Below are 288,358 nucleotides of genomic sequence, written 5' to 3' on the forward strand. Positions count from 1 at the left end.
AGGGAGACAGAATTAGAAAGACGGCGCGGGATCCGCGGTAAGAGAAGGACAAGACAGAAGGTGGAAGCGAGAGAAGGAGCCGGTTGAGTAGGTGGGTTGGAGAGGCGGCTGAAGGTGGAGGTGGAGGTTCGGGTAAGAGAGCGAAGGGAGTACCGTTAATTCCCCGATACAATGCTCATATCACCTTCCCCTCTCCCTGACCACCCACCGCCGCCACCTTCGAATCGTCCCTCCCACCTTGCAGGTTCGCCTCGCGGACGTTCCTTGTCTTACTGGCAAACTTAATCGATATTTCACAGTTTCTTACCCCCTCCGGTACCCTGGATCGTCGTCCCTTTCTTTCCCACGGGTCCACGGCGTCGGTCCTCTCCTTTCAGCCCGGGCCGCTCTTCGTGTCCGGCCGCAGAAGGCGCGAGAAGGAGAACGTTATCCTCGATTGAACAGAGATGTGCAGAGGCATCTTCCTTCCCTCCAATCGCACTTTCGAGAGCAGCATGGGGCAGCGCCGGAGCGCGCGGCTGCTGCCTGCGGGAACTCTGTGTGCGAGTTGCAAATATCTATCTGCATATTGTATTACACGTCACGATAATGTACGCCCACGGCCAGGACTTTCTCTCTCCACCAACCGTCGGCCTGGCCCACCATTCCTCCCGTCTTATTCTTATCTTTCATCGAGACTCCGCGCTGTTATCCGTTTCTTCTTCTGGTAGCGATCATTCCCCGCTAACCACCGATAACGTCCTTGTTCCGACCGCGAGGACATCGGACCGAAACGTGGACCATCTATTTCTCGACGTTCCCTAGCCGCGAGGACGGTTCTCCGTCAAGTTTTTCTTGACACTTGTTGGCGCCAGGGCGTCTTATGTAAATCGATCGTGGGAATGATAACGCGCGTTACGAGATTCGCGTAAAATCAGCGATACCGCTGTCCGGCGTTCCAGCTCGATGATTATCGTGGGGTAGAGGTGCAGAGGGGTGGATAAGCAGGGTGGCCGCTGTAAAGTGTCGGGAGATGGTTTCTCAGAGACTGACGAGGATATCGACTTCAGGTTTGACGTAGTTAGGTGGCGTATAGAGTCTGATCTTTTAGCCTATTGGATCTTCTGTAAGCTCACGTGTCTCTGAAAATACACCGTTGATTGATATTTCGCGAATATCCACCAGACGTCTTCGTCCGATAGTTAATAATAGAAGCTATTTAACATCTTCGAGATCGATAAAAATGTAATCTCGCGAAGTAACTGTCCAAGAGCGAACGGGAAGTAGATATCGCTTACCGAAGGAGAGCTCCAATTCAAGAGTATCAAAATGGGGTGACGACTGCGAGGGGTTGAACGGCCAATATTCGCACCACGCATTTAATGTACCATTTATAGTATTAACAGATCTGCTTCTTCTTGCGTGCGATTCGATCATTCTCTAGAAACACCCTGCGCCCATTTCATCGTATGACCGCTGCAAACATTGTTTTATCCATACATAATTAATTTATAATTTTGGGAGACTGTGAATGACATTTAAAAAAAAATTCCCTAATATATAGTATACAAAACAGTGTGGTAAATGTTAAGAGCAAGTCTTGATATATTTTCTCGATAAACATTTTTGTAACGAGAAGGTAATTTTTCGTTCAATTTTTATAAATGATGATGTGTCTTACAATATGCAGAATTTATATAAGTTCGATAAATACAAATTTATCATTTTGATTCGTTGTTTACTGTGAGTGGTGAGTTTTGAAACAGGGAGTAGAGCAAATACAACTAATTTGAGCGCGCATGTATTGCGCATTTGAGGAAGGGAGATTAATTAGTCGAAGCACTCGCAGACGTTATCGTCGCTTATGTTCAAACATCTTGCGCACATAGATCAATAGCATTAACCGCTCACACTCGTGTTTGTGGATCATTGTCTATAAATATTTATGTAATCCTGTGAGTAATCAACGTTAGAGCTGGTTGGTGATACGCGGTACATAACGGATACCAAACTGTACCCCTTCGATACTAATAATCCTATCTTAAAGACACAGGCCAGTAGAATAGTTTAAGAACGATCAAACAGCGATACCTGATGATCATGAAAATTCAAGCAACCAAAATGTCTAGAATTGTTTATTTTAACAACGACGTCAAAGTTTCCTTTACTTGGACTTTCAATGCGACATTCCCATAAATTCACACCGGTTCCATACTTTCGAGTTTCTTTCCTCTAAAATCGAGACAGTAGGGCACATCATCGTCGCAGCAATCCGTTCATCTACGTCTCGGGAAGGGTTAATCTCTATTAATCGATAGTGGCGACCGTCGAGGAACCAGAAACCTAAAAGTTTCCCCATCGTTGGCTCGCGTAAAAGTCAAAGTGCCCGGCGCCCATTCCCCGACATTCCATCGGACACTTAAACGCGGTACCCTAACCGGACTTTTCGAAACTTCGTGAGAGACACAAATGGGAAGTACAAGGGGCTCGATAGTCGCGTTCGTCTAGGTATCCGGTAGCGTAAGAGAAGAAAGACAAACGACAGGGTGGCCAGATAGAGACGACTAGTGGGAAAGAGCGAGAGTGACGGGGAAATAGAGCAAGAGAGAGATAGCGACAAGGGGAGATCCGTTACTGTCAAACAGTGGCGGTCGTCGGTGCCGCTTCTACCGAAGCACCTTGTGCACGTGAATCAATAGCATTAACCCATTCCACCCTATCAAAAGGGGTGGGGTGGGTGGTCCGTTGGGCGAAGGAGGAGAGGGTGCAAAGGGGTGGCAATAGTAACAATCCTGAGGTATTTAGCCGCTCGCCCCCAGGACAGCGAGGGGCGCCAAGATACCGCTAAGACCGTCCGCGTACTGTGTAGCATCCATCCCATCGCGCAGACCCCTTTCTCCTTCTCCATCCCTCCCTCCCGAAAGATCCTCTCTTTCTCCCTCCACAGGTATTTGCTTCTATCTGCCGTTGTTCCTTGTTTCACCCTCCCACACCCTCCGTATCGTAGTGTATTCTCATACGGACTTACTCGCCCTAGGTCTTGGACCGTGTGTTAGATGCACGTAAGTGTGTCCATACCGGGTGATCACCCGGAAAGCTTACCCCAGGGCCGGGTCAACGGTAGGAGATTCGCCAGAACGTGGCCTGCGTTATCAAAATCCACGACGAGTCGTTTCGCGATGTTTTGTGAACGTCGATGAGACGGTGGCTTCGAAAGTCTGAGGGAGTTTGATCGGTGAAAGTGGACAGCTAGGATGTGGGGCTAGTTAGGGTGTAATTAGAGCTGGGTAGGTAGCTTTCGGCTCGAACGACCTCGAAGTGGTTTTATTTATATTTTGGGAAGAATTTATTGTGGGAATACCTCTTTACTTGAAACCTTAAGAAGATGGATTTAACTGTTGAATGAATAAAAGCAGAAATTTGTACAAATCAAATTGCGCATGTAACAGTGAGTGACACTAGACATTAATATGAGAGAATAATTTCCAAAACATTAGTAAATACACTTTACATAAAAGTAGAATCATGAAAATTCTTAGAAATATAATTTAGTCAGTCACAGGACGTCAATATATCTCCACCAACATTAACACGAGAGAATTTCATGCAAAACATCAATAAATACAAGTTCTCCAGGAAGTGCCTATAAATATAATAATGAGTGACAGGTCGTCAAAATATCTCCACCAACATTAACGCAAGAGAATGTTACACAAAACACTACTACGACAAAGAAGATCCTGCAAAAGAAACTATTCCAATTTTCCTCGCTTGGAAAAACCGAACCCATCGAGAAACACTCGAATAGATTTAATTTTCGCCGACTGAAAGCGTCGGCAGAGAGTCACGCGTTCGAAACGAATCTTGAACCATAGACCGAACGCCGTGGATCAAGGCGATCGTGCAGAATATCGATAACGATAACGATAACGCTTCCGATTTTTCCATTAACCGTGCCACCAGCGTTGTATCGTGCTTCCATTGTCGTTTCCTTTCTCCGACGTTTAGCGTGCAATTTTTCGCTATTCGCGGGTTAGTTCGATTTGGGGGAAAAAGGTGGAAAGGAGCGAGCAGGGGGAGAAAAAAAAGAAGAAACGAGTGAAAAAAAGGGAAGAAGGTGGAACGAAACAAAAAAAAAACGGATACAAAAAAATACGAAAGGGACTCGGAAAGAATGGCATTAATGCAGCGATCTGTGCAGTCTGGCAGAGCGGCGTTTCTGACTGTTGATGCCGCAATACGTGCGCTTTGGTGCGGCCAGTAGAACCACGCTATATAGTCGCTTTTGGATTTAACCAAGACCTTCGTTGTTCTGGCGAAGTGGAGCCCGGCGGAGCCCAGTAGAGCGCAGTAAAGCGCGTAGAGTATTCGGCTCGAGCAAACCACTCGAGTATGACATGAATTTTTTTCGCCCTCCTCCTTTTCACCCCCACCTCGACCCTCCGGCATCCTTCTCCAACGGTATGCTGCACTCCTCCACCGAAAGTATCGCCCGGGCCAACGGTATTTTTTTTTTTGCCCTCTTCCTCCACGGAAACTTCTCACTTTTTCCTCGACGTGGGTAAACGTTAGGAAATTAATTTCGTTCGCTAGTTTCTATTCCGTCCTCATAGTTCCACCGCATAAATCGCCTGGTTATGGTGTCGAGGCGGGGAGACCGTACTTTCTTTCATCTTCATTATCGTACTTGGGTCGGGACGTTCCAGTGTCACGCGATCGAGGTGTCTATAATTTATTAGAAATTAATTTTGGCGCGGTAAAGGGTTATTGTTCGAGATAACGAAACGCACATTTCGTTGTCCTTCGTACACAACTTTCGTTGTCCTTCCATCCAGGAAAAATCGAGTCGTCCTTGGTGAGCGTACCGCTCGAAAATTGAGCGCAGACGATGCTCCGAGGGAAGACGGGAAGCCAGACCATCTAAATTTGCAGTAGTTCGTCGATGATGCCGGATGTGGACTGCGGTCTGTGTCATGCATCAGCAATTCACATCTCTCTCCGGCCTCATTGTTTGTGTCAAGGAAATCCTGGAATCCCACGTCTACGACGTCCATCCAGGCTGCAACGAATGTTTCGAGATTCCGTCCTATTCCGGAAACGCGTTTTTACGATTTTGCACGTGGACGCTCGTTTTTCATTGTCCCTCGTAATACTTTGTATCCTTCGGCACTTCTTCTGCTGAAACACCAGGCTCTTTACCGACTCGCGGTTTTTGTTCGCCGCTTGTAACTTGCTGGTTGAAAAATTTCAAGTCGATCGCAGTTCGAATGGTTTTCATATCTCGCATCCGTTGCGACGTGGGAATCACACGGAATTTTCATCTTAATTTTCATTTTAATTTTCATCAAGTTGTACCACTATAAGTAATCCCAACCTTTGAAAGTTACAAAATATTCCCCTATTAAAAAGCTACTCAAAAGGTGAGACAATTGTCAACCCCACCCAATTGTCAACCCAAGATGACTGAAATTGTTTCGACCTATTCCCAACAGAAGAATGATCCACGATAGGAGCTCGATCATGTGTACATGGAGGCTTGTAAGTGTAACGAAGCCACCCCAGATAAACGAGCCGAGCAGTGAAATCAAAGTCGACGGAGGAGGTCGAGAAGGTTAATGGTGTACGCATACGTTAAATGTGTAATGGTTAGCATGTAATCCCGTACACTGCCAGAGCACGGAATCCGCAGGGGGGGTGAAATTACACGGCAGGCACGCGAGGAAACGCTCGCGTGCGTTCATTCTTCTCACATGTACGAATTAAAAATTCAGACTGCCGCTTTTATCCCTCCTTCGCCTCTCGTCCAGGTGGTTCGATCATTCCACGGATTTCATCGTTCGCTGAGAAAAGAGGAGGGTCAGGCAATGAGAGAGGTGCACGTGGATTACCTCGATTATTTTCTGACATTGATTCGAAGCCTGAACCCGTGTTACGTGGACGATCAGAAACGCGTGTGGAGGACAGGTAAGACTCGTTACATGCTCGAGCAAGGAGGTTACCTAAGAGATATTGTCGCTAAACGCATAAAGTGAATGGAGCGATTTCCTTTTCCACGCATGAATATCGTAGATGGGGTTATTTGTGTTAACGAATCAAATATTTTTAGACTTCGGTGAAAGTTTGATTAGAAGTTTAAGAGGGATAATTGATCGTGATAATACCTTTCTGTTCCTTAGACTGGAGGCAATGTAACTTCAATGAACTTTTACATTTGAGCACGTTCTTATGGATTTCCTCATTTTGTACTATCTTCGAAACTATTGACATTTCTACAGTGGGTGTAGAATGTTTTCGTACACCCGTAAATTTTCAAAAAAACTTTTGTGTGAAATTGTAGTTTCTTAACTTCTTTTTTTATAATCGATGATATTTTACATACTCTCGGAAGTCTCTAAGATAGATATAGTCCAAACATTTACTAGTTAATATAATTTGTGAAATTAACAAAAAAAATACGAAAAGTGGGTAAATGTATAGAAGCAATAAGTATTTGTACGATTCGTATGACGAACCATTTACGGTAGAGTTTGTAACGTAAACACATTAGTTTATTGCTAGTAAAGTACTATTAAACAGTTGTCCGAATACTTATTGCTTCAACATTTCTATCGATTAATTGTTTTTTTCTTGTTAATTTCGCAACTTACATAAATAGCTATTTTTTTTTTGGTAATCTATCTATTTTAGACATTTCCGAGAATATGTGGAATGTTATTGTTTATAAAAAATAAGTTAATAAATTACAATTTTACATAGTCTTTTTTTGGAAATTGATCGGTGTACGAATAGTTTCTACACCCACTGTATATCAACATACTGTTTCTATCCATAAAGAATTGCATTAAATACTTTACATTAATGCCTCCCTTCTTTTCAGCCATCTCCAAAAACCCAAGTGCGCGAATACTTAATCTCCTTCAATTACATTCCACGACCCACACTAATTTCCCTTCGTATCCAATTACTCCCCCGGCAAAGGGAAAGAGTCATACAAAGGCTGGAGCACCGATAGACACCAGAAAGAAGAGAATTACCGTGGCGGCTTGTTTCGCCCAAGTGCCACTTTGCCGAACGCATGTTTGCCACAAGTTTCACACATGGCGTCCATTGTGCTGGCAGTCATTCGTGCGGCCATTGTGTAGCTGGAAAACAAGCCCGGCGGAGAAAAGTGCACGCGAAACCGGTGAAAAGCTGTCGCTGTCTAAATTCACAAAAGCGTTTCGCGTGCCGCCGCGAAAAATTCTCCCCTGCCCCAATCGACGGCGGCTCCATTTGCGGAATACGTACATATCGACCACGAAATTAAGACAGCGACGACGAGAGCTCGTCGCATTCCCTGGTTCTCCATTTACGCAATACTCACGTGTACGTTCCGTAAGTGTTCGTAACGTTCATTGTACCACCCCCTCCAGCCCGTCGCCCCCTCGCGGCCCATATTGGAACGCAAGAAAAGGTAATGGCAAAAGGACAAACCTGCACGTGATGCGTTGCACACTTATGAAATAACCCCCTACTTTCCTCGAACCACCCTCCAAACCCCTTGCACGCCTCACCACCCCTCGTTAGAAGAAACACGAAGGGTGAACGTGCTCACGTGCACGCGTGTACGTGCGCCCCGTGGCTACGTATGCGTGCGTGAGTACCACCGAGGTGGTTTGAAGGAGCAGAGGGGCGAGACGGCGGCGGCCACGGGATCTGGGGGTTGGCGGGGGTGGCCGTGGGAGGGCCAGAGAGGAGCGGGCTGCTTGGCATGAGAAGCGTTCATCAGCCCCGAGGTTTTAAATACGAGGCGAGGAAGGGAACTAAGGAAGAAACCACCCCCCGTCTCTACCCTACCAGTGACGGATTGATTAAAAATCTAAGGGGCGAAAATAACATCGGGCGCCTCTCCCGTTACGACGCGTTCTCTCGTCCCTTCTTCGCGATCTTGGCCTGCGAACCTTCAGACCGTCTATGATTTTCTTCGTTTAGGAGTGTTCACTGTTCGACGCGAATTTTCGATGTTGCGTTCGTCGTTCCCCATCCAAGTTTTCCGGGAGTGGAGCGTTCACTCGTTGGATTATGGATGTAAAATAAAAATATTGAAGGATATGTAATTCTCAGATTCTCGTGTGTAAATCGAAAGTACATAAGTGCATAATTTAGTTGGTTACTTTTCTTTTCACTCCTATTTTTTAAAACTTCTTACGACATATCGCTGCTAAAGATATATTGTATACTGCACAATAAGGCTTGAAATAAAAAAAAATTCCCTTAAAATTAATCAAACAAATATATGGCGAATAAACATTTGTATAAATACTTGTGCCGGTCTCTGAAACTACCCCCTTGTTCCCCTCTCTTGGTCTGAGCTGTCATCGTAAAGTATATTTGGAGTCTTACGGAGCAAAAATCGATCCCTCGGCCGGGGCTAATTAAATAGTAAATCTGAACGGAAATTCTTGGCACCTGTCGACGCCGACGCAACTTCCGGTGTTGCCGATCATTCTCCGCAACAAAACTGATGTCGTGCCAAGTATAGATCACCATCTTCGTCCAGAATGAAGGCGTCTTCAATCATGCATGCGCCTCGAACATCTAACGGAATAATCGAGTGCCCGGAGCAGCGAAAATCTTGGCGGAACTTATACCACCGGAAACGGGCAGAGCTCCTAAAATAATTAGCACGCGACATCCTAACTTACAACTGAAGTCAAATCAAACAGGTATACATGAGCTTGATAATTTTCACACGTGGAAACAAGTTCCAAATATAACCGGCTAATTAGTTTCATATACCTTTCGATCGAATTTTTTTGCGCAGAAATAAGACAAATCATCCGATGCTCGAATAATAATATTCCCGGTAGCCGTCCCCTAAAATCGAAAGATCGTAACCAAGGGGTGCGGAGGGAGGGAAGTAAGAACTGGCGTTAGCTTACGCAGCGGCTACGTGCAGTTTTAAATAGTCCGCGAAGAGTGGGTGGACCGTGAGCGTGGTAGGACGAGTACATTCCACGCTTTCTGGGAATAGGGGTTGATGTGGGTAAGTTGGATGAGAGGGAGATGGGTGGGGGGTGGTGGGGGGGTGGGCCGGGGTACGAAGACCAGCAAAGGAACGGGTCTGGCGCACGGGGGAAGTAGGGAGAAAAAGGGCGAAAGAGATAGAGGCCGGAGAGTAGACGACGAGGGCTGTCGGAGATAAGACGCAAACGAACCCCCTTTCGCGTGTCTCGATCGATAGCTCCACACGGAAAATTCGAAAGTAAGATGCAATTAAACAGCGAGCGAGGGTAAGCAAGAAAAGGGGTGAGTTTTCCAGCCCCGTAGGCCCTGTCCTCCCCTCTAACCGTCCTCCCTCCTGTTCTGCCTCTCTCTGGGAGCCCTCCGACTCCGTTACAGCCCTACTCCCCCCCGCGTACCCTCTCGACCCCCTCCTCCGATCCACCACCTATCCTGCGAAGCTTTCCATCCTCCTCACCTTTCTTCTTTCACCCCGCGCTCACCGTCCCACTCTATTCGATGGTCCTTGCCGTCCTGTCTCCTTTCCATGCTCTTCTTGAAGCGTACACGCTCCGGCCGGCGTCGTCGGCCCGAAGGGAAGCAACCCTTTTTCTCAACCCCCTCTAGTATTTATATTGAGCGTCTTAAAGCATCCTCCCTTCCCTCGCCGTGCCCTCCATCCGCCGTTCGTCAGTTTTCTCTTTCTTTCCCCCTGTTGCGCGGAACAGTCCAACACCGTTCATCCTTCTCGTCTTCTTCCGCGTCTTCGGCCACTTCTTCTTCGTCTCACCCTCGTGACGTCACTTTAAATACTCTTTTCGAGGGTGGCAGGTTGTCGGCTGGTGGGTATCAGGGAATCGGTAGTCGTTGCCTCCGTAGGAGACGCAAAATCATTCTGCTTTATTTCCCTCCGCCCGAGTTACTCTGTATCTGTTCTTTCTCTTCGCGGATCACCGCGATTCCTTCGTCCTTGGCGTGCATCCTCCTTCCTCGCGCTCCTTTTCGTCCATGACTCCCTCGTCTTTCCTTTTTCTTCTACTTCCTCCCTGAACGCGTATCCTCGGCCATCTCTTTCTTAGTCACCGCGACGTTTTGCGACGGCCAACCCACCCCCTTACCCCGACGTTATCTCGCTACGCAACGGGAATTAGTAAATATTCCTGAGGTCGGTGGTACTGTAATGCAGGCAGTACGTGGTGCATCCCTTCCACCGCACCGGAAACCCGTCTTTTCTTGGCTAGAGGAGCGCGCCGTCGTTAGGGACACACGGCTTCATTTAGATACTTACTCCTGCCACGAGTTCCCCAGACTGCGAATTTCAGGGAATTATGGACAGCGCGGCGTTCTTGGTACTATTGGTTTGTTGGAATACGTTTTATAGACCTCGATAATGAAACAGAGCACATCAGTGGGAAGCATTCTTGTTTAAAGTAATGCAATGATGGAACCGTTGGTTTTGTAGGCATTTTATACCGAAGCATAGCTAATTAATAAGTTAAAGAATGGTAATTTAATTTACAGTAACCACTCAAGTTTGTGTTTTATGGTGATTCGATATTCTATTCTGTTCTATTTCTGACCGACTTGATTCTTTGCTGACTTTAATATCAATATTGGCCCAATTAAGAATTTAAAATCATCATGCCAAGAATGTGTAGCATCACACCAAAAACAAAATAGTTCGAAGACGTCCAAATATGAATTTATTACCGTCGCGCGATGAAGCAATTAGAAAAGAAATACAAAGAAAATATTCCTATCGTTAGAGTACGACGACTGTAATGCAGCCAGCACTCGGTACACTTCTATTACACGCAGAACTCTGGGAGACTTTGCTCGGCAAAGTGCATGTCGTTAAAAACACACGGTTTCATTTAAATACTTAACTCTATCCAGTCTTGATTTCTCTTCCTTAAATTGGCGCATTAAGAAAACTTCCCTTTTGAGGGAATCTTATATTCAGTTTTAAATTTGTTCCTCTGCATACGACTTCCAATTGCAAGAGCAAACAAAATTAAAATATTCTAATACCCCTGGAACCTAGAACTCGTAATGTTTGGTGGTGCTGCATTTCACTGGACAATATTTTGTGCCATATTTTAAATTGGAGAATATCGTGCTACTTTGTTATGTAATCTTTCGCTATTTTTGTATGTATACTCCTTTCAGTCTGTTATAGCGAACTAACTGCGTTTATTTTCTATTTTAGATTTTAAGAAAAATAGGAAAGAGTAATGTCCTATACAAAAGTTTAGCTCGATAAAGAAATATAAAATATAGAATAAATACAACAATTGTCATCGATCACATATGACACTCCAACGAAGAGTTTCCCAAACTAGAATAATTCTAAAGCCTACTATTCTTCGAAGCTACCCAACAGCCTTCCCCATCGTCAACATCAACATAATTTAGCTCAGAGGATTCCAGCGAGAACCGTCCCCTGAACTTCACGGAATACGCGAAAATATTAACTAAATTGGGATAGCACAACGGATCGCTTCGGTCGAGGAATCGACAAGTTCTCCTTGATCCGTGAAAGTAAACCGTGTGCCCGAACATAAAAGGCAGCCTCGAAAGAGGCGAAGACACGCATCGAATGTAGGAAGCGAGGCAACCTGGCGAATTTTACGATCTGCCACCGCCGTTTTTGATCGACTGCACGAGAAACGCAACGGGAGAGCGAATATCTTCGCTGCACGTGCTATTACCAAAGGATTCCTATTCCGTGAGCCTACCATCGAGCATGTTTCCGTGCGTATGCCCTAGTAAAATGACGAGGAATGCCTTTCCGCTTTCCGGGAGGCACGAGGTATGCGCAAACGTGGTGGCCGTGTTACCTGGTACTCGTGATTTATTCATTCTACATACATAATCGTTCACCCATAAACCAAACGGCAAGATACCTCTTGCTCGGCTGCGTGCATCCCCGCGGATAACTATCCGCCGGTAAATCTCTATTTTCTCGGTCGTTTGGGCTCGCTATATCGGAAGCAACGTATGATTTTTTAATACCAACACTTTTTCCCAAAGGGAAATTGCCCCCCTTGCGAGATCCTTTAGCTTCTTTCGATGTTCTATTCTCGGAGGGGGGAGTGAGCAATCGAAGTGCTCAGAAATTATAGCTGTGCGTAGTGAAAAAGGTTTGACCTGAAGGTAGGAAGGAGTTTATTTTTACTAATTGGTTGGAAATTGACTCTGAGAGATTTAATTCCAAGGAAGCGAAGCATAAGTTCAGACTTTTTCTATTGTAAAGTCTACATCTTCTGCTTTCGCCCTTACAACTCTAATCTCATGCATTCCAAGGACGTTTATGTTTAAGTTTCTGCACCGATCAAGTTCATAATAAACAACACCAGGTTACCAACGCGGAAACGTCAGGCCAGGACATTCGGTCCTGGTACGTGGCTCGACGAGGCACGCTCTTCGGGCGCAAGAAACGAAACGGATCGCCATAGACCGCTCCCACATCAATCATCTTTCGCAGTTTCGTGGTAGAAAGGATCGGTTGCGGAGCAAATCGTTCCGCTGGGGGTCAGTCCTCGTTGCGCAACGAGTCAACGTCGGGCCGCTCTGTGAGACATGATCCGCGGCACCGAGACGAGGAATACACCTCGAACGTATAACTGGTCTTGTTGACTTAACGGATCAATTTGATGCAAATCACTCGTTTGCGATATACACGCCAGGTTACGGCGTCCACGGATCTCTCTATTCGACGTAATGGAACGTAAAGTGAGCGGTGGCCCGGCACTGTCTTCGCCGTGTGCCTTCTCTCCCTCTCTGTCCTCTTGGATCGTTTTCGTATCCGCGAGACGAAGCATTTGGAAATTAGCGAATGGGCCAATTATCGAGGAGGGCAGATCGTCCTGGTGGGGCCCGATTGCGCGGATCGATCGGTTAGAACGACACGAGACCACTGCGGGTCACCGAGTGACTGTGGGAAGCGGGACTCCGCGAAAAATTGGCGCAAGTGTATTATTTTCGAAAAACCACGGAGGAAATTATGCGCGGGATTCGTATTTATACGGTGGCAAGATGGTACAAGTGTCCCTGATGATGCAAGATGATCAGGAGTGGTACAATACGAGTGGTACTGCTCCCTCGAAAAGGGAGTCGCGGGACTGGCTGAAGGAGGATGGATTGTCCTCCTTTCCGTGGAGGATTCTTGATGACGACTGGGGGATTGATGGATCGTGGTACCAAAATTCAATGTAGATTATACATAGAGCAATGTTAAATATAACTGTATTCGGTATTAATCTCTCATCAATAATCTCTCATCTCTACCTTACTACAATCAAATTCTACCTCTACCACCAGCACATCTAACTTACGTGTTCGATAATCGCGTAATCTCTCGGCAGGCAAAGAATCGGCAGGTGCAAGCTGTTCAGGATGGCCGCGACCGAGACGCACCGTAAGATCGTCAAAAATTTGGCCGCGTGTGATGCGAAATCAAAGGTAGTCGGCGAGCGACGACTACGGAGTCGATCTCGAGTGGCCGTGGCGCGGAACAGCGCTCGATGGAGCGGAACTACCAGTCACCTGCTCGCTTCCGGCACGTCGCTGTGGTTGTCCTCCCTCTCTTCTGCCTCCTCCGCTATCGCGCGAACCCTCGGACAGTCCTCGGAACGTCTCTGTCATTTCCGTCCCCCTCCCAATTCTGACCCTGCGGAATTTTTTTCCTTCTGTATCTTAATCTCGCTCCATCCTCCGCGTTCCCGCGAACACGGGTTAAATCGCGGAGAAAAGTATTTGCGCGACTGTAAACATTTTTCGGAAATTACTGTCAGTTGGTAAAGGAAGGAACATGAATATGTTTGTGTAATACAAAATACAATAAGTTGAAATTTGTCCATGTATACCGTGAGTCTCTAACAAATTCAATTTTTGTAGACTTCTTCATTTGAACTAAAAAAATGTATAGAAAAACACTATCGCCTCTTTTCTCTACAATTTCCACCAAACGCGACTTTCGTTCCGTGCAACGAACCGAACCGCTTCTTTGTGCCTGTGGTACGATTAAAAACGCGAAACAAGAAATCAAATGTTTGACATATAAATTTCAGCGTTGTTCGTTGCGGTCACGTGTAAGTTGTCACGCGAATCAAAAGGTTTACAGGTGTACGTATCGAATACGTATGCATTCATACACGGTGTATATTGAGAATCCTCTCGGTGGCCACACCGCTCGAAGCGTTCCACGCCTGGGAACGTCGAGCATGACTAAGCGTTACGGTTGTTTCGGATCTGGACTGGACAAGCAGATCGAACGATCGACCGATGGACGCTCGTTTAATCGGGGCACATTCAAACTCGGAGCAATGGAACTTGTGGTAGGCGACGAATACTACGATTTCAGAGGGTCCGTTCAGTGTGCTCATTGTTCTCCGTCGCAGCGTCTCTGGCTTCAAATATTAACTGGATTAATTAAATTTGGACACAAACAATACGCATTGATGCTGGTTGTTTATAAAAGGAAGGTGTGATGTTTATCCTATATGGAGAATTAATGTCATACTCCTTTTTCTTTTAATATAGATCACCTTCTATTCTTGCAAAAGATTTTTGGCCCTAGGTGCTCGACTTCATTCGATTGAAATGGGATACCCCGTAAATCTACCAGACTCGAGGAGTGAGAGAAAATTCGTGTTTGGGTAATTTCTCATGGAAAGTGAGCAAGGGTCTTTGATCTCAAATTAAGAATGAACACAAGTGAACCTTTACTCTTCAACCATCCTATTATTAAAATTCCATCGCACATTCCGCTTCAACGAAGAGGTGAATCTTCAAAAAATATTGCTTCGCGTCCAATTTATATTGCATTATGTCGTGTCTGATTTAAAGCACGAAATAGCAGAGAACGAAAAATTAATTTCAATGTCTTACGAGTATTTTGTGTATCTGATGTCACATAGGACATCTCTGTTATTGTAACCAATTCCTCCACCCCTTACGTTTTCTCCTTTTACTAACCAAGATCTCTCCAACGTCTCGATGACCTTTCCATCTTCCATCGTTCGCATCCGTCCTCGAATAATCGGCGCTCGGTAAGAATCCACGCTGTTTCGGTCGGTGTTTAATTAGCGGATTTAAATTGAAGATTTAAGAGGCTTTAAGCTAGGAAATAATCTTGCTAGAAGTTTCGGTTTCGCCGACACTAATCTCGAGCCTTACGCCTTAACGATTCGAGACTTCCTTTCGCCCTTCCGCCCACACAAATATCAATACAAGTGGAAGAATACAACTATGCCAGAGGTAAATCGTATTTAGTATCATAAATAGTGACTTTTCAGCTTGATCGTGTGATCTAAAGCATACGATAAGCTCGAGGTTGCAGAACATCGATGGTTGGGATAGGGTCCATAACAGCGTTTGCCTGATATCACAATTTCATCTTTGGCATCCTCAGAACATGATGGATGACGTCGTTAGGCGACATGTATCTCTATTACGTTATCCAGTAAAATTGATTAAGACGAAGTAAAAATTTTTAAGTTACCGCTCTGTTACAATTTTTAACCAATCAACAAAAAGGGTACATAAATTGCTCACGTGATAAGTGTTGTATATGACGCGACTCTCACAGAAACGAATTCTCTGCTCGATGACATTAATTCTCCCAGACAGAATTGGTTTCGCGCGTTGGAATCGAGAAAACGTCGAGGCGAGGATACTGGGACCACGCTCTGTATTTCTGCTCGGAGCGTAGCGGCTAAGGGGCCCATTACGCGGCCATAAAACTGTAGGCAAGGTCTCATGCACTGTTATACGCATCCCGCGCAACCTCCGCAAAAAAATACCACATTGTTCTACCCACGACACTCGCATACCTGGAACACGAAGCGAGAGGGCCTATTCGGGCGGGGGATATTAAATAAAAAAGAAAAAAAATATAACTGGGGACCATTTCAGGCAGCCATCTGCTTCGGGAGCTGCTTCGGGCGTGCTTGATAACTTCGAGAATTCTAGAAATTGCGAATCGCGTAGGTCGCTTTGTATCCGTTCACCGTGCGCCGGAAGAATGATTTCGGATGGTTAAAAAGTACGGGCCATTCGCGATGAAACCAGAGGTCGGTGAAAGAGCGAATCCCGGCATGTATTGCTACTAAAGTGTTGCCGTAGTTTCGACGCGAAACATTCGCTGGATTTTTGGCGATGTTATCGCACGGATGTGCCTGTTTATTCGTCGCTGCTGTCTCGTCTACCATTTTTGTGTTGGTGCCATCAGAGTCGATGACTAGGGACATCATTGCAAGTAGAAACAGCCAGTTGAAGACAGACAACGAAACTAACTAGATCATTTGAATAATCTATATTATTGAGCAAAGAAAACCAATGACAAAATCCAGATAGCACCATAACACAATCGACGTTCGAGAACACCGTACCAAGTGGAAACATCCAGCCATAGACAGACACGTCCCTCAACTTCCCGAACACCTTCGATATCGATTCCCTTCAAACCAAGCTCCCTTAACGAAAAATCTTTTACCACATTTTCGATTCTCTTTTTCATATAGAACGGCTCTACATCGCCACCTATGCAACAAATTACCGAACACCCCGCATACAATGTATACACGGAATAGAAGGAAACGTTTCCACAAAAGCATACCGTTAACAAAAGTATCCAACGATGCACGAATGACGTAGATGAAAATTGGAGTCCCTGTATGTCAGTATGCTTTGATAACGCATACATCGTGTCGATGTCGGTGAAATGTTGTCGATGAGACCATTGTCTGCGGAACGTTCGCGATTTTAAGTAGACCTCGCGTCTGCACGCGTCATCCGGAAATCAAAGCGAATGAAAAGCGTATGTGCGCTTGTAAAACGCTCGTGCAAAGCCGTTGCGCGCGATGCAGCGGTTTATAGACAATGAGAAGTATGTGACCCTTGATGCACGATCCGACGCGCGCTCCCTTTGCGACGCGTGCACCAAAGCAGCCGTCAGGTCGGAAAAACCGAGTGAGCTAATGAATTATGCAAGGGGAAAATTCATTTTTACAGAGGATGTCTCGCTCGAATCTATAAACGAATATATCACGGTAAGTACGTTGAATTATACAGGTTGAAGGAGATGGAAAAGGTGTCATTAGAATTTTACAAAGAGAGGAAGTCGCGGTTCCCTTAACACAGACACGGGGGATATAACCAGATTTGCTTGGGGACAATCTGCCGTAAAAGGTCGCGTGAAAACGGATCGGGAGATTTATTTTCGTAAGAAGTGAACAAATTACCAAAGGAAGTTTTGTATATTCCATGTTGTATATTCTATTCGATGTTAATTCTTACAGATGGCGACTAGGTGCGACAGTAGAACTCCGTTTATCTGAATTATCCAGTTATCCAAACTTGGTTGTTGCCTGATCAATTCAAATAAATGAAATTCTACTGTTCTTTAAACTTAACCCTTTAGCTTATAGTAACGTGTGAGACACGTGATAAGGAATTCGAGTCGAACGTGAAAAGCATGAGTCAGACACGTCGTACGAACGTGCACAAGGGACTTCATACCAGATTATGGCACGCACGGTTTCAAAGTAAATCGTAGAGGGGTTAACGAAGCCCAATAAGGGTAAACATCAGATCCATGTTATTCCCTTTTCACTGGATAAAAAAATACCCGCAAGGATATGAGTGGCGCCACGAACCGTCGAATCTACGAATTCGTGGAACCTGGAAGGGTGTACTTCTGTAATCCGGTTCGAACAATGCGTAGAACCGACAATCGCGCTGTTGGCTTTAAAAAATATATATATATTTCCCATTCGTCGACGGGAACGTTGGCCCGACTTGCACCAAAATTATGCACCGTTCCTCAAAAACAAAAGGGTATGCCTTGACATCAAAATACCTACGACGTTATGCCATGTTAACTCGGGCTATTTCGGATAAAATGATTCCGGTCCCGAGCGAGAAAAAGAGCGCGCGGATGGAGGCATAGAAAAACCGAGGGAGAGAAAACGAGGGGCTCGCCGTCGAGTAGGGTGCAGGCGCGAGAAAATCGCAGTGCCAGGTATCGCGTTACTAATTCAGCGACCCCTGAAATACATCCATTCATCGGGCGCACACCAGGTACGCGGATGTATACAGGAGGAACCGAGGCCTCCTCTGCGCGGATCTCCATTCTATCTCGTCGTCGTCAGCCATGGGGTTCTGGAAACAGAAACGACCCAGTGTAACACCGGGACCCGCGGAAAAAAAGGAGGGTTCACCGTAACGGGCGGCCCCCGGTGGAACAAAGACCGACGCCCTGCGTACCGACGAAAAGAGAGCGACTGCCGCGCGCCGTACCGGGAGAAAGAAAAGCGGGAAAGAGAGAGAGAGATGACGAGTAAAAAAAAAATAAGAGGAAGAGAGAAACGACTGTTGCTATACATATATGCATAGGGTTGTACACATACAGTTACGCGCAAAAGTATACGCCCACCCGGTAGATTTTACGTATTGGACAATTGCGGAGGTACAATTGTAATTAGTTTTAATGAGAAGCTCGGTACGGATATTGGAGCATTTTTGGGATTTATGTGTTGTTCTTGTGACGTCTTATTTTGAGGAGTTTTTACCGAAGTAGTTATAATCAAATTTCAGTTGATGTATCGATATTTCTGCGCTGAATTTTGTATTTTTCTTCGGGAAGAAGTTATTTATACTTGAAGGAACACACTAAATTCCTCGACTATATGATACATATACTCTAACTTCACCCTAAATAAATATCGATCTTGGGAAAATTCTTTTGCCTACAATTTTCTGTCTACTTTCAAGTACATTATAATTCAAACTTTAAAATATATCATTGGGCTGTCTGGAAAGTCCATGCCGATTTTTAGAAGGCGGTACAGGTCTGAATATATCCGAACGGCTAAAAACGAGTGATATGTGTACATTCCTTAACAGGTGGAAAGGTTGCGGAACAAAATGGTACGTACGTAATTCAATAAATATAAATCAAAATTCAAACATGCCTTTGAATTTTTCTTAAAAATAGGCACGAACTTTCCGGACAAAACCAATTAATTGATTTATTAAATGAATGAAATGAATTAAATTGCGTCCGAGGGGTGGGCGGATACTTTTGCGAGCAACTGTATGTATGTACATCGAGGGAACGAACCGAGCGTGCAGATAGAGATGGAGGAATGAATGCAGAACGGAGGAAGGAGTATGCGAGCCACGGAGAAAGACAGAGGTGTTCATAAACTAGAAGGAAGAAGGGTGGGACGAGGAAGGCGAATCGTCGGAGATAACAATGCGAGCGACAGAGAGCCGAACCGGAAGCAGAGTCAATGACTCGAGCTTCGAGTCAGTCCATTCGAGGTGACAAGAAAGTGTACGCGCAAGTAGACGACCCTGGTACGAACGTGATGCTGGACGAATTTTATTGGATCAGTTCGTGAAAATGGAATGCCGATTATTTTAAGTCCAGAAATTTCGCTTATTCCCTCGACGCTACGGCACGGAATGCATGAACGTCTCGCAGATTTTTTTATTATTACACTCGGCAATCGCCATCGCTGGAAAAATAATGAAATTCCGTGGCTGCCCATACGACTCACGCATCCAAGTGACATGCGGATGGGTTAATTAATGGTAAAGTAGATGGATGTAATTGTTCCTTTGTCTATCTACTACTGGTATTTTGAAGATTTGTTTAGGTAAGATTAGCCAGCCGGTTGGGTAAATCAACGAAACGAAAATGGCACGCAAAGTTTCGCGTACGGGATCTTAGACGCGAATCAATTCACTACTCGGGCAAGAAAATCCTCGATCGACCGTCGAATCGTGTTTATTAGGAAAAAAGCGCGTGGATCGAGCGAATGCGAGCGGGACGAAAGAAGAACAGAGAAGAAAGAAAAACTCGAGACCTAGCACGAATTCGTGCACGCAACTTCACCGGTACTTTGGTTGCTCGCGATCATTGATTTAACCGGAAAACAAGAACTCTTCGGTTGGAAGGAAGAAGTCATCGAGTTCTTGCTGAAATTTATTTTCTCCGAGAAAGCGGAGGAAACATTCGCGAAAGGATTAGGAAAGAAACAAATGGAATGGTTAAACTTGGGAAAAAGTGAAAAAACCTTCGAAATTTAAGGTGTTTAGGCGTCGTGTTTCTCCGCGGCGGTCGATGACTATCACCAGCTTTATTTCGCGTCAGTTTTCCAAGAGGGAGGAGAGGAAGGGGCCCTTTTTAAAAACAATTCCTGTCGATCGAGCGGCAAGCTCTAGCGTCCGTGTCCGGAGTACCTCGGTTCCCACATTTGGCTCGCACGACCCCACATTAACTTCATTCATACCTCGGTCCAGCTCTCGAGATGCGAGACTGATGCGTGTCCAACAGACAGAAGAAGAGAGAGACGCGGGACTGACTATACCGGAGTGTATTACGACAATCGATCCGCTTTCTTCTTGCGCTTTTTCTTACACGTCCCCCCTCGTCTTCCTTATTTCGATGGCGATGGTACTCATTCCCGTCCACCGTCTACTGAATGAACGATACTCTTCCACTAAACTTTTTGCCCCGTTTTGCTTCCCCTCGACGCTGCATACAAATTCTTGCTTCGATTGCGAACTGCATGCATTGTGCAGGGTGGAATTTGAAAAATTGATCAAAGTTGATGGGATGAATGGATGACATTCAAGTTTCGTTGAGGGTGGTAACACTTCAGAATTTTTTCAGGGAGAATCCAGTGGATGCATCCATTTAAAATTTTTTCTATCGATCGATACGTAGTTGCATGTGCCGAGCACGTGGACGTTTGTAATTTATTTACGAATCAATATATAATAATAACAATATAAATCGTTCGAAAGTGGCATGAAGTTTCGTAACCCCTACCATCATTTTTAATACTTTATCCAAGTAAATATCTTGACACGAAAACTACTTTCTCGAGTCTCGTGTTTCCCTCGTCAGTGAACAATCTTTCAGTTGGTTCTCCGACTCTTGTCGTCTCGTTTCTTCTCAATGGACGCGGTACAGACGTTCTCCTTTATTTTTCCGGAAGTTCGGGAACACGAGCTCGTTCCGTGACTCGCGGATGGCATGATCTCGAATTTTCTGAGCCTTTAACCCCGTAACGTGGAAATCTTTGGTTTCCTTATCCCTTTGATCTACCACCGGGCACTTACCTAGCCCCGGAGATCTAGCCTGGAACATTTTGCATCGATAACCCCCAACGACCCTGAATTCAATCCATAAAAGTGATCCCATCGGTAGGATCGTGTGCGCCGTGATGACTGCTTTCACGAAACCAAAGAAAAAAAAAAAAAAAAAAAAGGAATCGCGGGAAATCCGAGGTACCCGAGGAAAAACTGGATTTGCTCGCGTCGCATCTACTTAAATTTGATTAGATTTTCGCTGCGACACGATGTCTCCACGGCGATAAAAACCTTAATCAATTATGAGAAGAATTTCTGTAATTAGAGGAATAACTGTTTCTCTTAAATACATTGTTATTTACGTGGTACGTTATACCGAACTGGGCTAAGCATTATTCAAACGTAAGTTAATTTTGTTGGTAATGTTTAATATTTTTTATTAACGTTATTAACGGTAACTTTCACATTCGATGAAATATTAATTAAACACTAAATCAATGTTACTTATTTCCGTTGAAAGATTGCAGAAGCTGGTCGTGTGCACGCGTCAAAACTATTCCATCCTCGTGGAAGTATACGTTGTAAATTCACATGTCCACAGGTGTGAAATTGGCTGCATTCGACGCGCTCTTCCTTTTTCTTCACCTGCGATTTCACACTTCGGCTACGGGTGTGCGCGTTTGTGCGTATCCTGCAAGGGGTCCACGTAATCGTGACGGATAAAATCCACGGATTCGGCTCGCCGCCGCCGCCTGTTAGCCCGTGAGAATGTAGAATAAAAACCGCCGTGATATAGATGCAGCGAGAGAAGGAAGGGAGAGAGGAGGCTGTTTCTTGTCTTTCCTTCGACGAATCCGCCTACGTTTCAGTGGACACACGGCTGTCCGCGTTCAGAACGTATAGAGCCTGCTCAGGTACCGGAACAAACCGCATCGCCTCGTATTACACGAGATATGGAGAGTAATCACACGTCTTCGCTGTTTAACACATTTACTGCCAGACCGATACTCTTGAAAATTTCTATTTTGATTAAATTTTGTTTATAGGCTATAATAAATATAAAATTACAAATTACGAATATTTGTGATACTTAAAGAGTTAACAGTTTGCAAAGTTGTTTTTTTTTTTTTTTTTTTAAAGATCAACAGAAGGGCCATAACGAACGACGGATATCAATTTCTCGAAACTCGTCTTCGTTCTGTGCGGCTGGATCTAAACTCTCCGTGTTGCGAACGCAACAATTTTTTGAACAGCCGGATCGACTCTCGCAGACTTTGCGCCGGTTAACTTTTTCACGGTTGGCCGATCGGTTTCTCTTTGCCGATTGTTCGATACAAATGGTACGTGGCACTCGTCGACACGATAAACCGTCGATCGAAGACCGTTTCACGCCGAAAAAGGGATCCATTGTAAATACGAGGTATGACGAAACAGGCCATTTTCGTGGCTCGTCGAGCAGTAACATTATTCTTGCCAAACGATATCTCAAATGTATCGTATCTCGTATAAAAGTCTGATTTACAATATCTCGATATTAATTTTCATTTATATGAAAATGGCGAATGCGGAGCATCTCATTAACTTTTTGAAATAATAATTCAGAGACTAGCAGAGCTAGTCATCGACTCGACATCGTACCCATCGCTAACCATCGTTCCCTGGTCGGATGTACACCGTCCACGTCGACACGCGATTACGTGGAAGCCGTCGACTGCGTTCAGTCATCGAAGGAAACCACAAAAATGAGGAGAAGTACGTAGGCAGTCGTCCAGGACAAGATTCCCTGACATAGCGCCGCGCGAAGAGGGAACGAGGAGACTGCAGAGGCAGGACGAACCGTACGGTGAAATTGTTATGACATAATTAGGGGCGATCCTAGTAGTCGACGGTGGTGGTGGTGGTGACGATGCCGAAGACAAGGGAGACCCCCGAGGAAAAAGAAGGCAAAGAAGGTGGACCGCTTCGAAGCGGAGCTGAAATCGGCTGAAACTGCCGGTGCAACCATTCATTCTTCACTCGGCCGTGGTACCATTTGACCAGTTCATTCAGGGATTTAAGGACTTTTCCTAGAGCTCGCCCCGTGGTTTTGTTTCGTTACCCCGGTTTCTTTTTCATCTGCGAATCGCCACTCTCGTTCCCGTCCCGTTCTCTTTCTCCACGCTCTGCTCACGCGGTGCTGTTACGCTATCTGCCGTCACGTGAGCGCAATTTTCTGCGCCGATGACGGGTCGTGCAGATCAAACTACGAGCGGCTCGAACTTCCTTGCATCGCGTTTTAAAATCTACCCGCGTCTTCTCGGAACGCGGCATCCCTCCCACCCACGAGAGAGACGGCCATCGATACTTTATTTCGGAAAACGATCCCCTGGGGTTGGAGAGGTGAACGTGCCATTGTGGAACGCAATGGAAATTAGGAGGGATCAACCCTTTAGGCGTTTGGTAGTCAAGTGCGGGCACTTTCGGGTAATTGTTAATTAAGATTCTTTTAGGAACATGCTCGGGTGCTTTTTTTTTTTTTTTTTTGGAGATATTATTTTTCATCGAGGAGAAGAATATACGGCGGGTGTAGAATGTATTCGTACACCGATCAATTTAGTAGTTTCTTAACTTCTTTTTTTATAATCAATGATATTTTACATATTGTCGAAAATCTCTAAGATAGATATAGTTCAAACAACATTTACTACTTAATTAAAACATGAAATTTCCAGCGAAGTACTTTTAAACGGTTGTCCGAATACTTATTGCTTCAACATTTCTATCGATTAATTGTTTTTGATCTTGTTAATTTCGCAACTTACATAAATAGCTATTTTTTTTGTTGTGATCTATCTATTCCAGAGATTTCCGAGAATACGTAGAATGTCATTGTTTATAAAAAAAAGTAAGTTAATAAATTACAATTTTACATAGTTTTTTTGGAAATTGATCGGTGTACGAATACTTTCTACACCCACTGTAGAATATATTCATGGGGAATATGGAATATTCATGTGACGGAGGTATTTTATTTCTGGAAGAGGATCTTTCAGGGTTGAAGAAGGCGAACCTGCTATTGCTGAATATAATGGAAAATAAGATTAAGGATTGAACCCTTTACTTTTCGTCAGTTTCAACCCCAACTGAATTTTATAATCAGTTCCCCGAGCGGCTTGAAATCTGGCCCACTAAAAAACCAGCGGTTGTTTTGTGGGGAGTGTTCCGCCAAGGTGTGGGATACCTTCATTTTCTGCGAGAAAGCCTTTAAAATCAGGACCCAAAGTCTATTCGCTCCAGCATACAAACCAAAAGCAACTCGAGTGGTAGTAGCTACGGAACAATATCCCAGAATTCATTTCAGATGAAACTGACCTTCTCGTAGCCCAGATTTCAATCCGCTTGATCATAAGCTCTGGGCAAAGCTGAAGAACGTGGTCTGTAGAGTCTATTTTAGAAATATTTTTGGCCAGCCTAAAGACCGCTTGACAAAAGATCCAGATAATGGGTCTTTTGATAATAGCCTCACAGGCAAGGTGGTCGCTGCGAATAATACCGTTATTTTCCTCTTGGTACCAACCGTGCAAATGAAATCCGATTAGGAGCAAACGACCATCCTGTTTGTTTGACAACAGGTACTCGTGGCGGAACTAGATGTAAATGGAGGAATGCTCATTAGACGATGGGCACAAATTTGAAACAGTTGAAGTGAGGAACACGAACCAATAGGATAAGTTGTTGTTGATCCTTGCAACGTACTCGAAGAGACCACTGTGGTATATATCGAACGGTAACAGTGATTGCATTCAGCATGTATTCCTTGGCGCAGTATCCGATGAAAGAAATGACTTGCGCAACGATTACTGAAACCCTCAATGACTGGTAACATGATTGACGATGCTGTTGTCGCACCGACACAACCACCCAACGTCAGACTTCCCTCGACATACCTCGTCGTTGTTCCAGTCTAGGATTAATATTTCCAAACTCCATCGAAATGTCACCGCGGAATTTTTAGACGTCACAGATCGTCGGAGGAACGAGACTCGTTGGTATAGTTCCTTAACAGGATTCTTGCTGGTCACGATGGGCACAGCTATCTTCTCTCGCGAAATTAAACACACGTTCTCACACGTGCAGGACGAATTAAGATCATAATGTGATAATCGTTCCGTCTTGTGCTCCGTCACTGATTTCATCTCGAGAACTGCCTTGGCTGGATAACTTGGGCGGCCGCGTGAAAGACACGTGACCTCTTTAGGGTTGAGTGGCAGATAATCGAATGTGTTTACGATGTTGAAGTGTTTCATTTCGCAGACATGTTTATATCAATGTACTTGTCTGCACATTCGCATCGTTATGTTGTCATATCGGTACAATTTCATGTAATTGTATGGTTATCAACATTTTCGTCTTACAGTTACACCTTCATCAACGTTGTCACATCATGGAATCATTCCAGAACACTTCAACACACAACAACGATACACTTTCCCCTGCAATCATTCGAATAAAATCGCACGCACAAACGCCACTCTACGTTGAAGTGGCAGCCACGGTGACTTCGTCAGCATCCGATCGCAAATGTTGTTCGATCAGGGTCTCGGTTTCCTTCGACGTCTGATTATGTATACCGTTAATTACCTAAACTTTCGGCTCAACAATCGGTTTGGCTTTACCTCAATTTAGCCCCCGTATTGCGGCCCTCGAAACTTCGTCAAAACTCTTTCCTTCATCGCACGCCGGCTCCACGCATCGGTTCCACCCTTCGCGCGGATCGGCAGCACGCGAAAGCGAGTTTCGAGGGTAGAAACGGCCTGCTTGGAAAAGTCAAGGATTCCATCGTCGACGGAGCAGGGCGCCAACAGCGTCTGTACTTTGTAAACTCGCCCGCTGCCTAAGCTCCACCATCGCTAAGCCATCTGCAGGGACCTCTGGCATGTAATCACATCGTAAACAGCATTGTACGACAAATCGAATCAGATCCGAGGCGGGATGGAGGGGCAGAGGTTAAAGAAAGAGAGAACGTTTACTTGGACAGAGCGAGCTGGACGATGAATGGGTGGAAGAGGTGGAATGGAGCGGAAGAAGGCGCGTGGACGAGATGAAAAGAGATCGTCAACGGAGACGGAGCTGGAGATAGTTATTATTCCTGTTTGTGGCACAAGTTATCGGGGCTTTCTTTTATTTTTAATTGTTCATTTTGGAGAAATATTGCATAGTATTTAAAAGAGATCTTTATTAGGGATCACATTTAAGTGATAATAACCAATTTCAATCAAACCTAAGAACAGGAAAACATATTTCATGCGTTTCCATTTAGGCTCATCCTGGTAATTGAAGAAATATCTTGAAAACTATTTCAATTAACCAAAGATTTCATATTAATATTTCTATGTTCCCGAAGTTCCAAGTTGGCTACATACAGCTAAGAGTATTCAAACAGATTAAGATCATTCTACACATCCTAATCTTTCAATTAATTTGATGGATTCGTTATCGAAGAGACTCGTGAATTACAGCGTGAATAATTTATTTACGATGATCGAGTAAAGAGGTCGCAGTCCCCTGCTGTCAATAGAAATTAAGTTTTACAATGACGGTATAAAAGGGATAATACGCTTATCTGAATCTACTAATAGTAACCGGGGATCTAGTGAATGAACGTTCGCAGATTATTCTGGGAACGGGAGGAGACGAGATGGGGACGTATTTAGCAGTTCATCTACTATGCATAGACTGATTCAGAAGACTATTTCTTGCACCTTTGCGGATATTAAAATAATATTTATTTGAATCGGATGCATATCGTGCACGTTTAACTATTAATTTTAACAAAAGTTATATTTTAAAATGTTTATTTTGACGCGATGGGAAAGTTGAACAAAGCGACTGTCATGCACACATATTTTCCATTATCTTTAATACAAAATCCAGTGGCAATTCGGTACAAAATTAATATTAGATGCACTTGATAGCTTCAAGTATTATAGCATAACTTCTTAATTGCCTCAAATATTCTAAGTTAATGAGTGTGCCTGAGGGATACGAAATAACTTCCTAATAGGTATCATAAATATGAAACGACACGTATGTCTAATTAAAACTTGTATTGATACGTTTTTTTTTTTTCTATAAGTTGGACTTATACCACTTTTAAAAACACTAGTCAATTGCCTACAAGCCAAAAAATTATTAATATCGGGCACGTTTAAAATTACGGAGAAGTTGAACTACAGCTCACAACTTCCTAAAGCTACTTCAAACTGAATATTGTACGAACACGCTCGCGCTTCGATATTTACACATACGGAGCCCGTGAAATCTGAATACATACGTGCACACAGAGAAGCACCTCTGTGGGGGTCTTTATCGCTGTAATTCGTTTAAAAGGAACTACACAGGCGGGCCGTGAATGCCCTCCTAAGTCATGCTACGCGAGCGAATGTGCTTACCTGTGCACCGCGCCGTCCGCACGATACTCACACGTTGGAGAGTATACACAGGGTGTTCCGTACAAAGTATTACGAGATGTTTTCTTAGAGACCAATGGAAACATCCGCTTCATTTTTGCTATTGTTGAATTGCACTGGAGAGGCTACTTTTCATTTGGATCAAAAATTCACCCTGTTTTGATATTTTTCCATCCGGGTGCCATAACTTTGTATATAATAATAATAATAATTTTAGAAAATTGTTGTTATAGATGGTATTCAATTTTATAAGGTCGAACCAAAGACTGTACAATTAATACAGCCTTCCACTAAAAAGCAGTAAAGCACCCCTTTTTTTTCTGTATCAACTTTCAAAAAATTAATCGAACCATTCAACTACAACGAGGTCGATATCCTTGTTACTGTTTGCGAAAATATCGTGTAACACTTTGCGCGGGACACCCTGTATAATTGCACGTCTCACGAGCGCTTCGTGACGCGGTTAAATACATTTTTCGGGCCGGATGATCGATGAAGCCCGATAAGCGTGTTCAATTAGCGTAGCGCCTTTGTACACGAGGGCGACTCACCGAATTTATTTATCACGATGATGCACCGACGATCGAAACAGATACACGGATGTTTGATATGTCTGTTTAGCGATCATTCTCTCCATTCACTTCCACCCCCTACTTGCAATGGTGCCCGAATTCTGGCAAAGCTATGTTTCATCATTTTAATTATGGTTGCCAAAGGTATAACTCGTCTTTTTAGCCGTTCTCTACTATCGGTACTAAAAGTTACTGTAGATTTGATGTTACCTATAAATCTTTGTTCCCAACATTTTATTTGTATAAATTCGTCAGTTTGGAAACTGTGCAGAACTGTAGAAAAAAAGTAGCGCAAATGGAGGGATAGGCGTAGTCTATGACCGATGGACGCGATGAAATGTTAACGACGGATCGGTAATTAAATTTTCAGACGATGATGACGCGTAACGGCGAACCCTAGGAGAATCGTAAATTTCATTCGGTTCTACGCAGAACACGGTCCGCCGATTTTTATTTGACTCATCGCTCGGGTTTAATTTACAGTCTGGTCACCGGATCGCCGCAGAAGTTACAGAGTCTCGAAGAAAAACTTTTCACGAATTTCCCCCGCGAAAATAAATATTCGGTCGCGGAACTGATTTACTCTGTTGCAAAATGCGTGCGGACTTTCAACGAATACAGGATGGTGTTAACCTACTTTCCAGGAGTTTCCGGCCGCCATCCCGCACCCCTTCCTCTATCGAGTCTATCCAGATAAAACGAAATGGCCAACCGGTTTGGGGAAATTCGACTCTGAACAGTGGTCAAAATTGGTAATTTTTAAAAAAATGGAGAAACTTTGATTTTTTCGTGACTGTCTCTGACTGTCTTGTAATTCGGGCTGTATGGATATGTATTTCATACTTAACAACAGATGTTTCCGTTCGAACAATTTAATTCACGATGCTTCGTGTAGGAAATGTTCCTATCTATTTAGTAAAAGGAAGTATATTTTGTTTATCTTGAGTAACAAGAGTTTATAAATAAATCTTTCTGCTGTAGAAGAAGGATATTGCTATAAGAAATACTATTATTTCCGCTATGAACCCTCGATCCTTTTTGTCAACCAAGTCAGTCTATTGTCACAGTTGTTGAAAAAGTTTGCACCGAGAAATTCATTGCACTCTCTATCGACATTAAGAATGCTATCAGTTTCCTAGTAGGTTGCTACATCATTTGACGTTTCGATAATATTGCATTCATTTAAAGAGAATTTGTCGGTAAAAATTGTTGAAATTCAGTGTATCACGTGTCTCCTACATGTCAGTCTGTAGTGACGATTAGAAGCATTCTAATATGCCTAAGTAATTTTCAATGGTGAACTCTATCCTGTGTTGCATAGGACACAGATGACAGAAGAATGGAAGATGGAACGGCATTAATGTATGTACCAGAGTCCATTGGACACACCATGTCATGCTATGCTTATTCCAAAGCTTGCTCTGTCATTCACCCATCCGACTTGCCTCGATGGACGTTACGTTTGACCAAATGGAGCTCAACGACAAAGAGAAGAAAATGGTGGATGAATGAGGAATCGATCGAACACGTCGAACACACTTCAAAACATATATATCAACGCAATCAAAAGTCTTCTTCCAATTATTGCTAAGTGGTGAAGACCAATTGATCGTTTCTGAGTCGAAGTTCGAGGCGGTGTTGAAGCATTGCCTAACCACGGACGGGAAAGTTTCGAAATCCGGGATTGAGTTGTCTTCGACTATCGAGCGTAAATAGGGTTTGATCAGTCGTTAATCATTGTGGAGTGCAGGTGTTATTAGCCGTGGTTCGCGTGGCTCGTAGGTGCGAGCTGTACGCAATGAATCATAAAGTCAGAATGCTTCTATACCATCCGAACGCGTGTACCGCTGATTTCTTCGTTGAACAAGAACCTACAAAAGCCTATCTCCTCACTTATTTTTGCTATTATGTACCAATCGAAGATCATATACGCGTTTAACTATTTTATTCGAATGTGGATATCGTCAAGTTCGTTTTTCACGTTCGAGGGATATACGACGTACATGTATTTAACGACGAATAGCGGGGTAGGTTGAGACGGTAGAAAAAAGAGGGACACCAGGAGGACCGCTGTTTCTGATGCGTTAAATTAAAGTTTAACTCCGAAGCAGCTGATGGCTGGGCCCCGGCGATGGGTTAGAGATGAAACTCGTGATTCCCTCTTTCTCCATCTGCGCTTACGGTTTTCAAACGAATCGTTTGATGAAGCGGGAGCAACGGCGGCAGATGCGTCCAAGTATGTCGGTGTTTAACTTCATTCATTTTTCTTCGCCTCCCTCTCGCCGCTCGCTTTAATTATTGTTCCAAACGAACGAACTTTTCGAATCGTTGTTCCCGGGATTGTTGCTATTCCTCTCGACGTTTTACGACCGCCTGGACATCGAGCAAATTGTTTCTGTTCCGAGCGTTGCTTTTCTGGGTTTATCTAAGAGATTCCACCGTGCTCCGAGTCACGAACCTTTTTCATCGTACGGAGAATTATCCTGAACGAGAACAGGCGAAATATTTGCTGCACCGAACGTATCTACGCGAATTCGGTTGCGAGCTTTGCGAGCTGAAAGTTTCCACTTTGCAAGGGTGTTTCTCAAACTTATCTAGCTTCTTCGAATGATCAATTGTCATCTGTATCGTCACATAGTCGTATCGATATTGTCATTTATATCGTCTACATCGTTTCTACTTTGTAACAGCGTGTAACAAATTTCATATAAAATTCCTTCCTTATTTACATCTGTTCCCCATCTCCGTATCCAAGAATAACACCTTCCCATCTTCTTCACTTTCAATCAAATCGCGAATGAATAAACAACGACAAAATAAAATTCCAGCAACGTTGGCTTATGCACCCCTCTCTGACGACGAGATGGCAACGCGTATAAATTAATTTAATTGCGTTTAAGTGCCATAATCCCACTCCCAAAGTACCAAAACTCCTCCTCCCGTTAGGTTCGAAATAAGTAGCTTTAACGAATCTATAGAATTTCCGAAGGACGACACAAAGACGCCTCCTGAAATCCGTTGAAAACCCAGGAGGACGGTACAACCACAAACAGTGATCGTCGCCGGTCGCGGCGGAGGATTGCATTGCTTCCGTATTAATCCTCCACTTTGATCATAAAATTTACATTCACGTACCTCGAGCTTGTTCCGTATGCGGCGCACCGTCGCGAGAACTCCACCCTCCCTCGGTCCAGTCCCGAATCCACCAGATCCGACATATCTTACAACCCTTTTCCTTACTTAAATCCAAATAAAGGTTGAGATTCTTGAGTCTCCTCTTCTCCTCCCTTCTTGGTCCGACATAGGCGGCGTTCCACGAACCCCTCCGGATCGGAACTGCCAACTCCCTTCTCTGTTCATCGCGTTTGCTTTGTAGCCCTTTTCTTCTTCCAACCCCATGTCGCCTCTCTCATCCCCTTCCCTCCCTACCAAACTCTTCGTCTTACGCCGCTGCCCACCTTCTTCCACCTTCCGACTTCTCCCTCTCTTTTTATGCTAACCTCTTCCCGGTCTATCCATCTTCGTTCGACTTTCAGACCAAGGCTTCGTCCTTTTTCGTCGCTCTCCTTCTTTCATCCCTCGGCCGCTGTTTCTGGCTCGCTCTCCGGTAACGAGAGGAGAAACACCCTCGCTACTTTTAATCGACCCGCGCTTTCTTCTGCTTATACATACCTAGCTGGCCCTCCCCGACCGCCTCCCCCGCGCCCGTCCTCATCTCCATCCTTCCCCGTTCCACCTTCGAGCACTCACAACCCCCTCGCTTCTTACGTCTCATCTTTACCACCAACATCGTATATAAGTACCTAAGGGCGTTGTCTTTGGTCTTTCGCGTATTTTGCGCTCCGTTCGCTGGCGGAATACACGAGGGTAGTTCCAGGATTAAATGCGAAATGAAAGCTCGCCGGTGAAAGACGCTGAGACGTTTCCGAACCCTGGTTGCTCGATTTCGCTCGTCTTCGTTTCTTCTTTCTTTCTTTTTTTTTTCTTTCTCCACCGGGCATCTCGTACCCCCGCCCCTCGACGAGATCCCCGCAGACGTTCCGCGCGATGAGACGAACCCGAACTTGCGGAACCAGTAATTACGGAATCCTCGTCGAAGGCGTTCCGATGTCTGTTGATCGGGTTGATGGTAATCCTTGGTCGAACATTGCTTAACACCTCGTTGCTTGATATATCGACGTGCCAAGAATTTGAAATCCGCGCGGAGACACGAAGGATGACGCAGGAGAGTTACGAGACGTTTGGGACTATCTACTTCGTTTGGGGTTGCAGCTTCGAAGGTGAACCCTGGACTTCGGGAGCTACCTGGAATGAAAAGGTTTTCTTTTTTAATTTCGCGGTTGTTGTATGAGTTGAGAATTAAATAGCAAGGCTAGGTTTAACGATCAGTACGTTTCTGTGGAGCTGTACTTGATGTAGGATCTTTGAGGGTTGATTGTTCAATGAGTACCAAACATCTCGTAAGAAGATGGAAACGTTAGGTTGAAGCATTATTAAATTTACTGTGAGAATTGTAAAATTCCACGCGTATATTTATTATAAATAGATTATTATTTCATTTAATAAAATTTCTTCAATAGGCATGGAGTTGCAGAAATGCACAACGTTGCAGAAACCTCGATTGCAAGAGTTTTCAGCCCCGACTTTCTCCAATAATCGTGAAATCTTAATTTCACTCATCAAAATGGCCTTATACAAAGAATCAAGGAACTATTGTAATAACTCTTAGCACACTATACCCCCAAATCAGTTGATTGTTTCCACCAGAGGAAAGCAGTGCTATCCTCGATATCAAGGAAAACTTTAGCCAAGTATCGCTCCTCGAAGAGCTGCCCTACCCGTTCCTCAGTTTCTCCCTGTAAATAGATTTACACGGCACACCATTGTCGCGCGCATAATTTTCAATAAAGCAACTACAAATAAACCGCACGCCACCCGTGGAAGCCGCAGCCAATTAAGATCAAGCTTCGTAAACACACAAACGACGCATCAAATTCCGCGGCCACATCACCCGGTTGTATTATGTTATTCGAACGATTCCCTGCTAAATTACATGATTTCCCAGGCCATAAATATACACCTAACCCTCGAGGAGTTAGAACGTCCCACTACGGACGGAAAGTAAGCGAAATTATAGCGGGGATCGAAGCAATCAAAACTTCTAACCGACAAATCCGCCAAACGACTTTCAATCTCGGCACTCTGCCACGATCCCGCATACACGAGCCTAACCGTGGAGGACAATGAAACGCTTTGTTTCGATCCTCCGGGACGAAGACACGCGCAATTCCTTTCCAACTGCGTTCCGCCACTTGCCGTGGTATCCGAGAAAACACAACGATTCCGATAGACAAAGAAGATTGAGTGCAGGTGCAGGACAGGGTGGAGAAGCATCTCGGCTGCGTGCGTAAGGATAGTTTCGCGGTTTATGGCCGATTACTATGGAGGCCGTAACGTCCCGTATGTACATACAGTCAGGCGCAGTCAAAATCGGTCAGCGATTGTGGGAAACGGTGGCTAGATGTGCTTGTAACACGTGAAATTCATTGAAAATCGGTAGCATTTATATGGGATGCTGATGCTGTTGTGGTTATACCTTATATGTTCAAAAGAAACAAAAGTGGAATTGCCAATTTATTGGTAATATCGTAAGTGTCAAGAGGAAAGCGATGACCTCACATTTATTCACTGCTGCATTAGAAGATTGTGGGTCTCAACATCCAAGTGACCTCACTTCCAATCCAACCTTATCTACAATGTACTCCCGTGGGATTGCGACTGTGGCTGACTGTACGCACGTATGCAAAGTACACATGTAACGACGCATGTAAAAGACCGTGTACAGGGTATCCACGGGTTCACGTGCGCCATCAAATTCGCTAGTCGTGCGTGTGCGTGCACCTCTACGTGGGTTTCCCGCAAGAGAGTCGGTAGGGATACATCACCTTGCACCACACGGCTCGTACACTTCAAATACACTGCAAGTCAGTCAGTTAACTCTGAGTCAGACCTTTCACTTCGTGGTCCAGAGAGCACGGTATGGTGCACGATGGTTCCCACAAGTGGACGCCTTCACCGTCCCGATGCTACAGTTTGTTTCTTGTTTCCGAGGAGCACAAGGGGGGCTCAGGGGAACCAGCCAGCAGTCGATGGACACCAGGTGGACCCCACCACCTCTTCGTCTCTTTTAGATTCGGTGTACACGCGATTTCTTAACCTTGAGCGACGATCTAGCAATTCGATGAATCGATACCATCGATAAATCCACCGATAAATTCATCGCATTCAAATTATCACTCGCGAGTGTGTGTCTGTCGAGTCTACGATTCGAAGATCATTTATGCCAGAATCCATGTGTCGCAACTCTATCGTTTTTCAGCAGAATCGGCGCTAGACAATGACGGTGTTGTGGCCGGGGTCGTCGAACGATGATGATTCGAAATCGCGGACCGCGAGTTCGTGTCTTAATCATCGGCATGCCTAGTTACGGGTAAAGTTCAGCATATTTATGTGCGATCAGCCTAAGTGGAGTGAATTTTTCAACCGACTTCCTTATTGTCTCCTTTCCGAGAAGACGAATGGAAACCAGTCGCGTTTCCGCTAACTGGAACGTAGCAAGATTGGATGCATTATGTATATGGGTCGCTGTATGTTTCTTGCGACGCCACACACGCGTCCTTCTTTTCGTATACACGATCGTTCGCGAGGGTATACAACAAAGTCGAGAAAATTTCAAGAATGCCATTTGCATGGACGAGGATCGCGCGACGATTGGCTGGGCGAAATGAATGAAAAACCGGGGTCGCATTCCGATCGATTATTAGTTTCATAATGCATCCTATGAATAAGATATAGTTGAGTCTTTTATTTCGAACTGGGCGGGCGAATATTTTAAAGGAATTTAATATTTCGATTGATCGTCGAACATCTCGATGTAAATATCGAGCAAAGGAAATAAAACCGCTCCTTGTACTTTGTTCCTATACCCAATCAAAGACCCGATGCGGCAGTACATGTCTGCATCAAAGATGGATTATTGCCTTTGTGGTCACTTCGATATCTGGCCGATGGTGGTTACACGTAATAAATAAAAAAGTATCGTTTGAGGGAACCTTTTGATGGAAAGTTCAAGCGTCCATTATACCGCGAAACATGATACTAAAAGATGGGACGGAGCAGGATAATTGTTGATTCTTCGATGAATTGTAGGACGCGGACCTACTTATGTTACTAATTGGTATAATTAATTTACTCTATCAATTTTTATTCTGCGAAGCTGAGCACGAAGGCAAAGCCCGTCGATCTGCTTTTCTTGCCGGATTTTATTTCAATTTACTTTTTAATGGCCCGACTCTGTTTATATACTTTCAATTAGTGCGATTAATATCGATAGGGAAGCTTTATTTATTACACAACGAAAGGCTTCGAGCCAGGTAAGATAAATAGATATTTTTTAATTTGCAGCGGTGATTAATGAGCACAGGTGGAAAAGTGCGAAACTTTGATTGGAATCGAAGAATCCGTCAGGAGAGAATCAAGGATGAAGAACGATGATTGCGCCGGACCAGCAAAGAACAAACATCTACCGATACTTTGTACTTACACGACTTTATGAGCAATCAGCTGGTGCTGGCCAGCGCAAATTGTTTGTTCCTCAAACCCATTTAGCTCCATTCCGTGAAATTCTACTCAAATAATCACAGCTTCAGTGGCCACCAATTACGTTTTTGCAAGCCACACCGTACACAGGTCGTTGCTCATTTCAAAGAAGCCTACACTCCGAATGTGGATGCAATACTGTTCGCGTTACAATTCGTCGAAGCTCGCTACTTAACATTCCGCAGCTACATGGCATGCTAGACCCTCCAACTGGCTCGACATCGTTTTATCGGAAACACAAAATTATGGAATTCATTCGTGTTTTAGTCTGCGACGCGCTACAATGTTTATAATAATAAATGAATTCTGCGCATAAATTAAGGACAGATTCGTACTTTTCGTGATGCCCGGTCGTCCAAGGGAAAGAAACGAAAAAGAGTTCGCACTAAACGTTTCAGTGTCGTGAAAGAGCCATAAAGCGTCTTCAATTGGACGTTAACCCAGCTATAAAAAGCATCGTTTTTTGGACAGGAACGATTAAGACGTCAACAATATCCTTCTTAATAACCTGGTCCTACATCCTTTTGCAATTAGTGTATGAAAGACTGTCTAGCTAGCTATATTACAGATGCAAATATTACTTTTGTAACACGTAGATTCTAGGCACATTGCGCGCTCTTTTCACGATGATCGCTGTGACACAATGAACAGAGTGGAACTATTCTCGCCTGCCCACGGAACACGGTATGTGTATGTACATTGAGATCAGGAATCTGAGAATTGATTACTCTGACGATTCGTCAGCATTGGGCCTAGCATCTTCAGAGTTCGAATAACGCACCGATCTCGACGTCCCGATAACCAACAACTGACATCGGAAAAGCTCCAGAATCCACCATGGAAAACTCAGGTATCTCCCTAAATCCAAGCTTTCAAGACTCGGTATTTATAAACCTAATGAAAATACAGACCCGTCCCATCGCGAACTAAATTTTCTTTTTTTTTATCTCGGAAGTGATGCATAATGGGTGAACCGACGAATCGCAGACCGACGCAGACTCGTGGCCGTTGTCCAGGGAAATACGTTACCGCGAAAAGGGGAAGGAACGAGCCGGACGAAAGAGTAGGCGATAGGTGGCTGGTGGGGATGAACGACGACGCGGAAGAGGTGCCAGAGAGGAGAGAGAGGCGAGTGGAGAAAAGAGGAGCTGTCGCGCATTGAAGTCTCCGAAACGGCAGGGTGCTCTCGCCAAGAGTAACACGAACGAACGAACGAACGAACGAACGAACCAAGTTCAGCCGAAGCATCGTATGTGGGGAGGAGACCGATGCCTCTCTCGCCGAGGAGGAGGCACCAAGGGGGGAAAAAAAGAAGTGGGTACGAAGCAGAGCGAAGCGAAGCAGATCGGAGCAAAGTCGAGGCGCAGAGCCATTGACCCGTGGAACGAGGGGGTAAGCTGTAGGTACAGCGAGAAACCCATGCGGGATGTATACCGCCGAACACGTACGTGTCCGCGTAAGATCCATACATGTGTAATGCACGTGTACCGGTGCTGATATTACGGTACAGATAGATCGAGAGCGATTAAGAAATCCGTGACGGGCATTGTGTTTGCTCGCTTTCATGACGCCTATGTCTGTGCCGCGGAGGACCGCGCGGCTCGCCTAACAGCGAGTTACTTACATATTTGGACCATCTACGATGTTCACTTACTTCGTTGCTTTTGGAATTTGTCTAAAGAGAAATGAGATGTTTCGATTAGAGGACTACGAGGAGAGTGAGCGTTGGTTGTATACAATACATGAATATTTACTTCGCAATCGCTCGAATGTAATTTCCGACATCCTTACTATCTTCAATTTGTCTTCGTACAATTTAATATTCTGTACCAGTCCTTCGTATATTCATCTTAATCCCAAGACAAGATGACGTTGTCGTTTTTCTCGGATCTTGTCACTGTCATCGGCTCGCGAAGAGATGGTCATTAAATTTTATCGATTGCGTTCTTCAGCTTTCTAATGGAACGATCCAATAAACTTTCCTGTGTTCACGCTGAATTGGTCACAAGCATCGGATCTTAATGGAAGAAACAGAGCGCGGCGTGCAGATTAGCATGGAAATTAGTCGAAACTGCGAATTTTACGGCAGTACTGCAAAAGAAAATCTTTAAGACGTGGTCATAATTTCACAGAATCCAAAATACAGCCTGGTATATATATATATATAATACAAGGATTTATTAAGATTTATTGATTTCTTCTTCTTGAATATTTGTTGTTCTTGATTTTATCCAGGTTACGAGACATCTGTATCGTCATGGAGCGATGCAGGGGATCGGAGAACGAGAGGATCAAGAGCGATTAAGAAGTCCAGCGACGGTACATTGTGTTTCCTGGCTCTCACGAGACCGCGTGTGCTGGTCTTATGCTCCTCGAGTGCACGTCGTTGTTGCGGATCGGTGGTCGAGGCTGAACGTGTGCGGTGCTCGTGTGTTAGACGTATGGACGTAGATGGTGGCGGCTAGGATGCTGCGGTACCGATCCTCGCGGCCGCCCAGGGTCATGCCCTACCCTCTCGCGCTACACAATAATCTTCCTCGTCGTGTGTGCTCTGGTATCTCTGCCGCAGACGACTCCACGAGTGCTTCGTTTTTCTCCTCCGAGACCCCCTCCCCTCGGAGAACCTCTCTGCCCTTTTGTAAAGGTTCCGTCATCGGCGTTGCGGCCACGGGCTTGTCCTTCCATCGTTCTTACTCTTCCTCGCCGCCAGGGTCCATTTCTGCTGCACCTGCACTTTTCCCGCACGCGTGGATATGTGCGGTTATTTTCTTGTACTTATTCCCTGCTCTGGGGCAGAGGGGGCAGGAGAATAAAATGAATTGCCCACGGAGGTCGCAGACGCAACCTTGCTACCTGAAACGTCCAACCCTGTTGCCTGCTGCACCTGGTGACCTCTTCAAGGATACCTACACGTGTGGGGGGGGGGGGGGGTTGGATGAAAGGAGAGGAACGCTGGTGAGGTGTACCGAGAATGAGTGATACATTCATTTACTCGGTGAATTATTTTTTTGAGACGTTTTCGACCGTGTTTTTGACCGAATTTAATGTGCACTGTTTCTTTATATTCTGTAACCCTGTATTCCGAATGCCACCAAGTTAATAATAACAAAGTTAAAGTTATGCTCGAGTGTCACGTTTGAAAAACTGAAATTTGTCTACGACGTTATGTTAGGAATAATAAGACAAATAACTCCACGCATGCTGTGGTTGCTTCTTTTGCAAATCTCGCTCAATCGATGTTGCGGCTATAGAATCGCCCCTTTTCATCCTTTCCATTCGTTCCACTTCTTACTTTTTTCGACGATCTTGTTTTACAGCCTTGTCTGGATTTTTTGCCCCAGCGGCCAATTTTCTTCGGCAATTCGAACCGTACGTGAGGACGCAATCAGTGGTAAGACCAATGGCACAATTCTGTAAACCCTGTATCGATATGTTCGTTTACCTTCGACCTTTTCTTCGTTCTTGCATGATACACAGCAAAGTAGATATCCTTTCGGAATTTAGAAATAACACGTAATTCTTGAATGTTCATCCATCCTGTTCGGAAAACTATTTTTTTATTATTATCTTCTAGCCTTTCTGAATTTTATCTTGATCGTTTTATTCTATCCGATAACCATTTTATGTGGAAATGTAAATACACGATTTCTTTTAGAAATATTAATATAATTATACATCGAAAAGTAATCTTAACAAAGTTAGTACTCATCGTTGACATTTCCTGTTCATTCAATTCCAGTAACATTTCTGCAGTACGACGTCGCAACGGGGATTCTTCATCGTTAATATATCCGCCTCCACTTTATTTTATTGGTGGACCAGTTTTTCCTGCTACAGTAATCTTTTGTGAACGCGATAATACTTCCAAGAAGTAAGGTTTTTAAAAATATTAATTCATCAAACATTTTCCTCGCGGTAATAGGACGGTCTTAATCATTTCTCGTAATATTTTTTTTTATCGTTACAATACGTCTTGCTACAATACGTCTTGCAACTCTATTCGGTAAAGCGATTCTTGCGGGAATCGTTTGATTGTTATTCATATTTATCTTGCTTTTGTGCGTGCAGTTTGCTTTCTTTCCTTCGGTTTCCTACCTTCTACCTTATTTGCGTTTTATGCATCTTCTCGATGAGGAGACAACGAAGTAAAAGTAGATATTATGACGCAGACTTTCTTCTGAAAGACGTTCACCTGGATCGTGTAGCGAATTTGTAGAATAATACGACATTATTCTCATAAACTGGACATTCAAGCCATATTATCTCGTTGAATTTTTCCAGGCCTTTATTATACTTTAAGGGAAGCTATTATTTTTATCGGAGGAAGAAGCCTCGTTCGAAGGGGACTTTTGAAGTTTATGAAATACCAATTACTGGGATAGTAAATAGCAATTGCAAATGTAAGAGATTCAATAAAGGAAAATTGAAACTCTCGTCAACTAAAGTATCTTATATTGTTCACTTTAAGAATAAATTTAAATAAATTGCCAGATCTTCAACGTCAATATCAAGTCTGATCAATCGATACTCATCCTGAAAGAACGTCAGAGTATTGCAACCAAATTCCACAACTTACACCCGAGATCCTCAGTTAGTACCAACCAGTAAACGTCATTGCGCATCAAGGTCAGTACAGATAAGCACCCCCCGATCAGAGTCACCCATCCTCCTCCAATACGATCTCTACACCGAACGCTATTCACCAGCGTGACACGCAAGAATCCTGAAGAAATTTGAACGCAAGGATCATTGTACCCCGAGGAATCGTCGTTTCACGGATCGCATCAAATGGAACCGCACGCGGCTGACCGGTCGACGGTAAGCCGAGAAAGACGCCCGTAGGAGCGTACCGGCTAACTTTGAGGGCTCAAACGAAAAGCAGTTAGGTCGTCGCGCGTTGCGGTTTCGCAGATTCGCTGACGCTGTCGCGGAAATTGAGCGGATTCAAGACCCCGAGCCTGTGATGGAGCGGAGTTGACAGAGCAGAGGACGGAAGAGGGGGCGCGGGCGCGAAGGGAAGAAAAGAAAAATAAAGAAAAATAAAAGAAAGCGAGAAGCAAGGGAACAATCGAGACGGATAGCCGGAGGAACGATAGAAAAAGACAGGAAACGCGGAGGGAGGACCGTAGATGAACAGGAGACGAAGGAAGAAGCCAGCGAAACGCAGAAGTTTCAGCAGCCGTCGGTGAAGCGAAAGGAGACACGATGGGCGCCAGCCCAAGGGACACACAGGTGGGCGTGGCGCCTATCCCTACGCAGCGCAACGGGTCGCCAGGATATGAAATTATATACGGTGGCTAAGGGCATATTTCCTCCTCCCTTCTTTCCATTTTCTTTTCCCCCGGTTGTCCCGCTTCCTCTTTCGGTACGACGGACAACTCTCCTCGCTGGCAGCCGTATTCCGGTTGCAGTCGCGAAGCCTCGCCAGAGTGTGGCCACGAGCACAGTACGAATAAATAAGAAAAGCCCTGTGCGCGCTTGTTCCGTCACGAGCTGCGGTCGACAGGACGGACGCCGCCGTCTCATCTCGGCGGCGGCCAATCAGCCTCGTAATCACTGAGCTCTCTGAACGTTCGTTGTTGCCGGTGACTTAGGCTCTACCTACTGGCTTAACGCGCCGCGGCGACGACGGTGGCTGCTCGATGGACCCCCTCTTCCTTGTGCACCTCGCCACTTATCCTGGAACGGCTCACCGACCGATCCGCCAGGGCCACGTTGCGTGGAGTAGGCTGAACAGATACGGTGAACTCTTGGCCCACGGTGGACGGCCGCAGGCGACGTTGCTGGGACGAATTCGGTGCACAGGAGTTACTGGGACTAAATAACCTACTAGGACGAGGGACCGATGGAGATGCTCTTTACCTTTTCCACGTGAGATAGTAGCAGAATAGATAGGGTGTTCCTGTTGGTACGTTTGATGGTGAAGGGGTGGTTAGAGGCAACACTATTGGGACGAATTTGGTACATATTTTGATGTATTATTAGGTGGACTGGAAAGTAATGTCGTTTTTGCAATTTTAGATACTTGTTTATCACTCATCAGCTCATTGATTTTTACCGATCTGGCAATCAAAATTTGCGCACTAGATAGCAAAAGGATGTTGATAACGAGGGCGATTAAATAAAAATAGAAATATATTAAAAACTTGTTCGAACTTAATATATTAGGTTGTCACAAAAGTTTCTTTCGCTTTATTAATAAGTAATACATGCACAATGTTTTATGTTTTATGTTACATTACTGAATTGTGCACGATTCATTTTGCTCCATTACTGTTACGACATGAATATCTATGAAATTAGATTGTCTGTTTGTATAAGCACGACCACATCAAATAATTGAGTGCAACTCGCAAAAGAAATTTTCGGGACAACCTAATAAAAGAAACGATATTACTTTCCAGTCTACCTGATATTTTGATATATTATAAATTAATTTTAAGACAACGAGTGCAGTTTGGCCAGAGTCGACGATGAGCTACTTATACCGATACTCTCATTGAGAAGCAGTCACTCCAAAGGTCAAAGGAAAAGGAGCTACCCCAGAGGTCTTCCTGTGTAGATAATCTATTGACAAAAGTACTAATTGCACGCCTCGGTCGCGGTCACGGTGAGCATTTCACATCCTTTGCAAGGAGCGAGTTTTCATACGAGCAACTATTGCTTCATGGTTGGCATGCCATACAGTCCTGAGGAGGAAGGCGACAATTAAAGTACTGCGCCTACTGCCTGCCCGTTTCGCTGCTACGAATGTTTAGTCCCCAATTAACGGTGTTACCTCTCGAAAGGTGCACCTATTGTACCGTATACATGTGACACAGGAAGAATACGAAAGTGCCACGCTGATAGCTGTGGGTGGGTACGAGGGAAGAGGAAAAAAACAATAGAGGAAGACGAGCATTCTAGGTATAATCTGTATGTGAACGAAGCCCAACCCTTGCCTCCGCAAAACCACCTGCTAAATAGTCGGAAGGTAATCTCGATGACTGATCGCTTGAAACGAGATTTGCAGCTGCGGGCCACGAGGACACATATTTCGCGGAGGACAATAATAAATCATACATTATTGATATACATTTTTCACTCGGATACAATATACAATTATACATTGTTTTTTGATTGTGTAGCCATTCAAACTCCAGTGGAATAAATAGTGTTATTTCGATTGTGAAAATACAATGGCGAGATGCGGTTCAGGTTCGATGCATCCTGTGTTCTAGAGATTGGTATCTACGTAGAACTACGGGAGGGCTGATATCAAAATAGAATCACGCCCTCGACAGATCGGACTGCGTTTCATCTCAAGGATCCTATACGCTTCGACGTAGCATACGTACGTGCCACAGCCACCTCGATTCTTCTTCTATCTACTACCGTGGTAGTTTCAATGGCACGTGCTCCTACATTTTGTAAGTTCGGTAGAATCGGGGACGGAAGTGTTTGGACAACAGAATTTTCACATAATAGAACAACCAATTAGCACTCGATACCTGCCTCCATCAACCCTTACAGCAAAATGAAATGAAATAAACATATATTTGTTTGGAGACAACTTCATATACAGAATGCAAAGTAAAAAAGACGCAAATTCTCGACCTTCCTCATAAACAATTAACCAACTTACAGTTACTTCTTCGCTTCTGACAAACTGTAACTTCGCCCATCACGATTCCCAAGCAAATGATGCAACAAATTAATGTCCACCCTATTGTCTCAATTTTCCCGTGCGAATTTTCTCGACTTTCCCTCTTCTTTCCAGTGTCTGTCTTCGTTAATTCTCACGATATTCAGTTATTTGCGCATTGTTTATGCAGATCCGCGGCGAGGATAGTTCCGTGGGAGGGGGCAACTTGTAAATTGCCGCGGTGCCCCGGCGGTTCTGAGTAATTTAAATCAGAGGATACGTGTATTACCATCGATATCGCGCCGATGTGCACCGCGATATGCATTCACTTGCGGTGGAAGTTCGTGGTCGCAGCAAATCCTCGTTCAATTTACGATGGTACAGGCCAAGATTTTCTGTTACCCCGCCTTCCGTTGCTACTTCGTCTTCCCGCGTATTATCTACAACCCTCCCAATCCTTTGCCGTGCTTCGACCGACCGCGTGAGAAAACGCATCGGAGGTAATACGTGACACGTGATTTCGAATCGGTTCTAGCACCAAGAATGCAATTCGATCAGCAGCTACAAGAGGGAGCATTGTCACGGTCGAGATACAATTTCGAGCCTCTGACTTGATCACCAGTGTTAGGCTGGATCAAACGAGCAGTTATATTCTCAAGTTCCCACTACTGAGACACCTTCGAGAAACGGACAAATGGGACAATCGTATTGGGTGTAGAAGTTAATCTTGGGAGTTTTTAAAGGAAATTTCCCATTTATTTGCAGAGAGGAGTCGTACAACTTTTGTGGGAGCAATCAATGTGCTTTATTATCAGAAAGGTTGGTGGTTTAATTCAACAAAACTCTGAGTGAATATTTTCTACTTAAGTTAGTGTTATTAATGTGCGAACGTAAAGGTTTAGAACTCGTTTCTACACCCGATTTGGTAGTCACAGAAGTATTCATTCGACGAAGTGTTTTGAACAGAAGCGATCTCGAGTGTACAGTGTCGGCCTCGCCGCGATATTACAAGGCAAATTAGGGCGTAAACGCGCGGGAAATCTTTCACAATCAAAACAACCTAACCATTAGCGAGAACAAAAATAGTTTACAACAGCATACTACTGCGAGCCACCGAGAAACCAGTGTGACGCGTTCCCGTACTACAAAGTCAAGTTCATTTTCAACTAACGATGCGACTTTAAACAACGGTAACTACCCGTGTCTCGAAGAAACGAAGTAACTTCATTAGAGAAATGAAAGAACGTTCCGACCGAGTAGTATAATTTTCTGTAATAAATCAAACCTATTACCCCTCGAATAATTGCAATACGCTCGCAATCTTTTCTGATTGACGTCCCCTATGCTCTACGTGTAAAAATTCGAAATCGTGGCAGGTGGCACTCGAGCACTACGAAGTTATAAATAAAATACTTGCAACCCATGGCAATAATTTACGAAAGTATATAGATCGCTGATTGTTCATTATTCGGAAGAATAATCACCGTCAGAAACCATTATTGCTAGTTGGTAAAAAGTCTAATTGCACGTGTAACGAAAAAATGACGTAATTTAGTTAAAGTAACGAAACAGCCAGCGACAAAGTAGTGCAATCTTGTGTAATAAATCGGACGCATTATCGTTCGAATAATTGCAACGTTCCTGCAATATTTTCTGATTGACTTCCTCTGTACTCTACTTTGTCGTAAGACGCCATTACCCGATTTCGTCTTTATTCATTTTTATACAATCGATATTTATACTTGAACCTTAGTGGAAGCAAGAGAAAAATGATTCGATCAAAAACAAATATTTATTCTTTCGACATACCCTTTGTAACACCAATGACAAAAATTCTCCACCACGGGACTAAAATTCGTCCAACTCCATCCCAAGATCCTCTCTTTTCCAGGCCTGCGTACATATTATCTCGCGACTGTACCCTATCATTTCTCCCCTCCCCTGTATACGCGACAGCTTCACCGAGGGGGCAATAATTTTTCTCGTCACCCGCGTACGGGACGAAGCGAGTACGTAGACTCGCCGAACACGAGGCAAGGTGACGATCGGAGCCGATAATAATTTTTATTGTCACCACGCGAGGTGGGATTGGTCCGCCTTGGCGAGGATGATGATCGCCGGTAGTGTAATCGTCGGGGTAACCGAACGCCTCGCGGAAAGTCCGTGGCAGGGGGAAAGATGTATGTATAACGTGAGCGTGTATGTCACGGGCAGTCACGACCGCAGACACGGCCTCATCTTTCTCTCGGGGCTCCTTCTCTCCTCTCCTCGTCGTGAGTTTGCCGACGCAACAGCGTTGGGATGCATCTGCCAGGAGACGAGAACGGCCAACCCTGACCGGGCCCTCTCGGGGCCAGTCGCATCCACACGTTCACGTTAGCGTATGTTGCCCCTTATACGACTAAAGAACTGTTTAAGGTGTTAAGTTACACGTGCCCCGGACCCCTGATAACCTTTATGGTCGGCTGAAGGGGCCTCGGAGGTGGCGGTGCAGACCAAGACGCTGACTCGCGATTAGGTTCACTTTTAACCCCTTGCGAGGATGCGTTGTTCTTGGTTTTATGGCTGTTAGTGAATATTGTGGAACAAAAATATCGATGGTGATTCAAATTTGATGCTTTTCTTTAAGGATTTGATTCTTCGTATGTTTGTTGTTTGAGTTTCATCGTTCTTCGGGTTGGAAAGCATCAACCCTCGAGTTTATTACGCGAAAGTTTGGCGAATAAAAAAATACACATGTCGAATCGAGTAACCCTCCTCCTTTTCGAAGACGGTTAAAAATGACCCAAAATAATCGCGAGTAGATGAAACCGTTTAACCGTGAACGGTAATACGACACGGGCTAATTGTGTAGTTCATTGTGTGTATAATGCGTCGGTATAATCCGGACGCGAATCATTCGTACGAGCATATATGAATTCAAGGTGTTACGTTACACGTGCCAGGAGCCCGTTTATTATCGTAGATAAAACCGTTTTGGCGCTGCTGCTGTTTGCCATGATTAATGCTGCTTGGGTCTCTACTCATTATTTACACATGTGATGTGCCCAGGGAACATCTCCAAGTTGATTTCTCCGAAACACTAGATGTATCGCTTGCGTTCCATGTCTTTTTTTTTTTTTTTTTCTAAGAAATTGTTCTTTTTATTTTTCACGTTGCACATGCGTGTTGTTTTATTGCTGTATATTATTGTATATCACTGTGTATTGTTAGATAATCAGACGTTAGCGGTCGAAAAGGAGAAACAAGTCCGCGGAACGGCATCGACAATGCGTTCGAGGATCGAGTGTCTTGCCGGGCATAAGCGGGAGTATTTAAGAATCGCGCACGCACCCATCTCCAGGTGTTAAGTTACCCCTGGCGGGCTCGTAGCCGCTCGCTATCGCAGATAAAAGCTCTGTTTCGCTGTAGCTGCCGCGGCGATGCCCGACGCGTAAACGTGCGTAACGGCTCGATGAGATACGCCGACCGTTAAACGCGCACATGATATCCAAATAAAATCAGTGGGGAGCCTATGCGAAATAAATATTAGGTAGACGATCCACCTGGATAAGAGGAAGGCACGAAGGAGAGGCGGGCCGGGTGTGAGAGACCCTCAGGTCGTGGCCGCGGGAGATACAAATGATATCAGCTCGAAAACCTGCTCGGAGCCACCTTGCCTCCTGGATAGATATACGCGATTCGTGCCTCCTTCGGCTGCGCAGGAACGAGAGGGGTACGTTGCGATTTTTGCGGGAAAATCCCGATGGGACGGGAAAGTTTGCCTGTGATTGATCTCGTGCGGCCTAACCTTTGCGCGCCCCTGGCTATTGTGGATAAAAGCACCGCGCCCCCGGCGCGCGGGGGATTCGAGTCGCACCGTTTTCCAAGAAGCGTACACCGATTACAAAATTCTTGCACATTCTAACAACGCCCTGAATTAATCTCGACGACCATCTCACTGTTTCTGAGATAGAGAAGCGGCCTCGCACCTGTGCGCGGGAGGAGAAACTTGGACTGCCGGCGAGCTTGAGGTTGATCGTTGACTTTGGAAAAATTGGAGTTAGAATTTGTGTTAGTTCGTTCGAATCGAGCTAACGTGCAGCAGAATCAAACGGGGCGAGTGTAACGTTTACGAAGTAACACGAAGTTAGGTATTTATTATGTCAGACTCTTTTTAACCGTTCTGCGTGGGAGAGGAAAGCAAAAGCAAGTTAAGAAAATCGCGCTCCAGAGTTCGGTGTAAAACGGCACGCCAGTAAATAAGGGATATATTGGCTGGGAGGAGAGATTACTACTTGCGAACGACGGCAATTTCTTTCGCGGTTATGTGTACCGTCGGCTGATGGCGGGTTTTTTCGTTTCAACAAACGCGGATTTCCTGCTGCGTCTGAGTGGACTATTGATAATTTACAGATTTTTTGGCGAGCCACGCCGACCGAGGATCCACGAGGCATTTCCTGGAAATTAATGTGTACACAAAATATAAAGTTTGATTAACTCGTTACGCAAGCAGCATCGTAACAATACGTAGCTGTAACGACCGTTGTGGTCGTGAGTAATGGATTGTGTCTTCTTTTACCCAATATAGTATCAAATAATACACTGCTGGATTAGTATTGATCGTAGACGTTTCATGTGCCTTCGAAATAAATGCTGTGGAAAGACCAGAAATTATTTGCAACCATAATCGATCACGACTTTCATTTCCACGTGAATATTTCCCAACCTCTTACTTTAAAATCATTATTGGTGATTAAAACTTCACTTCCTTTGGAATTTCATCGTCTAATTTCTCCTAAAGACTTCCCTTCATGGACAATGTGATCTATGATATTAGGATTCCTTTTCGATCCAAACAACACTCTTTCTAAAATAAGCTTCCCTCTATAATAACACAGAAATCAGGTCAACGCTTCAACATCTCGCTACTTTTAAATCCTAATTCGCTAAAAGTGCCATATCGATCAGAACGCACACCCATAATTAACCTCAACGTTCCGACCTTATCACGACTCGTCCGCCCGGTTATTACGCGACAAAGATGTAATTTAAGCGCCATCAAGTATCGTTAAAACAACATAAATCATCGCCGAAGGGCTCATAGCGTGTGTTCCTCACCTGATAAGTCGGATATCCAATTAGCATGCGATATGTTAATTACACGCCTCGGTCGGTGAGTTAAAAGCTCCCGCGACGAGCCCAACTCACCCTCATCTAATTAATAAAACCGCCAACAACGTATTCCGATTGTTTATTCGCACCAGTCCCTTGGCTGAACCCGAAGTGTCCGGGTTCCTGAAGCGAGCATAAGTCCGGACCCCACGCTGGCCTGGCATCATCATTTTTCACTCCGTCCCGGTGAATAGGTACGCTGCACGGCGCTCCAGTAATGATGGATACGAACCAGTGTTCATTTCGCGCGATCAAGCGGTCTATCTCGATCCCGCACGTGGATTAATACAAAATGTTTTGTAAACACTTTTAAACATTTTCTTCTATTCAATCAGTCTTTATTATTAGAATAAACTAGTCCTTCGGAAGGTTTCAAAAAGACGCGTATCCTAGGTGACATTCTTGATTGTCACTGCAATCTGTGTTAGGATGTGTTAGATATTTTCCTTGATAAATAATGTACGGCGTAGTGCTGAATATGCAAGTGATACGATGTCATGTTTATCCCGAGGTCTGATTCGATATCATTCTTGTCATGGGATATCATGCGGTTTCTTATATCCATCATTTCTATCGTATCAATCATATCTACCATATATCCTTCGACCTGTACCCCAAGCAACGATACGTCAAAAGCGACAACAGACTTTACGATAGAGCCAGATTCGAAGTAAGGAGCGCTTTAAAAGTAAAGTTTCCAAAGCTTGTTGCGCTCGAAAAGCTATTCCGTGAGTTAGATCAGTTATATGTGCACACTGGCATCGGTTAGGTGGTGTGGATAGCACACGTACACGGGGAAATACACCGAAATCGATGTAACAAGAGTATATATTCTACCGGCGGTAGATATGTACCTCCAGCCTCCAAATACACTTTATGAAATTCCATTTTATGGTATCTCGTCGGAGACGGGGCCTTCGATTTGGTGCTAAGAACCGAAGCAACAGGTGTGACGCTCTAGCCTTTGCGTCGTTGCCCCCAGACACTCAGGTAATACGTACGTTGTCGGGGCAAATCATTTTAAGAAATCTTTTATTCACCTTGGTTCCCCGATGTATAGCTGCTGTATCTATTATGCCACCGTATATTCGACGTCCCGTACAATCGCTTTATTTACAACCACCCCGTATCCGCGAGCGTGGGATTTCGATTCCGATAAATTGTCTCTCAGAGGATCTCGATGCGCTTTTAAACTATAAAAACACCGATGGCTTTGTAAATAAAAGGAGTTTATTCTTCTTTACATTTTCGGGAGAAATCATCGATTCAATTCTTGACTTCGATTCAAAACTTTCGACATAGTTCGTCGGTTAGTTTGGTATTGTTTGGACTTGCTCGATGTCGTGAAGCCATCGCTGTGGCCACGTCTCGGATCTTTTAAGCGGCAGGCAAACCACTCACGCGGCGCAGCGGACCGCGAAATCGACGCTCACATATGAATTGAGAACGCGAGATCGTCGTCTTCTCTTTTGCTTCTTTATCACGACGTAGAAACGAAGGAACAACGGACGGTCCGTGCACAGCCTTCGCTGGCAGCTTTCCGCGACCTTTTCCTCGCCTCCTCGAACCCTTCCACGTGTTTTTTAGTCATTCTTTCAACGTGACCTTTCATCTGCATCCTTTTTCCATTACATTACCATCCCTATATTTTAATTTGACTTTATTCTGTATTTTATTTTGTTTAATCCGTTCATATCCATACATTATTATTAGTAATTGGAGTACTACGTTCTCTTCTCAAACTAAGAAAAATGAAACAATTTTCTTTTCATTTAAAAGCAAGAGGTTTCATTGTATCTGATGCCCACGCGCCATAGTAACCGCGACACCCTTCTTTTGGCCACGCTATAGCAAACTGCTTTCCCTCGCATCGATGTGATTAATTAACACGGAAAAATGAATCGATATAGTGGCATAGCGGGTTCACCTGGAAAATTCCATCGAAAACGCCCACCAAAGACAAGCCTATCATTCTCGTGCTAATTAATTATTTTCGATTCGTGTAAGTTATAAATTGTTTCGTTACCAGTAATATATATTCAATATATATAATGAGAAACGTAAGATATGAAGTAATTGGATCGATACCAGACTCCACAAATATCTTGAAACGTATATATTATTATTATTATTACATCAACCGTACTATGTCTACCAGCTAATAGCTCCTAGTACCACATAACGTACATCATAATTTACGAATCCATAACAACAATGAGAAAACATGTTTCTAATAACGTACACATTATTTCACTTCGGTAATTTTTTTGCCCCAATTTTACAACTTTCTGTCTTTTCCATGTCGCACGCATATCACAGCCCTCACGCCATGCATTTTCCTGTACCAGAAACTTCGCGTGCAATCAAAGAATGTGTATTCAAGCACACCGCGCCTGTTATCGATATTCCATACTAAGCATCTAGATTGTTTCATTACCCACACTCAAGTTTCATACACTTGTCGTTGGTACTCAGTCATACGATCCATAACACACAGGTATCGTTCTCACCTACAGCATGTAGGTCGTGCGAATATTCGGAATAATTAGACACACATATGTGACACCATTCCGTACTTCGTATCTCGTTTGTTCGTGCATGAAACAGAAAATCATGGCTGGCACGCATACACGACGTGTCACGTTACCAGCGTTCGCATTACGAATCGTTGGTCGCCAACTGTGCTTCAGAAATTAAATATCTCTCGCGCTGGTGACTTCGGGACAGACCTGCCTTGGCATTTTTATTATCGGAATTCATTATGGTGCCCACTCTCTATGGAATTTTGTAATAAAACAGTAGAAAGATCTGTTTACAGCAGACGAAAAGAAGACGGTTACACATTTTTATCCATTTATAGGAAATTTAAAAGTGCAGGAAACTACAAAATGCATTCGACGCATTTAGATTCAGTTTTTGCAGGTACGTGTGCTGAAATATTATTTTGCATAAAGATTCGCAGTCTAGTTACATGATGCCTAAGTAGAACATTTTTAATTTGAAGGTGTAGGTTTTATTCTCTCAGGTATCTATCGGTATGCAAAAGAAACTTGAATAAAGCTTCGAAACAGTAAAGATGATATTTGTATGCACTGGTATGCCTATAATGATTTCGTGTTAGTTAGTTGGTCAAATAGTCGCGACGGTTAATTTTGGAATGGATAGGAATCGATCCCATTAGGCGAGAGAGTCTCGTGGGGGATACGAGGCCAGAAACGAAGAGGAGCAAGTTCGTTCCCGAAGACACGTATGCGAAAGGTTTCATACGAAAAAAAGGGAGGAGAAGATAAATTTATGTTTGAACGCCAGGCACCGCCGTGTTCGTGTCGCCCCTGCAGGGAAGGGTGACTAAGAAGAAGGGGTGGAAGTCGAACGGGGGAGGGAGACAAAGAGGGAGTTTTAATGTATGCCTACCGAGAAAGGCTATAAAAATCAATACCTCAAATTACCAGGCAGTACTTAATTTTCTTGGAGCAACCAGCCCCGGCACGCTTCCTCTGTACTGCTCCCCCTCCCTCCTCTCCCACCGCCATCCGTCGGTAGCCCTCCTCTTTTCGCGAAACTCTGTTCCGTCGGCGGCGGATCGACCAACGAGACGGATTTCTCTGCATTCACGTGCATTTTACTTCCAGCGGGTCCTGCAATTACGCAGCGCGGAAGCATTTTTAAATTTTAAAGGGGAGAATGCGGTATTAAAAATGCACGAACGACGACAAGAGCCACTCCGCTCCCGTTTCTCTTTTCTTTTTTCACCTCTCTACCACCCCCCCAGGAACCACCCCGTTCCCCCCTCCTCATCCTCCCCCTCCCTCCCCCTCGTCTTAATCATTAAAACCGCGGGAAAGAGGAGGAGGCACGGAAGGCAAATCTGAATTACTTATAAATAAGTGCCGATCTCGGGATGTTCTTAAACTCGCATTGAAAGCAGGAGTTATCGGAGATACGAGTCGAGTGGTACGGAGCCTCTCTAGGCTCATTGAATTACAGAAATTACAAGTTCATTTGCGCCGGTTGGAACGAATACAACTTTTAATACTCGTCGAGACGCGATTCATGCATAAACCCTCCCTGAGAACGCTCAGCCTTCGCGACGACGAAATCCCTCGTGTCTGCACGCGGATGTCGTGACCTGACGAACTGCTCGACGATCGAGAGAATTTTCGCGACGGATGCGACGATGGAGATGCGAGTTCTAGGTGGTAACGGGCGAAATGGCGCGAAGATGCTAGCGAATCGGTTGGGAAGGTGATACCGGTGTACTTGGAGGAGCGATAAAGGTGGAAACGTTGGAAACTCTTGGAGATTTAATACGGTTTCGAGTCATTCGGATTTTAGAGATCTTTTATAGGGTTTCGAAGACCTCGATGTAGTAGGTTGTCCGGAAAGTTCATGCCTATTTTTAAGAAAAATTCAAAGATATATTTGAATTTTGATGTATATTTATTGAGTTATATTAGGTCGTCCCGTAAGTTCGTGCCGAGAACTGTGTCGAAGTTTAATAAAAAACCACAGAAATTTTCTAGTAACGGTATACTGACTATTTGAGAGAGGTGAGAAACTATTGTGAAATGAGACAGATTATCTTTTCTTGTGACACTTAAGAGTATGTTTCACATATTAATTTGAGAAATAGAAGTATAAATGGCACGAACTTTTAGGACGACCTAATATATGTATCATTTTGTTCCACAACCTTTCCACCTGTTAAGCAATGTACGTATGTTATTTGTTTTCAGCCATTCAGATATGTTCAGACTTGTACCCCCTACTAAAAATCGGCATGGACTTTCCAGACAGCCCAATATTAAAGATTATATTCTACATAGTGTACGTCATAAATGCATGAATTCCGCAGAAAGAACAATATTCTTGCGTTTATCAAACAGTCCTCGTAAACCCTTTAAACAATCTCCACTCACAAAGAAGCCTCCTGATCTGTATTCAACGTTGTATACGAGGCAATTTTTAAAAGGACCTCCCAACTGGGGTACTTACCCTCGTCAGCACCAATTCATATGTCCGACAGGAGCACCTCGGTTCAATCTTATCTTCCAAATTATTTGAAATGTATTCACCCACGGCAATATCTCGTCCATCATCTGCGAATCAAAAAGCAAATTTTTTGTTACATTTAAGGATTGTACGTCTGCACCTATTCAAATTTTTCTTATTTAAATCTATAAAAAATATGATCGACTGCGTACGTGTCGCGTGATTTCGCCGCGTAATGCTAATTAATTACATCAGCGAAAAAGAAAATAAGATCTCGTAGGCCCCGACCCTCGAGTGGCAAGCAAGATTACGACTCAACTCCGGCGGAAGGGTTGGAACCCCGGCGCTTGATTTTATTGCCCGCCCTCCCTCCCTCCCTTATCCACTCTACCCCCGTCGCGGTGCTTTCCTTCCTTTCCCGAGTCCGGAGTCCCTCGTTTCTTTTTCTTCCTTTCCCTTTCGTCGAGTGTACCGGTTACCGGTGGTAGGAAACTTTCCTTGGTCGTATTCGGTTATGTGCCCTCGTCTACCCACGCCGGGGCGTCTACGTGTTCGTGTCTCCGATCAACTGACCCGCGCAAAACTGACCAAAGGAAAGTGTTTCCCCTCCGAAGGTCAAGGCGCGAGACACTCTTGGAAATCGAAGCTCGTTGTTCGACGGTCTATCAACTGTTTCTGTTCAATTCATTTTGTAACTTATGAGCTCGTTTGCGTGACAAACCGAACAATTTTTCGGGGTTGGTGTTTCAAATTTTGAACACTAAAATTCGAAGCTTAGTTTTCAAGCAAAGAATTTCTGAATACGGAACATTTTTAACGAAGGTTAAATTACGATAAACCCTTAGGAGGCCCGGACAGTCTTAATTATTCCAAAATAAGTAAATAATCTTCTTTGACAAGTAATATAAAAAATAGTAAAATTATACTGTACTACAGCGCAGGATTTAACCCATTTATTGGATAATCTAATACTTTTCGGAGTACGGTATCGATTGAAACCTGCGAAGTCCTCTGAAATACTTGCAACTGTATTATTTAGGCAACACATTTAAGAAACGGAAGTTCTACCACCACTGTATGTATAACTGAAATTAATCGCAAGTTTGCATCCAAACCCGTATCGTTATACGTTTGAAGGCAGAATAGGGAAAATAAATTCGAAAGACCTCCCGTACAGAATCATTGTTACTCGTAAAACGACGAATGGTTTAACTCGGAAAGGCAATGCGCCAAATAAAATTGCTTTGAAACTTTTTGGAGCATAACATTGTACTCTGTCTATTCTTGGTATTGCCGAAAGCTCGCGTTGCCCCCCGAGGAACTGCTGTATAATTAAAAATAAGGATAAAATGTTACGTGAATATAGGTTAAAAAATTCTTTCTTAAAACGTTGTGTGAAATAGGGACATGTTCAATTAAAGAGTAAATTAAATACTAATATGTGCTATCAGACTCTTAAAATCGGGTCAATAGTCGAGTAACCGTTCGAATGTAATTATTCGTCGCGGCAGTTAAAAGTTCATCACATTTTAACCCCGATACGAAAATAAAAATGTTCGACTTAATTACATTTCCTCGTGATAACATGGTTTCTGGAAATAGTGACGGGTCAGGGCATCGAAATCATTCAATTTTTTGCCGAGACTATGGATTATTCTATTTCGGAACAACAATTCTGCCTAATAATAATTTTAATGAGTTTGCCATCGTTGGGGGAACGAGTGTGCACTAAACGAATAATAAATATACTTCAAGTAAATAGATCGATAGAAATACGATATATTAAAAATGGCACTTTTACATAATTCGTCACATTTTTATTTGATGGATCTAATGGCATAATAATGATTTTTATTATACTTGCCCCTCATTTCTAGTCACGGATTACTCGACGATTTAACATATCGAGGGTAAGGCAGTAACGACGGAGTTTCAAAGAAAACTGTTGATGCATTGCCCTACGTCGTTTTAGGATGTTAGCCTCAATGGATTAATTTACAGACACCCTAAACGCACGTGGTCACTGATAGTGTGTTTGGTCGTAGCCGCGATAAGTGGAAAAGAAAATAAACCGGTCGCAACGAGCATGATCCTGCAACGCGAACTGACCACCGTTAGATTGCGTTGGTCATGGTTGTTTCGGTCGACCCCCTCGCGTTCCCTCGCCCTTGCTTGGCCATCGTGCCTTTTTCTCTCGTTTCACGACACCCTTCCTTTCTCCTTCGTTCCTTCGCCGTCCCGCAGACTCTAACCCCCGTTGTCCCCTCCTCTCTTCACGGGGCAGATCGTCGGCTGAAAAAGGACGAGAGAAAGAGAGGGTGGACGATCCGAGAAAAGAGGGAAAACGAGCACGAGGTCCGAGAGGGAAAGTTGCGAGGGTGGGTGATAAATTGATAGTGGACGTGCGCCACGCGCCCTTCTCCAGGCCAACAGACCGACAGACCAGCAGACCGAATGACACCCTCGCCCCGATGAACTGCCCCCGGACTGTTGATACTTCTCCTGAACTGGAATTAAATGATCTCTACGGTCGTTCGGTCACGTAAGCCAGGCGCTTTGCCGCGGAACGAAGATCCTCGGTGGCCAGCGTCGCGACGCTGAATGGAATCAATTAACATATTGCAACCCCGCGAGAAAATTCACGTCAAAAATATTAATTAAATCGCTTCAGGGCAATGTAAATGGAGAGTGTATTATTTGAAATAAATTATGACGTATTATTAGGAATATTATTCATACTTCGTACTGGAAGGTGATTAAAAACACACGAGTTCAAACACACGAGTTCTGTTCATAATAAATAGAAACATAGACGGTGATAGATGGCACCCAAAATTTGACTTAGAACGACGGAGTTTCGGTAAAGGGGTGTTCGATGGTTTATCGAACCTCGTAAAATTATGCCATAGGATAGGTTATGCGTGAAAGCGACGAAAGCTGAAGTTTATAGTCAGAAGGTGAGGGTGAACGGCGCCAAATAGATAGAGGAGAGAGACAGGGAGAAAGTGGATGGATAGAACCCAGCCCAAGTTTCTGACCTTATTCAGCTTATTTCCATAAAGCACCTTTGAACAAATACGATATACACAAGGAAATTATTGTCGGGAAACACCAGCGAAGAAACGTGTTGCGAACGGTAATGCAAGATGATGAAATTATCCGTTTCTAATAATAAAAAGAGAAGTGGGAACCCCTTAGATTATCCCGTTCGTGGGCGACTATAGTAATTGGACGAGCAATCGCCCACGTCTGTATCCGATCGACCAAAAGGCTTATTACACCGTTGGCATAATCGAGAGTGAAATTCCACGTGTCAGTCGTAACGTTACAGGATCGGTGACACGGTTTGCGTTTTCTAACATCAGTCTCTTGAATTTACAATGGATTCAGGAATCTAACGAATTATTATGCAACTGAATTGTGTTGCGGTGTTCGTCAGATTTTAGACAGAGTGCTATGCGAATGGTTTCGATGAATAGAGGTGAGTGGGAAGAGACAGAAGCTTGACCTATACAATAATCATTATCGGAATTGAGTTTTAAGCTACTATTCTCTCAAAAATTGTTGATGATATTATCTCAAAAATGCAAGAATAAATTACGGTTCCATAGGTAGTTGCATTCGTATATCTCTGCGTACCCATTAACGAGTACGCATATAATTAAATGGATAATTCGAATGGATCCACTTTCCATTGCGTATTTCGTGCACGAATATCCCCACCGTCCCTTCGCCGTCATTTCCAAGATTTCCCATCTATCAATTTACGGAAACAAAATTTTTTTTTTTTTTTTCGGAGTTCTCCCCGAGACGTCCAATCTGGCGCAACCCCTTGAGGTGGAATAAATACACAGAGGGCGAAATATCGGGCTAACCACGAGTCGGACCGAACCCGTGGATGCGACTTCCGTTTTAATCAGTACGAATCCAAGTTATTAAAATTCCTGCGGAATTTTCGCGGTTGAATAGAGCCGGGTGGCCGCCGACCGGTCGGAAAAGCGCGCTCGCTCCCGAAGTCGGCGTCTGAAAGAAAAAGAAGTTCATTCATTCCAATAGACGGAAGATATAGACCCGGGTCGGCCGCGTCGGACAGAATATCGGCAAACTAAAAACGTTAATTTATTCAATGGCAAAGAGGCATGAAGACATGAGAGTACTGCGCCCTAAGAGATGAGCTTGAGAACCGAGGAAGAACAGAGAGAAATCCGGAGGAAGGCTGACTGAGGAAGGACTTTCCTGAGGGGTGGAACTCTCTGTAGGAAGGGGGGGGGAGGGAGAGCAGAGAGGACAGGGGTGGCTTAAGGGGTGGAGTCGATGAAGGGGGTGAAGGGACTTTGGAGTCAAACGAAAGCCTCCGGCAGTTTTTCTACTGGCTTCGGTCGAACTCTTGAATTTCGCAAGTTTTTTCTGTCTGATTTTTCTAATTAATTATCGGTATTGATTGGTTCTCGATTTGACTGTGGAACGCCTTTGGCTACAGAGCGAGGAGATGGAAATGACCGCATAGAATAACCGTGAAAGGGAGAAGAAGCCAAGCGAATTAACTGTCCACGATTTTCCCGGAGTCGTGATTAAAGAGTGGCTTTACACTGAAAGGTAAGGAAAGGATTTTCGATATCCTATTCTTTTCTTTTTGTTCGTATCGCGTTAGGGAGACGGTGACGGGGGAGGAGAGGACGGTGGTATACACCTTTGCGCAATCGAAAGGCTCCACGTTCACTCGATTGTTTTTCTATCGCGCGTGACTCTTGCCCGACCGATACCGTACGTCGAATACAATAAGAATGATTGATTACCCTCGCCGGCAAATAGGTTATGCATGTCTTCGTCATAGGGCTCGGGAAGAATAAGCAATGGATTATATTTTTCAGCTATAATTTTCCCACTTAATACCGAGAAAAACCTCGGTCCGTTTTTTATACAAGATTCCTTCCATCTCTTCCTTTCCCGTCTTAATCTTTCATCCAGCCCCGTAGCTGCGCGTTAAAATCTCGTCCAGAAATCTCGCGTGGAACGCGAATCCCACCAGAGAGCATCAACACACACCCCTCCTCATCGGAAAGTAGAACACTCGTGTTCATCCTTGGACCCTTCCCTCATCGTTCATAGCCGGGACACCCGCGCAAATAAAAGAAAACGCAACGGCCGCTGTCCGTGGAACCGACGATTAACTATTCACGACTTTTTCCTCAAATCCATCTGGCCGCGAGTGCCCCGCTGGAAGTTTCTCGGAAGGTGGTCAGTACGTTGTAAGACGGAGGATTGATTGCCTCCGAGGTTTCACGATGAAGCGGCAGGAAGAGAGGACGGCCAGAGAACGTAGGAAGAACCACGGCGGGCGGGGAAGCGAGAGAGATAACAACAGAGTTAAGCAGAGACGGTAAGCAAAGGTGAGCGAGAGAACAGAGAGGGAGATAGGTGAAACGACGAAGGGGTGAGTCAAGGGTGAACCATCGGGCTGAGAATGCGGCCAAAGTACGTGAGCAGGGGGATGACTTGTGGTTGTGTGTCGCAAGATAGGGTTGCTATATACCACGTGCTCTGTTCTGCGTCCGTCGGTCCGTTCGTTTCTCGTCGTGCCGTCCGTTCCTAACCACTTCTCTCCTATCCTCTTCCTTTAAGGTCCTTTCCAAGACTGCCCTAGGAGAGGATGGACGAGGTGGTCGAGAGTGGCTTGCAAGGACCTGCGGGGATGTTCTTGCACTTCGGACGGCTAAGTTGTGTGCAACCCCTGTACGGCCAACTTGTGTGCGAAACCCGCACGTGGTTCGTGTGGGTGAGAGCATACGTGTGCACATGTGCATGTGCGCACGTGGCTTCGACTACGGTGGCGGGCAAACCTCTGCGTGGAGGACCGAAACGCCGACCGAGGAATTACGTGTACTGCTACAACAGCACTCGTCGTTTATTTAGAACAAAAACGATGGACCGGAGTTGATCTATCAGGTGGCGAGACTGCTTAAGTAAGGGTTGATTAAGGGAAGAGGTCAGTTTGAGTACCATGGAAAACATGGGAAAACGCGACGAGTCTGGTGAACGTTCGCGAAGTAGCTTAGGTAAACTAGGACTTTTTGTTACATTTCTCAGGTGAGGAAAGACGGAATTTATTCGAGACTGTTTCAACCCTTTGGACTTTATCTGTTTAGATCGTACCAGTACTATGATGAGCTTCGTATGTATGTAGTTGTAATCTTATTGGGATGTATTTGATTTTATTCTTCAGGCTTAAAGTCGAGGAATGATATTTTCATATCGATTAAAGTGTATAGAGATAGGTTTGTATTTGAAGTGGATAATTTTATTATTGCAAGAAAGTTTGCAAGAAATAAACCTTAAATAATTTGAAGAACAGCAAGCTTGAATAACACTAAATCCTAAATGAAATCTGCTCCAACTTGATATAAGTATAATAATAAGACCTCCCTCGCGACCATGGTCATGCAGCGGTAAGCAAGATTCTCCGCGACAAAGTGTGCAGGTCTAAGAAAACGTCCCCCCGAGAACAATCCGGGGGAGGCCTCGACGCGGACAATAAGATCCTCGCGTCCGTTTCGTAACGAATTGAAGTTCACTTTATAGGATGACACCCGTTAAATGCCGTGCCTCGCTATAGAGACTATCGGACAAGGCATGTAAGGAACTCGGATATACACGTACAGGATCTTTCGCGGGCGGGTGTGCGCGTCCCCACGCACACCGTACCGCGTGAAATCTCACGACAAATACACACATGTGAGAAGCACAATAATTACTATAGGTAGTAAGGAGGGTAGCTTGGCCAGCAATCGATATATACACACACGCATAGGGGACACGCATACACACGCACGGGGCACACGTAGGTGACGGGCGTTGAACACACGCAGCAGCCGACAGAGCGCACACCTTTACACGGTTTACATAAGTGAAGTTCCTTGGCCACCACCCTCAGTCACCACCTCTTATATACCCCCTTCCAGCAAGTACCACCCTCTCTATCCTCCCACGCTACCCTGGCCCTCTTCCTCCTGCTTTCTGCCCAAGCGTTTCTAATTTGCATTCCCCTCCGTTTGCACTCCTCGCCCCTTCTCTCGCTTTCTCTCGCGCACCAACCGACCCCTCTCGCTCCCATCCTCTGGCCCTCCCTGTCCGTCTCGTTCTCCATCCCCCTTCGCAACCACCTCCGCCTTCTTCTCATCCTACACCTTCAAGCCATCCACCCAACAACCCCGTTGTCCGTCTTGCGAGGTTTCACGCACACGCGTGTCTTTCGTCCGTGTACCACGCATACGATGGGACGGCGAGAGGGTGAGAGGGGGTGTGGGTGGTTTGCGAGACAAAGAGACCACCCTTAAGTTCGGGCCAGGGAGTAAGACGGCCAGGGAGTATGGGGCAAAGGAGGATGAGGATCGGTCCAGGGCTGCTGCAGTTAGGTTAGGGCTGCCGGTACCTTCTTAATACCTTTCGTCGGGCTCGCTTGTATACCTATACGATCTGGATCTTGATCGTTAAAGGTGCCGGGACGGACAGCGTCTTACATAATTTCGCGGACGTCCTCCCTACCGAGGTGCTACTATTTTTAGTGGACCGCGTGTCCAACCCTTGGTTTGCGACCGTGAAACTTTTCTTGGAAATGGGGATCGTATCGAGTGTATCGTAATTCTCTGGGGATTTTATTTTTAGCGACTCCATTTCAGTTAATGTCTTTATCGCACTGATATGGAGAGGTCGAGGGTCGGCCGAAGGGATGCTTCTAAATCGGGGGTTAGTTGCGCGTTCTTTACGGGTTGGTAGAATTTGCTGTCGAGCTATGAATCGAGGTAACTTCATTAGGTATAGGTCGAACTTGGTTAGTCAGTGGAGTCTGTAAGGATCAGGCATTTATTATTTATAGCGAGTATTAATCAATTGATAAATGTATAGGTAACCAACAGTATATTATTTGAAGGGGAAAATGAAATTCATGCAACCAAGAGTTAACACAAGTTTATGAACTTTTCGTACATTATAAAAAATGTATTTATAAAATTGGAAGATCAGAGGTGTTTCCCTCGGGCATACTGACCACCATGTACTGGCCCTTCCATTTGCCATAGCTACGAGTATATCATAGAATGTAAATTGCAGTAATATGTAATCTATCAGTACGAATTGCATATGTAACCCAACCTCGCTCCACAAAGACTAAATGTGTTTGGATTCTGTGCGAATGCTTAGCATTTGTAGGTCGAAATGAGATTCTAACGAGTAGATTAAGCATTTACGACGCCGCTCTGGTTGTCTTTTTCTATCGAGGTGTCTGCATTATGAATATATAGGTGATAAATTTAATAGTAAAAGTTTTGTCGCGCACTGTCCTGCAACGGTTTAATGCTACGGCACTTGGGTCAAAGTTGAGATTTACGTTTGCATAAATTTGGGGGTAGTGGTAGGTGGTGGAGTATCCTGACAATACCAATCACAATTCTTGAGCCAGTGGACAACATCCCGCGGCAACATGTTCGATTACATTACTGTTTTAAATTAATTATTCTGTGTATGGTGTGAGGGCTACTTGGAGCAGTAGTGAGAGAAACGATTACTTGTGGGACGTTACAAAGAATGCTTCTGAATAGTATTTTAAGAATTTTCTTTAGATACACAGATCCGATGTCCACTTTGAATGATAGTAAAACATTCTAGATATTACTTTATGTCTAAGGCTTAGACATAAAGCTTAGACTCTAAGCTATATGCGTGAGTTTGTGTATATGATTCTGGAATAATTAAGATTTCGAAATTTATTTATAAAATAAACACAAATTGATTTACAACTATCCAAGAACGTGATCACTAGGGGTCGCTATATTAATTTCACTTAAATTAGGAAAAGTTGTGGTGGGATATACATTTTATTACACGTATATTAATTGTTTTGTGTTTGTGATGCAACTGATGAACTGATGATACTTCCTATGCTTTGGGAGAATTATACTTAATAGGGATGGCACAATTCCTCGAACTTTAACTACTTGGCGCGAGAGTCTAACGAGTCTCTTGATAACTTTTATCAAACATGCTGAATTCCATTTGGAGCATTCCCCCGAACTCTCTGGTATATGGAACCTTTATTCTATCTTACCTTCTCACGACGATCACTTTACGCGCACCACGTGTTTTGCCTCACCTTACGATAACAAACCAATTACTTTACGAATTAGTGTTCATCTTTTTGACTAACTGGATAATTCAGAAATTTATTTTCTACGTTTACTCTCACTTTAAGGAGCTCGATCGTGATCATTTAGATCGCAAAATTGAGCTACCCATTCGCGTTAAAGTTATTACTGCTCACAGAAGGCCTAGTATCCAAAACCTTGATTAATCAAACAATGTAATCGTAATTTTCCAAGGAAGGATTTCATCCCGAATTATCTAGAATACTCACAGTAACGAAACAACAAAATGAATTTCAGGATAACCCAGCATGGGTTTCGAAAATAATCCCTAAACCCTACTCTCCCTATGGCAGAGTTCTGCAAAGATTAAGCGTTAGATAAAACAGATTAATTCTACCTCGAATGTTTAACGACAATGTTTGCCTCGAGACATCTCTGTTGACCCGAAAGAAATGGTAAGTATCATGGAGGCTCGCGGGTCTAATTGAAGTAACCGATATGCAGAGCGCGGCAACACTGGCCGAATACAGGATGGCTTGGACCAGGACAATGGCAGAAATGGAGATAAAGAAGGGTCGTGGCGGGCATAATTCCGAAGTGCGTTAAGAGATCCGACTGACTGACGTATCTGTCAGGGATGGATGGCAGTAAGGGTTACGAGCATCACTCATCAGTAGCGGCCATATTGCCTCCCGGTACCCCCAACCCTGCGCGGGGGAGCGCGAGCCTTGATAATTCCCCAACCCCCTTCGCTTTCCGTCTCCCTTTCTTCGCTGTTCATCTCGCTCCAGCTTGCGTTCGCTTGCCTGCTCACCCTTGGTGCCTTAGTCTTACGGGTTTCTTCTCCTTTTCTCCCTTCTTCTTCCAGCAACGCTTCTTCTTCTTATTTAAACCCCCCAGCGCGCGGTGCCCGGGCTGCTTAATGAGAACCTCCACCTCTTCGTACCACCACCACCACCACCACCACCATCGTCGCCGCCACCACCACCGTCGCCGCTTCCACCACCGGCGCTCACCACTCTTGTTCCCTCTTCAGCCCCTGGCCGCCTGCTCCGTTCTCCATCCCGCTCTCGTTTCAACCAGTAACGCGGGGTTCACCCAACTCCCGACGTCGAGTTACGACTCCTACGCGCGGCCAGTCCGCCACACACGCGAGACATTTTAGACTTTTGATATTGATTATACGCTGGAGATGAACGCTTCTCCTCGGCGACGATCACGATTACCATGCGTGATCTGCGGGGATCCGCGGACCGAGCGACGCCGCGACGAAGGCGCACCCCGCGAGTCGGAGTCCTGGCGTTCCGCTCGAGGGACACTCGTTGGGGATGGATGAGTAAATAATTACGTATGTTTCGGAGAGAGGAGAAAATTGGGAGAGAGTCTGCCGATGGGACTCGCCGATTAGGGTAAGTTCTGAGAATATGTAGGCTCTTGGGCGCGAGGACCATCGACCGATGCTATCCTTTTGATGATAATAGGTAGCTACGGTAGTAAGTAACCGTTGTTGTACGATTAATGGATGATGGGTACTCGAGGCCTTAATCGAGTATACTATTCTTCAGACGTGTTCTCTTTGGGGAAGACTGTTGGAGTCTAGTACAACATAGTAGGCAATATACATATAATAATAGATCTAACCTCAGGGATGATGTTAATCTGATATATAGTGAATCCTGTCTAAGTCGGTTCGAGAGATGAAATTCTATAGCTATTTAATCTCTAAAGCTGCCGCTCATTCACATCTCTATATTGACTTTTGATCCTCTTAATAAACTTTTGCGATACGTCCTAAACACTTCACGTAATAACAAAGCTTAACTAACACTTTATCAAATTTCATTCCGAATAAAGAATACAAATTTTATATCGAGTCTTCAAGAATAACCGCACTGTACAGCGTTCAGTGACCATATTATATTTGCTGTATCGATGTCAGAGACCAGGCTCGATAACGAAGTCGAATTCTAATATTGTTTTAAATTGTAAGAGGCGACCTTATTATTGGAGCTCCGTAGAGTGACGCACGTTTAAAAGAAGCACGATCGTTGACTTTCGGGTTTCGTGATCTATACGGTCCCCTTTACATTAAATTTGGTCTAGTAGGGGTTATTACCGTTTCGTGTGTAGTTAACCGAATCAGAGTTTCAATCTGATTTGTACGTCTTTGACTACATTCGGACGAATTAGGTCACATGTAAATGAAAGACATAAATCTTTTCTTTCCCTTACTCGACTCTTTTCGAATTGTTCGCGAGCACACCATTCGGCATTAACGACAACAATCATACGCCTCCGACAAGTCATAGATATTAAACAGTTATGGTCGTGTTATATAAATAACTTACGATTCGTATCGAGGAATGAATTAATTCCAGGTTGAGTATTTATTATTATTGTCACTATTATCGTTACTAAGATCATTAAAAATGTACGTATTTGTTAATACAAACGTAATGAAAGTATTGGTATTCAACAATTTTTTTTTTCTTTTAAATAAAGAGCTTTCAATATTTTTTATTAAAAATTACAAAAAGACTAACTTGATTCTTTTAAATTTTAAAGTGACTTTGCTTCTACGTAACATAATACAACGACGTCCTAGCTATTATGTGAGAGGGTCGCAGGAGTAATGATTTCTGAAACTTTGACATAGATCTACAGATACAAGAATCACGAGGAATATATTTCTCTGTCCACCTACTTGCATAGTACAATATATCTGGGACATATTTACGACTGTTTTCTCTGCTAGCAATTGATCAGCAGTCTAACGGTTCATTGTGTACCATACCAATAAATAACAAACGTTTTTCCTTCGATGTTGGGATCCACCTATACAGTCGGGAGGAAGAATTTTCGCTCTCAGGAATTTGATCGTTTGCACAGCGAATCCGCGGTGTTATCATAATTCTTTTTTAATTCAACGATATCAGATTTATCGAATGCGGACTTGATTAAAATTCAATGACGATTGACTCGTGTAACTTGTACCTTGTCTTATTCTAAACTATTTATTCTTGTGTATATGATACCATGAAAATGTTTAATAATAATACAAAAATATAATTGAAATATTTCAAATAAAAAAGTATCGGTTGAATACCCAAGTAAATAATAATTATTATAGTTTCCATACATAATAATATTGGGTTGTCCGGAAAGTTCGTACCTATTTTTAAGAATAATTCAAAGGCATATTTGAATTTTGATGTATATTTATTGAATTATATATGTACCATTTTCTTCCACAACTTCTCCACCTTTTAAGGAATGTACACGTTATTTGTTTTCAGCCATTCCGATATATTCAGACCTGTGCCGCCTACAAAAAATCGGCATGGACTTTCCAGACAGCCCAATACATAGTAAGAATAAAACTCCATTAAAAAATGATCAATCACAAAAGAAATGAAACGCACCCGATGAACTACATTTGCATCATAAAATAACGAACAATGTACAATCCATAACCACAGGTTTCGTCCCAAGACAAGCACTGGGTATCGTTCCGCCGAAACCGCGGGAAAACGAATCCACGTGGTGTGGCAAGAAGAAAGATCAGTGTCGAGGTTAAGGGGAATGTGGTACGAGAGAACAGAATGTGGACATTGCCGAGCGATGTTTGCTCGGTTCGCAGTCCTCGCCGAGGTATCCTGAAACGTCTGATCCAATACAGTACTCGGTAACCAACCAGCGATCTTTCTCCCTACGATAGGAGCAAGCAATTTATCGTATTAAAATCTACATAGCGACATCATTCCCGTCTAATCGCGGCACCCAAAGAATCCCTTCGCCGTGAGTCCCGGGTCCTGCATATATACATACATTCGCAGGCTATTACAGGAACGACATTTGTATTTCTTTGTGCCGGGCAAAGCGAATAATAGCATGAACGTGGATTAAGACTGTACGGATAAGATCGTTTCGAGGATCCACTCGAGAGCCCAGGACCATTGTCCCGATCGAAACGATCTACTAACCGATCGTCTTCTCTCCACTCGTCAACCCTCTCTCGTTCCTCTCGCCCATCCACCCTACCTCCCGCGAGTCTCCCTTTCGGCGTCCTTCTCGCCAGATACCGATAACCACCGTATCCCTCTGCCTATGGTCTCATCTCTGCCGTGCAGTCACGTCTTCGGGGAGTACAGGAAAGAGAGACGGAGAGAATCTGAGCCGCGACGCGGAAAGAGAGGCGCGACGCTTAAAGGACGGGGAAAGAAAGGGAAAAGAAGACAGCGGGATAGACAGAGTATAGTGGATGGGGAGCGGCGAGGAAGCGGGGGTGGTTAGGGGACGTCGAGCGAGAAAGAAGCAACGGAAAACGACGATGGATGGAGAAAGGTGGGACGCACGGTCGGTGGGTCGTTATTTTTGTGCCTGCTTCGTCTTTAATTTCTCCCCTCCTTTTGCGCCACGGCGCGGACGCCGCGACGCCGAGCAGAGGAGCCGTGGCTGGTTGGTGTGCGGTTGTCTTAGTTCGTATGCATATCTCAGTGCCTCACATATTGATTCAGGGCGTCATTACGCGTCTTAGCTCGGCCCACTCCCACCACCGTCTAAACCACCCTCTACCTCATCCCACCTACTCCGCAACCCTCTACACCCCCCGTCTCCACTTCCTTCTTCACCTCCAGTCCTCCTGTGGCTCTCCTTCGCCGACCCAACCACCCACCTACCCTTACTCGAACCTTCACTACCCCCAGCTGGAAGAATCTTCTTGCAGACCGGTCCTTCCCTCTCCCCTCCTTGCTTAACGACACGCAACTCCCCCAACCCCCTTCGCTTTACGTTTCTTCCTTATTCGCGTCCTGTGTGTCTTCGGACTCTCCGTCTCCGTCGTGTTCGCCCCCTGTCCCTTACTCCAACCGTTCGCGCCGATTCTTATCTTACGCTTGCATTCGTATTAAATAATTACAGCGATCATTTCAGAACTCGAGCTGTCCAGACGAAAGGCGGAGTCGTTGATGATGGTAACATGCAGGTATCGTTTGAGTCGATGTTTTGTTGTCTACACACTCGTTGTGCGAAGGTTCTATCATATGAACGATGTACGATGCTAATGGTCTGATGTGTGAACTGAATATTTCCTGTTGCTGGACTGTAGGTATATAAGTGTACGAATGTTTGCATGTTTTTTTTTTTATGGAATGGACACGATGAAAGTGCAACTGGATAAAAATATACTGCTGCAAAGTCTACCGTTACCTATGCGCACAAATGACAATGTACTATCAAAAACTATTCAGAGCAAACGAAAACAACAGGTATTTAAATAAATAAATTTTAATTCACGTATCAAAGGTTTACAGATTCAGATTATCTAATTTTCAACAACTACGATAAATTCCTCAAGGATCTATTTCCATGCGATAGGTGTACCTAGAACAAGATCCGCGAGACCTCTACCGAATAACCGTCTAGGGGATCAAGACACCCAACTTATATAAATACTGTAAATAACTACAAGCACCTAGACGATTCGTCACGCTGCATTCTCCAACCAAAGTTTGTCGTGTTTGCCAGGAGAATGCTCCATGGGAGACGGGGAACGCAAATCAATTAAACGAATAGGATGATCTATCTCCTTTGATCTCGGATGCATGTTCCTCTGGATCTCAAACATAGCCTCATAGCTACAGAAGAGAAAGCTCTGTCTCTAATGCAAAATTAACCGAGTCTCATCCATTCATCGACTATCTCATTGTGTTCTCGCGGCAAGATTTCGTTCGTTGGCGAGAACGAAGGGTTCTTTGGCGACAGGAGAGTGTCGGGTGGTTGGGACTGCTGGGGGAATTAGAAAACCGTCGGGAGATTGTTGCGCGCTTTTAATATCGAAGGATGATGATGAGGATGCACAACCAGAGAGCCCAGACAAGTTCCCGAGCATTTTTCGCAATGGATTGCGGCTTCTGTTCTACTTTGAGACCATCAAGGAGGGTTGGAACGATTGCTGAGATGATCGAACAACGAAAATTTCACGGCACGTAATGATCTTCCTGAACGTAGTTCGAACCTGCGACTGATCAGACGGAAAGGAAGTTCCGAGCAGTAGATCCAGACGTCACTGGACGGACAAGGGTGGTCCCTGCTACGTGGCACTTCTGTATTTAATTACGCCGTAACTCGATATCTAATAATTAGAGTATAGATGAGGGAGAAGAGCGTGCAAAGCACATGCAAACTGTACAGGGTGGCCCGTGTGTTACTAATGTTACGATCTGTTTTCTTGGAAAATAATGAAAGTGCTGACTTTAGTTTTAGTATCATTGAATGCAACGGCTGAGGCACTCCTTTTGTTGGAGTAATTGTTAGAGAGAAATACGAGAGCGAGAGGCACTAACAAAATTTTTGTTTAATGATATAGTACTTATTTTATTTATATTTGGATAGTTTTTATAAAACTGAATATTATTTGTTTGATTAATAATGTAGATTATATTTAATATACTATCTCTAGCCTACATTTTTAATACACTTTAGCTATTATTATTGCATGTAAATTCTAACGTAGGAAGTATTATATATTATTTATATGATTTATGTCAGTGGCGTCATCTGTTGGATAATCCTACAGTGAAAGTGTTTTGATCAAACTGCGACCAAAAATACAAATTTTAAAATGTACCTATACTTATGGATCTTTATAGTGATCCATACTCGAAATAATTATTGTTATGTGTAAACGAACAGTGCAAAATGTGTAAAAATATTTTGAAGAAAACGGAATTCAACTATATCATTTTGTGGAAAACACAGACGACGTGTAGAGTACTACAGTGAACAAAATTCTCCAACAACAACAACGTTGATATTGAAAGAACTGGGAATGAATTTTTGATTCTACAATCATATGTACCATATACTAGATTCCTCCAGTTATCGACCGATAGTAATGCACTAGCACGATTCGTGTCAAAAACTTTTGTAAGAAAAAGTTGTCAAGCTACAATCAAGTGTAAACAAACCCTGCGAATTTTCGAACCATTCTATTTTTTTAATCTTGATCATTTTAGAAATAGAATTTTAAAGTAAAGAAACTTTGTATTTTTAACATGTTCCTTTTTTAGAATCAGCTGTTTTGTATACCTCGAACAACGTTTCACCCTGTATAAGAATGATAGCGCACTTCGCGAATACCCTAAATGAAATATGTATTTTGTTCGAGTGTCACTCGATTCTAATGAAATGGTACTTGTGCATTGGATTGATTTATACTCAAGAGTAGGAACGTAGAGCGTACCCCATAATATACGAGGACCACTTCACAGATGCATCGAGGACCATAAAAATAGTCAAATGAATTTATGTAAACGTACATATTATTTTTAAGATACGCGAAGGTATCGATATTGTAAACAAATATTTAATAGTCACACTGGTATGATAAAAAGAAATTGATGTACGAATTTTGTCAATTTAAACGTTCACCATCAAATGCGAATATTTGGAAATAAACTTCTAAAATAAAAATGGAAGATTATATCTGGGGAACTGATAAAAGAAGGGGCTTCTTATCATTTCCAGTCCCCTTACCATTCCCATGTCACTTTCCACGTTATCGATCCTCAGTGGAATATCACAGCAACGCCATGAGCGGTGAGAATTAATACTAAACATGCTGGGAGTTCAGAAAATGATCGCTATCTGGATCAATCTGGATCTGGCGGGTGTGCTAGATCTGTATTTAACTTTTGTGCGGGAATCAGACGCGCGATAAAGCATTTTCTTGGATTGCTACGACTAATAGCTTCTAAAACTGATAGGGTGAATACAACTGACTACCCTGTATATACTACAACCATCATCATCATCATCATCATCATCATCTACATTATACTGGTGACGCGATCATTTTTAAATACGTCAAATGTTCAGCGGAAGTGTATCATGAAGCATATATTTTTATGAACTGTACTTCTCAGCAATACTTCATCTCCTACTTGTGATCATTTTAAAAAAGCACCAAAGTATTTACAGTGTTTAAAAATGAACAATAAATAAAATCATACATTAAATAGTAAACTGTATATGTCATACAGTAAGCTGGGCGTTATTCTAAGCAGTTACTGGGGATAAAAAATTAAGTAAAAATGCCGAAGATAAGAAGTAGCTCAATATAGATACAAGGCTGATTTCTATCCACAAACAAATCAAGTTTTGTCAATGACGAAGCGAATGAAGGAAATATTTATTGCAGTCTCGGAGTACAATAGCATTACTCACTATCAGTACTATACAGTGTGTATCGTAACTAATGGAACCGGCTTCAATGGTGGTTCGAGACACAAAAGAAATGAAGAAGTTTTATACAAATACGTGAAATATTTTACCTTGTTCCGGAATTATAACCATTTTCATACACCAGCAATGTGCAGTTGTTCACCTTTGTACCAAGTGTGTTGTCACATGTGAGACTCAGAGATTGTTTGAAGACACAGAGCAAATGAAGAAAATGCATGTAAACGAGTGACCTATATGACGAGCGACCTTGACCGAAATTACAATCATTTTTGTGGTCCAGTGATGTGAAATTATTTACCCAACCACCGAATGTATCGTTACACGTGGGAGTCACTTCGTCGTTTAAAGATATAGACCCGATGAAGAAAGTGTATATCAACGGGTGACCTACGCGACCTTGTTCACGAAAGATAACCATTATTGTATTCCGGTAATGTATGGTGGTTTATCTTTATATCGAGTGGGACGTAATGTGTAGGAAGCACTTCAGATGTCGTTTGAAGACACAAAGGAAATGAGAAAGGTTCGTATGAACAGGTAACCCATTTGACCTTGTTCCCAAATTATAACCACTTTTGGACTCTCGGCAATGAACGATTTACTTTTATACTGGGTTTGTTACAATAAGTAGAAACCACTTTAACGATCATTTAAAGATGTATCTTTGGTACGAATATAAAAATTCAGTGGCTTTAGGCCTGAGGAATGAGGAGACAATGGATCCTGCATGTCCTCCTCGCAATGTTAGAAAATCGTTCATGCAAGAACCGTGTGGCTACTCGACTGAAATGCGTCAGTGCGCCATTATGAGCAAAACACATGCGACGTGCATCTAATGAAACTGCTTTCAATAATTCGTGCAATTGACTAGACCAGAGAATTGGCATAAGATTGGCTTGACAATGTACTATTATGGAAAACGAGAAATGATCGAACCTTGAGAACAAATAGTGTTGTTAAGATCAGTTGCAGTATATACTGCTTTATCATCGGCAAATAATCATTACTCAGTTGACCCTTATGAATTATTATTACCTAATAAATATAGAATAATAATTCATAAAAGTATTGTTAATTTATTCATTAGAAATATTATAATTTAGGAAATTGTCGATCATAGATCAACTAAGTCGATCTTCTTCTACGTGATTTTATGCGTATATAGATATGCTTATGCATTCTAAAGAAAACATGCACGTGTAACACCTTTGCAGTCGGGTTTTTTTTTTCTATTGCGCGCGAATATGTTTTCTGTAGCCAAGGTACTGAATCGTTTCTCTGTTCCAACGATTTTATGATCCATCGATTTTTTTATGCCATCCACTGGCTCCACGAACGATTTCCTGAACGATTACTTCTGAAGGAGATCGTTATGCCAAGGAGACAAGGACAAAACATGTTAATCACGTGAACTATCCTATTATAACGCGATGACCTCCAGAACTTATCGTTACAATTATTCCTCACGTGTCGATAAAACAACCATTTTTTGTTGTTGTTTTTCGAGGACCTACATGAAATTTTTTTCCCGACGAATACCAACAATATTCGAGATAAAGATATTAGAACATTGTCTCTTCCAAATAAATTTTCGATCATAGTATTGGTTCCACTATTTTATTTCAGAAGGTGTGTCAAAAATTTGCATTTGTCGGGGAAGCCAACGTCAACGTAAGGTTTGACAAACATTGGTATAGAAGGGAAAAAACTATGTTAACGATGATAACGATGAATAATTTATACCTGAACAGCTTTGGAGTGTAATCGATCTAAAAACAGTAATTGTTAACATAAAATTGAAATATCTCAAATAAAAGTCTATGTCAGTAAAATAGGTCTTAACGAAATAAATCTTGCAAGTCCATAATCTTTTAAAATCTTTTAAAAATTAGAAAACACCTGAAAAGGAGATACCTGATCGCCTACAGCGGCAACGAGGCGGCAAAAACGAGCCGTTCTATGAAATTGCGTAAAAGTTTGATGTTTAAACTAATATAATGGACATACACCGTGTGTTGCAACCATGTACGTACATATATAAACGTATATAAACCGACGAAAATGGGAATAACGGTTACCATCAACTTCTTTCCATAAATAGAGGCGATAAAAACTCTTTAAGAGTTAGGTACGTGCACTGACGAAACATTCAGAATGTATGATATTTAGTAATGAAACAAAAATTCATTTAGACGATACAGGCGAATAGAATTATTATAATAATTTTATGACGTAAGCACGGATGAAGTAATTTTATGACGTATCACAAACTATCTAACGACAATGATCAACTTATACGGATTGCATTAAATTACTTGTAAATTATTATTATTTTCATATTCATCAAGTTAATATTACTTAGCTAATGATCAAGTGATATTACGCATGCTGGTTAGTCGGTTTTGATTAACCTAGTTGCATTTTCTATCTAACTAGAATCTATCTATCTAACTATCTATCTAAACTTTGTTTGTACTTGTTAATTATTATAAATGTTTATGCTACATCGATTAAAATACATCAGACTTAAACGATTTCTGTTGGGAATATTCCTGGTTACAATTATTCAATTACCCTAATTATTCTTATAGTCTTTATGATTTGAAGAAATATTCTACGTGCACAGATCAATATTATTAAACTATATTTAAAAAAAATTTTAACATTTTGAAGTCTGAACATATGTGTTAATGCTCTTGAAGAGATTACTGAGCAACTGAACTATACAACAATATATGTCTCACTGTCCAGTTTCCTTAATGAATGTAAATTTATGAAACGACAACAAATAAGCACATTTGCAAGAAAATTGTTGACTCACAAAGGTCACGCGTATTGACCTTGAGTAACCTTGATTCGTCAGACGTAATGCTCATCGTGAGAACTTAGAAAGGTGAGTGTGACCTTAATATTTGAGGAGCATCGCCTAAAACACGTTTCCTCTAAGCGTATCAGTTGCAACAGCCGATCATATGTGTATGAAAAGGAAGAGATGGTATCTAGTTAGATAGAAAATGCAACTAGGTTAATCAAAACCGACTAACCAGCATGCGTAATATCACTTGATCATTAGCTAAGTAATATTAACTTGATGAATATGAAAATAATAATAATTTACAAGTAATTTAATGCAATCCGTATAAGTTGATCATTGTCGTTAGATAGTTTGTGATACGTGTAACGAATTGTACTTGGCAGGATCAAAAAGTGATTTTATCTCGAGCGAAGGAGACAGAAAAAAAGCAACTACGGATACGGTTTCAATTTAAACGTTCGTCACGCAACAAGCATAAATTTTACTTATGGCCTCACAAAGTCAAATTAAATCTTCCGAAGAGGGTCGACGAAAAGAACGGAATGTCACTCTCTTTCTTGTCTTTTTACTTTTACATGGAATTTTGAATCGAGCCACTTCATAGATCCTTTTATTATTTAAGCATTTTATTTTAAAGTAACGTAAAATTATATTATTATATGTTATTCTATGGCTGTCTTATATTCTTGATGTACCATCGATTTAATTTTGAATCTTCTGGAACAGTATTTATACGTCTATATCATTAAATAATTTTGTTTCCATAAAATTGGGATACCAGCTTCAAAGTACACAAACATAATTGAATTTGCAAGATCCATCGGTGAATGTAAATATTCACGAAGACTGAATTGGTCAAATTTGTTAAAATTGCTGAATTTATCCTACACGCTGAGAATCAATATCCCATCAAAATCAATAGAATATAAGTTATCATTGACCAGCAATTATTAAAAATCTCCAACGTGAAACCTTGAAACTCTCGAATCAGCATTCAGACGAAGGTAAATTCTTCGCGACCTATTTACCAGAATTAACAAGAAACAAAAGTATCCAGCAGCAAAGTAACAACTTACATATGAAAGTATTTACGTAATCGAACAAAAAAGGCAAATAATCTTAAAATCACTCGATCATTAACTATGGCTTTACTGCAATTTTGAGGGGCGTAAGTATCGTAACATAGAGTCAATTTTATTAATTTACTCTCTCCGATTCCAAAGATTGCCAAGATTGGCGCCTAAGATTTTAAATTTGCCAGACATTGAACGGGTTAAAGAATCGGTTGGATCAGGGCTCCCAAAGCATTGCCGCTCCGACTATAATCAAGAAAAGAAATCGTCAAATTTGTCCCATGAGTTCCATCTGACGAGTCGCTCGAGCCAAAGTTCGCCTAACCGCAAGGTTAACGAGGATCAAAGGGTGACGGTACGGTAGTGCGATAATCGGTGACCAATCTCGTTTCACAATTTTCGATGCAACGGTGATGCCCGTTGTCGGTTGGTGCAATCGCGAGGATATAAAGGGGCACCTGTGTGTCCGAGTGCTCCTACCATCGGTTTTTATCCCCGCGAGGAGTCATTGCTTTTTTCGTAAGTGGAGGAACGTGTTATCGAGAGGAACGAAGGGAAAGTTCTGGCCGTGCCGGACAGTCGCCTCCAACCAGCTCGTGAGATTCAACGTAGGGTGCCGCGGAACAAGGTGAACGGGTTTACCAGCTCGCCGTGCGTGCACTTTACCTATCCGCGTCGCGAGCCGATTGCAATTTTTCGTTTCGCGCGCTCCTCGACGGTTTCATTAGATCCGCGGACATGCGAGAAAATCGGTCGACCGGTCGCATTCTTCGGCGTGCTTGCTTCAGCGGATTTCGGTGCTGACACGGTGCATCGTACGCGTACGAGCCGCGATTATGAGTGGCGGTGCACGCAACACGAACCTTTTTCCTCGTTGAGAGAATCGTTTCGCGAATTCCTATCGATATAACCGAGGCTGGCGAACGACACGGCCGGTATACCGGCAGGCGACTATCGGTTGGATCAGTGATCGTCGGACTTGAAAAAAAGTCGATTCTTGTGAATGGTTCGAAGCTACGCGAGGACGCTGAGACGTTTCTTTGAACAAGGTGACCGAATATATTGGAATAATATTGTTGGGTTCGTCTATCTGACGGGAAGAGAGATAGGATTATCGAGGTAACACTGGTTATCCGTGTGGGAGTTTGTGTCGCGGAAGTAATTTTACAGTTATGTCGGTGACTTATTCTTGATGAGCAGAGGTGGGATAAATTCCGTTGTATATATGATTTTCGAATGTCCACTGTTCAAATGATTATCTGTGGTAGAGTTTCAATCACGGAATAAAGTATTTTACAGTTATATATTGGTTCTGTTTGGAAGCTTACTCTTGATGAACAGAGATGAGATAAATTCTCTTATATTTCGAATAATCATTGGTTATCTGTGGTAGAATTTGAGTCAGGGAATGGAGCATTTTACAGTTACGCGTTGATTCTGTTTGGTTTTATTTATCTCTGATGGGAAGTAATATTCTTAGCTGATGTAACAGAATTATCATGCGCTTACTCACAGTTGGAATAATCATCTAAGTGTGTACCATTAGAGGAAAATATTTCTCTACGTTTCTAAGAACTGTTCCTAAGTCGAGAATCGAGTTTCAAGTGTCTAAATGATGGACACTAATTATGAAGCCAAAGTGAACAAGTTTTATCGAAGAACTTCTAATTAGTGAAGAGAATTTTCTTTGGTACCTACAATTAAAATCTTAGCCATCTATGACGAGGATTAATATTCTTCTTAGGTATAACAAAAATATTGTGCGCTTTATGTTGAACTATTACCACAAAATAATTATCTAATCCTGCACCATACCAAGAAAACAATGTTCGTCACCTCTAAGAATTCCTAAGAAAAGTCTGCTTTAAGGTGTTTTAGTAATACACGTAAATTATGCCAAGTAAGCCAAAGTGAAAAAGTTTGATCAAAGAATTCTCGAATTAGTGGAAATAGTTAGCCTCGATTAATTAGTGTGACGAGTGCGGTTTGGGATTTCGCGAGGGAAGGCGTCGAGCATGCGGCGTCGCGGCTCGCGGTGCATACGATGCCTAAGTCCAATAATAACGTGGGAATGAATGCGAAATCCCATTAGCGGTTGGCGACACTGTTTATTGCGCGATTACTCATCTATTCAAGCATCATTACCGTATAAGACTGAGGAGTAGTTGCACACAATGGGAGACCAAAGTTCATTTCGAAATAAAAGTTGAATTCTCTAAACGCCCTCGCACGTGAAAGTGTCGAATTTGGAACGGACACCCATCTTCAACGTGTTCTGGGGTCCAGTTATGAACCTCGTGAACGTTATGTCAATAGTCTCAGATGTAGGATAGACAAAGACTTTCTCTCAACGCTTTCTCTGGTCCCCGTCGTTCGCGATCAAAAGAAATACGCGCGTTGCAGTTGACATACACTCGGGCATTTGACATTTTTTCGAATTCAGAATCGCGTGCGATTTGGAAGCGGCGATGCGTGCCGAGCTCGAGGATCGCTAACGACGTGGTTTGAGAGACTTCTTAACCTAACCAACTACTGACATCTGATATTTGTCGGAAAATGGCTCATACTAAACGCCTGAACAATCACAATGAATTTTATTACGTTCAATCCTTTATAATCAACGAATGCCATCACATACGTACGAATATTAACGCATATAATACGATGATATATAACGATGACACAATAATCAAAAGGAAATATTAAATTTCTGTTGTTACGATGCGCTTTACAGAGAAATGCCTGCGATAAAGCTTTTCGGAAGAAAATGGCTAGCTGCGGCCGATGATCTCGTCTATCCGGGCCTGTTTGAAATTTTCATTCGAACTGTGTGGTGAGTACTCTGTCCTTGCTTCTTTATCCGATTATACAAATAGTGTTTAACATTTAAATGACGACATTCAAATGATGTAATCAGAAAATAGGAAATGACAGATGGACGTAGCAGCGTACAATTATTTGATTTATTACCTGTCGATACGCGAGAAGAGAATATATTATATTTGTTTATTTATTTCTTAATGCCAGAACAGGTTTTGATATGAACTATCGAGAGTAATGGTCTAATACGGAATACTGAAATCATTATTGTTGACTTTATCGATCAAAACAGTGGCATTTCGATGTGATACTAAGAATATAGATATTTAAATATCTATCTACGTAAATATTTCAGAGTAAATTAAAAAATGTATCGAATGCTCCGTACTGTATCTATCTAATTTGATTATTCTAGCTTATAAAAGCTTCAATTACAGCTTATACAGAGAAATATAAAACATGATGCTCGCTGAATATCTCACAGTAAATATTTTGAAATCAGTGCGTCAAAATTCATCGTTTTACCCCGATAATAAAATAAAATCAAATACGGAACTCGATCAAACTTTACTTAATTTATGAATAATTGAGACGGATGACGTCGTCCATATTCAAGAAATCTGTCGAATTCAGTAATTTTAATGTAAAATACTACATAAAAACACAAACCTGATACTTTATACAACTTACGCTGTTCACAGGTTAATTTTAATCGGAAGTGTCTGCGTCAGATATTATCAATTCATATGGAGTTGCCGGTTAGGCGGCGAACTGGTTCGCGTGTATCTTCTTGGGCAAATAACGTTTCTCATCGTATCGATGATTTTAATGCTGATCATCGTGAAGCACAGCGCGAAAGGGTCTATCATGGAAACGCGAGCTCGTAAATATGTTGAGCCACTCTTGACAGTCAAGTGAGTAAACAGCCACGCGAAAATTACATGGCAATTTACATTTCAAACTATAGGTTTTCAATTTGACACGCTGCACGTTTCATTGTGTGGAGTAATTATCGCTTTCAATGTCTCGTCTATATAATTAACCTTTTACGAGCATGAAATCTCCTTATGAGTATGAAACTGAAATTAAGAGTACACGTTCCACAGAAGTGAAACTGATAGAATAATCACAAATTAACGATAAATAACAAATAGTCTGAGCGTCTGTAACGCGAGTGTGCTGGTCCAGCCGAAAGTAATCGTAGCTGTAAATCATAATAAATCATAGTAAATCATAGTAAATCATAGTAAATCATAGTAATTAAGTAAATCATAGCTGTAAATCTGGTTTAATGTTCAATTAATTGCTGCACGTAACTGTATATGTTTTGTGACTTTGTTATCTTTAATTTATTGCATTTTATTCTCGCTTGTCGTTAACTCTATCCATCGAGTATAAACGATCATCGACTGACGTACTCTCGAAAAATAATAAATTTTTTGAGTTCTTTCAAGTTTACCAGCGCGTCCTGTTTCACTTGCGATCGTGACTTTTTCTCATACTTTCGTCTGTTTTCACTTTATGTTTAAAACATCTGATAGTTCGTGTTTTAAACGCGGAACCTCGAGCCTCAAGTGGCGCAACAATTCTGTTATTTATTTATTTTTTTTTTTTTTTCTTTACAAAAAGTTACGATCCAACGATAGGAAACCTGTTGGAGGTTACAATATCGACAGTGCGTTCTTACACGCTCCAAACAGACAGAAACATAGTGACTATAGAAAGAGGGATCGAGAAGTTCTGAAACAAAGTATCTAAATCTACAATTAATGTTTATCGATGTTTTTTCCTTAATTTTATTCCTTGATAAATGGGAACTTCTAATGATCACGCAAACTACCAGAATAGTAAAGTTTTTAATTCGCCATTATGATGTGAAAGCAATAGTTCAGACTTAATTTCGCAAGGCACTAGCATTGCGACATGGTACAGAGTTTAAGACTTTTTCATTATGCAAAAACTAACAACAGAGTTGTTGGAAATCTGCATACGTATCATGGTTCTCAGAAAATACGAAGTGCAATGTTAACTTCGAGTTACCTGGAAAGGTTAACGCGCGCGGCGGACTTTACTCTTCCCGACGAAAGAAAGACCGAATATTTTCGGGGAAAATGTCCATTTAAACATGTCCTCTAAACGTGATAATGGACAATGCTTGTGTTTGAATAAATCTTACATTTTATAATAGTATAACAATATCAATAAGTGGACATTTTGAATGACGATTTTATATTTCCATAAAAAATAAAATATTTTCTCAATTTCACAGAATCCTACTGATTCTACCTGGGGTAGCATGGAACGTTTTAGGAAGCTTGTGGATGTTCGGCGATAGGGTCGAGTGCAGTTACGATCACTACACGGTTACCGTAGTGCAAGCAGTGGTGCTTTTCGACTGGGTTCTCATCGGTCTCACCATTTTCGGTTTGGCGTTGGTCTTCGATCCCCTGGGCTCCTTGGCTGACAAAGATTTAGATACCTTGGCCGAGCACACCAAGGTTTCCAGCAACTGGATCCGCAGAGTTAAGTTCCTCTGGTGGCTGAGGAGACACGAGAAAGATGACGAGACTCTTCAACATTTCGCTGGTAAGATATAGGTACGGCTGGCCTGGAAAGAGTCCCGCCGCATTGAAATTGAATTGAATACACGTTCCACTATGATTAACATTCCTCTGGGCCAGGGATGGGAGACACCTTGTTGCATATTTTGTCGGATATGTCTTCTTTTCAAGGGTTGAAACTTTGACAGTCTAAGTCTTCATACATAGTTTATTACGAAAAAGACTTCGAGTTTGCCTATGATTAGCATTCTTCTAGACTAGAGATGAGAATTCTTGTTGCATATTTTAGTCAGGAGATCTTCGATAAGAATGTAGTTACAATTAAACTACATGTAGCTACAGCATCCAAGCATTCCCAAACTGAGCGTATGCTAATTAATTAAATGACCCGAGTCAGGTTTTACTTCCTCCTTTCTTTTCTGAATATTAGACTCGTTTAATGAATCATGGGTCGACGACCATTGTTCTAAGGTCCAGCAAGCGAAAGAATCGAATCGAAAGACCTCTCGCCAGTTACTTTGTCGAGGTAAATTGTTTCACCTCTTACTGGTACAGGTGGTAGATCAGAACGCGACAGCATTCAATGAAAGTAACAACGGGCCCCAGAGAGTGGGGGTCCTGGTTCTTGGAACCCCTTTCCCCGGCTAATGCGATTTTTTTTTCATTGTTGAACCGTGGACGATACCGATTTCTAATCCTTGAACGATTCGCGAAGGAAGTTTTACACGAAACTTTTCTAAATATACATATTACATGTAAAATGTAACTCTACACGACTTAAAAAATCAAGTATGCTTCCAATTTAAATTCCCCTCCATTGTGGAAGTAAATAGTGAGTCTGACGTTTTATGTGATAATAAAAATCCGTTTTGCAGATATAATGAGCGCTTTATTCCGTGGAACGGACATAGTGCCCTCGGATGTGATGGCGGGGTGCATTTTATTGATGATTCGACGTAAATCGCAGCGTCTAAATCTCGTGATTTCTCCGCAATATACTAATGGTACGTATCGAACTTCAATATTTGGAAAATTCATGTTACTTTCATCGTTCGAGAATTTACATAAGCCTGAATAGTTAATTGCATACTTGCCACGTGTTTGATAGACAGTAACTCACTGTCAGTAATCACATCCGTTCGTGTCCCGAAAGACACGTATATTATAGAAACTCACTTTTTAGAGCTCATTTTTAGAGCACTCTTAGGCCTAGCGATATAATTCTTATTTTCATATTTTAATTGTCACGTAGCTATCGTAATATGCAATTATTATCATCCACTACTTTCTCTAATACGTATTTATTTCAGACATATCCGCGCTTATGGCCGATGCACCTAGTTGGATGTCCTTGAAGGACGCACTTCACTATCTGAAGCTCTCGATAGCTTCATACGGATGGATGTTTTCCATTTACATGCACGCGTGTACAGGATACTTTCGTCTTCTACATAATTTAACATGTTGCATGTGCTTTCGGTAAGCGCGACAAAATTAATTTTATATTTCCAAAAACTACCCCCTATATACGTTACTTTTCTTCAATTATATTTGATCTACTCGAGCATTCGTATCGTAAAGAATAAGGACGAAGTTAGATTACGTTTAAGGCATTCTTTTTCCAATATTAGTATATTTTTTTAGTAGACAGGTGATACTTGATTAACAAAAACAACAATGATATACAATTAGTCGAAATGAAAATTTGTCGTTTCATGGTAAGAACCATTATTAACCAAAGCAATTCAATTATAGAAGAAAGCGTACCACAATTATCGGCGACAATTGTTGCTATTGCTATTTAGCAGGTGTGAAGGTTTTATCGGATGTATCTACAGATGATATTCTGTATGCATCGTTTAAAAATCAACTATGCAAGGTTGGTTAAATTTCTTTCTGTTTACCTATGTCGTAGGTGACGATTACATTTGTAAAATATTTCCAGGCACCGTTTTATGTCATCGAGGATCACAAATGCAAAGCTATCGTTGTTATCATACGGGGTTCGCTATCGTTGAGCGATCTCATCACGGATATCACGGCGGATTCCGCGGTTTTTGAGTGCGAGGGGCTTCCGCCAGGGTCGATGGTAAGCATCGTTGATGTTGAAGATAAGCTACGAATAATCCTCAGATTTTTTCAATAGAACTATACGCCGTGATGAATTTTTATTTGCACAGGCGCACAGAGCCATGGTAACAGGGGCAAAGCTGATCTTGAAGGAGTTCGACGAAAACAAAATTTTGGAACGAGCATTCGCGACCCATCCTACCTATAATTTAGTAATCACAGGTAAATTTCTAAGCGACATAGTAACAATTACTACACGTAGCTAAGTTATGAAGTTAGTCCAGGCAACTTTAGTATTTTTAAATGTTATATTTCCACTATTCAGATTCTGAATTTTTCGGAATTCTTCAGAATATCTTTCTACTAGGGGTGTGCGGGATTCCCGAAAATATTCGGGATTCCCGAAAATATTCGGGATTCCCGTAAAATATTCGGGATTTCCGAAAATATCCGGGATTCTTGAGTTTATGCGGGATCCCGAGTTGATTCGAGATCCCCGAGAATACACGAGATCCCGCAAAAATCCGGGATTCCCGACAATGTACGGGATATAGAATAATATCTGGGATTTCCGAAAGTGTTGTTATTCTTGAAAATTTCAGCAATCCGAATGTACGGGATTTCGAAATTCCGAGAATCCCGAACATTTACGTGATCTCGAAATTCTCGGGAATCCCGAATGGTTTCGGGATCCCGGAAATTCTCGGGATTCCATCCCGATCCCGGGAGGAATTCCCGTCCCGACCAGGATCCCGCACACCCCTACTTTCTACTAATATTTTTCTACTAATTGTTAGTTTCGTCAGAACATTCTATTTCAAATGTAACAGATTTCATTTTAAAAATAAGCTAAAAGGAATCCTGCCTCTATCTACATGATAATTATTCTACATAAAAAAATATATATATATATATATATATGCAGGTCACAGCCTAGGCGCTGGTTTGGCCATTCTCTTTGGATTTTTACTGCGACCACGATACCCAAACCTGAAGGTCTACGCATTCTCGACCCCAGGTATATATTTTCGAAACACTAACTATTCAAACCTCTATCAAAAATTTCATATTACACTTAAGAAGAATTTTTTAATTAGAAAACAAAACTTTCTGATCAGCCGGCCTCCTCTCCCGAGAAGTTGCTAGAATATCGGAAGAATTCGTTCTAACGATAGGCGTTGAAAATGACTTAGTAATGAGACTAGGTCTTCACTCTGCAGAAAATTTCAGAACGTCTATGCTCATGGCACTTCGTGCCTGCCGGCTTCCCAAGGTAAGATCACCAAACTATCATAATACGTTTGAAAATTCTCATAATTATCAATCTCTGTATACAACTGAACAAGGTGTCGAAACAACACCCCTGTATTTCAAATATTTAAGGGAGCATAATATTGCAACAACCCCAAAGAAACACTCTAATTTAAATTTTACAATATTGTGCCTCAAACGATAGATATTTCACAATCTGTAGCTTAAAAACTCCAACGCAACCTGTACTAGTCATCGTGATTAATGTGCAACGCAGTGAATATTATCTTTTCAGTACAGAGTAGTTCTAAACGGATTCGGCTACATGTTATTCGGTATTCCCGAAAAGGACCTAAGCAAGACCTGGACCACAAACTGCGCCGAGGTCAACACTTCGATAGGAGGATCGCCATTGCTCGATGAACGAAACAACGTTGCGACACAGGTAAACGTTGAAGCAACAAAATTGAACAAACGTTATTTCTCTGTTTTATTACTCTGATCCAAGCATCACATTCGCTTTTAAACTAATTTCTATCATTTTCATCTATTGTTCGATCTAAAATAACGAATTATTTTCTACTATATTGCAGGAAAATAACATATACGAGCGAGACTTTAGGAAACGCAGAGTTACGAATGTAGAATTGTATACAGGAGGGAAAATACTCCACATTGTGAGACTCAAGCCTGAAAGGAAACAGACGGATAGAAAAAGGTTTGTTATCATATAGTATTAGTACCTTTCTGTGTTTCCAAAATGTGTTAACAAGCTGTATCGGTCCATTTGTGTTTAAAAAAGTATATATTTATAACCCTCTATACAAAGATAAGTTATCGACCATTGCATAAAACTAATTTCGTACAAAGGGTACAAATTTCCTCGAAAAGATAAAGAACGAGTATTTACCTTAAGGGAGGATTATCGACGTATGGTAATATGGTATGTAGGTAATATGTGATGCTGTTTATATATATCGTTTTTAATATCGCGCAACAACTGCATTAAGAACAACTGTAAAAATCTAGCAAGACTTCTTCGTTCTCGTAGAAAAAAAAGTTTATAAATAATTAATATAAAAAAATCTTTATTCTTTACTCTTTATCGACATATGGTAAAATGTGTTAACAAGCAATACGTAATACGTAAGATAATATATGTGATGCTATTTATATTCAGCATTTTTATCGTGTTTAACGTCACGTAGCAATTATCAAGCAAAACTGTAAATATACCACTACGATTTACGATTATTCTCATTGAAAGAAGTTTATGAATAATTGATTTAAAATATCGTCATTTTTTATTCATAAAGATAAGTTTATGAATAGTTAAACGTTGTTCAGCTAGATGTCCCAACCTATGCATATCATTTTCAGTAAGAAGCAAGGGCCGAAGGAAAGGAAATATGGAATGCGATGGGCACAACCAGAAGATTTTAGGGAACTGTACGTAGAGCCACGAATGCTCCTTGACCATTTCCCAAATCACGTGGAACGAGCATTAACAAGCATACTAGAAGAACAAAATAATCTACCAGTCTATTTAAACCTCTAATCTAATCCAAAGAAACGATTTTTCGAATACTGAAATTTTGAAACGTTCCAAAAATATGAGACATATGATAACGTATGATAATTACACGGAAACTTGATTTTCGCTATGAATCAAAATGTCTAGGAACGATAAGTTTATTTAATCTGTCATTCGCGCAAATGGTTCGACCTATTTTTTGTACCGCTATAGTATAAGAATTCTGAATTTTATTTTCGGAAGTGATAATACGTTTATTTATATCAAATCTTCGAGATACGACGAAATAAAGATTATGTTGTATATTATCAGTGTTCTTTTTTTTTAACTCTTCGATACTACATACTAATCGAAAAATTCGATGGTTTTTTATTTATTACTGCATAGTTTCTCAAGAAATTGGAAACTTTGATCGCCGTAAGGGTTGTGCTATTTAAAATGTTTTTAATTTATTATGTAGATTTATTATTAGTGACTAGAGAAATCCACAAATAAAAATTTCCTTGAAAATAGAACAAAACTTGCAAACTTTGATAGGCTATATTGGATTAGCCCATACATACAGTCAAATGATTAGCCATTTTGAATGTTCAAAAGAAGAAAGCAGATTCGTGCTATTTTCACGAAGCGTTAGGGAATCAAAAAATGTCTATATTCTCATAAAGGTTACTGTTGCGAATATAGAGTTAAACGTTCGAAGTAATTAGATAATAACATGTTTTCCTCAAAAAATCGTCCCACAAGTTGGAAAATGATCGAATGTTTGAATAAATATCGATAGTTCGATTGCTCGAATGAATCGTAGTATGATTCGATACAGATGGTCGGCATCGTCGGCATCATCGGCTGTCTCTTTGACCACATGGAGTTAGTGAACGCATGTCGGGATATTTTTGACTAATGTAATATTTCGTGATAATACATTTTCAAAATGTAAATGAGCTTATGACTTCGAATCGTTGAAAAATATTAATATATTAAGAGGTTGTAAATATAACCGAAAGTAAGTAATGCGTATTATTTTTATTATTTGCTATTATAACCTCATTTTTGCACGTATATGCGCGATAGTTTTAAGAAATGGACCATCTGTCACTTAAACATCTCGATTTATTTGATTAATAATACAAAATTTTCTGGAACAATGTTCATAGAATAATAATTTATAAAACTTAGGTTACGAACTGTGTGTATTTAATATTGTATTTATCTCAAACAGATGTCAGTTGTATCCTCAAGAGTTAGCAGCGTGTCATCGATCTTAAAGACACCTGGAGTTAGATCGCAATTAATTAGACAGTCTAATAGAGTATATTTCAAACTTCCAAAAAATCTCAAAAGTATTATTTATAATTTTGAAACTGGCAATGGTATTAAAGACTATGAAGATTTGATATGTATCTTACGTGATTCGAATATAAAGGTACATATTGATACACTTTCTATTTAAGTTGAACTTTAAGAATTTAAATTCTGTGCATTTAATTTTAGGATACAGATTTAATAGAATTTTTGGTAAATGTGAGACAATGTATGTCATTACTTGGTCCAACTCATCAAGTATTTATAGAGACACTTCTGCAACTAAAATGGACAAATCGTTCAGTGGAAGCAACATCAGCTTATAAAGCATTTATAGAAGATTTAATTTGTATGCAAATTTATTATGCTAAAAATGTTATAGATAATTTAGTTGAACAATTTAAACCAGGTATGTGTTAGTATATTACAATTGTGTAAGTATTGATAAAATGTTAAACTTCTAGCAATTTATATACTTTGCAGATGAAAATAGTGATACTGAATGGGAAGCTGGACAGTGCAAGGAAGAAGATGTCCAAAGATTAAATCATATACATGATATTCTATGCAAAATTTTGAAAATTGTGCCAATGTAAGAATTCACGAATCCAGAAACTTTTTATGAATCAAATATGAACAATGAAAATCAATGAATGTATACTCTTACTTTAGGTCAAGTAAACTGCTACTCCAATCGCTCAGAGCAAGATTTCCATATATTGTTCATGGAACTCATACACATGAAGTTTATGTTTATGCATTGGTTCAAATATTAGAATATGCACCTCAATTACGATCTGATATTCTGTCTCTAATTATTAATAGGTAATATCTTAATACGACGGTATTTTATGATCAAGATAAAAATTAAACATGTTCTGTCTTAGGTTAATGGTATTAGATGTAAATATACCACGGTTAGAGACAGATAACGACGACGAAGACTTAATGGATGATAGTGATTGTGACAGCACATTTGGTAATGAGAATAATGTTGTCGAACACAATGATACAACAGAAACAGATAAAATACATCCAATAGCTCATAAATTGGATGTGTGTATGACACTGATTCTGAAATATATGCATAATTCCTGTTTAGTTGAAGGAGTCTTGCAAATGGAATCTTTAAAAAGTCTTTATTTCGATATATTACAAATATTTGAAACTGTAATATTACCCACTCATGCAAGTCAATTTGTCCAGTATATTATATTCTATATTTGTAGTTTTAAAACAGCTGTTGCCGAGGCTTTTATAGATTGGTTATGGCGCAAGGTATCAGATCCTAACATACCTTCTATTACGCGTCAATCATCCGTGGCATACATTGCAAGCTTTCTAGTTACGGCAAATTTTATCACAGCCGGGTAATTATTTAACATACTAGGCTATTGAATCCATGAAATAATTTATATGTGCATTTGTTACTTATTTTTCTTTTTAATAGGTTAGTGAAAGCAGTACAGTTTAGATTGTGTAAATGGATTCACGATTATATTAACATGCAGGATCACTCAAACTACATAGACGATGAAAATAAAGAACACACTGTATTTTATTCTGTTTGCCAAGCATTATTTCTTATAATTACTAAAAGGCATAATGATTTTCCTGATTCAAAAAAATGTAAGCACATTTTAGATTAACAATAATGTCTTCTCGGCTGTTAGTATAATTTCCTCATGTCCTTTCAGATATGTTATACTTACAAGAATTGGACTTAGCAAAAATTATAACCTGTAAGTTAAATCCATTAAAAGCCTGTCATCCTGAAATCGTGCATAATTTCGCGGAAATTACGCGAATGTACCAATTGGCTTATTGTTATACTATAATTGAAAATAATACACGAAGCCAGCTTCCTATATTTGGCAGTAAAAAGGCAACAACAATTACGGTCGGAAACTTTTTCCCATTTAGTTCTTATACATTGGCTCAAAGCGGACAGCAATTAATTTCTCTATTTCGTGACAATGTTACTAGTAGTAATGAACATAAAGCAACTATTAAATATAAAGAAGATATAGAATATATGACGGAATAGAAGAATTTTTCAAATTCAATGTACTTTCGATTTATTTGTAACCAACCACCTTTTCAAATAAATAAATTATTCGCAAAAATGCATATTACCCTTTTTTTGAAACTCCCACAATTTGCAGAAAATATTTTTTCAATTGTAACAGTATAACATTTTATATGTTATATTATTGTATGAAATTCTTTCGTTCTAAATTAAAAGTAATATGTGCAAACGTATCTAATTACTTAAATCTGCCTATATGTTGAATATATGTACATTTAAATAAATTATCTTTAAACTTCAAGTCTGAAAGTCAAATTATTCGTGTTTATTAAAGAACATTTTAAAAGCAGAGTATTTAGTTTAACCATTTTTGCTCCTACCAATTGGTTTGGATTCTTGCATATAGATTAACGCTCCTTTAACTAACAAATATAAATTAACCATGAATATATATTAACGTTTAATATATGATTGGTATAACGTACCGAATTTCGCGCCATTAGCATCTTAGAAAACCGGAGCCGGAAACTCTACTTCAGTGACGCAGTGGCGTAATCTTTTGCGGTCTATCGGTTGCTTTGCGATTCTTTCACGTAAACGGTAACGTAAAATGGCGAATTGGAATTGTTATTTACTTTCGCGAAACATAACGAAATAACTTTAGTACGATCCAAGGCGTATTTGTTATTGCTGAAATCGGAATTATATATTTACTTCACCCTACACAAACGACCGTAAGTATCATGGTTGTCAGTTTAATAAAAAATTTGTAATGTGTGCACTAGACGTCGGTTCATACTCAAGTTAGTAATTCCGCATGTTTTTCATACGGAATAAACAATAAAGCCGCTTTGCAGTATAATAAAATTGAAATTTCTTTAATTATCTTTTACGGTAAACTTTACTCGTTGTTCTTGCCACTTCGAAACAAGGTTATGATCAATTTTCAAACGGTCTTATTACCATTTATCTTGCACGTTTGAACATTTAATCATCAATTGATACTCAATTTCATGGTAACTATAATAATTCTAATGCATGTGTTTCTACACACATAGATTATAATGTTATTCTATAGTAGATGTGAGAAACGAAGATCAATTTCTTTCTTTGACTTTTAGGTTATGATTCTTTGAAATTTAAATATTTTCTGTGTTCTTAACAACGTTTCAAATTTTCATTTACATTCCAAAATATTACAACAACGGTACCATTATACGTAGTAATTGAAATAATTTTTATATATTTCATTTAACAATAGCTAATTTGATAATAGAACTTATATCACATGTTGTAATGAAAATGGTAACATATCTGTAGGAGTTCTTTCTCATCTCTCATCAGCTGTAATACATCTATTGTAATCAAATGTGTATTTTGAATAGTATTGTTAATCATAATACCCTGATGGGTACTAGATATGTATGAATTAATATTATATAGAATAATGGACAAAGAAATAGTTAATTATTTGCAATAAATAATTGCAACATATTGTTAAGAATTATTGGTTGTTTCTAAATTTGTTACAATTAATTTATGTTTTACTTTGACTTCCAATATCTTTTTAAATGTTTATGTTATGTGCTATTGTATTTAACAAGTTGTTACACTTATTTGAGAGAGTTTTTATATAAAAATTTGTACCACACTGTATACATTTTTGCATGTAGGTTTCATGCTTGTCACACATTGAATTCTTATTTTAATGGAAGCATAATTATCAAATATAAGACATAGAATATAATAAAGAAGATTTAAAGAATATTTAAACACTCTATAGGAAAGTTACGTATGTTTACAATTGAGGTTATTACAAAAATGAAATACAATTATTCATAAGTTTCATGGACACATACTTATTGTACTTCTCATTTTTTTTTTAAAGTTTTAATTTAATACATAGTATACTATTTCATCTGTTTTTTCTTTATTTGTTTACTTATATGAGTATATGTATTATATGTAATAATGGTACATATCTCATGATATAACAAAATGTAATATCTATAATTATACACTGGATGTTCCACTTGAAACATATTATTTAGTTATCTCTTTTCCTTGTGATAATATTGAAAAATGTTTCACGAGTAAATATGTTACATGAATATATTTCTTTAAAACTAACCTGTTGGTTGCTTTACATAATATATCATCATCAAAAAACTATAGTAATCAATGTATTAACATCATTGAAATTTTGTATGAAACATTTTCTTGTATTGTCACAATTATATGAGATATCTAAGTGACTTATTTCTGATGGAAAACTGTATGTGAAAAAGTATACAAAAACATTCTTGCTTATTATCTAAATGTAATCATTTTGTAGCATTTCTTTATACAATTCTGTTTATATCAAAATTTTGGAGTACGCTTTTACTTGTAAGATTAATTGGGTTATTATTGTTAGTTATTCCACAACACACATTATACTGCAATTTTTTATTAAAGACTTTTTCAATATTTCAAAACTTTGGAGCACATGCTGTACAAAAATTCTAGTATAATACTGGAAAATTTATGTTTAAATTCATTGATTAAGTGAACTTTAATCATGGAACAATGTATGATATTACTATGCAATTTGTTAAAAATTGCCTGTAGGAGACTACTTAAGAAGTTATATTTGTTTACTTTATGTCCATTTATTATAAAAGAAAGAATTTAATGTTTTATATACTTTATATGTTTATTATAACTATATTTAGTAGCTTAACACAATTTTGTTTTAATTTTTAGGATGTATTTCTTTGAAACACTTGTGGTAATATACATGAAATATATAGAAATTTTATGCCATAAATGTAAATTGTAAGGTATTTGAATTAAATGTATCTGGAAATAAATTACTTTTTGCAAATATGTGAATGTAATACTCAAAAACTATATTTCTGTAATACATCTGTATGATGAATTGGTTTAAATTTATAATTTTCATTTATTTCATTAGTTAATACTATGGTTTTAAGATACTTTAAGAAATCTTTCAAAGTATTTATTCAAAAGTTCAAATTAAAAAATATGTAGTATCCTTGAAAAGAATAACGAAGTACCAAGTAATATTAATTTTATATGTTTTATTAGCTCAATCCTGTTTAGTTTTTAAGATTTGCTTCTATGTTTCTGTTTCCTTTTTACTACTAAATTATATAATTAAATTTATAAAATTAAATACTAAAAATCATAAGTAACTTTAAATTATTTTTAATAGGTTTTATTGTCCAGACACTAATTTGTCAATCTACAGATATGATATTGATGAACTGGTGTAATCCGGTATAGTAGCAATATTGATCATTTTGATACATTGATCTACATTGATTGACAAAAAGGATCATATTTGCAAGCAGTTGAGTCTTGAATAATATGGCACAATATTATAATTTTGTGACCAATGCCAGTGGTACATTATCACTTGAAGATTTACAAAGAATCTGTTCTGTTGAGGGACAAAATGTTCAGTTAGTTTTTGAAGATGTAAATAATGATGACAATGGTTCTCAACAATTTTTGACTTACACCAGTGCACAGCAAAACAATGAGCAAGCGATATTTTCACAGCAAATTAATTTAGGAAATCAAATCCCTACAACACAATTGGATCAAGGGTAATTTCTGCGCATGCATTTCAATATTCCAAATATTCAAGTAGCAGTGTGATATCTTTTTGCTTTCAATTTTTGTACATTCATATATTGATATATATTTAGGGACATAAAGATATTGTATATTTGAGGAAAAAGAAAGGGAGTGTTGGTACGTGGCACTGGTTATGAAAATTAAATATCAATTGTGAAGCATGTTATAGATTGTAAAAGGCATATTTTATGTTTATTTCGTGCATTGTGAAAATATATATTTTAATATGTACTGTGATCGCGATTATATGACACTTTAAACATTAAATATTTCAATTACAATTTTATAAACAGGTATATATCATTTCATGTATATAGCAATCTGTTTTGAATAAAGCACAATTGTATAAGTATATACATTATTTAATAATCACAAGAACTATAATATTTTTTATTATGATTTATTTTCATATAACACTTTGTTATAGAACACTTCTTAAGGTAGTCTTCTAATCACACATATGGAAGTATCCTACAATAACAATATCACAAATAAACTGGTCAAAATAATGACATCTGAAGAAGTAAATATCTGAAATCAACCAATTAATGCACATTTATAACTAGCTTTTATTAAATGAATAAATAAATAAATAACTTACACATCATTGTCTTATTTACATAGGGAATCCTTTACTTATCTTGAACAGTATATTTATAGACAACACATTTGTTAATGAAATTATCAAGGACAATGAATATATTATTTATCTTTTATGCTATAAATGTCTAGTATTGTACATGTGTGCCTCAAAGAAACTTCCTATTGATATTCTGTTTTACTGATTTAATAATCACATAACATAATTTCATAATCTAAAAAATTGCAGCAAGCACTATGAATGTGAAATGTGAGCAAACGTAAGTGTAATAATATTTTCATTGGAAATAAGCTTATCAATTGCTTAATAAGATTATGCAATATGTATAATTTAATATTATTTTATATTAATGAAAAATATAAAAGTATTTATTAACACAAAGTATAATGTACACTAAGTCTCTAATTATTTTTTTAAATTCACATAAATATGTAACATTTTTATTTTCACTGCTTGTATATGTCCTTGTACACAAACCCTTCAAAAACTCTCTATAAATCGTTTAAAACATCAAAATTGTGCTAAAGTAAATATGTCTGATTGTTTATATAATTTACTTTGAATATTTAACTAACGAATTGAAAAAAATGGTTATATTAAAATTTAAAGCATGCAGATCATGAACTTTTAATAAAAGTAATATTTTTTAAAATCAAATTAAAAATGTACCAATGCACCCTTTTTCCTCGTTATTTTCATTTATGAAAGTAATGTATTAAAACTGCATTAAAGCCTCACCTAATTATTGTTCATCTAACATATTTAATGTTGTATATACATATACTTTTTTCTTTAAAAATTGGTTCTTAATCACTTTTTGTATTATTAGAATATTAATTTATACATTTAATAAAATACATTTTGTTTTCAGACAAAATTTTTTTATAATTAAAACAAATACAAACGAATTAAGTTCATCTCAAGGTGTATTAAAGACTACAGCAGTTAATGCTAATGTTCTTGGTGGAAATATTGGAAACACAGTTGATAATAAAGGTATTAAAATTGAAATAGCACTTTACTATTTGATGTTCTTCCCAAGTATCTTAGAATCAAGTATTTGTTTGAATTTTGTTATTGTTTTTGTATCCTGGATCTTGAATTTACCATTGAAATAAGTCCCACATGCTAGGAAACATCTCATATAACAAACATTCATTAATGTTATGTATTAGAAGATGAATTGTTAAAGTATGTATTTTTGCATTCAGGTTCTAAGACATTAATAGGTTGTAATAATGATGGGCAACAAATACAATGGATAAAAATGCAGAAAAATAATATTAGTGAGAATGCAGTTTCAAAACAGAGTGTATCATCATTGAATACTGGGCTTATAAAAAGGAAACCACCTAGGTCATATCAAAACAGAAATCGACATTCAATAAATAGTGTACAAACGGAATCATTGCCTGCTTCTGATAGGGTGAACGTAACGAGCGACATTGGAACCCAAATACAAACTGCTAATGTGTCTAATACCAGGGCGTCTAAACCGTCACAGTGTAATAAATCAATTAGTCCTATTGCACAAAATGTGACCCTAATTCCTACACAAGTACATAATTCTTTGAGTACAGTTCTTGCTAGACCTCAGGCTCCTAATATACTACCAAAAACATTGAAACCTCATCAACCTAAAATGGAACAAACAAAATTAAAACAAATGCAAAATGATCAAAGACTGCAAGGAGGTAATGTGCAGCGATTAATAAATACTTCATCACCGACGGCGCAGGGTTCGTTAAACAACCTTGCACAACGACAACAGACAATGATACTACAGCAACGACAACATACGTCGTCTGGATCACAGATTCAAAAACAACAACCCTCTGTAACACAAAAGTCTCAATATGAACAACAATCATCACTTTCATCTCCATCTAAAAATGTGAATAGTATGGATACTGAACCTCTAGAGTCATCATCACTTGCAGAACAACCAGTAACAAATCAACAAAATTTTCAATCACAAACTGATTCAGAAAATAGCTCATCTGAAAGTATTGCCTATCTCCAACAAGTTATTGATAATCCATCAAATACCATAGTTCAACATCAAATTCAAGGAAATACCGCAAAAATGTTAGTTACGTTTGCTAATGGTGAACAGAGATTAATTACATTTGACATACCAAATGAGGATTGTACTGTTCAAGATTTATTAGAGCAGGTACTCGAATTGTTACTAGATCTACTGGGTTTAAAAGGTCTTTTATGAAAATTGCTGACCATATAAATATTTACATTTCCAGGCAAATATCGTATTTTGTGGATCGACAAGTGTTTCTTTAGTGTCTGATCCTACCTTGGGTATAAACTATATTGTGGATGCTAGATCTGGTTCAGTTGTGGCATCGCATGATACGACTGAAAATGATAATTCTCAAGAAAACACAAATTCTAGTTTAGATAATTCTCATAGGTAAGTTCCTTATGAAATATGTTTAACTAAAATTTACAAGTGTCTCAAAATATCAATACACCTTATTAAATATTTCAGTTCACCAGATGAGAATAGCAATCCCGTGCATCAAAACGAGGTAAACTAGTCAATTGTTTTTATATTTTTTTTTAAACGTATTATATCATATTTTGTTTAATTGTGTTTTATGAGAGAATATTATCTTGCATACTAGTAAGGATAAAATAAAGGAAAATACTTTTTTTCGTTGTCTTGAATGATTCTAGAATGGACTGTCATCCTCATAGTTCATTTCATTTCATCTTGTTATTAGTATATATGGGTTAAATTTTAAATAATATTCCAAAACAGATACTTCGTTTTTCACATCTATAGTGATGTTCTTATAATGAAGAATTCATTTAATGTTGAGCTCTTCTCCCATTTTATTTTTGGCGTCGAATTGATGCGAACTGCACGTGTGCACTGCTAGATAAAAAGGAATGTATTGCCTCACTACCGAGATGGAGTTCGACGCCAAATTGTTGTTAGAACTTGTATCTCGTGTGAACTTGTTCATAAAATCTACGTATTGCCAGAACGTGACGTCGCTAGGCTTTAAGTGCATATCATCCGCTTCCACTACAGTTTCTGACCTCGTGTTTTTCCCTACTATTTTTTCATAATTTTTTCTAGAGATTAGAAAGTTTCCCCAAAAGAATTCAGGGTCCAGAATTTAATCCGGTACATTATGTAAGCCATTGCACTTTGCAGTGAAGTAGAATGTTTATTAGTAGTTTATATTTATTTTATAGTTCGTGTAGTGTATGAAATTATTTTATATTGAAATGTAATAATCCAATTAAACATTCGTAATCATCATCTACGATATATTTTTGTATGGAACTAGGAGCCTATATATATTGAGGGAATGCTTGCCGTTTGTTCTCACTGTGGCATCAGTTCAATCGACTTCAATCGGTGTTTACGATGTAAAAGAAAATTACCGAAGGATGTGAAGTCCATACCCATGACAATGGGCATGCAAGAAAAGAAGGAGACCATGCTGTCGGTTGATGTAAGGATTGTGAGATTCAGAAGCAGACTCTAACAAAATTTTAAATATATATAACCTTGTTACTTTGTTTTCAGACCTTTTATAAGAAAAATAACGAGCGAAATTCATCAGCAAAATTAGAGAAATTGGAACGAGATGGATCTGTTTATAAACGCGGTCGAGGAAGAGGAAGAGGTGTTGCAAAACCGAAGCCTGTTCATAAAGAGCCAGGTAGAAATATAGTCAACAATTTTATTGTTAAATTTAATTAGAACAGCATTATTTTAGGATTTACTTAAGCGTGTAATACATTCTTCTACACTTCAACTGCATCTCAACTGAAATATTCTAAACAAATCTGTATTACATACAGAGCTACACACATAACACGATGTACATAATGATGAAAAAAACGTTAATAAGAAAATCATATTCGCTTGTAAACTGTCATCCGTGTTACTTATCTAAGACTGACTACAGTCTGTCGTCTATTCATTGTATTGCATTCATTGTCGTCTATTCATACGACATTTGTGATAAAATTTAAATATGTAAAGTTGCATCGAAATCACAATCAGGTTAACAGATACATATAGGTACACGGGTCGGCCACAAAACTTATCGATACTAGCGAGAATTATGAGCGCCGTCAGTGGAGAAACGATGCAAAAGCAAGTACTGCGTGTGTGCAACGCGGATGCGAAGGAAGCTAACCGTCATGGCTTGCCAAATAAGTAATCTGAACTCAATACACCAAGATTCTAGGTTATACTATATTCGATAGTTTTTAACAAGAGATGTACACTATATCGCGTAATGTTATATTAGAGTACGCAAATCGGTATGCAAACCCAAGAAATAATAGTGCAAAAGGAAGATAATAGTCTTCTGCGCATGAACTTTGCGCACACATAACGATTAGTTGAGCATCGTATCTTAGCTGGCGCGCTTGCGTTCCTATTTAATGTGATATATTTCTTGTATCATTTTAAATCTAACTTGTATGTTATTAAATACATACACCTATTTCAAAATTTTAGTTTGAAAAAATGATAGGATCATCACATATTATCTTATATGGTGTTTCGTTATCGTAAAGCCAACACTTTATGTAGATACCAAGTTCGATGTTTTTACTTCAGAATGTTTAACAATATCTTCGGATGAAGAAGAAGAAGGCAAAAGTAAAAAATCGGAGGGCTCTAATAACAGTACATTTTCACATATTCCAAATAATAGTTTTTCTGACGAAATGGAGACCATTCTCGAGAAGGAACCAGTAATTACGAACAATTCTATTTCTAGCCCAAGTGCTGATTATGCCATGGAAAATGAAGATATTATTAAAGGTACTTAAAATAACTGATATGCATGTCATTGAAAATATGTAATATGATATACAGTCAAGCATATATTCATCCAAATTACATGAAGAAACAGATCGTAAAATCAAACAATTTTCAGATAATTCTGTTGTATGCCCTCATACTTCTTTGTTATGTCGAACAGTGAGGATAGGATCTTATAAATATATTCCACAGGAAAGAATAGTCATCTCACAAAATGGAGTGAGATTTGCTGTACCTTTATTGGAAGATGGTGATTTTATTTTAACGATAATAACAATAATGAAATTTAATTGTTGACAGCATAATGGTACCAATATATATGTATTTTACAGAGAACAATTTTGTTACATTAGAAGTTAAGTTTCAAGATATTGTAAAAGTACTAATTCATTTCGGGAAATCAATGCCAGTCTTATTCTTTTATACATGTATCAATACTGGTGCTATGATTCGCGAATTATTAGGAATGCAGGATCCAAAAGGACCATACTATGATCCTATTGGAAAAGGTACGAACTTCGACGTACACTGTGAATAAAGCTGACTAAAATTTATTTCGCAAATAAAATAATATTTTTAAGTACAGTTTTATTCAGCTCTGATCTAATTGGAGCAAAAACATGAAAATAAAATTTTTTTATAGACCATACCCATAAACGGATAACATTATTGCCAGAGATGTTAAGTGAAGAATCAAAAGTAGTGCTTAAAAGTTTGTTTTCGCGGAAAGGTTTGTTAGAAGAGCTGAGTTCGAAAGAAGCAAATGATATTCTGATACGGGCGTCACCGAAAGATGTGAGTAATGCGATATGTTGTTGACAAGTATGTAGAGTTAATGTGTATTTTTTTCCAGAGTCCACAAGTTCAAAGTTTGTCTAGGAAAGACAGCCAAGCATCACTGAATAGTTCTAACAGTAATGGTGGAATACAGACGTAAGAATTAAGTTTACTTATTTACATTACAGGATAAATACTGATACCATTGAATATTGTATTTATATATTAAAACTATTGTTTACAGAATAACTGTATATCCCCCGCCTCCTGCAAAAGGTGGCATAGCTATTAATACTGAAGATTATTTGTGTCTTGGAGAAGATCAATTTTTGAATGACGTAATTATTGACTTCTATTTAAAATATTTAACACTAGAAGTTTTATCGGAATCTGACCAACATAGGACTCATGTGTTTAGTTCTTATTTTTATAAACGATTAACAAGTCCACATACACAAGCAGTCGAAAGTAGCGTGCCACTCTCACCTGCTGCGAAAAGACATGCAAGGGTACAAAAATGGACGAAAAATGTTAATATATTTCAGAAGGATTTCATTATAATTCCTATTAATGAACAGTAAGTTTCTATAACGGAGGGTGTCCTACCTATTTCCTATATTAAGTTTTTATTACACGTAAACTATGTTTCAGTGCCCATTGGTTTTTGGCTATTATTTGTTTTCCTGGATTGGTGGGCGAAGTTTTTCCAAATCGAGTACATAGCGAAGAAAATGATACTCGCAAGACTACGCAAAAAAGTAAAAAATTAAAAGAAATAAAACTTCAAGCTGTTACGATTGGAAATACGACTCTTTCACCAGTGACGACTACTATAACTATAGATCAACCTGATGATGGTTCGGAAAGAGATGAAGCTGAAGGAGATGACGAAGAAATGGAAATGGATAGCGAAGATGACGTAAGTTTATTATAAATCAGTAAATATTACGAAATGGATTTTCACCGATTTTTAATTTAGGATGAATTAGAAACGACTGAGGATAAAAATCGCTTGCCAAAAGTAGAACAAAATATACCACAGGAGAAAAATACTGTAAAAGTGTAAGTACATGCGCATATTCGTGAGTAAACTACTACGTAATAAGCATATCGATCTGTTTATCTAATGTTTCCATTTTACATTTTATAGACCGTGCATATTAATATTCGATTCCCTTGCGAGTGCAAGTAGAGCACGAGTAGTAGCAACACTAAGGGATTATTTGAGTTGCGAGTATGTTGCAAAAATGGGAAGTGAAAAAGTATTTTCGAAAGATACTATTAAAGGTGCATCGTTGAAAGTTCCTCAGCAATCAAATTTTACTGATTGCGGATTATATGTATTACAATATGTGGAGAGCTTCTTTAAAGTATGATCACCCCTTATTTGTACATGTCCATAATGAATTCAATTTTTATTGTTGTTTCCATCGTATAAAATGAAATGGCAACTACAATAATAATTTTTTTCAGAATCCTATTAAAGACTATACATTACCAATAAAAACATTGAAAAACTGGTTCGAAGAAATAACTGTAACAAGGAAGAGGGAAGAATTGTCCGAACTATTAATTAAGTTAGTGAATTCAACCAAACGAGATAAGAATATTACTCTACCTGTCGTACATTTTCCTACGCAAGATGGTAAATTAAAAACTAAGACCGAAAATCATGGTGACGGAAAATCAATGAAGCCAGATGTAGAGGATAAGAAGAAATCTACGGGAGATGGAGAGAATCGTATTAGTAACAATATGCCAAATCAAATCGAGAATACTGAACCAACTAATGAGATGGTTAATAAGACTACTTATCAGATCATTCCTTATTCTCTATGTACAAGTTCCAGTTCGACTGAAAACAATCCAACGGAAATGGTGACTGAATCTAAAATTTCTCATACAAGGTATATAATAATAGATCGCGTATATTAACTGTATATAATTTTTACGATAAGAAACTATCCTATTATACAACTAATTTCTTTTAGATCGTCAAGCGAAACGATGTCCTATTTAAAGTCGAAACGGATTCCCAGGTTAATGTCAAGAACAGAGAATCAAGATGATCCACAATTGGCCAAAAAGCACAAAGGAGATTCTTTTGATTCTTGTAAATAAATTTTACTTTCTTTTTTATAATGATATAATTGAAGTTAGCCCACATTCATAACAAACATGGAATCATTTACCTATATAATAAATGTAGTTATTACTTCATAAAACGAATAAAAACATCCAATCATAACTGTGTACATCTGCGTTTCAATTTTCGATTTTGGAATTACGACCCCCTACAACGAACGAATCATCGCGTTATCCAATTTAATTAACTAGTTTCCTCTAATCAGAATTATTATCGAGCGAACGCAGCGTTGGTCACGTATTTAATACGTACATATTTCTTTTATGAAACCATTTTATCTCATTACAATGGGAGTGAACGAACGCTGTCAAGGATATCATAACTTTGTACTCTAAGCAGTCTAGTAACGGCTCGGTTATAATATACACCGAAAGACATACGCAAGCCTATCTGATTACCGACCACAATCGGATTTAGTCTGAAAGATTATAACTAGACTACGGGTTTTATGCATGTATGGTGTACGTTAATATATAAGAAATAAAATAAGATTAAAATATTAATATTTCACTTTGTATAAGAGGATTATATTCTACGTAACTTTAACATATGTCCTTTATATTCATGTACATTGACATCAAATCCACAGTCTAATTATAACGCCAATAATGTAGCGAATGCATGTATGGGACGAACTCGTACTACCTTTTAAATATTTATTTCTTGCTAATCCTTGACTCAGACACATGTCAGAAATATTAACAAATAAACGGGAACTGCTGACTGGCGATAGTCAGCGTTGTGTATATACATATGTACAATAAAAAGTGATTATTGTTTTTATTTTATAATCGATGTGCACCGAAAATTAGTCGATGTTTAACACAGTGCCAGTCGTGATCAGGTAATTCGGGAGACCAGCTATTTAAAGCTACGCGACATATCCGCACGGATATATTCAATTACACTCGCCAGTTTTAAATAACTGGTTAAGTAAAATCTTGCGGCACGCGAAGGAAAAGAGAAAGGAACGAAAAATAGTTCAAGTGCTGTGTAAGTGTGCGAATCTCCACCAAGACAAGATATGATAAGAACGAACGAAGTTCGATGATAGATAGGTGAGTTAACGATGGTACGGGCGTTTCGCGACAAGTAACTGAAACCGTACTTTGTCGAACGATTGTATACCGTTGCATAATTCCCCTTAGTATTACACTACTCGTACTTCAAACATGAATCGTATATCGTAATACGCGAAGCCTTACAAAACCATGAACGAACTAACTAGATTTTTATGTATCTTTAAAATCAAAGTATAAATGATGCGTTTGTTCGTTTTTCTGGTCTTGTTTGAATTTATTTAATTTTCTTTAATTTTAGGAGTTTAGCTTCTGGGGTCATTCGGGACCCCTCCTCGAACTTAAATTGTAGTAGATTTGGATTAGATGAATTTGTAAAGTATAATAATTTGGAAAGGTATTTTATATTACTAAAATGAAGTATAAATAAATTGGAAATGCGTAGAATCGATCGATATCGCAGAAGTTATTATGATTCTCGTAAATATTGATTTGTTTTTTTGATTTTTGTTTCTAATTGATAGAAAAAAAAAAACTACCAACGATTGTTCTACGTTATACGTTTGAATGTAATTCGTTTATTTTGTAGCATTACCATTGAGCTCCTGTACATTTAATCGGCACAATGGCTGCGACAATGATTGCGTTAGCTGTATCCACGCTGTACATTGTGCTCACAAGTCTCATAGCTTATTGGATGAGAAGATATGTGACATATTACGTACGGGATCCGTTCGTAAGGTCCCTATTTTTAGAAGGCATTGCTACCGGCGAACTTTGCGGAGCATGCTTTGAACTCATAATAAGTAAGTTTACCATCATACAATACGCCAAACTTTTGATCGTATTCGATGGTGATTCAATTTAGATAAACCTTTTTCTTACGAAGTTTCTGTTCCAATAAAATTCTGCTCACCTGTAACACCAAGTATCAGGTCATTTAAATGTATAAATTTATACAGGATTGGACACTTTATACGAATAATTATCTAACGAATAAAAAAACATGGCCACCATGAAACTACATTAAAACACAGCCGCTAGGGGCCTGCACTAATCGTTTGTTTGTTTGTTTGTTTATTAAATTAAAGTGCGTACGTTCGTAGAAGTACTTTGCACTACTACGTGCTGCACTCTTTTTACATTTCCTCTTCTAAATGTTTTACATTAATATTTCTTAGTCTTTATTCTTACTGGCTGATTTTATAAGTGACTTCTAATTGTTCTGTCGTAATGCGTTAAGTAATAAACAATTCCTATATTTTATTATTTGCCGCATCATAGGAATTCGGGTGAACCGATACTGTATTAGTCCTTGCCAAGGACTCCTTGGCACCTTACCGAGTTAAACTATTGTTTCTTGCAAAGTACACTCATCGATAACAGAAAATATCGCGAAAAAATACCGTGTAAATCGAGAGTGTATACACTCTCGAAAATATATTTATATATTTTTGACAAAAACAGCGTGTTTTTTTTTTTACTGTTACAAATATAACGTTGAACCTTAGTTGCAGACAACTGGGGTGTTTCCATGTACGGGTTATATTTGTTTGTACTGACGATTTGGTGGTCCATGAATTGGGACGACGCAACCGCGTGTCCTTATACTCACCTCGAGGATGTTGTCGAGGGAAAGAAATCTGTTCGAGACGCTTTCCTTTTAATATGGGCTGAACTTGTCGGCGGCCTTGCTGTTTTTAGATATGTACAGTTACTTTGGGCACTGGAGATTGTCTCCACGCACAAAAACAAAGCGTTCGAAGACTGCACTACCGACCTCCAAGTAAGAGCGACATTTGCTAACAGTCGGTAAAGTACCTTTTTTCTTTTTTTCTTATCGTGGGGAAGGTGCCATATCTTGTCATATCTTTTTTGTATTACCATCTGCGTGTATGTAATTATTCTTTTTTTTCCAATTGTTAAGGTACCAGTAATATTTGGAGCGTTTGTCGAGTGTTTAGCGACGTGCGTATACAGGGTGGTTTCGCGCGGTTTGAGCGAGATAAATTCAAAGTTTAGCATTATCATCGATTCCTTTATCGGAACCAGTCTGGTTATCGCAGGTTAGTTCATTTACACTACATTCAATTAACGTTAGTATTAACTTATATCAATACGGTAATTATTTAGAAGTATGTCCTCCTCATTTCGATGGCCTTGAATCATTATATGCAAATATCTCGGAAAGTAAGGCCGAGCGGCGGTAATATACATATACATATTGGAAAAAGTTGTTCAGAATGATGACCTTGACAACATATTTCAAGGCCATCGAAATCGGTGAGGAGGACATACTTCTAAATAATTACCATCAATACTTTGTATTATTCATTTATACTAATACTTTTATTAAATCATTACCATTCCTCGATAACAGATAAGAATGCTCGTAAACGTCCTTATCGATCACTCTATTTTCAGCTTTTGATTATTCCGGCGGCTACTTTAATCCCGCGCTGGCAACCTCCTTGAAATACGGATGTTTGGGAACATCTTTTATGGAGCACGTGATAGTGTATTGGGTGGGCGCATGTGCTGGTTCTATTGCCTCTTTACGAGTTTACAGACATCCGCTCATCCAACGTTACATGGAACAGTACAAAGAGAAGACACTTTAAGCCACAGACGTCGGGCTATTACACCTCGAGTGTTTCATGGTTTCGTCTCGTTCGATCTTCTTTTCTGTTTTATTACCGTTTTATTTTCCGTTTTATTTAACATACGTGTTTCCTTTTCGCGTGAACTCCGTACAGAGTCGCGTGCAAGATTCTAACACGATCGAACCTTCCAGATTGTTACAAAAGCTACGTTTGCGCACAAGGCGAGTCCGTGGATTGTCAAACCTCGAATGTTGTTCATTGGCGTGTAATTAACGTTCGGTTAAATTTACGATTAATAGTACAAGATTGCGAGTTCAAATTAGCGTGTAATACGTAACAGTTAACGGTGTACATAGTGTATCATAATTGTATAATAGAATAAAAAATTTACGAGTAATTTTTACGACCGATCGAATTTTTTTTTAGGTAAAATTCGAGGGCAAGGTCTGCGACTTTTTGTAAGTTGTCCTGGAAATCTTTATATTTCTTCTTAAACTTAATAACGTTTTATGTTTATTCGTGTATTATAATCACATTTGTACATTTGTTTTTAAGACTTATCAAACATATCACGCGTATATAAACGATTAACAGATATAAAACATAAATAAAAAACGATGAAACATCGTGTAATAGCAAGGTACGAAGTAGAAATAGAAGTGTAAATCTCCATCGTAGAAAAATGTGTATGAATGTAATATTCATACAAAGAATTCCGTTTTGGACGATAAATCGTATTGAATTGCTTCGTTCTTATACATTTCGATAGTCTGCAACAGAGAAACGTTCGTTAAATATATTCTATTGTTTAAATAATATAACTTACCCGGTACACTCGTCGCGAGCTTAATATTAGGGAGAAAAGGAAACAATTACTTTCAAAGGAAAAATTAACAAATTTTACCGAGTCAATTTCGCCGTCCAGCCCAGCCACTTGCTTCTCGTGGCTGACTTTCAGCTTTTCCTTTTCACGGCCTTGTTTGATCTGCACGTTTTTCCTTTCCTGCATAAACTTCTTCGTGTTCTGCTCCTTCTTTTCGCGGATTCGACGGTCCTTGTCACCTTTTGACTTTAGCGCCTTGTCGTTCATTACCTCTTTGGCCGTCTCTACGGATATTTTCACTTGATTCGCGTTCATTTCTTTGATATCTCTGAAATTGAGACACAAAATCATATTATTTATAGGTTTTTCAGGTTTAAGGGGACATTTCACTGTGAACGCACAAAAAAAAACCATATTTCCAATAATTTTTTTCTCAGGAACTATTGCATAAAATTGAATAAATGTTCTTTCCCCTTAAAGGTATGATTAAGGAAAGTAAATAAAAAAAAATTTTTTTTTTTTGGTAAAAAATATTTCGTCATTTATTTACAAAATAATATGCATATGTGCAAAAAAGAAAGTCACCCGCTGGCGTAGGTGATTTTGGCTCTCCTGGTAATCTGAAACAGAAGATCGGAAAAGTTTATTAAACTATGTCGTCACACCTATGGTCGGAACCACCACTTATTTATTTCATCGAAAATAAACAAAATGGCAGCGCTTCTTGTGAAAGAGAGAAAAAAAAAAACACTTTTTCTGTACCGTAAATCGGTTGAAATTGTAAGTAAAAATCAAAATATCAACTACTTGGAGGTTCCGACGATAGGTGTGACGACATAGTTTAATAAACTTTTTCGATTTTCTGTTTCAGATTACCAGGAGAGCCAGAATCACCTGCGCCAGCGGGTAACTTTCTTTTTTGCACGTATGCATATTATTTTGTAAATAAATGACGAAATATTTTTTACCAAAAAGAAAATTTTTTTTATTTACTTTCCTTAATCATACTTTTAAGGGGAAAAAAACATTCATTCAATTTTATGCAATAGTTCCTGAGAACAAAATTATTGAAAATATACTTTTTTTTTTGTGCGTTCACAGTGAAATGCCCCCTTAAACAGCCCCATAAATAAAGCGTTAATTAAAAGGGACGATATTCGATGTACCCTTCGAAGGACTAATTTTATCAAATCAACCTGTCCACGTACTTATCGTGTTTCGCTTGCAATTGCTTAACCTGTCCAGCCTGGACAACTTCGATTAATTTTTTGAACTCCTCCCTAGCAGTCTCCGTATGTGTCTTCAGCAACTCCCATTCCTCTTTCCTCTGCTTCTCCACCATGGCCGACCACTGCGCGGTCTGCTCGCTGATAACTTTCTTCACATTGGCATCCTGGATTAACGCGCTTTTGCTGTGAAAACCACGAGATACGTCATTGTCAACCTCGTATTACCCACGATAAACAACAGAATTAATTTTCCCCAGGGCAATGGCAACGTTTCGATTACGTACTCTTTTCCTTTTACCAATTTATCGATGGCGGAGCAATGATTCTTCTGCATCGTTTGCCGTTCTTTCAGGTGCTTCTTCCTCATCGTGTCCAATTCCTTTTGCTGCTTTTTCCCGAGCTTGAAGGTTTTCTCCTTGCGTAGCGAGTCGATTGTGATCGGTTCCGGTTTGTACTCCTCTTCGATCGAAAGCAGAAATTGAAAGAAACGTTGGCTCGTTCGGATTAAAATTAATTAAAATTGAAACTATGACGGCCGAGGGAAGTTTTTATCACTGAATCGACGTTTTCCGTCCCTTGGCCGTCGCAAACGAGATTCTTCTTAAGTCTTGTACCCTTTTTAGCCTCCTCCTCTTTCTTCTTCTTGGCCTCAGCTTTCGCGTCGGTTTGCTCGATCCCGAGCCCTTTCATCGTCTCGGCTTGCTTCTCCGCTCCTTTGCCGAATGCGCCCGGATCGGACAGCATAGCCATAAAGTCTGCAAGCCGAGGTTTACCAGCTCGAATCGCAGTCATAGCCGATACACTTCTATTTTTGCCCGACTAAACCGCTTCAGATATTACCTTCGAATCCATCGGGCACGTAAATCTTCAGCTCGATGTTGCAGAACAACATCGGCAGTGCCATGGGGAAATTCGCCTCGGTTTTTAGCGAAATATGTCTGTAGCCAGCCTGAAGACCGTCCAGCGGTAAAATTCGTTGACCCAATAGTTTGCCACTCTCCTCGTATACGCCTGTGTAAACGATGGATAATGATAAACATCCTGGCAGTTCTGTCACAGTGGTTTTTCTTTGGGATGCTAAGTCGGTTGAATTATAATGTCGAGCGGAAATTAAGATAAGAATTACAGTGTGGAGGGTTGGAGGATGTGGGGGTAATTAAACCGAAAGCATTTGTTTATTCGATGCTTTGATTATTGAATATTATTATTCCGAATATGTACTGTGGGATAGTTATGTTAATTAACGATGATATTTTCCTTATGATAGTTTCATTCATCGTTTTTACTGTGATCTGTTTTTATTTATTTATTTAATGCAATTAAAACTTCTTTATAGAGATTACTTTGCTAATGACCTATTGTTTGTTGATGAAACTCATTCTTAGACTGAGAAGTAAGTCATAAAATAGTATTCATTGATATTAAGCTACATGTGTGATCGTTTTTGAAAATTTGAAGAGTGAGCGTGAGAATGGATACGTATAGAAATGTTACCGCTCACTAAGCCGCTCTTTGAGCGGTATCTAGTGGCGCCATCGGTGGGGAAACGCCCAAGTTTGTAGTCGAAATAGTTCACACTATTGCTACTAGATGGCGCAATCAACGAAAAGGTCGGTAATTGTTGCTGCATTTACAAATCTGATGCGGATAAACGTTTAAATAGTACGTTCAGATGATAGATTGTAGTTTTATGAGGCAATCAATCGTACTAGTTGTGTATTTACGAAAAAAATAAAGAAAAATTGACTGAAACTATCGGTGGCGCCATCTTATAGGAACCATGGGAACTATCTTGGCTACAAAGTTGGGCGTTTTCCCGCCGATGGCGGCACTAGTATTAAAAATTGTATTAGTATTAGCCAACCTGTCTGTTCATTACTCACCCTTTCTACTTGCACCAATACTACCGAAGGTGCTACCGTATTACGTATTTGAATTGGTTCTAAATAATTATAATTACCAAGTCTAAGCACAGCCAAGTCTGGTAACACAACTTTTCGAAAGAGGAACGGCTCCTCGTTGTAAACTGGATTCAAACCGTTCGCAGGAACCATTCGTGTCCTAAATTCCTTTTTAATAGTGTCTGCTGGCAGACCGTACATATCTACTTCGACGTAGGTGCCCACTTTCTTGTCAGATAAGAATTGGCCTGCTATCACCTGGAAAACAGACGAAAATCGTTAATAATTAAATTTTAAATAGCTTCAGAATAGGTTGTACAAATCGATCGAACCATAAGTATGAAGAGTGAAAATTAAAACAGAGACATACTATATGCATAATAATTTAAAGTATTATTATTTGCATAGATATACTTACTCGAACGGAACACTGTGCAGTGATGACACCATCCACGTCTTCGGAGAACGGATCGAAGATCTTGTCTGGCCTCCTCATGAATTCCGGTTTCAATAAATATCCAGTCGTGGCGTTGAATTCGAACTTTCCTTGGTTCAATTGCATAGGCAAGTCTGGCGTTTGGAAATTCAATGCCACCATCTGACAGCCTGCGTTCCAGAAGACCTACTTCACCGAAAAGACAAAATTATTTCGTAAGTCAATCAGGGCACCTGAATTCATCCCTTGGGTTAGAGCGACTCACCTGAGGCATGTAGTTTGAAGAATCGGCCCGTGTGCCTTTGGGATAGATTCGACTCATTTGACGTTTGTTGTAATTAACAAATTCCACGGCATTCGTTTTCAGATAATTAAGTGCGGCGGTCTCCGAGAACGAGGACATGTTGTGGTAGATGTTTTTCTCTGCAATAAAAATAGTATAATGCGGAGAAAAATATCAAACCACTTTGTGACCCTTTATCTTTTTTTGCTTAAATAAATTTTATTCTCGGAAAATATCACTGAACTTATGCGACCAAATCAATAGAAATTGGACGAATGTAGCTCGAACAACCCCTCTAAACCACCCTCTATCCTGTCTTTATATTATTATGAAAAAGGCTGTATTTTACATACTCTCTGCCGTTTCGAAGCTCTGGAATTTCACTGGTTGTGCATAATTAATCATGGAGGATAGCCAAGGATGGCACGCCATTGTGCTACCAGTGTACTGAATTGGTGGTGCTTCTCCTTCAGCGCCTCCTTCACCTGGTGCGCCTCCCTCAGCTGGCGGAGGTGCTTCAGGTGGTACTTCTTCCTAAAACGTCACGACGTTAATGAAAACGGAAACGATATAAAAATTAGCGACGAAGATGTAGAGTTGTCAGTAACGAAATATCTCGAAAACGAAAAGAAATTTTGTTTATATCTCTGAATAGCAGTTAAATTAAAATTTAAAATCACTCTTAAGTGTATGTTGTTCTACTCGGTTTGAATAAAATGAAATTGTACATGCAAGAATGAATTCTTAATCATTTTTCCGATTGCAGTTTCTCTACCACTGGTTTTAACGAAGCTGAAAATTGCAAAGCACTCCCGAGATTCTGATAACAAACATAATCGTAACGTTAAACCTTGGGTGGTGCTGGAGGAGCGTTTGGATCTTCAACCACTTCATCCTTCGCCTCGAATTGCCCGGAGCGGAATAACTCGAGCTCGACTTTCTCCACCTCTGGTTTCAGCCTCTTATTCTTGATTAGTATCTTGCGTTTCAGTGCGCTCGGGGGTGGAAGCGGATGTCCAGGCTCGAGCTGTACCAATTTACTTATGATTACAGAATAAACGTGTTTCTCGCTAGTTTATCGTTAGTTGGTAAACACAACGTTATTCGTTCCATAGTTCGGACGCTCTACTTTGATTATAAAACAATTTTAATCAAACAAATTTTGCACACTTTTATTTTTTTGTTTTTATTATTACATGATTAAAAGAGATATCGAAGTGTTACATACTGGGTAGTCTTTGAGCGGTTCCTTCAGCAATAAATCGCCCAATATTTCGTCGCAGTATTTGGCTAATTTGTATTGCTGTTTGAGGCAGCAGTGGTTCTCGAAACTCAAAATTATAGGGTACTCCGAGGTGACGAACGCAGTGTCTCTTAGGGCGTAAATAACGTCTTTGAAAAGAATGTCGGTGCACATGGCTTTACCGTGAGTTATTATTGGTTCTTCGTCTTCTCCCTTTCCGTCCCAGCAGTCGAGCTCCACACACCTGAAACGTAATAATCTAATTACCAGGGGTGCCTATCTTGTTTCGTTCACTACTTCAAATTCTATTTTGTTGTTGAAAGCAAAAGAACGATATGAAATTCTAACGTGCGAGGAATCGTTTATATTTATTGTTTAAAGAGTAGAATGGGACATTTATATATGATTACCTGCAGCCAGCTAGCAGAACTTGTCTATACATTTCGACAGTACTTTTGCCACCGATTTGTCTACCACTTAGATACGTGTTGTGGCTCGAGTTGATATAGTAATGGGCGAGGGGTTGATCCATATCCATACATTCCTCCAGTTTATCCAAGAATACGGGTGCATTTTCATCCGACATCAAATAACGAATGAACCCGTCCTTGGTTAAAGATTCTGAACGTAATACATTACATGATTATGTTAGGATTTCATTTCGTACTCTGTTATTTTTAATTACGTGATGAATAGAAAGTTCAAAAATTTGAATGTTTACTTGAAATCAACTTACTCGCAGCTTTCATTTTCTCATCCTCCTCGTAATCGTTGATTATTTCCGTGCATCGTTTCTCGTCATAAAGAGGATACAAGATTTCGTTCAGTCTAGGATCCCTCTGTTTCTCGTTCATGAATTGCACCAGCTGAGCCAGAGTAATCGACTCTGAGTGTCCTTTCGTGCTGGAACGTATCATTATTACAATAACTGCTGTTCGAAAGGGGTAGACGATTTGAAGACGCTTTAAGTATCAACACTATGCGGACTTACATTGATTGGAATAATTCTTCGATGTCATTTCGAGGACAAATTTTAAAGTATAAGGTTTTGAATTTGTCGAACGTGAAATCTTTCGGCTCAATTTTGTCGCTCTAGAATCGAAAGAAATTTATATATTTTTATACAAAACCAAATAGCTGTTCTAATATTTTCACCGAATATTCAAGTTACTTTTCTAATTCCTTGCTTTTCATATTAAAGGGTTACATCTGTCTAGAAGCCTGAATCAAATTTAGAAGTTCACGAATTGTTGATGAAAAGGGTATGAGCGCTATAGTGCTGCTAAATTTTAATAAAAAAATATTTCTAGCTTCATCTATAGCCCGATGGAAAAAAATGGACGAAGTCTGGAAATCTTACTTTTCCGCTAGGTAAGCCTAAGTCAGAAAGACACTGATACACGAGTTTCTCAGTTTTTCCAGAGGCAAAAGTTTTGGATATAACTTTCACCGGCACTTTTCCTTTGGGATCCACTTGAAAACTCAATCTCATCCAACTGGTCAAGAAACAAACATATTCTGATTTACAATTCAAAACTTATATTCTTTTTTATATAGTTTATATCATAAAATTTGAAAGCTTCATATTGTAATTTAAAATTTACTGACTACAACGCTGAAATCCGCTACATTGTAACCTAACCAGACTCGTGCAACTTTGTTATTATATAATACATACTGTTTCATCAGCTGGATCGTCGGGCATACATTCGAAGCTTTGGTGTTGTGCGTGATTAATCGCAAACCAGCTTGCCAATCCTGAGGCAGTCGGATACATTGTTCAAGAATTTTTCTTTGGGTCAAAGGACTGTTGATATACCGATCTTTTTCATTATTATTATTACCTTAGCGGTTTGTGCGTCGGCACAAATAATGTGTTGATAGTGGATGTTCGTGTAATCGATGCCTGAACATATGGTTAGACTCTTTTCGTCTACCTGCTCCATCGTCCCGTGTTTACCCACTTTGTTGCACAGCTTTGGATCCTAGGCAATTTAATATATATTACTTGACAGGATATTCTAAGATATTTAGTACATATTATTTGACCTTGATGGAGGGGAACCGATCAACGTCAACCATGAGTCCTAACTTAGACCATGTTGATATTTTTTATTGAAAATTGGAAAAAATATTGTACGAAGTGCGTAGGTACTTAAAATGTACGTGCAGAAGACTTATATTAGACATTTAGTATTATCGAAACGTGGCGCTTCGCCCTAAAGAATCTTGGAAAAGGCTAATGACCCGAAGCACCTTGCCGAAAGGACACAGGATTAAACTAATTATTATAACGTTTACCTTTGGTGTGCCACCGTAACGAATGTCGCTCACTTGGGCCAATTCTATTACATCGCCATCCTGTTCATAAAATAAATCGATCACGACCTTCGATTTGTAATTTAATCAAGAAACATCTACAGTGAGCAATTTTAATATTTGAACGTTCCACAATATTTACTTTATAGTTTTACCATAAGACTCGTCTACAAAATTATAAAGCGACAAATGTTCCAGAGTGTTCAAATGTTAAATTTACAATAACACAAACAGTTTTCCTATCAATTTCTATCGGTTCTACAGGTAAATTTCAAGGTTTCGATTATCAATACCTTGCCTTCGCTTTTCCAATATATAAAAAACCCATACTCGTCGACTTTGAACATGCAACTTGGCTCGAATTCCGTCGTTTCCTTGTCTTCGAACCATCGATCGAACACTGAGCCATTTCTCAGCAGCTCCGGCACCTCGATTCGCCAATTGAACTCGAACTTCTTGGTCATGTTCCCCCAGTTTTCGCCCCGTCGGTGTACCTCGATTAGACGACTTGAAGTGAACTTGGGGTCGCATGAGACTCAAGTGACCGGACTCTGCCGCGAAACTCAGTCCCGTGACATAGGGTAACGCAATTAGTCAAATCCAATTTAACCTATGAGGATTCGTTGCGATCCAGTAGGGTTCGTCGCGTTACAGTTCTCTTCAGCTTATGTAACTTCACATGCTGGCAAAAGGTAAATCGAAGACTCACCCAAACCGGAGTTTCCGAAAGGGTGTACTTAATTAGAAAAATAGACAAGATGAAGAAGATGGAGGTAGAAATAAATAGTCAGAGTTCCAATGGTCCCAATCGGTATTTAATTAGTCCTTAAATTAGCGATTCAGCTAAACCTATCGAAAGGCATCGATTCCTAAATATTATAAACGGGCTAAAAAAATATATTTACAAACGACAGCGAGAATGTAATAATTTATTACAAGACTAATGCGCTCGTGGCGTTCGCATTGCTAACACAATTTGGTTTCCTTCAGCGGTGTTTCGCTGTCTTTCCGATTTCACACGCGACTTATCATCTTTGCTATCGGCGATTATTGTATCACGCGCCCAGTCACGTTGCAGTTAACAAGCTTACCCGGTCACTCTTCGTTCCATTTCGTCGCTTCGATCGTTGCTACTTATTCGATAAACTGTATAAGTGCGATATAACTGTTAACATTTGTACTCGTTTCTACTTAACGTTGTCTATATGGTACAGCGATTGTTAATTGCAGTGCGTTCGAATAAGTCTCTTCTACTTTCAATCGGTGCGATTTACATTATGATGTAACGTCGATGTACAGGTTGTACGTATGGACGATGACGAGACGAAGTACGCTACATTTATGTTACATAACAAGAATGAATAACAACAATAATTGTTCGCCTTGGAAAACTCGCTTCAACATTTTAGAAAATTGAAAAAGTTGAGGTTTAATCAATTTTAATGCACGTGGTGTACGCGTGAGGGATGATGAGTTGAAAAATGCTACACTAATGTTACATAATAAGAACGAATAACAACAATAACTGTAGTCTTTTTGAATACTTGACCTAAAGTTTTCTACAACGCGAAAAACTGAGGTTTCGTCAGTTTCTCTGCGTCGTTCTTGTTTTCCTTTCCTAAATTAACCGAATTTCGACGAATTGGAAGAATTCGAATTCGAAAATGTTGAACGTCTTATTCTTCGCAATTTAATCACGTGGTTATGGCGACACACTCTGTGTAATGCGAGATATCGAGTGATCTTCTTCGCTCTCCTGTGTCATGTCTGAGGTTTTGGCAAAAGAATACTGGTGTTGAGCTGCATGGGGCTGCTCGTGTCATGTGGCAGGTCCTTAATTGCTTCGTCCTCGTAATTATGTATAGGCTCGATGCAATATTCTTGGCCGCAAATCTTGCACGCCTCGAAGTGCGGCTTGATGGAATTTCGTAATTTCTGGAAGGTAAAATTTCGGGTTACAAACAAAGGATTGGTGAAGATCGTAAGTAATTAAAAAAGTTGGGTTTGGTTGTATTTACAAGTGCAATGTTTTGCTACTTCGATTCGAAAGGAGTTTCGTTCTGTAGTTGCATGTTTAAAATTTAAAAAAATTAGTGATCGAAAACGAAACTTCTGTTTTCGTTATTATTTAATTCCATTATTGTCATTTTTTTTATTTAAAGACGATAATGTCGAATTAGGTGGTGCATCCTGTATATAGAAATTCAAAGGCGTTGGTGATGAATTGTCGGAGTCCGTGAGCGATGGCCTCTAATCAGTAGCGCGTACGAGGGTCAACGTTATCATTATCATACCTCTGCGCAAGTATTCCCGTTGGCTTTGACGAACTCGTAGATAGCAAAAGCTGGGATGCAAATGAGGGAAAGAGAAGATATCCCCCAGCCTATCGCCTCTGCCCACCACGGGTACTCGTACTCGCCGTTGTGGTAGGTCGGTGGTTCATAATCAATTAAGCTGAACACCCACACGGCCTGAAACAGTCGATGATTTATGCTGTTGTACCGTCCGACCAACATTTATTAGTGACGCACTGTCAAATCGTTGCTACCGATAAGGACATTATTGCGTAGACGAATTTCCTTGAATTGATTTCGAGTAAATTGAAAAATTAACCAAAGTACAAGCTCTAGCATTCTCACGTCTATCTTTGACTCCTTACCATGATTAGGAGAGGCGCAGCGATGAGCCAACAGAACCGGAAATACGCAGAAGGCACTCGTCCGGTCATTTCCTTCACATTGTTGCAGAGTCGTCGCACACCGTAACACCAGGATATAGCGATCACCTCGAAAAAGGCTAGAAACATGATCGATATCGAGGCTGCGTAGTGGTCTATCAATTGGAAGAAGTAAATGCCACCCTGCAAGTAAATGGTATCGTAAAAGTAGTCTGCTTTCCACCTGACCAATATTATTGGAAAATTAAAAGATAGCACAAGAAAATTGTTTTGTAACACGATTTTTTATTTGTTTAGATTTTAGTGCAAAGATATCTCCACTGTATTGTACATATCAGTAAGAGTTCTTTTACCTGTGTGATGTTGGGTAGACCAAAGAGAAACGATATGACGCATACTAGAAGTACTAGCATTTCGTGGCACACGAGATGACGCTTCACCCACTTTGGGAAGCCATCTTGTATCGACGTTACAACCACCTCCACTATCGCAAACTGGAATTTAAGAAAGAAAATCAATGAATTTTAATATTTTGAACATTCGGATATCAGACTTCTTATTTTAATTTATTAAACCTCCTATAGTATTACTAATAACGAAGAAAAAGTGAAACATGAGTTGTTCGCCTACCTGGCTGTTCAACGAAAGGCAGACTAGCATAAAGAAAAATAACACGGCCCACAGTTGCGATGCTGGCATCTTGGCTAGCGCTTGCGGGTAAACGACGAATACCAGGCCAGGTCCTTGAACGGAAATTATGATTTGTCTATAAAATTGCAGGAGAAGTTAATCCGACGATTTATCGAGGTAGGGAATGTTTTGTCATTTGGCCCACGAAGAAGCCAGGTGTAATGCTCGTGCAAAAACACTAAAGTGTCTCACTCAAAGGACACGTATTATACTTGGAAGTCTCAGTTTAGTATCAGCCATGAAAAATCGTGAAATATTAAAATGTCGTAACGTACCATCTGTCAGAACTGCCTCGACAGACATATTCTGTTCCAGGGCGATGTTACCGATGGTGGCAAACGAGAATATTCCAACCAGCAGGCTGCTGAACGCGTTTATAAGCGAAACCGCAACGCTATCCACTAGGATGGTGTTGTGGAACTTGTTATAACTCGCGAAACATATCATCGAGCCGAACGCTATGCCAACGGAATTGAAGATTTGGGCAGCAGCGTTGATCCATACCTAGACACGACAGAACAGTCCCAACGGGGAACATAAGTCTCATCGTTTCTGAATAAATTGTAGCGATCGTGTCTTATCCCTTGTCGATATTTAAAAAATGAAATATCGGAGTTGCTAGCAATAATTAACATTTGTTGAATTTCTAATCGAGATTTAAAATCTGAAGGAGCAAGTCACCTTTGCGTCGCCTAGTAACTCCCATCGAGGATGAAAGAAGAACTGCAGACCCTTTTCAGCACCTTCCAGAGTGAGAGACCTCGCGAGGAAGACGACGATAAGGATGAAAGGTAGGGTCGCAGTGATGTATCTGACCTGGGCAGATGACTTTATAGACTTCCAGACGGAGAAGTACACTAGGATCCACGCTGTAATTAAACACGCAACTAGTTCCCATCTCAGTGCTCCAGACTCTTCGATTCCTTTGCTGATCTGGAGTACCTTGTTGCTGTGTCACCAAAAGAAAAAGGCATCACGATTAGAAATTGACGTAGCAAGTGCACTCGAACAGTTTTACGCTCTTCTTCGGCAAACTTTTACCTTCAGCAGTAATAATTACAAGAATCTTTAGTAATAATAATTACTCGAAAAATTCTTCTGAAGGTGTCCTTGAAGCGTTAGGACGAGTTCGATTGTCAGTGATGCTGTAGGTGGGCAACCAGCAACCTAACGTGTTCCACGAGTTGTCACAGTCGGACCAAGGTTGCTTTGCTCTGAACGCGGCAAAGAAATAATATATAGCGTAGGCTATTATCACATTATGGTAGGTTGACATCAAAAACGATATTACCACCGACGACAAGCCAGCTCCTGTTTGAACAAACAAAATCGAATCACTTTCATCTCCGGGGACAGGCGACGGGTTTCTGACATGCTTGACCAAACACAGAGAGCTGGTTATACTGATTGCAGCGTTATAAAAAAAAACCGTTATACAAACATACTTTCGCAAGTCCTTCTCTGTATCAAAGTAGCAAATCGGATAAAAGGTTTGAGAAAGTTTAGGATTGAACTTTAATTTCTACTTCGATACATGTTTTAATTAAAAGTAAAGCGTAGTTTCAAAGTAGAAATTCATATGTACATTTTTTTTTTTTTTTTTTTTTTTTGGTGTATTTAGAGCGTTATTTTGTAGAATGAAGAGCATTATAAGAAATTATTGTTTTACATAAATCTAATTCATAGGGTACCTTTGAACAAGGGACAAATTTGACCGAGAGCACCAATCGGTCCTCGTCGAGTGAATTGTCCAATACTAAGTTCCATGTACAACAGTGGCACTCCACAGACGAAGAGAATTAAGAAGTAAGGTATCAAGAACACACCTGAAAATTATAAACGAAGACATCATATTTGATTTCATATTTGTCGAAAAATTCAAGAATAGTTTTATGTCAATCCTTCACGAGTTTATTATAGTACAACTGTATTAATGTAATTGTACTAATATAATCATCATTATACGAGGTCAGAACAATCCACATCCAAACACTGTTATTCTCCACCAATTCTGATATATTTCCATAGGGATATATAACGAGATTAAAAATCGTTTGCATGGAAACTCTTTCACAATTTAACTAAATGGGAAATTTAATGAATAATGTTTGTTAAAATTTGCAATTGAAAAGTACATTTCAGTTCAATTTATTATTCAAACCAGTAATAGAGTATGAAATCCAATCCCTATTACGGATTGCTAAATTGCAGAGGTACTCGTAATTTGTTATTTTATTTTCGAAACCTTTGACACGCGCCGAAGCCCAAGCGCCCCCCTTCTAGCCTCTTCACGTTCAAGCCTACTTGCTCGATGAATAAAAACCGTCGTTACTAAATCTGTCTGTAATATGGATTTATTAAAGGTTGCATTAAACACGACTCGTACGTAATAGTACTCAACGTTAATCGTCATTCTGTGGGCAGTAACAAGGTCACTGGATGTAACTCTTTATTCGCAATAAGCGATGATCGCCGTCCCGTGGACTACGACTTAATTTGGGCATAACCATTTAGTCCGACCAAATTGTAGAAATATATTCACGCTCCACTCAAAATATCGTAAACACATTTCTTTTACTTTCCGTTATTACACGCTCTTCTTCATACTCGGTAGCTTCATTCAAAATTCATTGGCAATTTTCTAGATTAATCGTTCAGGAAACGTTATTTTCATTTTTTCAACATTATAACAAAATTTTACTCGTTACTTTAATCAACATTTTGCCAAGAAATACTAGTTTATGCGAGTACTAATTCGCTGCAGAAATTCGATCACGATTCTCAGATATTGCGACGATTATTGTTTCCGGTTGTGACACTGAAATAATTCGTGCCGCGTCGGTGAGCCTCACGCGTATGTTAATTAATTCCACGAATGACGAACCGCGCTAGTCGAACAAATCAGACAGCATCCTCTGATTTGACTTCGTAATGCACGATATAACACGATTACCGAAATGATCGTTTCTATGCATGCGGTACCCCAATAATGATATCTTCTGCGTCCCTATTTGTAATCTCCCTCAACGCTGACCAGCGATGGCATCAACTTCAATGCAAATTTGCGAGCTCAACAATCTTGATAGATTCAGTACCAAAGGTATTCTGTACATAATTCTCAACAATCTATGCTCGACAAATTAAACAAAAAGCCTCAATTTCAACTGAATAATTAGAAGTGCTAGAAAATACTCTCTAAAACGATTGAAAACCACCGCATGAGAAGGCCTAGGAGCGCTTTGTTATTGAAAAGAGAGCGGTAATTTATGGCGCCGAAATCAGATCATGCCACCCGCTCGGGGTTTTCCGGTTGGCCAATTCAAACGAACGGTTGGTCGAAATGATACTCCACCGATTATTTCCACCGGTGTCATTGAAATCATTTACGATCTGCGCTGGTGTAGCTACGTTCCGGCAAGGTCATGTATCAAGTTCCGCGAGCAGATTGCGCCACGTCCGGACTCTGTCGAGATGCTTTCAGACTTTGAAAATTAGCGGCAACACGATACGCACTTGTGTTACGGCCTGGCGAACAGAGAGAGAACGTCTGCCCTTGCTCTCGATGTACAGGGTGTAACCCCTTTTTCTAGGGCTAACTGGACTTAACTGGACCAAACACCTGACTCACACAATGTTTTAATTTATTTTCTTCAAAATATATCTTCTACAAAATCTATCTTACGAAATATATGTTCAGTACTGTTATCCAAATGCTTCGAGTATCGGAGCTACATAATTCCCGTCTATTTTTCGAAAATCTAGCTCGTTTTTCGCGTTAGCGGCTCGCGATACAAAGAATAAACACGTACTCTTATCACTGGCACACTAATCGTGCCAGACGTATGTATGTCACAGCAGCGATGTAGCACGTACAAATTTGTTTTGAACGAACATCTGTTGAAAGTGGTCTGGTAAAAAGACGTTCACTAGCTGAGACGTGTTCTCTTATATGGTTGCGAGAAAATCTGTAGATCGCAAATAAGATATCTTTGTTCCATAGATTGCAAGAGCGTGATCTTCGTGGGAGTGTTTAGTTACCGCTGTGTGCGTGGCGCTAAACGTTTCTAACTTTGTGGAAATCAACTCCAATTAAGAAGGGAAGTCTTTTGTTGAAGTGCCTCTCGTATAAGTTATACGACTTTTGTATGTTTTACCAAAAGTGGAATTAATATCGTACTGATACTCTGATATCGAATATTAATAAAACATCGTTTTTATATTAGGTTTTGATAACTATGTGAAAGTATCAGTATTATTTTTATATCAGATCATTGTCAATAGTAGGCTCACACTTAGAAATAATTTTATCTGTCTATATAAATTATATATCGACACTCACCGCCGCCACTTTTGTAGCATAGATAGGGGAACCTCCAAACATTGCCAAGACCAACAGAGTAGCTGATACAAGCAAGGACAAATTGCACTTTGTTGGCCCAATGGGGTCGTCTGGGCTGTCTGTAGTCTCCAGGGTCTTCGGCATCTGCATCGTCGAAGCTGGTGCACACGGACAGGTCGTCCTCGAATGATCTGAAATCGGATGTGGGCCAGCTTTGAATGCGTGCACGTTGAATCGTCCGATGAACGCACAAAATTGCAGATTTTATGACGCAGCGGAACATCGATTATCCCAAATAATAGAGAAACGTGATATTCGGATAATTAACGTTTTCGGACCAATGAACAATTGCATTTCCAGAGAGGGAAGGATTATTCGAATTGTTCGATAGAGAATACGCTATCGTCGAAATTGAACAGAACACTTTAGAGGAAATTAGAAAAATTCGAAATAATATATGGTTGCTTTGACAGATAAGTTGGGACAGAGGGTGAACAATTTATTGGTTTCAAAGAATCATTTATCCAAAACTGAATTAATAGGTGTTTATACATTTGAAAATATAAATTTTAGTAGAATATTAACTGCAGTGGGAGTGAAAGAATTAAGAGAGATGTTTGAAGAATTGAAAACCGATATCGAAATAGTTAGGAAATTTCCTGCACAGTCCCTCGTCCAGTTTCCTTTCAATTCCTTGATCTGACCATTCCGCTATGCTGATGAAACCACCTGACACTTGTCAGAATCGAATTCAGAAGATTGCTATATTTTTTTCATCGTTAATCTCGAGTGATATTAACACGTTTCTTTGCTCGTTTCGCTGATCGTTACAAAACAGCTGAAACGCGCTACACATAAATTATATATTTAAAATACGTTCAATTTCCATAGGACACGGGATGAACAATATTATGCGAGTCATTGCATATTTATCGACTACTCGTCTGTCGATCTGAACAGCAACACGCCTTCTGTCATACGCGACAACCATAATGTTCGCTCGCGACGCGTTACACGAAACGTTCGCCGGAACATAAAACCGCGAAGCGTCGCTTTTCAGCTCGAGGACGTGTTTGATTTCTGTTTTTCGTGATTTTTACATGTTCCTACGTTGGCGAAATTTGCGACTAACCAAGAGTTGTGAAATCAGAAGCTTTGCTTTGGGGGAAAGGAGCTCAAATATGTAATAATATATAACTGAATATTTGTTTACCGATTCTTTACATCCATGCAATAATTGTAATACACATATATTTATTAAATATTTTATCTTTCCTAGCCCTCTGTGATTCCCTCTTTCCTAGCCCTCTGTGATTCCCTCTTTCCTTTAGAGTTGCCCTTGGAAACTTGTTACCTTTAATCATAGAAGCCCAAAAATTTCGGATCAGACTTATCGCGTTGATTTATCGAAATCGTTAAGAATGACGTTGAAAAATTCACCGTGCCCCGTCTGCCTGATAAACGTTACCAAGAGAAGAGAAGAGAAAATCGGCGCCGTAAGTCGCCCTTATTATGATTAACGATCGTGGGAAACTGGAGGGTACAAACGAAGCGACGAAGGACCTTGACACTCGGTTTATATAAGCAGCGACGTACGTAGAATAATTTTTACGAGTTTATCGCGTCCCCATGGTTTGCGACACGGCAGATGCAAAAAGGATGTCGCGCTATGACGGCGAGAGTTATGGCAATTGACGGGGCCGGCTAATAAACACGGCACACCTGTGTAAATTCCTGGATATTTCACAATTCAGAAACAATGGGTAATGGACAAGCGTGCGGTAGGACAACGATAGTAAATTATCTACCATCGATGCGTCATTATTAAATTTCGGAAACCGATACTCCATGGTCGCTCAGGTATATGTATCAGAAAAGTCCGATGCAGATGTCTTGGAAGAGATACGTATTTTTAGCTGAATTTTATTTGTTTGTATTCATTGGAATTTTGGAATTTACTCTGAGAAAGGCTATAGTAAACTCCATATTCATAAAGAATATTTTATTTCATATGCTTATAGTAAGAGTAATCAAACTTGAGAATTATAGATCACCAGGTATTTCCTTCTAAAAGTGTTGAAACGCATAATTTGAATTAAATTGTTAACTTACTTTGAGAATGTCTTTAATAAATCATGAGAACTATTTGGATGAGATATGATTTTGTGTTGACGATAAATTCGTAAATCATTTATTTTCGAGTTTTTGCTACATGAAATTGTCATTATTTGTTGACGCAGAAGCGAGATCGTCAATAAACAACTAAATAGATAAAATTAAGCTCTCCATGGTCCAATGAATACTCTTCTCGTAACACGTTATCGGTGATAACCTGCAATAAATTTATCGGAATTGTCTCTTTGAAGATATATGTAATACTAACGATAATAGTAATTACGCCTTTCTTGGTGATATCTTCGTGCGAAATTACAGAAAAAACATGTATGAGAAGGATTTCTATTTAACGACGAGCAATCAATTAAACGATTCTGCGAAATTTAACTGTGAAATATTATTACCTATATTTAAAAAAAATTTTCCTACAAAAGTAATCACTACCACAAACAAAAGTAAGGAAATTCTCAATAATGCAGAGTACACTTTATGAATTTAAATCTAAATCTCAGAAACAATCGACTACGATAATAATTTCCAGCAAAATTAAAAACGAAGAAATTTCCTCTACAAAAGTGTCACGTGTTGCTTCCACGCAGCGATAATAATAATCCCAAGCGGAGCCGTCTAAATGCAGAGGATTACAACAGGTGATTAAACGAGGTGTTCCAAGCGGAATTCATTAACGCGTCGTATAGAAACATCGAATGTGGAGCAGCGATTACGGTCCTTTAAACGGTCCCGCTACGATTTCAATGGAAGAAGCGGGGCAGCTACAACAATATACCGCATGAACACCTACTTGTAACAAAAGTATGGTCTTACATTGTACACCTATTATCCACTTACGTCTCTGGGACAATACGCTGGAATTGCAGTCCCTGGATGACGAGACCACGCTTCGCAAGCAGTTCGGACGTATGCGGCATCTCTTGTCACCGAAATCGTGACTTAGACAAGCATAACAGCTTGGCTTCCACTCTCGCCGTGTTTTAAACAATTGCGACCGAGATGAGGATGTTCCACCCGTTTGTCAAATTTCACTAAACTCCAGCTAACTGTATTTACGTCGCGCTCTTGGCGAATACTGCTCGTCGTTATTAGTCTGTGGACTAAATTACACAATATTTTCGCACTGTGATGATATTTTTGAGAAGTTAATTTTTTTACCACACTGCTATCAAGACGCTAAAAATAACGTCGAAAGTATCCCAAAAATATCTTTGGGAGAATATCTCAAGAATGTCTGGACTTGGCGTAAAAATAGTTATTACTCGAAATAGAGATAAGGACATTTTCTATAGAAAACGTATTATATGTTTTCTTTGTATAGACAGTGACGTAACGTGAAGAGCGATTTAGAGCACTAGCGGTCGAAACAACTTGAACTCAAAGCTAAACCGATCGAGATTTCGTCGTCGAGAATCTTTCCTAGTCGCGTTTCACGAGTGATTTGAACGAGAACGGTTGGAATTCTTATTTTTATGCAACCAGATGACGAAACCAAGTGTTCGCTACTTTGCCGTTGTTTGATCTCCTCGTTAGACTGCATTTGCAAGGCATGTGATAAACGTGAAATCTGAACGTCGATCTTGAACATTTGATGAAAATATGCTCCATGCACAGCGGTCTTATCACCTAAAGCAAAACGCCCTCAGGACAGACGCCCTCGTGAACCAATGAATTTAAAAAAAAAAAAAAAAACGAAGCATTATCTAAAGTATGCCTCCTAACGCGCTTAACAGAAGTCTCAACCAAGGATTACCATATTCCCCACCTGTCCGAGTTTGGTCACATGCGAAAGCACACAACAACAACAATCAATCATCTCCAACTACCGTCGCCAATTACCCATTATCTCCGAGCAACATCTCGTTCGATAAGCCACCTAACATTCGCGATAACACCTATCTTATCCCCTAGCCCTCGCCATCTTCCAACCAACCTCCTTCATCCACCGAGCCGATCCTTCCATCAATCCGCCGATCCTCGATTCTCGATACTCTCCTAAGCTCCGAACGAGCGTAAAGACATCTAACGAAACCGCAGATGCTCCCCAAGGCGAAGAGGATCCGAGGAACATGATTCATAGCCCGCTCCTTCCGACGCCTCGCGTCGAAACGCGCACGTTAGGTAATGTGGCTCACTTACGGCGGCGGATGTACCATGTTAAGCAGCTCCGACGGCGATGTGGGAACTCTACGTATCGTGAGCTTCCGGCCGTCGGAAGAGCCCATGCCGATCGATGCCAGAGACCGTATGGAGACGGAATCGGGGAACGCCCGGACGTGGGATTGCCCGTTCCCGTCGGCGAAGACAATCGACGCCCAGCTGGCGGCTGGCGGATGGTACTGGTGCTGATGGTCGTCCATCGTCGGATTAGACTTGACGGATCTCACGCTGGAGCAACGATGGCGTCCACCGTGAGGATCGATCCCTCTGGCGAACCTCAGCACACCTTGGGGGTTGTCGCGGCTGGATGTCAGTCTAGGCTCGAATTGGCCAAGCTGGTCGTTGAATTTGTATTGCTGCAGTCGATAGGATTTCTCGTGGATGCTGCCGCTGCTGTCGTGTCGAGGGATGCTGCCTCTTTTCAAACCGTTGCAGCTGGCTGACGCGATCGCGATCTTGCGACCAGGCTCGACGGCGGACAGCAAACGACCCCGTTCCTCGGAAGGTGTGTCCGAGTCGGCGTCGTGATGGTGTTGCTGCTGATAGTGCCTGTGTCCTGGACTGGTCGACTCAGGATTCACCTCGTCGGACGCGTCCTCCTCCTCTGGCATCGTGCTCATCTTGCGCACGCAGCTGCTCTGCTTGCCGATCACGCTCTGGAGACGGCCGCTGTTGCCGTGCGGGTTCGTCTTCGCTGGGATCGCGTTGTCCCTGTCGTCGGCGTCGACGCTGTTGTTGCTGCCCGTGGCATTCATGATGGCATAGCGATCTAGCGACAGAGACGAGAGAGAACCGTGAGCGTGGCGAGAGAGAGAGGGGGCCAGATCGGGAAGACGGAGAAAGAGAGAGGGAGGAATTCACGCGGAATGCTTGAACGGACTTCCGGTTGTTTCGAACGACGCGAAGGAGCGCGGATATTTCCCTGATTCGAGCGGAGAGGCTCGTGAGAAACGTCTACGTGACCTTGGTTTTTGGAGAAGTGTGCGCAAAATGGTATAATTAGAAATTAAAAGGGAAATGCAATATTTATATGTGAACTGTAGGGGTAAATAACAATTAATAAATAAATAACTACAGGTAAATAACAATTATGGTTAATAGTATGTTTGGAAAAAAAGTTATCATTTTAGAAACGAAAGTTATTTATGAATCAGATTAATATATTTTGAAGTAGATTATATTTTATTACAGGGATGGCGAACCTTATCGTGATCGAGTGTCAAACGTTCATTTGAAAATATCGATAAATATAAAATATGATGACTTGGCATATCGACATAGATATGCTAGTAATATAAACGTGCATTTCAAATAGATAATCGTTTTGAAAAATCGCTGCATGTCACGTACCGTAAAATCAATTTTATTCAGAATTCAACTCCGAAACAAATCCTATCGCGTGTCCTAGCTTTGCCACGGACTAGTAGGTCCCGGACAGTCTTTACCGTAATTTCTGGGGCATACCGAGCCGCAGCTCCAACTACCAACGGAGGTAGCAGCATGAATTTTACTTTCCACGAAAGATACAAACACGAGAAGATAGCCTGGGGTCCACCAGATCTGCGTCACGGTAGGGTCAATCCTCTTTCTCTCTCTCTCCGTTCCTATCGCGCGAATCGTTGCTTTTCAGCGACGATGTCATTGATAAACACCTCGATTGCAACGCGAACGCGTTTACAGTTATCCGCGGAGACGCTACATAGGTGTAATAAAAGAGTGCGCCGAGATAAAGCGGCATCGAGAATGCCGGTCGAGGTAACGTTGAACAGTGACCTATAAAAACCGATGTTCTCATCATTCGACGAAATTGAGACACGTACGAGCTGAATAAAAACATCGGTTCCGAGGCGATAGAATGAATCATTCGGAGTCAAATCGAACGTGAGCCTCTATCTGCGCGATGGGAACGTGGACACGACGACTATATGAGCACAAGATCCACACAACACAGCGAATAACTGGACGCGTCTCGCGTTTCCGTTACGCAGCACAAGATTTCGGCGGTCGTCGAAGGTATTTCGCGTGGAATGAGATTCCTTCCTCGAAAGTATGACATATTCGAGTATAGTTGACGAGATGGACCTACTTCGAGAAGGATTCGGAGTGGGTCCAGCGCTGTGAGCCACGAGGCGACGTATCGGTTAATAGCCGATATTATCTAATAATACGTTAGTGTAGCAACACTTTCTCAACGCGATTCTACTCGATGAAGGTTTCTCATTCTCCGTACGCGTGGTACCAGTGTTAGATCACGTGTTACCAAGAATTAAGTACCTGTCAGATCGAAGAGGATCCCGCGCGAGCCGATCGCATTCCAACGAAGTCACTCAGACCCATCGATGCTTGCAGGGCTGATAACAGGGCTGATAACTGGACCACGCCACGGTCCACGTGGATCCCTGACGTTCGTGATTAACGAATGCCAGCGGTTGGTGTTTTGGGAACCGCCACGGTGACCGGAACGGTACGTCGCTGCGTCTGCACGCGATTGCGATACGTCGTCGTCGCGTCGCGACGGCGTTGTGTACGCCGATCGCACGTCACCAGCAGTGACACACACGCACGCCTATCGCGTTTTTTTCGATCGGCAGCGCCTTCACACGGCCGTCACTGGCACCAGTGATACCAGTATCGTTGGGACTCGGACCTGACGCGCCTGACTCGGTGAACGTCGTGGATACTCGCGAGGCCGGTGCCCCTGCCGCACTGTCCCACTCTGCGTTTATTATGTTTGCCGAATACACCGCTGATTTGCTAGATCGTTACTCGGTTATCTTCAGGATTAGATTGAGGGTTGATGCGGTAGTAGTTCGGATAATAGAGGCCCACTAATAGAGACCTCCACGACTCGATCATGGTTTAGATGCATCTATGTAAATAAAATTTAGATGCACATATGTAAAACAGAAAATAAATTATAGCCGAGGCTTGTAGTATCAAAACTAAATTCTAGAAATAGCGTATTACAAAAGGATTATTTCAATATTTAAACGGGTTGCGTCGAGATCGTGGTCTCGACGTATCGCGTTACAGTAGAGTTGCCCGTGCCTGAACATAGACGACCCATTCTACTGCGGTGTCTGGCGTGCCAGTAGAAGAAGCGCGGATGCCCAATAACATAAATGGAACTTGGCTTTTATGAAGTAGTCTTCGATAAAGTAATTTTCAACAATCACTGCAATCCGTTTTAGCGGTTCTTAGAATTTCTATAATAAATAAAATATGAATTGGATATAATTATTTCGAACGTATTCGAAATATGGATGGATAAGTATTGGAAATTTTGGAAATCTACAACTATAATCCAACTGCAATAACAACGATGATGATAATGATGAATAATTTCATTAATAGTAAAACTGTTGATTTTTTTTATAATAATTTAATAATACCATGAAGTAATAGTAATAATGAACAGTTAAATAAATAAAATTAACGAATACATTCCTAACGAATAAATTCAAACTCCGAATAAACCTGTATCATTCTGAATAATAAACCAACGCACAAATGTGCACGCTCATAGCACCGCTTACTTACTTCCACGCATTCTGTAAGTCTCTATATCTAAATATTATACTTAAACTGACGTTCCATAGATTCTTCCGTTCCTAGAATATCATTCAACACCTCGTTACATCATCGAAGCGTATAAATGACAATATTTTATTTGAATGCCTAGAGTTATAGCTCCTGGAACGTGTTCCTGTCAATTGATTGCTCGTAAAAGTAAAATGTAGAATCGTAAAATTCAATCACATCGATCACAAGTTCCTATAAGCAATGTTCCTAAAATACAACAATTACAATACATTTTCCGAAGGAATGTAATACGCGCTTTTCATTCTAGTGGTACGCGAATTTCTCCATACTTTCATTCGTACTCGGCAATTCACTCGTGTAAATCGAAATTTTCTTGGCATTTGTACGCAAGTGTACGCATGCTTGATGACTCGAAAACAGTTAACGCAACGCTATGTAGTTTTTGTAGCGAGCTAATAGCGCAGTTGTTTGCACTAAGCCTTTTTAATTTGTAAAACAGGTAGTTATTTACAGTACTAACGACCGCACTGATCTCAGCAACCTTGAAGCGATCTTTGCGAAAGTCAATCGTCAGTAGTTTCCAAAATTTTTACTTTTACGCTGTCTGCGATAGTGGAGAAATCTCAACGTCACGAATATTAATTAGGTATACTAGACAAGTATGTATACATTTGACAAATACATAAATGTAATTCGATTTGTGTATTTATGATGTTTTGTAATAGCTGATGTGAACTGGGAAAGTGAAAAAGAGGCTGATCGTTCGAGGCAGATCGAGAACTTGCGAGAAAGGGACCGGTTGATTGCCCTCTCGTGCCCTTTGCATTCCAAGAGTTTTCTCGAACATGAGAGAGAAGCAACGTCATACTAATTGTGTGGTGCTGCCTCTGAAAATGAAGGACCATCTTCAAGAATTTATGAATAAAATAAATAAAATCCAGCTTAGCATAACATTCAGAATTCTACTGATTCGAACTTTTATGTTATTAAAGAAAACTCAGGTCTGTGGTCTTCGAAGCTTTGGAATATACAAGGATGTAGTATCAAGTCCTTTTCTAAGATCTAAAATATAGACATCCAACAAGTTATCACTGACGTCTGTTTGATGTTTCTGACGATAGTCTATCGTCAAGGAAAATTGCCAACAAATAGTTGATGGGTCAGTTGCTATGGCATTTTGGTTCACTGCTTGTTCCGATGGTGATAGGCTATCAACTTCTGATGCACGGTTTACAAGTTAGGTAAAAGCATGAATAAATCAGTAGTAGAAAAGACATTTAACTTTAACATTTAACAATCAGAATTATTGAATTTAACACTACAACTTCCAGTTGTAACCTTTTCACTTTCATTATAATTGTAACTGTTAACAAATAAATGAATTATTAAATTATCAATTAATTAATTCACGAATTAATTAAATTTTAAGCTGAATAGCAAGTGACTGAATCCATAGAGATGTTAAAAACATTATACATAAATCCTATAGTAATTTCTTTGATGAACTTTGTATGAATTATAGAGGATTAACGCAAAGAAGATTTCTCAATGAGTATTCAGATTTGTATATAGGTCATTCGCAAGGAAATCTTCGAGTTACGTCTACCATGAAGATTGAAGCATTGGAAACTTCACGTTATGGAATATTTAGACATGGAGGATTGCGAATCTTCTTGTACTTTCAGCTCGGAGATTCCTCTTCAAAAACTTGTGTATGTACAAGCCTGAATGCTTCTCGTCGTCGAGATTTCAATGCTTTAATCCTGTATTGCATAATGGGCCAGGTCGTGGATATAAGTAAAAGAATTCCTGCCAAGTTCACCGAGAAATTTTTACACAACTAATACGCAACACTTGTGCATAACACATTTATACACGAATAACCCAGAAATAATTTTTTTGAAGGTAACTTTCTTAAAATTACTTGAAGATTTCCATTCACATTAAAATACGAAGAATTTCGAATAAGTGCATTTACGGTAAATAATCGATACATAAACATAGCAAAGCTAGTGTGACAGAAATTTGAGGTGAAGCTTAAGAGGTATATTACTCTTCCTCTTTAATGCACATCGTGCAAGCAACCCTCCCGATCGAGAATCTTCCATTCCTGGAGATAAATATTGACTGGGGTGTATTAGGTAGCCGTTAATGCAATTATGTGAACGCGGCGTGTCGTAGCCAGTACGCCGTTAGGATCACTCGGCCAAGGACTCGTATCTCTGGAGTTCGATTCCCACACAGGAATGAGTTACGGTCGCTCAGAAATTGGATGTCATTATCCTCGGACAAGTAACAGGTACAATTCAACCTAACCTGACTTTTCTTAGGTGGCTATGCAAGCTCATTGACGCTAGCTTCTGGCAACCAGCAAAGTGGTTTAGTTTTGGGTGGATTTTGAGTAACTGGATATCTTTACAGTTATACTAGAGTAGAGTTTATTGTTATAGTATACAGTTATAGAGTTTACTTATTAATTAGAAAAATTTAAGAAGATTTATGATGTTCTCGGGAGAATGGGTTCGTTTCACAGCTTTGAGTAAATTTATATATCGATATTGGTCATCAAAATGAAGAGTTGAACTATTGACTCAAGATGATATGCGGTATTGCCTTTTCCATCAAAAGTATTGCGAATTATTGCTCAACCAAAATTGGTTTTCAATGTACCAGCTGATAAGACTGCAAATACTACCTTATACTAAACGGATGTGGGAACTTCTAGAAGGTAAGTGATCCAGGCCTCTCTCGACCTCTGGCAGACCCTAGACACTCCGTGAGCGAAACTCCTTGGCAAATGGAAAGTAAATGACAAGGACAGAATGGAAGCTTCCCCTTTGCATTCTCTTTGAAATCTGTTACTATTTACAAGTACAATCGTCCTCTAATACAAGAAGATAATCGGTACTCAATGTTCCACACTTGACATCCTTTTCGAAATTCTTTCGTTGTAGCTGTCGAAGATGCATAAATAAATAAATTATCCTTGGTGTACTCTCTCCTATCGAATCCTTCTTTTTAGAAACCAAGGGAAATGGAAAATCTAGTCCAGCCTAAAATTCATAACATAAATAACACCACCATGTTTCTCCAAAATTGTCGCCAACACAATATGGGCCATTCAGAATAATAAAAATCAATCCTCGGTTAAGTCTGGTCATTCAAGCTCCAAAAAATCTGCAGACGCAAGGTTTCCAACGATGTCGGACCACTAAAAAATTCATAATGCAAAGTATTCGAGTGTTCGAATTCCTCCCTCTAAGAATGGAGCCATCTCTTCACGCAAAGGATGATCGGCTGTTATCTCGTCGATCGGTGCATTGTCCTGGCTCGCCAAAAGAAGGCACCGCTACCCACATGGAAATTACGCAAGACGATGGATTACGTAAGCGAGTGTGCTCGTCTGGGACGAGAAAATCCTCGGCGTCCCTCGTGTCGCGGTGAAATCGCGTTAAAAAGCCGCCAGAGACAGGAGACGAGCGAACGAACGCGCATCTTTGCCACCGCTTCTGTCGTCCCGTTTTTCGTTGGAACCGGGGGTTGTGGATCAGCCAAGGGAACGCAAGTGCTCCAGAGGGAGACGCGACTGTGCCGAAATAAACTTTCTCGGGTTATGTAAAGGCTGGCAGCTGGCTTGTGGAATCGCCGGTATAAAGGTCGGCTCTGCCCCCAACAGTCCAAGAGTTGCTCACGAACTTCACGCCGGCAACCATCGAACACTGACGCTCTATATGTGACGTCGTCTTTTCACCTGACTGGCAGACCCATCTTCCACCGTTAGCGCTTGTATCTCACTTTCTCGGGAGAGCGTTGCCTTTGCACAGCCGCGCGTGTGTCTCATCGTTTCGGCAACATGCGTACCCTGGTAAGTGTCTTCTTTCGCCATGCCTCTCCGATCCTATCCAGCGAGACGGTGCGCTTTCTTCGTTTTTCTTTTATTTCGTTTAAAGTGGAATCGATCGGGGAGAAATTGCTTTGATTTATAGCGGGCCAGTCGAGTTTCAGGGTTTATCGCGAGGTTTACGCCGGTTGGTGACAGTTCGATGCTTGTTATGCAAGCTTTCGCAAACTTTGTATAAATACTGTCACAAAAAAAATAAATAAGTGTCAGTCGCGAATTAACAGTAAAATATTGCACATAGAAATTCAATTTTTATGATTCCTCTATTAACTTTCACTGTTGTTCGTAGAATAAAGGATGTCGCCATGTTGGTGAATGTCTTGAAGTTCACAATCGCAATGGGGATCGCTTGTCGAGTCCATTCGAGTGGTAAGGCAACTTTACGGTGTCCCGATTTGCATCTGTCGATCGTTGTTATCCTGATTAGCATTTTTTGGTGGTTGGGATCCAGGGTAATGTGTCTCGACGCGCCGACTTCGATTCGTCATTCGCTTCGGATTCGTATTCAAATTACCAGCGTACTGGGTGTAACATATTGTCAACTTGTCAGACAGATCTACTTTTGCCTCGTGACGCGCTATGCATTTGTAAATGTGCAGAACAGATGGAGCAACTTTTTTGCGCGAAACGCGACGAGTAGAGGCAGTAAAATATTTTTTTTTTTTTTTTTTATTGGTTCGAATATATGTTTCAGACTTTATTCATTATTCCTATAATTCAAAGTAAAATATCTTTTAACTAGAGGAAATGTTTAAAAGTATGAATATTGATATTGTATTAATACTTAAATGTAATTTTATTTCAGTACTATATAAAGTGATACAAAATTGTATAAATTTTGACTACAGGGTTTTCATTCGTATTTTTCGACTTTTTTTTAGCGCGAAAGAAATATTCGTAGTATGTTCAACTAGGGATGGTTGAGTTAGGTCAGTGCCATTGATTGTATCGACAGAATTACACATGGTCAATGAACACAAATATTCATAATTACAATTAATAAATAAGTATGTATGCAGGACTCGTATAAACTCTGTGCATAAATCAACTTTTACAAGTAAATTCTCGTCACGTTTCATTGAACTTTAGGTTGTAATGATATTGAAGGACAAAGCACCGTGTAAAACAATTATCGACGCGATAAGCTATGAAAACATAATGCCAACCGCGACTGTCTGTTTTATGTGTAAGGATACTAATGTTTGTTTTCACTGTGCAGTCATAGTGATGTCATTCGCGTATTAAAAGTCCATCAAAAGCGTGATTATAATTGCAAATTTCTCTACAAACTAGGCCATCCTAATTATACAATTTCACAAGTTCAAATTATTGTCCAACACCAATCAGCAAACGTTTCGTTGAACTTGTTGCTGACGATCCCCATCGAGTCATGCTATCTTTACTCTTAATTTGATTCTTCGCATTCCTTAGAATAGAAAAAGGAATATCTTACATAAATTGTAATAATCAAGTAACTTTCTGTGAGTTATTAATGACCCTATAAAGTGGTTGATGAGACTGTAAATAGCTGATATTAGAAAAAGAAGAAAGTGATGGGTGGTTCACTTCGTTCGTGTCTGTGTTAATTTACGTATGATAGCCATTAGAGTCATGCATCGATTCTCTGTTCAACCGCTTACGATCGCGATGATTATTGTGACCTACCTGCGAGCACATCTGTCTTGCCCTGACCTTTCACGGAGAAAGGTATCTCAACGGATTTACAGGACAAACATGACGAAGATTAAAGCATTGGTGTACCGGCTTTTATTTCTACACGCTCTAGCTACGCCTTAATCGGGAATAGCGAGATATTCCAATGGCTTCGACCTTTCCAGATTCTTCCAACAATGAATATTGTATTTAACATGCAGAGTCGAGTTAAGCAAATAAATTTCATTTTCAATTCAATTCGATGTAGATCTCTTCTGGAACCAGCTTTTATAATCATTTTTGTTTCGGAATAAACATCGTCGAATATATATTTTTCTAACTTATAATTTCTTGAATCAAGTTAGTAATGTTTAAGCAATAATTGTGATTGGGCTAGTGAAAAAATTAGGTGTACTTGTCTTACAAAATGCAAGTGAAAAATAGGTAGAAACTATGAAGATTGAATGACATTGAAAGAAACAGGAATGGTCTAATTATGTGTGAATGCTTACAGCGTCACAAAATGTTTACCTGTGTAATTTATTAGCAAAACATTCCATAACATGATACATTCGGATTAGATCTATTACTATTTAACACGCTGTATTACTTTAGATATTAGTCACTATGTTACATGTGTAGCTGCACGAACGAACCTATTGACTTTCAAATTAAAACTGTTGACTCACAAATTAGAAAGCTGAACATGTCTGGAGCTATCAGTTTCCTGACATGTGTTGATTAACACCTATTTTGTTTCTTTCAATGATCGTGGTCTCTATTAATCATGGTGTACACGAACGTTCGAATATTCGAACGTTTACAAATACAAATTTTAATAGATAAAGTAGATAGTTACACAGGCCAAGTCGGTCATTTTTATACTTATAAAAATTTAGAGATTTATTCTATTCTTGTTTTTTAAATAACATTACGTTAGGGTTCAACGCTATTTACGGTGTACTTGATCCCATCGCTACTATGAGTCATTGCTTCAGACCCGTAATTTATGCTAGTAGTACTAGTAACCTTCACATGGTACACCTTTGAAATAAATGTTTCGTAACTGTTACTTACGTTGTCAGATTTTCCTCAATTTGTTTCAATCTCCATGACAGTATAATGTTCAGAAAATTTCGATTTTATTTACTCCAGAATAAACAGATTAAAAAAATATAATATAAAAATAAGCGCGAAACTACTGCCTGTATAAGATTTAGTGTAGTCGTAAACATCACGCAGAATTGCAAATATATTTCTCGACAGTCGTTTAGACACGATAAATGGACAACTTTCATAGGAAACCTGAATGTTCAAAGACGATTTTTCTGTCGCCACGAATGAACCTACGAACTTTCCTCGAGCTCCCATGACGTAATACAGTAAGCTCCATCAGTCACCGATACCTTCTTGGTGGCAATAGCTTCTGTAATCAAACCACTAACTACCGACTTAAGCTGAGAGCCTTTCGAAACGTTAACGTTTCTGTGGTAATTAGCGTATTCCTAGTCTAACCGTGCATCGAACATGAATATTGCGAAGGAGTGCATAATCTGAACCGATAGACGCGAGTCCTTACGTCGTGAATATTCAATAATTGAAATTTCATTGAAGTGTATTCCTTGAACAATTACTGAGATAAGGCTATCTTTGAATGTTCTTCGTCACTGCAATTTGAATGATTGAAATATTTTGCGCTTGGTAATATTTTCAAAAAGAAAGTGATTGATTAAAGTCATTCTCTGAGTCCATCTGTAGGAGCTCTGAATCCGCTAATTTCATCTTCTTCTACCATCTTCATCGATAATTCTAATTTTACCATTAAATTTTAGGTCTTCCTCGCCCTCGTGGCAGCAGCTCACTGCCAGGAATACTACAACAAACCTGAGAAGATCCTTTCCGAGAACCGTGACCTGGGCGACAATCGTGGCCACTACTCGTTCAACTACGAAACCGAAGGTGGTATCGTCCAGAAAGAGACTGGAAGTCGTAAATACGCTGGCACACCATCGGAGACTCAGCTGATCCAAGGATCCGTGCAGTACAACGCACCAGATGGTACACCGATCGCGATCAGCTGGACAGCCGACGAATTCGGCACTCAAGTAGCGGGCACCCACGTTCCAACCCCTCCACCTATACCACCCGCCATTCAGAGAGCCCTGGACTGGATCGCGAAACAGCCATCCACCCCCGAACCAGAGGAAGACGCCAAAGACTCGTCCAGTCAACAGAACCTCGTCCCCACGAGCAAAAATAGCCAGTTCAAACAGCTGCGACCAAGCCAACGAAACTGATCGTCCGTATTAGCACTAAGTAGCATATAAGTTCAATTAGTCGTTTGTAATGTAACGAATAAATTTGTATTTTTGTAGAAAGCCCGAATCGCTTTTTGAATAATCTTTATCGCGGTGGTTTGTTTCTCGATTGTGGATGTTTATGCGAATTCATATATCGAAATTTGGCGAGTTTACTGTTAGAGTAGTAGTCGTGAACATTTTTGCCGTGGCTAAAGCTTTGTTGTAAGACGATCAGAAACTATTTGATTTAATATTTGTGATAGTATTTAATTTGTTAACATCGTTGTGTATACGAATTGTCATCAGATTCAGTTTATTTTATATCTCACAATCGAAATAAATTCTTTTAGATCCTTTAGCATCTTCTAAACGGTATAACGTGTATATTATCGTTTACATTTTGTGAGTTATGCATTTGTAGAGATTTTCATCGATTTCTCCATATTTTCATTTATCGTAAACGCGTAGACATGGGCAGTCTACTCATATATTTTTGAAGGATAGGTTTCTTCTTTGGAACGAAGAAGTTGTGATATCTAGGTTGTGGTATTGTCGTTGTACGATGGATGATGAAACTCATTGTTGAGTAAATCGTAAACTTATTATGAGAATATAACAATTTTTTTAATTGTCTGTACTGTATACATTTAAGGCTCTCTGGACAAATCTACTTGAACTTGAGGCAAATTTCTGAAACTTGAGTTTCAGAAATAGTCCTCGGGGTATTCCCAAACAAAACCTCTATGGAAACACATTTAACCTTCTGTTATTCTCTAAACCAAATATTCCAAATTCAGAATGTTCAAGTAAAGGAAAATATGTAAAAAATACATCTTCTAATGTCATTTATATCGAGAGCTATGAAAGCAATAAAAGAAAATTGTATACGTACAGCTCATTTACGAGAAGATTCACAACAGATAAGCCTCTGTTAATATCACACTGACTAATCTGACAAATACACCTATTTAAAAATAAGTTTCCAGGTAACGAATCCTAAATAATATCGGGAAAATATTCTTCCTCTCCTTCGTACAGTAATTAAATTAAAAGACCAACAAACAAAGACTCACCTAGCCCTCAAGCTGAAGCCTCTTAAGATTCACAACAAACTCCCTCCACAAAAACATCTCCAGTAATCAACACAAAAGTATCAACATACACTTTATTTACAAAACCTCCTCAACACTCCTTACAATTTTGAATAATGAAATAACAAGTGGATATCAAGGTACTCGTATAAATGTAAGCATAACCCCGAAACGGAAAGTTGAACTTCAAAGCTTTACGGGTCCGTTGTGCTTTAGGACTTCTTCACTGAAAGTTTTGACTCAGGAACCACCTTGAAGAAGCTTGGAGACTTTCTTTCCGTATCGAGGTCGATACGTCTAGGCGGCTTATTTAGAGCTGAGACCGTTCTCTTCAGGATGAGCGGCGATGTATTCGAGAGCCCTGAGGATCTGGGGCGGAATGGGTGGGATGTGGCTACCCTGGGCTTGGAATCCATTCTCATTGGCGACGTAGTTCACCTGGACCACCTCACCGTTGGGTGCTGTGTAGGTGTAGCCACCTTGAGCCTCCAGGGCCTCGGCAGTGGTGCCAGCTGCCTTCAGGAAGCCGACTTCCTGGGCCTGGATGCCGTTCGCGGTTTCATAGTTGAAGCTGTAGCTGCCGTCTGGGTTGGGGCCCTCCGCTGTCTGTCTGAGGATTGGGATTGGGACCTCCACGGAGACCGGAGAGAGCGCGGACGCCACGGCTGCGAGGGCGAAGAGGACGATTACCTGAAACGATTGGAGTTTGGTTAAGCTCTTCAAGAAATATGTAATGCCGTGTCATAAGTCATGAATATATTTTTTAATATCCATGTCCCTAAAATATCCAATTATTTTTTTGACAGTTCTTTTAAGGACCAGCAAATACTAAGTAATAATAAATAATGATCTGTTTTTGACCCAGTCACAAGTGACTCCTTAAGTACGAGAAAGTTACAAGAATCCAGGACGGTATATGAATTTACTTAAAATCTTGAATACAACCATTGTGTCAACTATTTTCCTATGCTGTTCAAGTGTAAATCGACTTGCGATCGTAAAAATCAAGACGTATACACGTTCACTCAAGTTGTCCAACGGAATATACGGCGAAACGTTACGTATGAATTGTAAATATCACGCTTGGAGATGCTTTTCTAAACAAATTGTTGCTTAACGCGTTCACGTTTGGTTGACCCACGTGTGGGTCGGGATGGATTTGACTCTGGAGATTTCTGAGTGCATAATAAATATTATTCGTCAAATGTTCAATTTACGTTTATGTTAGCTGCCTCGACGCCTGTTTTAATTGCGTACAGCTAACAAATCCACACACCTTGATTTATTATGAATTAATTACGTCGACTTTCGTCGCTAATTGAATACTTATCCGAATAAGAAAGTCGAAACCTTGTATATCCTTTCGGCAGACCTTACATCACACTTGGAAAGAAAATATCGAGAAACGATATTATCGTTTCTCAGAAATTCTCGAACGAATCTCTTCGACCTACTCGAATACGATTCGAGTACTCGAAGACGACGCAAGGTGTATCAGGAAAACAAGTAAAGTCTAGTTGGTTGGTAGAACTCGCAAAATTAGTAAAAAAACGGACCAAGTAAACTTGTTATTCATCAAATAACAATTACTTCGCTACGGTAAGTCTGAACACTGTGTTTGCTTAGACATCTTTCTTTGCCTTTGTGAGTTCCATTAACTAGACCTCACCTATGACTATGATACGCCGTTTTGCGAAATGTCACACGTCTCGGAATAGCATAAACTCAGTTTCCTCAATCTCCCTCTCTACCACCCGTGAAAAACAATCGAACACCATAGTCCTCGAACTCACCAATCCGTTCATGATGATGCTTCTCGTGTCTTTTTTGGTTACTGGTTGAAAAGGTATGTGGTTCTTCCACAAGAGCTTCTCGTTGCACTGACTCGATGTATCGTGCACTGGGTCCCTTTATATATCCATCACCTGAACATTCGGCGAATTTCGGACAAGGCGATGCCTTATTTAATCCCCCTCCGCCCTTTCTCCCCCACTCTGCGGTGGACACCTTCAAATTTTTCGGATGATCCCGGCACGCGGTTCGGGAATGCCAAAATAGTAGTCGCGCGCGAATCAGAATGCCGAGGTCGTGGCTTCATCTGGTGGTCTTCTGCATCCTGTCAACTCGAGGAACATCTTAATCGAGTAATAGATCCACGAATAAATCCGCCCTCCAGAGACTCAATCGGTTCATTTATTCGTTTTGGACAACCATTTGCATAGACTTCGTTCAATCGATGTGAAATTTCTAACGAAGTTTTATAGTAGTTTGAATTGTCAATTTTGATTTGACAAATCGGATCTTTCGATAGAGGAACATGATTGTGATTTAATTGTTTCGAGTTTGAATGAGAAACACAGTTTTATCTTGACCAGGATCAAGCACTGAGGAGCAACCAGGAAGGCTTCATAAGGTTAACGTTTCCGAGAAAAATTTTGCTTGTTAAAATCGACGAATAAGAAAGGTAAAAGAGACGTAAATTGTATTTTTATTTACAGCTCGGTTGGATCCTGAAGGTGCAGGATCGTTTGAGCACTTGCGTAACGTTATGTAAGGCCAGTGGTGCACGAAGTCTGATCCCCAAAATGAAGTTAAAAACAAGTTGAAAAATTCAAGGTAAATGGTCCAATTATTGACACAATTTTTAATGATAGTAGGAAATACTTGTCACTTACAATTGAATTTGAAAAGATAGTGCTTTTCGTACAAACGTTGAAATGTAAATTATTCTTGAAAAGACGGACATCGTTTCATTTAATTCGACCCAGTAACGAAAAAGGTTGTCCACCACTGCAAAAGAGGCTCGCGTATGTTGCATTTGGGTCTTTAAAGATTGCGAGACTCGACGATTCATACCTTACATAGCCCTGGATCGCCTGATTGTAGGCGACATGTAAAACATGAAATTTGCGACACTTGCGTAGCATAAATTGCGCGATATTCGAACACCTTTCATAATTTCCTGTTCGGGCGTGTATAATGAAACGAGAAAAAGAAACAACGAGAAAGGGAAGTCGTTTCTCGGATGCTTAATAAGTAGAGAACTCTTTAAAATGCAACAACTACACGTTTAAATCTACACGGGTTGGCCTTTTCAGGATTTGCAAATTTCGCGCATAATTTCGACGGTTGAACAGAAGCATTGATAAAAATTGGCTATATTGGAAGGATACAAATTCGCGTGGTTGCTATTAATAAGCGTGATTACCCCTAATTTTCAATCAGAATTCAGGTTTTTTCTGCACTCGTTTTTAGAATTGATTTAATACGAAAGGTTAATATGAATTTATAGTCGATGTCGTAACAGAATGTTTTTCTCCAGAGTGAGAATGAGATTGCGCAATGTACTCTTCAATCGTAAAGCCAAGATATGGAATAAATGCATAAAATTGTTGAATTCGATATTAAAATAAAACGAACTCGACTGTTGCGAAAACAAACGCAAAAATATGAGACGATTTTGGTTAAATTGGTAGAAATTCTTTAATATGGGTTAGAAATAAATAATACTAAATGAAAGAAAATTTGATTTATTTATTACACAGTAAAGAAACTGATTTTTATTGTAAGTGAATAGCCTTGTCACGTTGTAATTTTCTTGGGTAATTTGTAAAATTTTTTTTGGTTAGAAATCACGAGCAGCAACACAATAGTTTTGCCTTCTAATCAATCATCGTGGTCACGCTTGCCAGCGTGAGCCTCTTCAGGAAATGACACATAAATATATTGCCTAATGTACTACCTTCAGAGTTTACGATGTCAAAAATAAGAAATCGGAAATATAACCATTGTCCCCAAATTAATGTAATGAATTAGCTGGACAGTCATCGAATAATTATATACATCGACGATGGGAACTTTCAGTTTAGCCAAAATTGCTCGAGGCTATCTACCTTGTAACCTTCGATCACGCAACTCGCGCATCTTTCTACAGAATCGTCCGCGACGAACTTGAAGAAATAACCTAGAAGAGACGATTTAATAGGAATTTTAAAGCCGTATTTATCTAATTGCACCAACTTACTGTAACTGTATCAATAAAATTCTGAAAAATATTTTAATATTTATTGAAATGGAGATTCTTGGTGACTCGGTGACACATCTGCGAGAAATTATCCAGCAAAATTGATTGCAGGTGTGAGCATAACTAAGGACCGTAAATTCGAAGGTTATTTCGAAGGCTATTTCGAAGGCTGATACATTATTTCACCATGAGGACGAAGATCAGGGTTGGTTATGGTTGCAATTATTAACGACTGGACAGGAAACCAATGCGGGGTTTCCAAAGTCGAATGTGGCGTTCGATAGGGAACAGAGTGAGACGTCTTAAGGAATATTTATTGCCCCATCACGACAGATCGTCATGATAGAACTTTGTAGTCCCCGTTGCTAAGTATGTCTAAAATCGGTGTGGCCATCGAACGAAAGGTAGTAACGTAGTGTTCACGAAGGACGAAATCTGCATAGCCACCAGGCGACGTTAGGCGTCGTCATTTCATAAAATGTTGATAATATTCATATTGGTAACGTGTTTCGCAATGAAAATGAACATGGTTTCCTGATGTTTGAAATTAATCGATACCTGGGAAGCGACCAAGGCTTCCCTGAATGATTCGTCGGGAATGTTCGATAGTTTTGTTGAATGAGTGTTGGACGCTTATGGTAGATGACAATATGTAGTATTAAGGCTTGTGTTTGTTTTCTGACATGTTTATGTATAAATCAGAAATAGTTAGATGCAAGAGTAACGATATTAAGGGGAACCTGAAAATAGGAGGAAAATAAATATAATAATAAAATAATACAATATCAAATCAAATTTTTCTTTCCTCTCCGTTTCAAAATTCGCTAAATTCCCCCGTCTAAATTTTATCGTCGTTCCAAATAATCATTACATTCATCGAAAACGAGCAAATCAAACGTGTATCTCGCGGCTACGGTTGGGGGAGGTGTGGGGCGTTAATAAAAAATGCGTTATTAATTACGCTGAATCATCGGGATGCATCGCGACGAAAGCAATTTTCACTTGTTGCACGGTACAACAAATGTATAATTACGATAAAAGGGGGAAACGGATCGCCCACGGGCGTACGAGTTATGTTGTCCGAATTACTGTATTACCGAAGCACACGAGCGGCGCGGGAACACAGACGGCCGTTTAATAATATGTATCGTTCAGTCATTATTGGCGGGATTTACGATGCACGATACTAAAAACGGTTTTTTGAGAAGAGTGGGACAGTGTCGTCTCAATGTATGGACAGTTGTCCAGGGGACTCACAGACTAAGACGTCCTATGCTAATTTATGCTACGTAGAAATTAATTCTGTGTCTTTCTAAAGTAAACTTGCTATTTGTTTATAAAGAAAAATCGTGCAACTTAAAGTTTTCCATTAGTCATGCATTCCAAGAGAGCGTATAACACCGTTAAAACGGTTCTGGGAGCTCCAGGAATCGCAATCTGATTCTTTCCGAACTCACAGGTAAGTCGATTGAAGAAGACACCCCATAATTTGTGCCGCATGCGTCTCGCTAACCTAAATACTACATGGTATATTTTTACTTTCACGAGGTGGATGAGCCGATTCCCTTAAAGTTGCTTCAACGAATGTTACGTAGCCACGGCGATTAAGGAACCGCGTGCGACGGGTTATGATAATTTATTAACCGTGCCTCGCGAACCTTCCGAACTTTAATGAACGTGAAGAATTGTGTGTCTCGATTCTCCTTATCAATTCCCGCTCGGTACATTTAATTCTCCGTTACGGGTTGAGCAGTGTGGGCCGATTTCACCGAAATCGAAGTACTTCAGGCGAGGAAAGCGAGCTAAAATTGTAAAATTATTGGCTGGCGTGATAATTATTTGTAAATTTTTGTTTACAATTAGCGAGACACACGTTTTAAATACGTATTGCTGCGGGCGTTACATATCGTTAAGATTACGACCGATGTTCGTGAAGTGAGAAAGTAGAAGAAAAGGCAGGTTATTAACACGGGTGTTATTTAATTGGATTTTATTTAAAATTGTATTTTTCTGTACCAAAAGCGCGCGGCGAATGGTGTAAATGAAATCTGGTAACATCTCAAAAACAAATGGCCGAAGTCCCAGCTTCGTGGGAACTTGTTTGTTAGTTTTAAGATTCGCCTGTAAATTTTCCGACAGGACTTCGCACTCACCCTTTATACGCGTTAGAAACGCTAATAAATGAAGAATAATATGTGATAACTGGCGGGGGGCGAAACTCGAGAGTGTATCTACAACTTTGGAAGACGGTGCCCGGACGTTATTTCTAACAGACACGTCTAACTCTTGATGAGATTGTCTAGTAGAAAATAGAGCAATGGACTTCTACTTTCGACTTACGAAATTCTGACAGGTTAATTAATAACAATACTTTGAACCAATGAATATGTAATAATTAAAAGGAAGATTTTACAAAAATTTCGTTCTCCTATAACAAAAATAACGCTTCCACTAAAAAATAATCTCAAAAACACCAACTTGGCAAAGCCCCTTATAATTCGCAACCCGACTTGAGATTCTGTCGTACCGACGGTAAAACGAAACCTGGCTAATAATCATACGCAGAAACAGGTAGATGGCTCAAAAGGATCTTTCCCAGCCGAGTTTGAACGTTCACCTGCGTCTCCCACGCCGCGCCGCGTAGCAAAAAGTGTCGATCAAACGAATACTGGCAGACGTCAGTCGGCAAGTTTCCATGCAAAGTTTTATCCTCGTTCATTTCCATAAAAAAAAAATGTTTCAAAATATTAAGTCACATCTTCCCTTCATAACTCCATTCATCAAGAGACTTCACCGGATCAAACGACAGAATTTAAATACTCAGCCCGAGGCGATTAGCTATTGCGAAATTTGATTTCTTTCAACGTCGTTTGGTGCGTTTACCAGTCGAAAGTTTGTTGTTTTCGCAAAGGAATTGCGTTCATTGCGTTTTCTAGGGGTTTACGCATGTGGTTCTTCGAATCTTCTCCTTGTATACAAACAGATTTATCACCGAATTGCGAAATAGCCTTGCGACATCTATTAGTTGATCTTTTTTCTATTTGAAAACGTATTCAAAGAGCAAAGCTTCTACATTTAAATCAGTGCCCATTTTCAACCTTTGTCATTTGCGAATGCAAATAAAGGACTGATCGAATCATTGAACGTGAAAATACGTAAAGGGCACAAGGTGTGCAGTTTAATGTGCGAAAGGTGCAAGGACGCGGTCCGCTCGTCGGCAATTTACTGGCGCGCGAATTTTCCACGAATTTTCGCGAATGCTCAAGGGAACGTTAAACGAGTAAACGAAAAAAAATTAAATTTAAAAAAAAAAAAAGAAAAGGATAAAAGACACGGTGACATGTTGTTTTCGGCTGGAAGAGAATTGAAAAAGGGGAACAACGTCGACTCCCGCGACAGTTAACAGCGCCCGACGCCCGTTCCGCTCGCATAAAGATTACCAGTGAGGTCGTTGCATGCGCTTCCTGCTAAAAAAAATTTGGCAGCCAGCCTCTCTCGGCGAAGATGGATTAACTTATGTATTCGGTTCGCGTGCTTTCCCCCTTCAAGGACCTGCAGATTCGTTACAGGGTTGAATTTATAACTCACGCGAAACACGAAAATTCTCACAAAGGGATCACCGGGTCAATGGAAGCATGGCAAAGGAATCCCATATTTGGCAGACCTTCTGCGAATTCGTGTTGCGCTCCAGTGAGCATCTTCAAATGCGTTTAAACGTATTACACGTGGCCTCGAACGTCTCCTTTTAATTCTTTCAAATTTACGACATTCGTCAGCGAAGATCTGCGCACGTCCTCGCCAACCTTCTCGAGGACTGTTGTACTTTGAAATATGCATGGGTTTTGCGTGAATTTTTTAGTGAAAGATACTTAACGAATTATGTACAAATTTTTCTATAATTGGTACAGACTCAACTGATAGAATAGTCTAAGAAAGAAAATGTTTTACTTGTTGAGATACTCGCTATATCGTTTCTCTCCCAATTGCTCCATTATTTTCCTTTACATTTTTTTCTCATTGTTTGCATACCAACACTTTACCTTCGTTTATTTCCAGATAATGAATTATTTTATTGGTAACTTGCAGAATGTTTCAGATGTTAAGATCATATATTCTTTCGACAAAAAGCACTTTATACTCCCCATAAAATAATTAGTCTATCAGAATATGGAACGTCACGTACCCATGCACCTGATCTCAGAAATTACACTCATCTGCCAAAAGATATTACAATACTTTGAAGCTAACACGTCAATGTGACTTATGAAGAATACGTAACCAATAATTTATAATTAGCTTTAATATAATATTTACTATTTACGAACTCACGTCTTAGATTAGTAGGCTACCACCAAAGACAATAATACAGAAATCTGTACCACACTCGCCAGAATTCTTTTTCCAAAACATTTTTCTAGTTAACCATTTAAACTATACTCACAAAACGAAGTTGCAGGTAGCTGCTTCGACCACAGATCGTCGAGACGATGCAAATGCGTGCTCCTTTCCGAGAAACTTCATGTCGCTGGGACACTGTGCTATACGTTGACGAGACGTCGCGCGTCTGTACTGCGGTCAGTGTTCGGTGTGCCCCTCTATTAGACCCTCCTGAAAATTTCGTAATGTTTGCCAGTGTCTAAGCCTCGGCCAGAAATCTATCAATGAGAGGGAGGTCCTCGCACCTCGCAAGGTTTCGGCACCGCTATATAAACCCGGCCGTTAGACTTGCTCTTTACTACCAGAAAACAACTCTGATCAACATGAACACTTTGGTGAGTTCCACGGCGAATCGAGTGAACGAATAATTGATTATAACAATTTTGACCAAACTTATTATATCAAGCTGTAGTGTGGCAGTGGCTAAAAATAACACGATTTTAATGGATAATAAACTTAAATAAAAGTTTGTTGAAGTTATATGTATTGTAACGAAATTGGAGTAACATTGTTGAAGGAATTCAATTTATAACGTTATAACTCTAGGCTTCTACATTATTTTATGAATATCTGTTCTTTTGGTCAATCAAAATTTCTTTTGTAGGATTATGTGATTATGTTTAATTAATTTTTGTATAAGTTGAAGAGCAATCCAAACGAAACACTCATAACCGTTATTATAAAAAAATTCTCAATAATTTTTAATTGGCAAAATAATTGACTAGCATTATTACCATCAACTTGGTACATGGTTTTACTATAATTCATTAAAATCTGTGAAACAGTTAAATTAGACTCTGTCTAGACTCCCACTAACCACTCAGAGCACTCAATCTTCATAGCCAAAAAATGTACGCAGCAATCTCCAACCATTCAAAAATCTCTTCTTCAGACTTGCGTCCTCTTCGCCCTCGCCGCAAGGTCGGCAATGGCCGCTCCAGTGGACCCGACGACGCCAGTGGCTATTGTGGCATACACTGCTGATGGACCCAACCCAGACGGATCCTATCTCTTCAGCTACGAGGCGGCCAACGGCATCAAAGCAGAAGAACACGGCCAGCTGAAGCAGTTGAACGAAACCAACTCTATCATCGCTGTCCAAGGATCGTACAGTTACACCATCGATGACGGGACACCTGTATCCTTGAGCTACGTTGCTGACGAGAACGGCTTCCAACCAAAGGGAGACCACCTTCCTACGCCTCATCCTATCCCAGCTGGAATTCTGAAGGCTCTGGAATACATCGCCGCGCATCCCGAGCAGGACAAAGCCCGTTGACCGATCACTATGCGACGGAAACACTACTGTAGAAATAGGACATCGTCGACGCGACGGTGGGTCCATCAGAGTCGTTCGACTCCCAGTGACCCATCGTGACACAGTTCAGTTTTTTTTTAGACTTATTTCTTGCACCTGTTCACACCATCGATGGACGACAGGGGACTTTTTGCGATTTTCAAAGAGTAGCTCTGTGGAACGACTTGTGAAGCGGTATCACTTGACAGTCGTGCCAATGGTGAAGCTTGTACATTTGTAGTATTACCAAGCGATATGACGTTTTTCGTAAACGTTCATCTACTTAATAAATATTTAATAAGTATTGTAAGGCAGAATTGTGTTTTGCTCTTCAGTAATCGTGTCCCGGGTCCTTGTTTTCCTTCTTCCATAGGGACTTGTTATTTTTTGAAAATATAAACGACGGTTATTATCGCTAACTTTTACAGATTAATACAAATTTTAATTTCATTCAGGAACTTCTAAACCTTCAGAAATCATAAATAAACCAATGGCAGGTAGTGTATGGTTCCTCAAACTCCGTCGAAGTAAATAATATTCCCGCGCATAGTAATTTATAGCGCGCCATAACGTCTCGTCCGTTCCGTTTTTCTGAGCGTTCCGAGGACTGGTTTTTCCCGTCGAAAACTGTTGTCCCTCGTAATACTCTCAATTATACCTCGCGCATTTGCCACGATGCTCCATACAGACGAAACAAAAAGATGAAGGAAACTATGAGGGCCCAGGGTGAGATATATGGCTACATTTTATGGACGTGTTCAGCGTACGAGACTTATGACGTCATTAACCACTGACCGACATCAGTTCAGACTTGTCACACATTACACGTAAAACGACAGTGATGCATGGCCCGGCGACCGAGAAAAAGTGAGTTTTACGAAAGTTTCATGTGACACGCGTTAGTCACTCTACAATTATAATTGATACAGCGCTATTAGTAGAATCTGACCAATGTCTGTGCGTACATTCTCTAGCATAGAACAATAGAATAATTTCGTAATCAAGTTTGCGAAGTAACGCGACGCAGCATCGATCAACGTCCGTGGTACGTCAAACGTCAAACGTCAAACGTCAAACGTCCACTGGCACTTTGGTTTTGACTACAATTGCTTCCCGAATGCCTGGATTCCGTTGTCTTCGCCCCACGATTCACGCGAACACGATTTATCGGCTGGTATGAAATCACGCCAAAATTCCATTTGGTCGGTCAAAGGGTTAAGCAGCTCAATTGTGGCAGTGATTCCCAACCGTTTCCACATCACGACCCTCTGTACGTTTACAGTCAGTCATCTATGTGTATTAAAAAAAGTATAAATTCAATGATAGTTCTGATGTTTCTATAGAAATTTTTCATCATAATTATGTACATATTTAAAGTTTTTTCATTCAACTATCATCGTGTATATGAAGTGTAAATGGGTCTAATTTGCAATAAACAGGTCAATCTTTAAGCCTTGGAACTATTCTCATCCACCGCGTTCGAATCTAATGAAAAAATATTTTTGAGGCAATTTCTTGAGAAATGCTCAACTCCACCTAATCCTACGAACAGTTTTCAACAAAGTCTCTTATAATTCCCCAGCAAACTCGTGCAGCAGCCTAATACCCTCACGATGGAATTCGCGGGGCGTCGTGACTAGGAAGAGAAGCAGAGGCCTCGTCTAGGTACCGCAGAAGGATCAAGGGGGGCAAGAGGAGACTTTCTCCGCGGCCGTATTGTCGGTTGCGATCGAACAGTCGCTCGATAGGAGCAATTAGATGCTCTGGTCTAGTTGCGGTTGCGCAATCCGGCCATCCCGGTTGTTGCGCGACCTTTGGGACTATCCTGTCTGTGCAATGATGCGACCCCTAGCCGCGGAGGATGCGGGATGATCGCGCCGACGATTAGATATTTCGTCTCCTCTGCCATTCCTCGTTCGGCATTCCCGTTGTGGAGATTCTTGCGAAGATACAACGCTGGGTACACTCGGTTCAAAGGATTCAGATGCAACCACAGAGTTTTCCGATTGGCGAAGCGCGTATAACCGAATGATAAGATGAGGCTGGAATCTCGAACATTTGTAGTTACATGGTCAGCGAAGCTGGATGAAAATGTAGCGAAATTTGGACTAGAAGGGATGAAGCGACTGTTTTGTCTGGTATCTTTGAAAAATTAATTATTAAAAATTTTCGAAAGTTTGGAATTATTAAAAATCACCATTTGCTTTCTGCTTTAATTTCAATGCCCTTGGTTAAGTAACACGAGTTATTATTTTGCAAAGAAACATTGTTAACGCAAAAGCTGTCAGATCTCGAAAATTAATTTTCCTTTTCATTGTTTGCAACATTGAGGCATAAATTATAAAGCGGCGCCATAGTGACAAAGCAATTGCTACCAAACAGGAAAAGTGAATAATTAACAGGAGATAATTGTCTCGTAATATAACATGTCATGCAGGTTGGAAATTGTTGAATTTCTATGGGTACGTTTACCAACACCTTTTTGCATACTTTAATAAGCATCGGAGATATTATTGAACGCGGGCCTCGATGAGGAAATGTGACGAGACATGCGTCGAAATTGTCGGGAGACACTTCGAGCACCTGTTATGGTTGTTGCGACATCGCTGACGTGATCTTTTCCGTGTTGGATCGCTATTCGTGCGATAAATTACTATCCCTGGGAGCTAATTAAATGAAGATGTGTATGAATGGGGCTTGCACGTGTTGCAATCACAATTAATATACCCAAATGACGATGAATGAATGTCTGTACTTTAATGGTAAGCCACGATAATTCCAATTCTTTAAAATTTGAGATGGATACTTTGACGGTTTATATGCAGGACCTTCTTTCTTAACAAAATATTCTTCTAGGGCTACACAAAATCATTATTACAAAAACTCTCTATTTCTGAGTAGAGAAGTATTAAATTCACTGTTAAATTCACTATTATTTGACGACAGAGATTCCAAAGTACTTTGATACAGAAATAGTTGCCATTGCTACTTCTTCATCTTTGTTTCATCTTAATAGCTTGATTCAACTCGCGAGGCACTCGATGGCATCGCTAGCAGTCGCGTAGCAGCATGCTTTTTAAAAAGGCAAGAGACAAGAGGAGATAGCCTTCTTCATCTGTTTCGAAACCATCCGTGGCGCTGAATATGAACATTAGGAATGCTTTTCCAACACTTGCATCTAGTTCTACACCAAAGCAGCTACTCTTAGCAGTATAAACAAAGCGGAAACCTTGTAGAAAGATAGAATAAGAAACACGAAGATTCCTTTAAACGAGGAAGATCGTTGAAGTCACTCAACAGCTAGAAACTCGGCCGCGTCAATAGAGTTCTTATGTCACCGAATCCAGAAATAAATTTTTGCAAGTGGATTCTTCCATTTAAAATTACACTCAGCACTTTCTGTGACCCTTTTGCACACACATTTCATAATAAAGCAATTTCTAGAATTTCAAGAAAACCAAACATTATTAAAAGAGATGTTACGGCCACGATTGGCTTTTTCTAACAGGGAGAGCTTGCGAATGAATCGCTTGAATATATATCAAAAAATAAATTGTCTAAACTAAAAATGTTTGTAAACCATTTTTTAAAGCATACTTTACGGTAAAAATTTAAAAAGATTTCCATTCGGTTATTTACTTAAAAAAAAAAAAAAATTCTTTTCCGAGTACACGATCCTCTTCAACCAATTTGAAAATCCCGTAAAGCAGCATTAATCGCATGGCAGACAATGCAAACGGTCGCAGAACGCGTCGAGCCCTCTTCCACGAATCATTTTTAAATGTCACCGGTTAATCGAAGACAGCCGTTGACGAGGAGGCGAAACTTCTTCGATAACATCGAGCTATAAATCTCGAAGGTCTGCGAGTCCGGTGCCGGCGCATAAAGGCGATGCTGATGGGGTTTACGAGACTCTCGGCGAAACGATTACACTTGAATGAAAAAGATGAGGGAAAAAAAGGACGAGAAAGAAGACCTCGTCGGCGACTCTAGGCTTTTTTGCGTTCGAGAGGCTCGCATCTTTGAGATATCGTGTCGCAACACCGGCGCTCGTCAATTGTGTTGCGTAATCGAGAGGTGCGTACAACAAAGCAAACAACGTCGAAGCACCGAAGACGCAACGCCGACGCCTTCGCGCGAAACGATAGTGGATAACGTTCCAGCTGAAATTTCAAGCTAATTTTATGCGACCGCCCGAATCTCTGGATTTATGCGCTTAAGCGTTGAAAACGTTGTTAAGCTGATAGCGCATACGTGTTCCTTGGGGATAAGAGCGTATCAAGTAAAACAGGTTTTCGTGTAGGGCAGTCGCGCGAAGGGAGACTAGATCTGTGAATACTTTATAGGTATAATTTATTTTTATTTTTAATATAATATTTCTACATTCGCATCGTACACGGTATCTTTTGTTCCAGTGTTAATTAACGCATTCGTTAAAATGTCACCGTGACTGCGATCATAATTGCACTAATTTTATGCCCCTTTCTCTTTCAAAAAGCACCAACCAAAATGTTAGTTCATCGATAATTCAGATTTTCAAACGTAAATTTCTGCATTCTTGGAGCAATCGGTATAAATTGGCATGCTGTCCAAGTGAAATAAACATAAAGTAATAGTCAATGTAAGAAGACGTCTGTTTTATCAGTAATATGTTACGAGACTGTCAGTAAAATAAATTGAAATAATTAAGAAATTATTGTATCTCGAAATGTTATGGAAACGATTATGTACACAGACGTGTATAAACGTAATTTAATTTCACGTAGAATAAATACTTGCAATCTTATGCTTAAATAGTGTATAAATTCTAACGGAGTTCTGCAGGCACGATGCAGCCCGAGGTACTCGAAGACGGTAACGATCGTACCAAGTCATTGCAAATAAATCGTAAACCGGTAAAGAAGATGCTGGCAGAAGACGACCTTGACATATAAGCATATACCGCAAGCATTCTAAGAGAGCGCCTAACCGGAGGCTAGAAAACGACACGCACGCCAAATTCAATTTTACTTTCATCTCGCAGTGCAGGTGCCGAGTGTACTCTGCCTCGTCGACGATTCGTTGAAAAGTTCCATTGGGAATCCTGGCCAATCGAGTTCTGTTTATCCAGCCACTACCTGATATACAAGAAAGCGGTGGAAATTATTGCCATGGCAATCCCGTGCTTCGAAAGCATGGGGTTTCTTAAGATTTAGTGGAGGAGTCGATGATGAATCAGACGTCTGACTGGAAACAACAAAGTTCATAGGCTTTCAAACACCGAGTTCCAACTATCTTCTTTAAATTATAATTCAGAGTGTATTAAGAAATAACATACAGAAATTTATATTTCATTGAAAAAAAAAAAACTTTTTCTAGATGCGAAGAAAATTATGGTCATCATAAGATGGCTGTTTACGTATTCTAATCAAACTGGTAGCAAATATAAATAAATTTCAAAGCTACCATTCGTATATTCAATTTTAATAACGCCTTCAAATGTATTTTCTTTTGTTTTTGTTTTTTGTTTCTTTTAGATAGTAGAAAAGAAAAAGTTGATTTTTATCATATCGTCCACATAACCTTTCAGTTATGCATGAACGATGTACCACAATTCTGGATAAAAATTCTTCCAACCTCTAACGATCCAAATAATTAAAATTCGCCACCCCTTGCAGCAGAGGGTTTGCTTTTTGCATCCCTGTTCCAATTATCGTAATGAGGCTGTGTTATAGAAACTCTGGCTATGAAATGTATCGTGCAAATTTGAAATATCAGTTGGCAAGGTAATGCATTTCCAACGGCCTTATAAGAACGATATATGCGACACGGTTGTTGCAATAGGAGTTCTATACCCACAGAAAGGTTACACGCGGATGCACTTACGAGTCCTGCGCATTCTGAAGAATGCGTACTTGAATGAAAGACCCACGAATGCGGCGAGAAGAGTCGGATGAGAAGACGAGTGGGAGACAGAAAGTCTGGTATAACGAATAACGTGTGCGCGAAGGAGAAGAATATAGCGAAATGGTGTGCATGGGAGAGAGAAGGTTGGAGTACAAGTGGATAAGTGGGTGAGACAGAGCCAAGAAAGAAGACAAAAAGAACAGAATAATGTGGTGGTAGGTTGATAAAAAAAAAAAAAAAATGTCAGTTTTCTGTTCACGTACCCTAATTTTCATACGCATGGTGCGTCAGGAGATTATTATATATCACACTCCATTACCGTTACACTCTTAAGTACATAAAAAGATTTCTTAATTTATATTTTTATTTGGTTTACTTACCTGTTTATCTTTGGCACACTTGCACGAGATGGCACAGGAAATTTCACCAAATATAGCCAGCACGAGTCGATAGAAGACGACCCATACAGCTGCACGACGACGCCCAACAGCGCACTTCGCACATTACCGTCCAGAAACTTCTCAGCTGGATTATGAAACTCTAGCTCATCCTTCACACTCCCCAGGCTCGTTGCCAGCAAATTTTCATCTTCTTAAACACCTGGAAAATCTTCACTGGAACATACCGTTCCTCATCAAAGCGTCGTTAAGAACATATTTATTTTATAATCATGCAGCTGTGATTTGAACGAACCGTTCATACAGATGGATTTTAGTTTGATTAAAAATCCTCAGTTTTTACCTAATCATGATTATTTAATGTCCTAAGCACCGCAACCGCGCTTAGGACAGCTGTGTTCCTACTTTATTTAAATTGTTGTTACGTTTCAAGAACTCGAAATCAATTGAAACCTTAATTGCGTTTAATAACCCTCCAGCATTTATCCTAAAAGGATACCACCTGCCTAAGGCCAGGAATCGAGAGAGCGAGAATACTTCTGCGCCTCACTGTACCTAATAGAAAGGAAGAGTGGAATAACGATCGAGGAGGTAAGAAGATGAATCAGAATACGAGAGAACAAACGAGGGAAAGCGAAAGAGAGGGAGACAGAGAGAAAGTGGGAGCTTGTCAACACAAGGAAACGCGTCAATGGAAACCGTAAACACTAGACAATGATCGACCGTATCGATGATTCAGGCGATTTCTTCTTTTCGGGGAATCGATCGGTTTCGTTCCGCGAAGATGTTATTATAATGTGAGGGGCGCTCGTGGCTCGACGCTGAGGAGTTCGCCGCTGACATTTTAAACGATTAGCTCGAAGAATTTTTGGAGTCGTGGTACAAAAGGCGAGAAATGAGTTTCAGAGTATCTGACGACTAGTTTGATATTTGAATGTGTTTGGATTTTAAGTAAAATACGTGGATTCTCAAGGTCTTTCTAAGCAACAGATTGTGTATAGTCTTCTAATATTGTCTGTAGTTTAAGGATTTAATTGGCAACAATTTTCAAAAATCAGTCTACAACTAAACTAATAATACATTTAATTGAAGGAAACGCGCAGTAAGTATATATTCGGAATAGGAATAGTTCTTGTTCTACAGGATAGTTCTGATTCTACGTGTTTGGGATTGAAATGAAGCAATAGATCCACCCGAGGAATTTAGATTATTGCGATAACTGGTTTCCAATTCTGGCGAGGCTTCCTAGGAGAATCCAGTTAAATCAATAAAATGTAAAATTAATAAAGATCAATAACAATTATCCAATATTTTTGGTGTTATCACTTTTGGTGACAGAAAATAATGAAACCCGTCTGTTAAGCGGCCACAGTGATGCAAGTATATTTGATCACTCTATACGTGTTACCTGTCCCCGCGAAAGACAAGATAATGCTAGAACTGTTGCATCAGTGGAACGTCATGCGTTTACGGTGCATGTCCGTATAACCTTTCGGTGTATCCTCAACTCTTAAATTTTCAATACGCATTTAGGAAATATTTGCGTAATTTCTACGCACGTAAAAAAACGCGAAATTCCGATGAACGATAGAAAGCGATGATAAATAAGGAAGAATATGAAAACGGTACAAACGAGTGTCGTTTCAACGATCGTCTCGTAATTTCGTTTTGGGGAACTTTCATTTGTTTATTCGTGTAGAAATAGAAAGGAGTACGAACAGCTAATGTTGCATTATACATGTTCGTTTAATTTACGTAGCTGTATTTATTCGTTATACGTGTTCTCGTGTATACTCCTAAATATAAATAAAACAATCGTATAAACTAATCGTATTATCACAAGATTTATATTCCCTTTGAAAACACTGCAAAAAATGTCCGAATATAAAAATAAATCGCGTGGCGCATCGAAATCTAAACAAAACACTTTTGGAGTATTATTCGCTGTGTGTCAGGAGTATTATTCTCGGTTCCCGACGACTGGGTTTGTTTCAAAACGAATTTTGACAAGGGTAACCGTGCCGTTGCGGAATAACGAGAGACTGTCGATCATGTTTAATCACCAATTTAAAAAAAGAACGGCCCGGGCTTCGTTATCGCGGGGGCTGAAATTCCCGTGGATTTCTTCGTATCGATGGAGTTGTGCTTCGTTCCACCGACTCGTGGTTGCGTAGGCTGACATTCAACGCGGTATAATTTACAAACCGTGAATTCAGTTCCCCCGAAGTCCGGGTATTAATCTCACACAGGAGACGCTATTCCGCGAGGGAGTCGTTGAGGCTCGATGCACCGAATACGAGATCGCTCGCGGCAACGGTTCTTAAACTTGGAGAATAATAGCAGGGGAAATTTTTACCACCTTTTTGTCTGAACCGTGGCTCGCATCAATCGCCACCGATGGACTCCAAATATACAAGTTTAATGGAAATCACTTTAAGAATGGATCTTAGGAGGAATATTCATTTTATCGATAAATGATGTTTGATAGAATTTTGGTTCAATGTATGTTGTTATATATTTATTATTTACTAACCATCAAGGATGTTCCCAGTAATGTTCGAAAGAATTTTGAATGAAATTAAAATTAAAATTAACGACGACTAAAAATTATTGCTGGTTTATTTACTCTACTTATTGCACTCAAGTTATTTATCAATATCAAGCCACCCACACGGTTCTTTAACACGAGTCCAAACGGTTACAGATTTATTTAATTGGCTCGTGTCTTCACTGACGGAACAACCAGTTAGAAAGTTCCTCAGGTTCGCGTGATTTATTCGCGAAAAGTTTCGGTTAACTCGAAGCGAATTAACAAGGTACAACGATGGTGATGGAGAATCGGTTCGATTCAACCCTTCGCTCCGAGCATGCTCAATGGACGTTCCCAAATGATGTTACCTAGTTAGCTGCTTTCACGGGTGATATTTATTTGGACGTTTTTTGTATGCATTGGTCGTATTATGTAATACAGCTAATTAAACGTTCAAATATATCAGACAGACTTTCCCTTATATTTGCCATACCGCAATCTGGCATATGGTGAACCGATGACTATTTGCAGAAGGCATTTATTCCGTATTTTGACGTGTCGATTAGTCACTGGAGACCTAAAAGACACGTTCATCAATCTTTATCACATTTAGTTTTCTATTGTTTTTGATTTTGTAATAAGTTATTCTTAAAGATTCCAAATATTTTTGTCACTTTGAAGTAAGTAATGTTGAAAAAATGTATCCGAGTAGTAGTAAGGCAACGAAATATCATACTTGTTCATAGATATCGATGACGTGCCACAGTGAATCACGCACCGTCGCAACTGCTGTTTCTAACAAGGAACTTGACATTCCTAAGGAAACGAGAATTTATTATCGTTTCAGGAATTCCTTGCCTTTTCCGTAGAAGAAGCGGAGTAACCTCTCACGGAATATAATTAATCGCCCTTTCGTCAATTTAACGAATAATTTATTAGTCGGTTCGATTACAGTAATTTTATATTGGAGTGGATCGAAGCTATCCCCTTTGAAGTAGAATGATCGATGCGATCCAGCGAGAGCACAATTCGTTAGATTTTAAAAAGTTCAGTTTTTATTTTTTTTTTGTATTTATACAAGAGACTTTCCTTATTTTCATACTCCTCGTAGAGAATAATTCATAACACGAGGATATATTGAACAGCTACATCATATTTCACATTTTATTTTACAACTGGTTTAGTAATTAACTACAGTTTTGAAGTATACCCATAGGTTTTCTTCTTTGCATATTTTTTTTGCAATCATGACAAAAATTAATCATAAATTATTAGTAAATAAATACAAAGAAATATTCAACAGCTACACTATACCACACATTTTATTTTACAACTACTTTATTAACCAACAACAGTTTATGAATGTCACGTCAATCAAGATTCACTCACACAAAACGACGATTAAGTTGCAATAAGTTTGTCATATAAAAACCAGTCGCTAGAATAAAATCATAATTAATATACAATCATAATTAATATACAATCATTAATGCCAATCGATAATCAATCCTCGACATTCCAATCAACTTTGATTCCTGATTAGAAGGATGCACAGCTATACTTAATCCAAGGTAATACCGATGCGTCGAGGATGTCTAAAATAGAATAGAAAGATGCGTAGAAAATGTTGCCAAGTGCCTTCACTTTGCTTAGACGAAAGTAAAAAACATTATACGTTAATAATAATAATAATAATATAAAAAAAAAACAAATCTACGAGACGCATGTAGATAAAAAAACACAAGAAAGTCTCGCGTTTGATTGTTGGAATCGACGTTTGAACGTTCTAAGAAAAAGAGTAGATATTACCACGTACTCTGTAATTACTATCAGCATCGTAGAATTCTACCGTAATTATCGCCCATTATGCATGATCATAGCTTCTTATGTTTAAAAAGAAAATTAGCGCGCAAAGTGAACTGTTAGAACTTTGACAGGGCATTGTGATCATCGCATAATTGAGCGTTGGTAATAAGAGGTTGCTCCCAAGTCGGTAATTGAAACCGTCTAGCTGAGACGCGTCATGCTCGCCAACTATTCATGATATTTAAAATCCAACGATGGCTATCGGTATCGTTATCCCGATATCTCGGTAATCGGATCCGGGTACAAGAAAAATTTAGACGGGTCGTTAATTCGTGACGGATCGTCTAGTCGACGGTTCATTAATATTAGAAGTTAGACGATGGGAATTATTATTTATGAAGAGAAACAGGGCGAACAGTTAACGATGGCATTCTGTAGTTATGGGATTAAATTATTGCGTTCAGTAAGGATCTTGTTACCGATGAATGTTTCAAGGTACTCGACGAGCACTTGTCAGAGGATTTGATTTTTTAAACGATAACGAGATACGCTTGCGGTTGATAAGATAAATGTACGAGAAGTAGTAAATAAGGAGTGATTCAGTTTTTACTTTTAATATTTGTCTGTAAGGGTTTTTAATTTTATCAATTTTTTTTATTAGCGAGGAGCTGAAATGTCAGATTGAAATGTAAATGTTAAATTCTGCTTGGATTTTCTTCAATTTTAATTTCCTTTAAATTCCGAGCTTCGAAATATAACGAACCGAAGACAATACACGAACAGAAGAGCATGAAGAGCAATCACGAGGATAACTGCGTTTGTTGCATAAATAGCTTCGTCAGAGATGTGTATCTTATCTGGGAGCGAAGCGTGATAATCTTTGCCACAATCCATGTAACACGGTAAGACGTCTACTATCCAATATGTTAATCATAGGAAAGGCTAGTATCGGAAAAACTGGCTACTGTAAATCCTGCTGGCCAAGTGTATTCTATACCTAATTCGGTTATGCAATATGTTTCATGGTTTTATAAACTTCACGAACAATCATAAACATTCGCATCTAGTTATCATACAAGAAATGTATAATTTCCATTAAAGAGAACGTAACTCATCTCAACGAACCCTTTCTATCTACCTAACTTTCCCAACACTTTCCCAACATACCCCGAATACCCAATATACTGCATTTCAAAGACCTGCGGTTTCCACGACCACCAACCCACCCTGGCCCACGATAGAAGACCAAACACAACCCAGACACACCCTGAAACCTTCCTTTTACCCACCGATCCCCCAAACACCCCCCGAAAGGGTTCCCGAACGCGGCGTCGCGTTGTTAAAGAAATTATGACAATTGAGTAAGCATCCTTTAACGGGGACCCGATGACATTTAGCGCAATGTGACATGCTGATCCCCGGGATGGTAGTCTCTCTCCGGGTGATGCACAGTGTGTTGTTGTCCCCGTACGTTTCCCACACATGCACGCCGCGGCGTGCATTGCCGCGCGTTAAACGAGGATCCGTGTAACCCCCCTTAAGGTCCCTCAGCCTCTGTGTCGCTATCGTCGTCTCTATCGTGCCAACTGGTTGTTTCTCTCCCGCTCTGTCCCCGTGTCCCATGTGCGTCCTCTTAGGAACACAGTGGCCATCGTTACTTAGGCAAACGATCGTATTGGTGATGCCTCCAGGGGTATATATACGACGAGCGCTGCGGGGCTTGATAAACACTTGCCCATCAGCGATTACTGCTGCAGCATGTACACGTCACTGGTAAGCGCAATTAAAACTGCAACGAAACGAACGGCAGAGAAATAACGTCGTTTCGCGAGAAAAAAGGGACGCGGGGGGTGACGCCCCGTCGAGCGATCGGGATTCAGTGAGCCGTAATCGGTTTTAGGAGGTATCGTCGAGTGCCGCGATCGCGATACCGTCGCGATGCTATTGTGCGTGATCGGGGATACTATGTGAAACGTCGTCCGGTGATGTCGTCTTTGGTATAATTCGTTTTCTGGCTCGGTCGGTTCGCCAGGTTTCGGGGTGAGGTATCGCACACGTGGAGAGGTGAGTAGGGTGATCAGGGAGAAGTGACTCTCCCGAGTAAAGTTAAATTAATTTTTCGCTTGCACGAAATTCGATTTGTCCGGCGAGTTGTTTTAAATTGAACGCCGAGTATAGTTCACAAGAAGCAGGAAAGAAGTGTCGATCAAACGGAGTCAGTTATGCCTGATCTAGTAACAGTCACGCTACCACTGGCGATGGCTGACTCGAAACGGTATCACTACTGCGGCGAGTTTGCCGTCGTTTTCGACGACGGAATCGCGCTTACTTGTTGTTATTAATCGTAAATCAATTGACAAATGGGGATACAAGGGATAAACAGATAAAGTAAAAGGTAAACAATTGTGAATCTGACACTTGGTCGATAAAAATTGTTAAAGTTCCAAGTCATAGAGTTTGCTGTTCTTTTTTATATCCATTTGGAATATTACATAGTTTGGTTTCGATAAAATAGTTTAAAGGATGCAGAAGAATATGTATTCTTTCTAATTAGACAAGTGTAAATCAAATTCTCTGTGCAATTTCGGTAGTCGTAACTACTGAAGACAATCATAGAAAGACTATAATAAACGGTTTTTTACCAAGTATATGTTATGTTACTCTCTGAGACTACTTTATCGCAACCAAATGAAACGAATTATAAAACACAATTAAAGTCCACGTTGAATTAATGAACCTAATGAATAAATTGCGGCAGGGTGTTTCTATTCGTCACTTGTAATACGAATAAAATTCTGCCCGTCACTGGCGACGAGCAATGTTGTAATCGATTTCTCGGACTGATACGTGGTCCGATACCTCGTTTAAATCGCACCCCGCAGACGTGTAATTACCAGGGAATCGGTCTTCCGCGACGTAATTTATGGCCGTTTAAGCACAATAACGTGAACAACGAACGGGGGAAGCACTCGCGCACGCTCGTGGAAACGTTGGATATCTGTTTATTTACAGTGACGTCTTTACGCGGAAATTGCGCGCGGTGTTTGTTCTGCTGCCGCGTAGATATAATCGACGTCGTGATTAGAACTTCGCTAAACTTTGAAGCTCGTTTAAATTCAACCTATTACTGTCGATTCGATACACGCAAACAATTGATCGTTCGACTCGCTGAATTGATTGTCCGCAATGGTGTTCGGAAACTTTATTTTGGATCTTAATAGACCTAATTAATACAGAACTGTGGGAATTTTATTTTAGTATTATTTGTCATATACTTTCAATCTATAGAATCTAAACACCCCCAAAAAATGTTGATCAGACCCCTCTTCATCTCCTTTGCGTCCCCCAGGTAGCCGTGATCGCGCTGGCAAGCTGCGTGGTAGCCGCCCCCGCTCCCGCAGACGATGTGATACCTATCGTCAGCCAAAGCCAGGAGGGTCCAAACCCGGATGGCTCGTACAAGTGGAACTACGAGGCCGGAAACGGGATCAAAGCCCAGGAGGAAGGTCAAGTTGAGAACGCAGGCTCGGAGAACGAGGCGATGAACGCCCAGGGTAGCTTCAGTTACCCGAGCGACGACGGTCAACAAATCTCGCTGACGTACGTGGCGAACGCCGACGGATTCCAGCCGCAGGGCGCTCACCTGCCCACCACGCCTGAGATCCCTCCCCTCATCCAGAAGGCGTTGGAATGGATAGCGGCGCATCCGTCCAAGGACGACCAGAATCAGGTGTAAACAATAGGACGTCCGTCGTCAGTGATCTCACCAGAGCGTCCCTCTTTAACTCCTGTCCACGAGATACAATGAGTCGCTCGCCGTCGTCGCCTCTCCAGTTCTAACGAAACGCGTATCACTCTGGTTCAATCTGTTGTAAATATTTATTGTATACTTATATATGTACACATATATATATATGTATCGTATCGTGTTGTACCGTATTATATAATGTATCGTGTATTATGTATCGTCGCGCGTGCAAACGCGAGCATGTACCACGAGCAACGACGTTGTAAATAATCGTTGTTGTGTATATGTGTCACGGTGCATACGGATTAAACGTTGCAATTCAAGAGAGAGATCGAGTTCATTTTTACCTCCCTGATCATTTAGAATAGACACGCGTGGTTGGCGTATGAGTGATGAAGCGGGGTGCAGCTTTCTCTAATCCGAGAACGAGCAGGTTGAGGCCATGCGACGTCGCGGGAAGAGATGACTGGCGAGGATCGATTGCGGTGGTAAGGGCGTAGTGGGGATCCAGTTCGTGCGACAGATTCGGTTGCTGTATACCTGGGGGACTCCGTGATCCGTGGACACGTATCTGTACTTCGGAGGCGAACTGTGTTTACCCCTTCGTTAGCTATCTGGGTTTTTTTCGAGGGAAGTCAAATTTGGCAGTGGAATTGGAATGTTAACAGCCGTTGATGCATTTCCAGCTGGTTGGGAAGGTTTCAGGAAGGGTATTTGTAAATATGGTGGTTAGTAACATTGAATATATTTACAATCATCAAGAGATAATAGAAACAGATATAGACTAATTTATGAAGGAATAAATGTCTCGAAAGAAAAATAATTTAATGATTAAACTTTCCATTGGAATACTACTTATATTAAGTACCTCGAGTTTTGAAAATACTGTCAGCTGGTTTTACCTCGTGTCACGTTTTAGTAATTCTCTTCCTTGTACTTTCTTTTCGTCAGTGGCATCTACAGACCAATCTCCCTGTATAAACACTTCAACTCCCTTTCCATTAGGCAAACTGTTTCGTGATCAAAAATCAACAAGTGACAGATTCATTCGCATATCTGGCCACTTCTGCGGAAGTACTTTTACTTCTGACAACTCTGTTTAATACCATTGACTTTAAATTCATTTCGTAAATCTACCAGGTACATGCCTCTCACTTATTATTAAGTTTTAAACGAACTTGTCCATGGACCAATTGTAACTTTACTCGTGACTATAAATCCAGCTGCTATTTATACCTAGGTCTCGAATTCATTCAGTTTTGGATGAATTGCGTGCTGAATCAAATATCGATGCAATTCGAGTTAAATCTAGTTTACAGCGAATGTTTGGAAAGGCTAGGTTAAGCCATCTTGTACAGATACCTTGTCTGTTACAGATGCAGCCACCAAACAGAATTGCACTACTAATGCGCAACGAACTTTAGATTACCTCATCAGAACTAACAATTTGTTATCATTGTTCAGGATTCCTCTTTCATTATACAAATCGACAAACTTCTTTGGCATATGCGGACTGTGGGTACTTTCGCAAATGTATCTGCATTCTACATTATAAACACATTATATTATTATTATTATTTCATGTATATCGTAGTTGTACAGTCTGCATATTTATCTTGCATGAATAAATACATACAGTGAGGCATAAGTTTTAATCTGAGAAGTGCAAATGAATACATCGACGTCCCCAAGTAGTGTAATTTCGCGAAGCAACATGATCTGTTCACGGTTCTGTGAAGTTCTTGCTGATTTACGATAGAAAGTTTCCAGCTCGAGGCAGTGCAGTGTTTTAAGCACGTGCTCGCTTGGAGAGCTACCGTGCCATTGTTAATCAATCACGAACTGTGGTCACGCAGGTATCTCCCCCGTGTAATTTATTCGAAAACGAGTGCCATGTGGACAGCGTGAACTTGTTTAACTTCAACCTGTTCTTGCCGAAAACGACGGAACGTCTTCCGTATGAATCAATTAAGAATTTTAACGTGTTTCTTGGGAACCATAAGAGATACCGAAAACGGACCTTTCGATAGGTCATGTTTGAAACAGCATTTCAGTTGTTTATTTCCAGAAGCGTTATTCGAAAGTAACCGAAACATCGATTTGCTCCATATAGCAAATAGTTCATATAACAAAAGCTTTTCATTCCACTTACTATTAACTATTCACATTAGGTTCGTTTTTGCCGACCAGTCGCGTTAGATCATAGTCAAGCAGTCATTCCGTCGCGTGACTTTCTCAAGGGGATGTCCCCTGTCATTTTAACACGCTGGTACTATTCCTGCGGGCGTCTTGGAACCGAAACCGATTCAATCTCGAAGAACTTTCGTTGAACTTTCACAAGTGTCGCTGTCACACGTTGCTATTTCAGTACTCGTAATGTTCGCTATTTACAATGGGATTACGTAACGTTTGGTCTTCCACGTCCTGTCGCGAGTGCAAGTCATCTATCTCCCGAGTCTTAACCGAAAAATTTACAGTGAAACTCCAATCGTAAATCATGCGTTTCCGATGAAGAAAAATTAGCGAGATGTTTATGTTCTTTTTCTATTTGGTAGCCATAGGTGCTTGCTGTCGCCTGTATCATAGGGAAGATACGTATTATTGCTCTCATTCATTCTTTCATTGGTCCGAGACCCACGCAGAAACGTAAATATGTCACCTTCGATCCATACCATAAACTACAACTTTCTCCTATCATCCTCCTTCCCTGCTCCCTAACTGTTCCATTCAGTTTTATTTCGTATTGCCTTTTCATTCTCCACCATTTCATCTATGACTCTACTAGTCTGTCTCCGTTACATCTTTACTGTCTGGTTCAAATGTAGCATCGAATTTGTTTGTTTTTAATCAAATTTATTCCACTCTGCGACGCCCATAATTAGGTTCGAGTGTCGGGATTATATTGACAGCATTTGAAGAAAGTGTTACAACCGGTATAACAGTTATGAAACACTTATTATGAACACGAGATGTACAAAGAACATAAAAATGTTCGAATATTACATTATGGTATCGGGGGGCATAAATTTGTTAGTATTACAGCAAACATTACATAAGGAATTTATTAACCCAATGCCACAGTCTTAACCACAGGCACTGTGCAAGAGTTGCATGTATTACAAATTAATATCTTTGGTGTAACGAATGTAAAAATGCTATGGTAATCGTATGGATTGGTAAATTACTCATTCTTGTAATTTATCTTACTCCAGTATGGGTAGAAGCTGTTCAACTACAGGTGAATATCTTTTTAGAAATTCTGTGGGATACAGTAAAGCCAAAATTGAGAATAATACCCTTACGTCTCTATTACACCAAAGAAACCGGAAAATTCTTCTTCAATTCACGACGCACTACGGTAATGTCATTTCCGCGTGGTAATACGCGGATCTGTCTATTTGCATTGCCAGCGTAAACAATTTAACAAAGTAACCCGTAAATACGCATAACAATGCACGCGTGCGAGAGCTGTTTGCATTGGCGGATAGTTTTCCGCGTCTACCAACGAGAGTGCAGTCCAAACGAACGAGGACGCCGCCGTCGACAGTGACAACGCATCTGCTGCTACGAGCAACTTTCCTCCTCCGACACCTTGCGCAATAGTTCTCCTTCTTCTTTCCTTCAACGATAACCTCCGACCTCGTCTTCCGCACTATCGCGTCACACCTGTCGCACCCTATTTTCGCTATAAATAGGTTGCACACCAAATTCATGTTATTTCGGTGGAAATCACTTTTCACCCGTTTTGCATGTAATGCTTTATTTAACGCATCATTTCGTATATTTGGAATACTCTAACCTTTCTCAGCATACCAACCTAGTTTTATACCTAGTATTATAGGGAAGTATGTGTACGGTGATGAGTTTAAAGAGGAATGCTTTTAATTGAAAAGCTCTTTAATATAATCAAACGTTGCCAATCAGTGTGTATCGATTTATTACTCTTCGTACATATCCACGTTTCAGTTTTCTCCGTGGTTACCTATCGACAAAAACGTTCAGCGACATTCACACGTGTCTCGTTATCTAACAGACGGAAGAAAATAAACCAAATATCGTCAACAGGTTACAACGACGCCACTGTCTCCGAATATTTACTTCTCACTTTATTTTTCAGACGTAGACGATACAGTATCCGCGTTACAGCGTGGAAACACACTGGAAAGCCATCCACGCGGATGAACGGCTCCGAAACGCTCTTGGAACACGAAGAGAATCCTGAAGAATGACCCACACCGATCGAGGAAGGCAACGAATTCCGTCCAGGTTCGTTCGCGAAACGTTGTTTTGACGAAACGGGATGTCGTGGAAAATTACAATCTATTCTTCTCCTCCTTGTAGGGATGAGCTGCTATCCAGTCGAGGGCTCGCTGGATGAGAACTGGCACCGGTTGCGGGGGCGGTGGCGTCGGCAGATGAGCGCCCTGGAAAGTGGCGCCATTTTCGTTGGCCACCCAACCAAGGTTCAATTTGGTCCCGTCTGGTGCGGTCCACGAGGCAGAGCCACGCACCTCTTCAGCCTCTGCGTCCTTCTGGCCCGCGTTCTTCAAAAATCCCTCCTCCTGGAAGCTGATGCCGTTGCCGCTTTCCCATTTCGTCGAGAAACTGCCGTCTGGGCTGATGTCTTGGCTCTGACTGACGATGGGTATCTCCCTGTCCGCGGCCAACACCATAACCATCAGGTGCAAGAGGAAAACCGTGCGGGCGTACATGACGTGGGCTGAAGGGGCTTCCTGGAAAGAAGTTAACTTAAAAAGAAACGTAAAATAAAATTGATTAAGCTAGAAAAGAGCCTAGTCTTCCCCGTCGCTGGGTGTAATCGTGACCTGAGTGCACTCGAATCGAAGCCTGCGGTGCAAGAACCGGTCTCGAAAACAAATTTTTTCGATTCTATTAACGTCAGAAATGGCAACGACCAGTTTCTGCATCACAGTCTTCAACTGTGCAGGCCTGAATGAAAAGTAACGATCGATTCGGTTTTCATTCGAGTGAAAGGTCACGATAAATCGAAGAAATCCTCGTATGTCAACGTCCCAGGTCGAACGAGTTCGTTAGAGGATCCAGGGTTTGTTAGACACACCGCTACCGAACAGTTTTGTACCTCGTGATTTTCCAGTTATCGCGTGTGAAATCGTACTGACGGCCGCTAGTCTATCCCGTCCACCTTTTATAGTTTGAGGTAGTCTTCGCTATCATCGACATTTTGCGTCAAATGTCACTCGGTGATACCGGTTCAGCCTTCGCACGGTCGGCAACACGTATCGTAGGAAACCTTTCCGGCTGGCTTATGGTACGAGCAACCTGTAATCAATCCGCGCCTTCAACCTCAATTAACTGGTATTGTAAATATGTGCCTGCTATAAATATACAAATTACACATCAGACATCAATTTTAACACTTTACTTCTAAGACGGTTCATTTGAGACGTTAACAGCGCGATCGTTTCACATTGATGCTGCAGGGAGGAACATAATTCTCTTTGTTACGAGATTTCGTGTTCGTAGACTGTCAATCTACGATGGCACGATGGTGATTAGTTGGCTTAAGTATATTAGGTTGCGCGGTATTGGTGGGTAATTGCGATTCAATAAGAATAAGGATTATTTTGAAGTAGCTAGGAAGTTCTTTCGTCTTTGTTAAGTTTATTGTTAAACTTATATACCGCGAATGAGTGGTTGTTAGCTATGATAGATAGACGGTAGTATTGTTTTCAGAAAAATTGAATTTGGATATTTGAATAGTATGCGTTGAATTCGGTACGACTTGGCTAACCGTGTCTGTCTATTACTGGCTGCTTCTACTTGTGGCCGTTCTCGTCGATGATAACGATGGTACAGTGCTCACTGGTTCGATTGATACAAGTTTATTTAAAAAGTAGCGAGATTGGAGAAAAACCGACGATGTAATACCATCATTAATTTCTTCAGAAATGAATTGGTATTAGTATTTATAAAGAAAAAATTCATACCGATTTTAACCTATAACAGGTATCAAGTTTGAAACGACGTATGGTCAGAAAATTTAATTGTAAATATTTGTTCATATAATTATTTGTTAGAATATTTAAGTTAACTTAAAACTTGCTTCAATATTGGATAGCATTTACTATCGCCAGCACAAGTAGAAGCGCTGAGTAATGGACGGACACGTTACTCAAAAATACATTGAAACAAACCCTACTACCAATTCACTATTATGTTCAAATTCGATACTGTTAAGGCATTTTAGAAAAATAGATTTTATTTGATCGACCCAAAAATTTAATAAACAATTGCCAAAAGAAATATTTTAAGACAGTATCTGCTACTCCAGTCTTATCGATAAGTCCACTGACAACTTCCACTAATAAATAATTTGGTATAATAATAATAATAATAATATACAGACAGTAATGACGTCGATTAAACGTTTGTTAGTTTTTCATAACGTACCCGATAAACCCGATAAACAAGGTAGCAACGATGCTCGTGAAAGCAATTAATCTCATGATCCGAGGTGACCTTTCGAGCGGTGAAGGCTCTGAGGTTGAAAAATGATTTGTCAGGGGAAACGCGGTTGCGATGTGCGGAATCGATGGCTTTTGAATACTTTGTACAGCTATTATGCCGTTCAGTGCCACTACAGTTTTTTTCATTGCGACAAGTACCATCAATCACATTTTTCATTTAAATGCCCGACATGGTTTAGCGACTCCTCTAGAATGAAAAAAGAAACGGAAAAAACGCATGCTCCCTCAGGTGTTCATCTCTTTTGGGTCAATGTCGAAGCGTGGTTCGTCGTGGTTACTAACAATTTTGGAATTGTCTCGGGACCTTTTCAATACCGTGTACGAGCTCGTCTGCTGTCTTCGGCTCTAAGTAAAGTTGCGAAACCTTTGGCAAATGGATGAATATACGAGGAGGAATTTACAACGAGGCGAAATTGGCCATATTGTTCTGAAGTTGTCATTGAAGATGGAACTGTATTGTTTTTGTATTATTTGTTTTTCTCAATAAGAATCGTCAGTCGAATAAATATCGCTGGTGTGATCGTAATTATTAATTGTTGTTTGGAAAATTTCTTGAACTCCCAGTTTGATTTAAAATAATATAAGAATACTCTGTATGTTGAACTTTCATATCGTTACCAAGCGGAAGGAGAAGGAGAACTCACTGAAGAGGTCGTCGGGCGCCCCCAGCGTCGTCGCGAAAGGAAAGAAAGATAATTCTTCGGCAAAACGCTTTTATTTATATACAAAAATCACAAGTTAAAGTATACGTATAATATATACTATCGACGCTCGATACGCGTCCTCGCAGCCGCGATGGCGTCGCCATTTTTCCGCGTTTTACGGTGTGAAAGCAGCGTGCGCGCATCGGCACGATCCTGTCGTAAGCTGCTGAACAGTGCGCATTTTACTTTCTTCTATACAGGTAAGATAAAGAATCTCGAAGTATATAGTTATTATATACTGGCTTGGCTCGCGCCATATGTTTTTTTTTTTGTTTACTGTTATGTATAATCCTAGATTAATATACCACACTATATTTATTTTTATGGTTTGCATCGGAGGCTCGGGGTCGGTTCTGTCCATGGCTGGCTTGGCTCGAAATCAGGTCACGTTTGAGGTATAGTTGGGCTGATTAACCTGCGAAACGAGAATTGTATTGTTAATTGACTGCCACCACTTTCGCGTTAATTATAACCGACACTCTAACTTACGTTAACGCGCAACATTTAGTTTAAAGAAATTACTATACTATGACACGATAGTTTATTCTTTCCAGTGCACTTATGTTCGATGGAAATTACTTTCTTTGCCAAGCATGATCATATATACTGAACGATAAAATTATATATTATTTAAAGATAGATATTTAACAACAACAACAAAAAAATATGAAGAACTGAAACACTTTTCCTCTTAATCCTTATCTATCGCGCAAAATTTGTTTATTTTTGGGGGTGACGCTTCCCAAGAAGTTTGGAAACCACTGCCCCAAACTGCACGTGTTTTCCGAATAGCTTCCTATCGCCGAGGTAGACCTTGTTCGCGACCCGGGAGACAATTAAACGAACAAGCGTTGAAGTTATAGTGTCATTGGGCGTGGAGGGTGGAACAAACCTCGGGCAGGTGGTCGTGGTTGACCGCCATCGTCCTCTTCGGGGTGAGCCGCGTTCCACTCGAGCGCCCTTTGGATCTCTGGTGGTATCGGTGGTGCCGTGGGGATGTGAGATCCTTGCACTTGGAAGCCATTCTCGTCAGCTATGTACGTGATGCTGACTTGTTGACCGTCCGGCGCCGTGTAAGAGTCCGAACCCTGCGAGACCACTGGTGTCTCGTTGTCTACTTGCTTAGGCTGGCCAGATTCTTGGTGGCTGATACCATTGCTCGTCTCGAAGCTAAACAACCGCAGAAGCGACTGAGTCGAGTAAAAGTAAACGTATTTGGGTAATAAATGATAAATAGATGAAAGTGTGATCAATTCTTCCTAACTATTCTAAATACACCAAATATTCAATAAAGAGTTTGAAACGATTTTAATGTCAGTCCCAAATAAAAATCGAGCTTCAATCGAACAAATTACAGCGACTGCAGCCGTGCAAGAGTGGGAATTAATCGGAATGATCGATTCGACGAGGAGGAATGGCGGCGTAATTAAAAGAGAAACATTGAGCACGGTAGCAATCAATAGCGAATCGGTAACAACGCGCTTATGCAGAACGGAGATTGCAGTGGGCGACAGTTGTGAACCACGTGAATAAGCCGACGTCATCGAGCACGAATACCTGTTATCCTCCGTCCATTGTTTTCACCTTGTGTAATTACTTTGCTTACCGCGCCGCGACGAATAAAGCTATCTCGTTGCAACTTGTCGCGCAATAAAACGTCCGGCGGACCTTTTAACTTTGGACTTGACTTTCTCTGCGTTATTTATCAGATCGACCTCGATCTCGAAAAAGTAAAACGAGAATTGGGGAAACATTATGATTCGAGCCCTTTGTGGAATACTTGTGTTAATAAAGTATTAATAAAAGTATCGGAGACAAAGTATCCGTCACAATACTTTTAGAATTTAAATTAAACGAAGTTAGAATAAGAAGAATTAGAATATTGACATTTCCAGGATGTTAAATGGAGTCGCAAAATTGAGAAGCTAGTGAATAATTATCGCGCGATAATTATCTTCGTGCTGCTCGTTCCCCGCTATAATTTGTTTCCGTCTACCTGGGATGATAGGAGTCGTCAGATTCTACGGAGAACGTTTCTCGGGATGACGGTCCTACTTACTTATTGACGTAATTGCCGTCGAAGTTGACTTCGAGCTGCTGAGATGTGATCACGGCATCTTTGTCAGCCCCACCACTGGGCCGTTGAGGTGCTCCTAACGTCCCCGTCGTACAGAGTACGACCGCCACAAACACCTGCAACAATTTTTCCTGTTTATATAAATTAAGTAAGAAATTTTCTTTAAAGCTAATTATTTCTTGTGATCGATAGGATATAATTTCATAAGGTCATATAATTCTCTAAAACATTCATATCCACCTAAACAAGTAATAAAAATATTTGAAACAATGCGATCGAAACAATACAAAATTAAAACAATATTATTCCATAATATGAATTCCTGCACATATAACCAGGTTTATATTTTTCCATACAATGGCCGCCTGTGCTGATTGGTCCAATTATTAATTTTCATCGAATTGTATTTATCAATTTTTCCACCGCTCGGTCCCACCGAGTTGCTACAAAATTAGTTGCGTTAACCCCGCGAAGGCAGCGCGTTTTGAATGTATAATTATCTTAACGACAGGCCGGTGTTTAACGAAAGGTCGAGTTGCGACGGCACGGCAAGGCCTTCTATACCCATGGAGAAGCTCGGTAGGGTCGAGGCTGATTTCCCGCGGCAGGCGTCGAACAGCGGTCGCGTTAATTAAGCTTAATTGGTACGCGGGATTTTAAAGTTTGCTCCTTCTAGCCTCGTGACACGGGAAGAGAGGTAGCGCCTGGGAAATTCGTGGTACAATGGATACAGCCGATCCCTAGGTTTGCAAAACCTTTCGTTCAAATATTCATAGAATTCGTGAAAGTAACGTCCCGCGGTGGCGTGGCTTTGTGTGGAACGGCTGCAAAGGGCAACGGCGAGGATGATAATGCCTAGAGGCTGCACGACGCGGTTACATCAGTCGCAAATGACATTATGAAATACGGCGTAATGGCGGTACGAAAGTGGTACAGTGTAATGCGCCCGTTTTTCTCGGCGCGTCCGTGAAACGTGTAATTTCATTCAAGAACCCCCATCAGCCGTGAATCTCTACTCCGGCCAGAGATTCGCGCCCTAAATGTCATCCTGATCGGATCGCTTCTCATCGTTGCCGTGTCTTCTACACGCGTCGCTGGCGAAAATGTCTCTGAAGCTTGGTGAAACGTTGTTTCGAATAACGAGGAAATGTAACGATCTGTTTTTCTATTAATCACGCGCCTGGGTGTAAAGATAGAGTAGTTTAGTTTGATTAAAATGACATTTGAAATACGATTTCTGAAAATTTCCATTTCGATCGTTCTATATACACAGTACAAATCACGAATAACTCGAAAATCATTTTTGTCTATGAATCTAATTTTCTCAATTTCTCCGAATTTTCCCAAGATGATTCCAGCTGCTACACGAATCGCAGACTTAATAATCATGTACGAGTCAAAGCTACTCGAAAATCATTCCGTTTGTCACCACGGGTCAGGAGTCACCCCTTTGACACGTGAATAGGATTGGGAACAACGGTCCATAATCCCCTGGCAACCCGTTTCTAATTACAGATCGCGCACGACGGCGTCAATGGAACCTTATCCGGGACAGGATTTCATTCTCGTAGCACCGTAATCGATATTTCCCTTCTCCTTGACCGTATGACCGAGCTGGAACAAGCGATCGCTTCCTACGTGTCGTGTAAACGCTCAGACAATGAGAGGCTCATTGTCAGAAGGCCGAGCAACACGGTGGAAGAGGACAAGGAAGAAACCCAGGAGGTCTCCTGAAGACTCTGGACGCTGGCAACGATCTTTCCTTCTAAATCAACAGGACTTGATGAGTCTTCTAAAGAAATCTTGAAAACAAAAAGCCAATTTCATTGATCCCTGCCAAAATGAAAGAAATTCAACCTTTTTAATACCAATCGATCGATACGTGAAAGAAAATGCTTGGAACGAGTTTACCTTATCCACGGTTGGAAGGGCGCGCAGATTCGTTTCACGCTTCGCGCGGCGCAATCCTTATCACCGATGAGGGATCTCGACACGTACGAATCGATATCTGAACTGTTAATCGATCCCGGGGCTCCGTCGTTACGCGGTCTGGTCGAGAAAATGACAAACGGCGAATTTCACAAGTATTGCGCGGAACGAATATGGAATCTCTATCTTGGTAATGACGCCGCGTCCACCTGTCCTTTATAACGCGTAATAAGTCGAATTATGAAAGAACTTCTTCATTCATAATGTCAAACGATCACGGATAATGCTGACTTTAGTTATGCGCGGCTCGTTTCGGTTGATTTCGTTATTTCAACTTTCATCGACCACGTTCCAAATGACCATACGGGATTTCCGTTATAAATTGAAAATTATTCTCATTTTTTATTCATCGACTTTCTTCTGCATCTTCCTCTTTAGCAAGAACTTATCACTATTCGCATAAAAATATCTATTAATATCGAGAATGATTAATCCTGGAGTTATCGAACTATTTTTTGAGAAAATTACGAAAAATCCACCAGACGTGTTGGTCCAGCGATCTCTTGGACTAAAGTCTGATCTAGAACTCGTAAAATCGACTTTAATGCTTCATTGAGGCATTACAAATGTCTTCATCAGCAATGAGGTATTAGTAATGAATGATCATCTCGTTCCATTAGTTCCACTTAGATGACATAAGCGAACAAACGACGCACCACGACAGGAATCCAAGATGACAGATGCGTGTGCGGGCAAAAGTATTTGGGATCCTCATCGATGTCACGCGTTATTCTCTTGCGACTGTTCCACCTCGAAGAAAGAAGGTGTCGACACGAGATACATAGTGACGCAATCGCGCATGGTTCGTCGTTATTGTCATGATAATTCTATTCTTAATTTTATGTATGTCCCATATTCGCTTGTTCGAATTCCGATCATTTTTATTGTATGCAACGACATTGCTTCCGAACATCTTCGAACGCCAAGGATTGAAAATGTTATGAATTAGAAATAGAGTACTTGGTTTGACTGATAATTCCCGTTGATTCGAGCATTAACCAACATCGTTTAGAATAAAATTTAAAAACGTAGATAATGCATATAACTTCGTCATGCTACTTGTTTTGCAATCCACCCTTAAAAGGAACGAAAGCTATACCTGACCTTCTCTCATTCACTTATACTTTCCTTCCGACGTTCAATTATAAATTCATATATATTATTGAGTCATGCAGTTAATTATCGAGGCAAATGAGCGAATAAAAGGTTCGTAGATCGTCCCGAATAAGGAGGCAACGCGGTACAACGAAAGAAGCTGCGACTCGAAGCAAAGTACGAAACGTGAATGTCATAACGAGTATCCAGCCGACGAGTGACATAATGATAATAACGAAATTCTACGCGCGGGTAATCGGTCGTAGAATTATCCTGACGCAAGTCCTCCGCAATTTAAAAGCTACACGCTTATGGCGAAAGGATTGCAATGCCGTCTGTCAATGTTATGGTTGCGTGCTTTCGCGCCGATACGAGAATTCTCCAATCGTGTAATTAAATGTTCTGTTAGCTGTGAATTAACTTGGTACTTAGGTGTGTTTGAATTATAAAGGAATTCAAACAATTTTGTCGATTGAGGTATAAATAACAAAATATATTAAGTCCCTTTGAATTGATATAAACTACAATGATTGGAATCAGAGTTCAAAAGAAAATGAGATATAGACTTGATGTGTCACTCTTATATATAACTACGTATTGAATACTGAATTTTTTATAGCATTTTTATTTTTCTTAATTTTGAACTATTTCGTACACCCCCACCTTTTACATTCAAAATACATATTTGTTCAGAAACGTCGATAGATCGAGAATAAATAAATGTTAAGACCTGTTGGATGCAACGAATGTATATTTATGTTCCCGTAAATATCAGACGGAATATTCGTGTCTCTGAATAACGTTAAAGGCAACATTCGTACAAATAATAAAAACTGGTTCCCTCGTTAAACTCGCGTTTATCTCTCGCATTTTATTCCGACAAATACGACGCCACATTGCGAATAAACGTTATCGCGTGCACGCGGTGCGATGACGCGAAATGAGAAAAAATGAAATACGATATCGAACGATTACGAGAAAATACTTTTCTCGCGATCGTTTACTGAACTATCGTCGTATCGGTTAACCTTATCGAGAAGTGTTTTTATTCGTCTTCCGGTTGGCCGCTACATGTCTCGCGGTTCATTCGTTAACCCTCGCTTGTTATTGAAGTCAAAAGTATTATTTCAAGTAAGATTGAACTGCATCACGAGGATTAGCTACTGTAGCTGGAATTCTAGGTACTTCATCTGGTCCAAAGAAATTCTAACGTTTTTAATTCGATGTTCTCTTGCACACTGATTGAACATTTTTAGACCACTTGAACTAAAAAAACCGAACACTCAGCACTAAACAACCAAAGAAAACAAAAGTATAAACAGAGCCTCTTTCTATTCACCAACCCACTAAACATTTCCCTCGATATCCAATAAATTGCAAAATTCGATAAGAAAATAGAAACCATACTCGGACCAGACATAGTTTCCTCGTCATCCAACTGAAACCATCGTCCATAGACCAACCGCAAGGAACTCCTTTACAAATCCACCCGTGTCTCTCGAAAAATGCTCACAAACAAAAATAAACCTTCTGTTATCAGTACTCCCGGTCACCGTGGATTCGTCGATCCCCCATAGCTGTCCACCCTGCAACCCGACTGCTGAAAATGCTCAGGGGCATCGTGAACCGCGAATTCGTCCCCCATGGTCGGCGTAAATCAAATGGCCCCTAAGACACCTAACACGGACGATAATTCACAGCCGCGTCGGCGACGTCCGAGCGCCGTGTCTTGACACGATGAAAACCGAGTCTAGCGGGCTACTGTCAGCCTGCGTGTTCTTACGGACTGAGTACCTACCTTGATAGTGAACATAATCTCTCTGTCACACAGACACCGGCGATGAAGCGGTTAGGATGCAGATGGGTTGGTACTTGTGCTTCTTCGTCAGATGCTTCGGCTCTTTATATACACGACCGTAGCAACGTGGTACAGTGAAAGGGGTCATCCCTGCCCTCTTCACAATGCACTTCTTCTGACCAGTGCATCTTCGGAAAAATGCGCTCGGATGAGTCGAGCGTGGCGGATTTTTCATCGCGACACGGGAAACGAGGACTACGTTTTGGCCCACCACCTTTGTTCATTTTCGGCGCCTGAATCAATTAGCATTCGCTACGGTTTTAGTTCGTGCATTGAGTTATCTACGAGATCCGTAATAATAAAATGGGGATGAATTGAATTTTTAAAGAAAATTTTATAAAGAAATTTTAACAAATTGTTGTAGGTCTTGAAGATGACTAAATACATAACATTGAAACGTTGTCTCTTTACTTGTAATTTCTACAGCTTTCGTAAATAATTTCCGAATAAATATTCTCGATCAACGAAAGAGAAGAAGAATCAAAGTCACGAGGGCCAAATTGGATAATAAATTTTCTGTCTGGAGGAGCATGAGTGATTCCAATCATTAATATAAATTAATGATTAATAGCATTGCAATAGTGAAAATGCATTTTATTAGAAATATGACGGATTTCTCTTATATCGTGACTGTCACTCAAATGCATTTTTTATAGCTACCCGAGAAAAACGACATTATGAAATTTCGTTACTTAATATTTAATAGTCTTAGTCAGCAATTTTACTGGACTACTTTATTCCAAGATATTCCACGGGTACTGTTTGCAATTTGTTAGTAGACAACTTACGAGTAAAACGCGGTCAGGTTCTATAACATCATTTTTATCGTGATGTAGAAATATTTTTTTTTTTGATATATTTAAAAATTAATAAATAAGAAATTAAAAGGTCGTACAGTAAAATCAAAATCAATTTTCTTTTAAATACTAGTATTAGGCAATAAATATTCCAGCATGTAAATGAAATAAAGTCTAGAATTAGCCAGAATTTAATTCCCATAAATAAATAATTGACTACATACAGGAAGTAAGGGAAGCTTACATGGCATTTTAATTCGTCTGCGATAGTCTCAAGTATGAATGAGAGGAATGGCAGCGAAACGGAGACAGAACGCGCAAAGGCGAAGCGAGAAGATAATTGATGCTTCGCGCAAGGTTCTACCGGATATTTGCTCAGAATTTTTACAAAATCGAACAAAACATACTGCGATTGAATGCTGTGCTGCGTAAAGGGTTGCAGTGTCTAGGTCACGTACGACTGTGTGGAGTTGTTCGATTGTAGTGGTTTCCTTGAATCGCTGGTTCGCGCGAGCCTGAGTACGCGAGATATACGGGTGTCATTTGTTAACGTTGCATTCACCTGACGTAGGTAACGTCTATTAGATATTTTGATTTCTCAGAAACTTCTGCAGCAACAACTGTGTTCACGAAAAAGTAATACTCGTATTTCTAAATTTTTTAAAATTTTTATTTTCGTTAAAATGTTTACAGAATCTCAGGATGGCACCAAACTAAAAAATCAAACGGCAAATAAATAATATCTCGTTTAACCCGACAAAGTTGTCATCCTTTACTTTGTATCCACAGTATCTTCTCTTAGAATATTTCTTGAACTCAATTATAAAATATTTTCGCCAACCATACGCTGACATTTACCGGCTATCACTTTTACTGCTTATCTAATAGTAGCTAGAAACTAGAAGTCCTCCCTGGCGCACAAAGCGCACGGTTAAACGTCACTCGGATAGGACCTGACACGAATTTAACTAAATTAACAGCGACTTGCCGCGATATCGGATTATCAGCGTTCCAATGGATCAATCTTCTATTTAACCCTGACATTTGCCGCGTGAATTCCAATCGACGATAATGCATAAAACTCCGCGCGAATGCGATTTTCAGGAATCCGCGAACAATCTTCGTGCCTCGTTCGCCAATTTGTGTAACCGCCAAAGTGAACCACGAAAGTGAACCTTGCGGAATTCTTGCTCGAATCGAATGGTAATTGCTTCCAGGGAACGTATGAATATTAAAGAAAGTGTATACGTGTGCGAGGAAAATATCAGATTGCTGATTAGTCATTTTCTCTAAGAATTTTTCGCTTGTTTTTTCATATTTTTATTCAATTTATTTATATTTTATACAATTTTTGCGAGAGTATCTGTAATACTACTTGTATACAAAATTAATTTTTCACCGTACGAATAAAATGTATCCGAGACGTTCTCATTATAATTTATCAATTCAGTTAGAAACTAAATCGACACTGTAATTCGCCACGGAACTCCGAACTACTTATGCAGAAATTTGTCGCAAAAACTCGATCGTGGATCAAAGTTCCCGCGTTATCGATGCGTTCGAATTTTTACGTGCTCCCGTGCATCGATATTTTCATTTCTTTTTTCTTTTTTCGTGTAGCTCGCAGCCTTGAATAATATAAGTAATCTCTACGATGCTTCTTCAGTTTCACGTTACGTGATCCATCTGCGCATGAATCATCGTCGCAGGTAAGAAAACGACAAGTCGTAAGACGAATCCCGTGCAAAAACTATGTAACAGATTTTTACGTTCGCTTCTCTATCGGCAACGCGAATCCCATTTGCATATCGCCACGAGCCGAGCGACAAACATAAACTTACATTGCTCGTCGTTAATGAAAATTAATAGTTCCACCATCGACGTATGACTTAATTATTCAAATTCCCGTGAACGCGCGCGTAACGAATGGAACGTTACTTCCAGAATATATTTCCAGAATATACTTCCCGATGAATATTTAATACCACTGGACAAATTTTCGTACTGCGTTACCTCTGTTTGTCAAACAAAATTCTTAATACGGAATTAGTAGCGGTATTAATATCGAAATGTATGGCGAGCGTGTTATACATTGTGTACATTTCCTGTAATCTTATGTGCTCACCTGACGCTGAAATTAAGTGATGGTTATTAACGTGACTAATGGTGTCGTTAAATTTACACGGGTACTTTTGTCCCGACAGTTTTCTAATGAATATGTATTTGTAGAAGTATTTTGTAATTACTGGTATCGCTTTTGTTACTTTAGAATTTTATTTTAATAGTCATATTTGTATTGTTGATGATTATGAAATGGGAGTAATAAAGGTATGTTTATCGAGTTGCAAAATGTGTTATAAATAAGTTATCGGAGTATATCGGTGAAGAGTAGTACTCGAAGCTTTAGTATATTTATTATTATTGTACTTTGACTTTTATACGAACTTCATAATTGATAATATTCCTTATATATATGGAGGAATTAATTATTCAAATGATACAGGTAATGGAAAACAGATTATCATTTCCAGGTCAACTTTGTACAGTTGTGAAGATAAATGTTACCACGTAGTTAATTAACTGCGTTGATGTCTAGCCAATAATTATCGACAAGATTACACCATGTTGTCACCGCTATCGTCCGATGATTAGAGAACCGATTCTAGCGACAAATGCAGATTCAGCTTGTTACTACATTAGTATCCCTTATCTCGACACGTTCTATCTCACGCATACAAGAATCTCTCGAGAGTATCACACGAGAATAAAGTGTAGATATAGGCAATCGTTAAATAGTCGCATTGAAAACAAAGCCGAATATAACATTAATCGTCCTCACTTTCATTAAGAATACGGGTAAACGTATTACACGCTCGATTCTTACGATCTCATCCTTCGAGCAAAACATTGAACGAATTTAAATTGCGTAATACCGAAACGAGAATCCTCATTAAACGGGCCAGCCGATTCATCAGCCCAATATCGTATGGAATCATCGTCGGGGCAAAAGTTTTCGACCGAAACCCACCGATGGTATTATTACCGGTTCGAGGCTCTGATTCGTTATTAATCTTCGTGTCGAATGCAGCCAGAGCCTTTCTCGCAGGACTCCACGGCCATATATCGACATTTACATCGTGTCATTCATGTGATGCGACGTCGTACACCATGGAATATGCACGATCCCATTCGTATCGGCAATCGGTGGGGCTTTGCTCCCGGAGGAAAGGGTCTCCTTCAATAAATGTAACAAGTTCAACGGGGCACGCGTACGAGAAAACGATTTCTTTCCAATCGAACATACCTAGCCGAGAGGAGAGCTCTACCCTGGGTACAACAACCAACCGTACAAGATTCTTTCCACGAACCGTTGGGCACGGTAAATAGAAACAAAGAGTAAACAGTGTGTAACTCCGTCGAAGATTGAAATGTCAGAGTTTTCAGTCATCGACGTTTGGTCGACCGTCACTTTGGAGCTAGTCGAGGTCCGTTCGTCGAGCTTCTTTCTTTTTAACGGTAACGTAAAGGTCAGAAAAATCCTCGTTCTTGCGACAGAAGGTGTGTCGCGTAGCTATTCGTCGAGGCCCACGAACGGAGACCAGCGGAATTTTATTCGAATGATAGATGAGGAATAAAGAAGCCCACAGGTGACTTGGATAGCGCGCGATTCGCGGTGGGTAACTTTAATATTCAGATGGGTTGCGATTCTTCCTTTGTATGTTCGTCTCTGGTAGATGATGAAGCAACGTAGACAGACCTTGTATTAAAACATTGGATATAGTTAACGAAAATACGAAGCGTGAAATCTCGAAGAAAACGATACAATACTTTACGAGACCCGTTATACGAACTGATACCACCCTGGTCTGTTAATAATAAGAAAAATGAGCGAGGATTCGTTAACAGGGGGACCCAGGTACAGAGGAGGAGTATCGTTATCACGGGCACGATAGAAAAAGATTCTTCAAACGAAATTGGAGTAAGATTGAGTTACAGGATAAGACGAAAAACTGTGGTTAACGAGGTGTGGTACGTTAGAATAACGGGCGATACTAAATTAACGGGGGACACTCGAGAACGTTAATCATTCTTTTACTATAGCTAATGGATATCGCGCTATTTTCTTTCCATTCATTCCTGTGTCTTCGATATGCCCAACAGAATTTCCCTAGTTCTTAAAATAATAAAATTCGTTAAAATTGTAAACCTTGTTCTACGCCTTCGTATCGTGTACTTCGTATCAAACGATTCTTTAACTGATAATAATCGTGGGACGCATCGTTTGTTTAACTATTCGAGCTGTGTAGTCTGCGCGATCGTCTGATCATCCCACGATCACATTGAAAAGAGAAAGAAAAATACTCGTTCGATGACTGCACCGCGCTATCCGCGTCGAGACATTTTCATCCTTTTCCCCAGTACGTTAAAAGTGCCATTTGCATTCCGACGGATGGATCGACGAGTCGCGATTGCCCGACGGGACTGTACACAAGCATGAACGAATCATGCACCGAGAACATCGAATCAGCTGAGAGACCCCTCGGATAGATCCCGCGGGCATGGATATGTCAGCGTACAGGAATGGATCGAAGAAAAAGATCGACGGAGTCGGATACGTGGCATTACTTTCCAACGCGTGATATTCGATGTTACTCGGAAAAATTGGAAAGAACGCTAGTTTTAGTCAAGACAACTCTGACTGAACGTGGTAAATAAAATTACATAAAATTAAAAACTCTTCCACCTTTTGCTTACCTTGTTACACATGGTGGGGTATTTTTAACTTAGCCGTTATGAATAAGTAAATCTTTCTATAATAAAAAATGAATTGTAATTCCAAGTGTTAGACGTCGAGACAACGGACAGGCCCGTTGCCGAAAAGGCCCTCAGTTGGGTTTGAGAAACGCAAAGCGTAGCACTGCAATAAAGTCGTGTCGAATACATTTTGTGTTTCCTCGTGTTATCATTGATTTATCCAACACAAGTATCGTGAAATACTTCTTTCAAATCGCGTGCTTCAAAAAGTTAAGTTATAGAGAAACGCACATGTCCAACCGAGTATCCAGTAAGCAGCCAATCCCAAGCGGAACCACGACCCATTCCCCGAGGTCCACTGTCGCCTAAGAGTGTCACATCAGATAAAGGGGAAAATGTCCTTGTTCCGGGATCAAGTTCTGTTCGATTACGCCCCTGATCGAGGACGTATTAGCCGTAATTCTAAACGCAGCCACTTCGAGCCGTGACGTAGCCCCCCATGGAAACGACCAGTGTCATAATGCCGCCATCCTTTGAAGCCGCTTTTCGTGTTGTGTAATCGCATTTAATAACGATAGCCTGACGATTACCCGCGCCTCGGCAGGCTCGGCCACGACTTTACCCGCTTCAGCCTCATGACACTTTAAAGGACGCCGGCGCGATGTGAATTTTCACGACTTCGCCGTCCAACAGAATCATTGCAGATTCCTACCAGCGTTGCAAAACATCCCGCCCGCTCGTAGAAACCCGCGGGTAACGCGTTAAGGAGCGGGATTAACTTACAAATCGGGATTAAGAAGACAGAACTCCAGACCTTTCGATGCCGCGAGGTCGATGAACGAGATTTTGAGGAACGAGGATCCGCGGTGATCTTTACGCGCAGATTGTGATCGTTGAACAGGTTTCGAGGATTTCTTTGAATCCAAGTATCACGGTTGGACGGTGGCATGTTTATTACAGAGAAGGAACCGATCGCCGAGTGGAGTTGAGTATTGCTCGTTCGAAAGTCGAGGGTCTGATTTAAAGTGTTGTCGCGAGGATTTTTCGTGATCTATGACTGGTTTCGGTATATATTTCAAAAGTTTCAAATAGTTTCTAATAGTTGACAGAACACGAACGATGGAGGTGAAATAATATGGGACATTTATGTGGATCACTTGTAGGTAAACGTATCGAATGATCCGAAGTCGAAGCGAGCCTGAATGAAAAATTCCCCGATAAAAACGATGTTGACAAATTCTCGCGACTCGTCGATAATTCTCTTCGAAACAGAAATGCGGAAAGATTAAAATGGAAACTAAAGATGGCAACGAGGCCGATTACGAGGATGTCGTAACGCACCTACGCTCTTTTTTCTGCGAAAGAACTGAATGCACGGCCGTCATACGACTGCGTATTAACTTTGTATCGTGATTAACAACGTTTAACACTCGATATGTAATATTGTTATGTAATGTCCGAAGCAGATGCGCAGTGCAACATCCTCGTAATTACTCAACACGTTTGGTCACTTCGGATCAGTAAGTTTTTTTTTTCGCGATGCCCACGCAGCAATTCACTGGCTCGGTAATAGAAGCTCTGCGTTGGAAATTTCACCTATTAGATAGGTAAGTTCGCCAATTCCTAACACGCGCGAGTGAAAAGTACCATTCGACTATAAATAAACCTGTAATTCTGCCGAACTGGAATAGCCAGATCTTCTGACCTTCTTTATCGATTGTCGATTTCGTAACCAGGATGAGCGACGACGACGCATCTTACACCGTCTTGTCCCCCTTAATTGGGATTGTAATAATTAATCGCACTATCCAGTTAGCCTTGATTACTTGGTAAACGGTGTTGACCGCAATTTTATCCCGATAACGAGTAACGAATCATTTTGTATTTCATTTCTGTAGCAAAGAGCAGCGAATAAGTATTTATTCGTAAGGTGAGTCATGTGATATTCTCATGTTTCACTATATTTAAAAATTTTTTTAATTTCAGTATTTTAGTAATGCTCTATTAAAATAAATACAACGAAGAGAGTGAAATGGCAAAAATAATAGATGTGTTCGTGTAGATTGTGACCTCGTAAAATTTCAACAGATGTATTGGACTATAAAAGGATATTAAAAGCGAGTCATCAAGATATGTAAGTAGCTTACATTCGATCCGACTTACATCGCACCTTGTAATCGCACAAACCGTGGAGCGAATTTCCTGCTTTAGCGAAGAATGCTTTCTGATCTCAGTAAATCTCCATTTCCGTGAATTGGCGATTCCGTAAAAAAGCAAAGGCATGAAATAACAATAGCATACATCATCTGCGTTTATCTTGGCATGCTGTCTATGAATACCCTTTAATAACTGGTTTTTAATATCCTACTCGTCATAGCCTCTGATTATGTAGATCTTTAGATAAACCGTGTTGTTTTCACGGAATCTTCAAGAATTCCGTGTAATTTGCATTTTTTGTTGCAACAAATACGTCCCTCTCAAACCTTCCTGTTCCTTTGAAATTACCATAAACTTGGGCGAAATAAAAAGTAAAACTGATCGATCACTTTAATTCCTCGGCGCTACGCAATTTATTTTTACGTCGTTATTAGACGAGCTTGCTAAATTTATTACAAAATAATGCAATCAATTTTATGGAGAAATCTTAAATACCATCTCTTCACACAGCATTACGGCATTTCAATCACCTTCTTTTCCAAGTTTCAGTTTGCTGGTTGATTGTTATCGCTTGTGAATCAGAATCGTATTTTACCGATAACGCGTTTCTGTTCATTAATTTCTTTGCCAAAAATTCTAATCTTTAAGAACATCAGGTTTGTCCAGAATTATTTTAGATATCGAGGACTGAGTTCCTACAACACATGAGTTTACATTTCCATTAATGTGTTTCGACGTTATTGAACTCCTCCCAGAGTTCCTAGCAGAAGTAAGCCTAGCGCAAGGTGTCGAGCACTTATTATTGATCGTTCTGAATCAATTAATTCGACAGTCGAGATCGTTGCAACGTCGAAACAATGCGAGGTATGGCGAAAAAATACCGCGAAATCTTTGTTCAGCTAAGAAGGCTGCGGCGTAAAGATGGGTCAACCTTTCGCCTTGCGATTATGTAAGACCTCGGACTGACTGACCTTTAGGTTCGTTCATGGCATGCGGCATTTACGTAATTTACCGATTACGATGTATTAGAGTCTTCTGTGCCTAGAAAATAATTCTCCCTCCCGCTCTAATATTTTTAAACCACTCTAAACACGCGCCTCATCCCCCTTTTAACCATCCGCCCTCGATAAAGTGTTCGCCCATTAATCGCGTTTACAACCTTTTAACGAGTTCGCCAAAGCAGAGATTCTCAACGAGAGGCATGTAGAACTCTCTGGACTGTGCAATATTTTGGGAAAATTATGCGTGAAATATGTAAAAAAAAGTGGTCATTGGAGAATTTAATTTACTTCGTCTCCGAACGTTACTCTAATTTACAAAATAAAATATGACACTCGTTGTAACAATGTCAAGACTCAATCGTATGCATAGAAAATTTTGTAATAACCGTTTTTTAGAATTATAGATTTACAACGCCCTAAATCACCAAGAAATACGAAATATCAGGGAAACAAATTTTTACCGATAGCGATACTTCCCCCTTTTGATAAAATGCTTAATAGCCCACGAAAAACACGACCAAAATGTAATATAAAGCAATTTACAATAAAGACAAATAAAACAAGTAATACTATACAAAATAAAACTATAGAATTCAAAACATAGATGTTATTGAAATGCGTCAAATGAAAGAATTGTGTCGGGCGACCCCCCGCCAGTTTTCCTGTTAAGGACATCCATTATCCTGTCACGGCCAGTAGTTTCGATACTTAGAGTTCGACAGCTTATGATGAAATTCATCGGTGTTTACATTGTATACATTTTAATTAGTAGACTCACATAGTTTTTAGATTCATTATTTAAAAAAACGAAATTGGACTCGCGCGTATTCTTGGTGCCGGAAGATGTAATACCTGGCGACATCTGGAAACGTTAGATTCACTAATAAAAGTTAATAACACTAACGCGTCACGTGCGTGCAAGAGCATTTAATTTTGTATGCATACCACGAATGCAAACAATAAATACGTGTTAAAATTTATGCAAGAAAGTTTGAAAGTTTAAAATTCCTTTTATTCAACGTTCTATTAATTCATTAGAGAAAAGATGTTGCAACAAACAATGCAAACTTTAACAGCAGGCAGAATTGTCTTAGCTAGTGGATCTCCAAGACGATATGAAATAATTAAAAAATTGGTAATTCCTTTGTTACAATGAAAAAAACACATATTAATATTGAAGAACAACTCAAGGATATCATCATCATAAACCATTGCATTAACCTATTTGAACAAAATGTACATTCTTTAGGAATGTTTAAAGAATATTAAAAAAAATATTATTGTGTAAATACTACAGAAATAAATCTTTTGCTGTAGTTAACTTTTTTGTATACTAGGGTATAAATGTGGAAGTAGTGGCCTCTGTATATGATGAGAATTTGGACCGATGTGCATATAAAAATAATGGAGAATATGTTCAAGATCTAGCAAAGTATAAAGTACAAGAAGTGTACGACAGATTAAAAGGAGATCCTGTGCCACCTTCTTTAATAATTGGTGCAGACACTTTGGTCGCAATGGGTGATACTATTTATGGCAAACCAAAGAATGAGTCACAGGCCTTTGAAATGTTGTCAAGGTAAAATAATTACTTTTAAATTAAATTGATAAGTTGCTGATGAATTATGTTTTAGTTTAGCAAATAAAGAACATACAGTTTACACAGGAGTGTGTTTAAAAACACCCAAAAAAGAAATAAATTTCTATGAGTCTGCAAAGGTAAAATTTGGAGACATATCAAAAGAACAAATACAAATGTACATACAATCAGGAGAACCTATGTGAGCATAAAGTTCCCTTTTTACACACAAGTAGTAGTTTGTGTTATGTGAAATAATTGCTACTTACAACATTTGTTGTAGGGATAAAGCAGGAGCATACGGTGTACAAGGACTTGGTGGGTGTCTAGTTGAAAAAGTTAATGGTGATTTTTATTGTGTAATGGGAATGCCTTTATACGCGACGACAAAACGTTTAAATGAACTTTTTTCGAATAATACATAATACATACAAAATGTAGTTAACTTTTGTAATAAATATTAAATAATCTATTTTGTAATAAATGTTTATAAGACAAATGGTTCACACAATTTTTATTCCCTTTTTCATATGCACACTATTTTTATATGTAATAATATATATATTTATAATTATATAATTCATTTTTTTTTTTTGCTCTGAGACAGAAAATTTTTATATTATACTATCAAATTTTTCATAAGTTAAATTTCTAGTTATCAATCATAAAATATTTCGGACTATTTTCAGATACACAATTGTTTATCTTTTATTCGTTATCCAATATTTTTATCTAGATAAGAATTCTGGCCATTTTTGTTTGTAAAATCATTTAAATCTCACGTGTAATGCCGCGTTGCTATTTCACCAATGAATAGCAGTGTCAAACGGAAAGGTATATGTGCACTTTATTGTTTCTTTGCCTTTGACAGTACGATTTGCCGGAACGCATTTAGTGGATTTGTGATGAGTTCTTTTCTCTTAAGGTAGAATTTAGGATAAGACAAATTGTTTTCCCGTGCAGTTCGTGTGAATCTATATTAGAAGATGGAGGATGTACTGGAAGAAGTTGTTTCTTCTGACGATTTAAAGGTAAGTACCTCCGATAAAATACTATGGAAATGACTTTTAGCTTGCTCACGTTTCTTTGTACAATAATTAGGACAACAGATAAAGTGTCGAAACCAACCCTTTCGTTTACAGCACAATTTTCTATTCTGGTTAACCTCGTTTTTAATGTACAATTGTATCGAACGTCTCGAGAATTTGTAGAGGTTATGCGGAATTAATTATTGTTTTCCTCGTTTTAAGGTCTTTGGTTATTGTTCGTTTGCTATAAAATCAGAGTGCAGTGTTTCAGAAGTGTTATTGCGATGTTTAAAATATGAGTTACATAAGTATACTTTTTTTAGTAAATATAACACAATACTGTACTTTAAATGTTTTAGTTACAAAGAGATGATGACGTCATTTAGGAGTTAATCATCCTTCAATTATTGCATCATATTGACATATATGCTTGTATGTAAAATATGTTTACTTGTTTCAGAAATTTGAACGTGTTTATCATGAACAATTACGTGCAGCATCTGTGACGCAGAAGGCACAATTTGAATACGCATGGTGCCTTGTTAGAAGTAAATATCCAGCAGATATTCAAAAAGGAATATTGTTATTGGAAGACTTGTATAGCAATCATAGTGACAGTGAAAAACGAGATTGTCTTTATTATTTAGCTATTGGGAATGCTAGAATAAAGGTAAATTTTTTCTTAAAGATTCATTCAGACTTTTACATTTAAATATCAATTAATTAAACATCATGTGTTGCAGGAATACTCGAAAGCTTTAGCATTCGTTAGAGCATTCCTTAGAGTCGAACCTGGCAATCAGCAAGTACAACATTTGGAGACACTGATTAAGAAAAAAATGGAGAAAGGTATCTTTCCACTATTATTGATAGTAGATAGATAAGAATCGTTAATCAGTTCTGTTTCGAGATATGATGTGGTTATATACTGTTAGTACGATACATTTTTTTTTACAGAGGGTCTCTACGGCATGGCCATCGCAGGAGGGGTTATTATTGGCGTTGCAAGTATCCTTGGTCTCGGGATTGCGATGACTAAAAAACATTAATTAACACAAGAAAGAGAATTTGTGACTATTACGTGATGTGAACTAGTTGCTTTGTACGAAATATTATCCACAATTTGTTAATCGAGATATACGAAGATTTCATAAAGAAACAAAAAAGTAGTAATTTCTCGTGAAAGTTGAATAAACCACGATACAATTCGTAATATAGAACGACAAATTGTCATTCTTTTTTTTTTTACAAAAACGATAAGCAAACCAGAGAGATGGATATCGCTTGCGCCGATATGTGTATTGTTGTTCCAGATTGTCGTAAAATCTATTATAACTGTGTATTATAAAATCGTGAGTGTTCATTTTTTATATAAGGGAAACAAGATTTTCGTAATATTTGTATTTCGTTGCTTTATGAATGGGGAAAAAAAAACATTCCGAATGTTTCAAGTTTCGTCGTTCAATTAGTTAAGCGTATAGTGTTTGTCAAGATTTAATTTATATCTACACACACCAGGGGAACACACGATATTTGCTTATACCAAAGCTTCAGTATGAATAAATATAGCTTTTGTACATAATGGTGAAACGACTGTACGATCCTATCTACATGTATTGTTACATAAATGTTTAACGGAATAAATGTTTTGTGTTACGACAGAACCAACTCCATCGATTTTTCTTCAAAATTAACAACGCGAATATTAGCGTATCGTAAATCGATCCGATTAGATTTACATTTATCGCGTCTCCGTGCGTTCAGCTCGATGATAATTAATTTATTTATCTGCTAGGATAAAGGGGGATTTGGTGGAAGATAATACGACAGGAATCATACTTTTTATATATAGATTTATTGATGACTTCTTAATATCCGTTGATAAAGTTGTTTATGTACAAAATAACGCTGGAATATCCCTATAATATTATATTTAGCGACCTATGTTATGGCCCAACGACTCGCTAAAAATCACCGTCTCACTCGGTTTTTACGAGTCTTCCACGTTCGCTTATTCCTTACGCCAAAATACGGAGCATACGCTACTATTTTTCCTCGAGCAACGTCGTGTTCCCGTCGGCCATTTTCCCGCCGTCTCATTCGCAACATTATTTACAGCCTCGATCGGTTCCAACCGCTCCTAAAAGCGATGAAAACAATGACCGGCGGAATCAGGACCAAACGCTCGACGTCTTTATCGTACATTTTAATAAAGATTCATTAAATGGGAGAAAATCGTATCTTATAGGCGACGAATGATTCTTACACACGCTATTATCGGAAGTGTATTTACAAGCAGCCCCGAGATGACTGGTCGTGGCCCACGGTATAATATCGACTCCTCGAACATGCATACACACGTGTACCAATGTCAAACGCAACTTGGAAAACAAATATTAATCGTGAAACAGCCTTTTCCTCGAAACGGTCGCTGCAATATTCAATGGCGTATACGTTACAGCGTGCCGTTTCGTAAGCAACTTTTTCGGTGTAACGAGAAATGCTTTATAAAGAACATTTTGTTTTAACTCCTTGCAGACGGTGGCTTGATACAATATTTTTACCATTTTGGATATACAGTGGGCTGTATTAATACTGTTATCCTTTATACAAGGAAGAGAGTATAGAGTTGGATTCTCCTTAGAGATCCGCTGCTTCCCGAAACATGAAGAATTGTGAAAAAAAGGGGTTACTTTGCATTAATTAATTTTCATGACGAGAAAGATGGATTAATCTTCTTCAATTTCTCATGAAAAGATATTCCGTATAATGCAAAGTAACCCTATTTTAGCTCTCCAAAATGGCCGACCGCAAGGAGCCGATTGTATTAGTAATATAAATTATGTCACCAGGGCCATACATCGCGGTCCACGATATTTACAAAAACGCGGAAAAGTGACTAATAAAGTGGAAACGACGGTTTTGATCGCGTCGAAGAGGAAAAAACCAGTCTCCCATGAAAGTAAACACGGTTTAAGCGTTACATGGCAGTGCAAACGATCGAAGTAAACATATCAATCGCTCAGGGGACAAGTAAAAACATTGTGCGTTGGAAACAGGACGCTTAAAGTTTGAACGAGCTATCCGTGGGTTACAGAGATGGGTAAAAACTTGAGATAAATTCCAAAGCGAACAAAAGATGGACAACTGTTTATCCGATACTCGTTAAATAAACATTAGACCTCGATTCGTGGAATGAAATATTTCAGAGCGAAGAAATAAAAGCTTTAATTGTTCGATTTTGTAAAAGTAGCGAATAAAACGCTATTTGTTTTCTGTTATTCGTTACCTACATGTCGAATCAAATTTTGCCCATCTCTGGTTTACATACATATATAGATAGATAATCGAAACGTGGTCACGTGCCAGCAGAAGACGGCTGCGTTTTGCGAGAACCGAGACGTCTCGACGTTACTTAGTATAGGAATTAATTATTCGAGTAGAATTAACAGCTTGAAAATACTTTTAAGCAGTTTTGTTTTGTTTAAGGATGCATATTGCTTTCTCAATAAGGCTCCGCTATGCTTTACACGAATGTACATGTCATCGCGCGCACGTTTGCTCTCGTTTTGCCAGCCGATGCCCCGATACGAATTTTCAAACGCGTTTCCTCGGTTGGTCACTCCAATGCTTGCCAGCTTCGTGAAGCCTCGTGAGACCCTCAGTCTTTTTTATTTTTTTTTTATTTTTTTTTATTTTTTGGAAATTGGAAACGATTTAGAGTGTACGAGGTCGAAGAACTGGGGATGGACACCGAAGTCAGCCGCTACTGGAACAGGTCAGTGAGAGCTCTTCCTGGTTCGAGTATAATACAACTTCGTTAACGTGAGAATTTTTATCGCGCATAGTCAACTGCGCTGAATTCGATTGTTATTTCTCCCAGCAATATTTTTTTCTGGCTACAATTTCATGCGCTAAATCTTTTAATTTTATGCGCGAAATAGAATGATCTTAGAATTTCATGTGCGAAAGCTTTTAAAATTTGTCAAACAAGTTAATCGTTTAAAAACAGATACTTCTGGATGATGTTTCGAGAGTTGACAAATAGTTTAAGAATATTCTAGCATGTCGTGTCCCGGGAAAACGGCGAGCATAAGTTTCGCTTCGAATCCTGCGATCGATAAAGTGTTAAAAGAAACTTCCGCGAAATCCTCGAGTCCCGTTTATAAAATAAGAAGAAAGTTGGGAAACGTGAAGATTTCGTCTGTAGGAACGTTTCCGCCATTTGAGGAATTTGCAAACCGATCAGAATGTAGCAGAGATTGAAAGAGGCTGAGTCGTTCACCTTTCAGAGACATTCACCCCCTATACATATTGCCAGTATGTTAAAAAAAAAAACTTTCTTTACAAAACAAGTAATATTCTCAGTGCCAAGTTGAGAAGAACACATTCGACGTTGTTACTTAGGCTTGGCAGTAAGATTCATCTAGAATGTCTTTTTTAGGTCAGGTATTTTTGAAAAATTGGGTTACGTTAGATTATGTTACTCGAAACCAGTTAGAACTCCAGCTGGTCCCTCGTATGCGAAAGGAACATGAATGTATCGTGTGCATAGATACAAGGTTGAGCGCCGCTGCGACCTGGCGCATAGTACTAGATACGTTGTACGATACAAACATACGTCGATCTCGTAAAACGATAGGCCTTACAAACTATCGGCATTAAATTTTGTACAATAATTTAATATTCGTGACACGATTAATTTTTACTCGATCACGCTATCTACCACGCTCTCGTCTCTCTTATCGATTCCTTCCCCCTATCAACGCGCGTCGATTGACTAGCAATACGATACGATGGCAATTCGCCTAATTCAATTCTCACCACCCTGCGCTTAGTACGACAGTCATATCGTAAAATATATAATTTTCTTAGCCCTCACCTATCGTAATAGAGTAATTACCCTCTTCATTTCCGTCGACTACCTACGATACTTGACCCCGGACATTTACAATTACAATATAGTTAATTACAATTGGACACTAATTAAGGTTTCGTACAGCGCGACGAACATCCTCAGGCTCGATCGCTGAAAAAAAAAACGCGATCAAACGGTGTTCGAGATCCATTTGTAATCGATCATCTGTGCTTTTCACCAGAGCTGGGTAAAATATTAATTCCAATGGTAAATCACCTATTTTATTCGAAATTGTGCGCGTAACAAATGAAATAGCTCACTTCGTATATTTTTAAAATAGTATCTTTTTTTCTTCGGGATATGAAAAGTAATGAGGCTCCACTTTGAAATATTTTAATTCAGTATTTTCGGAAACATTTAAAAAATATATTATGTAGATCAGCTTTGTCTTCAAATAAAACCTAAAACTACACATGCTTTGTCGAATGTCACATTTTCTTGTTTTATATCATCATCTCTTTCCTCAATTCATCTTCCTTTTTAATCAATACTTCAAGTACGAATTCGAAATACAAAGTTAAAATATTTCCCTCAATGCGTCAGGTTACCAAAATAAAAATATTTCATCCGTCGAAGTTTCACTTCCCACTTAAAATATTTTATTCTACGCAGTATTCGTCATTTAAAATATACTTCTTCCCAAATTTTACCCAGTTCTGTTTTACCCATCGGCGTTTCCTTGTAGCGCTGTCGTCTTCCTCGGAAACCCTTAACGCTGCTTAAAAAATAAGATCTGATATACTTAGAGCTGACTTATCGTTAGGTTGGGTTCCGAGTTACTCGACTTCGATCCCGCGAGCATCTCGTCGGGACGAGTTGGATAAGATAGAACGCAAGCATCTCCGTCACTATAGACGGTTTCGGATGCATAACTGGGATTATCATTCATCGGTTGAAATATCTTAGATTCCTGATCGAGACGTGCACACGCAATACAAACTATTGACGATACGAAGTCGTGATACGGTCAAAGAGTAATCTCTTTGGATACAGTGCGTTTCGAGTCGCGTGCAGACCGAAGAGCCAAGGCAACCGAAGGCACAGTGCTCGAATCTTCGCCAACGAACGCCACATGCGGGCACATGTGCCATCAGTTGGCTTCACAGGATACTCATGCGCTCAAGATTTAACCATCGAAACGAATTAGGCTCGTTTTGTACACTGTCGAAGTTTAGTACATTTTGTACGCGTTGAAGCAACGCTTATATATATATATATATAAATATTGAGACTTTCTTGCGATGGAGAACCGTACCGAGAACCTCGAGTTCCTTTTGTGTTTCTGACGCAGAAATTTTTCTCATTTTACACACTTTTATCACGTGCCGAAGATGAAGAAAAAAGAAGTAGTAAACTGAAACATTTCATCTATTCGAAAATCAAATAGACAATTGTTTGACAAAAATATCGATACCTTGTCGAGGAATGAAAGACAAATGACTAATAAATGTTTTACCCTGACACAAACGTTATTTTTCGAGCGCAGTTTTATGTGGTGGATCAGACAAACGTACAGGACAGCTTCTGAATTTTTAACATCTGTTTGTTGCAGACAGAAATTCGATACCAATGTACGTGTGCCACGGATAAAGCGTTCATTCAGCAGCGAATAAAGTGTTCAGAGGTAGTAAACTACTAGAATTGCTTTTTCGCGTTTATGCGTTAAAACCATTGAGAAAATAAGCTCAGTTTACACGAGCGTTAGCGTGATCGCATTCCCAACAAGGATCTTTGTGCTTAATTAATGCTCGGTTGAAAAGTAAAAAACGATTTTCCCGAGGGAATTTAAAGTCGATCGTTTATGTATCAATTCTTGGTTCGAGATAAAGGATAAGTAAACAGAGAATTATAAAAGCAAAATTAAAAGAATAACGATACTAATGTTTCAGCTGTATTTACGTTTCCTATATCATAATTAAAGGCTAAATGGACGCATAGAAATTTCTCGCGTTAATATCTATCCAACACGTAGCCTGCCGCGAATGAAAATAAATGTAGAATTCCAGACTTGAATTAGAAGTGGAAACAGTAGGAGGAATCGTGTAAAAACTTTTACCATAGGATCGTGCAAATACAAGCTAACCGAACAGCTTATTCGAAAACAAATAAGTCGAAATCGGGGGAAACGGAGTCGAAGTCATCGAAGTCAAAGGTTGAACGGTTCTCGATAGAAACGATCGCGATTTCCAGAAGCTTGACGAAGTCTCTCGGTGAAAACGCGCAGAAGGATTTTCCCGGAGGTTTTCCCCAAACAATCGGCTGGGCGTAGCTGTTCGGAAAGCTATTCCGGAATCAAAGCTCCTCAGGCTGGAATCCAGCTTCTGCACGGTCGAGAACGGCTCGTCGTGAGTCGATTCAAGGTGCAGTCACCTTTCTCGGCTGGGGTGACCGTGGAATTCCACAGGGTACACTCGGTCGGAAAAATAATCTGGTCGTGCAAGGTTCGCATCTTTCTCAGCTCCCCAGCCGCGAGCTACGGCGTTCAACTATTTCGCGCGGTTGGAAACTCCGGAGCAGCTTCTATCTTAACGCGGCTCCATTTGTCAGACGCTTCCGGCGGACATTTTTTGATACTGGAGTATCGCGGCAACGGCAGAAACGGAATGGGTGAAATTTATATAAAAAGGCACTGGTATGACGAAGACACCTGACCAATTTTTGCAACTTTTTGCAACCTTCTTAGGCCACGAGAATGCTTTTACATCGACACAGCTTTGTCCTAAGAGTCCTAAGCAATATAAATAATATTACTTACAACCGCGAGATATCGTAGATGTTTGTCTAAAAAATAAATTATCATTTCTAATACAAAATAACAAAGTTTTATATGTTTCTACTACTAAATTCAAACAAAAAAATATTATATCTAACACTGAACTTGTTTGAAAGTATTACGAATGAGTTAGCGAGGTCTTCCTAGTAAAAATAAGACTATTATATAGTATTTGTGGAATTTAGGAGCGTTCAGTTTTAAGAGAAATTAAAAATAACCTGTTTACGGTCATGTTTAAACTCATTTTCGTCGCGAAGGCGTCACCAACCAATCCATGAGCAATACTCTCGCGAAGATATAGTAAATAATAAAAGAAGATATTTTTGTATGTCTTATTAATATTTTATTTAAAGTTTTATTCGCCATGTTAAACAAAAATATATATATATATATGTACAAGGTTTAACCCAAAGCTTTCAGTGGATAAAAATTTGTTTATACAGCTGCCACAGAAAAATAAACACAGACGAGTTCGTCACTTGAATACGAGAATTACTCGGAATTCAATAAAAAGTAAAGTAAATATCCCAAAGGTTTGATATTTTTATAAACCATTCGTGTCCGTTTTCATTGATAAAATCGAGAACTCGTAATAAATTAGTGAAATGGCACCTTTCGGGACACCGAAGTATTTTAATCCAGGAGACAATAACATCAGGACATTCATTCTAGAACGTCAGAGTGGGATTCGACCACCATAACGAACAAATATGAGACGGCTAACGATAAATGCTTCGGTGCTGACTCGACTTCCACGTGAAATTGTACGCTGTAGAGTTAAAATAACAGACTAAAAACAAACGAAGCTTGACGAATTAGAAACAGAGACCGAGTGCAGTGTACACTTGAATGGATGGAAGATGCACGCCGGACGACTGCAGCATTCGATCAAACGCGATGTTTCGAAGGAAAAATGCACGTCACTTTGACCCCGTTCTATCCGTTAAAGCTTCATATCCAGGATTGAGCTCTGTTTTCGTAAAAGAGTCCTCCAGTCGAAGAAAGCTCGTTACGCGATTACGTTCTAGATTCGCGGGGGACAGGGGAACATTCGGTTGAGCGATCGCGCTGCAGTCAACTTCAAGATTTCCTTCTTAGCCCGAAAAATTTCTTCCGTTTCATCGAACGGGCACGCACTATCGAACTCGAGGTTCCACTCGACGATCTCGACATAATCAGCGTCGTCGAATATGCATCATAAGTTTAAAGGTAAAAAGGAAACTCAAAAATACATTAACAGGAAGCAAATATAGGCAATTCCATAGATATTCGTACTCTCTATGTCTATTGAAGAAGTTTGACTAAATTAAATAATAGTTTTGATATAACCAAATGAATTTTTCCTACTTACCATTTAATTTAAACAAATTTCTTTAATAGACATAGAGGGTGCGAATATTTATGGGACTGACTGCATGTAAAAAAGACTTGAATTGCTAAGGGTTGATACTGTACCAATTAATACAAAACACGAAATACCCACAGGCGAATGCAACGCTAAGAGTTCGACGCAAGAGAGGCTCCAAATCATTAACAGAATATCCTGAATACAACGTTCTATTCAGACCACTTATTCGCAGCTGAAAGACGGTTGAGGATTCGCAGCCGAAAGACGGTTGAGGATTCGCGACGATTCCCATCGCGCTGCACAGTCTGTTCTCAGAAACGCTCATTGAATCGTTCGCAAGTACGCAGAAACGCGACGTTTCCCTTTTCGACTTTCGATTCGATAGTTCCGCCTTGTCACCGCGTCAATGTGACGTTTACAAACGACGCGTCCCTACGAGGATTGGACACGCTCATTCGGCAGATGACATTTCACGAGTTCGCGTTGCACTTTTATCGTCCGCGCTTTCATCTTTCCGTGGTTTCCACAGGGACGCTTCAAAGCTTCGCTACCGTCTTTGCTTCCAAGATGAAGACGATTGTTGCCACCATGCGGGACCGTCCTCGCGATACCGTGTCCGTTTCGACTCTTTGACGCGATTCTTCGAGTACGTTTCGCATCCGTGAACTTCTTCCGCTTTGCAGCCGTATTACACGCGTACCCAAACAACTCGAGACACGTAATCAGTCTCCTCCTCGTCCATTGTGATATTTTCAATCATTCCTCCTCAATTCCACGACTAATCCTCCCCAAGCCACCGCATCCTAGCTGGCCTCGGTGAGTCGTGCACGGGTAAGACGAGCTCACGGTGGAACATAATTCCCATATCATACCATTGCAATCGGTATCGTTAGGATTTACGAGCGCGGAGTCGTCGAGAATTGATTTTGATCGGTGTTCATCGGTGCGCACCGTAGGCGCCCGTATAGGGCGGGAATGTACCTGTATCGGTTAATTGTTCGTCGATATCGTACGCCGACGTCAGTCGTAATCAGTCTTCGATTCGATTCGCCAAGGGAGTCCGCCCAATTCCATCGCGAAACGCATCCCCGCTTCTTGGATCGTTACCATTATATCACGCGGTAACGACGATACTACCGTAAACAAGCGCCTCGTTAACCGTTCGGGACGTCCCTGTTCAACGTTCGTGTTCAGTCTTCGGTTCAATTCGCTCGGCCTATCCACAGTTGACGTTCGTCCGAGAGCGTTCGCTACGATTCGGGCCACGGTGCAGCCATCCTTACGCGCGATACGGGCTGATGTCGCCCATGTCCATCCCGTCGCGCATCTCCATCTCCATCTGGGCGTCTCGGTGCTTGTCGGACCGATGGGGGACGGACTGGACGCCGACGTCGCGGTCGCGGCTCCTTTCGCGAGCAGAGGACCTCTCCTTCTCGCGTGGAAAGTGATGGTATTGATGAGTCGCGTGCCCGTTCATCGGCAGGGTTGGATAAGACGACTGGCCGCAGGAGGGTTGATGTCTAGACGGTAGCGGCGGGGGTGCGTGGTGGTGCACGCCTGGTACGCCGTTTTGAACCCGCGAGTCGTTCTGGGCCCTCTCCGAGGGGCTGTTCTCGGTGTCGCGAGCGGGTAGGTGCGGCGGCTGGGGCGTGCGGCGCAAAGAGTGATTCGCGTAATGCAATCTGCCGCCGGTCGAGGTGCAATTGTCGGCGGCGATGCTCAGGGGCGTCGAGCCGTCCTCCATCGGGCCTGCGGAGCGGTGACCGGACGTGGCGGAGTTGGGCAGCGTGCCCGGCCGACGCATTTGCCGCGCCGTCTCACCGTCGATGTAGGTGAAGCCTTCGGCGAGGGTGGTGCTGCCGTGGGGCAGGAACCAAACGCCGCCGGCTCCCGGGCTCGCCGCCCGAAGTTCTAGCTACAGCTCCGTCACAGGTATCGGTTTGATGCCAGTCGCTATCTGGGAGTGTTGTTGCTGCTGCTGTTGCTGCTGCTGAAGATGATGGTGGTGGTGGTGGGTCGGTATAGGCTGCGACTGGGGCTGATGGTGGTGGTGATGGTGATGGGGATGCGCGGACCTGACGATGTACTCGTCGTCCGAGAAGGTCTTCTGGTACTCGTGCTCCTTGCGGGAGATCGCGCGATTCTTCCACTTGTAGTCTTTCAGGGCGTCCCTGACGCGTCTGCGACACCTGTAGTAGAGTATCAACGCCAGCGCGGTGAGAAAGGCGAGACCAGCGGCGCAGAGCGTCGCTAACAAAGCTTGTTTCCTGGGATCGGAGAAGGCGCAGCCTAGCTCGTCTGGCGTCATGCCCTTTATGGGTTTTCCCTTCGATTCTGGCGGTTCCGCGCATATCACGGGGCTAGAGTTCCTTGGAACAAGCACCTCCGCTAACCAGATCAGGCTGCAGTCGCAGACCATCGGATTCTCGCTTAAATCCAGTCGACGTAGCTCGTTCCAGGCCACCAGGGACTCCGAGAATCCGGTGAAAGCGTTGTCGCGAAGCATTAAATGCCTCAAGTTCGGTAAACCGGCCAGGGACCCGTCCTCCATTGTAGTCAGTCTCTTGTTGCTGTTCAACACAAGAGTCTCCAGATTGGCGTTATCAGAAAACGCTCCATGTTCCACCGTGGTTAGTAGCTTCGCCGCGGATATGTCGAGTTTCTTCAACTTTGGGAGGCCTTGAAAAGCGCCAGACCTCAGAGTAGTGAAAAAGTTCTGGCCCAAGGTGAGTTCCTCGAGTCGAGGCAGTACGGCCAGCTGTTTCGTCGGAACTTCTCGCAGCTTGTTCCCATCCAGTTCCAACGTTCTCAGCGCGTTCAAACCGCGGAAAGCACCATCCCCTATGACGTCCAGACCCGCCCCAGTGATATCCAACACGGTCAGCTGTTCCAAACCCTTGAACGCGTCGTTCGGTAGCGTGGAGAACGCGTTCCAACCTATATGCAGCTCCGCCAGGGCGTTCAAAGGCGCTAGAGCAGGCGATGGGATAGTCCTCAGCTGATTATCGTCGAGATGGAGGACTCTGAGCGAACCCAATTTCTGGAAAGCACCTGGCTCTACTGTCGATATACGGTTCTTCCCCAGATCGAGCTCTTCCAACTTCGACAGCGACGCAAACAGCCCGTTCTTCAGGCTTTCCAAGTAGTTGTCGCGCAGATTCAACACCGTCAGTGACTTTAAACCTTGAAACGTCTTCTCGGTCAACGCCGAGATTTTGTTGTGCCTGAGATGCAGCTCGACTAATTGCTTCTGCGCCTCGAAGCTCCCGTTGGGAATGGTGAAGAGGTGATTGCTCGAGAGATCGACGTTCTTTAGGTTGCCGTAGAACTGAAACGCCGCCGCCTCCACCGCCTTTATCCGATTCTCCTTTAGCACTATGCGCTGGATGCTCGGGTTCAGGGCGATCGGTATGACGTCCAGATTCGCTCCTATGCAGGACACCACCAGGTTATCGTCGTCGCAGATGCAACCGTTCGGACAGAACGTGGCCGCGCCGAAAGCGAACGAACCAGCCAGGATCAGCAGGTGGAACACCGCAGTCGATGCCGCTGCGCTGCGCCGCGGCGTCTGAAAATAATAAACAAGAAACGTTTTATTAAAGGGGCTCCACGGGTATGGCTTATCGTGAAATGTAATTTGCATTAATGCTGGCCTCGTTGGCTAAGTTATTTTCTACGAAGACGAGGAAACGAGGAAAGTTATCTCAGATTTGGGAGATCGAGGGGTTAAGGGATGGTTGTCTTTGTGATCGTTGAAATATGAAACGGGATAGGTAGTTTTGTCGTTTTTATTAATTGGAAAGCAAAAGGATGTTATTAGTAGTAAACTGTGCAAATTAATAATTGTCTAATCTGTCTGTGTAACCTGTCTAACCTGTCTAAAAAAATAATTTATCCTGTAACTGTGGCGAATCGTTCGTAGAACAAAATGGGCGTCGACGAAACGAGTACCCAAGAATTCGTTTCGAAGCGGAAATTTAGACCCAGCGCGATACGTATGTTAATCTGAACACGAAACGCGTGGAAAGCACACGCGTGGACTAGATCTTCTTCGCCGAGCACGATTGCGGCGTGTCAGCTGTATTAAAGCTAAAAGTAGGCACGTCATTAGGAAAGGATTATGCACTCGCAATACCCGAACTAACCTCGTGGGGTCACCAGCACGCTTGACCCCATTACACGATTTCCATTTCAGCTGTATTACGAGATCCAGCTACTATTTAATGAATCAAAGCCTCCGAACGTGTTTTGATATTATTTATTTGAGCGTTAGAGCACACCTGCTGGAAACACGCACTGGGTATTCGCGTATTGTCGCCAGCGCGTGCTTAATAAATTGGCGACACTCTTGCAGAAACTAAGCACAATCGAGGGAGGTCTTAATTTTGGGGAAATATCCAAAGGAACAGTTACATTCGACTGTTTATTCTCGATTATAAGTTTCCAGGGATTCGACTGTTCTTGGATTCGTTTAGCGACTGGTTTCGATAAGGGTTAGATCGTTGGCATCGTTAAAAGAATCATTTTTTGATGTTTAGTATTTAGAAAAGGCTACGAATAATTTGCGTATGAAAATTAAATAGTTAAATTGTGTTAAATAGAAAAAAGAGAATTATATCTGTACATACGTAAAATAATTCATAATTTTTTAAAAATTATAATTGAATGTTCTCGTATAGCAGATCGTAATATTTTCACACCGAAGGTAAATGATTGTTAAAATTGCTTGTTAAAACCAAAGAAATCGCATTAACGGCTCCTACGAGCTTGTAGAATATTTGCTCTTTTTCGTCATTCATATTAATGCACACTCGCATGGTCGAACATTCCCGATGCATTATCATTATCATGTATATCAGATCGGCAATTAATTAATTAACGCGAAAATAATAAACGCGCACGGATCCGTATGAATTCGCATTATTTTTGCCACGGCTAGCAAACATCATTCGGGAATATTAATTCCGTCACTTTAACATTACCATAAATACAGTAACGGTGCATCGTCGAGATTTTATCGAATCGTCGCGCACAGTTAAAGCCTGATAGCTCTGCTTCTGCTACCGATTGCAGGTGCTGATGTCGGATGGATCAGAGAAAAAAGAACTACTTTGCTCTTGTTTTTGCTTGATCTTCTTTTCAGTCCACCCTTCTTGCTACTCTTTTCCACGTTTCCCTTGTTTTACGACCACGGTGACTTATCTCCTTCAACGACTACACAACTTTCATTTCGAGCCGCAAACGTACTTCGCGAAGTGTACCATAAAATGCCTGTGATAAGGGAAGTTAAGGAAGACGGGGATTCGGACAATTTTGAAACATTTTCTGAGACCAGACAAGTTCTTCCGTGACGTAATACCACTTCTTGTCGGTGACGCATAATTCCGAGTTAGAGCAACTAAATTTTTTTCGTTTGCAAATTGTATTCCAAAGATTTGATTATACAGTACTACGGCAGCACTGCGTACAATAGGAAATGATAGTAATCGCAACTACTGTCTATGGTGGACCTAGGCGAAGTCCCCGAAATCCTTTGAATAATGTTGCACGCGTCAGAACGTTCCCTCAAGGTAGAATCTCTCAGCACAACAATCTCACGTTTCGAAAGGGTCCACCGCTCTCGAAGGACGAGGCAAAGGACTCTGTAGTACACGGGTCGGTTCGAGAGCTTTTTGTCTTAATTACGTGTCATTACGTGCAACTAATTGCAGGCAGATAACGCGGTGAGAATACGCCAGACGTCTCGACTTATCGCTCGTACTAATCATACCGTGTTCCGACGGGCCAGCCTAAAGGGGACGCAGCCTGGAGGGTGGTAGCTGCAACCTAATGGAGGGAGAGGGATAACGTCATACGTACCACCAGTTTCGGGGCGAACACGTCAGATTTAACTGGATGTAATTAGTGATTACAAATTACCCTTTTGTCCATTAACGCTGCCGACGATACGTGCGTTGGACTTTGGACGTTCACGAAAATGAACGCCTACTAAGCGAGGCTGTTATGAAATCGTCTTTAGACGAACGTATTCAAGGAAAACTTACATCCTTGAACGGTTTAGAATTCAGGCTTGCGATCTAGGAGGTTTTGTGACTGTGCATGGAGGAGACCTAGGAGGTAACCGAAGAGACATGTGTTCGAATCTTGGCGAACGTTGGCACATGCGAGAGCCCATCACGCGAAAGCGAGGAAACTTTTTCAGTATTTGTTTTTCTTTCAATATTTGATCCTAACCTTTATTTGTCGTAGAACTATAGAATAGAGCACGACGCGTTGGATTTTTTTCCATGGGCGAAATAACGGAGGAACGAAGGACGAAAAAATTGGAAAAGCTAAACGAGCTCGTTCGTAAACTGCGACTATTTAACGTGTTCGCGGGCCAGTCGAAAAGTAGGGCAGCAAGCATAAAGCTGATAACGTGGAGAATGTGTGTTTGAACTCCTCTTCGCCGTGGTATGGCGAGGTTGGATAAAAGGAGACGTGGAAACGGATACTTTATACACGTGTACACTCTTGAAATATTAAAAGACGAAACTTTTAAATACGAAGAAATCCCGGTTTTGCAGCGTTTTCCTTGAACCAACGCTTTTGAAGCATCCTTACAAAGTTATCGCGGGAAAGGGAGTACGAACGCTTCTTCAATTATCCGAGGCAAGATGCTACCTCTTGTCTTTGGTGAGTTTATGAGGCGATTCGTACAAAAGAGGCTTTTTTCATTTGAATACATAACTTGTAGAAGTTATCGAACGAGAATGATCCATTTCGTTGCATTATTCAAATGATACAGAAGCGGGCAAATAATTTTATTTGAAACGTTTAATTTTAATGTTGCAAACAGGTGTGAATTACGTTTCGACGTGAATTATTTGCTTACGCGGCTGTGCGATATTTCTATTACAGGCCCTGTCAATGACGTCGGTGGTACGACTTCTCGCTCCGTGTCCCACTTAGCCTCGTCTTACCTGACACGAGTTTCTAAGTAACTTTTGCTGGTCGTGTTCCTAATTCGGGACACGTCACACATGTACGACGTCTCTGAAAAGATTTCTCTCCCGAAAGAGCGCATTTATTTCGACGTAAATCTCACGACACACGTATTTAACGCAGATTTGTAAACGCGATGGCAAAATTCGTTCGCCGCGTCAACTTCTGAAAGCGCGCATGCGAGAAGTACGGAAGTTTCTAGCCCACGGTTAAGAAAATAAATTGAACTCTGATGGTAACCTGTTTGCGTTTCATTTCTATGTAAAGATCCCACGAATGAAATTAGAGCAGGGACTACTTGTTGAATTTCGTTCGAATACTCGATTGATTCGTTTAGTAAACTTCATTTCTATTTAAGATATTTTGTATTTTTAGTTGGATGTAGAAAATAGCAAGTTTATCGAAATAATAGAATAGCATGAACTCCAGAACGAAACGTTGGATCGACGGTTTTGTAACTACGGATAAAAATTTCCAGGAACCCATCGCAAATCCGTTTATCGAACAATCCGATGCTTGTAGGTCCCTCCCCGAGGACCAAGCGCTGTTCGGAAAGTTTTAGGTATAAACGTTCGCCGCGTCGGTGTATGTATGTCATTGGCTTAGATGTTGAAGGGTGTACGTAAACTTTGAGGAGGTGAAATGCCATTCGCAGAGGTCCAAAAACGCTTAACTCTTGCCAACATCCATCATCGAACGAGGATTACGCCAGTCCCTTGCTTTTCACTTATAATAAGAACGCGAGAATTTAATTTATGAACAGAATTCAATTCATTAATCACTATCGAGCACTTCCAATCAATTCTGGTAAAATAAGTGATAAATACACACAGAAAAAACACCTTCTCGAATGAAACCGCCATATTAACTAAAAGTCAACTTTCACAAAAAATAAAAATATTTTCCTATTCTACAAAGAAAACTCCTCCTCGCACGATAAACTCAAATTTTTCGTACCCGTCGTTCCTCTCCAATTTATTCCTAAAGAATGGCTACTACATATTTTACGTCTCGAAGTTAGCTCTTTAGAAAAAATTCGGTAACGGCAAGGATCGAAATGGCCACTAATATATTCAACCCAAATAGAATGTACGAAAGACAATCGATTCCGAGGTTTAGGGAGGTAATACGTTTAGACTCGTTTTATTCGCGGGGAAATTAGTCGAGCCACCCTCCGCTGTAACGTTCGTTTGCATACCCCGCTTTAATAATTACTGGACGTCTTTTCACCGGAGCCTTACACGCCGTTACGTGCCCGAGTATTTGCAACACGCGGATTTAATGTTTGCAAACGTCGAGCGTAATACCGTGGGAAAATAGAAGCTGCGCTTTTTCCAGCGCGGTGGTCAGCGAGGGTGGACGCTGGTCGTCCCAAACGATGGAGATTTTTAGTATTGTTGTCTCGAAAATACCAACGAGAGGGTTTGTAGTCGTTGTTCTTCTTCCACGTATTCTCTAATACCATTTCAATTCCATTTAGTCTTATCGACAGGTATTATAAATTTAGGTTCATGAATTATAGCTTAAAAGTTGCCATAACTCTTTCACGATACATTTGTAATAAAAGACAAGAACTACCAAGTTTCCCTGACATTTCTTGTTTAACTTTCATTCACTGCCTCTTCAGCTGTTCCTACATAAATAATCCGTGAAAATAGCAAACGAACGGAAACCGTCCGTTACGATACGCGAGCGTATATTTTTTTTACAATGGAACTCGACACGGACTTCGAACCACGAAAAATCTAATTCGCATCCCGTAACGTAGACGTTTCATTCGTTTCGTTTCGAACATCCAATCAAAAACGGTGTATCGCTATTTCGTGTTTCTTGTTTTTGGATTCATTCGTTCCGAATGTAGAGATGCAGCGTAGAGACAGGTGGAATTTCATTCCTGCCATAACAACAGTGCGCAACACATTTCTCTTCGAAATTGGATTCGAAGTTTTCAATTTCGCGTCACTGCCTTTCGACAACGGTGGCACTTACGATTATGGTCCGGCGAGCCTAGCTGCAATTAACGATATCCGAACCGTTCGCGAAAAAGCTAACTATCGTTGCATATTTTTCTATCTGTTAAAAATATTTTCGTTTACTTAATGTTTAGGTTTACACCCCCTTCCTCGGATTAGTTTATCGGATTAATTGCAACATCGACACCCAGGTAGAGGCTTCTTTCGGTGGATCAAGAGGTGATCACGAAGAGGAGCAAGATGTTAGGTGGCTGAAGTTCAAAATTAAGTTTTCCAACCAATCCGCCAACTACAGCGAGCGAATAAAGTCGAGTATTGTCACGTTGCGACAGGATACCTCCTTGGGGCAAGCTTCTATTTATTAAGAATTTGTAGAATTAAGTTCTCGTAACTTGAAGAAGTTTTGCATCAAAAATTTGAGGGAGTATTTCTCGGAAGAAACATCGACTATCCTCTCGCAAAGAAAGCGAATCAATTAAATGCAGCGTCGCGGTTAAATACCGTAACACCATCCCTCTTCGAAATCATGGCGCGCAAAACGCAGCACTCGACGGAATAATCCTCGTTTCGCGTACCCGCAACGAATCCATAATGAAACGAATTTCTACATCGAGGTTGACCCGAAAGTCTCCGAGTATGAAAACGACAATAATTCAAGAGAGCTTCGCTGGGAGCCGTGGGGCAATTTTTCACGTACTGGAAGCCAAAGGAACAGATCGTTCGGGAATTGTCCCGTGTTTCGAAACGTATCACGTTCCGGTGGCGTCGAACGCAAAAACACGCGAATCCTGAAGAATGTCTGGCAGTCCGTTGTTCTTTATCGCGCGAACGGGGCCGGGATCGAAATGGCGAAACGGTGTACGTGCCTTCGTTTTCGAACGGCAGAGGGGAATCATTATGTAATCAAAGAGCGGCTCGTGCTCAGTTAAGAGGAGCCCTGTCCGTCCGGCAATCGTCGCGCTCAATCATGCGTTCCGCTATATACCCAGTCCCGTGCGCCAAGTGTTATTCACTGCACCCGACAATGATACAGTCGAGCTACTCTCCGGTTCCCTCTCGGTCGATTGGATAATGATATCCTCGTCTGCTTCGGAAATCAGTCACGTCTGATGGCATTTCGCTGTTTGCCGGCTGTTGCGTCACCGCCGTCTCCGAGGAGGACGCCTAACCAATCTGGAAAAATGATAAATGACCATGCGACCAGACGTTCCCACTACGGTTCGCAACGATACCATTTGGATAATGATCGAGTCGTAATTGTCTTGGTGTTGGCGAGCGTAGCGTGCGATTCGAGAAGTTTATTTCTAGTTTTTGGTAGTTTTATGCGTGGAAAGGGTCGTTGTCGTAGGTCTGTGTCTGTGGAGGTGTCCCCCTGTGCCCTTGGAGGGGTGAATCTTCTACATTGCAGCAATTCTCAGATGCAGTTACTCTGATCAAACCATAGAATCCATAGGATCAGTCTACCGACGAGTAGCGTGTTGAAGGATATACGATTTGAAAGTTCCATAGAACAATGCACATCGGGTGCAGAGTAACAATGACCGACGCCACCGTCTCGAATCACGGGTCAGGGGAATCCTAGACCCCAATTCCGATTCTCTCTTCAGTCGATTACCCATCGATATCCTCTCGTCCTGCTGGAAAATCCAGCATCAGTTCGATGATGTTCCTCTGTTTGCCCGTATCCATTCCGAGGGTCGCAACGAGAGAATTATTACGAGTTGAAAAATAATAAACGGAAAAGCCTGAGGTGACACTAGAACCGAGTATCGTCGTTAATCACGCGGCTGCAATTAGCTGTTAACGGAAATCGCCGTCGTTGTGATCATCATCGTCATGATCATCGTCATTATCATCGACCGATTATGTTAATACCGCTACTTGCGTGGTTACGGCACGGTCCGACTGTTTCCGATTCTCTTTTGGTCGGTTGGCTAACGATATCCCCCATCTCGTTTCGAAAATCAGTTCCGTTTAATGGCGTTTCAGTGTTTGCTCGCCACTCCGCTACCTTTTGGCCATATCGAATCAATCGAATCGCCGAATTTATGGAAAGTGGCCACTGAAAGGTTTAATTACATCCGCGTCTGGTCTGCTGGTTGTAGTTTACATTTTGACGTGGTTTCACTTTCCGCTCTGATATTTCTGCCCTTTTTTGTTCTTTTCGAGTGAAAACTTCTTATTGCTCGTTAGAGTAAATATGACCAAGTGAAAAACGCGTAACGAAAAACCGACACCGAGAGAGCGAGGATAGAGCGATATCGTAATATTTATTTTCAAATTTTTCAATTACGAACATTTGAAAGGATCAGTTTAGGTCTTTTTTAGTTTTAAAAGTATCATGTTCATTTAATTGTTACTTGTATATCGCAGAATTTATTTCAGAACTGCTTCGCTGTTATATGATACTGAAAAGTAACGCTGAACACGATGGTAAATATTTTCTACACATTAAGGTATAATCCACAAAAGAAAAACATTTTATAATAACAATGTGCTGAACACGAATGTAGTTACTCGCTTTTTTCGATAAATTCTCTGTTATCCTTAGAAACCACTGACGTCAAAAACAACAATTGGAAGTAAAGAACAAACGCGAGCAGGTAACACAAGACGTTCTCGCTGGGGTTTGAATCTATTTCGAGGTCGTCGTTTGCCATTTGAAAAATTTCAAGTCGAGGATAAAACAGAAACGGGAATATAAAACTTGCAGTGAGTCGTACTGGTTTATAAATATTTGGCTGGGCAAAAACATTGCTTTTATTTGAACAGTTGTGAATGTAAACGCACAGTGAGAGAATATAAATGCAACCAAACAAGTGACGTTCCTCTTTTTCTATCAAACACAGAGTAACGGTTTTCATTTCCTGCCTATTTGCAACCCTCGCCTTCTTTAGGGGTGGTTTGATTAAAAAAGATTCCATATGAATGTTTTCCATCGAAACCTTCGACAAACATTACCAGTGAAAAACGAACCGTGCGGAGAAATAGAAAAGTAAAATGCAGTTTTCGAATGTCGTTAGAGAAATAAGTTAATTGTACTTACTATTTTCATTCAATTAAATTTGATTTCATATAAACTTTTCATTTAATTTAACAGAAGACACAGAATTTTATTCTGCAAGAAATCGAAACGAATTGTATACCTCCGTGACGCTAACGTCTACAAACATTTGTTTAATATTCGTATGTAAATTCAGTTCTTCGAATTTGACGTTAAACAAACAATTAACACCAGTTGAATAAATTCAAACACAGTAGACATAAACTACGCGGTACTTTAGATTGAAAAAAGTACCTAAAAATAAAATGAATCAATCTGGTTCCATTTTATAGCACGCGTTTGTTGTGTTTTTAATAACACTCCTGTTGGTACTGTTTGTTTTACTCGTATTCCTATTATTTAGTTGATATTATCATTCATAAACGAATTGTCGTGTTACAGCAATTTTGCATGACAAACAGAACTAATTGGTAAACACGTATGGTGGCAAATATGGCCTTTCATATTCGCAATAATTACACAGCCCTTTGAGTAATTATGAAGGGTAGCTATATATATTTATCCATAAGCTACAAACGTGTAATTATGAAAAATAGCATAACGAGTGACGAGAGTTTTAGTCGCTGCAAAATTCTAAAACTGTGGTACTTGCTCTCGGGTTGTAGTTATTACTTGATTACTTTCTCCCGAGGCTTTGTTTGCGCAATTGTCGGTTGAAGAAAGTTCGCCAAAAGTAAATAGGTCCCACATTAAAGAGCGGGAAAAATATTTTTAAGTAAATAGCGATAATTGAGATGGGCGAACATTAAAAATATTTCCAAAAAATTTAATTCATTGTTTCAAATTACGGGTCAATGAACTAGTTTGAAATTAAAATTTAGAACAATTAGAAAAATGGAGTGAATCGATTTGGAGCGTGAACGACTCGTATCGAAATGTATCTTCGATTTATTAAACCCGGATAATTGTAATCGACACTCGATCCTGCACCGCAGTTTCGTTAATTCTCGTGTCGAGTGAATGTTTCAGTTCGTGGCCTCATATTCGTCGATGATCGTCGACGTTAATCATCGATTTTCGGCTAACCGCGTTGTCTCGTTGTATTTTCTACCGTGAAACGTATTTAAATTCCCGAATCGCCCCTGTTGTCGGAGAGAAACCGTCGAGCATACAGGAGCGTTTTCCTCCCCTTCCCCTCCTGCCGCGACCAGTACTATTTTTCCATTCGCAGTATCTGTATCGAGTGTTACTCGCAGCCTGGAACAATAGACACGTATTTGAATTGTTGTCAGACGAGCTAACGCGATATCCTCGTTCCGCTTTTCCACGGCGACGGTTTCCCCCGTCCTTTTTCGTCGTCGTTTTTCCCACTTCCTTCTCTATTTAAATTTCAATCGAGGAATGGTGGGGCTAGGAATTCACGTCGCGCGGGACGAGCACGCGAATATTTCCCTCTTTGGTCGCATGATTTACTCCACGAGCGTCCCTTGTGCGTTTTCCTTTTATAATAACAATAGACAAGTGACTTAACATTCATCTCTCGCGGCGTGGATTTTTTATTAAAAAATCTGAAAAAATGTTAGGAAGGAAAGAAATTTAAAAACCTCCGTTCCCACTATTCCTTACGTAGAACGTGTAGGAAACATTGAAAGGATATTAATTGGATATAAATTCTAATGGAAACGTGGACAAATCGATTTGAGGTGAAGACGGAGTGAGACTTTTACGTGTATATGACCATAAATTTCCGTATCCAAGTGTTCCAAAGTACTAGAGGGATTTATCAGGCAGATGACTGAGAATAAGCTCGCAACGTGGCCGTTGGAAAATATTCTATCAAGACTAGAGCAGCCACGTTGTCTGACACGTCGGAATAAACAGTGTTCCACCACTATGCATACAAATCGCCCTGTGCTGGAGGGCTATCGCGAACAATTCCGAAGAATTTCCGCTAGGAACACTCGGTGACGATTTTTCAAACAGTGTTTTATAACCGTTTACCTTAGTAGTAATAGTATAAGAGTATCAGTACAGCTCGTTTATGTGTACATCATGTATTCATGAGAATAAGCACGAATATTCAGAGATAAACGACTTCTGTGAAACAATTTTTTAAATTTATCAAGGATTGTTCAAAGAAATTATTAACATCAGTGTGACAAAAACTCTATTGCGAAGAATAATATAGTATAATAACGCAAGGACGAGCGATAAACGTTGAATGGAAAAACAATTTACGTGTTTCCTGCCACCGAGAAAGGTGAAACTACCCAAAGTTCTGCAATTTCATAAACTGCCCAGCCAAATTGTACGCTCCAATTTACACCGATGTAACCACCCCCAATCTTAATTATCAATTAAAACACAGTTTGGTCGAAGTGTTAAATTTTCCGGTATTAAAAAGTCAATCTCCGGAAGCATTTCTTCGCGACAAGCCGAAGGGGTTTACCGAAGCTTTCAGGGAGTTATTATTAATCGCTAGACCCCCGGAGAGTATAAGCACGTACACCGAAATAGTGGGAAAAGCAAAGATCCCATTAACGACCGTCACAGCTTTATCAGTTGGATCTTTATTAATTTTTCATTATTGGGATTTCCTTTGTTACTGTATTAATTGCTTCATTTATTGTGGATGCCGTTGGCAATATGGATAAACCATTTACTTCTACATTTTGTTAAATACGATAGGTAAGCTAATTCTTTTATTAATATACTCATTATTTGATTTATTATTAATTGGAATATAAAATTATAAAAAGCAGATATCTTTTTCGATAGATCTTTACACCATTTCATTTGATACAATTACAATTCATCAGCCCTCGACATAACCTCACGAATAAATGCAACATGAATTTTAATTAAGAGCTCACAAGGTTATCGTGGCAGATAAAATCGAGTAGCCCGGTTAAAAACCTATCTCGGGTTCTCTATATTTATTTTATATCGAGCAATACCACCCATGGCAGAATTAAAGGTAAAACAACGGACGGGGATATTTATTTTAAAGACAGATGTGTTGAACATCGGTACGTGCTGCTCCGGGGGGATGGTTCGTTGTTTCAAAGCCACTAGGTCGACGCCGGAGGAAGAGAGATGAAAAATGGCACGAGAAGTAAGGAAGCTTTGTACGCGAGTACCGATATTTTTATGGCAATATCGTTGGCTCGTTTGTATTCCGACTGTCAGGCAACAGTCTATCGACGTTTGCCCGATAGTCGGAGCCAAGCGTTCGGATATGGATTCGAGGGAAATGGCACGTTGCTTCTTCGCCGATGGGAATGAAAAACACCGTCGCGAATCCGTTCTGCGTCGTTGAAAGCGATACATTTCGCTCGACGATACCAATTCGCGGCCGGCTAATCGTCGAATCTCGGACTTTAACGTATCGCCTTTTCAGAACTCGTTTAATCATTCTGTAATCGCGACACTGACGAACGCAATTGCGTTTGGAGTGGGTGTACTCGACGTATGCTTGAGCTGACGTAATGTCATTTCATGTTAGAGGTCGTTGATTGTCAGTTCTAGTTAGCTCGAAAAAAATTCATTTAAACTCTTCTATTAGGGGTGAAGCACGCTCCGATCTATCCTACAAGAAGATTCAAAGAATCCATTTTTCAAATTCGTTGGAACGCTCCCTCGATTCATCAACCAGTCGAACCGCCCCTGTCATGTCACGCTGTCTTTCCTTTTTTTCACCAGCGTTCCCATCTTCATGTTTTTTTTTTTTTTAATCCGAACACCGCCTAGCGCGAAAAGGGTTTTTATGTTTTGTCCAGTGGCACCGTTGGGTTACATCGATAGCACAGCCGTAATTACTCTCGCGAACGCGATGACGTAGTATCGACAGGGAGCATTGTTGCACTGTATTTATTATGCAATTATACTGCGAACGTTAAACTAGATTTACAAGTGCTATGCGGCATGCTAGTGTAACGGAGTTATTACCCGTGCAGTTGTAATTACGAGTATCGAATAATTGTGTCGTTTCATTTGCAGAGCCACCCCACTACACCATAATAGTTTTTTTGAAAGAAAAGAGGAGTTTTGTAGGAGGGTTGCTTCTACAAATATTTTATTTTATCTCGAGAAGAATAGGACAGAGGGTGGTGGTATTAATTACAGAGTTGAAGGTTTTTTTATATTTTGTAGAATACGCATTGTATTTTATACTTTTCGTTAAGGATATTTAAAGCACGAGATCCAATATAAACGCACATATTTAAAATTTTCCATTACTTTATTCCCCCGGAAGAATTCTTAATAACCACTGTTTTCTTTACATTATCCAATGTTGCATACGCTGAACAATTTCCTGAAAGTCTTGCTTCAACAAAGAAAAACCTAGCGTAGTCGCACTACCGCGAAGAACAATTCCAGCAAAAGTTTCGTGCACTTCACCCGCAAAGGGTCGATAGGCAGCGCAATAATTCAGGAATATCGTCGCTCGTTGACTCGAAATTTTGCGTGGAACCCAACCTGTGAATGGCAGCTGAGCGCGGGGCGTCGTTTCACGCAAGAACCGCCGCGTATATTCCGCGTCTGGATTTCATTTCGCCGGGAATTGTGTTTCGCGCGCGCGCGGAAAGGAAGCGACAAATAAGCCTAGCAATAATTTTCACCGCGGAAAAGATGGGCGAGAGAGATTTGACAGAGAAATAAAACGAGCACGGGAGGAGGTTTGAGGAAAGAAAACGAGGAGATAGGCTATCGACAGGCTCGTCTTGCTTCGGGACAAGGCAACGATAAAACAAACGACGCGAGGCTCCGTGGCATCGCGGAAGACGAAATATCGTTTCAACAGCCAGGGCTGTTCAATATTTTTAGAAGTTTCAGGGGTGCGATGAATTTGACGATACGTTTTCGCGTGTGCAGGATCATCTAAAATTCGCGACTTGGGAAAAGAGGAGTCTTGTAGGGAGAATATGACAAAAATATAAATAGAAGGTGGAAAAATGTGTGGGCAGAAAAAAAATGAAGTGTGTAAAGAATACTTATGTAACTTCGATATACAGTCAGTCTCGTACATATTCGCACCCTCTATGTCTATCGAAGAAATTTTATTACATTAAATGATATGTTTGATGTTACAAAATGCTTTGACGAGAAAAAATTAAAATCTTCTCAAGTATAAGATGTCCTAGTTATGACGTCACTGTCATAGAACAACGGAGAAGTGTGACACGTTCGACGTCAATTTGCACTGTACATAGGTTTACACTTTGTTTCGTTTACACGATTTTATACTTTGATACCCACTTCCTCATTCGGACAGATGAAAGTCATAAAACATACCTCCCTCACTATGACAAATAAAAGGAATTTCATTCCGAAACTCGAAAACGATGGTTTCCAGGCGTTTGTTTGTTTAACTCGACGTGTACCAATCGTGTGCAAAGCTTGTACTTTGTATTCGTGTATATTCTCGCTTTTTTTCTTTTTTTTTAACAGCACCCAGTTGGAACTTTATGAAGAATAACAAACACGATAAAAACCTTTGGGGAATTTGTTCAATCGGTCCTGAAACAGAGCGCGTGTTCTATCCATTCTCAAAGTTGATTTTCTCTAAAACAATGCTCGACGCGGACGCGTTTCATTCCACGCCCTCGATTGATTTCGTCGAGTGGAGTCGTCTTTCTGTCGCACTCAAGCATTTTGAGATATCCTATACAACCGCGTTTCATCTCTTACTAGCTAGATGTCAAACCGTGACAGAATATGTGACAGCAGGATTGCATTTCGCAGGCCGTCTCGTGGAAAACGGAAGAACAGGGAGGAAGGGAACGTTTCGACGAACGAAATATACATATACACACACGCATACATGCATACGTTGTTTCGTGACGCCACCAAAGCGCACGAACCCTCTTTTTCCCTTTGCTATATGGGTGTGTACACAGTTTCTGTTTCCTGAAAGAACGTTTTTTTAGCAAATATTTTACGTAAACATTGATTCTCCCACGGACAACCAAGAACGTGTAACTTCGTATCAGTGTCCATTCTTTTTTGGAAATTGCCTGAGCTTTTATTCATGTGCAATAATCAACGGACGTACGTACCGTTGAATTTCTGAGGGCGAATGGATTCGTTTCGACTCGAAGTAGAATAAAAATAAAAAGCTCTTCCTCTTTCATCTTGTATCTCGCGAATCATTTACCTTTTTGTGGTATGTGGATTAAAAACTGTCCCATCTTTCTTTACTCACGCATTATGAATAAGTATAAATCGTTTCATGATAAAAGAAATTATAACATGTTTTATACCGATGTTAAAGCTGTATAAGTAACGTGCTCGCAATTCCGTGCTCGAGTTTCACTGTTCTCGGACAAGAAACGCGCCCACGAGAAATCTCAGGATCGTAAAGATTAAAATACGCTAAAAAGCACGAGGGGACGGATAGAAATCGTTACGACCCAACGAAAGAACCGTGAAGAAGGAAAGCTCTAAAACTTACACGGTCGGCCACGGTGATCCAACATTGTTTCGAATAAATCGTCCGCCATCACCGTCACGTATCGAAGGCAAATCTCCCCGCTTCCAGTTGAAATATACATCGTCTTCCAATCTAGCGGCAGTGACTTATCAAAGTGCGGCGGAATATGTGCGACGGTAGCGTTTTCCACCCGCGAACGGAAACGTTGAATACAAAAGAAGGAGATCGTAGAGAAAGGGAGAAAAATTCGTTCTACTGTCGTACAAGTTGCGAGCATTCTTTACCCCCAGATTCCTTAGATACGGTGGAAGTATACTATTTTTATTATTCCCGATAGATATCTTTTACCAATGGCTGCGAACATAACTTATACCGTATTCCTTTCAGCTGGTAGAACAAGTCTGCCGACTTGTATCAAAATATAGTGTCCCGTTTACGGCCGTATCCGGCCATTTCCCCACGGAGACAAAGGGATGGTATTTTTTCCCCTTTGAAACGGGAAAGTAATCTTTCTTGGACCGATCGGAGGATGTCTGCCACGACGAATAAAGAACTGATGCTTTAGGGGGCGCGAAAAGTGTCTTCGGATGGAGATGGAAGTAATAGTTAGGCTCAGGGTCGCGTAAATCAGGCTCGCGCAGACCCTCGGACCTCAACAGCCTCGAAGATTGTGAGGATAGGGTGGTTTGCAAGTTTTCTGAGGGCTGTAACGTGGAAAGGATCGATGGAAAAGTGAATAAATATTCGTAACAAACTTCTTAGCGATAATACACATGTCGCTCAATTTAGAAAATAAGATATACATTTAAGCGGTTTTTCATCGAAGGATTTACAATTAGATAAATGATCGAGAAGCATTTAATAAAACTGAAGCTCCAGAGGACCGTGTACCTGCGAGATTATAAGCCACTTCACGAGTTTTAAACCTCTTATCGTACTCGTTCATAAATATGCCCGTTGCACTGAAATATTTCACGATATCATTCGACATCTAAATTTTCCCCAACAAGTTTCATTAAAATCAACGGAGGCCAGTGTCTCCGCCATGAATCGCAAACGTTGAATTCGCTCGCGATACGCTGCTGTGCTCCCGCAATAAATTAATACTCTTAAGAGCTAGAAGGCAAATCTGATACGCTGCTGTGCCACGTGAATTTAAATTGCACGTAGTATAACCAGATTTGATATATTTAAGCACGAATAACGAGTGAATGTTATCTACAACGTACGCCTGAGGTATATACTTATCGTTTGTTTTATATGTATGTTCGAGCAAATACGTTTCACTGTCGCAAATCGTCGCGTTGCGAAACAGCCGAATTGTTGAAACGAATCAACAGTGTGATTGATATATTTGTGCTTATAAGGGTGACACGCTCGAACGGTGCATGCCGAAGAGGGAAAACTCCGAGTTTCCCTTCGCTGTATTGTTCTGGGATTACGTGGAAATCAGTCTGTGACAACCGAGTGTTTGGATAGCCCATGGTCTCGGGCGCACGTGCGGATTCCTATTGTCCAAGAATCCCAGTTCATGACTTTCTGTGGAGGCAACAAGCTTAGACTCTAGGTGGTTAGAGGATCCTCGGGGCCATTGGCTACTTGCGATTCGCAAAGTAAAAGTTTCCTTGTGGAAATCGAAAGCTTCTTTTGTTTGATGTTTCTTTTCAAAAACAGTTTACTCTATATGTGCATTATTTATAACCTGTGAATTCTTTTATATTGAATTTCGTGTGTAACGATTTGTTTAAAAGTCATTTAGGGTAAACTCAGGCGACTTACCCAGTATAAAAACAAAGTACTCGAGAGGGCAAGGAGCGGTTCAGACAAGGGTTTGTTGGAAAGCACAGGGAAAACAGGATTTTTTTTTTAAATTCCCATCGGGCCTTTTATGTTTCCGTTTCCGTTAAAAATGTCGGCGAGCACAATCGCGCTTCATATCCCATCGTCGCCTGCGTTCTCGACAGAGCATTTCGACGAATTTCAGCTCGCGCGAGTGAGATTGAAATGAGTTTCATTCCTTCGCTGATTCATCGATTCGGCATTTGGATTATCGGCGAAAAGTACCGAAAACTTTCAAAGCCGTCACGGTAGAGAAGCTTGACGCGTCACAGAGAAATTTATGCCACCAGGATATTGAACTTCTCCATTGAATCGAACCATTTTATTCCGTCTCGCTTCGCGATCGATGGAAAATTAACCCTCGTGTAAGAGTTTCGCCGGTATCCGAGCGGAAACTCGAATATCGAATTTTTGTCGCTCGTGAAAAGCTCGAACACTTGTTCCCGTGGAAGTTCAATTTCGCGACCGATCGATCCGTGCGTGCCGAAGATCGATTGTTCTCGCGCGTTGGACAAGTATCGGTCTACCTTTATTTTTTGAAAGGCGGGTAATGGAGCCATTTACTTTTTAATTTATGCAATTTCGCGAGTGGAAATGACCTGTATTATATTTTGAAATCATTGTTTAATGTCTACTTAGAGTTTAAATGACAAAGGGTACGTTGTTTTTAATTTCTCCACATGTTACACGTTCTCTGTAAATTTTGGTAAAGGTAAAATATTTGTGGATGTTTATGTATTTATGGCAAACGAAAATATGGAAAAATGTACGAGGTTGTACATGAATGCAAACACATATAAAATATCGATAACAATGTGATTTCTATAGATTTGACAAAAATGAAGGACCTTTTTCCATCGACAAAAGAAGGAACTCTTCTCTTCATAGTACTCCAAGTATTTATATTTTAAATTCAATATAACAAACAAATTTTTCCTCCTTGAATGCAACCTTTATCCATTCAACGTTGCGACCTACATAAGGTCCTCTTCAGGATTACTCTATTCCTTGTACAATGGAAAAAATTCGACTGATGTACCTAATTATTCCTGCAGAGGTTCTGATGTAGGTCGAAGCCGAATGAATAAATTTGAATATTCAACTGAATTTGGTCCAGGTACCAGAAGAAGAAATTCTATAGTATCAATGTACAAAAGAAGGATTACAGTTTCTCGAAATTATTCTTCATCTAATATCAAGGATACAAGGGTATGTAGACGTAAAACTTGGTATCGAGACATGTTCAATTTAACGTGGCGAGGGTCGAGCAGGTGAATTTTTATTTATGAGATATTAATTAAGTGATTACGAAAGCTTAAGACGATTGCAGTGCATAATTGCTACTCGCACCCCACCCAGGAAAAAGGGGGAAATAAAATGAAAAGTAAGGAAAACGAGATAGAAAGAAAACGCGAGTTTTCATGAAAGCAGTGACGGAAAAGGTGGCTGGGGCATCGGCGTCGGCAAAGGCTCGCCTGCATTCAAGAGTTTCGCAGATTGAAGGCGCTTTGATAAAAACTCGCCCCGTCGACAACGAAGTTCGTTTCGCCGATAAAAGGGGACTGTATTAAAATAGTGCATAATTAAAACGAAGTTTTCCAGCGGTAGGATGCTTATCCGCAACTTAACCCGAATTTAAACAGCCGGCTTGTCAAACTCAAAAAAGCGTCTGGACGAAACTTGGAGCTTCGCTTCTTTTCAATTCGCGTTCTGTCAGCAAAAAATTAAATAAAATAAAAAGAAACTGCGTCGCGGCGACTTATACTTGAAAACTTATTAAATTTAGACGCAGCGATTTCCCACCCTGGCCAAATTAAACGACTGGGAGTCCACGAAGAATTACGAATAGCCCCGTTGCGAATCCTTTCGGAGGAAATCATTCGTTTCGCGAGGGAGGAGTTGCAGAATCGTTTCACTGAGAGTATTTTATCGAAAATTTACTGTTTCATATTATTTTTGTTATTATTAAAGTATGCTAGAATGGTAATTTATAATTGGTAAAATATATTGTTCTCTGTATACTACCAGGGTCATTCTGCGAAATCAGATACGGTATACGTATCATAACATTTCTAACTATTTGAACAATACGACCGATTTTAGTATCGCAAAAGGTTAAAATCATTACATGCCCAAATAAACCGTGATGTCGAGTCAGACTCGACCTGGAATTTGGGTTAAAATTATCAAGCGATTCGGAATAACGAATTCTGTTCGCCTTAACCGCGTCTCTGTTTTCACGCTTTTGTGAAACGCAATTCCGTTTATACGTGACAGCTGTGCTTTGACAAGCCGCAGATATGGGGAATAGAGAACGTGAATTTTTTTCAACAATACCCAGGCGTCGTTCATTCGAATGAAGTTTTATAATCTAGAATAGCGCGGCGAAATGTTCTATGGCCGTCACGCGAATCAAAATTATTGCGTGACGCGTATTTGCGTCGCTCGAAACGATTGTCGGTTGGGAATATTGCAAGTAACGCGCATTTAGTCTATTTATCGTTGATGATATGCACACGTGCATCTGTGATGGAATTTTGGGTTGAAGGTAGGAGTATAATAACAGAAATGTGTGTATGGGTATAATTTGCATTCATTCTCATCAGTTTATATTAAATAATGAAACGTGGAAGTTTGACAAAACATAACGGAACATTACAAATAAAATTCAATGAAAATAGAATATATGTACTCGATAAGTGCATTCTTGTCCAAGTTATCCGAACTAGAACGGGATTAATAGGTTAGTAAAAGGATTGTCCGTGAGAGCGAAATGATAAATCTATTCGAATAGGAGCCAGCGATAGATCATTTCATTCATCAATTCATGTCGTTGATTTAATAAATTTAGAACCTCTCCACTACAGTGCAGTCGTGTCCCGTTGCGTTGGAAAATTAATCTTTGTCTACCACATGAAAATAAATCTTCTATAGCGGAAGGAAGAGGTTCCACGACAGCTTCCTCTTTCTATCGTGCTCTCACACTACTCCACGTTCCACGGCCATAGAATTAGAAGCCTAGGATTTTTACCACTCTTAACTGTATACAAAGCTTACACAGTGTATCAGTGTTCGTTGAATTCCCAATTGAAATAATTGCGCGTCGAAATCGAGATCCTAACATACGAATCAGTTGAGTAGCCACGAACCAAAACGTAAACAAACGTTTGATGAGGTCTGGGTGAAACTCTACTCGTTAACAATCACCCAACCAATGAATGGAAGAATTCCCTCTACCGACTGGTCTGGCTCAGGTCTCCCACAGGTGATTATTTTTTTGTTTGGATTGCACAAAAATTAGCAAATCAACGCGTAAATATTGCGAAGTCGGTGAAATTCGCGCAGATCATCAAAATGTACATCCTCTCGACAATTATCCCGTACCCAAAGCAATTGTGGTACGTTATTGGATGTTGCGAAAGGGAATACTATTGGCTAGAATTTTCAACCCTTCATTAACGATTTCTTAAAAGTACAGGGTGTTAAAAAAAAGGCATTCAATATTTATATGGTGTATAGGGGACGTTGTACCGAGTAAAAAAGCTTTAGTAACACATAGGTCCAAAGGTCAACCGTTTCTGAGATAGAAACATTTTTGTTTGCTAGTATCATGATTGACTTACTTGCTTCCATCGCATGCGATGTTTATGTCAGCGTTTATAAATTGCGTTCTGAATGTTCCCATTCAAGTGCTGACAATTTTGTCAATTTCATTTTTTCAATTTCGTGTACAGAAATGAGCGCTGGACACGTGGAAAATCTTCTATAAATATCGAAAACTCAGTAGTAAGTCAATCGCGATACTAGCAAACAAAAATGTTTATATCTCAGAGACGGTTGACCTTTGGACCTATGTGTTACTAAAGCTTTTTTACTCAGTACAGTGAGCTTCTTTTTTGAACACCCTGTATATTCAAGTTGAAGCGTTACTGACACAGAGAGTGTCGTATTTTGATTCCTGACGTTACGCTGAGTGGATTTTTCGTGAGTTTCCTAAACGAGAAATCGTCCTTTTCGGGTGTTCCGCGAGTTATACCTCAACCCGTATTTTTCCAGCGACACCGAGGCTAGCCGCAGTCTTTGGCTCGGTGGGTGCCGCTTTTCACGAGAGACAGCCCGCACACCAGCTGGAAAATTGAATTACGTGCAAATGCCAACCGAGTAAAGCAGAGTGGAAAGTACGCCGGGGTGAATCGGTGCCGCTTCAAAGCAACGTCTATAACTAATTACGAATCTTATCTATGGGCTGCCTAAAAGGCGCTGATTAAACGTAGATTCGTTGCACCTCGCGAGGATGAGGGACCAGACGATTCCGTCGAGAGAGTCATCTGGTATTTCTCATTTCCCGGAGGACGTTCGAGATGAGACTCGGCGAGGGTAGTACAACACGTGGTGAACTGTTTCAACTCGTATTTAGACCTCAGAAATAAAAGGCTATCTTTTTAACATATAAATTGCGCGGAGTAATTTCAAACGAAGGATTTCATACCAGCTACTTCTGGAGTCTTTGGAAGGTGACTTTCTAGAGAAAGAAAATTTATGCTGCTTAATACTTTTGATGCTTGATTTTTTCGGTAATAATTAGAATCTGGTTTATAAAACCAAATTATACTTCAGACTAAATGTGTTATTATTATTCTACTATAGGGCTAAATTATTCTACTTAAACTGTTATTCAAATGCAATTTTGTCCTTTCTTCGTATCGTACACTCGTTATCCCATAAACGAATAAAATATGCAGTCCCCTTAAACGATATTTGGTTACAGGCAATTTCCCCAAACAATATTTGAAGAAGAGGACAACATTTTCCCTTCCGAGTGCATCCGGACCTAGCGATGTTTAACCGTTGACTGTTGATTCTAGGCTACCTACTGCGTGTACAGCTGCTTGTTTGCCCTATTTATGTACCCTAACTTGTGTACATTTTTACATTTCGCGTGTTTTAGAAGGTTTGACGAAACGTTTCTACGTCGTTACACATATTCCTCACTGCCCGTATTACCTCTGGAGTTTCTGAGGTGTAGGAAAAATGATATGTTTGATTTATCCTTCCCTTCCGAAAGACTATATTCCATCTCATTTTAGGGATACATAGTTAGTTTCAAAAGGATTAAAAGAATTATCACATGTCTGCTAGAAAAGTAACAGGTATCGAGATATTCAGAGTATTATTGTAGCTGAGAGCAAATTACGCTAGATTCAAATTTTATATATTATATTTATAGAAATTATATATAAAACTATTTCAGAGAAATATAATATTAATTAGACAACTGAATGTATCTATTTCATAATTCTAAAATTCTAACTAACACGGTATGCTTTAAAGAATAAATTCAAATCGAGAGATTTATAAAAAGAACTACCCCAGCTGAAATAATTATAAATACATTACTGTATTCAGTAGAGTTTAATAGCATTATTCCTGCTTTTGAATACAGAACCTGATCGTCAAGCGTCGTTTCTCTATAAACGTTTCAAAACCCATTCGTACGGCGAGTGAAAAATGTATAAATTCCTCTGACAGTAATAGCTGACCCGAGACTTTTGAATGTTAGCATAATAGGGGCACACCGTCGGGAATATCTCGTTCGACTAAAACGTTCATTCATAACCGGATTTGCAGGTGCTGTGTCCGGCACACACCGAACCATCGATCGTTGATTTCATACAGCGAATATAAACAAGACTGTGTTTGGATTAAATCGTGGCTCGGTGGTATATAGGTCGGGTCCTCGCGTAACAACATTCATACATATGTAAGTGGTCCTTCACCGACTGTATCAACGAATGCTTAACGATCCGCCTGGAACGCGACCAAAGCGGAGCACTTTTGCGAATTATTTGCAATTTTTCCGGCCAGAACGAGCGAGATTTCGCGAATCGTTTCGCGACAAAGTAACGTGATTGTAAAATGGCGAATCGACCAAATTTAAGTTCGATACCAGGGGCAATAATAGAATATTCGATCTTTTCATTTTTAGGGTGTTAAATAGATAATTTCAAATCCCCGTTAATAATTTTAATGCCTCTGTTAGAAACGTTGCTGCACGCGAATTGCGTTACATTTTTGGGATTTTAAACTAGAGTGAGTCGTTTGTTCGCCAGAAGAGAAGTTCGAAACTATTCGTTTCGGTAGTTTCGTGGCGCGAGTCGATGGGAATATATTAAAAAGCAAACAATGAAACGAGAAATAAGAAAAAGGGAGAGCATAGAATCGAGAAGAACGAATAGCGTGTCGAGGCAATTTGGCGCTGGGGCGTAGAACGAAAGAGGCATCGGTGTAATCTGGAAACAACGAAAAAAAAAGTTTTATTTGGCGCGGATCTCTACTTGGCACCTGGTGCGAGGCCACTATCCCTGCCACGAGGGCAACATTAAAATCTGAAATAGCGCTAGCGTCAGAATCACAGAATTGAAAATTTTTCTTCCAAATCGTTGTTATACAGGCTGCTATTGCTCGCAATATGTTAATTGATCTAACTCAAGCTTGATAAAATTTGAGTTTTAAGAGGAAAAAAGACTGAAATTTGGAAGAAGTCATTCTGGAGTTCAAAGGAACAATGGAAAAGACACAAGTATTGGTCGGTGTTGAATTTAGACTTGTTTCGAGCAGGAAACTGTTAAGCCAAGCATAAGATAACGCAGTCCACATAAAGGACGTCCCTTTAGCTAATAGTGCCTCTCGAGACCATTCTCGACAGCTCGCAAAAGCATACAGTAGAAACTTTTGGGATATAAAAATACAAATTGGGAAGCAGTAAAACATAAGAACAGGAAATTTATGGAAAAAACAATACTCTTTTGAGGCTTCTCAAGGTGTAAGATGAATATGAAATTAGTAGAAATTGACACTTACCCTGGGGATGTTCTGATGTTCCTGAAAAAAAGAAAACACTGTTAGTAAAACTTTTGATTGTCACGGTTGTGTAATGTATTTACAATTTTAAAGGATAGTTTATTTCTATACGTCTGACTATTACTCAGTGTTTCTACTTGTATTGGCACGTCTGATCATCAAACATGATATAATATTCTGTTGTAATTAGTTTCAACTTCTTGAAATATATCAAGAACAACAGAAAGCAGATAAATTCATACGCTATACCTTCACAAATGCTCGCACTCATCGATTTAAGTAGAAACTTCGAATAATGGTCAGACGCGTTAACCGAGTCCTACACGATTACATTATTTCTCTAATCCACTCGAACGGATTTAATTATAGTATCTACCACCTAAAAGTAATAACTGCTAACAAAATGAAAACAATTATTTTGTTATCAATTATATATTTCCAGTGTGAACATGGTTGTGAAAACGTGGCAAACGTCCACGTCTTGAAATCAATTTTCTTGAAAACGCAGCGTCGCAGGGAAAAATTTTATTCCACGTTTTCAATTTACTTTCTAACCCAGAAGGCACTTACTTTTTCGGCCGAGCCACTCATTGCGGAATAACCTATATAACGCCGATAAAACTAGAAATCGAAGACGCGTGGAAATTAGATGTGTCGAGACGAGCGAGGCAGTAAATTAGATCCACATCCTCTGGACTTCGAGTGGCGTCGAGAGTTGAATGCTTTTTTGCGGGAAAAATACACAAAAAGAAACGAAGGCGAGAGCGGAGCCAACGAAAACGAGCAGATATTGAAAGTATTAGCATCTCAAGAAGTTTCAAAAGGATATCACGGGATCACGTCGACGTTGCTCGGTAACGGATAATGAAAATCTCTTCCACCCTCTGTGTTTTTCTTTTTTTATTTCTTTTCTTCGATTTGCTTAAACTCGCTCGTAAGGTAGCCGTGTATACGAAACCGAAGTGGGGAAATGGGATTACAAAACATGAACGCAGGATAACGAGAAAGTTGAAAACGCTGGAATCGCGAGGTTAAAAGAATTTATAAGAACTCTTACAGATCGTGTCTGTAATAGCAGCAAGTTTCAATGTTAGAACGCTATTGTACAATTTTACATCCGATAACATTCAATACACGAGAAGGAATCTTCTGAGTTAAATCACTCATCTCGATCACCATCACAAGCTACAGTCAAAAAAACTCATAAGCCAAACAAACCATGGAAGACCGATCGAAATACTTGTCACTTCCCAGAAATGAAGATTTTTCTTGAAAGGACCTCCTTAAAAATGGCCAAAAACGCCGAACCAATTTTTCCACCTAAAATCATCAATTCCAGAGGTCGAGCGAGATGTAGGTTAAGCAAACGTTAAACAAAATCCAGTGTAAAATAAATCCGCGAAGACAGAGGGACCAGCCTCGATAAATCTTCGTGAAAAATACACTGCAGTCGCGATACGTTTCCCAGCAATAATTTCGAGCACAGACATCGCGCGAAACACGTCCACGGCGCGGGCTATTTTTCAGCTCTCAAGGTGAAACTCATTTCACAGCTAGAACTTTCGAACGAAGCGTGCGTCGGGATGTTTGAAAATTTCTCGTATTATTAAACGACTAACAACGCGAAACACCGCTCGAAAAGTCGCGAACTCGTCGCGACGGGGGCTCGCTAATAAGCCAACCTTGCGGAATTCAGCGCGAAGAACGCGAGCGTTTTCGAGCGACGCACTAGCGCGAAATTTGTCTATTAGGACGTCGAGAAGGTTTGGAAAACATCCTTGTTACGTATGAAATCATTGATATTCCACAATTATTTCTTACGTGAACTAAAGATTCTTACAAAAAAATCTTTTATAACAGCCTTATAACGCAACTCTGCCATCACGGGGTGGCTGAAGGTTCTCCTTCTTCGAGGACGACGAAGAAAAGGAAAGGGTGTACGAATAAGTAGAAAAAGAAGACGAAGAGGTAGAAGAAGTAGACAGGGAAATAAGCAAACAAACAAAGTGTGTACATTTCCATGCACACGTCGGGAGGGGTGCAGTTTAAATTTTATTACGCGCGCGGGCTCTCTCGCGATTTACATAAGCGAATTGCCTTTTGCAACAACATCGCCTGCTCCTTACTTCGTTACGCGTTCGACGAGACGGGACAACCAGGGCTTTCGTCACTGGCAATTCCAAACATCATTATTACAAACGAGCTTCTTAAGTGCGAGACGAGTCGAGGGGGGTGAAAACGGAAATAAGAAAAGTGAGGGAAGAAAAAAGAAAGATAAAAAGAAGAGAAAAGAAAATGGAAAAAAAGGAAGGCGAACGACAAAAAGATTGAACCTTTGCCTTCGGGCCGTCGATTAATGGCTTTCATTCGAGGCGCGGGATTCGATTATTCCGCGACGACCGCCGCCAACCAGAAAATCGGATTACAGCCTGCTGACGGACGGAACCGGGTCTTAGAAGAGTGGAACAACTAATTACTGCTAATCATCCCCCTTATCCCGGTGAAACGCGTCCGCTAAAGGATTGCCCGTCGTCAAAGCGTCGGCCACGGCGCACAATGGGCGAGAATTCATTCCTAGCGCGTTAAAAGTATTGGCTCGAGTCGCGAGTCGTGTCTGTCTATTCATTAAAAGCCGATTGTAGAAAACTGTGGCGAGGAATTACAATCCAAGCGATTCGTATAGCTCGTTAATTGTTTATAAGGTGCAGGAACGTTTCTGTATCCTACAATGAAAATCTGTGTCCATATAATCCCCATTTGTGAATTTGTAATAGCTACAACATTTTACAGCACCATCTAAAACGTAACCAACGAAGCTTTTCCATACACCTAACGATACGAAATTTTCCAGTCGATCTTTCGCGCGCCTGTTTGGACTATATAACCGTGCCACGGTTTCAGAGCGGATAAACTGTTGGCGAAATTGCGGTGGCAATACGCGCGGGAGTTACGTGACCGATGCTGTATCCGATAAGCAATATCGCAAGAAACGACGAGGACATATTTTTCCTTTGATGCACGACCAGCTCGGAATTTTGAAGAGGGCCGAGAGCGCGGAAATCAAACTTTCGCGCGATCGAGATACCACCACGACAAGTCTGGGTACTTTTTGCAGCGAACTTTTCGCGATAAACAATCCGAGAGAGAAATCAGTGGCGAAATTAAGGAAATCTTTTTTATGGATGATATGGACTAATGATTGATTCATTTTCGAGCGAGTGAAATTCGCAGAGTGGTTTTTAAGTACCGAGGGAACTAACAAGGAGGATCCGCGCGGCACCGCCCCGATTTTAATGGAACTTCGCAGGTTCACGGTGCGGCCAAAAATAAGGGATACGTATTTTTCTTGGCCACGGTAACTCAAGTTTAACGAGTGAAACTACTCCACGAAGTTTCCACCTTGAAAAACATTCTAGGGAGGGGAAATTTTTCGAAGAAATTCTTTATGGTTTCTGATGGAAAACACGCTGTACTTGCACGTTCCTGGAAACGAGTTAATAGGGAGTGAATTCTTTTAGTTTTGTTTCGAGTGCACGATTGCTCGTAAGTATATTTACTTTGCACTGGCATGCTTATCGATAATTAAAAGTATGAAATAATCGCGGAAATCTTATTGCGCGTACAAGTGAATTAACAATGAAGGTTAAACATCGAAATTTAGAAGTGTAACAAGATGCGATAACAATTGAATCTGGATAAAATTTGTCTACGTAATCACGAGATTTATAAAATACCTAGTGAAATATTTGCTTCAGATACAACTCGAAGAAACCGAAAGAAAACAACGAAAAATAAGCACACTGTAGCCTAAAGGGTACGCCTTCGCGACTCTCCTGACGCTGTACACTTGCACGATTTTCCCATTCAGAATAATTTTGTTGTACACGTTGCCAGAGTGTCGTGTTTTCTTTCCAACCGCGAGCTTTCTCAATGCCGTTACAAAAAAAAAAACCTACCAGCAGGTTTCCGTTTCCGTCTGCACGACCTGGACAAAAGTGCTTTCATGACATTTGACTAAATAGTACAATATAGTACAGACGTACAAGTAGCACACCTCGACGTTGTTTCACATTGTCCCCTGATATTCTACTTTTCTTCGCGCAGACATTTCAACGAGCGCTTTGTCTGTCGCCTGGGCGAGTTAATCTTCCGGAATACGATGAAAGGAGAGTCAACGATAAAGTGTATTCGCTGCAATTCTGACCTACTTGCAACAATTGGTCTGCATATTGACACACATCGACGCGTGCCTGATCGACCTGCTTTTTCCTCGCGACGCGTTTCGAGCGTGTCAGGAAGCCATCCGCGATTAGGAAAGCCAAACGTTATTCCACGTCAAAGTAAAACTCAGAGGGAATCGGTAATTAATACACAGCGGAACCTTATGAAAGGAAGCGTAACATTTACATTTCATCGATGACGTTCGTTTAGTTCGTTAATATTAATAATTAAAGGATATTTCATATTAGCTATGGAAAATAGAACGGGGGCTATCTCGTTGAAAAAAGATATGGAAGTACGATTGATAATACTCGTTCGACGAAGTGTACGATCAATATGATCAGTTTTGACGTTGACTAATATATTCGATACGGAGAAAAGTAGATAAACAAGTGGAACGGTCGCTTTAATTTAATGAAAATGGATCCTCTGGTGAACTACGATTTTAATTATTTCGTATTAATTTAATTTTGTGGTACTTCTGTTAGGTGGAAGCACGGAATGACGCAAGTAGCTTATTCTTAAGTTTATTCTGATATAAAAATATAATTTAGCGTGTAGCGGATTCCAAGGATATCTTTCGAGATCGAAACTCGCCCAGCGCAAGGTCCATTCGTTACTGCTACAATACTCCTCCTCGCGGTGTAATAATTCTCATCGGACCCGACAGCTACTCAATTCGCATCATTATTTCCCGCGACACGTTTCCCCTTTCCATGACACATTGTCGGAACGACGAAACCGCTGGAACTTAATTACATTTTTATTATCGGTCTACGAACGGTGTCGCGACGCGCCAATGAGAGTCGCAGGAAGGAAAGAGGAGCGACGGCCAGAAGTTTTATTGCGATTCTATTTACGACGGCGTAAAGCTTGCCTAGGTAAACGAATATCCGTTTCCTTCGTGTCATCGTATCGATACCGGGCGCTCGACTTCCGTCCGACTCTTCTCCCTTTTCGAGGCATTGATTTCAATTCGAGCCCGGCACGACCGAAATGAAAAACGTCGCCATCCTGGGGCTCCCGGTACGTGAAACTCCAAAAAAGGGGTTGCGGAAATGTAAGCAATAAAATACAGAAGCATTGAAAAGGATTCATTCATTATTTTCCTCAAATTGTATGGTAAATTTCCTCACGATATTTTGTGAAATTATGAAATGCATGCATTACAAAATTCAATATTTGTTTTCCACCGAAGAAGATTTAACCAAATAATTTGTATTTTGAGATATCATGAAGTACATGCATTATAAAATTCGATATTTGTTTTCCACCGAAGGAGACAATCAAATAACTTCTCCCTTTGGAAGCGATATTTTGCGAGTTGCGAGCCGTACACGATAATTAATTTTCCACGAAACGGCACGACGGAACACGTCTTGAACAAAAGCCTGGTTTTTATCGGCGAACAACCGACGATGAAAAGGCGCGGATTTATAATCATTGTCTCGGACGATGTAAAACGTTACGGTGTGATGTAATCCCGGAAACGACGGGGATAAGGGTGCCTCCCGTGTCCTCGTATATTCTCATTTACGGCTTTAAATTCGTCTCGTTCTGGGCGGAGTAAATCGGATTACAGGACGACGGACGGGAAAGTAAAGCGAGATTTTGCCGTGAAAACGATAAATAAAAATTAGAGGTAATTATGCATTTAAACTTTTCCTTTTTCGCGGTTTTAATCGCGAATCGTTTCAATGAAAATTGCAATCGTTATTGCGATCGTTAAACGTGGACTGAAACCAAAGTTTTTAAATATTTTAAATAAAACAAACTCGTGTCTTGCAACCATAATCTGGTATTCATTGATATTGATAATGAATATTATATCGTGGACGCCGGTAATGCCGATGAATATTGTATTGTGCTTGCATGACTGGCGATCCTCTTTGTTTGAAATATTTAAAACCTCTGATTGGGGATGTGATTTTCAATTCATTATCATGTTAAAAAATGATTGATATTATAATGTTTACCCACGTCGTTATTTATAGATAATTCAGATTAATAACGACTCCGAAATATAATGAAAACGATCATATTCCTGCCAATTCAACCTCAATTGATGCCTTATAAGCGTTTCTCGAGGCTCTACTGTAGACTGTTGTATCGAAGCCATGTTCTTCGCATAACATTCCACGCGAAAGCATTCAGACTACGCAACGATTTTCAAGCTATACAAATTGCAAAACGTTGCTCAATAATGGACGAGAACATGTGCCAAATTTGAAGATAATCCGGATTATACCTCTTCTCCAAAAAATTCGAAAAGATGACCCAGTTTTTGAAACGCTGAAGCGAGGAGACCCCTTTACAAGGTATACTCCAACCAAAGAATACATACATATTTCATTTCCCCCTAACCCGAATTAAACCTGCCATTTGAAAGTACAATCAAAATGAAAATCTATCGCATCAACCCTTAACTCTTCGAGACACCCAGTTTAAAGGGAAGAGTAAAACTGCACGGAATACAATCCCACAATTCGACTCAAAATTTACTACAAAACATCAAATACCTTTTTTCTTTATTTCAAAAAGTTTCATTTACTCAGAATAAGCAAAGCAAAAACAAGGTGGACCACTTTTCAATCTCCCGTAATCCACTCTTTATTCAAAGTCTACAAACCGACAAAACGTTCACCATACAAACCAGAACCCTCAAGCAAATTTGCTCGCAAGTATTCCCGAACTGAATATTTCAACGGAAGAGTGTACGAAAAAAGTAGAATTATTTTCTTAAAAAGTTGAGTTCCTCGTCATCGATGGTCCGAAACTTGCCCATCGATCCACCGAGGTCCCGCTAAAAAAAAGTAAAAAGAAAAATCAATGGAACCGGCGGTAGCGTCAGCAAGGAAAAGGGTTCGACCCCGATGGAGCGCATAAAGTTTATGGAAGCATCGTAGCCATAAAGCGGGGCGAGCGATAAATATTTACGAGACTTTCGAGGAATCGAACAACGGCCGTCGCGGTCGCAATATCGGTTTAATTAATTAATCCTCGGGCTGCGCCACGGCGTGCCGTTTCGATCAGCAGCCGCGTTCTTTGAATCGTCCCCGATTTAATTTATTTCGTTCACCCGACCCCTTTTCCTAGCGCGGCAGCGCCATCTTTATTCCCATTACGGTCTGCACGGGACAGGTAGACGGTTCCCTATCCGTCGCCGCTTTTCTCGCTTGCCCCATTGAAATTACGGCGTTACACCTGGAAGTACTGTTGCCGCGCAATCGCTGCCACGCCGAGCAGGGTAATTATGCATCACGGGGCCTGCGTATTATGTATTCAGCGCCAGGCGGCCTCCTCGCATCGGGCGTTTCCCTCGTCGCGACGGAACCGCCGCGATAATGAATGACCGATCGTCGTTGAACGTCAGCCTCGCGATTCGCGGGTCGTTACCGATCCGACGAACCTTCGCGTCTTTGAAAACTTTCAGAATGGGCGATCGATACACCGTGTCGTTTGTCTACGCCAGGCTTTAAGGGGACGTTCCGCGCTTAGAAACGTAATGACTGCACCTGGATCCTTAAGGGGTAGTTTTTCTTTGTTGGAGTTCCGATCCATTTTTTGAATTATTTATCGAGTATTCCACGAGAACACGGAGCATCAATTTTCAGGAAGGTGTTGAAGAACATACTCGACGCTAACGTATCACATCTGTGTGTGAAGTTATTACAGGAAAAGTGAGTCTACTCGTACATTTGTTACCCACTGTGAGTGAAATGAAATACTGTACGCCACCGTAGAGAAAATCCAATATGTATTATCAAAATATTATTCATCGTAACGCCCCGAGGTGAAATTGAAACTGACGAACAACCACTCGTCGTAAGGGTGTCGAGGGTTAATCTACAGGGTGGTTCACCTGAAATAGAACTTCTCGACGAATCTTTGAATCTAAAGATACGAAAATTTGTTAGCGATTCGAATAAAATTCGAACATTCATTCGAAATCGTATTTTCACTGAATTGTAGCAATTTTGGGCAGCTCTGCAAAAATTTGTATCCGTTGAATAGAAATGACTTAATCGTTGGCGTTCTTAGAAAACGGACAATGCCGCACTGAAAATGTTTGAAATTCTGACTCCATTTCCATAATGTTCTCAACCGTGGTAATTTCGCTCTGACCACTCGTACCACGGGAGTGCAGTATTTGGTTAAACAGTGAATGTTCTAACCGATGAGAGGAGAACCGAGAAATAACGCAATTGGGAGACACGAAAATTCAATTGTTGAATAATATTTTAGCTAAAAAAAAAAAAATATGTTCAGATCGATTTCGTCAAGTCATCCTAAAAAATTCAATTTCAATTTTCGATCACTCCTATCGTTCCAAGGAAAAAAGAGAATCCACTCGTCGTCCCAGTTTCCAGAGTCACCCCCAGTGTAGAGTCAGGGAACTTCTTACAAGAAGTTTCAGCGATTAATGAATTTACGTTTAAGTAGCAGGCAGTGCGCCAGACGCCGCACAAAAGCACTTTCAGAAAATAAGCCGGCGGATTTTTCTCGCTGGCCAAGTCAGAAATTTAAACGCTCAAGAGAGAAGAAGAAGAGGAGAGGAAAAAAGACGCAAGGGGGACACGCCAGACTGAAAACACGAATACAGTCTTTGACTTTCTCTGTTTGTAGACCGGCTCCGACTGCACATGAAAACCTTTCATTAATTTCACAAAGCCCGCTACTTGACCTGTTCTCGCTAACCACGATCTACGTTTTTCCCGCTGCAACGGGCCACAACCCGCATAATCCGGCCACAAATTGGCGCATGCCGTTCATTCGACTCATTAAATGCAAACGAGGTGTAAAAGACTAATGCACGCCATACCGTTCGATTCGCCTGGAATCTTTTTCGTTCCGCGACCTTTGCTTCTATCTTTATATCTTTTTACTGCGACTCTTAATTTAATCCGTCTTTCCTTTGGATATATCCGCTCGGTATCAGCCACGTCGTTGGACGGGTTATCAGAAATTCATTGAACAGAAAGTACGACGGGGTTTAATTTATTATTACGATGAAACGTCATGCGAACTAATTGGAAGAAAAACGTGTTCGAATAAGAGAATTTTTACGTGATAAGACGATAAAAAAGGAACAATATTTGTTCTATTATAAATAATAAATTTACCATTTGAATAACAATGTATAACCTATAGTTGTTTATCACTAAATAGATCTGAATTATAGTATATGTTATACAACTATGTAGATGAGTATAATTGAAAATATAATAACAAATACTTTTATGCAATAATATTTTCGATTAATAATTGCGGGATAGGAGAGAAGCCCGCATAAATTTGATGTAAAATAGATCCGAGTCGCGTTTCCTTTATGATTAATTAGTCAATTTATTCGCGTAATTAATCTTGTTTCTCGACTCCGGTTTGTATGTAAAGAGAATTGTAAATATGGTTTATACGCGACACCGTCACGAGGGCAATTGGAAAGTAGGGCATTCAACATCGTTTCGTACTTTGGACGAATTCAAAGGGTGAAGTCGTCACCGATGCCAGGAAACAAAGGAACAATATACATAGTATTCCCGAGTTTGCGCGAAGCTCAATGATGGGAAGTGGCGAGTTATGCACTTAGGTTGGCAAAGGATAAATTGAACACTCTCTGTAATGAATAGAGATATTTTCTGAATGGATGGAATCTTGTACACTTGGGCGTTGAAGCTGAAAGAAATTTTATTCGTCGAAACTTTTACGCAAACATTGCAACACTATCAACATGTGGAGTACACATACATGTAAAGCGTTCCATTTGACAGGTTTACTTGAAATAAATTATGTTTATTTTGAGTATATTTGATAGGAAAAATCTGAGTATAGCAACACGGATATCCTCTTTAAAAGTTGTATAAACATGTGCGACAAGTCAATGAAATACTTCCTGCTTTGGAATTATAACGAAATACATAGATTCATCCCGGAGGCGTCCAACGTTAACAACAATCATAACCATACATCACGCGGAGACACCATAAATTGGCCAATCTCGACGTCAACTCTGTTCGGACAAACCTGTAGAAACACCCTGTGTATACAATCATATATTTGCCCTCGCGTGTTTGCTTGCACTCCCTCGTAATATCTTGCAGGTTCTCCGCCATCTTTCCCAAGAAAAATCTATATTATTACTCTATCCTTAACAGCCATTCGTTGCGTTAACACAAATGCTTGAGGAACATTAACATCGAAAGCAGCGCAACTGCGGTAGTTTTTACAAACTGGATGGAGACAATTTCTACGATAAACAAGTATAAAACATGTAACATCGTGCGAAAATCCACGGTAGCGATGTATTTCCCAAAGAATATTTCTTCTATATCTTCGAAAACGCGCAATATTTTCGAGGATGTCAGCCTTTCACGTAGCTGAGTTGTTAGACCGATATTGAAGGAAACCGAGCGCGGCTTCTTTGTGGGAGGCAACCTATTAAATCTAAACGCAACATCTTTATAACGCGCGCCGAGCCAGGCTAGCTGTTTATTTATGAACTACCCTTGGAAACATAGTTCCCGTAGAACGTGCATTAAGTGAAAACGTCAAGGGGAAACGATAAACGTGAGGAAGCTTTGAGTTCGGATTAAAACTATGCAAAATTCGAGACAGATTTCTGTCAGGCAGCTTTTCTCTCTTATACTGTTGTTATTAAGCGTATTTAGTAAACGTAATCTTATTTCATTCTATCACTTTGTAAAATAACAATAACAATGGCCATCGCATATTTTCATTTCTCGTGGACGACACACCTAGAAATTGGAAAACAAATTCTTCCATCAATCCTTTCATTAAACAATCTGACCATGTGTAAGTACACCGTGTATTCGCGTTAGAGGTCCAGAAAATTGTGGTCTGCTGGGACTCGCACGCGAATTTAGCGTGGCAGTCAACGCGTTAAAATTAATTAATAGATTACGAACCCCTAACTTCAGTTTCATGTGTTCGTCTACGTTGAAACTTTCTGTAATTATATCGCGATATTAGCTACCCCTTTACCGATTAAAACTACTCGACTTCCTGTCAATTAATTGAAACGCTAACGTTACTGCACTAACGCAACACGCAGTCTACTGACTTAGACATCAAATTAGAATTAAAAGCGCGTGAAAAGTTTATATCGTATTATTATCGTATAATTACTTGCACCCTTTGAAACGCTCAAAAATAGATCTAATTTTGTTTAAAAAGAGGGGAAAATACAGACCTTCGATATCAAATTGTTTGGATCTGGACAGTGCCTAATATATCACTGTCATCGCCAGTATCGCCGTTAGAAAATAATGATTCGGTAACAACAAGCCCTCCTCCCTCCCTACCGAAGAATGTCACCCTAAACAATGGCCTTCGCTTCCCAGAAGGACGCATTTGTCACGTACTCGACGACCCTCTAATTTCCCAGTGATGAAACGTTGCGCGTCTCGTTTACACGCATGTGCTATCAATTTCTGTTCCGTGAAATCAGTCGGCAATTCCGGTCAACCGAATTCGCTGAAGTTTCGATCGAAAGTCAATAATTGCACGGGCGAGTTTGTGAACTCCAAGCGTAATTCGACGACGAATTGAGTGACCACTTTCATACTACATTTTCGCTTTATCTTGGCATTACCGCGCAGCCCGTGGAGTCTTTGAACCGAACCGATCGAAACTGCTATTACCTAAATGTTGTATCAGCAAACGTCGCACTGTCAATCACACACAAGTGCTTCCCCAACCTTTTGACATCGTGGAACTCATAGCAGAGGCGGTCGTTTGCGTGGCACACTTTTCCAAATAGTAGATGTTACATCAACCCTTTTACACTATTAAATGAGTTTAATACTTCCACTAATGCATGAACCTACTGGATGATTTGATAGCGAAATGGAAGCGGAGGTGAAAATATCTTTTCGAAACAATTGAAAGTTACCATATTCTAAGATATATCATTCAAATTCAACGAGGAATGAATAAAAAAATGTTTGCAGCACGATTACTGCAATATGAAACATGGTCGAAGCTAAGCCAGCCTTTTAGAAGCTTCGTATGAATTGAAATGCTAAAGAATTAGTTTCTTAAGAACGTTCGTGCATTCTTAGATCATGTGTTTATATGCTCGCTGATGATGCCTTACTGGTCAAGGTTTTTGATCTCAGTTGCGCTAAATCTGCTAACCGCGAGTTTAAAGACGTCTTTCATAAACTCCCACTTTGGTTAACCCTCGTAGCTCGCAATTAAATTCTACTAAAAGGTCCTTGCTGATAATCGGCTCTCCTTCGCCCACGTGTATCCGTTTCCAACGTTTCTGAAGTTGCATTTGAAGTTTAATTTCATCACTTTCTTCTTAATAATCGCAAAGCTTGTGTCTTAATTTACACAATCGGTAACAAAATTTTTCTAAAGAACCTCGATCTAATGCTAGATCGCTTTAGGTGTCTTGATTTTCATTCGCTATCAGTATACCAGCTTCTCGTTTACCATCTCTGTATTATATAATTCATCGGATACCTTTATTATGTTAATCGCCGACGATGTTCCTTTTTGACTATGTTAACGTAACGTGTTGTCCTCAGCTTTCTTCTCGCCTCTCGTTTCGCGTTCAACTCATCAAAAATTCAAGTCCCCGCTTTTACTACTAGTCTCGCTGGTTGGATCGCAGCAACGTCGTTGCGCTAACGTTCTGGCCAGCTAAATATGCAACAAAGATGGATTTTTCATCTCTGTCGCTTTGTTTACAAAGGATGGACCTCCGAGACTCCTGCGTATTTATGCGAAACTCTTCGCACAAAGCTTCCCGTGCATTTCAGGGTGCCTCCGTTATGAGACTCTGTTTGAATTCGACGGCATCATTGTGTAACCTAATTTCAAACTTCCTTCTCAGATACATTCCGCGATTTCAATTCTATGCCCTGACCACTCTGAAATTCTCTTACTTTCATGGAATCTCTTGCTAGTTTTTAACTCGGCATTAATTTGTAGGTTTTTACCACTCGTGGGCTAGAATCTATATTAATTGCTGTTGTAATAGATTGAATCTAATAAACTTAAATCTGAGAATCGATAAAAGATGAAGATGATATTACTATCAATAAAAGAAAAAACAAAATCGTTTTGTGAATGATATTTTCTGTATATTAATTCAGGGGTGTGCTAATTTCTTGGACTAAAATAAAAGTACTCCAGGGTAGCATCCATGGTGGAGTAAAACCATTACGAGGCACGCTCGTGGCCGACCAGTGTAAGATAGTATTCCACTGCGGTTATAGACCAAGAACCGAGGACATTTTTCAAGACATATTCCTCCAACGAAGAATAAAAGCAATTCCACGGGAGCATGCAAAGTATGTGCTAAACGCGAGAGGAGAAGTGGAACCACATGGGAGTGAAAGAAATGTACTTGTGCATGGGAATGGAAGAAACTATAGTTTCGCATGTTCTAGAATGTTTTGAAAAGTACCACACGCTCCAGCACGAGTGGAGTGTCTAATATACATAAATATTATTCGTACATCAGAGGAGAATTGGAACAATTGAATGCTTTGAGTGATCTACTTTCTAATTACTCAGCTTTGTTCAAACAATTTTAACAAAAATTCGATATTTTACTTTGTATCAATTCCCAGTGTCTCTCGTGTCGTCAGAATTTTACATTCACAAAAAATATCGTTTCTCTGCGACATAACCGATCGGATTTCGAGTAATCATTTGTTCCTGTTACAAGCTATCATTTCTAAAAAAAAGAAAACAGAAGAATAAATAGTAGGTATGTGGCACACAGATTCGAAAACAATACGTGCCAGAGAATGTTCACGATCCCGAAAATGTCGAAAATTTGGACACATTGTACGCAAACAAAGTAGGTCACCGGTGACGTAAACCCATTTTTCGTTGATGCCATAATCCCTTTTGGAAAGCTAAATTCGTTCTATAAAAAAAACTTTTGTGGGTATTTTTGTTTTTGCGATATTCTTTAGTCTAGATATTTTGAAGAATTTGTTACCTTCACTAACGACGAAGAAAATAAATTAAATCTCATTATGTTCGTTCAGAGTTAGTTTATCATCACTAGATGTGTAAACTAATATAATAAATACATGCTAATCATAACCAAAAGGTATGCGAACTTATGTAAAATGTATTCTACAATTTTTCGACGTGCTCGCCACCTTCGTCATAAATTCTTCACGTTCAATTCGTGACCGAATCGTCTCTGTTAATTCTACCATTGGTCCAGCAAATTCCTTCAATCGAAACGCAATAAAATTGAACTTCGAGGCGTTTGAAATGACCCCAAAAAGTAAAACTCGAGGTTAACGACGACTACGGTGTACCAATTGCGTGCTATAGACTGAATGGACTTAGGGATGAATTACCATTCATTAAGTGACAAAACGATTCCTTTTGAAACTATCCTGTCGTTTGTGCAGGTGACACAGGAGAAATGGGTGATGGGAGGCGGTTGAGTGTCGCGGGAATTGTTCCCAGGACCCCGAGGTCTTCGTTATCGAGGTCTTTCTTCGAAACGTTCTGATATATGCTTCTGAAAAGTCTCGAAGTCGGTCAAGCAAGAAAGGAGGGCCGTAAAAAGCCTCGGTTCATTTACTCGGTTCATCCCTGTCCGTAATTTTTCCAGCGCGAAAACCGAGCGGTTTGCTTTCGCCGACGTCCGCGTTGTCCGATAGTTTTTCGAAAGTTCCGGATGCGATACCGTCCACGTTTTTTCTCCACCCTTCTCCCTTTTTTCCTTCCCTTTTTACCGAAAAGACCCCTTCAACTGTTTTCGAAACTATTTTCCAGCCATCGCTCCTCAGCCACGAAGTTTCAGCGAGATCTTTATTTTTCATTTTCTATCGAATGTCAAGCGTGGAGGTTAAGTCTGTTGCTTTCTGTAGTCAATTATCATTTATTTGCGAAGATGAATTACGGAGTACTGTCCAAAGCGGATTACGACTTGTCGTTAAAATCGTATTATGATTCGTCTTAAATAATACTAAAGCGAGCACGGTTTATCGCGCTACTTCATCATGCATAAACGGACGACAAGATTAGCTGCGATAAAACGTACTCAACGTGGGTTTTCATCAGGACAGAGGATCAAGCCTCGGGGCTGGTCGCGTTATGGAAAACAGGGAAGCGTGTTACCCCGCCGTAAAACCGCATCGATTATAATCAACGCGCTTGGCCGAGGCGACGAGCTGATAAAATTATCGAGAGGCATTTATCATCCTTTCTGATCGACGTCGAGCTTAATAATCGCAAAGATTAATTTCGTTCGCGCGAGGAAACGCGAAAGTCGCGTCCCCGCCGATGCGAAAGCATTGTAATCGACTTAATTGTAGTTTACAGTCAACGATATCCGATGGGGAATGTATTCACGGCGGCGTATATGGGGTTCGTGAACTGTTTCGCCAAACTAGCCGAAGTAAATTGTCCAATTATCGATACGATCTTTGAGAATCGTCGCCTCGAGTGATGATAGCGTAGGACGTTATAAAAGGGTTGGTTTGCATCGCGGGGGAAAGGTGTCGATTAGTTTTATGGCGTAGAAAATGAAACGTTAGCTATTAAAACAGGGGAAAGCATCGATTGTTGGGAAACACGTGTTATAATTATAGGAACCAAAGGAAGAATTAACCTAAATTTACTACGAAACTGCGTTAATTTATACCAACGTAGAAAGTTCTCTTTTAAGACATTTCCTGCATAGTCCAACAGTTAGAATGCGTCGCAGCGTTACATGTTTCACCTCTCCCAAGAAACGCACACTCGCTCACGTAGAGCGACCTACCCGTCCCTTAAAATATTTCGCGGAATGAAAAATGATTCCTCGCAACGTTTGACGGTCCCCGCCTTTGCGCGTTCGTTTCAACGTCAAATTCGTGCCAAAAACGTAACCACGCGCGGATGAAGACAAAACTGCGGACCAAAAAGAAAAAAAGAATACAGACGTAGCTCTAAACGCATGGTTAAAAGCGCGCGTAGTAATCAGAGGGATGCTCGTGCTCGAAAGTGTTCAAAGGCACGAGGAATCACGCGAACGCGCGCAAAGGAGACGTAAATCGGCGCGCGTCGATAAAAAGACCGCGATAACGATCGATCGACGGAAAAAACTGGTCCAAACTCGACGTGTTAACGAACCCAACCCCTTCCTGAGGCGCGTTAGGCTCTCAAGCATAGGAATAGACACGGAAGATTATACACGACGATTTTCAATAAATATTGTATCGTCCGTCTGGCAGTGCGCACGCAGCTAAATAAAATTGCTCGCATCGAAAACAGCGGCTGGCCGTAATCGGGCGGCGGTTCTTGGGAAATGGTCCATCGATCTGCAGGGGCGGGAAAAAGAAGGGTGAGTTCGATTTCGGTCGGCCGATTCCCTGGTGGCGTTTCCAAGTTTACGATTGCGATACACGTGTCCAGTAAAACTATAAGCGTACGTGGTTATTGGCACTGGCCCGCGAGTGGTTCTCAGTTTCTACTCACTTCTAGTCTGCGCTGGAACTATCCTACTTTCGAGTTAATACCGCAAGCGAATTATCGTTCCAGTTACGGGGTGATCCAACAGAGGTGGATCTAAAACTGGAAATAGAATTTTGAATAGACCAGCGATTTAATATTTCCGAACACGAAAAATTAAGAATAAAATTTAAATAAGTAATCGTGACGTATTTTTCTATATTTTAATATCTATCGATTGGAACAATTAAAACTTAACATCTCCGACATAATTAAACATTTGTTATATATACAGTATCATTTAATGTTCGATTAAACATTAACAACAATTATGGTTCGGAATAAGTATCTTGCAATGATCGATAAAAACTGCTCGAGTGTTTTCGTAGTCAGTAGCTTGGGGAATCCAAAGTTCTAGGGGAAGGAGTTTGATCGTTTCAACGGTGGCCAGCGTATAAAAGTCGAACTGCAAATGCGGATACGCATTAAAAGAGCCAACAACTCTGGTGAAGTTAGTATCGCGAAACTTTGCGAAAGCAAATGAGTCTACATCTGCATACGTAACTCAAAAGGCCACGTACTCGTCAAAAGGCTTAGCAGCTCGCTATTTCAGACTGTATAATATCTCTTGTTGCCGCTGGGTAGAAGCGAGTAGAATGATCTGAATTTAAATATAGTTCTATTCAGAATTTGTGATAAATGATGTTAATTGTTTCAGAAGTAACATAATAAACGAATAATACAATTTGTATGTTCTATTTCGTGTAGATTCTTATACACTTAATCAGATATGATAGACAATGAATCGACATTCTGACTCATAAATTTAAAATAACTCAAAACGTGGAGTTAATCGACTCGGCTACCGAACGACTCGAATGTTGCTCGTTGAAAGGTAAGGAGGTTGGGTGTGGAGGGAAGCGAAGAACAATAAAAATCAAGCTGGCGCAGCGTCGACCGCGATTTCAATTTGCATTCTTGATGGTCACCCTAGAACTGTTTCTGCTCCCAAGAACACTTTCGCCGGGGAAAGTTTCGCGAAACAGGAGACGACAGTCTTCCAGTGACGCTCCCTGCGTCATCCTGATGCATCCTGCGGAACGGCCGCGCGTCGGCAGAGCCGGATGCGCCTGCGAAAAGAAACGAGTCCGTCGCGGAGAAAAAGAGCGACGAACCACCGACGGAAGGAAAGACAGGGGAGAGGAAACAACGCAGGCAACCCCGGTCGAGTAGCGTCGTCGTCGCTTTTTACGCGCCCCTCCTGGCATTCCGACACATTTTTCCACCAGGCCTACCCCTGGTGGTCGCGATAACGATCGGAGCCGACGCATGCACGCGTCGAGTTAAATTTTCTCTCAGTTATTAATTTAAAAGATGTTTTAACATGTGTTGAGTTTCAGAAGGTATTTCGAAAGAATTCCTTGCGAGTATGAGGCGATTGGTAGAGTGTCAAATATGACTAGAATATGAAATTATGGAGATTAATAAACATGTTTAACCAGAAATAATTCATGTCGTTTTTAGGTATCCCTTTGTACGTTTCGCGCGAGAAAGAGGAGGGGAAGTTCTTAAAGGAAAAGTTACTTGTAAAGATGTTACCAAACTTGGGAGTGCTTCATTTTGATCAAACCGAAGAACGATACCAGTGTCTACCCGCGTGCTGAAACGTTCTTTTTAGAAGTCTCGGAAGTTTGTGCAGGTAAAAAGAGGGAGGGAAAAGTTGGCCATTATGTAGACTACTTTTGGAATTATTCGGGAGTCCTGTTGATTAAAAAATGAACGAGTCACTGTGTACTGATAGGTATTACGAGGAAATTCAACAGTGAGTAGTCTGGGTATAAGGCTAGATGGACAATATTCATCTCTGTACAAAGTATGATGTCGGTCTAATCATTTCCTCCATATTGAAAATCCAAACTTGTAATTCATCACTTTGAAGAATTAGGTTGGTCTAGTGTTACTTGTTAACTTATCTTCTCACCACCTCAACCAACCTCCTTAGCTTTCAACGAGCAACATTCGAGTCGTTCGGTAGCTGAGTCGATTAACTCCATGTTTTGAGTTATTTTAAATTTATGAGTCAGAATGTCGATTCATTGTCTATCATATCTAATTAAGTGTATAAGAATCTACACGAAATAGAACATACAAATTGTATTATTCGTTTGTTATGTTACTTCTGAAACAATTAACATCACCTCTGAAGTAGAAATCTGAAATCCATCGCTTTGACGTGTTAAGTTGCCAAGTGTTTCTTGTTAGTTGAATCGTAATCAACAACGAATCAGCCTTTCCCAACGATTTCCAGAGGCCTTCTTCCCAGTATCACGAGTACTCGCTGAACATTCAGCGAGCGTCGAATGCGGGGGCAGTTTAGTTCAGTTGCCACGGGAGACCAAGGCCGAGAGGACCTCGTCTGAGAACGATGGCATCCTCCGTTCCGTCAGAGGCAGACACTGAATTCTCGCAGAGATGAGAAGTGACTGGTGCAGGCGCGACTCCGAGGGGCCCGCTACAGTTACCCCTGGGGAAGCCCATTCGCCGAGGGAGCAACGCGTTCAAGCTCCGAGAGAAGTCGAGTGGAAGTACAACGAAAGTACCAAAGAAGAGAGGCTGGGTTTGATTTTCCAGGAGCTGCTTCGAGGGATCTCTTCGGGCACGAGCGGAGGAAACGGTTTCACGGTTTGTCGAGTGCATCTAATTGTATGTGTTATCAAAGTTAAAGGGCGGATTGCATGATTCGTCGAGTCGAACGGTCTCCAACGAGCGGACCAAGCGATGGAAACATTCCATTGAGGAAAAATAAGACGCGTGGGTAACTTGTTATAAATAGCGATCTAAGGAGCAACCTGGTGGACCTAAAAATCGAACTAGAGTGCTTACGCGACTGCTTGGAAGCAGTGGAATCATTTATGGAAACGTTGCTTCGGTCGATTTAACCTCAAAGTACGAAACCCACCGCTCGAAACCAGAAATGAATCATTCAATGAATAATTTAGGCATCTAAGGATGATCGTTCCATCTGGGATGATAGAATACAAGTCACGAGACGATGGTATATATTTCTTCTGCTACGCGAAACATGTAGGAGACTGAAGTGGTCAAGTTTTATGCATCAGTAACGAATGCATGGAATTCAGTATTAATGTCCAGCTGCAGTATGCATCGTGATAAAGTACAACGATCGATCGCGACAACGACTGATTTATTTAACTGCACACGTTTATTTTTCATCAAAGTTAAGCTTGAGTTATGCCTCTACTGATTCCCATTTAAAATATCGCATAAAACATGAACGCAAACCTCATTATAATTTGCAGCGCATATTTTATCGTATTTTATAACATTAAATACTTTTACGATTCGTACAATTTATTATTCTTACTTAATGAATGCTATGGTAGTACTTTTAAATGTATCATAAAATACTTTGAAACGCAGAACAGTAAATGTATTGCGAATAATGTACAATTAACATGGAAATATAAATTAGAATAAAAAGTGTAATATATTATTCCTCATGTTGCAGTGTGAAATATAGAATTGGGAAATTATGATAACACGTACATGTTTATTGAGCGAGAAAACCGAATTTGGTTTACCGTGTATACCTTTCACGTGCAACAATACAAACGTAATTTTACAGAGTACATTTTCAGCGTGAATCGATTCTGATAACAATTACAACGAAAACAACCGATCACGCTAGGAACCTGTTAAAATTCTACGCGCGATAAATATTGCTTAATTTTGCATTTTACGGCAAAAAAAATATCCCTCAGACGAGATGGTAATACGATCCATCGAATAACGGATCGGTTTCCGATGGAGAAACAAGGCCACACTGTACTCTGATCGAAATTCAGAATTCTATTACAGAAACAATAACCCTTCCTTTGAACGGGAAAATTCGAAGGATACACTTTGGCCAAGAATAAAATCTAAAGCGAGCCCGGCTCGACTTTATTTAATCTCATATTTCTAGGAAATATCGTTTGTTCGATTGCTTTAAAAATTTGAATGAGAGGTATTAATTATCTACGATACTAAAAGTGGACGTACGCCACGTAAACTTGGGTAATTCAATTTCTATACCCAGAAATCTAGCAAAACCTCCAAGTATCTCCAAAAAGGTGAAGACGTAAGGTCTCGGTTACCCTCTTGATCCTTCTAAACGTTATTCCAGTCGACCCAGCAGCTTTTCAGATCCGATTCAGTGTCACTGGAATCGGAATGGTAAACAAGCAAAGCTCGCAACAAAACTCAGACAGCATACGTTTCGATTCGGGTTTCGCCTTTATTCGTTCGGAAGGAAATTAACTTCGTTAAAACACCAACGCCCGGAGAAACAACGTTTCCGCGACGGAGCGCGAGATTAATTGAGAATACAGCTTTGAGACTGGAAAATAGACTCGCTGATCCGCGCGAGCTGCGGGTAATACCGAAAGCAGACTGTAAGCAGACTTTGAAGGACCGCCAGGCTTATGGGATCCCGGGGGAAATAGAATCTCAAGGATACTACGAAAGCAACGTAACTCGGCTAAGTCGAATATAAATACATGTACGACGCTGCGCGGTCCGACGTGTCTTTCCAGGTAACTTTCGAAGTAAGCAAGAGGAAAAGGAGCAGCAACCTTTCGAGTAACAAGTTTTACATCGATTTGGGACGATACAATCATTTCCCACCATCATTCGCCATCATTATTTAATGTAGCAATTATTGAGTGACAGCCCACCCATTACAATATCCATTATTAGTTTCTTTAATATTAAGACTCTGTGATACTCTCACGAAAAACATCGAATCTTCTATTTTGCATTCTCATATACCATTCCACAAACCGACATAAAAATCGCAACCAAACCCGTTTTCAAGCGACTATGGCGATTCCAGTTGTGTTTACTCCAAAGAGGCAGCACTTCGTTGCCGAGTTATTCCAGTATCAAGTTGCGAAATCGTTAACCTCAAGTCTGAAATTTTCACGGGCGTATATACATCACATAAATATCGATTCTCGTGGGTTGGTCGTTATTTCAACACGTTGGCCTCCCGTTATTACTGGTTTTGGAAAACGCGATTATTCGAAAGAGGCTCCGTGATAAATTCATTGTCAACCTTTCACGCGGCACGTATTTATTGGAACAATTAATAAACACACATCAAGAGCAAATAATGGAACTGCTATCGACGCGACAGCTTGGGGAAATCCACGCGAAGTAAGCATAGTTTTAACGGATATTCCGGTGAATGGTAATAAACGAGCAACGCGACAGAGCGACCTGGTTCTCTGGAGAGACGTCTTCTTAGAGGAAATCGAATCAGGGTGATTAAAAAGTGGCTGTTGGTTTTTCTTTTTCACCAGACACGAGGAAAAAACGAGACGAAGCAGCGTCGGTGATCTCCGTAATTCCTATTTCCGATAATACGCGATTTTAATAAATTACCCGAAGGGGACGCGTAGGAAATTACATCGGGTTACCCCCGCTGGATTTACGGGACGAATTTCATTTACAAATTTAATTTCGGGATACGCGGTATACTTTTAAAACAGGGCGAAACGCTACCGGGCGAACAAGATATCGCTGACGATGAAGTACCATTCCAGCGATAAATCTATCGCCTCCGCCCACTATGGAGATTTAAATCTCGAAGAAGGAAAAGAGCGTTTCAATTACAATTTCGATTCTTAAAACGGCGAAAACATCGTCGCAGAATTCAGCTTTATAAAATTGTAAACGCAGGAAACGCTCGATGACGATTTTATCGTCACTTGTAAAGTGTAAACATTAGAATTACTAGTAAAAGAAATAACTCACACCAGGACCAGAGATTACAAAGCTCTTTCGCGAATGTTTTCTACAAGCGAATCAATCATTTCCTTATTCGCCACATTAAACGCATTATGCCTGAAGAAAATAATCATGGATTCCTCCGTTAGTAAAAATTCGAGGCAGTGAAAAATTGGCTGGAAATCACGAAACTCCGTTCGAGAGCTCGAACAGCGCATTCGTGGATCTCCCTTCCAGACGTTCTTCTTGAAACTTTTCGCTCGGAGATTCCGTAGTCTTGGTTTCGAACGGGACGCGGTAGGAAAGTAATTTAAACCCAGCCACGCGAAAGACTCGAAATTTAACGTTCTTAAAATCGTCATTCTTTTACTTCCGCGTTTCAACGATTCCACGACGCGGCGTCTCGAGCTCGAAGATGATTAATTAGGAATTTAAGAGTTCCCCGGGAATGTGCTCGGCAAGTCTGGAGGCATTATTGAATCACGGCGAAGCAGTCTTTGAAGCACTTACAAGGGGATACATTCTCAAGAGGAATGGGCACCACGCCCTAGCCGCGGGATAACTTCAACCAGAATAAACGAGGGAGTTTCTGCGTGGATTACGAAAACACATCTTGCTCCGTATATTGGAATCCCCCATAAAAATGCGAAAAAAAAGTATGAAATACATTCGAGTCGATGACGAGAACAATTTACCGTGCTAGAGAAGCCGTAACTCCTTCGAATAAAGACAGGCCGCATTTAGAGCGATCTTGAAATAAACGTTTCCATTATGTACACTTTCAATCCTATTCCTTATTTAGAAGATAAATAATGCGTGAATATTATTACTACTCGGAAATACGATATTACGTATGCCAGTCAAAAATTACGTTCCTCGAGGCAACGATGAATAAAGTTCGCCAAGTCAAACAGAACCAGCAAGATTGCGGCGACGCTTTGCAAAACTTCCTCAAAATTAAGTCGATTAAACATTCCTTCAGCAACGATATTCCTACGAAACCTCTTCAGATCTGAAATTGCTTCCGCAGGTACGAAAAACATTCTTCGCTTATCTCGAGCTGTTTGGTGGCAAATAGAGCACTAAAGAGTAATTAAATTAACAAATTGTAATATATACACGAATTTAGTCGTTGCAAAAATAATCTCAGTTATTTCAGAGCGAAACTAAATTAATATATCTCACGTTGTAAACGGAAGTTTTGTATAAAAAATGCACATGAAATTCCACAAAGAATGCAATGTCTAATTTGACCAGCGTTTTATTTAAAAGAAAACCGTGCTAGACTAACAAGGTAAGCATTACGCGGAGAAACATAAACCGACGTTAATTCGATTTCCTTTCTCGCGACGACTGCCCTTAAGAAATTCACGAGTGTTTACATTATTAAATTCTTACACCCCGTTGAGGTGAGCTCCGTTTACGGTTCCCGGCGATACGAATGGAGAAAGAATTAATTGATAAACTTGAGACCTTGTGCGTTGGGAGATATTATTATTGGATCACGGAGAGTCGCGCGCACATCGAAGGACCTACGAACCTACAATTCCCTCAGGCAACGGATACTACACGAGTAACGTGCCCGAGTAGTCGAACTGAAATAAACGAGGGAGATTCGACGTGGGTTACGAGAACAAGGTTCACTTCTCGGATATCTATGGCGAAATAGTAAGGTACAGAGCGGAGTATAATACCATCCCTAGGAATTCCTAGTGACCTGTATTATTACGTAACGATATTCTCTCTAAATGCACCGATCTCGAAACGCTTTGACCAATTGGGTCGACGGACGAATTATAAGAGACGAATCTAGAGACGAATCGATGAGACGATTATCGCAAACATTTTGTCAAGATATTTCCTTCATTTTCAGAAACTTCTCAAATTTTCAGTAGCTCAAAATGTCCACTCCAAAGCATCCCTAACGATTGTTTAATGGAATAACACAACCTCCCAAAAAAAATTGTCAAAAACAACTCCCCCTATTTTTAATAATTCCAAATGTCACACGAGTCCTCGAGGCGGAGAACGACAACGATACATTTTATCGGTAGTGTCAATCACTCCCGAAACCATAATTAAAAGCGCTAATGAGAGAAAGATCGAGTAACACGGTAAACTGTGTTATCGTGGTTTATCGAGACGCGGTGGAGGGAATTTAAGACGACCCAAAACGTAATTATCGGTTCCCGTTAACAGCACGGGCAACGTTAGATTATGCGCTACCCTTTCATTCCGCCACGTTTATTGGACAGATAATGGCAACCGTGGAGGCACCAGGAAGTGCAAAAAGAAAAAAAATCGCGGTTTCCGCGCGCGACAGGAAATTCGGTATTTTCGATGCGCGATATCCGAACCGTCTCCGCTGGTCGGAAGGCATTATTGACTTCCGTGTTATCGTGCGCTGCTCGTGATGTAGCATGTTGGCGCAGTATAACAACCTTCGTCGGGCGTAATGCAGAATTCGAGATTTCCGTTTCGCAGTGGCCGAAAAGCACGGAACCTCCGGCACGTCCGAGGATTAGCATAAACACTGTTGTCTTTAGAGGATCGAATAACAGCTATAGACGAGGAGATCGCGGCGCTCCGTGGGATTCGTGGGCGGAGCGAAATATTCGCGGCAGATCCGATCTATACTGCAGAAATACGGTTGAGGGAGGATCGAGAGCGTAGAGTAGCGATAAAACGGTGCTGGATGGATCACGATCGAGGTATGAGGACGGTAAGTTAGAGTTATGGATTCGTTGAATAAGGTTCTCTGATGGACACTTAAATACAGTTGAGGTAGTCATCAAATTTTGGAGGTAGTTTAAGACATCGAGGAGCTTCAAATTCGAAAAATTAGGGAAGTTATGGCTATTCAAAGGTTAACTTTCTAAGTTAGTTTATAGCTCTTCTCGGTGATTCGAACTTGATGGGCTGTACTTGTTTTAGAATTTTGATTGACTATGATATTCATGATATAAACGCGAACTAGAAGGCTTTCTATTGTTTGGTTTTAGAACAAAACTCTGCGGTGTACCACAGCCATCCACATAGCTACGATGAACGTCATTTTCAAGCAGGTCGGAAATTTCTTTTTCGATAAACGATTCGAAACGCGAATAATTGAAAGCAATTAAAAAATCCTTATCAATCCGTTAACAATACAGTTACGGAGACTTTGATATATTCTTGCATAACATCATTAAAATACTATCGACGGATCGACGAAGTTTGACCAATTAAAATGAAACTACGATTCGTTTCGATTACTTCTAATTATGCATGTTCGGTGCACATCGTTCCATAATTTGAGAGCGATTCCAATTACGTGTAATTAGCTAAATAACCACAAAACGCTCGTGTTTGGACTCGTTTTTATCGGAGAAACGTCGCCGATCCGTTAACGATACTTTCATGAAGATTTAATGGAAAATATAAGAATTCGAATGCTCGTTAATTAATGGAACTCCCGGCGAATAACTAAAATGATGACGTACCCGTTTGAAGTAAATCGAGAGAAATTCGAAGAGCACTACATATTCTACGAATTTATTTCGCTGCTCCCTGAATCCTATAATCGGGAATTATAATAGGACCTGCTAGGTATTGATCGTATCGTCTATCGATCACGATTGGAATGCCATCGTCGCGCAGCCGTTCGTTAATTATCACCGTCTAGGTTCGTGTTCGTGACATGGCCGACAATCCCTATTGAACGCGACAGCTATTCGTGCATAATAAAGAAATTATTTAGTCGTACGTTCTAACCTTAAGAAGATAACGCGTGCTATCTAGAAAAATCGTGTTTTCATCCTAGAAACATACGTGGACCTCGTCAACGCAATCTTTTGATCTCGTATGTAACATTAACAAAATCCGACTTACCCGACGGCCGTCTCGATGTTCCTGAAACAGAAAAACATTCTTGTCAGTGAAATCATTTAAATCGTCTGATTATACAAAATGTGTTCATACAATTTTTAAAAATTACCACCAAATTCATTTTATATATATCTAAAACTTTTAATCATCTCGAAGTTATCGAACTGATTCAATTTTAGAAATCAGAATACTTCTACGTTACAGATGATTCGCTACCATCGTCAAACAATATGCACAGTACACTAAAAGCAAGCAGTTCTACAAGCAGAACCAGTGTACAACTATTCCAAGCAGAGAAATAGGAAACTTCTGAAAGAATCCTTTAAAAAAAGAAATAATGGAACGCCTGATAGAACACGGCACAGTGTCTAGAGTGCTTCTTTCGAGAAGGATATACTGTTTGTTCTGACGCCCATAGAGATGTTCCTTGGTGTAATCCAATAGTTCGAATCCTGTGTGACATATACGAACAGGAGAACCTATGATGCGAATGGAATATGGGCTCTCAACGCACACCCGTGTGGGAATTCAAGAGTCCGTGCCGCGTATGTATCATAGGTCTCTTTACTTCGAAAATTGAGTCAAGCTTCAGAGTACATTCCGTGATATGCTGAGCAACAGAGAATGCCAGTAGAGTAATAAGGGAATTAAACGTGAGAAAGTTATCTTTATTTTAAAGTCGATATAAATTTATTTTACTACGAACTGTAATTAGATATCGTGAAAAATGAAACGAAAGTCATATACGACAGTAGATCAGTCCTGGAACTATCGTTGTAGATCTTTCAAGTTCTATCGAGACAATGATTTTCGACGTAAAGGACGAGTCTAAGAGTACTTACCATACAATCGCTTGAAAGTTTTACGCCCCACACCCGCAGTCATCGGATCTAAGCCCTATCGAAAATTTATGAGGTGATTTGGACCGCAGGTTCAGAATCACACCTCTAAATTCCGAGAAAGGATTTAAAGAAGATTAGGGGACAAATGGGAGAGCACAAGTCCCGATTACTTGAGGAAAAAAATATCAAAACCTGGAATATCCAAGCGTCCGACACATGCTAGAAAAACGAAAATTGATGTTGAAATTGTATGCACACCGTGTACACGTAATTCCCGTGAAATAAATTCAGAAAAACAGGCGATTTTTCATGTTGTCAAAGTTGGACCATCCCTTAAGCGATATAGGCGGATAGTCGAACGCTTGTTCGTCTTGCGCTATACTAAAACAAAAACAAAAGAAAAAATGGGACGAACAGTCCCGCAAGTTTTTGTTTTCGAGAGGAACAAAATGATCGTGGCACACGATAAAGGCTCGAGGACGTACAAACAGCCGCGGTCCCAGGAGCCAGGGACGCCACGGGATCCTGCGTGTCTGGAAAGTCGAACGAAAATAAACGAGGGAGCTTCGATGTAGGTTGAGGGAATGAGGTTAAGTTCTAGGATACCGGAATCCACGACGGTGGAACAGAGCGAATACAGACTTCGGCGAAATTTATGCCTCAGACGTCCGTGAAATTTATGCGTCAGACCTCGATGAAATTTACCCTTCAAACGGAATAACGACCGATCCCGCGGAGGAGCCGATTGAAAAGTGGCGCGTCCTTCGGAAACCTTTAACCTTTTACGGCGTATTATGTATTAGGGAATACGATTACTGTTCTTTCCGGGCAGATTATACGGGAATGAACGAGATATTGGCTCGTCCAACCAGCGAAATTCCAGCGAAATTGCGGGGTAAACAAAGGAATGAAAAGTAGTGAGAACGGGGGATGAAGAGCATGAATAGATCTGCGGTTTATTCGATTCGAATAGTAATTTCTTAGAGACATTTTGAAATTGTTTTGGATGGTGCAGGTATTATGTTTTATTGATAATTATAATTTTGAATAATTTATTGAATAAAATTCGATAGATCGAGTGACACGACTCTTAGAATTTCCAGCAAAGGGTTAATTAATTTTTCATGAGTGTACTATTTTTCCAGGAGGTAAAATAAACACGTGTGTTCTAGATACGGAATAGAACATCTCCGGCCTCGCGCTCGTCCTCTTTAAAAAGCGTTTTCGCTTCGAAAATTTATTTCTGACATGAAATACGGCAGTCAATTTTCTACGGAGGAAAAAAGAGAAACTGGGATACTTCGCGAAAGAAATAATTCACCCTTTGAAATTTGAAAATACTAATATCGTTCGAGTTCAATTTGCTTTTTACCGAGATAAATTAAAGCCAAGCGACCGTTAATATTCGAACTATTATTTTGTTTCAATTTGTAATTTCAAAAACATGCGGTGACCATACAATTATGTTAATATTTATACAATATCAATTCGTCATTTTAATAATACTAAATAATTGTCACCTTATCTTTTAAAAAATGTAGATTCTCGAATAAATATAAGTCGACTAAATAACAAATTAAACGTTTGAAGCAAAACGAATCTGTGCGAACAAATTTCTGTATATTTATATTAAATAGTTACCTAATATTTACCGGTATCGAACGTAAAGAAGCCGGAATAGTAACCTCTTCTGAATGAAAACAGCATAAAAAGCTCGCTCCTACTTTATTTGCAAACCACTTCCAGATCGCGCAACGAAAATTGGCAGCAATGAAAGCTGGAAGTCAAATTGGTACCGCACGATACGGGTAAATAGAGTTCTCCGACAAGTTTACAAATCTGTGCGCAGCTACTAATTGAACGCGTGATTGTAGCGAATCGTGTTTAATTCGCGAAAATACAACCAAAAATAAACATCATTGGCCCGATAAATAGCAGCGATAAGAAATCAACGATGTCGAGGTACAGAGTCATATAAAGTACAGCAATTTGCCTCCTAAAAAATTGATACTATTATTCTTCTTAAAGTCTCGCTATCAAAATAAAAAGATAGTTATAAAACACGTTTACAACTGAAGAAGTTATGATCCAATTAAATAGAAGATAAAAATTGTTGGATTCTGTAGCTACTGTCACAACGCGAGAAGAATACCGCCTCAGACTCCAGAGAGACGTGGCTTATTGCACTCTTCTGGCATGAAGACAGTACATGCCGAGACGTATTTTTTCAACACTCCGCGAACCGTGAACAGATCGATAGCTACTCCAGAGCGAATTCCTTGGCTGTTCGTTAAAAAGTTTGAAGACATTTTAACGAAGTTATCAACCTACTTCCTCGGTTATGCACATCCATTTTGATAAACAGATTTCACTGGTAAAAAGAAACATAAATCGCTATACGTAGGCGAGCGATACACCCTGCTTCACCTCGGGCAAACTGGAGCAATCACAGATTACCGGTTAATCCGAACTTTCATGACGAAAGTAAGAAGTTTCAAGCAGAATCGGATTGAACGGTTCATTGAAAATACACCGCCAAAGATACGTTCGGCGAAGTTCATAATTGGAGTTGCTCTCGAGGAAGGGGAAGAGGATACTCGTCAGGATAACAAACAAATTCTTTTACGTTATAATCTGTATGTAACGAGCTCGCAATACGATTTTCACGACGGGGGTTGCAGCGTATTCTGGATCCTTCGAGAGAGGCAAAAAGGAGACTCAAAAATACATAAACAGGGAGTAAATATAGTCAATCCCATAGATATTCGTACCTTCTATGTCTAACGAAGAAGTTTGACTAAATTAAATAATAGTTTTTATATTACCAAATGAATTTTTCATTATGAATATGTATATGAATAACTTTATACGTGTATGTATATATTTGCATATACATAAATATATTAATTTCACGGACTCGTCACGGAGTTGACAATTGAATTTGCGCATTTAGCAACCCTTCGTGACGGGGAGGGAAGCGATCCCGTGGCGAGAAACAATGCCCAACGTGGACAGAGGCTGTAAAGTACGTTCGCGGAAAAGGCAGCCACGAGATGGTTAAAGTCATGCCGGTATCGAAACGAACGGGAATAAACTAGGAAAAGGGGCGCCAGAGACAGGTAAAAGGGTGCTTTGCAACGGGGTTGCGAGCACAAGGTTAAGTACTGAGATACCGGAATGGTGGCTGCGGCCGTAGAAAAGGGACACGCTTTGAATACCAGATCGAGCGAACGGAGCGAAAAAATTGAACGAAACGAAAATCGCGAGGCACGTTGAAACGCTTCTGCACGCCGGGATTTAACATTCAAATCTTGGACCACGATTCACGATAAATCTGGACGTTGCATATTCTCCAATCCCTGTGGGAAATATTGATCAGTTAAGCACTCCGCTTGGAGGACGACAATTTGCCGAGACGAATTAAAGAACGACGATTTCGCTGTCTCTGACGAGTCCTTTATTACGGGCCTCTCTATTCCAGAGACATCCTTACAACCCATTCGTGTATAGAAGTAATTAATATCAATGTACAATTTAGTTGATATACGTTTAATTGTATGTTAGGGACGTTTGGAAATAACGATTGTATTACAGAGCAGGAATGCGAATGAATTTAAAAAGGACGAATGGGAATGTAATATTGAAAAATATGTTTAGAATTATCATTGTGACCCATTTCGTGATCATTATTTATTGTTATTAAAATATGTTATCAATTGTTAATATTCTTACATGGGTAAATGTTTCTCCACTCATTCTCATACCTAAACAATTTGGAGAAATGTCAAATGGTAAGAGCAGAAATTGATGTCCAGTACGAAATCCCATCAGCAGCGTAGAAAATTTGAGAAAAACCCCATTGACGGCGAGAGTGGGTCCAAATGCATAAACCTCTTTCATAGTAGCCCGTACTTTACGCCGTTACTCGGCCGTATATTCTGATATCCTAGAATTCAACCTTGTTCCCCGCAACCCATTTCAAAGCACTCTCGCGGTTACTTCGGTTCACCCAGCTATACGTGTATTGTGAATTCCGATACTCGCGACCACAGCGCTCTATCCTTTGGAAACATATTTGCACTGAGTATGAACTTAACCAAAAATCCCCAACGTGAATTCCTTACATCGTTTCCGTGTTATCGATCCAACTATCTATCCGATTGTTTGATAATTCCGGGTCTTATGGTTTCCACTGGCTCCCATAGGTTTCCAACTGCCGAGGTGGAATGATAGAATTGTGACACACTGGTTCGAAGATTTCATCTGGTGTAAGAGTCAAAGTGAAATTGGACTTTAAAAATGATAAAATAATTAACTGTTAGAAATTCTTTAGTTCATTAGAGTTAATTAGAGATTAGAAAATATAATTATTCGATCGAGCTAGGAGAAATTGCGACGAGATTGAGGGTAGGAAAATCTCCTGCCAAGAGCAACTCCCATGGTCTTTCCAGGGACTGCGGGGAATTATTGCCATTTGTATGATTGGAAACATACATCACACTGGAGGATCAGATAGCAGAAATGAGATTGACTGGAAATTTAAAATATTATTTTACCCTGCTGATCCTACCCCGAGAGAGGAACATACAGACACACTCCCACGAGAATTGTATACATTTTGTAAAATTGAAAATTAAATAGAAATAATATAACGCGAGTTTCATACAACATATAACATCGTATAACAACCTGTTTACATAAATAAATACAAAATAAAGAAGATATCTATTATTTATCTGGATCTAATTTTTACCTAGAACCCTTACTTTCGCAAGGCCGAAATTTCTTGCCACTAGAGCCATCGCACTTGCTCGCCCTCCAAAAAATTTGAAAAGCAAATTCCAGCGTAGGGTGAGAATGGTCCCGAATGCATAAACCTCTTTATGGCACGAGCGAGAAGATCTCCCATACGGCCACTCTAGAGTGTTGTTGAACAAAATTTTTCGATCTTCGTTGGCTCGGCGCGGCATAAAATCTGGAATCCTTACGCGACCGCGGCCGTAACTCCTACCTCGAACAACCCCTCGTCGACAGGAATGAATTCCAATCGATGAAACCGTGAAAAATCGGTTACGGCGAGGCTGTTCGCGCACGAAACGATGAAACGAACATAACGTATCAGGTTCTTTCCCCTAGTCGGATGATCCAAATCGCGAAAAGGGGTTGTTGGTTTCCAGTTATTGCTTATACTTCTGGGTAGCGCGCTTATCGACGAACGAACGAGCCGTCTCGCGGGAAACAATGGACCAAGTTGGGCGAGATGGGTTTCCGGAAGTTCCCCTATAACAGCCAAGAATTCGGTATAAATATTTGACGAACGTTCGTTATACCAGACAAGTTCTATTTAAACTCGAACGCGACACGTACCGTCTTCTGATGCGGGATGGCTTGCACGAGGGAAACGCCCGTGGAAATTTCCATTCGGGAATATCATGGTTCATGCTACATATTTGAGTATTTGAGCAGACGGAAACTGTTCGAGACTTTCGGGTAATGTTTGATCGCTGCAGCGGCGGCGGCGGCGGCGGCGGAATATTTTCTTGGTACAGTGATTTCAAACCCGTAAAAAGTGTACGAGGAAATGTTACGATAGAGGAATGATTGTTTAGCAACGGCTAGTAAAATGGCTGCGACATATTAAAGTGTCTGGATTCGATAGCATTTATTCTAAAGCTAGACCAACCTTCTAAAGATCGAAATCAATGCAAACTTACTGCCTAGAAAATCACAAACTATTAACAAAAAATAAACTAGCTGAATTTTGAACTTCATTATCGATAAATTAATTTTGTGGCAGGAACGGAACGCGAAGCGAATGATTAATATTTATTCGTATTTGCCTCGAATGCAATTTACATGAACGAAAGTACTCAGACTCGTGGAGATGACCCGATAGCACTAACAAGGAATAGTTATTTCGAACGCGGTAGGATCAATGTAGCGATGCACTTTCAGAGAGGAGGAGTTCCAAGTAGAACTCCACAACTTGATTTCACTGGAATGCTCGCAACGTGCAACCGATCAGAAGTATCGATCAATATTGATCAGTGGTATACAAGCAGCATTTTGCCAGACCTGCTTGCACGATTCCCTCGATTATTCAAACATCAGACTACAGGCCACACGCATACAAAATTACCACCTCTGGTTGAAATTACACCTCAAAGAAACCACCGGAAATCGATAGTATCAATATTTTGTTCTACTCTCGACGGAGATTTTCGACCCATACCAAATGTTTCACCTTTCATTTTAGTTTTAAAATCCCACTTTCACAGATATCGAGAATCCCGATCGAAGCTATTCCGCGGAAAGAAGGAAACAATAGGCGCTTTATTTTTGGCCCACTTTAGTCGATACGCACGCCGTAATTTTAAACTCGGCGGTCCCATCGAGAACAATTCCTTCCAACTACACAATACAGCAGCGGAACGTGATCCGATCGACCGATACGAAATTACACGTTATGTTCCAAATAACACGTTTCGTATAGCGAGAAAAAGTTCGACTCGATCCAATTTCTGATCCTGCCCAGAAGTCCTCTTTCTCAAGGGTGGCATTATGAACGAAGAGGAAAGATACAACGACGTTGCGTGGGTCCACGATTACTATCGATTCTTCGATCGGACAGATGTTTTCAACGATATCTTTATGTGGATCCGATAGGATCGCGCGGCGTCTAGATTACATTTATTCGCGTGTTTCTTATCTAGTTTGTAACGGGGTTTCCAAGTTTCACTGAATTCGAAAGTTGGCTGCAATGAAAGGTAACTCTGTTCGCGACGAATGCGAGGTGTCGTTTGCAAGTTTCAGAGCGAAATAAGATGCAAGTGCCTTTTCGGATCCGTCTCATCTAATGCAATTCTAATAACTAGCAAAAACATTTAATAACAAATGGAATTTGTTAAGAGGAGATTTCTTTTTCGAGTTTTGACCAAATTTCTTGTTGATTATGTGGGATGTTATATGCGATCTGCGCTGTTTGCAATCGCCAGTGAAAGATTACATCATACATGTTTCTCTAATTTTGTTATCGATCATTTCAGAGAAGGTGCACATTCGCTAAAAATAATTTACAGTCACCGGCCATCTGCTCTCACTGCAAGAAACACAATAAAGAGCCAAGAAAACCCCTTTTGCTAATCATTTCTGCGAACAAAAGAAAATCCCGAAATTTCATCTGGAAAGTTGAGCTCGCCCCTTCCAAGCGCGGCAAAGCGTTTACCAACGATTTCGGCGCCATTTTTCGCCGCGACGGTTTCGAGTTGCAACTTGAATCGGAGCCAATCCACAGTACTTCCGTCGCCTCCTCGAAACGACGGACCATCCAGCTGTCGTAAGAACGATCGTGCGGCAATTTACGATCGAATTCTTATTCCAGCGTTTCCGCGCAAAGGATCGAAACGTTGTCTTAACGTTTTACACGCTCTGGGCGGGAACTGTTGCAGGATATATCGGTGTTGCATCGACTGCGGGCTATCAATTTCTAAACCGTTGTTTTCCCTTTTCAATGAAAACGGTAACCGTCGAGGATTTGTAAAGAGCGCAGTTTATAGCGCGAACGTGACTCCTTTTCTACTTTTCTGATTGAGAATTGCACTCGATGGATGCGATGCCAGCATTCGCAGACGGGAAACTTCAAACATTAATCGAGGCTCGAGATAGACTTCGGGGTATTCCTTTGACTCTCGACCACTTTCAACTTTCGATTAATTGAGATATTTGGAGTTTCACTCGTTCAACGTCAAAGACAATTTTATTTTATAATTTAGAATGATAATTGTTCTCGTTCGAGTGCGGTTTACCTTTTATTCATTGGTCGAAATTTTGACCAAGGAGTCCTCAGAAGTCTCAAATTTTACGATAAATATTCCTTCTACATTTTCTGCACCTCTTCTCTCGCAATATTTTCCAGATTCCGAGCATGAACCCTAGCCACGGATGAAAAATCATAATAGAAGAAAATTTGTTCCACCGTTTAAAATAAACTGATGTTTCCTTTCGAGATCCCAACGATTAAGTCTTCTCGTACAGTGATAGTCGCAGGGGTCGTATCTTGCTCGCGGGCCGCAGTTAGCAAACCGCTGGACTTATTTTTTGTCTCAGGGGAAATTATTCCAAATGTACGCCAACAAAAACCTTATTTTTACCGAGTGGAAACGCTGGCGTGTGTTTAATTCCGTTTTTTTTCAGGACTTCGTGTGTGGTCCAGAAAAAGCAGAAGCGTTGCAACGCGCTTGTAATTGCAAAATCGCTCCTGTCAAAAGCGTTATCGGTAACTTCAGCACGGTTGAAAACGTGGACAGGAGTTTTTAAGAGTATCGAAGCGAAATTTATTGAACGTTCAATTGCAAGTTACAAGCTGAACACAAATTAAAGTACGACGTACGAAGCTCGATTAACATTTGACATTAACATTTTAAGGGTATTAATTTGTATGTGTTGTTTTTAACTTCATTTATTCATTGATGATACGATCGAATGAATAAAAGAGGCATTGTTACTGCAACGAAATTACAATCATAAGCAATCGAAGGCTATTAAAACAGACCTTTCGATGAATTGAACAAGCCTTCCTTTTTCATGAGCGTATCCAATTTGTATCGGAATACGAAAGATTGCACATGTGTTCAGCGTTTTCGATCGCAGAACGATAATTGTCTGTGATGGATGGAATTGGATCTGCAATATGAATTGATTGACAAAATAATGGTGTTCTTGCATTTTTTTTTAAAGTCGCAATCATTAAATTGTGAAAACGGAAAGCTTGAGGTACAAGTTGCATTCGTGCAATATTCGTTGAAATTAATTTGTCTTGCACGATACGCGATAGTTACAACTGAAGAAATATTGTGTCCCTATTTGATATTTTAGCAAAATTTCATGTGCTGCGGAGACATTGCTAATTATTTGTCGGACGTAATTTTCAGTGTGTTTCCTCTGTCAAACAAACCCTTTGTCTTCGTGCACAGTTTAAGCGATGCGAGGTTGATTCGCGTGAATTTCTGACGAAGGAAACAGTTACAAACAAAGGCATAAACATGCGAAGATTAAATACGTTTGCGAAATTGTCTTCAAATTGTACGATCGTGTTCTGTTTTACATTAGAATGTGCAAATTTTCGCGTAAACTTATTCATGGAATAACGATGGAATAACTAATTTCGTTACGAGCCTTGAATGTTTAGCACTTCGAAACGTGAAATAAAATCTCCCGTATCGCGCACGTATCGATCTTCCTCGAAAATGTTTTTTTCTTGATCACGTTTTTCAGCGTTATTCAGTGGAACGCGAGACCATGCATAAATAACCGTCGGAATACAAAATTTCGTGGTAAAACATTGTCTACCATCACGCTGGAAGAACTTTGTAAAGATAGATACGGCTCGCGTAACGAATGTCCTGTACACTGACGTAATCAGTGACACGTGTTCTACAAATATCACTATGAAAAAAAAAAAATCGAAATGTTTTTTTTTTTTTTGTTAACTAACCGCTGGAAGAGCGAGCACTGACGTTACACTCGCGCCTCTTTGCACGGTAAAACGACGCGATAGCGAATTTTCGACGAGCAAATGGTAAACGCTGCCGCGAAATTAATGAGAAATGTAGAAAAATATTAATACTAGCGCGTTATCTATTCTTCGACCCGCGACTGGCGAACCATTTATTCGCGCGAGAAAGTAAAGAGACGATCTGAAAACCAACTTTCCTTCCGAATAGTTCGAAATGTGTAACGTTTGAAATCGGGATGGACGAAATATTATAATGGGAACAGTTGTTTTAAATGCAAACAGTTTCCCTGGAATTTTGTTATTCGTTTGAATAATGAAATATTTGTTGAACATAATTGTAATTCATTGCAAATGTGTCTTATCGAATATTGAAATAAAAGTGAAGCAGAATTGTTCCAAAAATATGATCAACGTAGGTCGTAACGAGAATAGCGTGTGGCTCAGATTATAAAATGCACAGGGTCATGTATCTCGCAGTTAAAACATAATCATAAAATACAAAGGTCGAAATATGTCGGAAAAGGGCATTAGTGAAATTAATTGGCAGTCCTTACCAGGCTGACACACGGTTCGTTGCTTCATGGAAACGAAACCAGAGGTTAATGCGTATTTATGTACCGCAAATTGGCTCACGTTCAAGTCGAAATTCGAAAGACTCGCGAAACGTGTATACTTCGAGATCATCGATAGTGTGATGCGATGAGTGCATTTTCCTTCGAATTAAACAATTTTACAAAACAATTCCTTAATGATTATTTTTTCATCGATAGTGGAATGGAATATAAATAGAAGGTAATGGAACAGTTCCATTATTTGAAATTTCTTATAATATCATCTCAAAGCTTACCGAAGGTATTCATTATTTCAGAATTATAAAATAATAATTACCACATAAAATTCGCCTCAGTTTGTTAAGATATAATACCTTCCCATTAGACGAATAGAGAATTTGGAAACAATTATAGAAATACTCACACAAATCGAACCAAGCATTTACCGATCATTAATTTATCTATACGCGTTATTGGAATATAAATTTGTACGTACTTCGTGTAAAACTAATTTCATCCTCCATAACAAAATTTAAATTTTCATATCGCATTTACCCGTTACATGAAATGTTTACTCAGATAAATATTTTACCCATCACCACCGTAGAAACTATTCGCGAAATATTTCCGATATGCTAAATGCTTGAAGTTTCGCGTGTTGAATGAAACGTATTAAACGCGCAATTTTTCATCAGTTTTTGCGGCTTCCTGTTTGTACAATAAATTAACGATGAAATTTGTCGTTACGAGCGACAGAAACGCGGCGCGATTAAAATTTTTCCGTTTTTTCGCCATTTATCGCGAGCTGTGGTGCGCTAATTAATTTAATTCGACAACGACGCTCGGAATCGAAATTTCATTATCCACGGGGCAGCACTGATCATTAATCATAAACTCGACGACAACGTACGACGATTTATGTTGTATTATAAACGAAGGTACACGACACGCGTCGCTTTTTCACACCTACAAATCTGTAATACCACCGCAATTACCATTGTTCAACATCGTGGAAAATTTACGGGAAAAATTTGATTCTGGACCAACAATATCGATGCATACTGAATGAGCTATTCGAAAAAGGTCACACAAAGATATTTACGGTGACAGATAAAAATGTTTCAGTCAAATTTTGCTTGGTTTCAGGAAAGGAATAATTTAGCATAAAAATCAACTTTTGATAAAAATAGAAATATTCTTGCATTCCGCTAAACAATGTATATTCATATAGCAGAAGCGGAAACTTTTCGAATACGTAGTTCCACTGTGATTAATTTTTAAAGAACCATGAATATTCCAAGTCTCCAGGCCGGTGTAACCCCTTAAATTAGTTATATACATACATCGCGTCGAGAGCGGCGCGATTTTTCCTGAGCATGTTAGCATTCCGTTATTAACAAACACGGGGCTATCGCGGCCCAATCGGCGCGGTTCATTCCTCTCGTGAGCGCGAAACTGCCGGCTAACGTGCAGTTATATACCCCAAATTGGCGCGCGTTCAAGTCACCACCCGAAACAATATGTCGGGAAACACGCACGCGAGATCATCCAGCGGACACGATGAACTTCCTCGCAGATTTCAGCTTCCCACGCAAAATCGAAGTCAGGATGTCATCTCGATATTCGTCGTATCCTCGCTTGGAACATCGCAAAGACCTCTGCTAGATCAAATCACTTTTTCCATCCCTTATCTGTCTACGACGGTCTTCTCGCGACTTCGAATATTATTGGTTTCACAAATGTGGGGAAAATTCGATAACGATTGGAAGATAAGGTTCTATTCCTGGGTGAATCAAAATTAGTATTTTAAATCCAGAATTTCTAGATTTCTGTATTAAATTTCGTCGAATTAAATAGAACGCACTTTTTACCCAGGTATGTCTCCTGGTTTTTAATTGCAAGAAAAAGTACGCTGGCACTTAAAAGAGAGCATTCACGCGAAAATGGACCACCGACAACTTTACAGGGATACTCCTCTTTGGAAATTTGCGTTGTTCTGTAATTTTAAATTTAATGATGTCAAACCGAATTCGAGCGAACACTTTCTCATAGATTTAGAAAAAGAATATTAAGAAAAAATGTTAAGAGCCCAAAATCCATACTACCAAGATCAAAGCTCAAATACATTTTATTTACTTGAATCTGTCCTAAGGAAACTCCTCTTTAACTAGGGTAACATTAAAAAAAAAAATTATTAACGAAATCTGTGCTTCTCTAGAAATTCTATTTTCGTAAAGTAAATCCACTCGAGATTTAATCCGCTAAGAGGAACGTGAAGGCTCGATATCGTTACAGAAATTAAACTGATTAACGATTTCGGGAATGAAAAGCGATCAACAAACCGATCCGTCGAATTAAAGTCACGTTATAACAAATTGTTCGCCTCTAATTGGCTCGCTGTTAATGTCGATACTTTTCAATGAAAGAATGCGATCGTCGTCGAGCAAATGGAAAGACGAGTTTCGAGGAAGCGTTTACTACTTTCGATGAAGCTTCGCGAAGCTGCAAGAGGTTTGCTCGTTAATTAAACCCGCCGTGGAAAATACAATTACCTACTAAACAATCGTGGAAAATTAATTAAGAACCACTTCGCCGATAGAGCGTTACTTTCGTCAAAATTTTAACGTCCTGTAACGTTAATTATGTTAATTGGACCGTCGTAGTAATGCCGGGTTTTGCCTTCGCTGTCGATCAAGCCTCTATGCAAATTAAATCGGCTGCCGAAGATACAACTTCGTCGACAGCCTTCCTTCATTTCTAATTAAACCGACCCTTACGTTAATAGAATAATTCTGACGATCAACATCTAACCAAGATAAACAACCCGAAGATTGCTAGACCATACCTACAATTCAACCTACGCTACTAACTATCGATTTTTGTTGCTGTATGTTAGATGAAAGTTTTAAAAGGAGCTATTACCCACCGAAGATTTCAAGGGTTCGCGAAAGTGATTACAATATTTTTGTATTTTCTATCCGCGTTCCGTCGACAATCCTCCGTGGATGCGATAAAACACTGTGAAGAAGTCTTTGAAAGCACGATACAACATTCTGAGCTCGTCTTACCCTTTCTCGACACAGTCGAAGAAATCCTTTCATCCCTGTTGCCTCGGTTCGACTTTCTGTGTTTATTCTGCAGGATGCGGGCGCCTGAAACAAAAAGGGGGGAACGTCAGTTTCCGCAACGTGAGGGCGTATTGCGCAACGACGGGACAATAAATAACGCAATTCCTATCGTTTACCGGTTCGTAAGGAACGAATAACAGTCGGTACCGTGATATTCAGATTCGATGTTATTCTTATCCCTGGTTCTCCTAACCGGAAACAATGAAACAAATCTCTTTATCCTTAGAATTCCGTATTCCTCCCACCTGTTCTCATATTCATCCTCTGAAATGCTTCCGTTAAAGAGCAAAGGCGATGCTAAGCCTTATTTTATTCAGATCGCGAGGGAACCGTGCTCCAGTGATCTTTGTTATTGAACGATCGTCCTAGTCCCCCTTTATCCTTATTTGATCCTCCTCGCCGTTGTCACGCGAAATACAATAACTGACGATCTAAGCTTCTCACTCGAGTGCTGCTTATCGGGCACACTTTAAAGTGCATGAACGATCAAAGCAGGGGTGACTTTATTTCCAGGCTTCTTTAACAACGGAACACAACTACTCGCGATTTCGTCGCTACAATTGTCATTTCTGAAATTTTCACAAGTCACCTTTAGGAGTTGGGTACACTTGGACTCGAGGAAGGCTCGGCTTTGTGTATTTTCTAGCTCGACATTGTTCGAAGAATCCTTTTGCGCTATTGAAACGTGTAGAACAATTTGTCAATCGGATGGAAGACGAGGACTAGACATTTACGCATTCAAGGCAAGTGAAAATGTACGAAGACGTATAACAAAAATATATAAAATATCAAGAATAATATGCTTGTAATACCGTTTGAAAGACAAGACAGACTTCCCCTTGTGAACTTAAAATAGCTACAACCCCAACAAACCGAACTTTGAATAGAAGCTCCAGTAAAACTAAAAAATAACCCCGGAAATACCCATACGACATTGCAACAGTGAAAATTGACTGAAAATGTGGCTGGTATCAAAAACGTTACGGCGAATGGGGTTAACCGCTCGTTCTTTCGAGGGCGGTACCTAGTCAAAAATAATTACGTACCGTGAAGGAACGCGCGCATACTTCCAGACGATATTTAGCCCCGCGTCTAATGACTATTTATGCAACGGTTAAGGTACAAAGTATTCCCTAACCCAACCGCTATCACGACGGCTCCCCGTCGCACCGGCGAACTCTGGAGCGGCACCAGCGACGATATTCAAATTTCATCCCCTCCCTCCTGGCTCCCTCTCTTTCTCTTTCAACCCGTTCCCCCGGAAAGCTCCAAAACAAATCCTTTTATCCTCCGCGTTCCCTCGACGCTGCGTCTAACCACCTTGGAGGATGTGTTCTAGCAAAAGGAAGCGCTGCAATTTCGTGCCGAGAGAACACTTCATCAACCGCCAGGAGGAAACGTATGTATGTTGCGCAACAACGTGGTAGATACACCCACCCAGCGGCGTGTTCTGTTCGCGATGCAGAGCCCAGGGAGTGGCGGTGGGGCCAGGTTGAACAGAAACGGAACGGTATGTACGGGAAGGTTACCCCTTCCACCGGGAACTCGGTGAATGGTGCATAAACTACTCGTCATTATTTCATCGAACCGTCGTCGTCCGGTTCAACAGGTACATTGCCAGAAACGTGATTCGAGGAGGGAACTCGATGGCGTTGCACGGGGGACAAATTGTAAAAATGATCGAAGAGGGTAGGGAACGTTGTTGCTGGATTTTCCAGCTGGTACTGTCGCTGGAAGGAATCTTGCGAGGTCGTAAAGTCGGTCGGACATCGATCTTTACAACTTAAGTCGACCGCAATTAGTAATCTGACACCTTTTTAGACAAGAACGGAGCTGGACTTTTCATTTAGGGCCGTATGATATCAGAATTAGGATGTTCATATTTCAATAACTTTTTTCTTCTTATGTATGTTCACACATAATTCTGTAATGCACGAATCGATTACCAGAAGACTATTTCGTTTTATAAAGTTTTCGGCGTAACAAGCATCAAGTCGTGGGGCACCGGGGTGTAACGTGGGCATGTATACTTTAGAGCCGCGACACCCCTGTCGTCCTACGGATCAGTTTTACCTGGCCCAATAAAGCAATAACTGCTGTTTCGGTTTACGACCTCACAAGATCCCTACCAGCGACAATTGAGATAATGATTACGATAATTGAGAACGTATCGAACTGTAATGGCGAAGACTTTGTAAGATAAGAGTGGGCTTACAACTTCTAGCCAAATGCATGGCTGGATCCATTTCTTCACTTCACCAGCTCGAAGATCAAGGGTGGTTCAGTATTCTGACCCAGTGCAACATTCCCAAGACTAGTGGTAAGATATAAAGAATATATTTGATCGCCTACCAGCGAGCCGACTTCTTCCCTATTGCATTCAATAGCAAGGAAAGATAAAAGGAAAAGAGGTAGGATGAAAAAAAGAGTCGTACAGGGTTAGTTTATGCGGAGGTGCGCGCACCGTCGTTCGCCATCTTTTTTTTCGGCGAAGCTGGAACAAAACAAGAGGAGAGGGAGCTGGAACATCGAGAGCCTTCAACGAAACTGGCCTGAGGCCAAGGCATTATTTTCAGAGAGAAGCGGAAGAGAGCTACCCACGCTCAGCACGGCCGTGCGACAGATCGAGAAGGAGCGATGGAGAGAATAGACTCGGTGGAAGAGACTAGAGGGGTTCGTAGCCCAAATGAATATTTAATTTCTGCATATCTCACCCCGGCGAAAGTTCAGCGCGACGGAGCGGTCGCCTCTCCCAAGGGGGCAAGAGGAAGCCTCGTATCCCTCGTACTTGCCGCAACCCCTGTTGAGATAGGGTAAGGTCCTCGCCGGAAGTCGCGCGCTCCTTTCGTTTCTATTGGGTTGTTCCAGAAGTTCTTTTCGTTTTCTAGTCGGATACTTAGCGCACAAAGCCTTGCGAACAATGTTATCGATGTACCATTCTGTTTCACCATCATCCCTCGTCTTTTCAGAATTCTTACTCAACATATGAGCCGTTCACTGCACAAATTGATTAACTTCACTTTTTGTAAAAATCTTAACGAACGCTTCGTATATCTAAATTGCTTTGACTCCCCTGCAGAAGACAAGCAAATGTTATAACATCAACGAAAAACAGACCAGACCAACCGTGACCTAGCAAAACCAAACGCTGAAAAGAACTTTGCGCGCAGCCCAATATTTGGGAAGCCCTCGAACGACCTATTTTGCCTTATCGCGTGTTTGTCTCCGCCATTTTTCTCGTTCTTTGCGCGACCCGTTCCGATTCTTCTGGTCCCTTACATTTTTCAGCCGCCTTTTAGTTCGCTCTGTTATTCTTTGGTACAATTTTTCTCCTATTCCACGTTGAACCGTCTCTGCCTCCGTATTTCTTTTCCACCGACACAGTTTTCGTTTCAGCCCTTACCTTCCTCGCTCCGACTATCCTCCGTTCCTTTCTATTACACTTTTATAGATGTAGTTTCGCGTTTCTTTAATTCTTCATTCCTATCGCCGCTCACGTGCCTCCGCGATTTTTCACCTCTCATTCCACTCAGATTTTCTCTTTTTAGATCATAATTTCTCTTGCCTCATATCTCTTCGCCCTCTCCGCAGTTAGCCTTTTCTTCATCTCTCCCTTCCTCGTTTTTTCCCCTCCCGCCACCGTTACGCGCTAGCATTTTCTCCTTTCGCTGTTTTTCCATTCCCTCCTGTTCGTACTTTCAGTTCTCGTCCGCCTCCTACATTTCTCTGTTTCAACCACTCTGCATTTTTCCCTGCCTTTTTCCGCCGACGCGGTTCCTTTTTCTCTCACCCCTTTCTTTGCTCGCTCCCATATGTCTATATAGTTTCCCCCACCCCATCGCGGCCTCACGTTTTCCCTTTTCCTTCCCTAATTACGGTTTGTTGTTTTCCTATTTTTCCCCGCCGCAGCTTCCAGGCGCCTTTGACCCTCCTCGTCCTTTTTCCCCCATTTTTCTCTGCTTCTTTTTCATCGATACACTTTATTGTCTCGCTGCCATTTCGCGTTCGTTCGCCTCGTATCCGTGCGCTGTTCTTCCGCTAACCTTTTCTTTGTCTTTTCCCTCAGGCCGACTGTTGAGCGTCGTTCCGGGTAGCGAGTTGTAAATTTAGAACGACGATCTATAGCGCGCCGTGCGATGCCATGAATATCTTACCTCTATCACGAATTAATGTGGAAGGGTCAGAGGGTGTGTTGGGCAGCCTTCTTCTTTTTATTGTGTAGGCAGAGTTTATACTTTCAGGCGTGCTGAGCAGTATGGCGATCCATGATTTCAAAGGTTGACGAATTTCAACTTTTCAACAATTTCTTGCGAACTGAGTATAAAATCAGACCCCAAATATATAGAGAATAGATGCATAACTCCAGGCCACATAGAGTTATAGAACGTTCGGTGTACGAAGTAAAAGAGAGTCTTTCGAAGACGAGGAAACGTTTTAGGAATAAGCAGGTAACAAAACGCCATTGTCGACTTAAATGAAGACGGAGAGTTTATGGCACGACCTGCGACGAAGACCACGCGCTGGTTTGCAGGTGGAAGAGATGAACTTTCCACAGTATACCTGGACTTCCGACGCAACAGCCGACCTCCTCAATTGCCCTTTGCATTCATTGGCTGCCTTATTCTTTGATTTACACAGCTTCTCCCCCGTTCAGCGATTCATTCACAATTTCCTTCCCTCGTTCCACGAGTTTCCCTGCGCAGGTTCCTCGCTGGGCCCATTGTCGGCTTGACTCTCACCCTTTCATCGTTCCCTATGCGACTCCCTCCGCAACGGTCGCGACCGAAGGACCAATTACCACGTTCCTTGCGACGGGACCTGTCAATGCCGAGGGTGAAGGAACGCGTTAAAGAGGAAGAGAAAAAAAACATTGAGAGGAGGAAAGGTTGAAACATTAGGTGGCGCGTAGATGGAATAAAATCATTGTGCTGGAGTCGTTCTTTACGAAGGTGGTGCGAGGCTTCCTCTGTTTCGAGATTAAGCTTTTTTGCTTCATTAGGTCCTTGTAACCTTGCATTTTATTCAAGCGGAAGATGATGTTGTGGTTGTGAAAACATAGAACCGTTCGTGTTTGTAGAATATGATTTTCTTTTCTTTCTGTTTGGCAATTGTTTGTGTATACTATATTCATTTTATGAGCTCGCATGGAATGTAGGAAAAGGTTGTATGAATGTTCAAATTACTACACTCTGGAGGTCTACGGTAGATGTAAAAGAAAGTTGCAGAAGTTTGCAACATCGTAAATTTTATATGAGTAGAAACAAACGCGGTGGAAACTTGTACGAATTTTGATACTCGTAAATTGTAGAAGTTCGTAAACAAGGTATGAAAAGGTTGTAAAAACTTGGAAATTTCGTCCAACTGGCATTCGCCTGTTGCGAATTCTCAATGCTTCATGGGTGACCAAAATATTCCAATAGTCAAACATTTGAGTAACATTTTGGATAATTAAATATTTGACCGTTTAGATGTTATTTAAATATCTGGTTATTGGAATCTTACTCGAAGACTTGACTGTTGGAATAGTGATCAAATAATTTGTTATTCAGACAGTGTACGAGTAATTGATCACTCGAATATTATATGAAAAATTCTTTAAGAACTCCAACACCCTCTTGTGAGACGGGGTGGCGTCAATAGTCGCTCATACGCGTCTGGCGTGAAAAACCAAGTGGAAAGGTTAAAGCGATAGACGGCCCCGCGCAGTTTAAACAGGTGGATTAAAACACGAAATATTCTACGTTTAATCTCCTCGCATTTGTACGGAGATTAAACGAAAGAAAAAGGGGGTGGGAACAGCGAGGTCAGGGATGGCGAACACGGAGAACGCACGATCGCAAGGCGAAGTTAAAGCGAACGGCACAGAACGGGGATGGAATTAAAAGTTGCGACAGTGAAATGAGTGCGCAAAAAAAAACGACAGAAAAATGAAACGATAGGAGCAGATGAATGGGCAGTCGGATATTTTATAATATCTTTTTATTTCGCGTGTTGGAAATAAGAAGCAACGAGTATTAAACGAGGAGAAATGAGGACTGTTGTACATTTCTTAAAAGATGGAAAGGTTGTGGATCAAAATGGTACCTATGGAAGTCAATAAATACATATATATCACAATTCAAGTGTGCCTAAGTCGTATGGGTCACTTCAAAGCATCGCGTTTCGCTCGTGACCGAAGTCCTCCGCGTAGCGTTAAAAAGTTGAGAATCTCTGGTCCGAGTTACACCCCCAACCAGTGCTGAATACATTAAATGTATAAATACGGCGCTATATGGGGCGCGTGGAGGCTACCGAAAGAAGTGAAATTTAAATAACCAGTAATAACGACGAAGAGGAATTTTCAAATAGTACTTAAGAGAGGCAGTTATACAAAGGAGGTGGGACATGATTGGAAAGCAGAATGGAGGAAACACCGAGGGGACGAGGGAAAGTAAAGAAGAGACGGGCAAAAAAAAAAAGATAGAACGACAGGGTTAAGGGGATAAACGCAGGAGGAGGGAATGAAGAAGAGAAAACGGAGACCGGTTAATACTGGCCGAGTCGACCGCTTTAACTCAAGCTGCTGCTAGAAATTTAACGTGACCGTAGCGCTCCTAAAGCCCGCGTACTATTTAATCTGCGTAAGTAGGCAGTCAGAAGGAAATGATACGAATATAATCTGAGCACCTGGTACGCGTGTATATTCCGCAGAGCTCCGACGGTGAGCTCCGCAGAAATATATCTTCACGGTGTCTTCCTTTCGGTGACATAGCCGTCGGACTGCTTTCGACGAACACCTGCCCCCCCGAAGTAAGAAAGAAATTTAAAAGGTCGTAGCGAGTGGAAAGTATGAACAAATAATGTAACGCGCTGGGTGAAATGGACTTTGGGAAACCGAAGGGAAAAATACAGTGCCATAGGTGTGCGCCGAAGAGAGCGAAGAGATTACAGGAGTATGATACATAGGAACGGGGAGGTATCCAAACGAATTACCTGCGGAAGTAAATCCACTCGATGGAAGCGTCTGGTAGAATAACAGTGCGCGATAAGGTTGCCTAACCGGGGGGTTCGCGATAAAATAAAAAGTCTTTTGCAAAGCTGTTCGACGGGATTATGCAAAAATGAGCCGGTTCGTTATGAAAGTGGTGTAAGCTGATTCATCTTCGTTTTCAAGTACGAAGGTTGTGCTCTTGAAAAATATCGATAAACGCCATAGCTCTAGCGTAATTTCTTAACTGAGAAAGCCCAATTCGATATTAACAGCAATCGATGAAAAAGTATTCGTAAATACCAGGTTCGTTCGAAGCTGTTATAAGAGAGCCTTCTTAAAGGTGAAAGCAGGGGATCGCGAGTGACTCGTCGGGCTCCAAGAGAAAGAAATTTAAAAGAGCGACGATAAGATCTCAGGAAAAAATCGACGTGGAAGAATAAGAACGGCGGAGACGTGGAAAGCGGAGCCTAGTAATTCGGACTGAAGACGACCGTCTACTTTGAATCCAGGGCACTACCGAAACCGGGGTACTATCTACGGGGAACCATTCTTGTGCTTCTTCGTCCTTTCATCACGATATGCCACCGGCACATCTCCGTCCTCGTCGACGTCGTCGTCTCTCCAAGTACCTTCCCGGCTCCCATGAGAAGCTCCGGAAATTGGAATCTTAAATCGATCTAAATCTTCTTTATCGCCGAAGGAGTCAGCGGCCGATCACAGGAGCGAGGAAAAATTTTCCACGGTTCTCCAGGATTGGCTATATCGTCGACTGCCGCTCGACGTGTAAATGTAACGACGATTGGTTCCCTCGTTCTTTTATTAGAACAGTTTTGCCCTCGTGCGCGCCACTTTTCGTAATATCCCCCGTCTCGTTCGTACAATTCGCTAAACGAAATGTGCAAACACCAACATATCGTAATTCCATTTAACGCGATTAGGGAGTGTAATTGGACCCTGTACATTAATCAGCGGAGAATATTGCAGATTCGTCTAAAGTGATCTAGAGACTTTTCGTCAGATTCGATGGAATTTCATTTGGATTACGAACGCTCGAAAGTAGGAGTATATTAGCGACGGAGAAGCGGTAGCTGTTGAAATTAACGTGAGAATAATTGCTGAAATAATTTCACTGGAAATTGGGTGAAATATCAATTATAATAATAGTTATTATAGTAAAATTGTGAAACTTTAAAACGTGATATTTTCACAGTACGTTTCGTCAAAGTTTCGAAGAGCCTTTAATTAGAGCCAAAGGCCACAGCGATGGACAAACGCTCGAAATCGACTTCCTGATTCGTGGGCATCCCCGGCACAAATTAATACCAATACATCGTTCCGCGTCTCCCATTTCCCTGAATTACTCGCAACACGCATCTATTTGCCTCCTCGCGGTTCTCGTAACCTCGGTGTACCTCCCGCATTCTCGCCTCGCGTACACATTCTCCCGTTCCTCTAGTAAGTAAAATCATCATGGGACAATCTACACCGCCGGTACATTGCGTCACAATACCGAACTGGATTATGGAATTCGCGTATACAATCCCCGGATCCTACGACAAAGTTCTACGCGTTGGATTGCGTTGCAAAATTAATCGAATTTTTCGACTCCGACGATCCCTGAGACATTCCACCGGGAAACCTCCGTAAACACTCGAGTCATTCAGTCTGAGAAACAGTAGTCACTGTTTATATCAATTTCCAGTGAAATTATCGCAAGCTCTTCGCTAGTTGATGAAAGTCAGTGTATCCCTTCGTCGGATTGTGTTGTACCTAAATGCTTCGAACTCTTTTAAAAGAACTGTGCCTAATCGCAATGTTTCGAGGGCAAGAATGAAGAGATTGCTCCAGAGTAAATCAATCTACGTGAATGGATCCACGTGTCGCAGGTCAAGCTTGAAATTTCTAGCGTTCGACACGTCGCGTATCTTGAACGCCGATAATGTAATGGTTCTGCCGATGCTGAGCTGGGAGCGTATCGCAGGCGTGTCGAGCTTCGTACGATACAATCGATTACTCGTTCTTAAGGTCAACGTGTTGTCGTCAAAATTGCTTGCCATTCAGGGAACGTTATCGCCATTTATATCGAGAGTCTTGAATCGCTGCGCCGCGTGTGATCGAAAACGATTGAAAGTGGCTAAAACAGTCTCGGAGATGAACTTCAGATTCGTAGGTTGAAGTTAGAGGAATTCTTTAAACGAAATAACTTTCGTCGAAGTAAAATTAAAACAATTATTGTCGTTGAATTCTATTTCAGATGTGTATTCGGTAATATTCATTAAAACAACAGAAACGTAATGCAGAAACATAAGATTCTCTTTACCTTCTTCCTCCGCCTTTTCCACTTTCCCATTCCCAAGCCACGATTTAATTGAAAAAATCGCATTCCCGAAAGTGTCAAATAACCCCACGTCCCCGCACACAGTTCGACGCGCGAATAAACTTTCGACCGCTCGTTTCCGCGCATAGCCGAAAATTCCGTGCAATCGAGGGTCAAAAACATCCCCAGGAATCACTCGGTGCAATTTTTTTCTCCCCTCGTGCAGCGAGTCGTGGGACGGTTAAGCGAAACACGAATCAACTCCTGGCGGCGGAAAGTTAAATTGAAAGAGCTTTAATTAAAAAGGATAAAGCGAAAACCGTGTATAATGAATTTTCAATAGGCTGTCGGGCGCGAGTCAGGGAAAATAAAAGGAGACAAGAAAACAAAAAACATCGAGGAAGAAACTCTCGAGGCAGTCGAGACTCCGGGAGTATTGCGTCACGGTGTTCCAGGGTAACTGCACAATGGAATCAGGACAATCGGGCATAATGCAAGGTGTCGAAGTAGATGCCAGTCGAGTCTAACATCGCGTGTCACGGGTATAAGCGACGAGGGTCACGATCGACGCGTCAGGCATCTCGAGAGCTGACAATGGCTGCTAGAGTTATACACGTTGACCGCCAAACAATGCCCAGAGCGCCGCGGAACGATAGTATCATATAATTTTCGATACCATCGTATCGACAGCCACTTTGTTTTAGAACTCTTTCCAAGCGCCGATAATGTTTACAGCTCGAAAGCATGCGACGACAAAAGTATCGATTTATCGTCGCGTCGCGTACGCGGTGACGGACACTCGTATTTGTCATACCCTACTTCCATGATGTCAGTACGACCGATGACTAAATGAGAATTTATTTCAGCGATGTCGATGTCCATCCGAGAGACGCCAATGAATTTCAAAGATTGCGAATGTACAGATTTATATGTTAGTTTGAGGAAAGGGGGACGAATTGACGTAGGAGTAGATCGATGAAATGTAAAAATGTGAATATGAGCAGTCTACTCCAAAATAAAGTCTTACTCTCTTTTTCAATAATAATGTTCTAGATCGTAACCGACACCCCAACATACTCCAAGTTTATTATTTCTCCCTCACAGCGGCCAAAACATTGTTCCAATTTTTTCTAACGCAGAAACGCTTCAAGGATTCTTTCGCTACCGTTTTATGAGACCCGTGAAACAGCGAGTGAACGAAATATCTTATTCGACGCAACGAAACGTCTAATTCGACGAAATGAGCAGCTCTGCCCGCGCCTCCGGTCTCGCAGCTCGACGAAATCTCATTCCAGCTGCAAGAATGAATCTATTTGGCAATCTACGATATAGTCAGGTTCGTTGCCAAATCTGCTCCCGAGCGACGAAGCTTCTCTTCCCAATGATTTGTTTAAGCGAAAACATTTTGCCTTGTACTCAATTACGCGAAGCGGAATGATGAATAAATTACCAAGCGACGAGAGCATGTTGCCATTACCTTTGTAAACTATCGTATCGTTTCCACGAACTATTCTTTCGATATCAAGCCCTCCCCTGCGCGTAGGTCGCGCGAAACGTGCGGTTTCGTAGATTGGATTTCATCGAGTTTCCGCTAGAACAAACACCGAATATCTTTTTGCGGCTGGATCCAATATTTTTAGCGGAAGAGCCGTACCGCGGTTGGATATTGTTCGCGTGGAGATCGTGCATTGGAACGCGGCTGGAATTAATGTACGTTTTTCGGAACATTTATTACGGGGATTTAAACGTTACGCGGTGGCCAGAGAATAAAATTATCGCGACCACCAGACGCTGGCTTCTATAGAAATTAGTTTCGTTTTCTTCCCCCAGGCCAGACACTCGTGGATTCTATCACCTTTCACGTCGAGTACACGTTGACTGATGACCCGGTGTGCAAAAGCTCCGGAGCGACGATTAAAATTGCATTAAGAATTTCACGGGTAGGATGGTCCACGATTAGCGGTGGAATCGAACAGGTAGCGGTTTTATGTATTTTGTTTTCGAGAAAATTAATTTTGAAGACGAGTAGGTGGCGTCGAATGCTTACATTTTCCTATTGTATTCACGTTCAAGGTGTAAGGAATTACGAGAATATAGTTTGTTTGGTTTTGGATACCCTTACCTTGATTACCCTACTTTCATTAATCATTTCCCTGATTATTACCTCCAAATATTCTACAAGTGTAATATTGTAGATATCTGTACCTGTAATTACCTTCATCAATCATTTTCCTGATGAGTTATTCTAATCTAGATATGTCTAACCGTACCTTCTATTTCATGTCAATTTTGTTTACCCATACTTTTATTCACTTATTCAACCAAATTTGCAATATTCTAATTCAATTCCCCGTGCAATTAATTTTGAACGTGCAACTGCCATCTTTTTGGTTGTACACTACAGAAAAGCTTGCACAAAGTGTCCTCCTTTTTTTTTCGTCTCATTTTTCCTGTGAATTTGCATTGTCGAGCGAAGAACAATCCTACTTCTCTGAGGCAGTGTTATCGCGGAGCAACGTTGTAACCGGATTTAATAAATTAGTCCGCTCCGCCTCCGCTCCTTCCACGTATCGGCCCCATCAATTCCAATGCCGAGTTTTATGGACCGGATATGTGCATACACGCCTTGGCAATATCTAATGACTATCCACAACGCTCCCGATGCGAAGATCGCACTTGCATCGCTGCCTCGTTCGCGAAAGACGCCTGTACCGATCGAAGGAAGCTGATAATCGAACCCAAAGCGTTCCCGATTTTCGCGATACTTCTCAGACCCAAATTATTTTTTTTTCCCGTACTAATGTAATCTAATAGTGTAGTTTTAGACAGTGTCGGTAAATCATTAAATTTTGTGTCCTCGATTATGGTCGCCAGGTCTGAAAGGGTTAAGAAGAGTGATTATCAACAACTAATGCGAAAGAATTCCTTCCAGATACCTATTCACGATAAACCAATCGCGGTTAAAAATGTTATCCAATTAGCCGCGATAGTTTACGAAGTATGCGCAAAACAATTTGCGGGAATTACGCACGACGATGGACGTTTATTCTTTTCGAACGAATCGCGTTAAATAAAACGTACGCGGCACGAAAATCGCGCACGAAAAGCCTGCAAACTATCCAACTAATTTCCAACGAAACTGCCCGTTAGCGAGCTTTTCCTGTGCAACAATAAAACCTGCTTGTCTTACAGGTACGCGGCAAAATAATACATTAACTTTTCCGCGCCGCGAAATTTTACCGAGTAGCAACGCACGAAACGCGTAGACGTGAAGCGTTTGCGGTTGAAACTTTGTCCACGCGTTCCCGCCCCACCCGATTCCCGTTGAGGGGTTAACGTTCTTCGCGGTTGGATGGGGTGAAAACGGTTCTATCTTTCGGTTGGCGTTTCATGGGGCGAATATTTCTTAAGGGGAGTAAGTTAATAGTTTTATAATAAAAAGAGGCATGTTACTTGATGTTTGCTTGATGGTCCAAACCAATTCAACAATAAAAAGAATCACGACTAAAGTCTTCCTCTTCGATAATCGCACAGTTCTATCGTTAGAAAAACTATCATTCCTTTCAACCGAACCCAAAGAAACCCACGATTCGTTACAACCTCCTCCTACAACTGTGAGGTTCCCTCTTCGGAAAGAACAGCGTCCTCCCTGCGATCCTCGACGCTTCATAGTGCGCGCTTTCAAACGGTTCGGTGAAAAGTGTTCTAAGCGTGAATCAAACCGAACACACACGACGATGGCACGGTTGCCAATCGTCGAGTATAACACAGAAGCTAGTAAATACGGAGTCGGAATTCGACGGTAACAGAAGCCGATACCGGGCACAGAGAGAGACCGTGTACATTCACCACAGAGGATTTACTGTCAGATAGTCGATTACATGCATCGCTTGCTTATTGCGCTTTGGACGCTCGAACCTAGCCGTCTGCGCGTATAAATGCCGCATTTGATTTCTCTGTGGCGGAATTAAAAGATTCCGCGACTTTTGGGGTAACGGAACGAAGACGCGTGTTGGGTCGGTTTCAGGCAAACGGTACACTCTGTTCCCAGGATTCCCTTCTCTACCCTAATTCTCCATTTTCGCGCTGAAAGTCGGCACCGTTCACCCCCGTCCGTCTATTCTGGTAGGAATACAAATTTCGGTTCGTTTCCAACCGTAATGAATCGCTCTTAACAATGCGAATTACTGGAAATCGGTTTGATGTTGCGAGTAGTGTGCGTGAATGAGTTAACGCAGCCCGGTCAAAGGTTTCCAGTGAAAGGAAGAAGCATGCACGTGCTGCATCGGACAGAAAAAAGAAATGTTACGTTCGAAATAGATAGTAATTGCTACGCTAAAGCTACTGAAGTTAAATTCGAACAGTTCGCAACGTTAAACGCGAAAGGGTGGATATCGAGTGGATACAGGGAGCGTTAAATCGTCAGATAAAAGTACAATATGCAGCGGAACCTACGTTTTGTGAATTAATGGAGCAACAGCCGCTGTGCGGTTAAGAAAGTTTCAGGATGATCAAGTAACGAAAAGTAACGAAAATAATAGTAACAGGAAAGAGAAATAATACAAATCCTCCAGACCTCTTGATTTTATAAATTTCGTTGAGTATTAACTGAATGTTTCCTTTTAAAAAAAGATGTTTTTCCTTTATAAAAATAGAAACCATTTCGTAATAACGACTTCAGCCTCTATTTATAATAAACCAACCGAGTAAACACGACAACAATTAAGAATAAAGTCTGACGCCGTTGCCAACATTTAAGTTTAAAAAGACCGATCCATTTTCCGATATCTCGAAAAATCCTTCCAATTGGTAACTCGCTAATTCGTAGAAAGAGAAGAATCCAATCCGAGCTTGGAAAATTGAAAAGACTTCTTTTGTCCAAATGAAAAGAGCATTCAGAATACTACGACCCTACTTTGAAACTTGACCGTTGAATCTTTAAAAAAAAAAAAAAAAGGAGAAAAAGGAGAAAAAGGAAAAAAGCACCGTTCGTCCCTTTGTTCTTGGTTTAATATAGCAACTTCGTAGGCGGCCACCGCGGTGCACCGTCATGCACTTATTGCGATTATAAGGGACCCGTCGGATGGCCGTACGAGAAGATATGCAAATTGCACACAGCGGGGACGGTTAAACGTTCGTGAATTTTAAACTTAATAGGATTTCATCGATTCCTCTTGGCCAGCATGCGCTCCTTCCCATTTGCTGCCCCTCAAACTGGTGGAAAAAAAAAAAAAAAGAAGCGCTTTCAGCGGTCGCGATTGTAATAAAGTTGCGTGCATCTGGCAGCCCTAACAATTTACATGCAAGTGTCTCGAATTTATGGCTCGTTTGGCCGCCACGCCGCCAGATTTTTCGTATCACCGGTTTAAAATAGTACACACAGCGTCCACGGTATCGATGCGTTCGATCTTATCGCGGCCTCCGTTGAAATTCTACCATTTTTCCCTCCCGCCGCGAGCTCGAATCGCAAAAATTGATAATTAAAGCGTCGCGAGAATGGAAACTTTATACGCGATTCGACGTGATAAATTTCAATCGAAAACAAAAATTGGCTGGGAATTTATCGAGAACCGTTATTGACGCTGGCAAAATAATAACATCATTGACAACGGTTATTAACGTAACAGGTTTCACACAGCGCGCAAAAGTTCGCGAAAATCATGATATTATTATACCATTTGTTTAAGCGATACGGAATGTCAACCGGGTCGTTTGTTTCGTTTACTGGCGTAAACGCTATCGATTTATTTTTTTAAACCTCGAGTCATAATCCATCTCCGCATTTGTGTATCCGACGATTCACTCTTGGATTACTTAACATAAATAAAATTCTATTTATATATAAATAATATTCAATCCATAGACATTGAAACACTTTTCCAGGAAAAAGAATATTATTAATTTTCAGAAGCGGTGCCACAAAAATGCATTGAAGTTACCAGTCGGCCGTAAAATTTTAAGCGTAAAGGGTTTAGCATTAGACCAGTTTAACTTTTCACATTTTCGTTAATTTCTTTTCGGGGTAGAATTTTATAACAGAGATAACGCTGCATTCGGTTGCTAGACTAATCCCGGCGCGTCAAAGTTTTTGCGTTCACGTTAATGCTTGTATTCCTCTACTATGAGTTTTGCTAAGATTTTCGTGTTTCATACGTGACGTGTCAGTGTTTGATTTATGAAACACATAATGTGAATTCTATGTGAAGATCTACAACAGTTTCGCATCGCGTGTTAAATTTAAAAATATATTCTAACAATAAGATCTTCATATAAATATGTATCAAAAGTTTATACTTTGAAGATGAATATCTCCGTTCTTAAACGGTGAACCCCCTTGAGATTTCTGGTAAGCATAGATAAGGAGTTTCTTAACGAATGAACAAAATTTCCAAAAAATCCTAAGAAAGGTACCCTTTTCGTGACCTATCTTGACTCACCCGACACTCGTCAAGCTTTCGTAGAACCTCGACCGTAGTCAGACGAGAGACAAATAGTTTTCGCGTCGCGTAGCCGTTAATCCTGTTTACAATAGCTGATTGCAATAAAATTTACATGCACCCGTCCACTTTGCCTTGTCCCCTTGCCCCTCCCCCTGACCCACGGGTGTGGCTCTCAAAATTTACATGCGGGACGGTTAAATTCATGCGCGCGTCCAATCCTCCGCGATTTACATTCGCCATACGCGGTTGCGAATTTTATGCTACGCGTACCGTTCACACGTGCTTTATTTTCGTCTCCCGTCAAACTCCGTGCGTTTTTCTCTGTTCGCGCTCCAGCCCGTGCTGGCTCGTAAAAACAAAAAAAAAAAAAAAGCTTTTTCGAATCGACAGAAACAATTCGCGATACGGATACACACGCAACGACGGGAAACAACGTCAGACCGGTACGGCAATGTCCGCCGCCAAACATTCATTCGCGTTCATCGTCAATGACGTTTATTACCCTTTTTAAGAGCACCGGAATCGTTTCCAGCGATACGCACTTAACGGATCGCAATTGAATCGACTCGTATTTCGCTTTTCTCCTATCCAAATCGCGCGAGGGCGTGTGAGTGTGTGTGTGTGCGCGCGCGTGTTTTTTTTTTTTTTAAACATATCATGAGTAGAGAGCGAGTATCGATTGGGTGATATGTTAATTCCCGTGGAAAAACACGAGGATCCGGAGAGCTCTCGCGAGATTTCCGGGAGAAACGATGGTGGAAAATACTCGACCGCATTTTATTGACTCGACGTAAACGCGCTTAAATTTTGACCGTAATAAAAAATGGCGCAGCTGCGCCGAATGAAAATTTCAAGCGAGCTTTATAATTTCCCGGCGTTCTACGACTATCAAGGGAAAAACGCGGCTGGGAAATGGTAGTTGGAATTAAACAGGTACACCGGTGTTTATTTATCATCGAATATTAGACACACCCGGGTTGTAATCGAATAAACTATTAATTCTACCGCGAGGCTAATTTGCGGAGTACTCGGCTAATAACGAGTAAACGCGAAAACACATTGGGTCCCTCGTGGATAAATTCGAGGGGGGGAGAATATTCTCCGGGTATAAGCATTTTTATTTCATTCTTCATTTCAGGTTTTGCATACGAAAAAGGTGCTATACCTGTTCTAACCCGAGTGTGCTTTTACGAACGTCGTGCAAGAAGAATCCGCAATTAAAAAGCGTTGTCCTTTCGCTGAGACCGCCACAAATGTGTTTGAAAAATTGATTGGCCGCCGACGCTAACGAATTTAGCGTAACTGTTTCCCCGGAGTGAGCATTTTAATTAAATTTTAATTCTAATTAAAACGCAAACAACGAATGACACGCGTTTCGCATCAACTTCGTTGACGATTTTCGCGTGAACGGAGACGCGACGATTCTTTGTCGTTCTTTTCTTTTTCCGAACGGAGAAATAATAACGGTAAGAAAAGATACAAGAATTTCGATAGATTTCACGGAACCTGAAAGCACGTTTCCGTGGTGCAAACACTCTATTCTGATGTAAATTCCAAGAAATTGTTCTCGGAAACAGGAATCGCGCGAAACATTGCGATTGAATATCCCAGGTATAGATTTCCCCCCTAACAAACCCGAACGAAGGACTCCTTTGTGTTCGGGAAAAACAGCATTAAGAAGCAAAGCAGGAAACGCTTCCAACGTTGACGGAAATCAGGGGCCAAGCGCGCTCGAGTATATAGAAATTATGCGTGCCTGGCATTCACGAATAGAAAAGCACAACAGATGGAAAATACCTAGAAAACGTTTGTTCGATAAGAGAGGGTCTTATTCGAAGCAAGTTTGTCATCTCGATCGTTAACGTCATTAAGTAATTCTTATTAGCATTGTAAAATATACATTATTACGATTCTTAGAAATTAGAACGACTTCCGAGAATGACGGCGGTTTAAATCGGGATTATTCTTTGAAATAAAAGCAAAAAGAAATATTCTACTATAAGAGAAATCCGAGTGGAAAATTCGATAACCATTCTATTGTGTGAAATTAACCCTTCACAGCCATAAATTCCATAGGTGATTCGACCCTTTTCCGGCTGTATTAACGCGTTCCCTGTCCTCTGACCCACATGTGAGTCAGGGCAGTTCTCACTCAAGAGTTCCTGACCCATATATAGGTCAGAACAGCTTTGACTCTAAAGCTTTATCGCTTTCAGGGAAGCGCGAGTAACCCCCGTTTCTGTTTATGGGGACAATGAACGCGTCAATTGTTATCATGTGTAGGTAGGGTCGAAGTTGAAGCTCGAATGGTACGTTAAACAAACATTTTTCTTCGCTTAATCGTAGGGGGACGTTGACCTAGAAATTAGTACAGTGAGATCAAAGGACAAAGATCTTAACCCTTTGGAGATCGCGGCCTTTTTTGGACAAGAAAGCTCACGTTTATAGGCCTAGAATTTTTTACGTAGATTTAGAAAATATTTATTAGTTTCAAAATATTTCGCAAAACATTCCCATTTCGAAATACTTAAAAAGAGTTCGATCGAGTAAGATTCAAGCCTACTTGTTGATAACTCGTGAAATTTCTCATCCTATTGTTATGAAAAATTCTTTATACAAATGTGATTAATAGTGACCAATAAAGCATTCTCCAAAGAAATAAGGGAAAGAACACAATGCCTGAACAGGATTCACATTGACGGTTGCCCTTTCAGGTATCCTTTAATCATGGGTGCATCAATCATCTGCCATCCTAATGGCACTGCTGCTTTTGTTTCTTGAAATATAGGTAAAGGTTTGTATCCATTAGGATTCAAGCATGATTCAAGGCAAGGTGTTTGATCTCATCCCTATAGAAAAATTCTCTGAGTCCATTTTCATTAATAGCAAACACCAAAAACATCTCTCTCTCTCTCTCTAAAAAAAAATGAGGCTCACAATATCCTAATATTATCCCAATGGAAAAATATTCTAAATCCAGTTTGATTAATAGCAAACACCAAAAACACTTGCCCAAAAAATAATCGAGGATCACGACATCCGCCTAGAAGCCATCCTACTGATTAGCTTTTAAGAACAGATACCCTTCAATCACGGATCCCGAGGAATGACAGCGGTTATAGACTAATCGGGGGTGTATCAATCCCGCCAGTGCATCAATCATCCAGCACCCCTGTCCGTCACGTTTCGGTAGCGGAAAATGAACGAGTCCGGCGATGGAACTAGCGTTCGGAAGGGAAGGGATTAAACGCGTCGCTCGAACGCTCAAAGGGCAATCCCCGTGCAGAATTCTGCGACACGGGAAGACAGAGAGAAGGCACAGCTGGAGCAGAGGGTGTCAGATGACGACAGACTGAAAGGAAGGCAAACAAAACGCGTTTCTGGAGAAAACAGAACCATTCTGAGAGCCGACACGGTGTAGGTACGACTAACTAGTTACTTTAGAGCTGACGGGAACAAGCAGCTCCGTATTAGGGGATTAAAAGTAACTCGCGAAAGGGGAGCAAAGACATCGACAGCTGCTCTCTCTGGTACAAGAGACCAAAGGGGTAGCAGATCATGTTGCAAATTCGTGGCACTTATTGTTTTGCTAATTAAATTAACATGGCTATGATATACACATATTGTTCACTGCACAAATCGATCAACTCCACCTTCTTCGATCCACAACGAAACAAAAAACATACTCCGATAAGAACTAGCCAAATCAAATGGTGGAAAATCCGTAGTGTTTTGCAGACACAACGACGAGGAAGCGTGATACAGGATGCGAATCCTATATTACAACCTCCAGACTGGTTACCTCTGGTTCTTGCGCAACGTGCATAGGGGCATAATGGGCGCATAGTGGTTGGCTGACTGTTACATTATTAAGTAGTTGAGTGCACGTTAGCTGCGAAGTGCTGTCAGCCTCCATTCAGACGCGAGCCAAGCAAAACCAGTAATTTCGCGGCGTTCGGGAACGCGGCTTTTTCCGCGTGAAAAACTTACTTGCGTGCCTCTATTGTCCCTGGCTAGTTTATTTACCTTTTTCTCGAGGGCTCGAGGAGGCGGGCACAGCCGCAAGATTAAACACGGTGTTCGCTCCCACGGAAGGGAATAGAGTTTTTGACAAACTTTACGACTCGAGTAAGATTGATCGCGCGAACTAGAGGCAAAGGTGCTGAGGGGGAAAAAGTGGTCGATTCTTTTGGGCCACTTGGCGCGTTCTCGATCGTAAGAGGAGAATTGAATATTTTTGGGAAATATTTGCAACGTTTTTCCATAATATTTGCATTAGATCCTCCGTCGGATCACCTGCAATCGACACGACGCTGAGCATCGCGGTGTGCAATTTAATTCCAGGATTGGTGCAATGAAACGAAGCACAATTTACCCCACACAATGAAAGATAAATCTCCATTTACCTCGATACACTTATTGCATCGTTCCAAAAGCTTTTGAAAGCAGTCGGCAAAGGCGTCCTAAGAAACCACGTCCAATTCAAGCGGTTATATTTTTCTGAATATCTCTCACGACTCGAAAGCCTTTCCCTTTGTGAACAATTTTCACTTTAGGGAAGAGAGAAATGGCTGGTGCCAAGTCAGGTGAATAGAGTGGGTGATCGATGCCAACAATGCTGTGTTTAATGAGAAATGACTCCACAATCGGCGCGGAACGAACAGTCGCATTGTCGCGTAGCGAGAAGCTGCTCCTCGAAATTGCGGTAACAACCTTTTAAGTACTTTCTTTACTTACTTTCTTCACTTTCTTTACTTTACTTACGTATTTACTTTACTATCCACGATCAAATATTTAGAACGTAAGACATAATTTACACTGTACATCCGCAGGCTAGTGATAAACATGACACATTTTGGATTCTTGTAAATGAATCTTTTTCTGTACGATGTGGTGTTTCATTGTACAATTGAAAACACCTACAGCTCCATCTTGGCTTATGTATTTTAAAGAAAGAACCTCTAAAAAGAACCTCTGAGCGGGATTAATAAATATGTATTAATATCAAAGTTTTGCTCGAGACATTTAACGCGAGGACTTTACTTTTCATTAAAAAACAGAAATAATCGAGGAAATTTATGCAGTTACCCAACAAAGTTTCGATATTTCCCAAGGCTTTGATTCGCCGTTGGGAGCAAGAAGAAAGTGAAATCGGGCACCGATGTCTTCCAATTAAGAGAAAAATCCTCGCGCTTCTTCAATTATTTGCATCGCTCTCGAATAAACACGTTGGAAGGGTAGCAATTATTTTCCACAATGGCCCTGTTCCGTTTGCCCGTTTTCACGGTCCATTTGCGAGCATTTATGACTGTGAAATTGAAAACAGTCGATAATATAAGAGACGGTATAACAAAGAAACGTGTCAAAGTCCCATTTCGACGCGTTAAATGTTTGCCATAAATGGTGTCGGAAGCTTTCCATTTTTCATACCGCGACGTTCCTAGCCAGACAGCAACGATTTTAAAAATACATAAACAAAAACCGATATTTCATTGTATGAGTAGATGAGTATAGATGAAAATTCAATATACGACGAATAGCAAAAGTGTACATACTCGACTTATCCTTTCAGGATAATCGCGATGGGATCCTTATCGATAAAACTACGCTCTGTATTCTTTTTTGCATCTTTCGCTGGCAGGATCGCCTTCGAGTAAACGTTAAATTTAGAGGAGCTTCTCCTCTTTGTTAAAAATTCGGAAAAAAAACCGTTCGCTAATAACTTGGCTCTAATAAAGGAGGAGTTGTCTCCAAGAGAAAGAAAAAAAAAAAACCTGCGCCTTTATCAACCTCTACGAGCTGTATCGGAAAATCTCCAATTATCTCTGCGTTCGTAGCTTTTTATCCGAAGGATATACCCGAACGGTGAATATACCCTAATAGATTCTGAATGCAAATCGACCATGAGACGATACGAAAGCACGCGAACGGGAGCCTCGCTAACAAGTTTTCGAAACGAGAATTTCATGGAGTATTTGAAGAAAATTCCCAGCGACTAGAAACACCATATTATATCTGATAATTATTATATACTATAACGCGTAAAACAATTGTCGAGAGGACATAAACGACGAGGTCTAGCCGTCTTCGTACAAGCTTCTGTCTGCATAGCATTAATGAAACAGAGATACTTGTTTGCTCGTGTTCTAGTTTCAGGGACGATGTTTACAATACGACGTGCTACATCTTCGCGTGACCCATATTTTAAGCATAATTGGTAAATAACTAAAGTGTAGGGCGAATTCAAATTGCAACGGGACACCGAAACTTCTATTTTGTAGGAAGTACTACTCAAGAACTGGAAGAAGACCTGACATCTAAGTAACAAATACAATTTCTTGGATACGCGAATTAAGTAGCGTTGTCGTGGATATACGAACCCCACAAAATCCTAATAACTAATTGATCCCTTCAGACTTCCGTTTCGTACCTCGAAGGGGAACGAGGCATTGAAAACGCCCGCGCCGCTGGGAAAGAATTCCTCAACAATAAAACCAGGGATAATGAAACGAGTGACGACGTCGTTGGAGACAATTGCGGGAAGCAATTAATCCCGCCTACGACTCGGGCAACCTGAATACAGTTTCTGGTCCGTCACCTACCTCATCGTTTATGCGTCCCTTTCTCTAATAGAGCCACGGACGTGGTTCATAGAATAACGATTTAACGCACGATAAGTTAGACAACTATTGTTGGCACGACTGGTTCAACGATAATTGTGAAGTGTGCGGGCTTGCCGTGCAATTTGCCGCGCTGGAAGCTCAGCGCGTTGCTATAAAACCTGGCGTACTGCAGACGAACAGCAAATTAGAACAGCCTGTGTGTGTGTGTGTGTCCACTCAACGACCAATTGGAGAGATTCTCTGTACGAGTTCAGCTATGAAACATAAATGTTGAAGCACGATGGAATTCGGGAGGGAAACAAATTTCGTACAAAAGTCTCGTAGTCTGCAGGAGAAGGATCGATTGGTAGTTGGGTGGAAAATAAAAACAGTATCGACTTTATGTGACGATAAATAATGGTGAAACTTTGATAGAAGGCGGGGGTGATTGGATGATGTCCAAGTTGATTTGATATTAGAGGAAATTTCTGATTCTGTAGTTGCCTCGAGAAGTTTCGAATCGAGAGAAAATGTATTCGAGATCGTAGAGATTACGTGATGATTTATTTATTTAATAATAGGAAGTTCTGGCCAATTTCATATGCTCCTCTCGCGGAAGAAGATTCCTCCCGGTTAATGTCGAGAGGAGCGAGGACTGGAAGGTTTTCAAATGGAAATTCAATCTTTTAAACGCGTGACAGTATCTTCTGAACTTTTTAACCTTCCGCCGTGGCAGCATCATTCTTCATTTGCAAATGATATTATGGAACGACGATAACTCCGTGCATGTGAGCTTCTTTTTTACTCTCATGCATAACTGATACGACGCGTCACCGCGAAGACACGTATCCGAAATAGAGCAAAACTGTTTTATATAGCTGTGATCGCGAGGCTATATTTTAACCCTCTATTGCGTGGATATTTTATTCGATCCCTCGGAAACTAAAATCACTTGTGGTAAGTTTTACAGAAATTGGCCTTATTGATTTATTACATTAAGTAATTGTTCTCTGTTTTGCTTCCTATGCCCGAATTTTCGGAGTGTGTAATAAATGAAAGCGAATAAATTTCTCTTTAGAGATTTGAAAAACAATAGACACAGCATTTTCTGATAGGATCGGAGTCGATCGCAACGAAGCTTTTACGTCGATCTTATCGTTAATGGAGCAATCGAAATTGGCAATAGGTTTCGATCCCTATTTCAAGACCGTGCGTTGTACTGGTATTAGTTTCCACATCACGTTCAATCGGACCGCGTGCTAAAATTAGATGCGGTTCACGCGGTTCAACCGCGGTTCGCGCTGCGGGCGGAAAATATGCCTGATGTGAATGAAGCGGTTGGCGCGGTTAAGGAGTTAATGCGATTGGATGGTGCAAAAATAACTTACAACATTCTTCCGGGACGATCCAATACCGCGACCTAAAAGTGCTTCCATACGCGAATAAAAGCTTTTGTCCCCAAAAAACCTAATCTTTTTAAAGTTAAACGAGCCTTTTCAAGATAAACAAGACGTATCGTTTACGTTCGAAAAGGGTTACACCACTTCTCAACCCAAACGCCGTAGGAAAATACAGTTTCACTCGTTCACAGTAGAAAAATGCACTTTATCCTGAAAGCGCATCATTATCGGTGCAACCCAATAATCCTCGAGCACGCGGCGATGCCTCGTATCTCGTCCCATCGGCGATTACTCGACAGGAAAATATAACGTTGTCTTTGAATCGTTACAGGATAAAAAGCATCCAGCTCCTTTTAAGGGTTTCCCAGAGGCGAACAAAGAAATCCTTTTAGAGGCACGCGAGCGTTTCTTCAAAATTCCATTCCGATCGATTACCCGCAATTACACGCCAATGGCCCCCACGAACGGGCGAACCGAAACTCAAACCGATATTTATCGCGAAGGACGCTACTCTCCGCGCGTTCGACGAACTAATACGGTGGGCTACCAGTGGACAGTCTCGTTGCATCAATTACGGATATCCATTAGCTTAATTAAGCCCCGTGACACCGGTGTAGAGTGGTCAGATGAAAGCGAACAGAAGCGATGGAAATGGAGGAAGGGAAGAGGCGAGACGACCACCACGAACCGCAAGAGGAAAAATGCGCTTTCGGCTGCCGAATCGAGCCGCGAACAACTTTTCGAAAGGTGAAACGACGCGCGGGAGTCAAATGCCGCAGGGGGATGGGCGACGGAGACGATACTCTTGGAGAACTTTTGACAAAAGCAAAGTACAAGCTCCGACGGTCTTATGGGAAATTACACGATGAGCTTTCCGGATTACCGTAACCTCGTCTCGGTAACCCATCTCCGTTCCACCGCCTTTAAACTTCACCCTTCGGCGCACCGTTCCCCCCGGTACCCCTCGTCCATGAGCAAACCACTGCTCCGTCGTGGCTTCCATCTTCTCTTAACGCCTGCCACGATTTTGCGCTAAGCGCATTTGAAAGGTATTGATGCGTCGCTTAAGAGAAAGTGATAGCGAGAGGAAGAAAGGGAGAGAGAGAGAGAGAGAGAGAGAGAGAGAGAGAGAGAGAGAGAGAGAAAGAGAGAGTGAGATAGAGATGAAGGACGGAGGATGATAAATTTGGAGATCAAGCTAAGCCGATGGTCAGATGATTGGAGATCGAGCCACCTAATTCGATATCGGTCTACTCCCGAAATGTATGCAGTGGTTGGGAAGAGACTGACGTGGTGGATTTTATTTATCGAAGGGAGGAGATGAGTTTGGGAATTTTTTTCAAGACACTGAATGTCTGACGCAAACGTTGGAAGAATTTATTAAAAGTATACGTTTGGAATAGTATTTTTGCTCATTTTCGTACAAAAATATAAGCTTCCTCGTGTCATGCCTTAATTCCACGAAGTACTACTTTTAGAGTAGGAGAAGTCCCAAGTTGTTCAAGAAAATTAATTTTAATAAAATATAATTCCCTCCCTCTCCTATTTATCGAGGATCTCCCTAACTTCGCTAACTCGAGATATTAGTTTGTAACTTTACGCATACCTTGCCAATTTACAAGATTTATTAAACAAAAATGTATAAGCTGCTTGTGCAATCGTTGTCATAGAAACACGAATTTAAGTTACCTTTCCTTACCAAAGCATTGATAAACTGTAATAATTCGACCAGATCAGGTAACTGTGTACATTTGAAGAAGAATCTTCTAGGATTTGGATAATAGCTCGGCGAACTG

At 40.7% G+C, this 288,358-nt stretch overlaps 16 protein-coding genes and 1 long non-coding RNA gene across 30 annotated transcripts in view; 9 read left to right on the forward strand and 8 right to left on the reverse strand.

The window, feature by feature from the left end:
* Positions 1 to 31,262: 31,262 nt before the first annotated feature.
* Positions 31,263 to 63,185, reverse strand: LOC128874125 (uncharacterized). Its single transcript, XR_008456578.1, has 3 exons — positions 63,054 to 63,185; positions 53,523 to 53,626; positions 31,263 to 32,395 (listed from the first exon to the last, which is right to left on the reverse strand). It is a non-coding gene; the product is annotated as an uncharacterized LOC128874125 (long non-coding RNA).
* Positions 63,186 to 71,403: 8,218 nt separating this feature from the next.
* Positions 71,404 to 85,332, forward strand: LOC128874121 (diacylglycerol lipase-beta-like). 4 transcript variants are annotated; one of them, XM_054118474.1, is made up of 14 exons: positions 71,404 to 71,423; positions 77,523 to 77,621; positions 78,310 to 78,522; positions 79,878 to 80,194; positions 81,045 to 81,173; positions 81,480 to 81,648; positions 81,925 to 82,048; positions 82,115 to 82,258; positions 82,350 to 82,461; positions 83,165 to 83,257; positions 83,358 to 83,512; positions 83,786 to 83,935; positions 84,084 to 84,208; positions 84,871 to 85,332. In XM_054118474.1, the coding sequence occupies exons 2-14, from the start codon at positions 77,527 to 77,529 to the stop codon at positions 85,046 to 85,048; spliced, it is 2,004 nt and encodes a 667-aa protein (XP_053974449.1). In that variant the 5' UTR covers positions 71,404 to 71,423; positions 77,523 to 77,526; the 3' UTR covers positions 85,049 to 85,332. The 4 variants fall into 4 exon arrangements, with proteins under 4 accessions (XP_053974449.1, XP_053974450.1, XP_053974448.1 ...); XM_054118475.1 differs by lacking the exon at positions 71,404 to 71,423 and adding an exon at positions 75,258 to 75,416; XM_054118473.1 differs by lacking the exon at positions 71,404 to 71,423 and adding an exon at positions 75,315 to 75,837.
* A 515-nt stretch (positions 85,333 to 85,847) lies between these two features.
* Positions 85,848 to 88,452, forward strand: LOC128874123 (RNA polymerase I-specific transcription initiation factor RRN3). Its single transcript, XM_054118476.1, has 8 exons — positions 85,848 to 86,027; positions 86,244 to 86,447; positions 86,516 to 86,735; positions 86,810 to 86,918; positions 86,999 to 87,151; positions 87,214 to 87,696; positions 87,777 to 87,955; positions 88,024 to 88,452. The coding sequence occupies exons 2-8, from the start codon at positions 86,244 to 86,246 to the stop codon at positions 88,371 to 88,373; spliced, it is 1,698 nt and encodes a 565-aa protein (XP_053974451.1). The 5' UTR covers positions 85,848 to 86,027; the 3' UTR covers positions 88,374 to 88,452.
* A 424-nt stretch (positions 88,453 to 88,876) lies between these two features.
* On the forward strand, positions 88,877 to 100,446 carry LOC128874118 (uncharacterized). 4 transcript variants are annotated; one of them, XM_054118463.1, is made up of 19 exons: positions 88,877 to 89,089; positions 91,573 to 91,969; positions 93,473 to 93,597; positions 93,813 to 94,777; positions 94,860 to 95,029; positions 95,108 to 95,147; positions 95,919 to 96,086; positions 96,161 to 96,296; positions 97,208 to 97,414; positions 97,530 to 97,664; positions 97,747 to 97,923; positions 98,058 to 98,209; positions 98,268 to 98,347; positions 98,436 to 98,768; positions 98,843 to 99,110; positions 99,171 to 99,253; positions 99,342 to 99,561; positions 99,665 to 100,098; positions 100,183 to 100,446. In XM_054118463.1, exons 2-19 carry the CDS (start codon positions 91,728 to 91,730, stop codon positions 100,310 to 100,312), a joined length of 4,065 nt encoding a protein of 1,354 aa, XP_053974438.1. In that variant the 5' UTR covers positions 88,877 to 89,089; positions 91,573 to 91,727; the 3' UTR covers positions 100,313 to 100,446. The 4 variants fall into 4 exon arrangements, with proteins under 4 accessions (XP_053974438.1, XP_053974439.1, XP_053974441.1 ...); XM_054118464.1 differs by lacking the exon at positions 91,573 to 91,969 and adding an exon at positions 92,830 to 92,860 and having other exon boundaries at positions 88,879 to 89,089; XM_054118466.1 differs by lacking the exon at positions 91,573 to 91,969 and having other exon boundaries at positions 88,881 to 89,089.
* Positions 100,447 to 100,994: 548 nt separating this feature from the next.
* LOC128874124 (aquaporin-11) lies at positions 100,995 to 104,362 on the forward strand. Its single transcript, XM_054118477.1, has 5 exons — positions 100,995 to 101,395; positions 101,946 to 102,162; positions 102,868 to 103,142; positions 103,284 to 103,422; positions 103,781 to 104,362. Exons 2-5 carry the CDS (start codon positions 101,982 to 101,984, stop codon positions 103,975 to 103,977), a joined length of 792 nt encoding a protein of 263 aa, XP_053974452.1. The 5' UTR covers positions 100,995 to 101,395; positions 101,946 to 101,981; the 3' UTR covers positions 103,978 to 104,362.
* Positions 104,363 to 104,459: 97 nt separating this feature from the next.
* LOC128874119 (1-phosphatidylinositol 4,5-bisphosphate phosphodiesterase-like) lies at positions 104,460 to 112,744 on the reverse strand. 2 transcript variants are annotated; one of them, XM_054118469.1, is made up of 20 exons: positions 112,487 to 112,744; positions 112,176 to 112,235; positions 111,719 to 111,859; positions 111,553 to 111,632; positions 111,235 to 111,370; positions 110,866 to 110,966; positions 110,611 to 110,777; positions 110,285 to 110,495; positions 109,860 to 110,118; positions 109,482 to 109,658; positions 108,985 to 109,165; positions 108,614 to 108,771; positions 108,331 to 108,534; positions 107,972 to 108,170; positions 106,852 to 107,022; positions 106,626 to 106,766; positions 106,296 to 106,470; positions 105,991 to 106,194; positions 104,864 to 105,110; positions 104,460 to 104,729 (listed from the first exon to the last, which is right to left on the reverse strand). In XM_054118469.1, the coding sequence occupies exons 1-20, from the start codon at positions 112,655 to 112,657 to the stop codon at positions 104,661 to 104,663; spliced, it is 3,252 nt and encodes a 1,083-aa protein (XP_053974444.1). In that variant the 5' UTR covers positions 112,658 to 112,744; the 3' UTR covers positions 104,460 to 104,660. The 2 variants fall into 2 exon arrangements, with proteins under 2 accessions (XP_053974444.1, XP_053974443.1); XM_054118468.1 differs by having other exon boundaries at positions 104,460 to 105,110.
* A 242-nt stretch (positions 112,745 to 112,986) lies between these two features.
* On the reverse strand, positions 112,987 to 126,744 carry LOC128874120 (sodium- and chloride-dependent GABA transporter ine-like). 2 transcript variants are annotated; one of them, XM_054118470.1, is made up of 12 exons: positions 126,461 to 126,744; positions 124,166 to 124,955; positions 119,900 to 120,090; positions 117,252 to 117,386; positions 116,646 to 116,871; positions 116,242 to 116,509; positions 115,836 to 116,064; positions 115,501 to 115,613; positions 115,224 to 115,364; positions 114,853 to 115,053; positions 114,488 to 114,664; positions 112,987 to 114,128 (listed from the first exon to the last, which is right to left on the reverse strand). In XM_054118470.1, exons 2-12 carry the CDS (start codon positions 124,939 to 124,941, stop codon positions 113,955 to 113,957), a joined length of 2,631 nt encoding a protein of 876 aa, XP_053974445.1. In that variant the 5' UTR covers positions 124,942 to 124,955; positions 126,461 to 126,744; the 3' UTR covers positions 112,987 to 113,954. The 2 variants fall into 2 exon arrangements, with proteins under 2 accessions (XP_053974445.1, XP_053974446.1); XM_054118471.1 differs by lacking the exons at positions 124,166 to 124,955; positions 126,461 to 126,744 and adding an exon at positions 122,864 to 123,942.
* A 4,456-nt stretch (positions 126,745 to 131,200) lies between these two features.
* Positions 131,201 to 136,411, forward strand: LOC128873347 (endocuticle structural glycoprotein SgAbd-4-like). The gene is made up of 2 exons (XM_054116868.1): positions 131,201 to 131,594; positions 135,116 to 136,411. Exons 1-2 carry the CDS (start codon positions 131,583 to 131,585, stop codon positions 135,578 to 135,580), a joined length of 477 nt encoding a protein of 158 aa, XP_053972843.1. The 5' UTR covers positions 131,201 to 131,582; the 3' UTR covers positions 135,581 to 136,411.
* A 219-nt stretch (positions 136,412 to 136,630) lies between these two features.
* On the reverse strand, positions 136,631 to 155,332 carry LOC128873792 (endocuticle structural glycoprotein SgAbd-8-like). The gene is made up of 5 exons (XM_054117642.1): positions 155,250 to 155,332; positions 152,699 to 152,932; positions 145,140 to 145,306; positions 138,468 to 138,790; positions 136,631 to 137,364 (listed from the first exon to the last, which is right to left on the reverse strand). Exons 4-5 carry the CDS (start codon positions 138,477 to 138,479, stop codon positions 136,981 to 136,983), a joined length of 396 nt encoding a protein of 131 aa, XP_053973617.1. The 5' UTR covers positions 138,480 to 138,790; positions 145,140 to 145,306; positions 152,699 to 152,932; positions 155,250 to 155,332; the 3' UTR covers positions 136,631 to 136,980.
* LOC128873791 (cuticle protein CP14.6-like) lies at positions 145,302 to 146,677 on the forward strand. The gene is made up of 2 exons (XM_054117641.1): positions 145,302 to 145,470; positions 146,028 to 146,677. Exons 1-2 carry the CDS (start codon positions 145,360 to 145,362, stop codon positions 146,412 to 146,414), a joined length of 498 nt encoding a protein of 165 aa, XP_053973616.1. The 5' UTR covers positions 145,302 to 145,359; the 3' UTR covers positions 146,415 to 146,677.
* Positions 155,333 to 158,688: 3,356 nt separating the features above from the next.
* Positions 158,689 to 161,129, forward strand: LOC128873097 (endocuticle structural glycoprotein SgAbd-4-like). The gene is made up of 2 exons (XM_054116373.1): positions 158,689 to 158,825; positions 160,402 to 161,129. Exons 1-2 carry the CDS (start codon positions 158,811 to 158,813, stop codon positions 160,786 to 160,788), a joined length of 402 nt encoding a protein of 133 aa, XP_053972348.1. The 5' UTR covers positions 158,689 to 158,810; the 3' UTR covers positions 160,789 to 161,129.
* A 3,591-nt stretch (positions 161,130 to 164,720) lies between these two features.
* LOC128873624 (endocuticle structural glycoprotein SgAbd-2-like) lies at positions 164,721 to 166,717 on the reverse strand. Its single transcript, XM_054117321.1, has 2 exons — positions 165,902 to 166,717; positions 164,721 to 165,533 (listed from the first exon to the last, which is right to left on the reverse strand). Exon 2 carries the CDS (start codon positions 165,510 to 165,512, stop codon positions 165,114 to 165,116), a length of 399 nt encoding a protein of 132 aa, XP_053973296.1. The 5' UTR covers positions 165,513 to 165,533; positions 165,902 to 166,717; the 3' UTR covers positions 164,721 to 165,113.
* Positions 166,718 to 168,005: 1,288 nt separating this feature from the next.
* LOC128873623 (endocuticle structural glycoprotein SgAbd-1-like) lies at positions 168,006 to 175,131 on the reverse strand. Its single transcript, XM_054117320.1, has 4 exons — positions 174,973 to 175,131; positions 170,073 to 170,206; positions 168,906 to 169,183; positions 168,006 to 168,428 (listed from the first exon to the last, which is right to left on the reverse strand). The coding sequence occupies exons 1-4, from the start codon at positions 174,985 to 174,987 to the stop codon at positions 168,424 to 168,426; spliced, it is 432 nt and encodes a 143-aa protein (XP_053973295.1). The 5' UTR covers positions 174,988 to 175,131; the 3' UTR covers positions 168,006 to 168,423.
* A 9,481-nt stretch (positions 175,132 to 184,612) lies between these two features.
* On the forward strand, positions 184,613 to 185,832 carry LOC128873146 (dTTP/UTP pyrophosphatase). Its single transcript, XM_054116491.1, has 4 exons — positions 184,613 to 184,877; positions 185,080 to 185,321; positions 185,377 to 185,523; positions 185,605 to 185,832. The coding sequence occupies exons 1-4, from the start codon at positions 184,788 to 184,790 to the stop codon at positions 185,744 to 185,746; spliced, it is 621 nt and encodes a 206-aa protein (XP_053972466.1). The 5' UTR covers positions 184,613 to 184,787; the 3' UTR covers positions 185,747 to 185,832.
* Positions 185,833 to 186,133: 301 nt separating this feature from the next.
* Positions 186,134 to 188,013, forward strand: LOC128873147 (mitochondrial fission 1 protein). The gene is made up of 4 exons (XM_054116492.1): positions 186,134 to 186,352; positions 186,810 to 187,019; positions 187,093 to 187,198; positions 187,307 to 188,013. Exons 1-4 carry the CDS (start codon positions 186,308 to 186,310, stop codon positions 187,396 to 187,398), a joined length of 453 nt encoding a protein of 150 aa, XP_053972467.1. The 5' UTR covers positions 186,134 to 186,307; the 3' UTR covers positions 187,399 to 188,013.
* A 4,593-nt stretch (positions 188,014 to 192,606) lies between these two features.
* On the reverse strand, positions 192,607 to 197,192 carry LOC128873659 (uncharacterized). The gene has a single exon (XM_054117371.1). It carries the CDS (start codon positions 197,190 to 197,192, stop codon positions 196,668 to 196,670), a length of 525 nt encoding a protein of 174 aa, XP_053973346.1. The 3' UTR covers positions 192,607 to 196,667.
* Positions 197,193 to 197,303: 111 nt separating this feature from the next.
* The window catches only part of LOC128873657 (leucine-rich repeat-containing protein 4C-like), a 260,823-nt gene continuing 169,768 nt past the window's right edge, over positions 197,304 to 288,358 (reverse strand). For all 6 annotated transcript variants that reach the window (XM_054117364.1, XM_054117363.1, XM_054117362.1 and 3 more), the window contains 4 exons: positions 262,774 to 262,857; positions 248,802 to 248,822; positions 222,483 to 222,503; positions 197,304 to 198,956 (listed from right to left, as the gene is read on the reverse strand). In XM_054117364.1, coding sequence (XP_053973339.1) covers positions 197,304 to 198,956; positions 222,483 to 222,503; positions 248,802 to 248,822; positions 262,774 to 262,857 — 1,779 coding nt within the window. The remainder of the gene's footprint in view (positions 198,957 to 222,482; positions 222,504 to 248,801; positions 248,823 to 262,773; positions 262,858 to 288,358) is intronic.

Source organism: Hylaeus volcanicus, chromosome 3 (assembly GCF_026283585.1).
Source record: "Hylaeus volcanicus isolate JK05 chromosome 3, UHH_iyHylVolc1.0_haploid, whole genome shotgun sequence".
Taxonomy (NCBI): domain Eukaryota; kingdom Metazoa; phylum Arthropoda; class Insecta; order Hymenoptera; family Colletidae; genus Hylaeus; species Hylaeus volcanicus.

Excerpts from the sequence above, each read along its gene's own strand:
- LOC128874121 (XM_054118472.1), top strand. Across the intron at positions 81,649-81,924 it reads ACATGTTGCATGTGCTTTCG|AAGAAAGCGTACCACAATTA; the intron begins GTAAGCGCGACA and ends ATTCAATTATAG. Across the intron at positions 82,049-82,114 it reads TTAAAAATCAACTATGCAAG|GCACCGTTTTATGTCATCGA; the intron begins GTTGGTTAAATT and ends AAATATTTCCAG.
- LOC128874123 (XM_054118476.1), top strand. The coding sequence starts at position 86,244 with ATGTCAGTTGTATCCTCAAGAGTTAGCAGCGTGTCATCGATCTTAAAG. Across the intron at positions 86,736-86,809 it reads AGTTGAACAATTTAAACCAG|ATGAAAATAGTGATACTGAA; the intron begins GTATGTGTTAGT and ends TATACTTTGCAG. Across the intron at positions 87,152-87,213 it reads CTGTCTCTAATTATTAATAG|GTTAATGGTATTAGATGTAA; the intron begins GTAATATCTTAA and ends GTTCTGTCTTAG.
- LOC128874118 (XM_054118463.1), top strand. The coding sequence starts at position 91,728 with ATGGCACAATATTATAATTTTGTGACCAATGCCAGTGGTACATTATCA. Across the intron at positions 96,087-96,160 it reads AGACCATGCTGTCGGTTGAT|ACCTTTTATAAGAAAAATAA; the intron begins GTAAGGATTGTG and ends CTTTGTTTTCAG. Across the intron at positions 98,769-98,842 it reads ATAATTCCTATTAATGAACA|TGCCCATTGGTTTTTGGCTA; the intron begins GTAAGTTTCTAT and ends ACTATGTTTCAG.
- LOC128874124 (XM_054118477.1), top strand. The coding sequence starts at position 101,982 with ATGGCTGCGACAATGATTGCGTTAGCTGTATCCACGCTGTACATTGTG. Across the intron at positions 102,163-102,867 it reads ATGCTTTGAACTCATAATAA|TTGCAGACAACTGGGGTGTT; the intron begins GTAAGTTTACCA and ends GTTGAACCTTAG. Across the intron at positions 103,423-103,780 it reads AACCAGTCTGGTTATCGCAG|CTTTTGATTATTCCGGCGGC; the intron begins GTTAGTTCATTT and ends CTCTATTTTCAG.
- LOC128874119 (XM_054118468.1), bottom strand. The coding sequence starts at position 112,657 with ATGACCAAGAAGTTCGAGTTCAATTGGCGAATCGAGGTGCCGGAGCTG. Across the intron at positions 111,633-111,718 it reads CCGACGCACAAACCGCTAAG|GATTGGCAAGCTGGTTTGCG; the intron begins GTAATAATAATA and ends CGACTGCCTCAG. Across the intron at positions 110,496-110,610 it reads TGAGAAAATGAAAGCTGCGA|AATCTTTAACCAAGGACGGG; the intron begins GTAAGTTGATTT and ends TATTACGTTCAG.
- LOC128874120 (XM_054118470.1), bottom strand. The coding sequence starts at position 124,941 with ATGAATGCCACGGGCAGCAACAACAGCGTCGACGCCGACGACAGGGAC. Across the intron at positions 120,091-124,165 it reads AACATGGTACATCCGCCGCC|ATCATTCGAGGACGACCTGT; the intron begins GTAAGTGAGCCA and ends ATCCGATTTCAG. Across the intron at positions 115,614-115,835 it reads CGAGGCAGTTCTGACAGATG|GACCTGGCCTGGTATTCGTC; the intron begins GTACGTTACGAC and ends TTTCCGTTCAAG.
- LOC128873791 (XM_054117641.1), top strand. The coding sequence starts at position 145,360 with ATGAGAGGGAGGTCCTCGCACCTCGCAAGGTTTCGGCACCGCTATATA. Across the intron at positions 145,471-146,027 it reads TGATCAACATGAACACTTTG|ACTTGCGTCCTCTTCGCCCT; the intron begins GTGAGTTCCACG and ends TCTCTTCTTCAG.
- LOC128873624 (XM_054117321.1), bottom strand. The coding sequence starts at position 165,512 with ATGTACGCCCGCACGGTTTTCCTCTTGCACCTGATGGTTATGGTGTTG.
- LOC128873623 (XM_054117320.1), bottom strand. Across the intron at positions 169,184-170,072 it reads GACGGCAATTACGTCAATAA|CTTCGAGACGAGCAATGGTA; the intron begins GTAAGTAGGACC and ends GCGGTTGTTTAG.
- LOC128873146 (XM_054116491.1), top strand. The coding sequence starts at position 184,788 with ATGTTGCAACAAACAATGCAAACTTTAACAGCAGGCAGAATTGTCTTA. Across the intron at positions 184,878-185,079 it reads ATGAAATAATTAAAAAATTG|GGTATAAATGTGGAAGTAGT; the intron begins GTAATTCCTTTG and ends TTTGTATACTAG. Across the intron at positions 185,322-185,376 it reads GCCTTTGAAATGTTGTCAAG|TTTAGCAAATAAAGAACATA; the intron begins GTAAAATAATTA and ends ATTATGTTTTAG.
- LOC128873147 (XM_054116492.1), top strand. The coding sequence starts at position 186,308 with ATGGAGGATGTACTGGAAGAAGTTGTTTCTTCTGACGATTTAAAG. Across the intron at positions 186,353-186,809 it reads TTTCTTCTGACGATTTAAAG|AAATTTGAACGTGTTTATCA; the intron begins GTAAGTACCTCC and ends TACTTGTTTCAG. Across the intron at positions 187,020-187,092 it reads TTGGGAATGCTAGAATAAAG|GAATACTCGAAAGCTTTAGC; the intron begins GTAAATTTTTTC and ends CATGTGTTGCAG.
- LOC128873659 (XM_054117371.1), bottom strand. The coding sequence starts at position 197,192 with ATGCGTCGGCCGGGCACGCTGCCCAACTCCGCCACGTCCGGTCACCGC.